General features: G+C 29.3%; 4 protein-coding genes across 6 annotated transcripts; 2 read left to right on the top strand and 2 right to left on the bottom strand.

Annotated features, from left to right (window-relative positions):
- Nucleotides 1–93582: 93582 nt before the first annotated feature.
- Nucleotides 93583–124247, bottom strand: LOC142326049 (uncharacterized). The gene is made up of 7 exons (XM_075368146.1): nt 124052–124247; nt 123770–123965; nt 115211–115384; nt 114564–114765; nt 105716–106000; nt 98565–98821; nt 93583–97650 (listed from the first exon to the last, which is right to left on the bottom strand). Exons 2-7 carry the CDS (start codon nt 123963–123965, stop codon nt 95882–95884), a joined length of 2883 nt encoding a protein of 960 aa, XP_075224261.1. The 5' UTR covers nt 124052–124247; the 3' UTR covers nt 93583–95881.
- Nucleotides 124248–124576: 329 nt separating this feature from the next.
- LOC142326048 (ubiquitin domain-containing protein UBFD1-like) lies at nt 124577–148977 on the top strand. The gene is made up of 6 exons (XM_075368145.1): nt 124577–124716; nt 124957–125169; nt 134092–134243; nt 134373–134498; nt 138818–139006; nt 144326–148977. Exons 1-6 carry the CDS (start codon nt 124704–124706, stop codon nt 144431–144433), a joined length of 801 nt encoding a protein of 266 aa, XP_075224260.1. The 5' UTR covers nt 124577–124703; the 3' UTR covers nt 144434–148977.
- Nucleotides 148978–171480: 22503 nt separating this feature from the next.
- Ent3 (equilibrative nucleoside transporter 3) lies at nt 171481–192193 on the bottom strand. Its single transcript, XM_075369421.1, has 9 exons — nt 191952–192193; nt 189116–189270; nt 184889–185017; nt 184680–184754; nt 181154–181377; nt 177531–177783; nt 176996–177183; nt 176350–176590; nt 171481–171894 (listed from the first exon to the last, which is right to left on the bottom strand). The coding sequence occupies exons 1-9, from the start codon at nt 192149–192151 to the stop codon at nt 171554–171556; spliced, it is 1806 nt and encodes a 601-aa protein (XP_075225536.1). The 5' UTR covers nt 192152–192193; the 3' UTR covers nt 171481–171553.
- A 323-nt stretch (nt 192194–192516) lies between these two features.
- Nucleotides 192517–248250, top strand: LOC142326047 (WW domain-binding protein 2-like). Of its 3 annotated transcripts, none has more exons than XM_075368141.1 (7): nt 192517–192685; nt 213812–213986; nt 222412–222571; nt 227700–227852; nt 237444–237599; nt 239008–239096; nt 246831–248250. In XM_075368141.1, the coding sequence occupies exons 1-7, from the start codon at nt 192630–192632 to the stop codon at nt 246879–246881; spliced, it is 840 nt and encodes a 279-aa protein (XP_075224256.1). In that variant the 5' UTR covers nt 192517–192629; the 3' UTR covers nt 246882–248250. The 3 variants fall into 3 exon arrangements, with proteins under 3 accessions (XP_075224256.1, XP_075224259.1, XP_075224258.1); XM_075368143.1 differs by having other exon boundaries at nt 192518–192685; nt 237444–237563; XM_075368144.1 differs by lacking the exon at nt 237444–237599.
- Nucleotides 248251–261666: the final 13416 nt, after the last annotated feature.

Raw genomic sequence — 261666 nt, 5'->3', positions numbered from 1 at the left:
TAAAACGTCTATGTAAAAAGGAAAAAAAACAGGTTAAAAAGTACGTTTAATAAAATTAAAAGAAATCATTTTAACAATTATGAAATTTTTTTTTTTTTTTTAATTAATTTTGTTGGGATGAATAAACAATAGTGTTCTTCCTATAGATTACACGTTCCGTAACATAATGTTTTAAAAAACTTTTTAAATTAAAATTTAAGCCCCTTTGTACTTCAGCCTAAAAAGCTTTTGATATATTCTTAATTATCAGATTCTTTTAGCCCAATTCTTTCCTTAGTAAGAAAAACTTAACTACAAATGAAGAGAACATTAACAAAATTAGAATCCTTTGTTAATCTTTCAAGGATAATATTCGTACCAACCTAAATTACATTTTTTATCTTCTTGAAAAAGATTTTAAGAAATCTTTAAATGTTTACTGGATATAACATGTCTAGTAATAACATTATCCCACCTATCTTTCGTTTTTCTTGTACAATTAAAAGAAAAATTAATGGAATACTTCAATAAGAATTAGTTATTAAATTTACCTTATTTTATGTAGGAAAATAATGTTTTTTGCCGATTACATGGCGGAGTGGTAGCGTCTCAGCCTTTCATCCAAAGATCTTAGGTTCAAATCCTGGTCACGCATGGCATTTTTTTTACAATAAATTTTTTATACAAATTTCCATTCTCATAGGGTAAAATTACCAAAGCAGTCGAAGATGTGGATGAGTAAAGAGTTAACCAAAAACAGATATAACCAAATAAACATATATTAATATATAACATCCAAAAATGAATATAGATTTTTATATTAATATTGTTATAAAAACTAAAAAATTACCTAAAAGAGGAAAGTAAATGCAAATATAAATAAATCTAAACATATTAAAAACAATATGACGTATCTAATACGTCTGAATGTTTTCAATATTATTGTCTATGAAGATTAATCTCATTTTCGTATTTCATTGCAATTAAGTAGTTTTTCTTTGGATAACATTTAAATGTTCAGTACTTTAATATTTTAATTCCTAATATAAACTACTAAATGCTTAGTATTTTATCTACATGTTGCACAGTATTTAAAAAAAAATGTATAAAGCAAAATATTAAAATTGTTAAGTTAACAGCGCATTATATTAAATTGAATGGACCTAGTAGAAAATTTAACTTAGTAATAAACCGGGCTTTTAGTACAATAAATAAATTAATTATTAAAGTTTTTTCAAATATACTAAATTATTTAAAGTTCATTCTGTTACGTTAAGTATTAAATACTCTTTTTTTTGTACTTTAAGTTCTGTATTATTGTATTAAGTTTTAAATATTCATCTTTTTTTTTTCATTTTTGTAAATTTATTTAATGAAGTAACAACGCTATGTTAATAAATAATTTAAATACATAAATATTTAACAATAACCTAATTTAATTTTTTCTTTTCTAAACATATTACTCTTTACTACATTTTTATAATTTTTACTGAGCGTTTAGCATTTTTTACTGGTGTTTAATAAAGTTACCGAACTTTTAGTACTGAATTGGGCATTTTTCGAGTTTACCGAGAATATAGTTTTTATACTGAGCAATTTAGTATTTTACTGAACAATTAGATTACTGTGAGTTTATACTTTGTGTTTAGTTAAAATATTGAGAATTTAATAGAAATTTTTTTTTAATACTACAATTTTAAAAATGATATGGCAAATAAATTTCAGAATCAAAAATTATAAAATCATTATTAAAAAATCACCATCAATTTAGCTCAGGCGTGGTCAACAGTTTTTTCCTCCAGATCGTATTAGAAAAAAAGTTTTTCACGGGGCGAACGAAATATTAAAATTAAAAAAACGTTAAATACAAAAACGATTCATTTAAGTAAACAAAATTTTATTATGGAATTTGTTGTACTTTTATTTAGAAAAAAAATGTAAGTTTAGAACACAAATATAAGTTGAGCTGAAGATTACTAAATATTAGTTGGCAAGTTTTTTTTTTAAATTTCCGTATTTTCCATTATTGAAAAGCTTATAAAAAAAGCTGATATTGAAAAACTTTTCGCGGGCTGTATGTTGGCCATGCCTTATTTATCTGCTGTTTAAAAGTAGCTTTTTAAAAATATATTTATCCATTTAGCAACTAAAAAAGTCGTATGAACATGGAAATAGCATACAAACGCAGAAACGCATAGGAAGGGGATTACAGATCAGAGGTACATATCTCATAACTCACGAGTTGAGATCCGTCAGTGTTAGCTAGTTTGCAACGTTGTAATAGTTTTTTTTAAATAAAGCTGATAATTTTACTAACATATATACAGTTTTTAACACGACTGGGATAAAATATTAATGAAAGATTTCTTTGTAAACATGATTATTTTTGCATTATAATTTTTTTTTTTTGTTTAGCCTCCGGAACCACCGTAAGGTATTACTTCAGAAGATGATATGTATAAATGTAAATGAAGCAAAATCTTGTACAGTCTCAGGTCGACCATTTCTGAAATGTGTGGTTAATTGAAACCCAATCACCAATGAACACCGGTATCCACGATCTAGTATTTAAATCCGTATAAAAGTAATTGCCTTTACTAGGATTTGAACCTTAGAACACTAAGGTTTGCATTTGCATTTGTACTGTTTTTAGGTTTTAAACCTGTTGACAGTAAAAATAAAATTTAAAAAATTAAATAATAAGAAAATTATAAGATAAATTCAAGGCCGACAAATTTATTCATTATTTTGTAATGTTTATAACGAAATAATCCGACAAAAAGATTTTAATTTGAATTTTCTTTAAATCCTTACCGATATTACATTACATTTCTAACAAAATCGATTGATTTAAAGCTTTAATATATCACTGAAATTATTTTTAAAAAATCAACGTGATCAAAATAATGTTAATAGAAAATGCTAATTTTTTTTTTTCAAATTAAGATAATTATTCTTGAATTTTATTAGAGTCAATCGTATATTATCTTAAAATAGTGGAACTAATTTATAAATCACACGTATTAAAATAGATTGCAATAATCTCTATAAAATATAATTACGTTGTGTATTTAAAACTTAATAATTAATTCATTTGTTATTTTATCTCATAGCCTTTTTTATAGTTACTGTATGAAGTTTTATATTATTAGTGAAATATTTCTTCAAGAAAACGGAAAAATGATCCTTTTTGATTTTTTATTTATTTCGAATTTACGGTCATATGAAACGAGCAAAAAATTCTAAAAATATTAACTATCGAATGCTTAATCTTTTCTCATTATCCTCAACAAATTTTATTGTTTATGTATCAGTTTTCTGGCTATTTTTTAAAGAAATAGATTTTTCAAAGATGATTATTTTAAATCTAAAAATGCTTACTTTGGCTTAATAAACCAGTAAGAAAATTTATGTTATAATAAAAAACAAACCATCATTATCTATCAGATGAAATGATATTTGTAAAAAAAAGACAACTTTTTATTGCAGTACGAGCGACGTACACTGATTTCCTTAAGTTAACTGTTAACAATCCCGCTATTACGAAGCCTTGGCTTATCACAGCAGTCATAATAGTAGTTATTTACGAATAGAGTATATTATTAACAGTATCTTCCATTCCAGAGTAATTATTTCAAAATATTTTTTTCTAATTTTAAGTATATCTTACTACATGTGGTAATAATTGTTTTAATTATTACATACAACTTCATATTCAGCTTATCAAAATAAATAAACAATTTTTTCCGTTAAAATCTTTATTACAACCATTTCGTGGGTGAAATGTCTATTAGTTTAAAAATGGTCATTACGCGGAAAACTATTTTCAAACCAAAATATGTTTAAATTTTGTAAGGACAATTAGAAAAGACTGTTTATTAGAAATTAATAAAGTATTTTTCCGTTTTAACAAGCAAGTAAAATTGAATTATTATAAAAGGATTTATTTCTTTAGGTTATACTTCAGGTTTATTTTATTACATTAATTTTCATAAAAATTATTAAGAAATAAAATACGATCCCTTCAACTTTTTACCTTCACTGGTGAAGTAAATAATTCAACTTTAAATTCATCGCTAAATTTATGTTCCGGTTATAAGAGCAAAAGATTGGACAGAAAATCCACGGTGCCAAATTTGTCATATGAGTAGCGATTCAAGGTCATTCTACAGCAATAAATTGCAACACCGACCGTGCTATGCAGAATATACTAAGCGTCACATCAGTCTAATGAGTGTAATGGAATTATTTGCCTACTTCAAGCAATGTTTGGACAGATCAGGTATTCGACAACACCGTAAAATTTGCAAAAGAGGTTGATGTAATATAATATTGATTAAATTAAAAAAAGTCTATAAATATTATCCACTGATGAACTATGATGGAGACTTTTCCATGATGTTGCATCAATCAGATTCAAATCTTAACATGTTCTTCGATCATTTGTGTTTAATTAACGATTTTTTTATATCACTGATCATACTGATTATGCGGACTACCGACTACTAAGGTGTAGGTAATTGAGATTAAGTGCTGTATTAACACCTTATAATTCCAATGTTGCGTTTAACAGAATTGTTAGGTTCACCTTGAGTGAATTTTAGAACTACATCGTATTTTTAACACCGTTGCCTCTAGTTGTACTGGAAACTATAGTTAAAATTCTTCAATTTTCTATTCTTACTAATAAATAACATATTTTTTTATTTATTTTTTTGTTGAATTAATAAATATTTAATGAAGTTATTAAAATTATAAATTATTGATATCACCGTACATCGTATAACGTACAGCACGAATGTATTTTAAATCTACTGAATATTTTACTATTATTATTATTGTTATTCTTATTCAAGAGAACATTAAGGTTTGAATGTAGTATAATAATATAGAAGTTGTAGTAATATACTCTTATAACATAAAGATGTAATATACCTGCATAATGTACCGTAGCTACATTGTAATCAAATGCATTAAACTACACTATAAGTGCAATATTATTCCTATACTGCAGTAAGCCTGTATAAAATATCATAACCTTGCCTACTAAATAGTAACTTATAACAAATTTACATTATGTACTTTCGTGATTCAAATAAGTATTTGAATTCAGAGATTAAAATTAAAAAATAAAAACTTAATAAATATAAATTTATGATAGTAGGGGATTTTTTTTACAACATTTATATTACTATTATTATTATTAGTCAGAAATATTAAATGAGAAATTTATTTTTCTTTAACAACTTAAGCCAAATTTAAAAAAAAATTTAAAGCTCTATCTTTTCAAAACTTTCATAGAGTTAATTAATTTTTTTTTTCAAAAAATGATAAAAGTTGGCACATTTTGTATGTTTAACACAAGTAAGTAATTTCCACAAAATTATTAACCTTTTTTTCTTACTCTTAATTTGAAAATTGGATTTTATCAAAAATGGTTGAAATATTAAAAAATCCTTATTTTTTGCGGATGATTAATTTTTAACAGACTTTATTAAAGGATAAGGGTTGTCCTTTATCATTCGATAGATATGATTTTTACTTCCTTGTACGAGGTAAAGAAAATATTGTAATTGCGAAAAATTTCGGTTTTTAGATTTCAATGTAAATATCCATTTTGACTAGTTTCGGCGTGACGTCTGTACGTACGAAAGTACGTGCGTATTTATCTTCCATAACTCAAAAACGATTAGCCGTAGAATGTTGAAATTTTGTATTTAGGATTGTTTTAACATCTAGTTGTGCACCCCCTCTTTTGATTGCAATCGACTGGACCAGAAGTGTCCAAAAAAGCCCAAACCCAAAAAAATTGGATTTTGGACTTTTTCTTAACTGCAGTAATAATCCCTCATTGAGAGCTTTGCAACAATATGTAATAAGTGGTACTTCTTTTCATTCGGTTTCATTCGTGTCAACTTCATATCCTTTTTTTTAACTTCTTTTTTTTTTTTATTTAAATATATTGATTTATTAACCTCCGATTGTAAAAATTTTACCATAAATAATAATTCGATAACAATAAAAAAAATACATGAAAAAATATTAGAAGTTATTAATGAAATAAAATTTTATGTGCTTTTAATTTTTTTTTTTTTAAATGTGTATATGTAATTTAAAGGCGTACAAGGAAATAATGTGGTGTTCAGATTCGTTTTTATGTGCTTATAGTGGTTTAACTGTGCCCTTCACGTAAGTCGAATGACAATAAAATACTCCATAGTTAATTTCATATATTTTTATATTTTATGAATAAGTTGTTGGAGATACAAGGAAAACATCTTAAGGAAGAGAGCTGAATCGATAAGATGTAGCTATCGATCCGATTATCGGTTCAGTATAAGTAGATCAGGTGACTTGTCTAAGCGGATGTTATTATAACTAGGGTAAATCTTTATCTTCTAAAATTTTTGTTCGCTAATTATCTGATTTAATTATAAATAATTGGTATCGTTTATAGTAATGGAAACATTCTCCAGAATAAAACTGCACATAAATATTTTTTTTTGTTTAATAAATTAAAACAACTAAAAGTAAAAACTTACTTGACAGTTTAAATACTTAATTTAAAAAAATAATTAACACTTTTTGAAGAAATTTTATAACTTACAGAATTTAATTTGTTCAAATTTGGTTTTAAACATCTCAGTTTTGTGGAGGAAATATAAACTGGAATAATATAATTCCTTAGAAATGTAAAATGTAAATCAGGCATAAAAATGGAAATAAAATGTAAATAATAAATTTGAATAAAATTTAAATAGAAAATATATTTAAGTATATAATAAAAAATTTGTTCAATCGTTTATAAATATTATAAACCTTGCTGTTATTTAAAATCCTAATTAGCCTAATAAATATATCTATAAAAAAAACAAGAAAAAATAAAAAATAAAACATTTTACATGATATATAACACATTATGTAATTACATGTTCATACATGTATATGAATACAAAACATATATATATTTATATATACATTAGTTGACAATTTCATTTAATTTTGACTAAAAAGTTGAAAATATAAAAAATATTTAGGAAAGAATTTTAGAACATACTTTTCTTCAAAAAGTAAGGAACAAAAAAAAATTCATAATAAAAGAAAAAATACTACTAAAAATATTATTTTCCAAATAATTTTATTTATACATGACAAAAGAAAAGCGTGGGGCTTGCTGTAAGGTCCTTTTCTATTTTTCTCCACAATGGTTTTTCAATAATTAACATTATTGTATTTAGTATAAATATCACTTCTGTTATTAATAAGTTGTATATAATTTGTATATTTAACGTTAATTAGACGAGGTTAACGAACGAAGCGAGCGTGGGTTATGTTGATCTCAGGAATGATTGAACTGAGACTGTACCTAAAGACTGCACTTCAATTACACTCATACATATCATCCTCTGAAGTAATAACCTTACGTGGTTCCGAAGGCTAAACAGAAAAAGAAAGGTTATGTTGATATATGTACGATTCGTCATTACACAGAATCAACATAATCTAATCAAACATACCTACACTCGCTTCGCTCGCTGATCTCGTCTAATTAACGTTAAAAATAAAAATTATAGGGTCTTTTCTGTTAAACATGTTTAACATGACCAGTTAGTTTAAACGTGTTGAAACATGTGCAATTACTGACACGTAACTTAAAAAAACCATTGTGGGGGAAAAAGAGAAAAGACCCCGCGTAATTATAAAGTCTTTTATGATAGCATGCCCCATGCTTTTCTTTTTAGTCATGAATAAATAGACAATTTTTTTAAAAGTAGTTTTCCTGAGAAAAAAATTATTTTTTTCTTTTTAAAACAAATCTTTTTTTAAGATAAAACTTTTTTATAATATATATATATACACAAGTCTTATTCATACCCAGGCCGATCGAGTTGTACGATTCTTTTTTTTTTTAGTTTTTTTTAAAAAAGTTGCTTTGGTGGTCCCGTCGAAATATATCGAGTCTCGGGACTTTTAAAAACCTGAAAAAAGTAACTTTTCCAGAAATTTTATTTCAATAAAAACTTAAAATAATATTCTTTCAATTATTTGAAAAACCAATCAAACGACGAATGAATCATTCCAGTTCTTTATTTATAAAAAAAACATGTTTTTAAATAAATTTAAGAAATTAAAGCTTACCCGAAACCTATGGAAAAAAAATTAATAATATATTAATTCTTGTACTGCGTATATCCAAGAAATTGATAAATTTGGTTCACCAAAAATTAACGATAAAATAAATATCTCTTAAATTCTACAAAATGAAGAAAAAAATTATTAATTTTTAATATTTAAAAACATCTAGCTCTTTTTTTTAATCAAGAAAGAAATTAAAGTAATAAATTAAACCACACCAATCATCCTTCAAGTTACTTAATACTACGTGTTACTTAGTATCTTGTGTTTTGTTAAACGTTGTTACTTAGAAAATTTCATCCAATTTCCACTAAAATCTGATATTGTATTGTGATATAAACACGAGGTCTGTAAATAAAGTCATGAGACTGGTTCAAAAAAACGTTTTATTTACAATCCAATTATACATGCATGGACTCTATCACCTTCGAAATAGTTCCATTGGGAAGCCACGCAACGCTTCAAATGATTTTCCCACTCTTCATAGCAGTATTGCAACTCAGAAACGGAATATTCTTCAGATGGTTGCTTACATTTTTTAAATATTTTCTAATGTTCCAAAATGGTGTCTTTTGAGGAGTTTTTTAAAGTAGGAAACAGGAAAAAGGCAGGGAATAACATGGTTGAGGATATTAGGAATGTTTTTCTTTGCCAAAAACTCATTAATTGAGAGTACAGAGTGACAAGTGCAGTGCAGTGTGCCCGCGTGAGACCACCATCATGACAATGATGGTGGTCTCACGCGGGCAACTCTTTTCCGCAGCCTTCAAGAATTTCTTGGTAAGCATATTCATTTACAGTCTGTCCTGTAAGCAAAAACTCCTTATGGCTAATGCCATTACTCTTAAGAAACAAACTAGCATGGTTCTGATTTTTGACTTGCTCATTTTTGCTTTTTTGGGACGTGATGAGTTTGAAGTGTGCCACTCCTTGCTCTGGCGTTTTGTTTCTGGGTCTTACTCAAATATCCAAGTTTCATTACCAGTAATAACATTTTTTTTTTAGAAAATCAGGATCAGTTTCAATTCGCCCTAGAAGATCGCGGCACACTTCCACTCTGTTGTTTTTCTGTTCAACAGTCAGGTTTTTTGGGACCAATTTTGCACAAACTTTTGTCAAAATTTTATAGACTGTGGTAAGGTTCAAATTCAATTGTTCTGCATTCATTCTGACAGTTAATCGCCGGTCCTACTGTATAAATTTTCTGATTCGCTCAACATTGTCGTCACTTTTTGACGTTAACGGTCTTCCAAAACTTGGATCGTTCGCAACTGATTTCCGGCCATCCGAAAATGCCTAAACCACCTAAAAACTTAGGCTCGTGACAGAGCGTCATCTCCATACGCCCTTTTCAATTTTGAAAACGTTTCAGTAACATTCTCACCGTGTGTAACACAAAACTTGATTGCACAACGTTGCTCATAATTAGTATCACTCATTTTTGTAACGCACAACAAAAACTCGTTTCACGAAAAGTTTGTTTACATCTCACCTGCCAATAACAGACTAAAAATATTAATACCTAATACAAAGCAACTTTTCATATAACAATATGTCAACTAGTAACTTTACAGTGTTGTCACTTTGGCTGCCAAAAACACATTAGTCTCATTACTTTATTTACAAACCTCGTATATAGATTTAATACTTTAATAACAGCGGTACCGTTTAACAGCGGTTGGAAAGTAACAATAGCCACGTTCTGAAACTTAATTTTTTTTCCGTGATTTATCTTAAAGAAACTTACCGTATAATAGATAAATAAGTTTTTTGTCTCAAAGTAAAATTTACAATCGATTGCAATATTAAAGAAACCAAAGTTATATGATCACATATAATCACAAACAGAGAGGATTCGATCGAAACTTCTCAAAAATTACTTACTAGTATTCCTATACACAACATTTAATGTAAATACACACATAAAGTTAAGTCAGAGAAAAAAATCGTTGATGGCTTAACACAAAACAAAAACAATCAAAGGATAAATAAACAAGAGAAATGATAAAACACTGAAAGAAAATAAAACTAAAATTAATAACGAAAAAATAATAACTAAAATTGAACGTAGTGAAGTAATGAATTAAGAAGTAACACTAAGTTAATACAGTTCCACCTCAAATCACATAGTCATCAAGGTTCTACACGTTGAGTTGGTTTAAGCTACTGAGTGTTTAAGCCGAGTTGGTCTTTACTATTGTCTAGAAGGCTAATAAGCTAAACAGTTCCATGAGCTTGTTTAGCGGCAGTTCATACTTATACCGAATCGCTGTATTTCTTCTCAAACATAGGTAAATACAGATATTCTTGGATCTCACTACTTATGAACCAAGACACTTCTGAGATATATAAATAATAAATACGAGTATAATTTACTGTTTAGAATTATCATGTAGTAACTTTTTTTTAAACATATTTATTCATCCTTAAACAGGTTAAACAATTTTTAGTTAAAATTTAATTTGAATAGTGATTTTGTCAAATCATATTAACTGTAGTAATAATTTATTTCTAAACAGAGAAGAAGTAAAATTATTAAAATGTAACAGTAACAGACTGTACAGAATATTAGAAAACATGAAAAATACAACTGCTACAAAACATTAGTACGTTCAACTGGTACGTACATAGGTACATTAGATAACATGAAAAACATAGCTGCATACACATGTACAATGATTGAAATTTTACAGCAAAAAACTGTACAGAATATTAGAAAATATGAAAAATACAGCCGCTACAAAACATTAGTTCTGATTCTGGTCTTTTTTTCCTGTTTAGCCTCCAGAAATCACCGTCAGATATTACTTAGAAGATGAATGAGGATGCATGAGTGTAAATGAAGTGTAGTTCTGTATAGTCTCAGTTCGACCAATTCTGAGATGTGTGATTAATTGAAACCCAACCATCAAAGAACACCGGTATCCACAATCTAGTATTCAAATCCGTATAAAAGTAACTGCTTTTACTAGGATTTCAACGTTGGAACTCTCGACTTCGAAATCAGCTGATTTGGGAAGACGCATTCACCACTAGACCAACCCGGTGGGTACTGATTCTGGTTTTTGTTTTTGTTTAACCTCTGGAACCACTGTTACGTATTACTTCAGAAAATGAAAAGAACGATTTATAGCGTGTGTGAAAATGCCATACCTGACCGGGATTCGAGTCCGGGACCTTCGGATGAAAGACAGAGACGCTGTCACTCGCGCCAAGGAAGCCAGCAAAAATTAATTCATTTGATGAAGGGTAAACTTCCATTATCAAAAAACAAAAAAAGTTGTACGTGTTAAATTCAAAACGTAATTTTGTACTTTTAGATCGGTTAAAAGGAACTACGAAGGATATTTCTGAAGTAAAGAACGCTGAGAAATTTCTCTCCTTAAAGTTAAAGAACCAGTATCGTTCATGGCCACGCTAATAATGTACACACTGCATTATTGTCTGTAAGTTGTCGCGTTGTAGTATCTTTGATTACGTGTAAGTTATTACGTTATAAAATGAATACGAAAGACGATGTTGCCGCCGACTGTGAAATATGTGGAGTCATATATTTTTTAAACCATAAAAATGTTAAGCCGGCTGAAATTCATAGGCAGTTGGTTGCTGTGTACGGTGATAATGTAATGAATGAAATATAAGTCCGGAAATGGTGTGAAAGATTTAGAAATAACAGAATTAATGCTCATGATGAACAGCGTTCGGGGAGGCCTTTGGTAATCACCGAGGATTTGTTGAAACGCGTCGATGGAATCAGAAAAGATCGTCGCTCAACCATTATCAACCTGGCCCTTCTTTTTCCTGATGTTTCAAGAGCTGTTATCGGTCGCTTTGTTCACGACCATTTAGGCTTCAGAAAAGTTTCCGCACATTGGGTGCCGCACGTCTTAACGGAATGTCACAAAAAAATCCGAATGGGATCTGCTTTGGAATTTTTCATGCGAAAAAAGTGATGAGTTCCTTAATTTAATTGTTACCGGCGAAGAAACATTGATTTCGTATTACTCGCCAGAGAGAAAACGACAGTCAAGTGATTGGCGTCACCCTCACTCTCAATCGTCAACCAGTCCGACAAAAGCCAAGCCACAGCCTGAGCGGCTGATCGATGGTGTCATTCTGCTGCACGATAATGCACGTTCACATGTTGCGGGTGCGACACTTGATTTACTAAGAACATTTGGATGGGAAATTTACGATCACCCACCATGTAGTCCGGACTTAGCTCCTTCTGATTACCATTTCCTTGGGAAATTGATAGAATTTTTGAGTGGTAAGCAATTCGCGGGTGACGATGAGCCTAAAAATGTTGTTAATCAGCGGCTATATGGACTGGCGATCTACTGGCGATATATGGACTGGCTATATGGACAGAAGAATACGATGAGGATATACTGAAGTTGGTTGGCTACGATAATTGTCTTAATTCATGTGGCGATTATATAGAGTAGTATAAGTTAAGTTTAAGAGAAATAAAAAATATTTAAAGAATTCAGAATAAATTTTTTTTACAATGAAACGGTCTTTACTTCAGACATAACCTCTCGTAAAATCTTGCAATCCTGTAAACTGCCTTTTTGTTAAAAGAACTTCTACTTTAAATACGTTTATATTAATTAATATTAATAAATAATAACCTCTAAAGCATCGGGCAAAAACTGTGAGAGAAAAAACCAAAACTACACATTTATTATTCATTTTTATTTTCCTAATGTCTACGTTGCAATCTGTTCAACTAGTGGACAATAAGCAAAACCGGCCGTGGGACTCACGGCCCAAATTAGGATCATATGTATGACATATAAATGAGGTGTACTCTTGTACAGATTCAGGCTGACTATTCCTGAGACGAGTGGTTAATTATAAACCCCAACCTCCAAAGTACACCGTATCCATGTCTAGAATTAAAATCCGTTTAAAAGCAATAAGCGTTTATTAGGATTTAAACCGCAGAACCTTCGACTTCGAAAATTAACTGTTACACAACTGATTTTCGAAGACGAGTTAAGCACTAGACCAGCCCGGTAGGCTAAAACTAAACATGTTGATAATATTTATCATTCGTCAATATAATACAATGGTAATTTAGTGTCACTATATTATCGTTTTTTTTAGCCTCCGGTACCAACGTTAGTTATTGCCTCAGAGGATGGGATGAAATGGCAATTTTGTAGCCTGTGAAAATGCCGTCCCTGACCGAGATTCGAACCCTGAAACTCCGGATGAAAGAACAAGACCGCTATTTTTTACTATTTGTCTGATATATATGATCAGTTTACACTATTAGGTTGCGATATGTATTTCACGATGAGTTTTAAACTGCATTATTCACATCATAATAATGGTAAATTATCTATTCTTATTTCCCTTAATTTGCGAACATTTATTCCATTAATCGAATTTTTTTCAATATAAGTTGGTGAAAAATTAAATAAATTTATTCTTTCCAGCAAATCTTTATCTAACTTGAGTATACACCCACGTGAAGCGAGAAAAATAAATTCTAAAAATACCCATGAACTACCTAATCTTTTCTTGTTATTGATGCATAATTTGGATGTTTCTGAGAATAATTGTTTTTCCTTTATCGATTGTTATTAAAGTAAAAAATATTTCAGTCACAGATGGTTATTTAAAACATAAAATAATCGATTCGTTAAGCGAGTAAGAAAGTGTATGTGTATATAGCAATTAAAAATCAACCATTTTTTTTATAACTGTCATGAACGAAGTGCATTTGTAAAAATAAAATATGAGGTAACTTTCGCGTAATAATGATAATAATGATTCCGCACCTTTCTTATCAGCAACAGTTCACAGTATTAACTTTATAATCTATTTGTTGATCACTGCAGTTTTTCCTTTCCGTAGTAATGAAGTTATATTAAAAAATGTTTTTCGAAATATGGTTAATTTTAATTTACAATAATGCATTACTCTTTTCACTATATCAGAACGAACGTACCACTTTTTTATTTCTAAAGTAATTATTCATGACTGGTATAGTTATTTAAAAAAACAGTAAATAGAAAATTTAAAATTTTGTTAATTATTTAATATGAAATATTTTTAGAATTTTTGTTCGTTTCAAATGAACGTAAATTTGTATAGGTTAAAAAGTAACAAAAATAGATAATTTCTTTAGTTTCTGCTCAGTTTTACTTTTCTTTATATTTTTTGTAACAAATCTCAGTAAGGAAATGAAGTGATATATAGATTAATAGAAAATTAACTGGATAATAAAAAATAATTTTACCTAACTCTTTTTACATATAATATAAAAATTGATAACTCATCAGCAAAAAATATTTTGCTGTTAGGAAAAAATTAATAAATTTTACATAATTTTAACTACCAGTTCTAAATATTTTAGATAATTTTTGTATGTGGCGTAGCACAGTACACAAATTACTTTGTAAGAATGAAATTTATTTTTTTTTTTAAATCAAACACCCTTAAAAAATAAAATATGCACTGTGTAATATTGTAATAAAATTAAAATTAGTTTTGAAGTTATTTTAAAAATTAATAAAAATAAAACTTAATAATAAAAGTCTTCTTACAAAAAAATTTAATGAAAACAATGAATTTATAAGCAGATACATACATAGTGGTAGTAGTAGTACTATCGAAGATAAGCATTAAATAATAAAAAATTAACAAACATTGCAGTCACAATCAGACACAATTACTATGGAATTGGGTGACGTAATTATGACGTAACTTTTTCAATTAATATTAATTTCCCGGCATTATTCATGGTTGCCCTTTGTTACTCATTACTGTATTGTCGTTGTTATTATTATTACTATTACTATTATTACGGCAATTATTTACAATTTTGAAAATACTAAACGAAACTATAAAGAAACATAATTTCATTGAAAAAATAAATTATAAAAACTTTTTGCACTATTATTATTATTATTTTCATATATTTTAATTACGGCATTTCTAATAGTTAATTAGTTGTAAGCTCAATCAGGGTTCATCAATTGGCTTTTTTTGTATGAGATCAATTCAATTAAATCTGTACACTATTTAGAAATATTGAATATTTTGAAATAGTTAATATTTCAGAATATGAAAAAACAATATCTTATAAAAAATTTACTTGCTTCAGATAATTCAAGTAAAATATTTTATCGGCAATACTCTGCTTCTAAATTGGGTAAAGATTTCCTAGGTAATTTTGAAGGAAATACGACAACCCTTTCCCTTTTCCTTTTTCGTCGGTATATTCTGTGAATTTTACAAGATACCCACCAGATACGCGTAAAGGATTTATAATTAATGCATACTTAGTATTTTAGTGGTTTCATGTAGAAGGGGTTAGATCACTGTACCAGACCGGAAATTCTTACTACACAATCTTTGTATAGGCAACTCAACATTTAGGGTGAGGTGCTTATCGGATAAAGCCCGGGATTTTTTAACGCGTATATCCTCATTTATATATTCTTCTAATGCATATATACGTATATATTCCAGTCAAACACAAAGATAGGGTAGAAAAGTGACAACTCGGCAATATATTAATAGCTAGATTTTCTTGTGTTAAAAGGTCCCTTTACAATTGAGAACAAAGGATTCTTTAATAAGTTAAATGTTCTGAATTTTTCATACAAATAGTAGTAGTAATAGTAATGTAGTTTATATATACGAATAAATCTAAAAATATATGCATCAAATAAGTATAAAATAATAACAACGGTAAAGATAATAATTGTAATAAAGTTAATATACAATATCCGCTTACCAAGCAATTGATTCGAAACGTTCAAGCGCTTTCGGAATTAAATTCCATCTTCAGGAACCCTCATATTCGTCCTACTTGTAATATTAATTAAAATTTCACATGTAAATTATAAAAAAATCGTGATATTTGTTAAAACATAACAAATTGACAGGATGTTTACGTTGACATAATTTTATAACATTGACGACCACCTGTTACGTTTCAACAAATATCACGATTTTTTATAATTTACATGTGACGTTTTAATTAATATTACAAATAGGATAAATATGAGATTTCCTGAAGATGAAATTTAATTCCGAAACCACTTGAACGCTTCGAACTCAATTGTTGGTAAGCGGTTTTTTGTATATTAACTTTAATTATATACTTATATAAATGGGCCATGCGTAACAAAATTATTATAAATTGTAATAATAACTATTAAAATTGAAAGGTTTTTATTTTTTATTTTTTTTCAATATTTTTCGAATTCAGTTGGTGTAATGACATTAGATAGTTAATAAAAGAAAACGTGAAACTATGATATATATATATTACTTTTACCAAAAATACATATATAATTTTAATTATAGTTCTATCACACATTTGTCACAGAAATTTCCTACATGTTTCACCGCATCAATGTCAGCATTAACAGGGAATGAAAATATCCACATAAAATTTCTATAATAAATGTATGGTAAGACGATAATTAAAATTATATGAATTTTTAAAAATAAAAATTTCACCATACGAAAAATAATGCTGATAAAAAGTTAATTATATATATGAACATTTTTCAACTTATGTTGCACTTATATTATTTAGTATGAAATTATATGCATTATATAAGTTTCATATTACATTATCTATAGTCAAAATATCATTACTAGTCATTAAAAAAAAATTATTCGTTTTAAAAATAACAAAATAAAGAAAACTTATCAAAAGAAATCCAGAAAAAACAACTAATTTAGATAAGTTTAAAAGCATACTTATGTTCAGTCTTAAATTTTTTCATAATTCAGGATCTCATCGCGGGTAAAAAGGTTACATAATTTTAGTATTAAATATCTCAAAGCTTTTTTTACTGTAATTTTTATAAATACGTAGTGCAACGTAATTTTGCCTCACAAATGCAAAAAGACATTAAACTGTATAATTACATACTCTTTACAAGCTTTCACTTACTTAGATGATGAATTAAATCTTAAAATTTAATTATATTAATAATAATAGGCTGTAGGGTGTATGCTCAAAATTATATCTTAAATGACAGGTTAATTGCAGTTATTTACGTATATAATCCAAAATTTAAATCAAAACAGTTTATAGTAAATATCATTTACTTTTAGAGATAGAGAAAAAGATAATGAATAACGTATTGTAATGTATATATATATATACAACACGATATATATATATATATATATATATATATATATATATATATATATATATATATATATATAATTTCATCGTTTTAAAATGTTTGAATATATTTGACTCATTACACACAAGAACAAATGGTCCGTCTATCATTAGTCAAAAACCAATAAGAAAATTTGTTGAATATTAGAAATGAATTTAGGGAATAAAATCTCATTTAAATAAAATAAAACCTTCACAACGTTAGAAACTTTAGAAATTTTCAAAACAGAAAATAATTTTTATTTGATATTATATTTAAATATTTAATTTACATAAACTGTTAATAAGAAAAAATATTATTAAATATTTTATCCAGATTTACTTCGTTTAATCTCTTTTTATCAACTTCTATTTTTTTTTAAATTGGTTTTGTGACATTGTTTTTATCTAACTAATATTTATGACTTTACGTGAATGATTTTAATGTTTTGAGACTTTATTATTTGTTATCTCGGCTTTCCTAACTAACTGCTCGTTTGTGTCATGAACTACGTATTATGCATACCATGCATATTATTGATATTGTATTTCAGGAGGGCTATTTTTGGAAGATGATCTGACACGTTACTCTTAGCCAAAAATGTTACATATTATGTCAATCCTTTTGGCGACCGATTGTAAAAATAAATTGCTTAAAAAAAATTGGTATTTAAATACTTCTTTAAAAACAAATTCACACGTGTTTACCATTTTTTTTAAATTCTACTAGGGGAGCAAGAGGGCAGACCAAAATTTTTTATGGAAGTTTTAAATGCCAATAATTAATGAATAATGATTGTATTCTTGGAGACGACTCTTGATTCAATCTCCCAAAAAATAAATAAATATATAAAATTAAAATTTATCGTTTAAATTCGATGTAAAATATTGTTCGTTTCTCACTCAACTAAGATTTAGAGGAATTTAAACCCAATTTTAAACGTAAATAGAAAAATTTTCCAATATTCCCATTAAAACATCAACCTTTAAATTATGTTAGAATTTAATAAAAAAACTTAATTTTTTAATAAAAAACAAATTCTTTTGAAGATCTGTCCTAGGTAAAACCCCAAAAAATCCGTACAAATGAAGCCGAAGAAATAAAAAAAAAAAAAAATACTAGTGGGATTACTAAAAACAAATTCTGATGTGGACACCACATGATTTACACATACACATTTTTTTTAAAATGAAAAGTACATAAAATTTTATTTCATTAATGACTTCTGATATTTGTTTTATTTTTAATATTTATTGTAAAAACGTTTTTACAATTAGAGGTTAATAATTATTAATAAATCAATATATTTAAATTAAAAATAAATAAATAAAAGGAGATAAAGTCGGATTTGAACCGATGTACGGTGTACTCTTGAACCGATGTACTCTTGTAAGATCCAAATATTTAATTAATTAAAATTTATTTGGCTAACTCTGGAACCAATGAAAATAAGTGCTACTTATATATCGTTGAAAAGCGCTCAATGAGGGCTTATTACTGCAGTTAAGAAAAAGTCCAACAGCTTTTTTGGACTCTTTTGGTCCAGTCGATTGCAATAAAAAGGGGCACAACTAGATGTTACAGCAGTCCTAAATCCAAGATTTCAACATCCTACGGCTAATCGTTTTTGAGTTAGACGAGATACATACGCACATACGTACGTACAGAAGTCACGCCGAGACTATCAAAATGAATTAAGGATAGTCAAAATGGATATTTCCGTTGAAATCTGAAAACCGAAATTTTTCGCGATCACAATACTTCCTTTACACAAACAAGTAATAAATGAAATTTAAGTTTTATCTAAATACTCGTACTTTGACCAAATATTTTTCAAGAAACGAGTGAGCACTAACATTTTTCTTAAATATAAATTAAAAGCCTATTAGTGAAATTTTTAATAAAATATTTCATATCCTGTAAAATAAATGAAAGAAAAATTGTAAAAAATAAACTTCGGAAAAATGGAAACTGTATGCAAAAAGTTAAAGTTAAGCTAATTCTATATTTCATATTAAATCAGTAAGTGCTATTTCTTTTATTTTTAATCTAAATGCCTAACAATATGTAGCAATTCCTACAGTTAGAAGTAAATTTGATTTTTTTCCTGCCAAAGGCTAACAATTCTCGTACAATTTACTAACTAAACGACGTAATTTACCTAAACGACGTAAATAAAGTTAATTTTATTTTAAATTTATTGACAGTTTTAAAATATATTATTCATGTTCTTATAAATATAAATTATGTTTGAAAATTTTATCGTGAACAGTCTTCGCATAATTTTAATAATATATAAGCCAATTATACCAGTCGCACCATATCTTTGCCGGTGAGTTTTGAAGCTGATTAATAAAAAGCTTAATAATAAAATATTGTGGACAGGCTTATTTTATTCAGTAATAAATCTTTTCTTTTAAAACACTGAATTTTTTGTTTAAAATATAAAGAAAAACTATTGTTTTAATCCCCCGACGTTACGTCAATCTGAACGTGAAAAAAAGTTATTCTACCAACCGTCTAATAAATAATGTTTCTTACCAGATTTTAATGGTTTTAAGCAACAGCTTTTCAGTTATTTATTTATTTTTTTAAAGTAATAGCTGTTTCAGTCATTAATGGTTATTTTTAAAATTTAATAAAATAGTATGTTCGTTCTCTTATGCATCTTCTGAAAAAAGGAATGATTATTACTTCGCAGATGAATTAATATTTTTAAATAATAATATAATGAAACGCTAATGCAGGATATTTACAGTAAAGTTTGCAATTTTTTTTTAATTTTACTAATCTTGCAGAGAGTTAGTTGTTTGTCTTATCAGAATTTCATATAACCAAATTGTAATCAATATTATGACGTGACTGTTTTAGTTTTTTCTCTTTGTAACTATTAATGCAAATATTACGTTAAAATAATTTTTTTAGATATGACATACTACCTGGTGTAATATTAACCGAATTTTAATTGCGTTAAAAATGTTCTTATTCGGTTTATCAAAACGAACATACCGTTTTCTTCATTATTAAAAATGATCATTTTTGACTGAAATAGATATTCAATTGTAACAACAGAAAAAAAACTCCTTAATCATAGCTGGATTTCTGATTACCAAATTTGATAAGAACACTGGGTAAACATAAGTTATTATTTTCTCGTAGATTTTCTTTTTTACAGTTTTAAACCGATGTAAAGTCGAGTTAGGTTAAAAAGGTTTTTTTTGTTATTTTTTCTTCAAGAAAATTTTTCAATAATGAAATGAAATAACAGAAAAGTGGTCAGGTAAAAATATATGAAAACAGGAAATTTTTTACCTTTACTATGTTGCAAATTAGTAAGCTTCAAACTAACCAGCAATGATATAGCAAGACTAATAAAGACATCAATATTAAGACATTAGTATTAAGTTTCACTAATATAAAAGTGGAATGTAATTTAAAATTATTATGTTAATCGTTTCTATTTTTATTTTTTTTACAGGATAAGAACTAATCCTTGAGCAACTTTATCTCACGAAAAGTATAGATATGGATTTAATTACGTAATTCTATCATACGAGTACTATGATTCAAAATAATATTAATCTTTACATAAAATAAAAATATAAATATTATTCATTCCCAAACCTTTTTCCAAATATAGAATCGAAAAAGAAGATTTTTTTCCTGTTTAGCTTCCGGGTATCATCGTCAGATATTACTTCAGAGGATGAATGAGGATGATATATATGAGTGTAAGTGAAGTCTTGTACAGTCTCAAGTTCGACTATTTCTGATATGTGTGGTTAATTGAAACCCAACCACCAAAGAACACCGGTATCCACGATTTAATATTCAAATCCATATAAAAGTAACTGCCTTTACTAGGATTTGAACATTGGAACTCTCGACTTCGAAATCAGCTGGTTTGCGAAGACGCGTTTACCACTAGATCAACCCGGTGGGTTGAAAAAAGGAAGATATTTGCAGAAAGAAATTAGCAAAATCATAAAATACTGCCAAAAATCCTAAAATCTTCGCTTACTTTAATTGAGGAAGAAAATTTTCAAAACAGGTTTTATAAATAACAAATAAAAACTTTATTTTTAACCACTTGAACGCCATTTTGTTCTATTCTATAACATCCAGCTTTAAAAATGTGAGGCAGATATACTACATGTCAAGTACCGTTAAACGCATTTGGATGAACACAATTAATAAAATTTAAATCAAGTTATTTTTCAAAACCTATAAGTTACTGTTCATCTTTGGGATTCTTAAACTTCATTCGTTTTTATACCCTTCTTGTCGTTTTTTTTTTTTACTGACCTCCAATGTAACTTTCCTTAACGAGTAAAATATCTGAAAGTGTGGTGCTAAACGTATAAAAAATAGAATATGCGTCTTTATATGGAAGTTAATATCGTTCTAGTCAGGGAAGTGGCACAATATGAGTTGTTACTGATGTACTCAATGAAGTAGTTAGTGTCGACTATTATTAGTGTAGGCTTTTCGGAAATATTTCCGGATATCTCTGGTTCGGTAATGCCTTGTGGCTTAGAATAAGTTTTTGGCTTTCAGAGTTTGATTTCATAATGGAGGAAATCGGAAAGTGAAGAGTTATATAAAGATTAGGAAAATAATAATGAAAAATGTGGCTTCACTTTGCAAAAGTTGCTTACCGAGGAATGTCCATACTTTGACTCTTTGTTTTGAATTGATAAATTCTTACGATTACCTCCCGAAACAGTTAAAAGCAGTTTTGGTTTGATGATGATGATGATGCATTGTTGTATATAGGATGATTCTAGAGATGAAATTGAATTTTGGGAAAATTAAACTAACAGAAGAGGGTTATTATTTAAACTGAATTTTAATGCTACAAAAACTATATTGATGTTGTTCGTGATGTTTTAGCCAATCGAGACATCCGTTGGTTAAATCTTAGTATCAGAATATTAGATATATTCAAAACAAATATAATTTTATCAAGGGTAAAGTTTAAGGTGATAAATTCACTGTTAAACTTCATTTTTAAGTTTTCAGAAAGGGCTCTCAAAATATTTAGAAAAGCTGTGAAGCCATTTTTATGGTTTAAACCGTAATGGTGTAAACCATTAATGGTAATTTTTAATCGTTAACCATATGGTGTAAACCATTTTTATGGTTTTCTATAGCTTTTCTGAACCAGCAATCGTGTAACGCCCATACATTGGATGGATGAGCTAACTATCATGAGGTAGGAATTTTTTACAAACTATAATATATTGAAGTATTATACTATAAAATACTAGATAGGTTTTATATTATAAAATACTGAGGAATTATTAATACTAAACAAATTGACTTGCATAAAATTAACCACTCCCAAAATAATTTTTGAAAATAGATACTTCCGAAATCTTCTGCGTAATAAATAATAAAATTAAAAGAACCTTTATACTAAAATTTCTGTGTAAATAATTAATAGAGAAATTTATGTTTCATTACTAGGTAATTAATAGCGTTAAAATTAAATTTATGTAGTGTATTTGAATAGTCTTACAGGTAAATTGCATGAAAGATTATACCTGCAGTTCAATCGAAAAATGCTTTTCAATTACGTTTTCAATCCTCATTTCGAGGATAAAAGTTTCATTTATAGCTTTTCAAATTGAAATGCTCTAATTAGACCCTATGAATACCGTGAAATATTTCGTGGTAAAACGATACCTAACCACGCGAATCAGATTCTGTATTCGTGAATTTACATACAACTGGTTCCTTTTCATCTCCTTCATACTCTACTGAACATCTAACACGATTACATATCGATGAAGAAGAAAATATATCTCGGCTGATTCAAAATATCGTGTTTCAAAATGAATATCGGGGTTTTAAAGATGTAATATTTACTAAGTTTTACTTACGTTGATTTATACATGAATGAAAGAACAACTCACAGTTTTTCCTATAATTTTTCAATGTGATCACTATTTGTCACACGGTACCCATCCAGCCGAAATTATGGTTCATTCCGTACCTTAATCGGCAAGTGTGGAATAATTAATGCGACAACTGCTTCTAACCTGTGTCTCACGTCGGGGAAGGTCAGAAGGTAACGGTGACATATATACTTGATCCTTTACAAACCCCCAAAGAAAAAAATCGCACGGGGTCAGATCGGGCAAACGTGGAGGCCACGACAAAAAACCCTATCATCTGGTCCCCGGCAACCAATACAGCGGTCGAGGAGAATTTCATTCAACCTATCACGTACAGAGTTACGGCATTGAGAAGGTGCACTATCTTGTTGCCAAATAAAGTTGTGTGGTTCGTATTGCAGTTGAGGAAGAGCCACAGTTGTAACATATCAAGATAGTTCATTCCACGAATAAGAACGGTCCGTAAACTTGCTGTCGGGATCGACCCAAAAAATATTCAGTTTTGAAGAACCTCGTTCACACTTCAATATTTCGTGAGGGTTTTCTGATTCCCATATCGCTCATCATGAGTTTTTTACTTTTCCATTAACATGAAATGTTGCTTCGTCACTGAATACGCTACGATAAAGAAAGAATTCATCGTTACAGTGCATAATTTTATTTGCAAAGTTAGCACGCAAACCGTAATCTTTAGGCTTTAGAGCTTGCGCATAACTAAAACTTTTTAAATTGTTCTTTCATTTTATGTATAATTAATTAATGTATGTAAAACACGAGAAATATTACAAAGCTTTAAAACCCCGATATTCATGTTGAAACATACGGTAGTCCTCGGATAAGTATTTCATGAAAGTAATTCGTATCTTGTGGTTTGTCCCTTTGTATAAATTATGGCAAATTCTTTGTAAAGAAAATCTGCATCCAATCCATCTTCAAAAGATTCAAGCTGGAGATCATGCGCGCAGTTAAATTTTATACCCGTACAGCACAATAGAAACCGGTTTTCATCAAACGTTTACTTAACTCTTCGGTGTAATTCTTTTGACGTTATCGGGCCATTAATTTTTAAGGAACGTATAATGCGAAATGTGTATGCAAATTTCTTGCAAAATAATTTACCACCTCTTTTAAAATATGTAACTCTATAAACAGATAAATGATTTTCTAACGTGATAAGTTTTTCTATACTTTTTCAAGAAAGATAAACCCAAATGAGGAGTCTCCCGCTATAGTAGGCAATTCCAACCCCTTCAGAATCATTCTTTTGACCAAAGTTGTAGGCTTTTCTTTCTCAAACAACTTTTTTTTTAAATATTAAAATATGTAAGCCGGTTTATAGATCCTTAACCCCATAACCAGGAACTATACTGAAAATCAAAGTCTTAAGGCTGGATTTATTCCAGTAAGAGTGTTAAAAAGACTAAGATAACAGATTACTTAAATAATACTTATTTTATTAATTCGAAGAGTCGATGAGAACCAAACCATTGCCTGCGTAGTCAACTGATCTAATTTGACTCGGTTATTATTTGTGGAAAGCTATTAAAAAACGTAAGAGGATAATAAAATAGTAAGTTCAAGGTAAGATATAGTATCATAATTATACAATATTCTGAAAGTTTGCTGTAAATCTAAGTTTAAAATCTTCACATACAGGTTACAAAAAAAAAACTTTCATAAAAATTTATAGCCTTCATATGAATGATACAAAATAAAATTTACAGAAAACTTTCGGAATGTTGTTCGTCTCTGTTTACATATAATTCTCCTTGGCCAGAATTTTTGGGTGACTTTTTGGGTGAACTGTGATTACTAATTCTATTCATAAATTAATTTTTTATTTCAACATTGTGTAATCTGCAGACCTACTTACATCTGGAGTATTTTACTAAGTTATATTTAATATAAATACTGTTTTTAAATCTTGATAATTATTTAAAAAAAAGCTGACAACACAGTTGCAGGACTTTCACGGAACACGGAAGTTCTACAACTGTGGGTTGTTTCTGATGCACGGTTTACACACACATGTACACACAACTTAATTTAAAATACTTATAGTTTTATTTAAAAATAGTATTTTTTCGTTTATTTAATTCAATGATTCTAACTAAAGCACCTGCGCATACTGTATTTAATTTCCGCGGATATGGCAGTAATAGCGACGACGGTCGGAACTAACTAAACTAATCTAATTTCACAACTTACATTGAACAAGTTTTGCGTGTTCGGTCGGCAAACTGGTCCAGTTGCGAGGATTAACACACCAGGCACTAAGACAAACGGGCGATTGAATTCGAAACCCAGCCATACCGAGTTACTTTTTTACGCTTCAAATATTATTCATTTATTTAATTCTACCGCTCACCTGTGACGTCACAACATAACAGAAGACTACAACATTTGGGGTGGGGATGCGATTTTACAAAGATTTTTTGCAAACATTGTTATATTTTATTCGTTAACAAATGTTCCTAAGAAAATTATGACCTTAATTAGGCGAAATATGGAGATACTGAGAGTGAATATGCTCTACAGCCTCGCCCCTTGACCTTTTAAGTTGAAAATTTAATTTAAGTAAAGACATATAGTGAAGTAATTTATAATATAATCTCATATATGGAAGTAATCAGACCAAGTTTGATCAAAATCGGTCCAGTATTTCTGGAAGTATAAGGTGATTTAGAGGGCAACACCGAACACACACACACACACACACACACACACACACACACACACACACACACACACACGTACATACGAACATTAACACCCGGAAAATTTCCATCCGCTTTTTTGGGTTCCTTAGGTGTCAAAATGTAAAGATTCGGTGAAAACCGCATATGTCCAAATTGGACCGATTACGATAGTTTCCCTTTTAGAGCTTTAGTTCTGCTATAGCGCTATCTAAAAAGAAAAGGAAAACATTTGAGCCAAAGCATTAAAAACTTATTTGAAACTTTTCACATACTTTTTTAACAAAAAACTATAATTTTGGTGAAATTTTTTAGTTTTTAAAACATTTTATCTGAACTTTTAATTTAATCATAACTTTTTATCAGAAAATTAACATTATATTATAAAATTTGAATCGCTGGTTACAATCACTAGTAAATTTTTGACTAAATTTTTTTGTAACTTTAACTAAAAAATAAAAGATTTTTGAACATAAATTTGTTTATAAAACCTTTTTTATTTAATTTTATCGAGATTATTCTAATAATATTTTCATTGTCACAACAAATAATTGTAATAAAATAAATAATATAAATCTCTGGATGATATACGGTTAATTTTTAATTTTTTTCCGGAAAACCTTTTGTAATTATAAAAAACGGAATTTTCAAACGTAATCGTATTTAACATTTTTGTAAGTCTACCGCCAAGTTGAATCACGTAGAACTAATATGTACATCTGCAGCGTCACATTAGATAGACTCGAATTTTTATTAGAAAAATAAATAATTTTATTCTTAATCCCAAGAGGTTTTAGATTTAAAAATTCCGTAAATTTTGGATTCACATAAATAATTACCAAAACAAGTTCATTACTTTTCGTTTTGTTTAAACGGTTGCAATAGCTATAATATTAATAATAATAATTATTTCAATACGATTCGCATTTTTTAATTAAAAAAATTAATTTATACTTAGTTTAACAATAGGTGATTAAAATGGATTATTACCGTACATAAAATAACTCAGAATGGGAACATGAATAATCTTTTCCTATTTTTAAGAAAAAAAGATGGGGCTTATTGAAAATCTCATTTTAGTCAGCATCAGGAGGATCTTTAAATAAAAAAGGGGTGAGCAATGTCAGCAGTGCTGACTAATTGATTTTGTTGAATCAGCGGTATGACGATGAAGAGACGCCATATTTGGCTCCACCTCTGCAGAAAAGTACATGACTCCGCCCTATATGTAAAGCGCATAAGCAGATCTCTAGCATCATATCTTTAGGGGTTTTTTTTGTTTTATTATTTTTTTTTTTTTTTTTTAGCAGTTACAGGAAAAAACTGAAATTCGTTAAATTCAGACTAGAACGCATGAATCAACATGAAAATAATTAAATGAGATATTTTAATGATTATATTAAATTAAAAAAAAACCGCATCAGTCGATTAAGATTTTTTGTTAATTTGAAATTAAAATGTTAAAGGCAATCTTATGCAAAAACAAACAAAATAAATTATTTTAATTCTGTTCTTTAATTAAAAAAAAAAATAATAATAATACTAAGAAAAAGTAATTAAAATTAGAAATGATTCAGTACATTTAAAATAATGTCCCATTATAAAAAAAAAAATACTTTTATAATTTAGTACCTACAAAAACGCGTATAAAATACTGAATAATTTTAAATCACTTAAATAATTTTAATTAAATTACTGAAAATATAAAATAGTCTTTTTATTAAAAAAAAAATCATAAATGTTTTCCAAATGAGGCCTAAGAGCTAATAATTAAAATATTAATGAGCCAAAGTTGTGATTAGACAAAAGATAAACCAATTACAAAGAAATTGTCTATATATTTATATTTAAATATCAAAACAATACGTTGCACATACATTTTCCAATTAGTTTAAATATTTTATAACTTGCTACACTATAACAATAAAAAATTGCGTGCGGTCTTTTTATATTCTTCAGTTATTTTGTATTCCTGTTAACTTATAAGATTCTTTATTCGATTTGAAAAAATGTAAGAAAATGCCCTTTTTCACTATTTTTTAACCTAATTAGAATCTACGTGAGTATGAAACGAGCAGACTAAATTACGTCTCTTAAATCGTTGATAAGCAATCTTTTCTTATTGACCTAACCCAATTTGGGTGTTTTAGATGTATGTTTTTCCAGTTATTGACCACTTTTAAATTCATATCATTCTCAGACAAGAATAGCTATAATTAAAAATTAAACGGTTTCTTTGTTTTTATTAATCTAATTAAAAAATATATGTATATTAATTAAAATTACCCATTATTATCAAAAGGGACGAAAGAGAATATTAATTAAAACCTAAAATGTTTTCAAAAATAACTTCTGTGGAAAGAGGAAAGTACTGTTAACGAGCACCTACTATAAAAACAATACATCTGATAATGTGAACTATGGCTAATAATAAAAGACACTGTTAATATTTCTTGCAAGCGTCTCGTTTAGGGCGAAATATTTAATAATATTTTTTATTTATGAATTACATTATTACTTTCACGGTGAAAATAGCTAAGAGTAGGTACAGTAAAGGGGAATATATGGTGATGGTGTCAAAAATGGGGTATCAGGATTTTTGCAAATCTTTATTTTTTAGGATTCAACTAGTTTATTTACACCAAAACATGTTTGTGCGTACATATGTATACAGAATCGCATTGATTTTGGCCTTATATCTCAGGATTAACCAAACCGATTTTCTTCAAATTTAGCCCAAATATTTCTATACATGGACATTGATCGTATTAATTTTTTTCAAAATTCGTTAATGAAATTTTATTAAGGATACCGCGAAAAAATCAATTTCGATTTTTTTCAGAGGCATTTTAGAGAAAATTTTATTAAACCAAATTTTTATCTGCAATGCATATATGAATAATTAAAAAAACGATTTCAAAAAATCAATCACCATCTTTTAAAATTGAAATATATGTATGTTTTTCTTGCCCTTCGGTTCTAATATTTAAAAAAAAAAGTTTTGGTATTTTATACATCATATAGGGATGTTAAAAAATGATTAATATTTTCTAAAATGACAGGCCCCAGACCTAAAAGACAGAAAAGTTTTTTTTGACAATTTTTACGTTCTTTTTTAGGCTTTATTGGAAGGGGTGTTAGATTTTTTTAAAAACTTAATTTTTTTTTAATTTACGAGTATAACTTCATCGACAAATTAATTATTAATTAATTTAGTTTTTTTTAATTATTTTTTATTTTATTTCTATACATTTTTTGCTTGGCTTTTCAAAACAAACTTAACCAAGATATTTTTTCCTTGCCAAAATTTGGTGAGTGTATAGGGGAAGCATTATTTAAAGTAGTATTAAAGTATTATTTAAATTGATAAATTATTATAATTTTTCATAAGTGCGGAAAAATTGTATTACATTAAAAAATAACCTAGAAAAAGTTATTTTCTTTATATATATATATTTCTTAACAAATATTTTACTTATGAATGCAGTTAATAAGAAACTAATTTAGGAAGTAATACCCGTAATTTTATTTTTACCGGTAATTATAAAGCGAATAATTAAGCTTCACATTCATGGGCATATGTGTATACATATATAGCGATACTAGATAATTACATGAAAGTGAATTGTAAATTTTAAGTAAACTTACAAACTTACCAAACAGAGATTACCAATAATGAAACAGAACTGCATCGTTTTTGAATAGTTTGGGCAATCTCTGGTTTCCATTAAATTATCCACTTAATGAAATATTTCAGATGTAACTGAATATAAGGAAGACAGAAAAAATCTAAGATAGATTGTAAAGAAAATTTCAAAGCAATTTATTTACTAAATAAAAATTAGACTGATCATAATTTATCTATAAACATTAAAAACAAAAAATAAGTTATTTAATGATTGGTTTTATATCAAAAGATTAGGAGAGAAATAATGAAAAACCGTTAGAGAAAAATTTATCTAGAGATAAGGAACTTCTTTAAACAATCATAGTGATTAAATTTTAATTTCATCTTTCGCTTTCCTTTGATATTCTATTTTACAAAAATAGTTAAAATAACCGTTGATACAACCATGGTACAACTGTTTAACAGATTCTGAAAGTCTTAGAAAACAACTCCAAATTATTTATTAGTTATTTAAATGTTCACTAATCTTTATTAATTTTATTAGAAAATTTGCCACAATTTCAATTAATTTCAAATGAGTGACGTAACGAACGTACTAAAATATTTTAATTGAGATAAATAAATACAAAACTTATAAATATTTTGATATTAATTCACTTAAATTTTCCACTAAATTGTATTATTAATTTCAATATAAATTGATGTATTGAATGTTATAAAATTACCGTAATTTGGTCCGATGAAATAAAGGTAACATAATTTCATTACAACTACAACGTTTTGGATATTTATCCAAAAAAATATCTAATGCTATAATATTTGATGTTTTACATTATTTATTAGCTCATTTTTGCGTTTACAGTAGGTATTTACAAATGATATATTTGATCACTTCTGATAAAATAATCGTAATTAATATTTTTATCAGTACATCAGAGTAATGGATCAGAATAAAAATACACTAAGTAAATTTACCGATTTTTGATGCCACAAATAAAGTAATCTGATCGAAAAAAGTAATAACACCGTTAATACTTTTGTTTTCGTATTTTTTCAAACCAAAAAATAACATGTTTATGATGACCTCTTTTCTTTAAAAACCACTAAAACATCAATATTTTTAATCATAAAATATTAAGTTTTTTTTATATTTCAAATTTATCTATAAAAGCCTTAAATTTGTTAAATAATTATGTAATATTAGAGAGATTTCATTTAAAAATTATATTTTGTATATACTCGTGAAAAATTATAAACAAAACATTTTCACTAAATAAAAGTTTCTTTATATATCAGAGTAATTTTCACAATGAAAATAACTCTAAACAAGTATAAATTAAAAAATGTGAATTATTTTTTTAATTTTTAAGGAGTTTAAATAGAAAATTTTTAATACCCACATAATTTAAAATTTACTTCACCGATCAGTGGTTTAAAACTATATTAACTGACACTATTTACTCACTAACCCAACCACATTTAATAAAAAAATAAAAATTTTCATTTGTTTTTAACGTATTAATAATATTTTCTATTAACAGAATAAAACAAGAGTTTAAAAATATTTTTATTCAAAATATTATTTACTATTCAATCATATCAGTTTGGTAGTAATATTTAACTCCTATTCTTATCTTTATACATCTTGAAACAACTTGAATATACAATAATATTAAAACTGCATTGCGTTTTATGTTTTCAAATAAGACAGATCATAATTATTTATTTATTTATGCAGCAATTTTTAAAATTATGCAGAATTTCAACATTTTAGGTCTTATAATTTTTTAGTACTGGTTATAAAGAATGCAGAAAATTTTGCAATGTTGTAAAATTGAACGTAGTAAATTTTAAAAATAATTACGATGATGAATAACATATAAAGAACTTTTATATGCATTAAACTGTGAAACGCGCTAAATTCAAATAATGGTTATAAAACATTTCTGCTACAAATTTTTAAGATATATTTATTCTAAAAGATAAATAAATGTTATCAAGTATGTAAATAAAATATCTTTAACGAAGTCTTAAAATAAACGTATTCAAATGGCCTATCTTGGAAGTTATCCAAACAATTACCATCAAAATAAAATAAAATTTAATACCTCCAATTGTTTGCAATTCCAATAATTTTGCATTTTCCCTTAGATCAACAGGTAAACCTTTGAAAATTTATGACCCGTGTTTCCCACACTGCTAAAAATAAGGCTGGATTATAAAATGATATACAAAATTATAGTAGTAGGCGAATAGTTTTTAGGGAAATATGAACCTTTATCTGATTGTTCTTTAATATGAGAACTAAAAAATAATTTGTTGAACCATATATTTTTTGAGCTGAAAGCAAAAGAGACGATTTTATGAAAACCAGCCTGAAGATCGGAGGAGAAATATGGTTAAAATTCCGTTTAGACTTGAAGTAGTTCTTTGAGATACTTCAAAAAGATTGAATTCAGATTTGTCTCCTCCTGCTGTTCTGTAAAAAAGTTATTTATTTTTTTTATTAACCTCTCTTTTCCCATCTTTTTATTCCTTTTTTATTGTAGTCTATAAATTTTAGCAAGATTTCTTTTAGATCCATTTCTAGTGTTTGGAAACCTGCAAAATTACTGTGTTCTTGCTATTTGCGTAGTTTTATTTAAACAACTCTGTTTAAGCGCATAGTAATTTCTCAAGTAATTTTGGGTATCTCGATATAAATATATACAGGGTTATCATAAAATAATGGTGCGGTTTCAGTAATTCATAGGAAGATTGTAGGGCAATTTCTAGATGTTATATTGGTGTCCCTGAAAGCCTCCAACCCAAAAGTTTGTTTATCAGCAGTTGTAACTACAACGTCAGTTCTTGTATTGTTGTTGCGGTGAGTTTAGTGAGTTACTATATTCTCGGATAAAGACAAAGCAAAGTGTGTTTTATTGATGGCTGAATTAAAATCCGTAATTTTAGTTCAACGTGCGTTTCGACGTGAATTCGGAAGACATCCACCACACAAAAACAACATAACACGTTGGTTCAAACAATTCGAAGAAACCGGATCCGTTAAGAAACAGAAATCAACCGGCAGACCAAGTGTACCAGACGAAACGGTTGAACTAATTAGACAATCGGCAATTAGAAGTCCTGGGAAGTCCATCTCCCGTCGAAGCGTAGAATTAGGTATTCCAAAATCAACAGTTCTGAAAGTTTTACATAAAAAACTGAAATTACATGCTTATAAAATCCAGATACTGAGGAATTGAAACCCGACGATGGTGTAAAACGTTACAATTTTGCTGTTGAAATGTTGTACAGAATAAGTGAAAACTAATCTTTTGACGATATAATTTTTACAGACGAAGCTACATTCCATGTGAATGGATGTGTTAACAGACACAATTCACGAATATGGAGCTCTGAAAACCCACACGCAATTATTGAGACAACGCGATTCGCCTAAAGTTAATGTTTGGTGTGGTGTGATGAAAAATCGTGTAATAAGGCCTTTCTTCTTTGCTGAAAAAGCAATTAATGGAGTCGTGTATCTTGACATGTTAACCAATTATTGCTTTCCTCAGCTGGAGAACTCGAAAACATTCATCAACTTCATTTCCAACAAGATAGTGCTCTCCCGCACTTCAATGCATTGGTCACGGACGCTTGGAGATCGATGGATAGGCCAGCAAGGACCCATACTTTGGCCTCCAAGGAGTCCAGACCTGAAACCTTGCGATTTTTTCTTGTGGGGGTACATCAAAAGCGTTGTTTATACACAAAAAATTCGCGACCTAAACCACTTAAAAAACAGGATTAATGAAGCAATGACAACCGTTAACAAGAAATGTTAATTAATGTTTGGAGAGAAGTTGAGTATCGTTTGTACATTTGTCGAGCGACTAAGGGCGCACATATTGAAATTTATTAATTATGTAAAAAAATGTTTGAGACGACAAATTTGAAAAATAAAAAACAAACTAATTCTGTAATTCTGTAATTCTGTAATTCTGTTTTAATTTAAGCAATGTTCAAAACCGCACCATTCTTTTATGATAACCCTGTGTGTATATATATATATAATATATAGACAGATAGATAAGTACAAAAATTTCTTTAAAAATCGTTAGATATTTTTAGATGCATATATTAGAAAGAATAAATTGAAATGTTTACAGAAAGTAAAATTTTGAAGTTTTTAAAGATAAACGCAAGGGAATTTTAAATAGATGTCTTACGTAAGCACTTGCTTTACATTGCCTCCTCTTCCATCAATGAAATTATTTATGATTAGATGGCACTCGCGACTGGTTGGACATTGTATATCAATCATAAGCAAATGAGATATTAAGCGATTTCTTCAGTAAAGTTTCTTTTTTTTACCAAAGAATAAAGCAATTCGTTTAAAACAACTGTACACATTACACTGTAGACTAAATATACAGATTGTTTACAGCCATCGCCTAAATTTCATAATAAAGTCATAATAACTAAACACAAATCATTAATCTGGCTTAGATTAATAACGAATTAGAAAAATCAATAAATAAATAAATAACAGTCGTTTAAATAAATCGAAAAATGTCTTAATTGAAGTAAATATATATATGTATTTGAATATTACTGTAAATTGTTTCGTATACTATGCCATTTGGCGTATGGCAGATGGTAATTATGTTGTTTGAAGTTTAGATTTTTAATTTTGTATTTCGTTATGGCTTTATTTCGCTTTTGGCAAACGGCGTAGGCACTTTACATTTATGCTTTTTAGATATTTTTCGTTATGATACTATGCGTTTTTAACTGTTTTTATGTTATCTAAATTTTTATGTTTTCGATTTGTTTGCTTAAAATGTTTAGTATAATAATATTGTGTCCGGGTGCTGATAACACTTCGTTTTGCACCCCAAAAAAAAAGAAGTAAAAACAGTAATCATTAAAAAATTAACAGAGATTTTTAAAAAGAGTAATTAATAAAACACGACATGCGAATCAAAAGAAAGCCTACACACGTATCTCAGTGGATATAAACACAACAAAACGTAATATATTTCAAATAATGAAAAATAAATTTACGACCCGATACATACAACCAATTCTTTTTTTATTCTTGTATAATCGATATTGAAACTTACAATTTTTATTATTATTTTTATTTACAAGTGTACCCTTCTTTTGCTTTGCTTTATTTATTACCTGTTTTAAACTATTCTTGTAACAAATTTTCAGTGATTCAATAAAGTTTTATTTTAAGTTACTAATTAATATTAATTTTAATCATACTGATCAATTTTTTCCCTTAATTTTTCAATTATTTCTATTAACATTTTCAAGATTATTTCTAATAAATGATGTTGATTTTGACTATTTTCACCCATAAAACTGTTCTGAAACCCAATAAATACTACAAATAAATAAATATATATATATATATCTGAAATCCATTTTTCAAGGCTCTTTTATTTAATTTTTTTCTGATGGATTTTTAAATAATATTTGTTTTTCAGGTTGTACAAAATGACGTCTGTCATATATTTTATTTTCTATAAATATCCTTTTACCCACTGTCATAATTGATATATAACTTGATGCATATCATAAGAAATCGATGCAGCCGTTCTGGGGTACATTGGTACAAACACACACACACACACAAACGCACGCACTCACACGAAAACAATTCATCCTAACACAATACACTCCTCCTATCAGAATCCGAGATTTTTTTATTTGAATTAATACATTTTTATTAATAATTAACGAATTAGTAGAAAATTAATAGTCTTAGTTATTCACTGCGTCCCCAACACTTTGAAAAAAAGTGTGTTAAAATCACTGAAACATAAATTTTACTATTTTTATTATTAATTATTTTTGTCTTTTGTATATTTTCTAAAACCATTAGTTGAAAAGAGATTAAATTAAGGCTAATAATAATTACCTTATTTTTTTAAAGTAAATTCTTTAAGGTATTCTTTAAGGTTTAAAATTACTTTTTAAATAAATAAAGGGCTATCAACAAATATTTGAGGATGTATCGTCATTTTAAATGATCAAGTGAACAGTATAAATTACACAGACAATAAAAAAACATAAGGAAATTTACTTCAAAGAAAATAAAAATTTATTTAAAAAACTAATAAATGTAAGAGGTTATTTGATCAGAGTACGGAATACAAGACTATAATAAAAAGAGGAAGGATTTTCTTCACCATACGTAACCCAAATGAATAACGTAATCTACCAGTGTCGTTGGACTAACGAACCACGCTCGACGTGCCGTGCCTTGCCCCAGTTGCACCATGTGGTAATTACTGGAGGGAGAATCAATAGCTAGCCGACTCTTTTCATAACCCGCCTCATATTCTTAATGAGTCTTTTAAAAATGATTGTTTCGGAGACAATAGCTGCTTACAATAAAACCATTACTTGTATCTTCAATTAAAAATTGATTAATTCTTTAAGGAAAGGACATAACAATAATAATAATAATAAATAATAAAAGAAGGGATGTAGAAAAAATAACCTTCAAATCGGAAAATACATTTAAAAAATTATATTTAAGAACAGAATTAAACGGTTTAATGATTACCCTGTCATTAAAATTCAAATTAATAATACAAAAAAGAAAACAATACATTAGTTTTTGCAAAATTATTAGAATTTCATAACTCATTTTGAGATATACTGCAAAATAACTAATAATTATTTATAAAAATTCGGCTTCAATATAAAATCTCAACTAAAGAAAACTTTGGATTACAAAAGGCCAGTATTAATCTAAGCTTTTATTTTTTTATAAATTGCAATGAAAAAATTCACCAGAATTTGGAACACCAAAAATTTTGTTTTCAAATTATGTTTCTACAGAATACGACGGAAAAAATATGGGAGAAATACAATATTTTAAACAAAAAATAACAAAGTTTATTTAACTCAGAAAAAAGGTTTCTCAAGTTCTATCCGCCTTTTGTTTTCGTTTATATAAATATCAGCTGACTTTCGAAGTCGAGAATTTTAAGGTTCGAATCCTTGTAAAGACAGTTGCTTTTATATGGATTTATTTATTATTATATGGATATTTAGAATTAATGTGCATGATGAAGAACGTTCAGGGAGGCCCTCGATAATCACCGAGGATTTGTTGAAACGCGTCGATGATGAAATCAGAAAAGGTCGTCGCTCAACGATTTCCGATCTGGCCCTTCTTTTTCCTGATGTTTCAAGAGCTGTTATTTGTCGCATTATTCATTGCCATTTAGGCTTCAGAAAGGTTTGTGCAACGCACGTCTTCTCGGAACGTCACAAAAAAATCCGAATGGGATCTGCTTTGGAATTTTTATCCGCTACACAGATAAAGGTGATGAGTTCCATAATTCTATTGTTAAGGGCGAAGAAACATTAATTTCGTATTACTCGCCAGAGAGAAAACGGCAATCAAGTGAACGGCGTCACCCTCACCCCCAACCACGATCGTCAACCAGTCCGACAAAGGCCAAGACACAGCCATTTCGACGCAAACTGATGGCCACAGTCTTTTGGGATCGGTTTCGCAAAATGCTCATTGATTTTATGCCACGTGGAACGACGATAAATGCAGAAGCCTATAGCAAAACTCTACGTAAGATACGGCGCGCCATTCAAAATCGGTGTCGTGAGCGGCTGACCGACGGTGTCGTTCTGCTGCACAATAATGCACGTCCACATGTTGCGGGTCCGACACGTGATTTACTGAGAACATTTGGATGGGAAATTTACGATCACCCACCACATAGTCCGGGCTTAGCTCTTTCTGATAATCATTGTTTGGGAAATTGAAAAAATTTTGAATGGTAAGCAATTCGTGGGTGAAGATGAACTTAAACATGCCGTTAATCAGCGGCTAAATGGACTGACGGCAGAAGAATACGACGAGGATATATTGAAGCTGGTGTATCGCTACGATAAAAATTCATGTGGCGAGTATATAGAGAAGTAGTATAAGGTATGTAGTTTAAGAGATAAAAAATATTCATAAAGTTTTCAGAATAAATGTTTTTACAATGAAATGGTCTTTACATTAGAGGTAATCTCTCGTAGCTAAAATTTTAAATTGGAATTTTAAGGGTAATTAATTATTTAAATTTAGTTTGAATATTTTAAAATATAAATAAAATCGAAACATAATTAGCAATCTGAAATTAGTAATGAATTTGAACAAGTAAACGTAATAGATATCTGAATTAGACATGATGAACTGTAGTATTAATACCCTTCAGTACCGTTTGTTCATAGAATTAATTCCTAATACTAGTTTAGAAGATAAATAACCTAAATTTACTACTGTTTCAAGAATAAATAAATGGTCCGAATAATCTTACGTACCGATTTCAAGTCCTGGGAGTAGTTTTTATAGAGGTTATTTATCGGGCTAGATCGAGAGACAATTTTTTTTTTTCAATACAAAATTTCCAGGTGACATTAAACAGCTAAACGGTCATAAATATTTCAGGCATAAAGGAGATATCTACTGAGTAATAGGTGGAGGAAGCAAACGTGCATTACATGCAGCAGCTGTTACTAAACTGCAGTCACAGGAATATGAGGCAATGACCTACGCATTGCTTATAGTAATAGTCTACATGTAATTCTTTACTTTACATGGTAAATCAACGTACTATAACATTTTAAAACCGTACAATTTTTATTTATCAATAGCACGATGTTATTTTTTTCTACTTTTTCAGTAAAAACCCGCAATCGGAACAAAAATCAGATATTTGTTTAATAAGTAACTTTATTGCAACTTTTTTTTTCTAATTTCCACACAGAAAACAATTTTCTGTTGGCTTTTTTAAAATAGAACGCATTAATAGAATAGTAAAATATATATGTATTGCTTTTTCTATCTGTATATATATATATATACATGAAAATTAAATATGCAACAATTTTCACTATCATTATAGACAAAAGATAGTTGTATTATTAATTTTTTCCCCAATTTCTGACTTCTAAAACTACAAATTCTTGATATTAGCAAGAATATTAAAAAAAAGCAAACGTAAAACGACTTAAAAGATTTCTTTTATTTAGTAGTAAGTATTGCCGTTGAGAAGGTAGGAATTTATCCTGCATGTATTAAACCGGCGAATTCTTATCAAGATCTTTAAAAACTGTTACTACTATTTTAATATAAAATTTAGCAAAGTTTTAAGTTTTTAGCTAAGTTTATGATTTTTTCAAACTGATAAAAATACCCTTAATGTGCAATAACTTACAACGGCTTAACCATTCTTAAAAATTTATTATTTTTTTTTATTTCTCATTGTGCTTGTAAGTTTTTTTTGCATGACATTATTTTTGTATCTGTTGCGGTTAATGTAGATATTAAGTTGATATTAATTTATGTATATGTGTTTGTTTCTGTTATTTTTTCATTACATGCTAACTTTACACGCAATATTAATCTATGTCAATGTAGATTGTGGATTATATATAATGATCTGAATCAATGCTTTAGGATTTTTATTGTTGTACGCTAAGAACAATGATATAAATTTTATTACTCTATATGATACAAAATTCTTTAATAAAAAATTTAGGTCAGATATTAGTTATTAAATAATTTTGATGAAATATTAATGTTAATGCTTTAAACAACACGATATCGAGTCTTGGTGCTCAAACTTTTTATACGAAGAAACAATAATTTTCATTTCCATTAAAAATAAATGAAAATAATTTAACACAAAACTAAAAAATAAATCCAAAAGAATTACAATGAAATTGTAAACCGTGCAGTAAGAGTCTCGCAGATATCATTTCTTCGGCTCAAAAAACAAAAATTTCTATAATATAAATAGAACTGTTTTAAACTAAATGATACTGGTATCAAAAAAAGGTACGACACTACATTTCTATTACTAAAATCTGTTATTAATTTAGAATTTTTCTTACAAAAAAATACATGTTAAATAAAACTCTTACTCGATTTCATTTGGCCCGATTTCATTTATATGTAATACATATCACATCTACAGAAATAATACAATTCTTACGATTATTCGTAGTTTAATAAATGAAATCGGGCCGGTAAGAGTTTTATTTAGCATGAATTTTTTTTTCATTTAAAATTAATAACAGATTTTGATAATAAAAATGTAGTGTCGTTTTTTATTTCTGTTTTATGTAACAAATCTTTGTTGCCACATTTTCAACACTTTTCTACTGTTCGTGTTTTTTGTGTTTTATTAGCAGCTATAATCTCTTGTAAACTAATACTTTTATATTTTTTTTAAAGAAGTGATAGGAATTAAAAAAATTGTTTCATTTCCAGAATTTTCATTTACATAAGAGCATTTACCTATTAAAACAAGCTGTAGTATATTTTCTTTTAAATTTTACTATTTCAAGTACATTATCAAGTTTTTGTACGCTACCTTGTACTATCAAGTACTGCTACCTAGCGGCGTGATTCGTAAACCCACCTTTTTGAGAAAAAAATGACATATTCGGGTCTCGCGGTTCATCAAATGGAAGAAAAAAACGTTGTCTAACAAATTTCCAGGTATTTTTTGAAAGTATTTTTTATTATAAATGTAATTGAACTGAAATATAATGTTTTCATCTTTATTTTTTAATCTTTTTTTCCATTTTCATTTCACTTTTAGGTTAGGTCATATTTAGAACTGTAAACATAGTTAGTTAACTTCGCCGTGCCAACCAGTTTTGCGAACTTTTACCGGCAAAGTTCGAACGAACTTCTTGATAGCTATCAGACCTATTAGATTTGTAAATGCGTTCAAGTAGTCCCACCATGATAATGGCTCAATCGTTAAATCTTGCTGTTAATCCAGTAGTTACAGGTTCTAAGCAACGGATCGCTGCAAATGTTCTGTAAATGATCTGTATAAATTTTTATTCCAAGCTATAGTTCTATTGCTCTTGAAGTAGCATGGTTATAAAAGTACAGCGATTGACCAAAATTTAGGTATTGTATTTTTTTGGAAATGTCGACATATCAAGATCTCCTTAGTTCAAAAACACAAAAATAGTAAGAAATCTCCGGAAAAGGTATGTACGTACATACTCGTTGGTCTGTGTTTATATATATATATATATATATATATATATATATATATATATATATATATATGGATTAGCTCAACATAAATTCTTCGAAAAAGCCTCAAACATTTTCTACAAATAAGGCATTCATGACATTAAATTTTGGGCCAATTTAAAAACGGAGGAAGAAATTTTATTGATTTTTTTACTTTTTGTATAGCGATAATAAAAAATTGAGTTTTAGTACGATGAAAGTACATAAATTGCTTTCAAATTTTTAAATCAATCGGATTTCGGGGTGAGGGATATTCAACATTATTTCCAAACAATTTTTGCCTTGAAGACAAAAAAGTTGAAAATTGTATATAAATAATATATCTAATCGGCCAGATATATCGCATTTCAACCCCGTAGGAGGAAAACACCACTTTGTGACGTTACCGGTCACCACACCATCCCCTCCGTTCTAAGCCCTGAGGGGCTTTACCGAAGGTCGTCTCTAAACCCTGTAACTGATTACATCTCACAGTCATGTGCCAGGCCTCGGTCGGGATGCCACCGATGTAAATTTCTCGGCAGACATTTGCATCAGTAAAATACAAATCAAATTTTACCTTCACATAGGCCTCAAACGGACATCTTCACATCCAACCTAACATGGGATACATATTTATCCCAACTGGGATATATCACAGCTTTTCAACCCCATGGGTTCAAGGGGAATCATGGTAACCATTTTCCTTTTTTTCTCTTCTTTTTTAGATCGGGGCAACTTGAAATAAATTATTACTCCATTAAATAAACTTTTAAACTCCAAAAAATAAGGGGCCGAGCAGGGTTTGAACTTAAAATATCAAAGGTTCAACTTGGACCTAAAGCTTTTTGCTACGAATTTTAATTTTTCTCAATTATATTTTAATGCTGCATAATTTTTAAGATAATGTTATTTGATCAAGGGGCAAATCGGACCCAGTCTATTTTTTTACTAAACATTTTGGTACTTTCCGCAATTGTCCTTTAAATATTTTTAAACCCGTATGGCATATTTAAAATAAATATCAATCCAGGGCAAAGCCGGATATATTGCCCAATCCTTAGCCAGCTTTTTTATCATAAGGTCTAATGATTTCCAAGGTATTTCAACCCTTAAATAACATAATGCTTCAAAAACTAAACTAATCTTCGATTGTAGTATTAATGTTTAATAGAGGTGGAAGTTAAACAGAATTTGTAATTTTTAAGGATTCAAAGAATCAATTTTCGAAGTTTGTTAAAAGTCTATTCATTGCATGTGTGTGCGTGAGTGCACCATATGTAGTTTTTTCCGAAAATCACAACATTCAGTAACAAAACAATTTTCTAGTAAACATATTCAACCAACCTAAGAAAACAATTTTTTAACAATACAGAAGGGAAATTATAAATTTCATGTTGACAGCACTGAATATTACCCATGTAATATTTAGGCTTGCATTTTTCTAGTTTGACATTAACACAGCTCTGTGCTAGAAAAAGGATAGTGTATTTTAAAGTTTATGTAATTTAAATTACTTACAACCTTAAGTTTATTCAAACGCATAGTAGAGAAACTCAAAAATTATAACTCATGGTTTTGGACAATTTAAAGGAACAGGTAAAATATAAAAAGATAAATCTCCTGGAAAATCATAGAAGACATCAACAGTTGATGCTTGGTACTCCTAAATTTACTGTATATAATATTACACGGAAGAGATTATAATTATAGTTATAAGACTGTCGCCAATCCGGATGACCAATTCAGTCATGTTAAGTTTTCAAATGTTATATTACGCAAAATAACGGAAATATCTCAAAATGTATTACTTTCATAGACGATAAACCTTTTGATGACAATGGTTGCATGAATCTGCAAAATGGCCGGATTTAGTGATAAAATCAAGTAAAGAATTAGCTAAATTCGTAAGGGATTCTCCAGAAGCACATATACCATGAGGACTCAATCACAAAAACGTGATAAGACCGTTTTTCTTTGCCGAGAAAACCACACTACAGCTATCAACTACCTAGATACTTGTTTTTCCGTAAATTGAAGAATACAGTGAGTTTATGTTATTTATATTATGTTATGTACCAACCTGTCGAAACATAATCTCAACATATTCTTCAATTTGCGGGAAAGCAAAGAGTTGCAGCTGTTATGTCTAGACAAGGGAAGTATCTAGATAGTTGATAGCTGTAGTGTGTTTTCCCTGCGAAGAAAAACGACCTTATCACGTATTTTAATTGAGTCCTCTGGGTATTTTTGTTTTTGGAGAAACCCTTACGAATTCAGCTAATTCTTTACTTGATTTGACCACTAAATCCGGCAATTTTGCAGATTTATGCAACCATGAGATCTAGAGGTTAACTCGTCCTCGCAAATCAACTGATTTTGAAGCCGAGAGTTCTATAAGGTTCAAATTCTAGTAAAGGCAGTTTGTTACTTATATACGAATATGAATATGAATACTGGTGTTCTTTGGTGGATGGATTTCAACTAATCACACATCTCAGGAATGATTGACCTGAGACTGTACAAGACAACACTTCATTTCCATTCATACATATCATCCTCATTCATCCTCTGAAGTAATACCTTACGGTGGTTCCGGAGACTAACAGAAAAAAAAGAAGTTGGAACACAAGGGTACTTAGCCAAGAAATTAGTATTTAACGTCAGTTTTCCACGGATTGCTACAGAAAGACCTATTTCCTAGTCACCACAAAGTAAAGATCTTAGTGGATTTTTTAAGGGAACGAAGAAAAAATATTTTATGTGAAATTCCATGATTTAAACCACTAGCTGAAAAGGATCGGAAATGGTTAAGCATACCTGAATAGAAACAAATTATTCTACTCCTGTCTGCCGCACAAGTGATGCCCTTATATAAATGTAATTATACTGGTAACCTACACATTTTCGGATTATTTTTTTTTTAAATATAAATGAATAAACGTTTACCAAATCTTCAATGATGTGGTTCTTTTTAGCAAAGCTTTTTTGTATACAAATATCTGCATAAAACTCTTAATTTTCTTGATCATTAATAATTAGATTAGCTGCTAATGATACCAATTAGAAAAACCCAGATCTGTTACCTATCGGTAGGTGAGGCACGGTGAATCTGTAACTGAATATATTTATGCTTGTAACCCTCAACTGTCTACAAGGTACTTATAATTTTTATAAAGAGGAAAGTAACCGTATTAAAGGCTCATATATTTTTTTTTTAAATCTGATGTGGACATCACATGACTTCCGTGCACGTCTATTAAATTACATATACACATTTTTTTGCACTTCATTTAAACTTATTTTATTTGAAAGTGAGATACGATCCTCCAATTCTTTAATAAAAGTGGACTGTTACACAATTGCTAAAATATTAGTTCTTATTAACATCAAATATTTATACAATTATTAATTCAACAATCTTACCTGAAATATTAGGTTAGAGTAAAAGTCCCTTGATTACTCTTTAAATAAAATGTTTGCCAAATAATCCAATGATAAAAACTGATTGTTCTACACCGTAAGGTAAAAATTAATATTTGTGAACAGTATACATGAGTTCACTGAAAGGAATAGTTTAATTATTGTTAACCTTTTATTTTAGGACAAACGAGAAATCTTGTACATATTACGCACTAGTGAAAAAAATTTTCAGCCATCACTTTAAATTGAATACAATTCAAAAATGTATTTTATTTTTCTGTCAAATAATTAAATAAAATGATTTTTTTTTTTTTGAAGTAAAAATTCTTTTTTTATAAGAATTTGCTAAGCAAATCCACAAACAATACGATTCTAAATTATAATTTTCAATTACTATTAAATAATCAGATGTTTCACCAAATCTATTATTTTTATTTTATTTTACTTCTACTTTTATTTCACTAATAATTTTTTCATATTTTTATTTTTATTTTTATTATTAATGAATTATTATTTATTGTAAAAACGTTTTTACAATCACGGGTTAATAATTATTAAATCAATATATTTAAATTTAAAAAAATAAAAGTTAAAAAAAACAAAAGTAATCAAGTCTGATTCGAACCGATGTGCCTTCCCTTTAACATCCAAATATTTCATTAATTAAAATTTTTATTTTAATGTCAATTGCAATCAAAAAGGGAGGTGCACAACTAGATGTTACAATAATCCTAAATCCAAAATTTCAACATCCTACGCTAATTGTTTTTGAGTTATGAGAGATACATACGTACGTACAGACGTCACAGCGAAACTATTCAAAATGGATATTTCCTTGAAATCTGGAAACCGAAATTTTTCGCGAACGCAATACTTCCTTTACGTCGTACGAGGAATTAAAAACGTGGGATCCTAATAGACTGTTCACAAAATATAAGAACATAATAACATCATATATATAACATATCACATAATAACATATATAAGAACATAATAACGTATCTCCTTGACCTACCATATGAAAAACAGACAACAAACGCAAATTCACAATATGTTTAAAAAAAACCATTATAAATATAATCTTTATCCTTCTCCGATAGCATATGCAACCTTTTCATAGATGACGTATCACTATTAGGGTTATGGAAAAGTTTTCTCCGGTAGATGGCTTTATGATTGCACAACTCTAGTAATATAATTGAACTCTGCCAACATTTGCGTGGTTTTAAAAGATGATATATCGCTGAGTATTTTTAGAACGGTTACGATTAATTATATTAGTTTATTTATTTAAACGTTATTACGACTAGAATATTATTGAAAAAATTTCAATACAACAAATCCCTTTAGATTTCACTGGTGCTAAGTAGGAGATAAAAAGTATTTCTACCTTAAAGTTAAGAAAAACTTCAAATTTATTCAATATGACAGTGGTTGCACGTGAGAAAAGTTTCACGTGTTTAGCATACGACAAGCTCCATCTTCTTATAACTCCAGCAACATTTTGGTCATCCCTTACCGTAAAGGTTGGTCATCTCAAAAATTGTTTCAGACAAAAGGTTTAAGTAAGGTTTAGAGAACTAACGACCACTTTAAACCGATTCAATATTGCGCCTATTAAGGGAGGTATGATATATTTTGTCTTCGAAATCCCATTTTTCCACCCCCTGAGCCAATGGTTTGTGATATCAAAAACCTTTACTTAGATAGATTTTAGGCCCTTATACAAAGAATAGTAGTAACTTTAAAGGTTCAATATTTTATTAAGAAGAAAGTTATAGCGATATTTTGTTTTTTGGAAAAAGCCCTCACATTTCCATCCCCATGGTCCGATTTTTCCCAGTAACGAACTCGACCGAGATTTTGGGTTGTTATATTTTATATATCAATTTGAAAGTGATTAGCGCAAAATTACAGCAGTTATTGTATCCACAAGAAAGTGAAATATTGTATATATAAACTTTTGAAGTGACGGTGGTTTTGGGGTCTGGGGGATTTGATACGCAAACATTTGTCGAAATTTTCCGGAAGTCGAATCATGGTACTCATTACAATAGGTAGCTTTCTAATAAAATCTACCTAAAAAGGGTAGAATGCTTCTCAGGCTGCTAAAAAAATTTGTGAAATTTATTGTCATGATGCAGTGTCAATCCGTGTACTGGTTCAAGCGTTTTCAGACTGAAAATTTTGATGTCAATGATGCATCTCGCTCTGATGGGCTGATGACTGAAAAGTTGAAGAAATCATGAAAAAAATTAGCAACACCGGCTTATTAGAATCAAGATACCAATAACGAACTAAAAATCTACCATTAAACAGTTTTAAAAAATTTAATGAAAGCCGAATACAACAAAAATCGATGTTTTCGTAGCGCAACATGATTTAAGAATAAAAAATCTAATTGACTGAATTCATCTGCGTATTGTTGATAAACCGGAATGAAATCGAATCATTTTTAAAACGGCTCATTACGGGCGATGAAAGGTGGTTATTTTGTATGACAATACAAAATAACCACGTAAAAGATCGTGGTCGAAGTTCCACAAACGGTAGCAAAACCAGGATTAACCCCAAGAAAAGTGATTATGTGTGTGCGATGGGATCAAAAAGGAATTGTTCACTGTCACCCGGTTAAACGACTGATTCTAACTTCTGCTGTCAACAATTGGAAAGATTATACTGATCGACTGAGATAAAACAACCGTAATCAATCAATAGGAAAGGTGTCGTCAATCTTCACAACAACCTCACACATCTATGGTTACTAACCGAATACTGAGAGAGCCTAAACGGGAAGTTCTGATGCATTCATATATACTCCTGATCCTGGACTATTTGATTACCATTTTTTTCAGACTCTGCAGAACTTTTTTATTTGTGTAAAGGTGATTTCAAATAAGGCTTGTGAAAATCACTTATCACAGTTTTTGGTAAAAAAAAATAGAAGTTCTGTATTTAGTCGATTATGATTTTACCTGAAAAATTGAAAAAAGTATTAATTAAAACGACACTTATTTGCTTTAATAACTGTGTTTGAAGTAAAAGAAATTGCTTTTGCATTAAAACATGAAGAAACATTTTCCTCAACCCAATTACCATTAGTACATACACTCATTCTAGTACATAAAAGTAGGAAAGAAGGTAGATTAGAAAAACTAAATTACCACTTTCAGTACTAAAAACAAACTAATCCAACATCATACGACAAACTAACAATATGTTATCAGAGATAAAAATCTTTCTTTCCCTGTTTAGCCTCTGGGAATTACCGTTCAGATATTACTCCAGAGGATGAATGAGGATGATATGTATGCGTGTAAATGAAGTGTAGTCTTGTACAGTCTCGGTTCGACCAATCCTGAGTTGTGTGGTTAATTGAAACCCAACCACCAAAGAACACCGGTATCCTCAATCTAGTATTCAAATCCGTATAAAAGTAATTGCATTTAGTAGGCCTTGAACGCTGGAACTCTCGATTTCCAAATCAGCTGATTTGGGAAGACGCGTTCACCACTAGACCAACCCGGTAGATTAGAGATAAAAATCTAGGAGAATATAAATTAAATTTAAATGACAGCATTAATAATAAACCAAGTGCACTGGGCCCATACATATGTATGTAAATAGAAAGAACACCTATTACCACTAAACACAAAAGAAACAACTTTTGCGTTACTTCATTGAAACTGAACATAGATACAAAAATATTAAATCAACATGCAAATTTTACACATAATATTCATAAAAATCAATGAGTGCAATATGAAAATTGGAAACACATTAAATTTGATAAGGGAAAATATTAAATAAATAATCCTAGGATCGACTGAGATTTAACGTAAACAAGGAACAGTAGTCATAAAATATAATATTTACATTTTTTTAATTCACTAGATTCTGATTTCAAACTACTTGAGATAAACCGAATCTATTTTTTTTGCAGATAACATTCATGAAAATTTATACGAAACAAAAAGTAAACGGCTAATAACACTTAATTGAAATTTTTAATTTTTATATAAATAATTTAACAGATGATTTGTTTAATTTCAAAAACAAATAAGTGAAAATTTACATTAAAAAAAATTTTAACTGAAAGAAAACCGTCACCTTTAATGTGTTAGAATAATTAATTTACGTACAAGCACCTGATATTTAATAATTGACTTTTTACTAACATACACCATTTTAAATATAGCCTATGATAAATAATTTACACGTAATTAACTGCTATATTTTTATCGAAAGATAAAATAAAAGCAAGGTGGGAATATTTAATTCATGTGTACGGATATCTGTATCTAATTTGTCGAGTGGACAAAGACGTTTGGTAGCTGGCAAGTCAGGTGTTATTATCAAATAGGTTTCATGCGTAGAAGTAGTCATTACATAACGTAAACACACTAACACACAGATACAAAAAATATGTAGTGGTATATACGGTTTAATTTAAATAACGCTGAGTAATAATGTAGATAATTTCCTATTAATTGTACCTCTTGTCTTGTTTTATCAAGGCAAGTCCTGTTACTAACATTTACCCTTAAGGTACAGGCCCTAAATATATACATATATATATATATATTTTAAAATTAGATGGACAGATGCTCTTTGTGTGTCCACCGTACCGTCTAGACCACCAGACTGACCTATGTAACTGATATTAATATTACAAGTATCTTTTTATTGTTAACATTTAATTTTTTTTTTTTTCATATTTATACACCTGCTTATAGAATATTAGATATCATTTAATAATGTATATTAATATTTATAACTTAGTTCATTAATAATAATATTATTCGCAGTTGCTTAAATAATAAAATTCAAACGTATATACGGTTATAAGGTATCGCAAATACATTTTATTACTTTTAGAATTATTTTTTTTTTTTACTTATCCCTTTTAACTTTCGTAAAAACATTTTTACATCTAAAATTGAATAGCTCATTTTAATTCTACTTTTAATACATTACTGCTGTCATTAATAATGAAAAACAAAATGTTTTTACTTGACGTTTCTTCGAGATTAAATCTTCAAAGAAACGACATGATAGAAAACTAAACTTTATATCGTGCAAAAATTTATTTTCTTTATTATTCTGCAGAGATTTGCATAGTGAAGAAAACCGTATGTATGAATTACGAAAAATTCTATCCCGTTTTCTAATTTCAAATTTCTATAATTGCATTTTATAAAATTAACTCGACAAAAACTTTACTTGAAACTAATTTCGTTACTAAAACTTAAGTTATTGTATTAATATGTATCTTTAAAAGATGCTTTTACTATTATAATTCTAAATAAGGCTCCTCCAGCGAATTTGTTAGTAAAAATACTTGCTGCAGGGCGTGCCTACGACACGCCTTCGCAGCTAGGCCCTCCGGGCGGATTGCCCTTACGGACGGCGTCTCGGAATGCGATTATAGGTGTACAAAATTAATTACCTCGGGTAATTTTTTTTTTTTTAATGATGAAAATAGATCAAGGAAAAGCGAAAAAATATCAGAAAATCTTCCCAAATAAATTTGGTTTAGATCGGTTTACGCATCTTTTAAAAGATTGCACACTCTCAACATTTTCATCAAAACCCATAATGTTCATATGCAAATTCACTCAATACGAGAGCTAGAAGGTTAAATATAAATTAAATTAATTTATTTATTACTATATTCAATTTACGAAACAAATTATCGTAATACGAAATTAACCTTCATTGACACAATAACAAAAAAGAAGTTGGCTTCAAAATCAATATATCTCTAAGGAGGATATATATAAGATTCAAAGTTCTTCTAATTTTGACCTTTATTGTTTTCCTTTGATTTGACCCACGTGTTTTAATTATATGTTTAATTGTAACTATATGGCCAAAAAAAAAAATCATATATACAATTCTAAATGGATAATCGATAGTATTTTCAGTAACGAATTATTTGTATCGAAAATAGTTGTACTTTTGCTACGATATTGAATTAATGAATTACGAAAGTAAAATTTATTCATTTATGTTATAATTATTACAAGGCTAATATAACATTACACAAATTCATTTAATAAGATTAACAAAACAAATGAGAATTTATAAAGAGTAAAGGAAGGAAAGAGTGAAAATTTATAAAGAGTAAGAAAAAAGTGAAAATGTTTTATTTTTAGAAATAAAACAGGAGGAAATGAAACCTGAGTCTAAATAAATAAAAAATAAATTGTTAATATATATTTCGCATATATATCGATATATAATATAACAAGTATACATCTGACCACCACGAGACATGTACTAACGAATCGGGATTTTCCGCTAGTGATCGGTACATTCCGGTGCTAAGCTAAGGAGGACGCACACACAGAGAGACACACACATATACAAAGCCGTTTAATAGGGTAGGATCCCTGGGCTTTTACGTGGGAATTGTATAGGTGCAAACGGAAGGTACTAGACTAGGTAAGCTTGTCACAAACCCTCGGATTGGGCTAGTGGTGTGAACTCGTTATCGTAAATCAGCTGGGGGCAATATTAGGGGTAAGGAAGACATCAAAATTTAAAAACATCGATTTTTGGTTGTTTTTTAAAACCTTTTTTGGTTTATTTAAACTTTTAATAATAAAATTACAATAAAATTTCACCGTAATTCATTCCACTACCAAAAAATAAATCTATAGATCAACAATCTATCAACTTTTTATTGGTTGAACTTTTTTGAGTAGAATTTCTTTTACTTTCTTCCATTTAACATAGTAAACGTAAAGAAATCAAAAAAATTCTCTTGGCAGTTGATGGGCGTAAGGAGCAAGAAGAAATTAAAAAATAAAGATTTTTTTAAATAATTTTTTTTACGTATAATTATTTGTTCACTACATAAGAATAAATGTCCTGGCAACCAATGCCAGGAAAGTATGTTGTTATCAATTTTTTTATTTATCTGACATCTTACAAAGCTCGTACGGTAGGTTGTTAAAAACTTTGAGTAAAGTAATAAAAATAATATTAACCTGAAATCTTCTTCTTGCGTTCACAATAAAACCGGCTTAAAATCTTTAATTTCTTTTGACTTTTCTAAAAAATTCCATTTTATTATTTTTATTTATGTATATTATACCGATTAACTTATTTATATAAACTATCAACATTTATTCAATTTAACCTCCATATAAAGGGATCTGATGAAGAGGCAAAAGATTTTTTTTTAATTTAATAATTCTGAATTTTTGTATTAGCAGTTCAATCAAATATTTATATGTACCATCTATTTACTAAAAATAATGTTGTATAAGCGATTGAGATAATGAAAAATAAATTTATATTAACGCAATGATCGATATACATTTTTTAACCTGGAAAAAATGTGAATCAGTAACCACAATTTAAAAAAAAAATAACTACTAACATTTACACTTTTTTAATTTTTGGTTATTAATCCTTAAATCATCTTTTATTAATACGCTTTTATCGTTTTAACAATACCCCAAATCAATTCATTCTTAGATAAATTTTCAAATACCTCGTATTTGACTGCCCTGTGGATACCATAAAAATGTAAAGCAAATTAAATAAACCACTCTTCATCTTCGTCAAACCTAATTTAATTATTATATAATTAGTTTTCTCAAGTTATTTAGTTAGATATAAATTACGATGCATACTCCCATAAATTGTTACCATATTTTCTCCCCACCACTTGAGATTTTTAATCACAACTTTTCACTCGTATAAAACTGATAAAAAATAGTTTACTATAACCGTAGTTGATAACAGATGAACAAAGAAAGATATTTATTGTATAGCAGTCTGTAATAAGAAAGTCTGAACTTAACATTTAAATTAATCTTATATTTATTATTTGTATAATACAATGACAATAATTTGTTTTTGTTTTGATATATTGCGTTTTCAAAAAAAAAAATTATTTGCGTGTTTCTTGTCGTTAAAACAGGTAGCAGGCAGCTTAGAATAAGTACACTCGTCGGATAAGACGCCCGCATATATAATATAGTACAGCCTACTACAGATACGTAGATTGTTCATTTCATTTCTCTTATAGTACGGTATAGTACGATATGATTGATTAAATGACCCTTTTATGCGGGTGCAGGTGTTACTTTTATAGTACATATTAATAGACTATTTTTTTTTTCTTCAACTTATGCGTGTTATACCACAATGATAACTGTTATCTTTACAATTTGATGTATTAAACAAGTAATTAACCAACAATTTAGTTGAAAACAATTTTTGAATATAAATATATATGCACAGACCATCGACCGATAAAGAACTTTTCATTAACCAAGCAAAATTGTTAATAAAATGTTTAGCGAAATTTGGAATTTTTATCAAAGAATCTTAGTTATTAGTGAAACTCTGGAAAATAATAAAGATAACATTAAAATTTCAATTAACTATCTATCTTTAAAATAATTACTTCACTTTTTCTGAGATTAATTTTTTTTAATGATGATTAGAACGATGCTTTACAGAATGCACACAAAATGCAAATGAATGTTCACACATAGGCATACGTATTTCATGCATGTGACGAGACTTAAAATATAAAATCTAGTAAAATATAGTTCTTGTAGCAGTCGTACAACTTAATATTGGTAGTACAATTACATTAAAATCAATAAAAAGATTCTTGGAAGAACTCTTGCCATAGTAAAGATGAAAAATAATAAATATTTTTAAAGAAAATGAATGGGAGATCACAAAATACCAGGAGATAAAAAACGTTTCTAGTCTGAAAATCCCTACAGAAAAATTCCTGAAAGGAGAAGAGGGTTTAAATTTTATGAAACCTCTTCCTATGTACATAACATCAAATTTTGAAACCATTTCTTTGTTAATTTATTTTTTTACTTTCATACTTTGCCGCTTATTCCTTCTAAAATTATAATTTTTCGCATTTTATAACATTCCTAAAAATCATATTTTTCGTTCCGTTCAAAAAAGATCCGTAATTTGTAATTTTTTTTTTAAACCGTTGAGAGTATCTGTACACTCAGTAATACTGGTTATTTAAAATGCAAACAGAAGAAAATTAAAACAAACCTAGTTGATAAAACAATTTAACGTTTCATAATCGAGGGATGAGGAAAACGTTTCTTAATATTTTAACTCAAAAGTAATTTTTTTTTTCAGTTCAAACACAGTCTATTAAACCAAATAAATATGTGTCGTCTTGACAAATTACTTTTTTAAAAACATTTTTTCAGGTACAATCGTAATCTCGCCACTGTAGAACTTTTGTGTTTTCTGGAAAAAGAAACACTATAAGTAATTTTCACACAAGACAAATGACTATCTTATTTGAAATCAATATTATACAGTAAGAAAGTTCTACAGAGTCCGAAAAAAATGGTAATCAAAAGGTGCAAGATCAGGACTACATAGTGATGCATCAAAACTTCCCGGCTGGGTTCTCTCAATATTCGAAGATGTGTGAGGCTAGCGGTGTGGTGATGGAAGACAACACCTTTCCTATCGATCGATTATGGTTATTTATTATCTTTCGTTCAGCGTAATCTTTCCACTTGTTGGCAGTAGAGGTTAGAATCAATCGTTTAACCGGATGGCACTGCACAATTCCCTTTTTGATTCCACCGTGCACACAACATCACTTTTCTTGGCGTCAACCCACAGTTTGTGGAGCTTCGACCACAATCTTTTTCGTACATTATTGACGTTAGTACAAAGTAACCATTTTTCATCGCGCGTAATAAGCCGTTTTAAAATTGATTCGAATTTGTCCCGGTTTAACAACAATTCGCGGATGGAAATTTGATCTATTTAATTTTTTATGTTAAATCATGTTCTCACAAACATCGAGATATATTGAATTCGACCTTCTTCAAATAGTTTAAGACTGTTTTATGGCAAATATTTTGTTCGTTATTGTTATCATGACGCTAATAAGCCGGTCTTGCTAATTTTTTTCATGGTTTCTTCAAATTTTTCAGTCATCAGTCCATCAGAGCGAAATGCACCACCGACATAAAACTTTTCAGTTTGAAAACGCTAGCATCAGCTTTGTGTCACAGGAAATGATACCGCATCATATCCAATAACATCACAAATATTTTTTTTTAAATAGGGAGGAATTAAAAATATATCGAATTTTTACTCATTTTCAAAATACTCAGAGTTATGCCACCTTTCAAAGCATGTAAACATTGGACGAATTTGATTAATATTACCAGAGTTATGCGATCCTATAGCTATCTACCGGAAGAATAAGAAAGAATACTTTTTTTACATTATATTTCAAAATGTTAAAAGATGTATTAAAAAAAACCAAATATACACATTGCAAATTATAAATAAAGATATTAACACATCTTAACCTCAATTTAAACTTAAAATTTAACACCTGAAAATCTGTAGGTGTTACGTAAGTAATGATATGATTTTTTTAAAGTGCATTCTTCTCCAACCACCGTCCGTACATTTATATCTGCAATCGAATATTTCATTTAACCCTCACAAGGCAACCCACCGGGGTTGGTCTAGTGGTGAACGCGTCTTCCCAAATTTTCGAAGTCGAGAGTTCCAGCGTTCAAATACTAGTAAAGGCAGTTACCTTAATATGGATTTGAATGCTAGATCGTGGATACCGTTGTTCTTTGGTGGTCGGGTTTCAATTAACCACACATCCCAGGAATGGTCGAACTGAGACTGTACAAGGCTACACTTTATTTACACTCATACATATCACCCTCATTCCTCCTCTGAAGTAATACCTGAAGGGTAATCCTCACAAGGCAAAAGTTTAGAATTTTAGCACGTCAGGAATAATTTTTTTAATTTCTAATTTAATCTATGACTCCTTAATATTTTAATATCAAGGAATTAATAAATAAAATGGATTAATTAAATTTTAATTAATTAATCAATAAATTAAATGTTTAATTAATACGATTTGCATCATATTAAATAAGTATAAATATAAAAACTAGTATTGTTATACTAGTATGACCGGACAGTCATGATTGTTTTTAAATTTTAACTATGATTTTTTTAACTTTTGACTTTAATGCATTAATTTTAACTCCTGATGATGGCTTCCAAGTAAGCCGAAAGATCTAGAGAACATATCAACTTGCTGGTAAGGTGAATTATATTAATTTTTAATTTATTTATTTAACATATCAGGGGTACCATGTTTGAGAAATTAAATAAAAATATAAAAGAAATAAAAATATAAATTATTACATAATTATATATAATCAATACATATAAATGCGAACAAAAGTTTGTGGCGGTTCTGTCCGTTACAACAATATCACGCGAGAATCAACCGATCGATTACTTTCAAATTTTCAGGATACATTCCTGATAATTCAGGTAAGGTTTTAAGCCGTAGATCGAGGCCCGAGCCCCGTTGGGGAGTTGTGAATTTTTTCTCTTGGACGACAACCTAATACAGTTTTTGATTTCGTTTTTCGACGAAAAATTAATAGACTGTGTTTGCGTTTTATAACATAATCCCTTCCCGAGATATAAGGAATTCTAGGGTAATGAAAAGAGAAACAGAAAGGGATATGTTCGTCTGTAGCAAGAGATTCTCTAAATGGAAAAACGTTGGAGGAAAGAGAACTTTTCAGGATTGTTATTTATCAATAATATTCTCACAATCAGGAGGATAATACAGCGGCTGTCCAAGAGACGGAGCCCCCTGGCTGGACGGGAAGGGAGAGCTAAGGAAATCCTGACCGTCTAGTATATATATATATATATATATATATATTTTTTTTTTTTTTTAACTACTATTTGAAAGAAATTTGGCAAGAATGAAAAACGGCAAAGCATTGTTCACCTTTATACACCTAAATTTTCTGAACTGGTAGTCGTTTGATGCTACATAAACGTATTTGCTCGTATAACTACAAAACATAAATAAGTGCAAATGTTTCAACCTAGCATCTCATGTTATATATATATAATCTTAAGATATTAACAGAGTGTCCGCCACCGTCACCCCTGACAGCACTTGACAACCCCCCCCCCCCACCGGGTCGGTCAAGTGGTGAACTCGTCATCGCAAATCAGCTGATTTCGAAGTCCAGAGTTCTAAGGTTCAAACCCTAGTAAAGTCAGTTACTTGTATATAGATTTGAACACTAAATCGTGGTACCAGTGTTCTTTGGTGGTTGGGTTTCAATTAACCATACATCTCAGGAATGGTCGACCTGAGACTGTACAAGACTACGCTTCATTTACATTTAGACATATAATTCTCATTCATCCTCCGCAGCAATACAGTACGGTGGTTCCGGAAGCTAAACAGAAAAAGAAAGACAGCACGTGACAAAAAATATGTTTTTAGTAATTACATTATAAGATCAGAATGCACGAAAAAATAATAACACTAAAAACTAATGTACGACTATCAAAATATTTGTAAAATCTACAACTTTAAAAAGAATTTATTTTAATTTAAAGGGCGGCTCCAATCAAATTATTTACATGGAAACATTTTTACTTTCTCTTCTATTACAGAATAGAATTCTGTAAGAAAAAGCATTTAATGGGTAAAAAATTTGGGTATCCAGTATTCTATATTTCTTGACGTTTTGAGGTCCCCTAAGTTCTTGATTTTTTTCCTTTTTTAATACCAAAAAAAGATAAAGGGTTATTCAAAAAGAAGGAACAGACTGAAGAAGAAACAGAATGAACAATAGTTAGAGACATATGATACATTACTGAATACAGGAAAGTTTAAAGTTGTATTTTATCCATTCAACATGAGCGCACAATTATACACTAGGTCGCACACTTCTATATGAGTAAGTGTGTTTTGTATCCGTTTAGCTAAATATTTCTGGAACATGTGGATGTAGCCACCGGGTTGGTCAAGTGGTGAACGCTTCTTCCCAAATCAGCTGATTTAGAAGTCGGGAGTTCCAGCGTTCAAGTCCTAATAAAGCCAGCTATTTTTACACGGATTTGAATACTAGATCGTGGATGCCGGTGTTCTTTGGTGGTTGGTTTTCAATTAACCACACATCTCAGATATGGTCGAACTGAGAATGTACAAGACTACACTTAATTTACACTCATACACATCATCCTCATTCATCCTCTGAAGTATTATCTAAAACGGTAGTTACCGGAGGCTAAACAGGAAAAAGAAAGGAACATGTGAATGTATATTGATAAAATTTGGTATGATGACCTATTTACATGCAACTACACTTTTATTAGAATCTGAAAAGGAGGTAGGTAATTTCTATTTAACCCATTGTGAGATTTAATTCATCGGAAAAGTTTCACAACCTTGTTTGTCTTTTTTTATTTTAGGAAGGATTTTTTCGAAATTACCTTTATTTCTTATTAGTTATTAGCGTCTTTCGGAGGCCTAGAGTGGAATGACGAAGCGACTGCAAGAGCCCGTTATTCCTTAAGAGTATACAATACTAATAATAACCCAGAGCTGGAATGATAGGTCCTTTAAGTGGAGTAACTTACACTACCAAATTTTAGATAAAAAGTGTAAAGTTTTCTAAACATTTGTTGAATTCATATTTCCGATAACGCCAATGTAAATTACAATCAAGTCGAATGAATAAAAACTTTACAGTAAAACAAAAGTAATTTTTACTCGAATTTCGGAAGCTAATCATTAAAAAAATAATAAACAATATATATAAATAAAAACTCATTATTTAATTAACATTTAAAAAAAAAACCATTACCACGATTGCGTTTCAACACACCACTTAAAATAAAAAATTTCTTAAATTTTTTTTGTAAATATTACGAAGGAACGTAATGTTAACTGAATGTTTAAGAACGTTTGAATGATACTGCCTAAGCTAATAATAATTGTTTTCAACGAATTAAACGTAGTTATTTAAATTTAGACGAGTTATTTTTTAAATATAGCCTACAGCTATGTTTAATGATATACTAGCTGACTACTCGGCGTTTCCCGGGTATTTATTTATACCAATATTCTATTAGACAGGAAAATGAAACAAAACTATCAATAGTGTAAAATCAAAGTAGTTTTATTTACAGGTTTCTAAAACTATAACTACAGTATACAAATTATAAAGGAAAACTTTTACAAACTCACTAAGTATTAATTTAACACAAACCGTGATTATAAACAACTTTTTTAGTTGCCCTCCAGGAGCAAGAATAATTAGATTCTTGGATGAACCCATCCTTGAGCAAGCAACGGAACGTTGCTTACTCGTTTCTAAAAATTTCGAGAAGTTTCTATAGACTTCGATTTGACTAAAATTGGACTTAAACTTAGTGTCATCAGGGCTGTCACCAATCAGCGTAGCGATCCCGAAAACTACGGATTCGACATTAATATCGATTGTTTTCGATCACTTTTACATGTCATCCCTTACCAATTCACCTCCAGGGATGCTCTCTCTTTTTCTGTTTAGCCTCCGGAACCACCGCAAGATATTATTTCAGAGGATGAATGAGGATAATATGTACGAATATAAATGAAGTGTAGTTCTGTACAGCCTCAGGTCGATCATTTCTGAAATGTGTAGTTAATTGAAACCCAACTTCCAAAGAATCGCCTCCTGAAGGAGGGATCCATCCCGGCGGTGGTGCTGTTGGACGTAAGTAATGTGCTCAACTCTCTGCCGTTCAGATGAGTGGTTCAAAAACATACGAGAAGTAACATCAAGCCATATTTGCTTAGGCTCATTCAGAACTACTTTGAAGGTAGAACGGTGGTGGGATGTGCAGAGGGTAGGAATGTGGGGGTTACTATGCAAGCTGGGGTACCTCAGGACTCTGTCCTTGCACCTATTCTGTGGAATGTGGTATATGACGGACTCCTCAGACTGCAGTACCCTGAGGGTATATACCCTACCGTTTTCGCAGATGATCTATTCCTGGTCGTTACTGGAAAGACGGAAGAGGAGGTTATAGCCAGAGGTAATGCGGCTATGCGGCTGGTATACGACTGGCTACGAAAAAGGAAACTCCGCTTAACATTGGAGAAGACAAAATTAACTGTGATGGCAGGACGTCGTCACCTGCTACCGATAACACTCGCCGTAGGAAGAACTGAAACTGCCCCTGTGACTAAGGCCAAGTACTTGAGGATTTCGCTCGACAGTAGGAAATCTCACCTCACGTTATTGAGGCTGTTAACAAAGCGAGAAAGACGGTGGCTGCGGTCAGCAGGCTGGTGGGCAGGACGAGTGGACCGAGCTCCTCGGTCAGTGGTGTTACACGTGGTGCAAGCCTGGAAGACAGCACTGCAGAAGAAGATAGAAAGGCGTAAACTTATCGAATTGCAACGGTCGCTTGCCATTGGTGTGTCTAGGGCTTATCGAACACTATCACTAGCGGCCTTGCCTCCGTTCGACCTAGTGGCAGAAGAGGTCACCAGGAGAGCATAGGGCATGCCAAGAAGCCAGGCGAAACAGATACTACTGGAAAGCTGGGAGGCGAGATGGGATAGGTAGACCTGGAGGCTAATCCTGGAGTTGAAGCCGTGGCTGACAAGAAGACATGGAGAACTGTCGTAGTTCAGAGAAATTGAAAACATCTAAAAATTTTAATTATATTTTGAAAGAAATAATTTTCATCAGATAATTTTTCAGAAAACTAGTGAATCTATCAAAATTTCAAAGAAACAAAAAAGGAAACAAAGTAGATGGACCAGTGAAAGATAAAGATTGGAAAGAGTTTTAAAAAAGTCAGAACTGTATATGCGAGATCCTTACGAAGTCCGATCGATGAAAAGACAAGATTAGTTGAGGTAAAATATAATAACAAATAGCACACTTAAGAATCGTTTACAAATCGTAAAAATCTTTAATGGATGCTCATTTTTATTGTTAAACAGCCATCATCTGTTGATACAGAGGAATTAATAAAAGTAAGCATAAAAACAAAAACAAGAAATAACAAAAATATTTGTAAGTAATATAAAAATAAATTTATTATATTATTTTTAAGTGGCATCAACTGCTATGATGATAGCCATAAAAAAACTAACATGAAATAAAACTGCCACACCAACAAAATTATTGATTTAATCTATTTTTATTTCTTTTATTTTATTTGTTATACCGCTTTCGTTAAGTGCACTTTTTGCTTTATTTACAATTTTTTTTTTCTTACTTTTAAATAAGTTTTTACCGGTTGATTTATATTTACGATAATTGTTAAGTCATCATAAATATGTCCATCTGCCTCCATATTTCTACATTTTTTTAACGGATCTAAGATAATTAGAATGTGTTTTTAATCGTTAAATGAACCACATTCAACATTAAAAAAAAAATAAATAATTAAACAAAACAAAAAATATTACAAAAAATCAATAAATTTGTCAATTATCGTAATTACTAGTTATTGATTGTAAAAAATACTCCATTAAAAAAAAGATATATATACATATATTAATAAAAATTATAGTTCACATTTTCACGTGAATGCTGTATCAATTACACTATTAGATGTAACTTCACTGACATTTGTAATAAATAAAAAATCTGATGTGGACACCAGACTTCCTTCTAAGCCTATTAAATTACATACACACATTTTTTTAAAATGAAAAGTACATAAAATTCTGTTTCATTAAATAATGTCTGATATTTTCTTCTTTTTTTTGTTATAATTGAATTATTATTTATCGTAATTTTTTTTTTACAATCAAAGGTTAATAATTATTATTAAATCAATATATTTAAATTAAAAAAGGAGATAAAGTAGGATTTGAACCGATGTGCCATCCCCTTGTAAGATCCAAATATTTCATTAATTAAAATTCATTTGGCTATAACTCTAGAACCAATGAAAATAAGTACCAGTTATGATATATCGTTGAAAAGCTCTCAATGAGGACTTTTTACTGCACTTAAGAAAAAGTCCAAAATCCAAACGTTTTGAATTTTGGGCTTTTTTGGACGCTTTTGGTCCAGTCGATTCCAATCACAAGGGGAGATGCACAGCTAAATGTTACAACAGTCCTAAATCCAAAATTTCAATATCCTACGGCTAATCGTTTTTGAGTTATGCCAGATACGTACAGACGTCACGGCGAAACTAGTCAAAATGGATTTTTCTTTGAAATCTGGAAACCGACATTTTTCGCGAACGCAATACTTCCTTTACTTCGTACGAGGAAGTAATAACACTGATATAAATAAAAGATTTTTTTTTTAATTATATAAAAACAAATTAATCGTTGTTCACAATATGAAGGATATCAATATAAAAATTAAACATTAAAAGTAAACCAAAAAAATGGAGTACACAACGAAGGTAAGAAATTGAAGAACGAAGAAGAACGGAAAACAACACGGGTAAAATATAATGTAATTGTAAATTACGGGCAATTAGTGTGCAATTATGGATGTGGGCTGTCCTGGATAACAGCCAATAGAAATCCGCCTCGCTTCCTAAATACATGAACCGTATTAAATCTATTATAAAAATAAACTATCATTAAAATTGTTATCTTTCATTGTCGTTATTATTGTTATAGACTTTTTTTAGTAACTATTATGGTATATTCTATTTCTTTTTTTTAAACTCATTTTACATTTTCCTTCTAACAATACCTTTAAAAATACAAACTGTGTACGTATCTAAACTGACTATAAAATTTTATAATTAATCATAAAATAATTCTGTTGTTTATTACTAAAGTACTTTTTTTTAATGTTTGAGGATTGCTTCAAACTTTTATTTCGAAAACTAATTAATTTTATTTCATTTAATCACATCGTAACAGTGCGTATCTTTTAATTTTACTTTTAAGACATTTTTTTATTTGTTCTGAATTAAAATTTCAAATAATATAATTTACCTTTTTTACTTATAAATCAACAACCAGGCTGCCGCCCATTAAAAGTTGCTAATGGCTGATATTGAATTTTGTAGCGTATGAAAAATGACGCATGTCTGAACGGGACTCGAACTCGAAACTTCCAGATGAAAAATTCCGCCTAATGTTACTTCTCTGCTTCGGAAATCGGCAGATATAGTAATAATAATTATTATTGTTATTATTATTAACGTCTTTCGTCAGATGATTTAACAATTTTATCTATATTAAGTCTGCTGTTCTAGCTTTTCGTCCAATATATCAATAATCCAACAATGTATAATATATGTCTTTGAAATGAAAATAAATCGATCAATTTCTCTTAACTCTTGATCTAGTACAGTTTTTCAGATCAATCTAAGCTTTGTAAGCTTTGATGATTTTCAAATAAAAACCTTCCGCCGATAAAACATGAACATATATAAAACAACAGTTTCCAGCCTTTTCTAAGCAACCAGTAATAAGTAAATAAATACAATTAATAGCAATAAATATTTTATTCAGACTACAATATAGATAACTTCATCAATATGAAGACGTGCTAATCTACGGAGAAAAAAACAGTATGCAAAATAATTAACACAGAAACGGTAACGGCTAAATTTTATACATAAAAATAGTAGATATACTTAAATGAAATAATAGTATATGAAATATGTTAAAATAGTAAATAAATAAATAGAATCGCTAAACACTGTGATAATTTAGAAGGAGTTATTAAAATTATTTGAAAAAATTCTTCATAAGTACACTAAAATAAGGAGGATGTATAAGATTCAGAACTCCTTTTTTTAACTCCTTCCTAATTACCATAGTATTTAATGAGTCTATTTATTTATTATTTTCGTATATTTGCTTTACAATTATTTCATTTACGTGTATCTTTCCCGTCTAGCGCCATAACTCTATGGGGGAAAATATTGTAATCGGTCCAATTTGAGCATATGCGGTTTTCACCGAATCTTCACGTTTTGATATCTAAGGAGACCAGAAACCACATGGAATTTTTCCTGACGTTCGTACGTACATGTGTGTGTTTGGTGTCGCACTCTACATCACCTTATATATGTCTAGAATTACTACACCGATTTTGACCGAACTTGGTCAGATTACTTCTATATATGAGGCATTGATGCCATTAAATTTTCAACTTAAAAGGTCCAGGGAATGAGGCTGAGAGCAGGGTTACGAGATTTCGCCTAATTAAGATCTTTTTCTTAGGCATATTTGTTAATTAAAAATTAATATTTCGAAAAAAACGTTTTTGCAAAATCGCACCACCACCCCAAAAAATTCTCTACATAAACTAGTGGTTAAGTTAGTATAGTGCGTCATTAGTATCCCCTCTCACCGTATGAACCGCTAGTGTACCACTGACGTACAGCTGCTGTAGTGGTCTTCTTTCTTTTTCTGTTTAGCCTTCAGAACCACCGTAAGGTATTACTTTAGAGGATGAATGAGGATAATACGTAGAATGTAAATGAAATGTAGTCTTGTACAGTCTCAGATCGACCATTCCTGAGGCGTGTGGTAAATTGAAACCCAACCACCACATAACACCGGTATCCACGATCTAGTATTAAAGTCCGTACAAAAGTTAACTGTCTTTACTAGGAAGCTGTAGTCGACTGCTATGTTGTAACGTTACAGATGAGTGTGGAATGAAATAAAACTATTTAAAGTGTAAAAAGGTATTATTTAAAGGGGCCGTTAATACCGTAACACCCACGCGAATGAAATACGGTATGCGCGCGCGCGCTTTAGTTAGAATCATTCAATTAAATAAAAAAATATTATATTTAAATAAAATTATAAATATTTTCAATTAATTTGTGGGTGTATGAGTGTATAAGCCATGCATCAGAAAAAACCCGCGTGTCGGGAATATCTTATGATGCCAGCTTTTTTGTATGAAATATAAACTTTGTAAACTGTGTCTTTCTCCTAATCACAATTTAAGCACATCTGCTTACTCATGAAGTAATCTATATAACATAAAATTATGTAATAGTCTAAATAAAATATTTATCATTGTTTATTGTTTTTATTTATTATTGTAAATAAAAACTATTTATTATTGTAAAAAATTAATTGTTAAATTGAATATAACCTAAAACCCCGGCGTTCAAATATAGTAAAAAAAGCAACACCCAAAAGAATAAAAAAAATTTAAAAAAAGAAACAATTATAATAATAACAATAACAAAAAACAAATTATCAAATAACATATTAACAGAAAATCAAATAATAGAAACAATCTGAACAACAATGCCAGCAATCATTTTAATAGTCTAAATAAAATATTTATCATTGTTTATTGTTTTTATTTATTATTGTTTGCTTAAGAGAAACTGCTGTGTGTTTTATCAGCAGAAGGTTTTTATTAGTCATCATAAAGGCCTAAAAATCCTAGATTGAACTGACAAACTGTATTAGATCTAGAATTAGAGGAAAGAGTTAAAACTTGCCAATAAAAAAAATCGCTGGTTTCTTTTTTAAATCTTCCATTGTGTATCGTTAGATCCAATAACTGTAAGGAATGACCTGATATACTACGCTATAAATTAAATTGGCACAGCCATCATCAAGAATAACATGCACTTAAATCTCACATGCTTACGTTAATATAATGATAGTGAGAAGTAGAATTGTGGTTTTTTGTTACACTGAGCCGAATATAATGTAGTATATACGCATAGCAAGCCAATCGAAAAGTAGAATATATTCAATCAACCAATAAATATAACACAATTAGTCTACCATAAGGATTAACTTAATTATGAACATCATTACTGTCAGAGAAAACATTCTGTCTAGTGCCGCTTGTACTTCATTTATTTTATATAACGCCATAAAAAAAAACTAGAAGAAATAGTGTAAAAGAATAAATTAATGGTTTCCTTTCTATTGTCAAAACAATACGATACAAAACATTCTCCACTCAGTAGAATACGAAAGTGTTTTAATTAAAACAAATTGATAGGATGATCTTTAACACGGGTCAGCAATTTATTATCGACCATCATCTTAAATAACAACAGAAACATAATAAAGCTGCTACTCGCATACCGAATTTTATGCCGCATTACGCAAAAACAGTTCGTTTGTTTAATTTAAATGAGTGAATAACGCAGTTTTTAGTAATAAATCATTATAACAAATGAAATACGTTTAAAGGTATATAAATGTTCGAATTTTTTATTTACTAAATATCAATTTACATAACTCACGATTCTAAGAACCAAAAAAAGAACGATTTGACAGCCCATTTATGCATCTCAAAAACTTGTTCCATTTTCGGAGCTAGCCCCAAGACAACCAATAATTAATGAAGTATATTTTCACATCAACCTAACTTGTTTACTAAACATTTACATACAGTTTATTAAGTATATTAGTATCCCGTTAAGCTAAAATCAAGCGTACACAATGTAGACTTGATGTTTTTTCATTCATTTTAAAAAAATTATTTTTATTTAATATGGCGTAACCTACCCGAACATCAATTAATTTTAAATTATGAAATCTGCAATTTTTTTTTATTTTAATTATATACTTAAACATATTAAAATTATCGGTTTAAAAATGATTTTGTAATAAATAGTTAAAATAAATCACGTGAACTGAATTTACTGATAACCAGTATAACAGCGTTCTGCATTACGCTGTTAGTTGATATTCACTTCCAATTAAAATAGAAAATAAAATCAGGCACATAGCTACGATTTTTTTTAGGGGAGCTAAGGGGGCTGATGATGATGATGATAAAATAATAATAATGAAAATCATTTTATATTATAACGGTTTTTTTGTACTTTATCGCGTTTGAAAAATACAAAATATATGCTTAGATTTAATACAGCATTTACTACGCAAATAGAATCATGTTAGTACATAAACGAAAATTTTTTTTTCATAATCCACATTTATACTTCACTCTCACACATTTACACCCCAATAAAAGTTATGAATTATTAGAAAGCTATTGTTCGATTTTTCTTTCTCGCCATAATATCTAAAACTTCATCAGGATTAACAGTAATATTTCTATGCACTGACAAAGAACTTAATCTTCCACCCCTCCGACTTGTTACGCGCAATCGTTTTGACTCTCTTCATTGGAAAACGAGCGTTCATTAGTAGGTGTTGTTACCGGAAGAGTCGCTAAAACTTGCAAGAGATAATGGATATTCGGCAGATATTCTTTACTGCAGCGATCCAATACTTCAATCACTTCTAGATCGCATTTTAAATTTAATGATTTTATCTTCTCGTACCAAATAAGATACTCCGATTGGAGGACAGATTCAGATTATTTATTATCATAATACATCGCTAAGATGTTTAGTTAATCTACCTTTCCAGGACTAGCTGAACCTGGCAAAAGAACTTGACAACATTTTAAGAAGATAGCGTTGTCGTTGAATTTACTTTCTAAATTCTCTTTCAATTTATCAATGCAGAGAATAAAATAAGATACTCAGTAGTATTCTTCTGTCGTCGTAATATTGTAATTTTCTCTATGTCTCTGTATATTCGTGGAATTTTATTTCAGCTTCAAAAATCTTGCACGACAATTGTTCGGCAGTTACAAAAATATTTCCTGCGTGATCTCTCATTCCTTTCAATAATGATAGTGCTGATTTGAAAAGTTGAATAGCGTTATTCAAGTCCAACAGTCTTGTTTTGAAGTAGTATTTAGAATGGTAGTGTAACACTAAGAAGTTTTTCACAAACTAGTAATGAAACGATAAATTCACTTTTTTTCTATTGCTGCGAGTAAAGCTTTAGACGATGCGATTGCTTTTGATTCTTTTGAGATTTCTTCTAGGCTCACGCAAATAAATTCAAATAATTCGAGACATCAGCACACATATATCAGTAACACATCAGTACTTGAATGACGCTCAGTAAATCTGGTTTCACACAAGCCTATAAATCGATTTTTGAATTCTCATCTGGTCCATACATACTCACTGCATTTTTATCACATCGATTCCATGTGAATTACTGCGAAAAAGAAATAGTTATTTCTTCAACAAGTATCATACTGTTTTTAAACGCATGAATTTTCATAGTATACACGCAGCCCCCAATGCAGAGGGCTATAGCCCCCTTTGCCCCCCGCTCTCTAAGTGCGTGAAAATGTATAGTATAACGGTGAGATTTTTTTTAATATCCACACGAATTTTTTGTTGACAATGAACAAATATATATATATATAAATAAAAGCAAACAGTAGAAAAAGAAAGGCAAAGAGTCGAAAAATTGTGTTACATACACGAATCAACTCATTACTAAAAAATTGATTAAAAAAGATCAAGAGGTCTGTGAAATCAGTTACATGATTTATTAAATAAATCGAATTCTTAATTGAACAGAATCACAATTCAGTTAATGAATCTTTAAAAAAAAAAGAAATATGAACGACTGGTTCAAGAATCGTCTCAATTACAACAGTTGGATTCAATTCCAATTTAAAACAGTAGTTAAATTTATTAACATTTGAATGTTCTCAGCGTAATGTAGTATTCGACATTCAATAAACCACTTAAAAAAAAAGAAAATGAATAACCTGAGATTTATAAGATCAACTTGATTTATAAGATCAAAATAATAATTATGCTTACAGACATTCAGTAATAATCTTGAAACAGAAGATAATAAAATCTGATTATTTTCTACATAATAGACATGTACGAATAGAGTTTCAACTAACGATTTACTTCGCTAAAATTGAACTGCATACAGATTCGTAGAATATATATGAAGTGATGGCATTTATATTTTTTTATCTGTCCCTTCGTTATACTGTAAAATACAATTTTCTTTCACTATCTAGCAATCTGAATCCCTTAAACCTTTTATTTATTTAACCGAACACATTAATGGTCATCGAATATTTTTTATTGTAAATTAAATAAATAACCGACGGTATAATCAAATACGGTAAATAACGTCCTAAATCGGTAACAAATTACAGACTAGTCGTTCATATAACTACTATGCTGCTTATAAAAACGTACTGATTCCGCCTTTAAGATTTCTAACCGTATGACATAGAAAAAAACAATCCTCGACGTATGACATAGAAAAACTTAACAATCCTCGACTTAGAATCCACATTACGTCAACATTCCGTTTACACTTCCGATTAAACCGGGACAAAAAGAAAATAAATACCGATCTCGTTTATAAAATGGAATTTAAAGTATGCAGAACCGCAAAAGAATGTACGAAAGAAATTCTGCTCGGTTTTTAACTGTATTGCAGTTAACAGGAACCGGTCAATGTAGTAAGTACAACTGAAACGAATATAAATTACGGTCGGCTTAATAAATAAAATGCGCACAAACTCCATACACCGTATAATAAGGCTATCGTGGCATAGTTAACCGAAAAATATTTAAATTTTTTTTAGCTTATTCGCTAAACTGTGAAAGTAAATAACTTATTTAAAATGTTTAACGTAAAATTAAAACATACGTACACAGTCCAAGATTGTTTTTATACTGGAAAAATAATATTTATAAATAAATAGAACATTTCATATTTATCAATTATATTACAGCAACGCTTGCATTTACATTTTTCAAATATTTTAACTGAAATTTTACGATAAAAGACAAGGTTCAACCATTCGTCTATGGTAAAAATCTGATGTGGACACCATATGACTTCTTGTACGCCTATTAAATTACATAACACATTTTTTGGTGCATTTCATTTAAACTTATTTCAGAAAGTGAGATCCTCCAATTCTTTAATAAAGTGGACGGTTACACAATTGCTGAAATATTAATTTTTATTAACATCAAATATTTATACAATTATTAATTAAACAATCTTACATGAAATATTAGGATGGAGTAAAAGTCCCTTTATTACTCCTATTACTAGATCAGTATAATTCGTATCTTCGTGAGTTCCTGATTAACTAAAGTTTCACATTTCTGGTGTGTCGTATAAACTAAGGTTAACAATAATTAAACTATTCCGTTTAGTGAACTCCTGTATACTGGTTACAAATGTTAATTTCTACGTAACGGTGTAAAATATTCAGTTTTTATTATTGGATTACTTGGTGAATAATCAAAAATGAAAAAGAAACAATCATACAGAAAAAAAGATAAAATGAAGAAATATATCTCAAAAAAGACAAGCAGATGAATATGAAGGGGAATAAAATGTTAAGAACAAGGGAAGAATAAAAAATAAATAAAAGAAGATGATAAATATAAAGAGGAAGAGAATTTTGAAACCAGAAAGAATAAAAAGATTAAGAGAGGATGATGAATATATAGAAAAAAATTTGAAAACTAGAAAACGTGCACACAAATTAAGATCAAAAGAATTATATCAAACCAAAGAACGATTAAATGACTGGCAACAAAAAACAAATAAACGAAATGATGATAAACTCCAACTTAGGGAGAATATTGTCCGACAATATCAGAGGAGAACTAAACGAAAAGAATTTTTTGCAATTTATTAACGATCGAGCATAAATGCCTTAGTGTATATGTTGTTCTTGTGAGGGTCTATTTTTCAGTCACTCTGTAGTTAACTTTAATGTAGACAAAATTAAACAGAAATTCCAGAATAATTATATAAAATCAAACAGAAATTAGACAAAAAAAAATCCAAATAAAATACGATTCTAAATTATAATTTTCTGTTAATATTAAATAATCAGATGTCTCACCAGATATAATACGTATACATATGTAATGCCTATTAAATTACATTTACACGTTTTTAAAAGTACATAAAATTTTATTTCACTAATAATTTTTTTTATTTTTTTATTATCATTGAATTACTATTTATTGTATTTTTTTACAATCACGGGTTAATAATTATTAAATCAATATATTTAAATTTAAAAAAATAAAAAAAAAAAACAGAAGGAGATAAAGTCTGATTCGAACCGACATGCCTTCCCTTTAAAATCCAAATACTTCATTAAATAAAATTTTTATTTTAATTTCAATTTCAACCAAAAAGAGAAGGGTACAACTAGATGTTGCAACAGTGCTAAATCCAAAATTTCAACATTTGACGGTTAATCGTTTTTGAGTTATGCGAGATTCATACGCACATACATAGATACGTATATACAGACGTCACGCCCCGAAACTAGTTAAAATGGATTCAGAGATGGTCAAAATGGATATTTCCGTTGAAATATGAAAACCGAAATGTTTCGCGATCACAAACTTCCTTTATTTCGTACAAGGAAGTAAAAAGTTATCCCAGATTATAAAACTTACAATAAGAAATATTTTCTGTATAATTCCTTGAATGAAAAGTCTCCGATAAAATTTACGAAGTTCATTTAACGCGGATATTATCACACCACGATGCTCAGACCAGCCTGTTTTGTTACCACTGTAACATTTTTGGTTTTTCGTATTTTTTAAATTATTTACTTTTTTTTTAAGTGAACAAGACATACAGGTTACTATCGCTTAGAAAACATAAGCAGATAATTATCGCAATGTTCAAGCTACGAAACCCAAATGAAATTTTGAGAAAATTTTATAAAAGACGTTAGCATAAACAAAACAAATTTTCCAAAATACAATTTTTTAAATACTTAAGCAATAAAAATCCAATACTTTAGGCTCAGAAATATGCATAAATCTTAATGCTCTTCAAGTAAACTAGTTGGGACTTAATAAAACTGTAATAAATGTATCTTAAAATATACTAACCTACAAATCAAATGTGTTTAAGAAAAAAATAATAAATGTTTTTTTTTAAAATAATAAATAAATAAAAGTACACTTAATTAATATTATATATATATATATATATTACAATAAGCGTAAAGAATAAGTTTAAAACTAATAACATGATCGACAACAAAGAAACATTTACGATAAGCAATATAAGCCAACGTAATTTCGACTACATTAACATAAACCTACTCGAAGTGTTACATTAATTATTACGATTAATTACATAACGGTTTAAATATTAATTAATCTTAAATTAAATCTAGTTTTCATTATTTACTTTTAAATAAGGAAAACGCCCTGAATAATATGTTTTATCTACCTACATTGCATTGTAGTTAATTTTTTTTTTTAAATGCCAACGCAATACCGTATTGATGTAAGACAGTGAAGGGTAACGAGATTACATATGTATCTATGTACTACATTCGTTATTTGTTTTTAATTTTTTCCTGACATAAATACATTATATCGATACAAAATAATCGAATTAATTATTACCTACTATTAATTCAAATATACTTCATAATAATTAATGATACACCTTTCTAATTTAAGACTTGCATCTACATAAAAGTAAATAATTTTAACTGCAGGAAATAACGTTTAGCACAAGAGTTCCACGTATTCCTTTCAAATTTTAATTATACAACCAACTCTAAATAAATTGTATAAAAATTATAATGGAAATTTTTACTTGAAATAATGTGTAAATATTTATTTTTTTTACAATTATTACGATTTGTAATAGTTCGTAAGTAAATATGATATAGCGGGCGTCGTTAGATGTGCACATTGCGTGCGAGAGAGGTAGACGATAGGACGGGTGAAACCGTTAGATAGTCATTCCTTTACGAAAACATTTCGTATAGCTCCGTATACTTACATAGTATGCAGTACAATGCCAGAGTTGTTCAGGATAGTTAATAGCGCGGTAAGCCAGCCGTCAGCCTATGTGCACAGCAATACGCCGCCCGCTATAACCATAATGGTTTCACACAACCTGATATGACCACCAGACTCCCCAAACCCACCGCGGACCATTATATTTTCTAGGGCTAGAACAGCATCCGCATCAAATCAAATTTTACATATAATAGGGGGGCGTCTTATTCAAAATTGTCACCACCCCAGCGCACGGGTGCTCGAAAACAATCTGCGATATATATATATATCTCCTGCCTGCCCTTACGGCGGGCACACATCTAATCCTTAATAGAGGTATATCGCGCTTAGACTAGTCAATCCTAACAATACCAACAACCGCGCCAAAACCGCTGATCCTACCGCCTGAGATAGCTCTGGGGCGCAACGTCCCAAAGCAATCCATCCAAACTCATTTCCTTTAATTCAAAACCAAATTGAATTGAACTAAATTAAATTAAATGATAAAGCGTAGGCCCAAAAACCGCCTCCGACGTCCTTTCCTTAAGAGAGGACGCCCCCTTAAATAAAGGATTTCAGCCGACTCTAGGCTGAAATGGAGCGCGTCACGGAAGATGAGCTTATTAGCACATCGTTCCGTCGGGCCCCTACCGACAACCCTCCATTGGATCGGAACGGAATTCAAACTTCACAAAACGAATGAACGTCAGCCACTATTAACAACCGCCAGTCCATTAGAATCACCCAGCAGCGGTGTAAAGGACGTGAGTCCGTATACTGCGAAAAGTAGGAGGGTATCCCCTCCGACATCCTTGCGTTCCGTTCCAACCTGATATGATATGCAAGTCACTTCTGTAAACAACAAAACTATTTCCCATTAAAAATCCATAGAAATTTTTGCCGAGTGGTAACAGTAAAAACTGGGCCAATATAATGATACTACTTCATAGCAAAATTATTTTTAATTAATAATAATATACAATGAAACACATTTTGAATTAATAGGCCCCTCAAACATCCAAAATACCAACTTTCCTGATAATAATAGTAATAATCAGCTAAGGTAATACTCGATAAAACTTAATAAATTCAAACACTTATGACCAAAAAAAGGGTCATGCCATCCAAACGATTACTAATAGTACTGTGGATAATGGAGCTAACTCATTTGTCTGAATTTAACACTACAAAGAAACTGAACGAATAAAATGGGGATTAAATTAAAAAACGGAATTGTCGATCGTAAATGTTATGGTCAATTTAGTCAATATAAGAAATAATCTTACTATATTAGTAATAACATAAGGACTCACAGGAGCACTAAACATGGCTGATATTTAAGGAGCTACTTTTTTACACCTGATACACTTTTTAAGTGCGATAAACTTAATGGTTTCAGACGGCCAGATATGATTCTGTAAATAACAAAGCCATTTCTGTGATTAACAGCTGCCCGGACCAAGCTTATTAAGGAAAAGGGAGGGAGAAATTAGGTTTCTATTTCCTCCATTGACCCCACCGAAGTACGAAATGCAGTTGACATTTACAAATGATAGCGCTTCACCCTGATCACCGTGCAGATTGGCTGTTTAAAGAATATCGTTATTTTCAGAGAAAGCAATTCGAATCTTGTATATTAAGCATTCTACTCTCTTCACAACCATAATTTGTAAACTTAACTGTTAAACTTATTTGTTAACTTTTACTGTACAGCAATGCGTTATATACACTGCTCCAAATCAGCAATTAAATTAGTACAATAAATAATTAAATGTAGTACAATAAATATTTTTACCACACATATATGCCTAACTTAATATCGGCGCACGACAACGGTAGCAACTCAGATGTCAGCGGGAGCACAGTATACGTACGCGCTGGTACTCGTCACTCACGCCGCGCAGTTCTCCCACCACATCGGCGCTGCGGTCCTACCACTCTCAGGCTCCAATAAAAGAGTATGTACGAGACTGAATTATTAATTCATCGTCGACCACCACCTGGAGAAGACCAAGAAGAAGAAGAAGATGGAAAAAGACAGAAGAAGTTCCCTGGCCGCCTCAACGTGGGACCTCCCGGCGGATGTCAACATCCTCTCTGGAGGAGCAGGCCTGGCCGGACCGCCGAGGGAGCCGCTGGATGCGGACACAACCTTCCCGCTCCAGCTCGCCGGGCTTCAATCGCCCTGGCCGGCAGACTCGGCAGCAGGAGTCGGTCCAGCGTGGGATCGCTCGGAGAAAACCACCTCGGTCGCGCCGACGCCGACCCGACATTACGGGGCTCTGGAGGCCACCACTGCCACACTGTAGTAGGGACCCAACTGCCGCTGAGGGGAAGCCCGGTCTGGTTTCAATGGACGAGCCGCAACTTCCCGACTACAGCATAGTCGACTTCGCCGGAGACAACAGTTCTTCTCAGAGCTAACGACAAAAACGGCCCTTTTCAGGGCTACTATAAGGTTATTAAGTGCCACACGCCGTCGAAGTCATTCGGCGACAATATACAACAAAGTTAGTTCGTACAACAAGCAGCTGCTAGACTATGACACAGTATCAGTGGCGGATTCAGGGGACCATGGCCCCCAATGGCCTTGAAATTTGAAAACCCAATTGAACAGAATTGAAACATTTTACAATACTGTATTGTCAAAATAACCAGTCGTAACTATGTAATTAACGTGAATGTATCTTTATTCTTAATATGTAAATAATAGAGAGACTAACGTCACTTGCTCTAATGCAGTGTTTCCCAAACTTTTCCGAGTCGCGGCGCCCTTTTTCAATTAAAATTTTTCCATGGCGTCCTACCCTAAATAAAAGTATAACTACTCGTACGTATGAGGTAAAAATAAATAAAACTCGTGTTTCTTCATTATTTTTTTTTACTTTATTAACATTAAATTAATAATTATAAATGTTTTGGTTCAATTAATTATGAAGCTTTTACAATATTTCGCGGCGCCCCTGTGAAGAGGCCGCGGCTCCCCGGCGCACAGTTTGGGAATCACTGCTCTAAAACATATTCATAACGACACGCAAATTGATATAGATCGCGTTATCGATCGAGATGAATTTATTTTGTAATAAATTATTGTACGAAATAAAATGTGTAACATTTTGGATTGTAATGAATTAATTATAAATATTGAAATGAATGAAAAAATAAAAATCAAGTTAATAAATCTTCATCTTATTGTTTTTTATCCTATTTTATATTATTATATAATCTTGATTGTTTGCATGGCAGTTTTAATTAAAGTTGTTAGGACCTTCTTTTCCTGTTTAGCCTCCGGTAATTACCTTTCAGGTAATACTTCAGAAGATGATATGTATGAGTGTAAATGAAGTGTAGTCTTATACAGTCTCAGTTCGACCATTCCTGACATGTGTGGTTAATTGAAACTCAACCACCAAAGAACACCGGTATACACGATCTAGTATTCAAATTCGGGTAAAAATAATTGACTTTACTAGGACTTGAACTCTGGAACTGTCGACTTCCAAATCAGCAGATTTGGGAAGACGCGTTCACCAGTAGACCAACCCGGTGGGTTAAAGTTGTTAGGACAACATAATCCGAGCTTAACGTTAATTTAGCTTCTGGAGTCCTCGAGAGGTTCACTTCGAATAACTTAAAGCTTAATTTTTATAAATAAGAATAAAATTGATGAAACTTAAGCACTTTTTTAGATTTGCCGAAATCGTTTCTTTTTGCCTGTTTTACAGCAATACTAATGGTTAAACGATTTTTTGTGTTTAAAAAAAGTTCAGAATATAGTATGTATCCAACAGAAGTATATGAAATATTACATACCCAACCTAATTAAAAGGGAACAGGAAAATGTGTCCTTTGTCCCTCCCAAATTCAATTGCTGGATCCGCCCCCGCTCAGTGTTACCATTCTTCGATTTTTTTTTCAAAATTTGCGGCCATCTGAAACGGAAGATTTTAAAGCGTTTCTACACAATCTCCCCCTAATAGCAAAAAAAACCTCATTGTAAAATTTAATAAAGCTCATTTGGTTGTAACTGCGTGGCACAGACAGACAAAATAACAAATTAAAAAGAGGAGTTTGCACAAAATCAATCAAAAGCAACTACTGCTACAGTCATTACTCGCTTCATCCCACTCGTCTACCATCTAATAAACAATTAGACGTCACGCTATTAACTTCAGCGATAATTATAAGGAAATTGATTAACAAAATATGGTATATTTTATCCTTACTTTTTATTTCTAAGTAGCTAATCTCTTTTGAATGATTTCAAGTGATCAGGAAACTTCAGGTAGTAAAGAAGATTTTTTTTATTATTAAACAGAACCCTAAAATATTCCACTTTATTTGAACATTTTTATTTAATTGTTTATTCAATACTTTTTTTTTTTTAAAGGAGCATAAAAAGTTAATTAAATTATTATTTAAATATCATTTTGCTTTAGGATTAAAAAAATTACGTTATTATTAATTATATTATAATAAAAACAAAGTAATCTAAATCATTACCAAAAAGATAAACGAATAAAAAAAGATTTTAATTTTTCATGACTAAAATTTTGAAAATTATTTTAACTCACAAAATAAAATCTTGCAATTTTAAACATAATTATGACTGCTTGCAATATGAAATTAAAAAAATTCTTAAAAGATACAACGATTAAGATCTTGTTATATAAATCAGAATGTTTTTGTGCATTCTCGTATTTGTAAAAATGGTCAACTAAACCCAGACCTGAGTGTTTATTTTCCTAATATATTTTTACTGAATTCCAGGGATGGTTAAGATTACATTTACAAAATAAGTTTTCAAGAGTGTCATTATTTTACAGTATCGTTTCTCATCTATTGTCGATAAATCACGTTCCATAAGCTATACCGTTTCCCACGACGAATGAATATAATTTTGTATTTCAATTATTAAAATGGAATAAACTTTTCACGAAATATTAATTCAATAGAAAATGTACATTGTATGTTATTCAGTTAGCGAGATGTAATTTATCGTAGCAAACGCTATTTGTGTATTGTATAAATAATTGGCGTTACTACCAAATAATTTACAAATAAGAAACAATGCATTTTAGACAAAAATAAAATAAAAGAGTGTTATATATAAATGGTTTATTTATTTCAATTTTCACCCCTTATTTCTTTATCGGTTTTACTGATTATACAGAATTACGCATTAACCACATAACCTATTTTTACAACATTTTACAAATGAACTGATTTCTACAAGATTTATAATATTGAAATCATATGTCGCCAAAAATTTCCTATTTTAAATACAATTTATTTACCAAACGGGAACAGATTTTTGGTATTTCACTCAAGATGGAAATTCACACAAAAAATTAATTAAAAATAACGTTCCCTTCCGTCACTTGTTATCAATGAATTAACGATTTTCAGTACTTTCACAATAAAACACTTCTATAGCCATTAAATATACGCATATAACAGAGAAAGATAAAATGTGATTTTTTTTATATTAAGAGAGCGACTTATATTTGAGTATGCGCCTACTATTTCATGTAGTGTTTGTGCTTGACAGTTGATGATTATTCCTTTTTATTTATCCAGTCTCACAGTGATAGCGTTTAAGTTAGGTTCATATTGTCATCGTACTCGCTTTTCTTCTTTCTCTATAATCGATGATCCTGCTAATATATTTCGTTTGACGAAATAACTCGTCAAAAAAAAAATACCAATGAACGTTACCTTCCAAAATTACGGTATTTTGTCAAAACAGCACTACCTTTGTTTTCTTGTTTAGCCTCCGGGAATTACGTTCAGAGGATATGGATGAGTGTAAATGAAGTGTAGTCTTGTACAGTCTCAGTTCGACCAATCCTGAGATGTATGGTTAATTGAAACCCGATCACCAAAGAACACCGGTATCCACGATCTAGTATTCAAATCCGTATAAAAGTAACTGTCTTTAATAGGACTTGAACACTGGAACTGTCAACTTCCATATCAGGTGATTTGGGAAGGTATTTTGTCATCCCAACCCCGTAAAGGAAGACACCCGCCTTGTGACGCTTCCGGTCGCCACTCTCCTCCCCCCATTCCTTGCCTTGATGGGCTTTAATGGGAAAGGTATATTGTCAGCAAGTAAATTAAATAATTGCAGACAAGAAATGTTTTAGAAGAGTTCGGATAATAGAGAACGATGGCGTTTTAACAAAAGGAAAAGCCGAATTGGCGTTCACCTGCGTCCGAAAATATGATTGCAAGGTTCCACTATGGACAAAATATTGTTGTTTTATATTTGTGGAGTTTGAAATGTTCATTTAAATTCTACGAACTAAAAATTAACCACAATATATTTACTGACTACAGCGATTACCTGCGGGAGTTATTTGTGAATAAATTGTAAATAAGTGTTATTGGTGGTCAGGAAATGACTGTCAAATCGATAAACCAATGTTGGTTAAAAGGAAATACAACGTCGTCAAAGTACTGCGAGAGTAATGGGTTTTTAGCGGATCTGCCGCGAAACACGCGAGTATTTTGTTTACTGTTACTGACATAAGTGTGGATTCTTTTAAGTACAATAACAGTCGATTTCATCGAACCTGGTTCTTTAATTATTTTAGATTAATGGCCAGCCTACAACGGGATACAACATTTTTACCGTAATTATGTATATACTGCACTGTTAATCGCTTTTAAAACTGTGTACATACAATTACTATGGCGCATACCTAAACTGCTGAAAGGCTGAAGGGAGCAAAAAAATAAGCTTCGTCGAAAAATTCATTAGATAGCTATTTATGCAAATTTCTCTGGCGCCATAAAGTACAAGTAGAATCAAGACTCCGATCCACTTTTTCTGGCACACATTTCCGTCTTTTGGCTTGTAACAATAAGTCGCTAGATGATTTTTGTAAGTACATCACCTCATTCTATAATATACATTTTAGCGAATTTCCAAAGAATCTGAAATCACTACGGCGCCCGATTATGTTTATGTAGATATGTATATGCAAGATTTTTTCGTTTGCAAATCTTAACCGATTTTGGCAAAACTTGATGGCTTGATGTAAACCTATTAGGAATAGAGCCCTATTGACTTTCAAGCGAATCGGTTCACAGAAACCGGAGTTTTTCGTTCTACAGGCCGCAATTCTTTTTATTTTCTTAAGAATAAATTATTCTACGAGATAAGACTGGTTTGATGGTTATCAACTCTTCTATACAAAGCCTATGTAGCACTGATGAAGGATTAAAGATATTTTTATTTATGTTGTCATAGGAATATTTAATACTAATATATACTAAATTAAATTATATGCCTAGAGATATTTTGTTTGATTAAATTTTAATATCCTAAGTATTGTTTAAGTATTAAACAATAATTTTTTTTAGCGGCTTTCCAAAGAATTTTTAGAAATCGTTACTGTACCCGATCAAACTTTTTAAAGGGATGACCAACTTTTCTTTACGTCTTGGTGTCTCCTGAACACGATTTTGACGAAACTTTGTGTGGTAGTGTAAATTCATCGGGAATAGAGCACTATTGATTTTCAAGGGAATCAGTTCACAGGAACCGAGGTTACAGGCAAAAAACTGACTGGCTTTTTGGGTACTTTTCAGGGTTAACTAAAACTAGAAATCCGCCCTTCTGATGCACTTATTGCGACATTGTTTTTTTTTCATAAATATGTCACTCATAATATACAGAATGTAAAAATAAATCTTATAATAAAAAGTATTAAATTTTTTAATATCCATTTAATTAATTCTAACATTATTTATTATTATTAATAAAATAAATATCACAAAAATTAATTTATAAAAACTAGCAGGAGGATAACAGAAGACAAGTAGAAATACATACAATAACAGGGAAAAAAATAAACCCACCCCATCTTTTGATAAAAATTTATTTTAATTTATATGCACAGAATGCATTTTAGCAACAAAAAATTTTTAACTATGAAAATAATTAATTTTCATAGAAATGTAGGTAAATAATTTGTTTACATACATACATAGAAGAGAAAAAAATGTTATTTTTAAGATTATAAGTTTGGATGCCGCTTGAATTTCAGTAGGTATGGTATGCTGATATAATTCATTAGGTTCAGTAAAGAAGTAAACAGCGACTACTTCAATCCTCCACATTCTCAACTATTCAATGAATATCATGAATGGTCTTTCTTGTTTGAGGGTTAATTTCATATTACGATAGGTTGCCTATAATTATGACACCTAACTAACAAAAGATTAATTCTTGAGAATTTAAACAAAAAAAGATTTTCCCTCTAATTACAAAAATGTTTTTTATAATACACAAACAGGGTTATGAAAAATTCAGTTTTGTAGTTTCAGTATATTAACTCCCTCGTTTTTTCAACTGAATCCAATAGATTAAAAACGTTTCTTTTTTTTTAACCAACATAAAACAATACATCAAAACATAAAAGTGCCATAAAATTACTCTTAGATTTAAGTATGTTGTGCAGTTGTATAGACAACTGCTTTTAATATTTACTAAAAAATATACTAAATTTAATTATTATAATAAATTTTACTTTTTTTTGTTTATAGCCTGTATAATTATATCAAAAATGTTTTTTTTTTTTTTTAACAAAACTACTCATTGGTCAATGCACTTTTCAACACTTATCGGAATGCTAATGCACAATATATAATTTCAACTAGAAAAGAAATCCGCAGGTATCAAATAAATATGCACGCAAGAATTGGGAAAATATTTTTAAATATATCTTTTTCTTTTTTTAACCTCCTGGACCACCATGTTACATGTTACTTCATAGGATGAGATGAATGACAATTATTGTAGCGTGTGAAAATGCCATGTCTGACCGGGATTTGATACCAGGACCTCTGACTGAAAAACACTACCACTCACACCACAAAGGACGGCTTTTAAAAATATCTGTGTGATCAATAGTACACTCTATGGAGCGAAACATAGGCAATATCTTTGATGGAGGTAAACAATTGCTGACCTCCACGATAGAAAATGGTTCTTCATATTTCATCAGTAAGATTTAGTGGTTTCCATAGACTGCAAATATTTCATATCGTACTTCAAGTCCGAATTCTTAAACTTATAGGATATAACCATCTACAAAAAAAAATTAAATAGAGAATAAATAGAGCTCTCTGAAATCTGCTAAACGGCACTGAAACTAAAGAGAAGACAAGAGTTCTAAATAAAGACGTGTTAAAATAGATAGGCATAAAATAAATTTGTAACAAAATCTTGTAAAAGGTCAGGTTCATTGGCCATATACTGACATCCCAGAATGGCTAATTTATTAGTAACGAGACTTAGACAAGTATAAGAAAATATAGAATATCAGAAAAATATAAAACTGATGATGTAAGGTGTAAAATGAGTGTTAACTCATTTTGATTTGATGCCACTCAGCACCCCTTTCTATTCTGTGATAATCATTTATTCTCAAAAAAATATATATATTTTTATATTTCATTTTTATAGTTTTATATTTTCTTATACTTATCTGTGTTTCGTTACTAATAAATTAGCTGTTCTGGGATGTCATTACATGGCCAGTAAAAAAAAAACAAAACAAAACAAACCAGCCATTTTATAAAAATCTTAAACCTTCATAGTGTCCCATTTTACAGACAAAATTTTATTTTATACCATACATTTAGACAATTAAAATAGTTTTATCTTTTAACAAATTAATAAGTATACATTCATAAGGGTGTCACTTAAATTCTTTACAGATTTAAATTTAAATTTAAATTCTTAAATTCTTTTACAGTTTAAATATGAGTACAACACAAGTCTTGCGTCTTTTATTACATAATAGGAAAAGAATAGCCTTAAGAATATGTTGTAACTTGGGTAATAAATTAAGTATTCAACATGAAATGAAAAAGTTGTCTATAGTATCAGATCAGCAAAGACAAGTGACTGGTATATGTCAGACATACAAGTGACTGACATTTTAGTGACAAGATAACAAGCATTCTCTTTTCTGCATTTCAAACTCTAGCACAAACTATTTCTCTCTTTTTCTACAAACTAACCACTTCCTTCGACACAGGTTGTATGCGAAGAATATATGTATATTTATAGCCTATATGTAAAATACATCGACTGGAGACTGGAATGTCGGAATGCAACATATTACAACTCAGTTAAGTCTATCAAGAGGAAGTCAATTTCCTGTCCCACCAAACAAACATTATAGATTACATGACAATTTAATAAATTAAAAATATATACAGAATAGTTTTAAAAATGTAGATGTTTTAAAAATGGTAAAAGAGATTTTTCTGTCAAAAATATAAGTTAACTGAAAATCTTTGTTAAAATTTAACTGTGATAAAATCTCCAAGAAACAAAAAATTTTTAAAGATGCAAAAATACTTGATATCTGATAATAAGACTGTATTAATAAATTTAAAAAATTATGGCAACTAACACGTTAAACTTTGCCAAAAATTGCACTTAGCTTAAAATTTTAACCACTTTTATAATAATAATAAATCTTGAAAATTATTTTAATTCTCATAATTTTACTCTTCTTAATTAATAAAAAATAAAAATAATAAATCCTCAATTGACTTGTTACATCAAAAAATGTAATAATATTCATCATTATTAAGGTAATAAGTAATAAGGTATGATAAAATGAATTGTGAAAAGAATGAGGTATGATTTACTGAAACAAATTTAGAAAACAAAAAAATGTCAAAATTTTACTTTTAATAAATTAATACAAAAAAATGTTGGAGGTAATAAATAAAATAAAAGAAGCTATTCATTAATCTGCATAATACTGAAGGATAAACCTCAAATTCCTAAAGAAAAAAATAATACCAAACCATGATTAATTATTAAAACTTGCTTATATACAAATCTAAACAATCAGCTTCTCAATTCATTTTTATCAATAAAAATCAGTGAAGTGTAATTATCAATAAAATACTATAAAAGCTGTCAACAATGTTGTTGGGTTTGTGCATATAGTATTTGAATATTTTACAATTCATATACATTTTTAACTACTACACACTGTTTAACTATTACACATGTAGTATAGCACTAATACTAATTGTTAAAACTTGCAGAGATTAACTATTGTGCAGTAATAAGATTCTTAAAATATTATTAACTTTTGGAACATAGTTATTTTTTGTTTATTTACCAATTTCAATTTCCTTAAATAAAGAAAAATCATTTTTCAAAATGAGATTCTAGAAATTGTTAAACAAATAAATAGCTATCATTTCTACTTTCCTGACTCTAGCAATAATAGGGTACTGTAATAATAACAGCAAAGTAAATAAATGGATTGGTAAAAAAAAATAAAATCTAAAAAAATTATTATTTTTTCAAGTTTTGTACTTTGGGAGGGTTTAATAAAAGTGGATTAAAATAAATTGTAAATAATCTGCAAAAAAATTTGTTATAACAATGATCCCAAGTCTAAAAAATTTACTTTTGTCTATTATTTGTGCTTATGTTGGCCTGTATTTGGTCTTTTAACTCTAGATTCTGCTGACTGATTTTGTTCAAACTTGGTGAACGGGTAATACTTTCAGGGGCAAAGAATATATTAAATTTTTACAACAAAAAATGGAAATAGGGGTGGGAGTAGTGTTTTGGCTGAAATAAACTCTCTATTCTTTACTGGGGAACTTTAGCAAAGAACCTTTCTTAAAAAAGTTCATGTTTTTTTTTTTTTATTGAGATCACAAATTACCAAAATCTTTTTATTAAACCATTAATATTCACTCCCCCTCACCACTAAATGACTAATACATATATATATATATATTACTCATTTTTTGGCTATATCTTACTTTAGAAAAAGTTAATGAAAGCTTTTTTGCATCTATATATTCTACATCAATAGGCTTTCAAACCACTATAAAAGGTTTTTGCCCATTCCACTCCAGTGGTCTGTGTCAACAAACAATATTTTTTATTAAAAATTTTTTTAAATTTAAATCCATCTCACAAGTTACCCATTGCATTTAAAATGTATAATTTTTTTTAATTTTTTGAGAGTTCTTACTCTAATATTTCTTTTAAAAAAAAATTTGCAAAAACTTTTTACCCTCTTCACAAAAAGTCACTTTATTTAGGTTTTTTCTTCATAGTTTTATTTACAATCATTTTATAAATATGATGTCTCATTTTAATCTGGCGATTTTCTCATACATATATGCACAATATAAAAAAATATCTGTACAAAAATTACTCGGACTGGAGGGGAACACCTCATGGTGACTTTGGATTTGACCCTGAGTGTTATTTCAAGGTTAAGATGATTTTTTCAAAAGTAATGACCTATTTTTGAACCAACCACTTAAAAAAAAAAATTTACATTGGAATATGTGTTCACACATATGACCTTGAAATCATAAGATTAACCATAAGACATAATGTTATATGGGTGCTGGATTCTTTTTGCAGATATTTACAATCACTGCTTTCTAAGTTGTGAGAAGATGACTGCTATCTGGTACTGTCTATGAAATTCAGCAAATTGTGTTAATCAGACACTGTATATGATTTAAATCTTAAATCATGAATTTCAAAAAGCTGAAAAATATAAAACAGAATCGTAAAACATCATGACTAAATTCAAGTATGTCGACGACATTTTTCGCTGTTTTCATTGGCACTATCAAAAAGGTAATTCCTTTCGAAAAACCTTGATGACCTTGGAACAACTTCCAAAGAGGACCTGAAGGTTAGTAATTTTTATGCTTTTCCTCATAGTTTGCGAGATAAATGGCCTGGAATATGAATATTACGTGTTATGACCTTATGTAACTTGTATAACAGTATCTCTGATGGTTATCCATATGACCTTAACAAAAATCCCAAGATCATATCTGTGACCATATACTCCAATGTAAAATTTTCAGCTCTTTTCATTGGTGGGGTCAAAAATAGCCCATCCCATTAGAAAAAATTGTATTAACCTTGAAGTACATCAAGGTAAAATCCAAGGTCACCACGAGACTCTCTCCAGTCTCAGTAACTTTTGTTTAGGTAGTTTTTGTGTATTGCTCATTGTTTATGAGAAAATCACCTGGAGGATTAAAATGAAACACCTGGTATAAAAACTAAATGTAAATTAGATGAGGAATTATGACATAAAATAGAAAATTTCCAAAAAAACCTTCAAAAAAATCCATACAAGCAATCGAATACGTTACTTCTATGAAAATCATCATACATCAAGAAAAATTAAAAAATAGAACTATGACAGGACAAATTTTATAAAACAAATATAAATTAAAAGTAATATGAAATAACATAACAAAATATAATCCACAGATTCCAAAATACCGCTATTCTTTGGTGGTTAGGGTTCAATTAACCACACACCCAAGAATGGTTGAACTGGGACTGTAAAAGTCTATACTTCATTTACACTCATACATATCATCCTCTAAAGTAATACCTGAACGGTAATTCCCATAGGCTAAACAGGAAAAAGAAAGAAAGATATCACACATCACCTAGAGATCCAAGACATGGAGTCTTTTCAAATATCTAAAATCCTCATTATTATCAAGTTCATAGCAAGATAGTTTTCATGTTTAGTAAGCCATAATTTATATTTTTTATTGAATCGTTGAATTTCCTTGTGAATATATGGCAACCCCAAATGCTCATGGATCTCACAGTTCCTTACAAACAATGGAACCTCTGCTATGCTCCTAATTAATTTAATCTGCAACCGCTGGATAATTTCAACACTGCTTTTGTATATTGTTCCCTAGAACTGGATATCATAGGTCCATACTGGCATCAGAAGTACTTTGTACAATAACAATTAGACAATGACAACTGCGACATCCTATCTAACCAGTACATTTGTTTAAACTTAATGTTCAGCTGCTTCCTTTTTTCTCTCACATGAAGTTTTCAAGTCAGTTGAGAGTCCAGATGCAAACCTAAGGTGTGTCTTAGGAAACAGTGCAGCGGATATAAATATGAATTCAGCATGTATGAATAATTATCTTAGTAGTTTAGACTGAATCATTCAGTCACTCCCATGTGCAAGTGAAATTATTGCTTTATGCATATAATAATGTATTGTAAGCTATCACTTATCTGGTGCCCTGGCAAGCAATTAAAGAGTTTGTTGAGTCTCTGTCTGATGTTTAATAACGATAACATCATTTGTAATATTTCACAAAATTATTCAGTTCAATCAAGGAAGATATTTCAATCCACGTAATTGTGTTTCACTGTATAGTACGATACAGTTATACATTTCATTTTTATAACAGTTTTATTCCATTTATTTTCATTAATTTAGTTTTAAAATGAATCAGGTTTTAATAATGAGTGATTCTGTTGTTAAACATACACCAAGAAAACCCTTACATAGCCAGCAACATATATATATATATATATATATATATATAAAACCTTAAAACAAGAGAACCCTGAAACTGCAGTCAAGAGACAATGCTCAGAAAGCAAGCAGTCCAACAGTCATTAGCAAAAAAACAATTTTTAATATAATAAAAAAGCACAAAATTGATAGTAAACATGTTAGCCTTTTAATATAATAAAATAACACAAAATTGATGGTAAACATGTTAGCCCTAAAAAGACTCAAAGAAAGCATGTGAAAATGATTGTAAAGTTTGGCAGTTTTACTAAAACCGCTATCACAAAAAACATTATTTGTTTTATTTCAATAATGAGTATCCTACCTTGAACAGAATATTAAATGCTGTGAATACCGATTCTGAAGTCACGAATTTTTATAGAAGTACATTACATCGTATTTTAAAATCAATAATTTTTTCATGTACAGAAAAAGTAATTCTTTACTGACCGACATGAAAATATTATTTCATAACATAGGGAATATTTAAAAGAAATTAAGTGATTTCATGAAGAGAGTAAGACAATTTATTATCTACAAGAAGCTTGGGTTAATGCAGGGTACATACAGGAAAAGATATGGGTGGCTAAAGAAATAAAGAGCACAAAAGACACTTTTATGAAAGGTTCGTCAACTGGGATGAAAACTCAGCAGGAAAAGATAAATGATTAACAGTAACGCAAGTTGGAAGTGAAAATGTATATGGTTTATGGGTATTCCAGATCTTCCAAGAGTATCACAATGGAATAAATGGTGACAATTTTATGCAGAGGCAAAAAGATTGTGGAAATTGTTGCTGAAGAATCCATCATAGTAATTATAATGCGCCATACCATTGCCTGAAAACTGAAAATATTCCAAATGCTTTGACTTGAAAAATCGTAAATTGCCAAATGATTAAAATTGCGTACACCACTGACATGTCAAAAGTAGAACTTTTAAAAATACTAAAATCAATTAAACAAAAATATATTCATTATCAAGTTGGTTGGTCTGGTTTGCTTGGCATTTCTCCTATCACCACCCCATTCGGTTGCCCTAAAGCATAAGACCAAATGTCTGTGCCACAAACGGCTACTGAGCCTCAAAACAGTTTAGCGACCAGTACTCTAACTAGCTCCTAGAGCTAACCTAAAAGCATGAGCGGAATAAGCATAGTACCATACACCACTAGCTTGCATGCTCCACCGCCCACTTGTCATATATCACTAAAATGGGTATCAACTATTAAAACATATATGACTATCAATAATTAAATTTATCTTGTCAAAGACAGCGATTCGCTGCCACACCTAAGCCGCTGAATGCCTGCAAGTACCTGTAACCATTAAAGTGCTTGGAGCCTTAATCTGGCTGGTAGCCAGCCATAACTCTCGGTTAGCTTCCTACAGCAGCGCAGAAGAGTCTTTTCCCTTAGGTAAACTACTGAAATTGGGTGAACAAAGCTACTGCATCAAGGAACTCCCACATGGTCCGACAATGCGGCTCTCGCCACATTGACTCGCAGCTTGTGAGTAGCCAATTTTCCCCTTAATCTGCAAGTTCCAGGGTGGCCTGAGTTCTGCCCCCCCCCCCCCCCAAGAGCTGAGCAGTCAAACATCATGTGTTAATTTGACTGGACCTCCCCGCAGATGCACAGCTCATCAGCTGCCAGGCGTAATCGAAACAAATATTGGTTTAAATTTACATGGTTGGAGAGCAATCAGGCTCCTGTTGCCCTTAAAAACGAAGGAAAAGCATACCATCCCCCCAAATTCTGTATAAATCTATACAAGGACCTTCCCTTAGTCGTGGCATGCCATTCTTGCTGCCATGCTTCCACTGCGAGGCTATAAAGCCTTCTCCACAGGCGGCAGATCGGCATCTGTTTGAAATTTAGAACTGGTGCATTCAGATCACTGTTCCACTCTGATACAGGCCCAGCTCAAAGCCCCATTGCAAATACCTTGGGCTCTCTGCCTCTTCACAATTTCCACATGGCCACCCGAACTTTCACCAATAAATCGATTGAGGGAACCTTTCCCAATACAGTGGTAGCGCCGTAGGAGATTATTTTAAAAACACCAGTGCATACAATTAAGGCTCTGCACTGGGCTTTCCTTAAATTTTGAATAAGTGCTCGATTTCTTTCCAACATATGCGCCCAAACGGATGGCATATAACTAGTCATACTTTCAAAGACACCTCGGTATACCATGTACAAATGACAGCCCATAATCTTTTCAAGCAATCCTCCTAAGCTTGTGCATCACAGAGATGGCATCCACCGCTACTTGCCTAATGTGGTTGCTAAGCAGCAACTTCTCATCAGACAAAACACCTAGGTACTTATGAAATCAAGCTCGGCTAATTACACAGCTTTTATATTTAATACAAGGATTACAACTGTATGATAATTTGTCTGTACTCTTGAGAAGCATAAACTTTATCTTGGGCACAGAAATCTTTAGATTTTGAATGTCCATCCAGCCCTCTGCTATTGACAAAGCCGCCTGCGCTTGGTCTTCTAGCTATGGTCGTGAGTTACCACGAACTATCAGGAGACAGTCATCGGTGAAAGCTTGGGCCATGACCCCTTCTGGGAATGTCAGTCCCAAAAATCTGTCGAATACCAGGTTCCACAGCAAGGGACCGAGAATGGAGCCCTGTAGGCTTCCCATGGTGACGGTTTTACCATAACTAGGTGTGCATCCTTCAACAGAGCTGTGTGATAAGACAAGCAGTCACATACTACAGTCTGCAGGGCTACAGGAACATTGTGGCGTTCCAACTCATGGAGGACAGAACTCCAACACAAGGAAGAAAATGCTAACTCTACATCACTAAAAATTGCCAAAACATATTTACAGTCAGTGCTTTCCACCTCGGCAAGAGCATTAAGATACAATCCTCAGTGCCAACCCCTTTCATGAAGCCATACTAGCCTTGATTTAAAAGTGAGTTCATATCAATGCTTTCCCAGAGCTGTTCCACAACCAGCCTTTTAAGCAACCTGCCGATTACCAGGAAGAGGCTGAAGGGTCAATAACTGCTGATGGGTCGATAACTGCTGATGGGTCGATAACTGCTAACCTCACTCGAATCCTTTCCTGATTTTAAGAACAACCTCACCGAAGCCACCTTCCAACAAGTCAGAAAGCAACTCCAACTTAGGCATCCCGAGAACAGCCCGCCAAGCGGCTCTTTTATGACAAGCAGCAGATGATAGAAAATATCCGAGTCAAGTCTGTCAATCCCCGGTACCTTTCTCAGTGCCATTCAAGAAACCACTTGGTCTATATCTATTGGTTCCACAGCCTGTACAACAGGGAATGGTGTCTCAGCCACCCTAATGCCGACTTCTGCTTCACCCTCCGGAGCAGCTGGAAACAGAGCATCCTGGAACGCCTAGTAAGTTGCCACATATGTTAAAGTGTGGTCACGACCACCAAACCCGCATCGAACACTGAATAGCACGTGCAATGGCTTTGGCCGGTAACATGACTTTGCAAGCTGCCAGCGGTTGCACTGCAACTCACACAACTCCTGGCAGTTTTGGAATTTTGACAAAACTTGAGTTCGGCTCCCTTGATGGCATGAACCTACTCATGATGGGCACGCCGGTAGATCCACAGACTCTCAGCGAGCATATCATCAACGATAATCCCCACTCAGGAGCGACACTGGTATCTTCTCCTAGTGGACCTAACTCTTGCGTGCAGCATGCTAAGGTCAGAGGACCACCATTTTTTCCTGGGTTTCCGCCTGCGTTTAACAGATGACTCCCTGGAAGCAGCGATCATCAGCTCCAGGCACTCTCTGATCAGCGGTCTGGCCACTACCTAAGGGTCTGTCCATTGGCCGAGGCCACCATAGGACCCTATCACAGTCAGTCTTGATGGCCAGCCAAATTGTTCAGTCATCAATTCCACCTCCTCCCACTCTAACCACCACTCCAACCTCTGTAAGGCAGCAGCAGATTTGCACTACAGCCTGTCCTGATCCAGGCCCCTTAGGTTATAGTGACCCAAATCTGGATACATAGGTGATCCATACATGATCTCATAGGTTATAAGCCTATGATCACTTACACTGGCCTCAGACCAGACAGTCCAACTACTTATACACCTAAGCAAATCGCCCGTCACCAAGGTGATGTCGATGTTCCACCAATTCATTACAAGTAGATGAAATTGCAAATTCAAAAAATTGTATCATGTTCCATCTTCCTCCGTATCATAGCAATTTTTACCAGATAGAATTGATATGGGCACAGGTCAAAGAGTACAATGGGTGTGATAACACAACATTAAGTTAAGTGATGTAAAAATAATTTATTTCTAGATGTTAATAGAGTAGATACAAATGATTTGAAAAATTTCATTCAACAGGTAATTAAAGAAGAAAACAAGCACGGGAAGCGAGTAAATAGCTTGTGTGAAAGGATCACAGTAGTTCAACAGACAACAGCTTATCAGATATTGAAGAAATACACGGAAATAATAAATATTTTTATCTTAAATATTACATGACTTTTGGATGGATTAACTTTTATTTTCCATAGTTAGCCAACCATTGATTAAACCCAACTTTGATTGTAATTTACCTGAAGCTAGTGTTGGATCATTGTTGACTACCAAGATCGCGTTTATCAGCAAACAAAGCAAAAGTAACATAATTGGAAGTTGGAAAGTCTTCAGTGTAGATAGAGTGCAAAATCGATTCGAGAACTGAGCCTTAAGGAACATTAGAGTGAATTTCAAAAAATTCCTGATTATATTAATCCAGAAAAAATGACCACCCTAGTACCTAAGCAGGATCAAGTAAAACGGTTGAAGTACACTTGAATTCAGCTTATAAAGGAAATCAGACCTTGTCAAAGGCTTGTGGACATCCAAAAATGTTACTGAATTATAGCTGTAATTATGTTTATTTAATTATATCTGTATCTTTTTAGCTTCTAGATGGATACTACGTTGAGTCCCAAGCGTCTAAAATCACTGTCCCTGCCAACGCGGTCTCCCCCTAGAGTCAAGAGAAGGTCAGGAAAGTGCTGAAGGTGTTGTACGTGGAGACTCTGATGTGGAGTCCTGTTCCAATTTACCTGGGGCCCAGGAAGTGTGTCCGGTGCAGCAGTTTACAAACTTTTTACTATCTTGAGTGAACTTGGAGGCCGGATTGAGTTTTTGGACTCTGCAAACAGGACTGTCCCAATATCAAAGGCAATATTAAGACTTTGACAGCAGTCTTGGTCGCCCTGATGAAGCTTGTTCATCAGGGCGACCACTTCGATTGGTAAACTGGATGGGCTGCTCTGTCTGTATGATATGGAAAGTGTCACCAGTGTAGCAGAAGTTGAAGAGTCTATGAGAAGAGCGGTGGGGAAAGGTGTTGATCTCAGGGTGTCCTCCCTCCGTCCAGCTTTTGGAGCAACTCAAAATGCAACTGTGGTGACATCGTTTGGTGTACTGAAAAGCTTATAGCAGAAAGGGTATGGATTGGTTGGGTTCATTGTCGGGCACACATGCATGACCCAGAAGATAGGTGCATCTGATTATGGAGACTGGGTCACATGTTCTCCTCCTCTCAGGGTCCAGATAGGTCCACCCTTTGCTTCAACTGCAACTGCAAGAGGGGCATAAATGAGCCCAATACACCTACCTGAGCGGGTGTGCCATTTGTGGGACAGAGGGCCACAAGATTGAAGAATGTTCTATATATCAAGAACATAGTTACCAAAATAAATTCTACTGGATAAATGGAGTTTCAAGAAAATAGCCGGATTTATTTCTGGCATTTCCCTCACTTATTTATTTATTTATTTCCCTCACTTGAATGGACGATTAAAGAAAAGACCTTAACTGGTGAGGAGGAAGCCAGTCATGGTGTACGCCCCACTAGAGTCAGCATAGAAAGGACCCAAACCTGTGGGGGAAGCCATAAACGGTGTACCCCAACATGAGTGGGCAAAAGTCAAAAGAAGAGATCCAGCCTGCGACCCTCATGTGAGTTTCAAGGAATGCCCCTGTGCTGGCCTTGCTTAACTGTTGATCCAGTGCAGGGGTGTAGGGAGAAAAAAAGTATAAATTTGCTTGTTCGCTTAAATTCATCTAAAACTTTTATCAATTGCATCAACATTACTTTTCTTGGTTAACATTAATTTTGATTGGTTAATGTGTTTGCAAATAAAATTAAGAAAAGAGATCACTAATGATAAGGTATATTTATGATTACATAACATGTTTATCCGTATCAAAATATGTAATTGATGGTCTCCTTGTGGTGGAGGGAGATGCTGACCAAGTCAAGGGGGCTTACTGTTTTTACCTTAAACATTATTTGTGCCGTACATAGTGCCAGTCTTATAAAATATTTTAGGATACTTTCATTTTGTAACAACTATCAACTGAGCCATAAGTTAATAATATTACTAAAAATAATAATGTACTGCTTCATTTTCAAATGTTCTAACAGTTATTACTTCTAGGTTATTCTAATCAGATGTATAGAGAAGTAACAGTTAAAGTATGCTGCAGCATTACAATTGAGAATAAGTTGAACTGCTAATTCATAATGAAATTTAATTTAATAGCGTGTCTCATTATGATTTGCGTATAAAAATCATACATTTTTCACAAATGTAGTATGTTTTTGATTTTGTTTTTTTTTAAATGAAAAGATTTTCTAAAACTTCTGACAGGTAGAATCTGTATTACAGAATGGTAAGAAAGAAACTAACATCTTTTTCAGGTTTCAGATTTAATAAAATCACAGAAAAATAGCTGTTTTCTATGGACCGAGTTATATGTGAAAGCATAAATAATATCATTCTTTAAATAACAAGCAAAATATCAAAGGATATCTTTTAAGATATCTTGTTTTCAACATTTCACTTTTACCAGCATTTAGATTGATGTGTTACTACCATCATTATTATAAAACCCCATTCTTTTGCTTTATATAATCTGAACTAGTTTTTCTTATGAATGTGCACCACATAAAACACTAAGATATAAAAACTGCTTTCTCTAAGAAAGATAATCAATGCACAGCTAGCCCTTGTACTGAACAGATTAAAGGTGTAAATTGGGAGAGTTAAATATCATCACCTGTAATTCAGTGAGCTTGGCAGCTGATGATATGCAACAGGATATTCACCTGAGTGAAGAAAACAAAGGAAAGCCACATTACTCCTCATTATCACTAGTAAGCCAGGCGTGGAATATTTGCTATTATTAAAGATGGCCATATAATTTTAGGAAATTGTCAAGTCACCTATAATCATTACAGTTATGCCATTAAACATATATGCAATGATCAACCATAATTTTTCTTTAAATGTTGTCCTTCTAGGAAACATTTGCAAAAAAAATAATAAATTCAATATTTTTGCTCTAGGATTAATAATTTAGCTTGATGATGATCACAGAATGATAAACTCTCACACATAAATATTTAATACTATTTTGGAAATCATTATGTAAACAAAAGAGCTGTAGTAGAAGAAAGCTGTTAAACATATGGTACAAATACGAAAATATGATGATATTTCAAGTTTCCTTATTTGTACTGGAGCTCTTATAAAAAGCACAGTGAGACTGTGTTGAACTAAACTCTTAGTTCACTGCAAAGAACTAAAAGAGTGAGCAATTAAAAATGATATTACATATATATAAACAGGCAATAATGTCTGAGGTAAACCCAGTCCTTCCCTCCCTTTAAGCATTCAACTGTGAAAAGTGTAGGAATAAGCATGAGAGATAATCAAACAAAAATGTTATAAATAATTAAAATACTAAATATTAATATAAAGATTTTTTAATATCTACAATTAATATGAACAAATAATCAATTAAAAGGAAACAAACTGAGATCCAAGACACTCATAATTAGCACATGAAATAGAAGATGTATTATTTTACACATTATATTTCTATTAAAACATCTGATATACCATGTTTTATTTTATTTCTAAATCATTTAAAATTAAAAAACATCCTACAAAAATCAGAACAACTGTAAACTCTTTTTATCAGATTGATGAAATCACAAAAAAGTCACCAAATTATTTAACTACCTCCCAATCACTCCCATTACAATCAATCATAGAAAAAATAAGTACCTCTCAGAATAAAAATATGATTTTATGTTTCAGAAAAGAGTCAAAAGACAAACAAAGGAATAAACAAATTTTTACTACAGAAACTGAAAAAAAGTTGCAACATATGTGAAAACTTTAAAGAGACAAACGAATTGTAAAAGATATGCTGAATAACAAAACTGAAAAATATTAGTTACAAATAGAACAAATTTACTTCCTCTAGCTAAGAAAATATAGATGATAAAACAAAGGAGTAAAGTACTTTCTGATAAAGAAAACAAAAGTTACAGGTTTTTTTTTTTCAATGACAATAGAAAGAAAATAAGTAGTTGTAAAAATAAACTTTCAAATTCTTAATAGAAAATTTATATAAACCATACGTTAATTAAAAAGTTATGAAAAAATTTTAAAGAATGATTTTTTCCGAGTTCATCTGTCACTAACAGCTAGTGAAGTATAGTGTTGAGTATTCTTATTTTTTGTTTTTGAATATATACTGGTTGTAAGCAATCCTGCACTTGCTCCGTTTTCTTACAGATCTTTCCTTTCAGAATATTTTTTTGTTTATTATAACGATTTGTCAACATAATTCTTTTTTTCATCTTCAAAATTTGTAATTATTGTTTAGATACATGTATATAGATTGTTAAATAATAATGTTAGTTTAAAATAGTATTGTATTATCTATAAAATAACATAAATTTTATTATTTTTTTCCTTTAAAAAAAATAATAATCTTAATATATTCTCTTTTTATAAAGACATAACTTGCGTTGGGATAAGTAAGATAAGATAGATAAAGAAAGATTTCTATCTTTCTTTTACTAGCAAAATGAATAAAAGATAAGGATAACAGAATTTAAAAAAAAAAAAATATGTTTTGAACACACAAAAAAGCACAGAAGACTGTGAGAGACACACTTCCAAGAACTAAAAGAGAGAGCAATTAAAAATGATATTACATATACACAGGCAGCAATGTGTGAGGTAAGCCCAGTGCTTCCAGCAATAAACTGTGAAAAGTGTAGGAATAAGCATGAGAAATAATCAAACAAAAATGTTATAAATAATTAAAATACTAAACATTATATAAATAACAATAATAACATGAGTTTAGTAGTTTAGTAGTTATTTCTTCATACATAAACATACCCTTTAGTTATAAAACAATTCAAAGAGGTCTCAGTATAATACATAGATTTCTACTATAACATATATTTACATTTAATTTTTATAATTAAAAGTAATAATACATATTTTAACGCTACAATAACATACATTTACATTTAATTAAAAGTAATAACACATATTTTAACTTTCATTCATTTTAGGAACTTTATGAACCATACATCCATAGGTGTTTTTCATTCAAAAAGGTAAAAAAGACAAGTAGAAATATGCAAGAAAAATTAAACCAAACAATTATTATCTCTTAAATGATTGCAATTAGTTATTAAGATTAGACCGAGAAAACAATATAAACAGTTTATTTATGGTTGAAGAGACATGTTTTGAAGAGGAAAAGATCAAGCAAGGATTGCACTACCCACAGATAATATCATACATCAGGAATGTTTTTTTACTTCTAATTACATATAATCTGAATTCTGTCAAAACTTACCTTGAAAAATGACCTTCTCATTTAATCTACAGACCCAATTATGGTTAAGTAATTCTAAATTATCATTTAATCTAAGTACAACACAATAATATAAAGATAAAATACTTAGTGTTTTCTGCAATTTATTACAAATTCCTGTTTTCAATTACTACCTACTTAAAACAAACAAAATTTAAGTAAGTATAAAAAAACAGATAATTATAAAATTAAACAGCAAAACACACAATTTATATTAATGTAATTACAACAAATATAAACATAAATTTAAGAGTAAAAAGATTTTCATATAGCAAAGTTACATCACACATTATTTAGCATAATAAAAATGTGAACAAATAAAAAGATTTATTTAATATAAAAATACTTATAATTCTTTAATGACAAACTATTGTTTGGGATTTAACATGGATTTTATATACTTGTTATAACTTACATACCACTGTATATAAGATGCCTGATTATACCACATATTATACCAATTACGTACTTCTACTGGCATGTTATTTATATTATATTGATTTGGATTAGCTGAATGGCTTCGAGATGTATTATATTGTTCTGCATAAGGACAATTATATTCATGTTGAAAATGATAAGCAGACTGGTGTAATTTTTGATTATTACTATTAGTTTGAAAACTATGATTATTATTATTATTATTAATTCCACTAACAGAAGGTGCACTACTAAAGTCACTGCTACTAACTGCACAACTTACACTTCCAGTTTGTTTAGCTTTTTTCAAATTATCATTCTGATATAATCTTTTATTAATGGCTTCATTATTATTATCAATTTGTGATAAATTAATAGAACTAAAAATATTTTTCCTTTTTCTATTTTTTTTTTCTTCTCTGGTAAATAATCTTTTACCAATACTTTTTTTATCGTTTTCAACTAATACATCTTTATCATTTCTTTCTTCCGATTCACTGTTTTCTTTGATGTCACTATGAATAGCAGATTTCTCTTCATCAGAATTCTCCAAGTCACTTTTAATTTTTTTATCAATTTCAAATTCTGTTTCTTTATTATTTACATTCAGTTTATCAAAAGAATTACTTAATTTTGAAACTGATTCACCATCATTTTCTATCTCAACTAATTTATCAAGATTTTCGCCACTAGAATTATCAGATGATAAATATAGTTCTGGATCTTTACATTTTGATTCATTTATAGGAACTTTATCAGCTTTTTTCAAATTACCAAAAGCTTCACTTAAAATATCAGTTGTTGCATTATTCAATAATGAATTTACAACTAAATCAGCCCCAAAATTCTGACAAATATGCATTAAACTATTATAATCATTCATTGACTTCCTTGAGAAGTTTTCAACGATTTCAGTATCCAAAGTACCTTTTGGTTCAAGTAACCTTCTATTAATATCTTCAATGTCACATTTATTATCAATAAAACTGTTTAGTGATGAATCTAATAATGAGTATGGATGCAAAATATCAGGACTACAACCATAATAATGTAATAGTTTCAAACCAAATCTTTCAATACCAAAATTATCACTTTCAGAGTCAGTTTCAGTGGAGTGCAAATAATTTTGTTCATTATTATCTTCTCTATTATCATCACTACCACACTCGCTAAACTTCTCTGCATTGCTATTTGTATCTGCTGAATACGAAGAGGATTCAGAATCTTCCTTGTCATTTATATAAGAATAGTTTTCATTCATTTCTACATACTTTTCATTTTTAATCTCACTTTTGGCATTTTTATCAAAACCACATTCTTCAGTAGTACGTGAATTTACAGGGCTATTATTATCAGGATCCAGTTTAGTCATATCTGTAACACAACTATTACTATCATTTAAAATTTCAACATTTTTTATATCATCTAATTCATTGTGCAGTTCTACATGTCTAAGATTTATACAATCTGTATTATTACCTTTTACTTGTCTAAAATTACCTTCATCTTCAATTTCAACTGATAATTTATTATTATCATCATCATCATCATTTAATATACCAATTATTTGTTCATAATGAGAAAAATCATTCTTCCACAATTTATCTGAGAGTTCACAATCTGGAATTACATAAGCACTTGCATATGAATCACCAATAGCTCCTAAAAGTTGTTTAAACTTCTTGACTTCTTCTTCGGTTATAATAGTAATAACGATACCTGAAAAAAATTTAACAAACTTTAATAAATATAATAAAACTCAAATAAAGTGATTTTAATGGTAACACAGAAAGACTATGTCACTAGCAGGAAATACTGTTAAGTGTAAAATATAAAAGTCCAGTATTTGGTATCATAAACAAAGGATTCTAATTGTAACATTATTTTACGCTTAAAAATTCTAGATGATAGTAACTGAAAATAAAATTGTCCATGAAAATTTTTACATTTGGGCAACATTATTTTCATTATTCAGTAGCTGGTATGACCTCTGTTAACTGAACTATCCTCATAAAAAAAGAATGGTGCATGGGTTTGTTTGTTTATGTGCTCACATTTGTTTTAGCTTTTATTGGTGCAGAGGGCCAACGGTGGTGCATTGGGCGGTTGCCCAAATGTTTACAAATAATACACTTCTTCCATTTACTTTATTTACAGATCAAAAGAAATCTTTCTTTTGTCGGATAAATTTTTCTTTCTTTCCAATCTCTTTTAACCATGTACTTTAATTTAATTTAATTGTGCTTAATGTATTCTAAGTAAAACTTAAAATAAAATAAATACTGTTCTCTACATGTATCATAACTTTTCACTCAGTTGATTTTTCAAATACAATTTTTGAATGTACAGTCAGCACAGATAAGATATCATTTACTTATTTACGTACACAAACTTATAAAATCATATGTTTCTTAATCTTGAAGAAATTAGATGAAAAATTTGTTAAAAATAATAAACAATAAAATTATAATTATTCAATTGGTAAATATTATAAAGGATCTTTAAAACAGCGTAAAAACATAATTATGAGTATTTTAAGTCCTACCAAGTAAAATGTAGACTATAAAATGAACAGCCAAACCAAAACATATAAAAGTAACTATATTAAACTTATAAATGAAACAGAAACATACCATGTCCACCATATCTTCCAGCACGACCCATACGATGCAAATAAGTATGATGATCTGTAGGTATATCCATATTGATAACTAAATTAACTTCGTGAAGATCAATACCTCTAGCTGTTAAATCAGTTGTAACTAGAATACGTACTTTAAGATCCTTAACATTGGTCATAACAGTCGTTCTTGTTTTCTGATCCTGTTTACCAGCAATCCATGTAGCCTGCCAGCCTTTTCTTTTTAAATGATTGCAAATACTTTCTGCTCTAAAACATAAGAAACAGGAGTATGATTATTAACTAAAGATTTGCAATTTTAGGGGAAAGAAATATAGTCCAAAATCATTACTAATTAAATGAAATAGGAAAGGGAAGAATGAACAAAAGTAATGAATAGTTGGTAGTGACAAGCAATGATTGAAATGAAAGTTGTAGCCTCCAAACCTGCACTATAAGAAGAAACAACATAAATTATTAAAAGTTTTACATATTTATGGCATATATATGAGTCTGGGAAGAAAATTAAGGGAATTGCAAGTTTTTATTGAAATATTAGAAGTTTTATACAGGATAACGCGGTACAACAATAGAAAATAAAGACAATATTCAAAATTAGTTATGTTCCTGTTCCAATACACAGTTTCAGAGTACGGGAACACTTCTCAAAAGAAAACAGTAAAATACAGATGACATGTTTTTAAAAATGATAAAATAAATTTAACAAATCAAGTAAGAAATGCTGCTGTAAAAAAAGACTAAGAACATACAAATGCCACTGGAAAGAACTGAACAGAGCAGACTGCTGTGGTTTGATACCCATAGAGAATAACAAGTGGGAAAGAAGCAAAAAAAGCTTTTTATCTTAATATTATACGTAGAAAACAAAAAGGAAGAGCGAGAAAAGATGGTTAGACTAGTTAAGGAAGGACCTGAAAGGAAAACAGGTGAAGACAATTTTTAATAGGAATGAAACACAATCCAGTATGAACTGTATGATGGCAAACAATGTTAATGATGTAAAAAAAGATGGCTGAATTACACACTATAATGTGAAGATATATGAAATAATAAAAAAAAGTAATAATCCAACAAAATTACAATGAAATTGTAAACTGTACAGTAAGAGCAGTGGCGGCTTGCATATAAGCACTGCAGCACCCCCTATTTCCACTTGATATTATCGATAACATTTAATACGAGTCCTTTTTTCATTAATTATTTCTTTATACTTGTACATAATATAATCCTTAAACTTAAATGTCAGTAGCCATCCCCCAGTTTATGAAAAAAAATACAAAAAGTTTTGTACGGAACTGTGCACTTCACAGTTCCAGCGGCATCGTGTTTGCTGCTGTGTGCATGCGCACATAGGAAGCTCCACACAAGGCTGCGAGGGATAGCAAGAACTGTCACTCCAACAGTGCCGGCCCTGGTGTGCTGGTGGAAGGTAGTTTTTTTTTTTTTTTACTCTGCAAGTGTTGTACTTAAAAACAATGTACCATACTCTTAAATGCAATAAAATTAGATTATTATCCTGTTTCTAACTATTCTATTTGTTTCAGTTTTTTTTATTTTTTTCAGAAAACTTTAACCATGGCCTTGAAAAGAGGAGGAAAAAAATTTTCTGGAGAAGAACCCCCACTAATTTTAACTATGAGCCACCCCTGGATAAGAGTCCCGTACATATTTCTTCAGCTCAAAAAACAAAAATTTCTGTAATATAAATAAAACTATTTTTAACAAAATGATACTGATATCAAAAAAGGTAAGACACTACATTTCTATTACATATTAAATAAAACTCTTACCGACCCGATTTCATTTAGATGTAATACATATCACATTTACAGAAATAATACAATTCTTATGATTATTCGTTGTTTAATAAATGAAATCAGGCAGGTAAGAGTTTTATTTAACATGTTTTTTTTTTAATTCTAAACAACAAATTTTTATAATAGAAAGTAGTATCTTACCTTTTTTTATATCAGTATCATTTTGTTAAAAACAGTTTTATTTATATTACAGAAATTTTTGTTTTTTGAGCGGAAGAAATGATACATGCGAGGCTCTTACTGTACGGTTTACAATTTCATTATAATTTTTTTGATATCACTGTATTTTGTTAATTATTCTTTTATGAATTACTGATTGCTATCTTACGGATTTATTATTAAAATTTATTGTCTTTCTAGAACAAACAAATATATATTTTTTGAATTTCTCAGTGAATTTTTTTTTTGTTTATAGTCATATATCATACTTTTACTTTTTTAATAAAACTAATGTAATGACCTTCACAAATCAAAGATCCATAATGTAATATTGCACTTACTATTTTGTTAAGTATAACCCTCGATTTTTATCATATCCGTGAACACACTTTTTATATTATTATTATTATTAAGTGAACTTTTTTTTTATTTCTCCATCAATTAATTCAAATAGTTCTAATTGTAAAATAAAAAATTTATCAGTCGAATCTATTTCTGTTTTATGTAAAAAATCTTTGTTGCCACATTTGCAACACTTTCCTACTGTTCGTGTTTTTTGTGTTTCATTAGCATCTATAACCTCTTGTAAACTAATACTTTTATTTTTTTTTTTAATGAATTGATGGAATTAAAAATATTGTTTAATCTTCAGTACTTACATTTACATAACAGCATTTACTATTAAGCAAGTTATAATATATTTTCTTTTAAATTTAATTATTTCAAATACATTATCAAGTTTTTGTACCTAGTTTTGCTACCTAGCCGCTTGATTTGTAAACCTACCTTTTTGAGGAAAAAGTAACATATTCAAGTCCCACCGCTCATCAAATGGAAGATAAAAAAATGTCTACCAAAATTCAAGGTATTTTTTGAAAGTATTCTTTATTAAAAATTTAACTGAACTGAAATATAATGTTTTCATGCTTATTTTTTATTTATTTTTCCATTTTCATTTCACTTTTATGTTGTCATGTTTAGAACTCTAAATATAGTTTGTCGACTTCACCATGCTGTCCAGTTCTGCAGACTCTTACCACAAAGTTTGAATGAACAGCTTGATCACAGCATTACACATAAATAAACAATTATCAGCTAAGACCGTCATTTTCAAAAACAATAAACAACCACATATTCAATAATGTATCATATATTATTTAAATTATACTTGCATTTCTGGACTAAAGTTTTTGCTGAACAAATTAGTTTTAATAATGCATTACAATTAATGCAGACTAAATCTGAGCTTCATAAAATACAGAGTTATCAAAAGTAGAGTCTACACATGACTTTATAACCATAATATGATAAATGAAGTATTTAATTTAATACAATTGTAAATGAAAATGTACAGAAAAATCTGCAAGTTCATTCCATTCTTTAGTACATTTAGAGTTAACAATAATAAAATCCAATCCTTTACAAAAAATCTTCAATTTATTGTTGATTCAAGTATATGTAAAGATACATCTCTGAATTATAATTATTTTCCTCTAATAAATTTCCATCAACAATCTAAACTCTGGCAAAGTAATTTTTTTTTTTATGATATAAAAATGTTAACTGTCCTTTACCTTCCACTTATTATAGAATAAATTAATCAAACATGAGGAACTTATGTTTGAGAATCATTATGCTTACTTCTTACAGCTTTCCGCTGCAGCATGTGAACCAGCAAATTCAAAAGTTTGAATTTTAGCAATGAAAACATATACTTGATTTATAAACAAGTAAATCATATTTTTAATTTTTTTTAAGAGATCAAGGGTAATCCAGACAATAATATCTACCAGCATATATCTTGCACATCTTTACAGTTATAATTTCATGTGGACAGTAATCTCCTTTAATCATTTTCAAATCACATATGCTATTTATATTAAAGTTTGTTTATGTTTATGATTATTATTCTGTATAAAATAATATGTTTAATGGCCCATCAATTATGAAATCAGATATCATTTTTTAAATGCTATGAATAGATTGTGTAACAAAATTAATTAATGTATTTATGAAGCGTATAATGGAAATGCCTATATGAGATATGTCCATATGTTTAATGAACACTTCAATACTTAATGTATATGAACACTTCATATTTCTCTTTGCTTACGGTCTTTTTAAAATTTTATAACTGCATGAAACTGTTATACTATTTGAATTATCAAAAAATAACTCCATATTGGATAAAAGGATCCTCCACAAAAATCTATTGCAAGGACTTACTTGATATATGAAAATAAAGGAGTTGAAATATAGGCATCTTACAGAATGAGGTGACTATTGTTTTCTGTTCCATCAGTGAAACAGAACTATTGGTGGTATTCTTCTACCATGGAAGGATACCACCAATGGAATAATTGTGGAACACCAACAGCTTGCCAACAATAAAAACTTCAAGCAGATATTCTTAATAAAAGAGATCCTGTCCAACAAATTCTAAGGTAGACTTAAATGTTATTTTGATAGAATTCACATTCTATGGCTCAACAATAAATTCTGCAGTTAACATGGGCATATCCAGAGGGGGATAGGGAGGGTAACAGCAGCCTCCCCTTCCAACATGGAAAAAATTAATTTAAAAAAATAAATAAAATTTTTTAACAATTTTAGTTTAACATTTTGAAAGAGACTAATTACAAAATAGAGACTTGTACAATCTGTTAGAATATTTAAGAATTAATGTTACATACCAGCACCACCTGCGGCAACAAGTTTTCTAGAATAGTCTCGTCATTCTCATCTCATTTTACGATGGGAGTATTCCAGAAGGTATTTACTAAGTACAGTATATACGAGCGTTTTTGGTTACAGTCAGTGCAGTTGTTACTTTCACACAAGTAAGTAAGTAATGTATGCAATTTTTTTATGACTGTAAAGTTTGTTTTTTCATGCCAGCCACCTGTCCTCCATTTTATTAAAATAAATGGATATTAGAACATTTTTTGGTAAGTAGCCTACTGTAGCATTTATTACATGCTTTTATTTAATTTGCAATGTATACACTGTAAACTTACATAAGCATGAGTCTTGCTTTAAAATCATATGATTTAAAGTTTGTTATTCTTCATTTTTTGGTAATTTTTCTATGCCTGTAAGCGTTATGCCACTAAGGAGTCTTCTGGAGCTTTTCACATTTCTAGAGTTTTGTATTTAAGTTTACGAAAATAATCTATAGTTTTAATGACTAATTAAAAATAATTCAAAACACAGTCTAATTACCAATATTGCTTTTGGCAACTGCTTGGTTTTTATATCAGTAAAATTGGTTTGTTTCTAATTTACCTTGAACTCATCAGTAAAGAGAGGAAAACATTTAACTACCTTGTGACAAATGTATGATTGTGATACAAGATATATGGAAATATCTGTTTTGCAAGTCCAAAAAAATGGTTTTTAAAAAATGTCTCTGTCTGATAAATTTTCTATTGATGACTCTTCCATAAGTTTTTAATGTTATTAAGATAAGTCATATTTTTGACTTAAGCTCAACTAGTATAATCATGTACCGCATAAAACTCAATTTTGACAAAAATGTCAAGTAAGAACCTTCCTTGTCAAACCAATGCAGCAAGATGCCAAAAGTCTGCATTCCATTAACATTTGGTCAAATTAAATTGATTTATTTTTTTAAAACAAAAAAATGCCAGCAGCAGCAATGAGGGTGAGGACAAAGAAGTATAACCACTCTCTAGTTCAAATACTACGACTGCAGGACCTTCTATGGTTCAAACCAATGTGCAACACAGTGAAAGTGAAATTGAAGACAGCGGTTGTCATGAAGATGATATTGGAAAATTCATTGACCTAGTGAGCACTATGCCAATTAAAAAGATAAATATTTCAGAAAATGTCTGGGACCTTCAAAGAACTACAATTTTGTGACAAATGCCAAACACCTCGAGAGGAAATTCAATCACTATTGGCTGGATGCATATTCACCATGGCTAGCTTACTTAAGACAACTCAAAGGTACTTTCTGAAAATATTGTGTGTTCTTTCCACCATCAGCCAGAATGGCAAGAGTTGGAAAGGAAAAAGAGATGTGTGGATCAAAATGTGGAATGAAGTACAAGAAGCACCAGACATAATTAAGATTTAAAAAAAGAACAAATTGTTTTTCCCAACTATTAGAAAGACTCTGCTGATACTGCTTTCACAACCCTACACAAATACTATCAAAGCATTCATTTAGTTCCCTTCATCAAATTAAAAGATGGCCAAAGGAACCATTGGTGAAAAACAAGTTTAACGGATCAGTTATGTTAAGAATTCACTGATAATGAGTTTTCGCTAAGAAGGAACAATTAGTTGAAGCTGTAGCAAGACAATTTGCATCTAATCTTTGCAAACTATTAATACAAAATTACTTTTTTTTTATAAATATTTTATTCTTCCTTTTGTTATTATGTATTATTGCATAGCCCCCTCATGGACTATCCTTCCCACATGAAAGAAGTTGAATTCAGAACTGCCCCCTTCTGTTTTGAGCTGAACATCTTTATCCTAAATTAATTTCAAGTAATGAAATTCAGTATTGAGATTCAGGTGATTGGACAACTTTAGTTTTTCTAAAATTATCTTTATCTTAATATTACTTTTAAAAAGAAATCTTTTAATAAATTTCTATTGTTTCTTTATTTCTTACAATATGAAACTCATTAGAAGAGGAAAAAAAATTCAAGAATTAATTAGAAACAAAAAGTATTTCCTGAAAATTAACTAGATAGTTAAATTAAGTATTAGAATGAAAAAAACGATTAATTCTTCATTATAACAGATGATGGGAAGTAGTTAACACCAAAGCTAGAATTAACATCAATAAGCACACTTTATTGCCATTTTATTCCTCATGTCCTCTCCAGACTGCATTATTTCTTCACTGTGTAAGGTTCCTTCCATTTTTGAACTTCATAGAATTATTACTGCAGATCTGCAAATTACTTACTTCAGCCACCCAATTACCTGCCATATTTTGCATCCACAGTCCATAACCAGAGGATACTCCTCTGTCACTAGCAGCTTCTAATCATGTATTACATCCAAACACACAAATGATAATTCACCATTATATCACAAAACAAAATTAATATTTTTAACAACTTAGAATATCAAAAGCTTAACTAAATCTTAAATAATTAACAAGATTATTAATAATAAAGTTTACCTATTAAAATGATTTGAGAAAACAAGGCACTGTAAAAATGATACATTCTTAAGTATTTTTAATAGACCGATTTCCTTATGTTGTAATTTAGAAATATTATTCAATGATCTTGGCTCAATGCATACAAAATGACGTAAACCTATAAGAATTGGAGATGGATCTTGATCAGGAGTAACATGAGTTGCACTTTGCATGAAATTACCAAGAAAATGTAATAGATTTTGAGAATATGTTGCACTACATGCTATCACTTGTTTGCTCTCTGGTAACTGTTCAAAAATAAATCTGTAAACAAACATTTTTATATAAATAAAAAAAAATTACAAAAACATATTGATTAAAACAGTGTGCATAATATAAAATTAAGTGTAAAAAAAAATTTAGGATCACCATCTAAAAATGAAAACAAAAGTTCATGTGAACACAACTCATAAATGCTCTTAGTTTTGGATAGAAGTATTTCAACATGTCAACTGAAAAATATAATTGATGTAACTTTAATGTAAAAGCGCAAGCCAATCTATTAAATAATGATTATGACTGCATATCTAGAAATGGCACTTCGAAAGATTTTTTCAGAACTATAATGCAAAAGATTTCTCACTGGTATTGTCAATGAAGTTATTATTTATGATAATCTAAAATGGCAAGGAAACTATTTAATACAAGGTTTATTGTAACTGATTAGTGCTTTTTTGTAAAAGTTAACAAATTTCATATATTTATATATTATGTGTTAATAAATTTCATATTTTTCAAGTATGTAAATTTGAGATTTAAGTAGCTATGTGTCAAATTTGTATATTACGGATAATATCTTTGTTCATGCATTGTTTTAAATGAGGTGATTTTCAAAACTTAATTTTGAAGTTGTAAGTAGTGCTCAACATTGTATAAGTGACATGTAATCCAGAAACCCTATTGTCTGTGAGATTCAGTGTTATTTCGCAAATGACAAACATAATACAACTGTGAGCTTCTGCTGGATCTCTAGCCATACTGGAATTTCAGGCAATGAGTGTACAGATAGTGCGGTAAAGTAGGCTTGTTTCCAGCCTTCTTTCACCAATCATGTTGCTTCAAATGGTCTTCTGTTTCCTGGAGAAGGTGGTTCATGATAAGAGACAAAGTGAATGGAATGCTACCATGAACAATAAACTTCACCCAATTAAAAACACTGTGGAGCTCCTGATGCAGAAATAACCATCAAGAGGAGGTTATTAACTGCCTTTTTCGAATAGGGCACACTAGACTCGCTCATGGATTTCTGATGACTCAAACAGATGCAGCAGTTTGTGCTTGCTGCAACTGCCAAATAACAGGATGTAGTGCACACATCCTTGTGGATTGTACCTGTTATGTAACATTGCGTCACAAGTTTAAACTAGGGCTAACATGCCAACTATTCTAGGGGACAATGAAATGTTCTTATCTTATATTATGATTTTTTAGGGACGTCAGTTTATATTCAAATATATAAATTATTGCAGTGTGTTTCAACTATTCATGCCATTTGCTTTAAAGCAGATAATAATTTTATTACTTTAATTGAGATATATAATGTGATATATTTCTTTGGATTTTTATTTCGCTTTTAGCATGCATTTTTACTTTAAAGATGTATTTTTGTATTGTTGGATTTTTATTTTTTAAAAGTCAATTTTTTACAACAAATGAATCGTGTCCGGGTGATATAACATGAAAGCATTTTCGCCCAGAAAAACCCAAAAAAAAAATCAACATTGTATGTGCTCATATCTGTGAGTGAATGTATACCAATTTTGGACCAATGCAAGATTACGCAAATTACAATCCAACATCAATTACAAAAGCAATCCAAGAATGCAGTGACTGTGCTCAATTTTTATTTTATTTCCATTTGATTTTATAAATTTTATTATTCTTTTTTTCTTTTTAACATGTACAATATTTTGAAAAAAAACATAATTTTTAATATAAGTAGGCAGAAAATAAAATTTTGATTAGATATACAGATAATAATATGGTAATTTTATTATAAAAAAAGTAATTCAGAATAAAAATAATAAATAAAAAGGTCAACAGCTACTACATAAACATAATATAAGTATTAGAAATAGAGGATAACAAGTCTTAAATCTGTTAAAAATTAAAAAACAAGACTGCCAAAAAAAAAGAAAAGAAAATAGTTTACCACCTGACGGTAAATATCAGAAATTTCTGAATATGGTTTTTGAAATTCACATTTGATTTTCAAATGAGTGCATTCTGAGCACATTAGGTGTGAAGACAAACATTGCTCTTTAAAATAGGTTAATTACTAATGTAGGATAATTAAAGAGTATGTGGGTGTCAGGAGCATCCACTTTGGCTTTGGATTTCCATGTAAACTGGAGGGGCCAGGCCAAATGGCAAGTGGAGAGTTTTATAGTGTACTTAGTAAAGGAAAAAATTGCTATGGGGATCTAAAACTCTACTTGGATTCTCTTTTATTCTATTTTTGTTAGTGTTTTGTTTTATAAATTATGTTTTTGTTGTTCTTGTCCTTTGTTTTATTTTGTTTCAATGTTACTGTGTTGTTATTGTTCTGTGAAATATTTTTGTTACCTTCTACGGGTAGATAGTTCAATTCCTTTGTTTAGTTATGTATTTTCAGTCTTGCTTAAGACTCTGTGAGATGTGTTTTGTTTTGAATTCATTAAATAGTAGAACACCAATGGGAATGTCACTCAATGGCATTTGTATTGGTGGCATCCTGGCCAAGGTGGACTGGAATATGTCAAAAGCCAAAGGTTTCGAAGATGACCTCCGGTAAAGACCACAAGGGCTCGGGTTGGAGGAGATGGCGGAGGGTGTTTTCCCCTACGGACTCAGAATGTATGTAGTACAATTTTTTTTTTAATTTTTTAAATTTATTTAAACATATATACCAGATGTCCTAAGTACCCGTCCAACCCTTCTAAAATTGGAGAAAGTGATTTTAGTGGAAAATGCAAAAAATTTTATCACAAAGTTGGGGATGCTCTAGCTTTTGGTCATAATCCCAACTTACGGTTTGTAAATTTCTGTTTGTTTTGTAAAAATCAAGTGTTTGGTGCTTAAAAGAGTTTTTGAGCGGAATTCAGAACTAGTAAAAGTTCAAAGGTCGTTTATGGAAAAATGTTTTGGATAAGACTTTGTCTCTAGAATTGAAATTCAGGTAAAAATATGTCACATTTAAAAAATGCAACTTTTGATCGAAACCGGAATTAGGTAGTATGACCAAAATATACAGCGCCCCTGACTTGGTGATTACATTTTCCAGAAAAATCACTTCCTTCAATTTTAGAAGGGGTGGACGAGTAGTCTAGGACATCCGATAGGCATATGTATATATATAAAATATGTACATATATAGTACCACATACAGTACTGTCCTTATATATATATATATATATATATATATATATATACTGTACGTGGTGACTAACCACAAGCATATTTAAGAAATTAAAAAAAAAAATTTTATTACGAGTGTTGAATTTTTATTTTAATTGTTGATTACATATGTGATAATTTTAATTTCTAGACGTATTTTTAATGTGTACTTTGAAGTCTTTTTTTATTTTATGATCGACTGACAATGAAGGTAACCCTCGAAAAGCACTTCTGAATACAGATAAGAAGTAATGAGATAAGGTAAGAAACATTACTGGATTCTGTACTGTGGTGGGTAGCTGAATTTTATATATATATATATATATATATATATATCCCGGTAAATGTAAGGCTGGGTCATACATCTAAATCGGTTCAGCTGTTGAGCTGCTATGATGGAACTAACAAACACATATGTACATCCTAAATACATTAAATTCCTTTTTGGGCAGTCATGTAAAAAGAGAATAACTTCTTAGATAACTACATTATAATAAAAATTAAAACAAACTAAACAACTACAATCTTTTATAGTAACACGTAGATGATTCTATTAAAAAATTACTGAAGTAATAATTGTGCAATACCATGTCAATATGTCACTATCATATGATTTTCAAGGGAATTGAATTTATCTAATTTACTGAGTTTTTATGCAGGAATTTTTAATTTTATACTTTACTGAATGTGGAGGTAAAACTGTCAGCATTAATTAATGTTTTTTTAATTAATTTTAATAAGTCTTTTTTTTATTTGATTACTTACCTATCTTTTTAATTAATAATTTTGTTTAATGACAAGTTTTTCTTTAAATAATGTCTTTAAGTTCAGATTGCATTTTAGATAAATTGATGATAACAAAGCTAACAATTCTATTACGATTTAAAAATAATCAATTAGATTACAATTTCTTAAATTTTGTATTATTGCTACTTTTTTTCTTTATTTCAACAATTACAGTATTAAATCTTAATGAGGTTGTCAATGTGTGTTACCAGACACATGAAAGCATTAACAAACAGATCTAACCAACTTTATTTAAATATAAATTCAAAAAAATGTAATATTAAAACACTTATAGAGACATGGTTGACATCTGGGTCAAATTCAGAATAATATTTTGATAAAATATTGTCTTTCAATAGATACCATTACAAGTACAGCAATGTTTGTTTGCAATTGATTAAACATCAGTTAAAATGTTCATGTCAATCGAGAATCCTGCTGACTGTGAAATTAGGACAGTTATGTGATTTTTAAATGCAAGAAATGTCAAACCAGCTGAATTTATTTGTAAATTAGTGAGATTAATGGTGATAAAGCAATGAGTGATGGAATGGTTAGAAAGTGGGTGGGGCAGTTCATTGAAGGACGCTGTAATACGCATGATGAGCAAAGAAGTGGGCCCCTTCAACCATGAATAACAATTTGGTTACACAAGTGAATGAAAAATTGAAAGAAAATCAACAATTTAAAATTTTTTGTTACATATTAGGTTCCTTGAAATTTCATTAATAGTTTTGAATGAATTCATAACACAAAACCTATGCTATCACAACTTCTGCTCTTGTTGGGCCAAAAATGATGACAGAAGTTTGCAGAACAAGTGATTAGAATTTGCATCTTTTCCAGACATGAAAATGAAAGTGAGGATTTTTTTAGATACAACGGAAATTTGTATCTATCATATCACCACAAAATCCAACAAAAATCTATGGAATAATGACATAACATCTCCAAAAAAAAAAAAAATAGAAGTTCAAAACCACTACTCAAAATGAAAAACCATTTGTACTGTCTTCTGGGATAAGAAAGGCATTTTGTTGGTTGTCTTTTTGGTGAGGAGTGAGACTATGATGAATGCTTCACTTCATTGTGACACTAAAAAAACTGTGCCATGAATTCCAAAAAAAAAAAACAGGAGAGGCATGCTCAGTTGTGGGGTTTTGTTGCTTTATGGTAATGCTCATAAATGATCTACAATGCCTACACCTGTCATATGCATCAAATGCTTATATGCATGTTGCCAAGACAACAATATAGTATACTGATGCAGAACAGTACAGAATTTTTCAAGGAGGGATGATCTTACAGGCAAGAAGTAAAAAATTGAAGAAAAGTGTCTTAATAATGGTAGAAATTATGTAAAAACAAGTAGTTTAGGATAAGGTCCATGTAATAACAAAATAAAAATAAAAAATACAAAAAAAAACAAAAATATATTTGATTACATATAAAAAATTATTTTTTAAAAAAGCTTTCATTTAACTAATATTAATATTAACATTAATAAAAAAAGGAAACAAATTAGAAAAACCCTCTAAAAAGTAAAAATAAGAATTAAATCAAATTGAGAATTTTAAACAAAAAAATATAATATATTAACAAATATAAAAATGCACTGAAAAGTAAAAAATAAATTATATAAATATCTAATAAATAAAAAATAAATAAATGTAATAATTATTAAATTTTAAAATTATAAGTAATGAAAATATTTAGTTAAATAAAAGCATAGCGCAGTTTTTATAATTTATTTAAAACAACACAACATTTATTTTTACAACAATTAATCTTCATTTTCATTTTCAATAATGTCACGAGGAGGTGGAAAGGTCTGCTGGAACCTCTCCAGTTGAGACTGACTTGCTACAAGTAACAATCTGGGAAAATGCACACACTCGCTTTCTTTGTATGTGTTCTCACATAGTTGAAGTTCATCTTCGAATTCTGCTTGTAATCTAAGCCAGATTGAATGCACTCTTTCCGCTGAAAGTTTCATTTTAATTAATTATGAATTTTTATTTAATGAATTCATAATTATGATTACAATTATAATAATGATAATTAATAATTTTTCAGATTACCGTCAAAATGTAATAACTTTGTGCAAGATGTCTAAATTTAATTTTTATTTTTAATCTTATTAACCCTTAAAGGTCATCTCGGTGCAAATTTGAACCGTCAAAGAATTAAAACTTGAGATTTTATTACAGATAAGTATATACATATATTAAACAACCTCATTAAACAAAAAATATACTTTAAAATACAGCAAATGTCTATAAATACTTATTCACAATTTATTGTTATAAAAACTGCGCCACGCTTTTATTTAACTATATATTTTCATTACCTTTAATTTTAAAATTTAATAATTATTACATTTATTTATTGGTTATTTATTAGATATTTATATAATTTAATTTTTACTTTTCAGTGCATTTTTATATTTGTTAATATATTATATTTTTTTATTTAAAATTCTCAATTTGATTTAATTCTTATTTTTTACTTTTTAGAGGGTTTTTTAATTTGTTTCCTGTTTTATTAATGTTAATATTAGTTAAATAAAACCTTTTTAAAAAATAATTTTTTATATGAAATTAAATATATTTTTGTAATTTTTGTTGTTTTTTTTTGTATTTTTTTACTTTTTAGTCTTAATGAACTATAAATTTTTATATCCAAAAAAATATTCTTAATAATATTTATATCTGAATATTATTGTTTGTTCAAGTTTGTTTGTTTATTAAGACTAAAACATAGAAATATTTATTTTTACACATCGAAGTTACATAAGTGTACCAAATTTCAATCATTTTCATACGATAGTTCATAAGAAATGAAAATTTTCAACTAAATGCATGAATTTAGCGTAGGGGTAGTGCGTGGGGGCGTGGGAGTGGGTCACATCAGATTCCGACACCGTAGTGTTGTATTGTCATAGAAGTTACATACTTGAACCAAATTTCATTGATTTTCATACGATATATCAAAAGATATAGCAATTGCAAGATTTGATTATTCCCAAAGCGAGTTAAATAAAAGTTTTTAATTAGTCTGTTGAAATGTAAGTGTATTTTTTAATAACAAAATTACTTTCTGAATATGTCATATATTTTCACATATAAAGCTTTCATCAATTAAAGCTTAGAAATAAAAAAAACATTAACCTTAATAATGAATATTAATTTTATGATTCTACTTCTTTACTAAATCTGAATAAAAATGAAATCCAAGATCTTCAGAAGCACCCAAATGTTTCAATGTATAATAAACCATAATCAATCTTAACACATTCACTGCTGGCTTTTCATCGACGTATTAACCCTCCATGATGAATTTTTTTTGTTGTTTTTAACACTCACTTAAGTGTAATAGTTATCAACATTTATATATCAAAATAAAAAACATTTGAAAAACTGGAAAAATGCAACCAGACACTAGCACGTAGTGTGCATGGAAGACAAAAAAACACTGGATTTATACTGTCTTTGCTGAACACTCACTTGCGCATGGTTGAATGTACTACTAGTAAACTTCTTACTTGTTCATGCAAATATTAATATTACAAAAATTAAAATTTGCTAATGCTGAAGATCAATTTTTTAATGAAAGTAATACATACTCATCCACATAAAACTATTATTCAGTGTACTAAAAATAATTATTTTCACATACTTTTTAAGATTTTTTTTTCTAACAGAGGGTTATTTAAAATAATTACTTTTCAGAAGCTAGGGTCTCAGTTTCTTCCAATATAAAAGTCTTTTATAAGTAAAAAATAAACCTACATAACTAGTCTATTTATTTTTACTTTACAATATATGATTTGCAGTTGCATTTGGGCATAACAACTTGTGCTAATAATATGTAAATATGTCATTAATTATATAAAATATAAAGCTTAAATATAATTATTTAATAATAAATTATTGTAGTATAGTATAAAAGAAAGTCTTACCTCTTTCAAACTGATGAGAGTTAACGCAAATCTAAAATTCCACCAAAATAAGCCAGCTCAATGACACTACAAACTGCGCAGTAACAAAATATAAACATTTCTGATGCACTAACATACGATACCGAGTCAACAGTAACATGCTGACCTCCGGCAGTACATACACCACGCATATGTGCGGGGCCAGAAAGTTACATGTACGCATAGACCACGCGCCTGCAAGTGCTCAGCACTCATATGTTAAGAAAAATGGCATATTATCAAATTTTTTCAAGTATCAAATAATAAAAAAAATCATCTACTTAATGTATTCGCTTTTTTGGGAATGTGAAATGTTCATTAATTAAATTAAAAAACTTAATAGATGCACACACAACCTTTGCAAGATAACACTAAAATAATAAAATCTCATTAAAATAATTTTAAGTAAAAAAAAGAAAGAAAGCATAAGTATTGTCTGCAAAGATTAGCAAAAATAAAAATAATAACCTGATATTTAAATCCTATTAAGTAAACCACCTAGTACAGAATATTGAGAAAAGGCATATTTTACCTTAATTTTTCATGGTACTTTTGCAGGGGATCCTGCATCCTCAGTCATGAGTGAAATAATTCCGTTATTGCATAATAAAAATTTAAAACTAATTTAACAGTACAGAATAATATGAATCTTAAAAAGATTAATTTCAGTAAAATAATAATAATAACCTTATATCAGTTTGAAATATTTCTTCCATAAGTTTATCTGCTTCATCAAAAATTAACAAACGAACTGCTTCAGGTGATAAAAGTTTATCTTCTAATAAATGTCTTATTCGCCCTGGTGCACCAACTGCTATCTGACAATTAGCAACATTTAATATATCCTCTGATACTGGTACACCACCAATAAATGTTTTAGCTTTCAAATCTGAAAAATTAGCACAGAAATTAAACAAGCCAAGACCTAAAGCAGAAAAATAATTCATTAACTTTCTAGTCCTGCGCAATGTTATACCCAACAGCTCTTTTTACCGCATTAAAGTTAAAATAAAATTATAATAATCCAAATTTCATATACCTTCTACACTAACTGAAACAGAATGCCTCATTTATTATCTAAAGAAATCTCTACTATTTATTTATTAGTACCTCTTAACTTCTAAAACTAAGTAAAAACTTAAACCTCTATACTAAAGTTTTTGATTTAATGTATTAAAACTTTATGGCTTAAAATTAGTTAAGCAAATAAATACAATATTTATTCATAATCTAGTTGAATTTTCATAAGAAATTAAAGATATAAAAAAAAACACAGATTGATAATAAATAAACAAACTGATAATTTAATAAAATTAAAAAGAATAAAATATTACTTTTCAAAGTGCAACCTATAGTGGAAATAACATGTTGAATCTGTTGTGCTATCTCTCTAGTAGGTGCTAGCACAATAACTTGCAATCTATTTGATTTTAATATTACACTCTCCAATGCTGCCACAGCAAATACGCAAGTCTTACCGGTGCCAGACTTAGCTTGTACAATCAGATCTGCAACATAAAGAAGCAAATACTTAAACTAAACAACTTAAAATTATATTTGAAAATAATAAACTGACACAATAATGGAAATACTTCATGCTAAGTTTATATTTTATCCACAACCTTATGTACAAAAAACACAATCATATAATGGTTCTATCACTATAGTCTAGAGGATAAAGAAACCAAGTCCTCTTCGATTCCATTACGCACAATAAATTGTTCTAATGGGTGTACAAATTTTCAAAAAGAATGGTTAAATTTTTCTCAACATTTCAATTTTTGTTAATCAAGGAAGAACAGAGTGATGAAACAATGGGGTCTGAAATTGTTAATTTTATAAAATTTTCATTTAAATAATTCATTCATAAAAGAAGAAAATAATGTATAAAATTATAGTACACCGGTCACATTCTTATAACAGTAAATTTATTTAATTCTAGCAGGAATATCCAGTTTACCTATAAGCTGGAAATCTACTGATAAAAACCGTAAATATCATTCCCCAAGCAATTTATATCAAAAAATAATTTTTAATAAATTTTATTAAGCATAGAAGAGATCAACAGAACATTGTTAGATGGGAAACATCTCCCCCCCGCCCATAAATACTTCATGTTAAAAAATGAGATATATTACAAACATAGTTTACAATTCATTTTCCATAAAAAAATTATTAAAACTGGTATTGTTGTTACATGATAGGCAAAGATTAGCTGAAAAAACAACTAAAAATTGAATATAACTGGGTTTATTGGATTTTTTTAACACATATGAAAAGATACAATCAAATCAAGCTTTATTATCCACCATTATCATACTACTCATGTCTACCAAAGACACTGTTTGGTACTAATGGCATATCAAAATGAGCAACATGCAAGAGATGGGGTTACAAAATTATGTTATAGCCTGCGGCAATTGTAAATTTTGAAACTTAAAGAATTTTTATCAGCTCAGTAATTTGAAAAATAAACCCGAACACACATATACACAAACTTCTTCCATACAACTGATAGAATGAAATGAGGTTTTCATATAACTCAAACTTTTGGCTTTTGTCTGTTTGTAATATAAACATATTACAAACATGGCCTAACCCATTTTCTGACTTTTACAAAATTTTATATACAGTTCCTGTATGTGAGACAGAATAGTTCCAGGTGTTACAATTTTTCATAAAGTTTTCATTTCAAAAAGCCAACTGGCACAGCTGTAGGAAGAGCCTCAATTATTTTAACAAAATAATTTCAAAATGATAAACAATTCACTTCATCTTATCATGATATTCAATTCACTTTTATCTTATTTTACTCCTGCTAATGGAAGTTATGAATAAATCTTGTATTTCTTGATAACAGACTTAACTAACATAATTTAGTGCTCCTGCCATTTTTTTTATTTAAAAAATTTTATAAAGGTAAAAAACAGGACGGTAACTCTAAGTCCTTCATTATTTATTTTGGGCTCAAAATTTGAAAAAAACAATTTGTAAACATAATTTCAGTAAACATTACAAGATTTGGTTATGTAACAAAATGAATTTTGAATACACTAACATGAAGTTCCATCTTTACTCTTTCCAAAACGTCGTTTCTGACTCTCTGTACAATGTAAAATTAGAATGCTACAGAGCTAATGGAAAAAGTGACGAAAATGGCTGTTTTTACCTGTTGGTGAGTTAGAAAATAATCTATTACTCAAGAAAAAAAGTTTTTTTAAATAAAAAAATAATTTTTTGGCCTGTAAAGGTGGGTTTATCATATACCAAATATCATCAAAATTAAAAATACTATTTTCCAGCTAACTGTTATAAAAAACCATTGTAAACCAAGCAATTACAAATCATGCATCTCTTACACTTATTTATCATCATAAGCTGCATACCCAGAATTATTATTTAATACTAGTTTTTGAATAAATCAACACTGTGACCGCTGTTACTTTAGTGACTACACTGTTATAGTGACTACAAAAGAAGTTCAATACACGTTTTTATCAGCAAGATTTAAACCTCTAGTTCTGGAGTAAAGACAATTTCACCACAATTAAATCCTCTTAGAAGAAGAAATATTCAAATTCACACTGCCTACCATGAAACTAACTTATTTTATAATGTGCTGTAAAAGATTTCATCTTTTCAGTTGCGGTGCAAGAATTTCTGCTTGATTTTGGATAAATTTAGATCATAAATGATATCATTTAATTCTGTCTGATTAATTAAGCGTGGTTCAGTATCTATCTTCTAAAAGTCTGGGTCTCTCCTATCTTCATCATCTGATAAATTTGCACAACCTTCAACATCAACAGCTTTATCTTCTTCTAATTCCCATGATTTGGAATTGGAAACTGTGGACTGTGAGAATATTCTCAAGTGAGAGAATATCAGGATATTTAACAGTATGTCTAGTCTTAGCTGTTCCCTCCCTCTATGAATCATGAGACCTTGCTGATGGTGGGGGTTTGAGTGCTCAGTGATACAAAGTAGCTGGACCGAAGGTGCAACCATTGGGGAGCTATCTGTTGAGAGCCAGACTAAGGAATCATTCCTAAAAGAAGGCAGCAGCTCTTTCAGTAGTCTTTAAGGGCGTAAGTCGGGAAGACTTAAACGGCCATATCAACATCACACAATTTTCCGAGTACTGCGCGCAGCTGAAAGCAATGGAAAACTATGGCTGTTTTTTTTTCCAAGAAAATGTTGCTATCTGCAATTTCATATTACAATGATGGAGGCACCTTCCATGATAAAATATTCTGAAGGTAAACTAGTCCCCTTTCGGATCCCCGGGTGGGGACTACTAAGGATCAGGACATCAGAAAATTAAAAAATAACATTCTACGAATCAGAGCGTGGAGTGTTAGAAGTCTAAAAAAAGGTTGGTAGGTTAGAAAATTTAAAGAGGGAAATGGATAGGTTAAATGTAGATGTAGTAGGAATTAGCAAGGTTCAGTGGAAAGAGGAAAATTACTTTTGGTCAGGTGATTTTAGAATAATTAACTCAACATCAAATAAAGGGCAAGTAGGAGTAGGTTTCGTATTGAACAAGAAGATAGGAAAGAGAGTGGAGCATTTCAAAAAGCTTAGCAATAGAATCATTGTAATAAGGATAAAATCAAAATCTAAGTCGACAACAACTGTTAACGTCTATATGCCTACAATTGCTCATTATGATGAAATGAGGTAGAGTGTGCATACAATGAAACTGATGAAGCAATTGAACACATAAAAGGGAATAAAAATCCCTTAGAGTTTGGAATGCAAGCAACATAAAAGGCAAGGAAGGAAATATTGTGAGTTAATACAGGCTGGGCAAAAGGAATGAAAGAGGAGTCAGACTTATTGAGTTTTGCATGAAGTATTATTTAGTAACTGCCAATACCCAGTTTAAAAATTATAATAGAAAAATAAATATATACATGAAAAAAGTCTGGTGATACTGTAAGGTATCAGATAGATTATATGGTAAAACAAAGATTCAGAAATCAATTCCTCGACTGCAATGCACATCCTGGAGCAGACACTGATAGTGACCATAATTTCGTGAAATGACGTGTAGATTGTGATTTAAAAACCTGAAACAAAGGTGTCAGATGAATCTGTAGAATTTAGAGAAGCTTGAGGAAGAGGAGGTAAAGATTTTTGAGAAGAAACAAAACTTCGGTGGAACAAAAAGAATTGGTAGGAAACCTTGGATGATATCAGAGGACATATTGCAGCTGATGAATGAATGAAGAACGTATAAGAATGCTAGTAATGAAGAAAGTAAAAGAAACTATCAACAATTAAGAAATACTATAAACAGGAAGTGCAAATTAGCAAAAGAAGAGTGGGTTAAAGAAAATTGTTCAGAAGTGGAAAGAGAAATGATCATTGGTAAAATAGATGGAGCATACAGTAAAGTTAAGAATATTGTGGTATATAAATTAAAATCTAATAATGTGTTAAATAAAGACTGTACACCAATTTATAATACGAAAGAAAAGATCGATAGGTGGATGGAAAATATTGAACAGTTATACAGAGAAAATGAATTAGAAACTGGTGTTATAGAGAAAGAAGAGGAAGTCAAAGAGGATGAAAAGGGAGATACAATTCTGAGATCTGAATTTAATAGAGCATTAAAAGATTTGAATGGCAGAAAGGCTCCTGGGATTGACAGGATATCTGCAGAATTACTGCACACTACAGGTGAGGAAGCGATAGATAGATTATACTATCAAATATTTACGAAAAAGGGGAAGTTCCATCAAACTTCTAAAAGAGTGTTACTATCATGATACCAAAGAAAGGAGGAGCAGATAAATGTAAAAAAACAGAAAGAGATTAACTACTCACACATCAAAAATCAGTTAAGAGAAGACCAAGTTGGTTTCAGGAAAAGGATAGGGACAAGGGAAGCAATTTTAGCACTCAGATTAATAGTAGAAAGAAGATTAAAGAAAAACAAATGAACATACATAGAATTTAGAAACTAAGAAAAGACATTTGATAACACAGACTGGAATAAAATTTTCAGTATTTAAAAAGATGTAGGTCAAGTATAGAGATAGAAGAACAGTTGCTAACATTTATACGAACCAAATTGCAACAGTAATAATTGAAGAACATAAGAGAAAGAAGCTAACCCACCGGGTTGGTCTAGTGGTTAACGCGTCTTCCCAAATCAGCTGATTTGAAAGTCGAGAGTTACAGCGTTCAAGTCCTAGTAAAGCCAGTTATTTTTACATGGATTTGAATACTAGATCGTGGATACTGATGTTCTTTGGTGGTTGGGTTTTCAATTAACCACACATCTCAGGAATGGTCGAACTGAGAATGTACAAGACTACACTTCATTTACACTCATACATATCATCCTCATTCATCCTCTGAAGAATTATCTAAACGGTAGTTACCGGAGACTAAACAGGAAAAGAAAAGAAAAAGAGAAAGAAGCTGTAATAAAAAAAATGAGTCCAATAAGGATGTTCCCTATCCCCGTTACTTTTCAATATTTACATAGAACAAGCAGTTAATGATGTTAAAGAACAATTTAAATTCGAAGTAACAATGCAAGATGAAAAAGATGCTATGATTTGCTGATGATACAGTAATTCTAGCTGAGAATAAAAAAGATTTAGAAGCATTGAATGGCAGTCCTATGCAAGAACTACTGCATGAAAATAAATAAGAACAAAACAAAAGTAATGAAATGTAGTAGAAATAATGCAGATGGACCACTGAAAATAAAACCAGGAAGAGAAAAGATTATGGAGGTAGAAGAATTCTGTTATTTGGGGAGTAGAATTACTAAAAATGGACGAAGCAGGAGTGATATAAAGTGCTAAAAGGAGCGATACACAAGCAAAACGAGTTTTCAGTCAGAAATATAATTTGCTTGCATCAAAAATTAATTTAAACATCAGGAAAACAAGTTTTGTTTGGAGTATAGCTTTATATGGAAGAGAAACTTGAATTATTGTAGTATCCACAAAGAGAAGATTTGAAATGTGGTGCTATAGGATAATGTTAAAAATCAGATGGATGGATAAAGTGACAAATGAAGAGGTGTCGCGGCAAATTGATGAAGAAAGAAGCACTTGGAAAGATATAGTTAAAAGAAGAGACAGAATTATAGGCCACACATTAAGGCATCCAGGAATAGTCGCTTTGATATTGGAGGGACAGGTAGGTAGGAAAAATTGTGCTGGCAGGCAACATTTGGAACATGTAAACAAATTGTTAGGAATGTAAGATGTAGGGAGGTATACTGAAATGAAACAACTGGCATGAGATAGTGAATCTTTGAGAGCTGCATCAAACCAATCAAATAACTGAAGACAAAAAAAAATGAGAGCTCACACTTGATTTATGTAGTGGAGATTTTTCTTGTCCAGCATGATACCGTTTATTGTTTGTTAACAATAATTAATACTGTTGTATTAAATCCAACAATGAATCACCAAAAAAAATTCATATATGCTGCACAATGTGGGATGTAATTTCATTTAGAAAAAATATGTCATGAATCACATGTATATCATTTGTAATCATTTCAAACACTGTAAATAAAAATAGTAACATTTATTTTTCATGGATATTTATCAACTAAAAGAAATTATAGTTTATTTAGTAACTTAACTGCTGCAATAAATAAATAAATAAATAAATAAATAAATAAATAAATAAATAAATAAATAAATATATATATATATATATTTGTGTGTGTGTGTGGTGTGTGTGTGTAGTGTGTGTGTGTGGGTGTGTGGTGTGTGTGTGTGTGTGTGTGTGTGTGTGTGTGTGTGTGTGTGTGTGTGTGTGTGTGTGTGTGTGTATAGCACTTGCATTGTTCATGTACATGTACTTGATGGATAAAATGGGCAATGACAAAAAAAAGACCAATAAGGAAATTCTGATTTTATACTCGGAATTAGTCCAAAAATATATAAAATTCATAAAATATTGACTATGTAACAAAATCACTGTTGACCAGTGCCAAGTTATTACCAAGTTATTTAGGTATAGATTTTTTATTTTTTGTTTACATTGTGAAAAAATTAAATATATTAAAAAGTAAAAAATTGTTTATATACTGTCTTTGTACTTTACCATGTATTACTAATCATTTATAATGCCAACAAAATCATTAGTTTAAACAAAATTATTCACTCAAAATGTCTGTTTTAAAACTATCTAATTTAGTAATTTTATAAATCAATTTGGTTAAATTCCATTAATGCCTTGGACCCTCATGAAGCTTCTACATATCTTAAAAACCTTCCAGTGTAGTAAATGGATAAACTACTATTTTCAGTGGTGGCTTGTAGCTAAAATTTTCAGTGCTGCTCCAGAAAATTTTTTCTGGGCCTTTTCAAGGCCATGGTTAAAGTTTTCTATAAAATAAAAGAACCAAAAAAAAATGAATCAAATAGAATAGCTGGAAGCAGGATAATAATCTAATTCTACATTTTATCACATTCAAAAATATGGTACACAGTTTTTAAGCACAATGTGCTTAAAAACGGTATTCGGTTTAACCGAATAAATAATAAAATGTCAATACAGATATTTTTAGATAATAACTTAATAAAATGTTCACTTAAAAACACTGTAGTCCAATGGTGCTTAATTAAAATTTTCACGTACACAGAAGTGTATAATTAGTTTTTACTAATTAACTCCTCTTTCGCCCTTCCAGCATGTTTTTGAACAGATTTGGCAATCAAAGGGCCCTTGTTTTCCGCCATCTTCTGATCACTACTGAAGGAAACAACTAAACCTCTTTCATATTCCTTCCACTGACTAAACTAGTAAAGGGAACGTTCTATACAAATGCAGAGTAAAAAAAAAAAACTACCTTCCACCTTTACGTCATATTCGACAGTGCTCTCTCTCCCTTGCATGCAGCAAGTCACACCCACCATGTCACTGAAACTGTGAAGCACACAGTTCCATACAAACATTTTTGTATCTTTTTCATAAACTGGGAGATGGCTGACATATGCTTAAGGATTACATATTGTACTAGAATAAAGAATTAAGAAAGAAGGACTCATTGTATTAAATGTTATCGATAATATCAAGTGGAAATAGGAGGTGCTGCATTCCAGTGCCTATATGTGAGCCGCCACTGATTATTTTAATGTTTACCTTTAAAAGTGTAAAGAATTAATATTAATTTACTGGTTTTAAATTACATAATCAAACAAAAATGAGTATGTAAATCTAACACTTAAATTTACAATTTTTTGGTTTATTAGTTTGTGAACTTTCTTTCAAAAAAAAAAATATATATTTAAAAACAAGCATTAATGTAATAAAGGAAGAGTAACATTAATATTTTCATTCCACTATATTAGATTTACATAATACATACATCAGTCTATTAATTTCTACTTTGTGATATTTTTCAGAAAAACATAGATGTAATAGACAAACTGGATGGTACAGAGCTATGTTTCCATATATATATATATATACAGACTTAATTTTGGTGCCAGTATAGCAGTATTTTTTTTAATAGAATGTAACAGTATTTTTACGCTAGATAAAAATTATCAAAAAAATGATTAGGTGATTTTTTTTTTTGTAGAAACATTAATGGTTAATTTCTATCATATGTGTTAAAATTAAGCAGAATAGCACATAAAATTTATTTTAATAATTTCTATAAAAAAAATTATCAAAACCTTCCTAAACTAGTCTAAAATCTACAGTGAAAAACATGTTAATCTTTCAGTTGCTGCTATGCAATTGTAAAACAATCAGTATGCAAGAAAGTAGCTTTGTATGACAAAGTCATAAAAGGATTAAAAATCCTTAAAAAAATTAATGTAAAGTCATTTTTTTAAATTCAATTCTAAAGGAAATTCCATTTAAAAAAATAAAACCGAAATTTACAAAAGCAACATTACCAAAACCACATCTTGCCAGTGGAATTGCTTTCAATTGAATTGGTGACGGCTTAACAAATCCAGCCAAATCCAGACCCTGCAATATGGTTTGTGGCAATAACATAGAAGAAAAATCCAAATCTTCACCTTCTGGTAGAAGAACATCCTTAGTTCTAGGTTTGGATCCCAGTTCATGAGCTATGTTGTACTTAGACATCTGTAATCAAACAAGATTTATTCTACAATAACACTAAAGCAAAAATATATAAAAACTGTCAACTTGAAGATAAATTAATAACAAACCTTAAGATGCAAATAATTCACCCAGCACTGACACAATTGCAATACATTCAAGTCCACAAAATTAATATAAAAACAATGCAGGAAACATAATCTTACAATAATTTATAAAATCGGAACATAGAATTTAACATGGATTTTTCACGTACAACGAACGTATGCCCAACGCCAAACAACGAAAAGATAACCTGCAATTTAAACCCAAATGTATATGCTCTACTGGCGGGACAAGCCTATTAAAATTTAGCATACACAATAAAAAATAGTAATAATAAAAATCAAACATGGAACATAATAGTCTTCTTAATGAAATACTGATAAAATAAAATTCTAATATCTACGTGTAATGGTGTTTTAAAAATAATGTATAAGTATATTAAAAAATTAACTATTTTTAATAATACTTTATATTTTTTTAATGAAAATAAAAATAAGTAATTTGCTACGTTACCTTTTACAACAAAATTGATTTCTCAGTTATTAACACGATACTTGTATCAGCTGCTCTGTTAATCACTATTCAGTTTGCTAACCTGCAAGATTATTTTGTGTTTTGGTGTATTGTCAATTATTAATAATTCTAGAATAATGTTGTACTTGATGTAAAATTTTAATTACGGTGAGATACTACTGTGTTGTATTAAGATCACTAGATATGGATTGTCCAGGTATTTGAATAACTTGTGTTTTTTTTTTTAATTACTTTTTATACAATATTCATTGTGCTTTTAGGTTAGCCAGAATAAAGCCATGTCATTAAACAGATTTGACTTTCTACGAATTGTGAAATCTGTGGTTGATCATTTAAATAGACGCTTTAATAGAGTATTTCTTCATGTTTACTAGTTTCTAAAGGAAACCTTGATTTGTTAATTTTGTATGTTTTTTCTTGATCTTCATTATTTTAGAGGGTGATAATCACAAAGAGAATGGAAACGTCGAGTGTCCGCGTCTTATTAATCCGTCAGAGTCTGAATCTACAGATAAACCGTTACCTTCAGAACAACCACCATTGGAACTTACTGATCTGACTGTAATTTATAACAAACAAAAATTTGAAATAAAATTCTGCTTGGATCAGACAATTGGGCAGCTAAAGAAACATTTACAAGATATTATAGGTAAGCTAATAAAACTGTATTTTTTTCTTTTGCAAAGTTAAAACAATATTTTGTAATTGATATGTAGTTCATGTTTGTTATAGATTTATTTACCACTTTGCCCATGATTAATTATAACTTGGATTGATAATGCAAGTATTGGTTTACTTTTATATTTTATCCTGAAAATGCATGATGGATTAATTAGTGATGAGTATTGTCATGGCAGGAACCTGAGGAGAGAGATAAATAAACAGCTGTTTTAACTTCTTCAGTGGTTCCTGTCTTTTATATAGTAAATTGCATTTCTAAAATCATATTAGATGTTCAAAAAATGCTACTGTAGACAACATATTTTTCTGTTACTCCAAAAGCCAAACTGCCAAACTATGGTTTGGATGTAAATTTTATTATAATTCTGTTTTTTTATACTCTGGGATATTTAAAAAATTCTTATAAAGCTCTGATAAATCACTAATGAGGCTAGTTTCAAAGACATATTCATCAAATAAATTTTTTTCTGTAATATGATTGGTATTCTAATATTATAGGTCAGGTCATAAAATGCATGTATGAAAAGCTTTAATTATCATTCTGCACAAATTTTCTTTGGGTTTCAGATAGTCACTTAACTTTTTTTTTTACTCAGGAGTGTTATAGACCAATTCATTCATATATATTAGTTGTGTTATGGAAGACAACATAATAGGTATGATTAAGTGCTCTAAATGAAATGGGAGGAGAATTAATCCTCCCATTAATCTGTGCCTGTGTAGGCGGCAGATTAACCAACTTTTTAATATGTTTTTTTAGTAAGGAGTTCAATAAGCCAGTTGGGCCTTCAGGTATTTTTAAATGAACTATTCAGGGACAAGGTCCTGTTATAATGCAAACTGTTGACCATGTGAGGGTGTGACAGAAAAAAAAGGTAAATTCCCAAGTGTCTGCTGGCGGCCAACCTGCCACCTATACTAGCTCTTGTGTTATAAAACAAGTGTTCACACTGACCAATGTGGCTCATAGACAGTAAGAGTGATATCTTCAGCTGCAAAATATTGAAATAGATTAATACAACAGTGATTCTGAAGTTAATTTGGACAGTGACTATAATGAGGATGTTGATGAAACTTCTAACTTTCACTTCTTAATAAGTAAAGTGTGCGACTCATCCTGTTATTGGCCTGTGATACTGTTGCAACAGTTTTTCCTATCCCTAAAGGACCTCGCCAAAGTAAAAGAGAGCTGGATTGTTTTATTTTTAATAGCAAATACTGGTATGATCGATAATGTAAATATTTTTGACAAGAAAAAGTTAGCTCTTCCTCATAGCTGCGAAAGAGATTATCGAAAAACTACAAGATCAGAAATGCTAGCTGCATTTGGTGTAATCTTTTTGTTGGCTGTAAAACAAAGCAATCCAACTAACATGTCAACATTTTTACTGATAATGGCACTGGGCTAACAATCCTCCAGGCAAACCTCAGTGAAAATAATTTTTAATTTTTATTGAGAAGCCTCGGATTCAATGATATAAATACAAGAGTTCATCGTTTTAACACCAATAGCCCCAATTAGGGTTTTTTTTGATAATTTGTATCAAATGCCAAATTTCATATAACACAGGGGAATTTGTTACAATTGACGAAATGCTAATTGGATTTTGAAGACGTAGTTTTATGCAACATATGGCAAAGAAACTTACCAAATATGAACTAAAAATCTACGCATTTTGCAAATCTTGCACATTTTACACACAACATGATTATTTCTTCTGGACAGCAGAAACCAGGACCTTTTGTATGTTTAAACAAGCCATTTGACTTGGTCAAAACATTGATTGACCCAATCAGAAATACATAGAAATGTAACAGCTGATAATTATTTTAGTAGCTGTCCACTTGCAGGTTCTTACTGGATGTAGGCCTTCATTGGCAACAATGCACGATGCTGATGAAGTCGATGAAACTAGAAAGCCGTTGCGTGTATTGGATTATAATTCCACAAAAGTGGGTGTGGACATTGTTGATGTAGTGTGTTTTTGAACCATTTGACCTCTAGAAGAACTCAGCACTGGCCAATGGCTATTTTTTTTTCTTACTAGATATTGCTGGAATAAATTCTATGAAAATCTTTCATGCAAACAACCCTGATCAAAAACCCTTTAGAAGAAGATACACATTCAACTTTTGATAATGGAATGTAACTTGCAAAATGATGACCTTCCAAAAGTTCTTCATTTTTTCGTACAAAAGTATGGAGAACAACCAGCAAAAAATTTTAGTATCGAACACCCGACAAATTTGTTCTATGTGTGGATTGAAAAAAACAATCGCAGTAAATTAGCTTGTCGTTACTGCTCAAGATGTGTATGCAAAAAGCATTCTGTGCAACAAATTACTTGCTCAGATTGTCAATTAGAAACGCTACATCTCGATAGAGATGTAGATATGGCTTGGTTCAGTGCAACAAATTATGAAATTTTTTTTTTTTTTTTATTAAATATTTTTAATTGCCATACCTTATTTTTTTATTATGTTTTACTGTGTTTACATTTTTTATTTCATTTATCTGGCATTTATGTATTTCATACGTTATCTTCATTTATTTAGGATTATACATATATTACACATGAAAACAAATGTCATTCATTTATTTATATTAAAGATTTCTATTTAAAATATGTTTATTTAAACTTCTGTTATTCATGGTGAAAAAAATGTGTAAAATGTGAAACAAGCAGAAATAGGTGGGCAGCCAAATTGTCACCACGCAAGCACTTTTATAACTCTCCAAGGCGCGAGCACTTGAAGGTTAAAGAGAATGTTACCCCTTTCTTACTGTCTAGCTCCAAAATGGCACACTATAGCATCAGTTTGCACGAATACTAATTTCATCGTTTTTAATAGAGAATTTTTTGTTAACTTATTTTTCATTAATGTGAAATTGCAGACAAAATATTTATCAAAAAACTGAAACATCATTTTTTCAAATAGTGACATGAACAATTAGGTTACAAGAGCAATCAATAAACTTTAAAACCTTTCTAAAATAGAAACCAATGGACATTGAAATAACTTTTAATTTGATTGTACCTTCATTAAAAAGGACTTGCAAAGATGGATTTTCAAAAAATTAAACATCTCATCAGTTTTTAGTATCAATATATTAAATTAAGTAATTTGATATATTTTTGTTCAGGACAGTCATTGATGAAGATTATTTAAAAATAAACTTTTGAAATCACAAATTGAACAAAATTTATAAATAAAAAAATGTAATTAACTTTTTCAAAATATTTTCAGTCACTTTTGTGACAGTCTTCAATTAGTGGTACTGTTAATACTTTAAAATCCTCTTACTTAATAAAATTGCAACCTACAAAATGAAATGTTGCATTATCCTGATTTAAATTAAGGATATATGAATTTTTTCTACATTCAGAATTAAATAACTTAAGGGAAAAGCTTATACTTATTGATATTCTGCTACTTTATTTATTACATGTAACAGAATAGATAAAAAAATAATAAACCCATTATTTTTGGTAGACTTTGAGAATAATATCTATATTGTAATATCCATTAAAATTTGTTTGTAATTCTGTTTTCTATTAATTGATTGTGTTATATTAGAACGTAATCCATTAATAATTTTAATAATGGTTTAAATCTGGCATGGTTGTCTTGTTAAAGATTATAAATGTTTCTGAACAATGTAAATAATCACTGAAAAATTGTGAACTTAAGTCTGAAAACTAATATTATTAGCATGGTTTAAAGTATGTTATATTGTAGTGCAGCAGTAATTTAAACTACAGAATTATGGTGGTTGAATCCATTACACCATGATCAAAACTTTTCTTATTTTATTTCATCCTTTAACTTAAATGGGTTGCAGTAAGATATTTTTTTCTTAAAAAGGTTTGGCTTTCATTAATCTTTAATACCCTGAAACTTTAAGCATTGTAAGGTCAAGATTATTAAAACAATAATTACTGTATTTATTCATGTAATCTGTATGAGCTAAACATAAATAGCAATTAAAATAAAATAAAAACTCATGATACTGTAATTTCTATCTTCCCTCACAAATATGTAGACAAAATATATTTTTACAAAATCATGTAATTAAATTATTTAATCATTGCAGATCTGGATTTTTTTTTATTTTGAAATGTTTATTCAGTAATTTTCAGTGTTTATTACTTACATTAGTTCTGTTTTTCTGTTCCAAATGTAGCCATCTAAATTGCTGACCAGATTGTTCAATTTGCCACTCTTCTTAAAACTTAATAATTAATTCTGCATATATAAGAAATGGCAAGAGGAGAAGATTAAAAAATTGAAAAGATTGTGTTAATCATGTTCATTTTTTCTTTACAAAAAAATTTTGCCATTGTTAATGATAAAGCTGTGGGGCTGGCCAGAGAGATTGTATAGAAGAACTAATGTATTCACAAAGAACAATTTTCAGACTTTTAATAAAGAGTAAAGCCATTTCAGTGAGATAGTAGGAAAGAAAGATTCTTGAGCATTTTATCCCTGATGAAGTAAAAACATTTCTGAAGCCAAAAGTAGGAGTTATTCTGAAATGACTATTATTATATATGACTGTTATTCTGAGTGACTACTCCTAGTTTGTGTATTTGTTCCATATGAAGTGATCCAACCAAATTGATTTTGGTTGCTTTATCTTTTTTTTTTTTACTTATATATATATATATATATATATAGTCAGTCCAAAAGAGACCATTTTTGTTTAGCAGCAAGTGCTAATTTTTGATTTTGCAGACATTAGGATAAACTAATATCTTTAGACTAGATTGTGCTAAAACATTGCAACATACAGTAGCTGCCATGTAACGGCAAGCTTCAATGATCAACCTGCACATTACTGCTATACTGTTAGTTCTCTGAAACATTGACACACCATTATTATTTGTGTCGTAGTAGTGTAAACATGATGCAACTGTTGTTTACTACATTGGGTAGTAATCATCGCTAAGTTCGCCATTATGTGGCACCGACTGTACACTATTTTTTTCATCAAATTAATTTACAATTAAATCTTTAATTTGTGTTTTTTCACATTAAAAACTTTAATAAGCCTATTAAGAAAACTTTTGAAAACTCATACTGTAGTAAAGAGTCAACTATCAAAGTTGAAATTTGTACATGTAGTTTGCTGTTACATGAATTTATATTATGTGGAAAAATTAGATTTTTATTCTAAGCGCTAATAGATATTAAAGCCTCAAACTTGCAGAAAATTTAAAAATTGTAATTTTCAAATATTAATAAAAAAAAAAAGCTGACAACACAGTTGTAGGACTTACCCGTCACGTGGCTAAAGCCATTTTCTGGAAAAGTCTTGCAACTGTGGGTTGTTTCTTATGCATGGCTTACACACACATATAAACCACGTAGTTTAAAATATAATTTTTTATTTGTTTATTTAATTCAATGATTCTAACTAAAGCACGCACACATAACATTTAATTCATGTAGGTGTGGCAGTAATATCGGCAGTGGTCAGCACTAACTAAACTCATATAATTTTACAACTTACATAGAATAAATTTTGCTTTTGTGGTCAGCAGACAGTTTTAGCCACAAAGCTTAATGCACATGTCAGTCAGATGATAGAGTTCAATACTTAAACAGACTAGGTACTTTTTTATACTTGAAATATTATTCATTTATTTAATTCTACCGCTCATGTGTGACATCACACATAGCAGACTACATCAGTGCTATACTAGTGCTTCTTGTGGTGACAAGGGGTACAATTAATGCAGTATGCCCACTTAGCCATTAGTTTAGAGCATTTGTTGAGCTTAAGTTGAAAATTTAATGGCATATGCCCCTATATAGAAATAATCAGACCAAGTTTGGTCAAAATCAGTTCGGTAGTTCTGAAGATATAAGGTGATTTAGAGGGCGACACTGAACACACACACATACATACAAACATTCAGACATCTGTAAAATTTCCATCTGGTTTTTTTGGGTTCCTTATGTGTCAAAAAACAAGATTGGTGAAAACTGCCTATGTAATAATACTAGTGTAATATGTGTCATGTAATTGGACCAATTATAATACTTTCCCATTTAGAGCTATAGCGCTAGATTGGAATGTAAAGAAAGAAAGAAAGACTCATCAGTGTAAGCAAAGACTTATCAAAAAGAATGAATAAATATTTCTGCATAACAAAATCCACATTTTTTAACAAAATTGATAAGTTAGTAAAATTATACATTTACCATGTAAATCATATCTTATTGATATCTATGATATTTTATTGATGAATCTTACAGTATAAGGCTACCAGTGAGTTTAGTTAAATTACATTATGGTACAATTGTCTGGTTTTAATGAGCTCAGAAAATTTTCACCTTAAATCCCACTAAGACTTGGATGTCTATTACATTGAATGCTTTAAAACCATACCAATGTAGCACTGCTTTGGTAAATTACAGTAAAATTTTATAAATACTTACTTATAAAGTAGCATTTTTTTCATGGTTAATAAAACAAAATTACTGTAACAGCAAGACAGAACCATTTATCTATAAGGACTAATTAGATTTCATCTGTGTTTAGGCAACCATTAACCCTTTTTTCGTAAAGTTTATGTTAAGGTTAATGATACTGTAACAGCCAACATAATAGTAGATCTTTGTGCTAATAAATACCTCATTTACAGTTTTGTCGATCGGCTTTGAATTATTAATAAACTTTTCACTGAAAAAGATAAATTTTTATTTATGTACTTTATAGTTAAAAAATATTTAAATTCGCAAAACTGTGAAAAAATTAGAAATTCATATGAAATTATTGAATAATAAATAGTATTGTATATAGTTTTCTACATCATTGGCTTTGGCTATATTACATTTTTATTACAGCATTTAATATTTAATTGTAGTGGTTAGCAAAGTATTCACAGTTACGATGATCATTAAGTTTTATTTTATGCAAAATTTGAACAATACATGCATGTAGCTTTAAGTATTTTCTTAATGCTTTGTCCACTGTAGATTTTAGTTATTGTAATTCCTTGAAGAGGCATTATTTATATTTGTAGGAATTGTTTATTATTTACATTATTTCACATCTGTAGGATATATTCTGTATTTGCCTCTAAAAATTCTTTGAAGAGTGATAGGACACTAGCCTCATAATAAATTGGGTTTTCTCTTGTACTAGTCGACAAGGTGAGGTGCAAATTCGTAGATTTTTACACTGCTGTGTACAGTCATGTTCCAGTTTTATTAGTAAAATAATTGCAACTTCTGCATTAAGATTAGAATGTCGTTTTAAACATTTAGTGTTACACAACATTATATTATTTATATTAATTTCATATTAATGAATTAATTGATGCCATCTTAATTTCAATGTTTAATAATTAAATATCAGTTTTTATTCTCCTTAATCACAGCTGTTTTTATATAAATAATGGATTTTATCTTTTGCCCTGTTATTTTGTAATAAGAGCAATTGTTTTCTTAGCGAATGTACCTTGAAACACAAGCGTGATGAAAGTATATCATACTGAAAAATGTACGTACAATTAAATAAAGCATAGATCTCTTACATCAGTTGTTTTGGTTTAATTAATGATATTATGACAGTAATGTATAAGTCATAGAATTATGGATTGAAAGTTTAAAATAAGCATGTAGAGTTACAAGCATTACATAATTTGTAGATGTTTTGTCGACCTGTACAGAAGCCGTCTTGAATAAATAAACAAAACAACACCACCAGTTGCTAAACCAGTAAATGTGATTCACATTTTTAATTCTGAAACAACACAAATACAGGCAACAGCAAGATCAAAAATTTATGAAAAAAAAATCATAGATTTTATGATTAATTCAATTTTTAATATTTTAACAGTCATAAATTTTATGATTAAAATATTATTATTATTTTTATGGCTGAAGAATGTATACATTTTAATCAGGTTAATTTTTTGTACATACCTTATTACTTTAATATGAAATGCTACTCATTTTTAACCACTCTACTGTTTGCATCCTGTATATTTTTTGCACCTTTTACCTTGCTTAATTTTTTAGTTAAAACAAATCATTTATTAACCTGGTTAAGTGTATTGTATGTACATTTGTTTTCATATAAAAATATTTAGTCATTACTTAACATATAGTATCACTTTAATTTATATTTTTATTGCATTAAAATATGACTTTTTTTGTATTCATTACAGTTTTGTAATGAATACAATTATATTAAAGTAAATTTACGATTAGTATTGTCTGTATCTATAGGCAAACTAGTATTTTAATTTCTTTCTTCGTTAAATTGTTTTTATTTATAATAATATTTTAATTGCTGTATGTATATCTATAATATATTTATGAATTTGTTTACCATAGAAGCTTACAGAGAAGCTTGTGCGTGGGAAATGAAATTTTGTATCATATGAAAAATAGCATTTTTCATATGCTACATGACCAGGATTCAAACCTAGGACCCTGTAGAATGTAGGCCGAGATGCGCTACCACTCCGGAGATCAGCATATATAACATAACATTATTTATTTATTCACTTTCGCTTTTACTTATTTATTTCAAATCTCATGAGTTCGTTTTTTTTTTTTTTTTTTAATTCAAGATCAAATTCTCCATTTTTTGTTCTTAGTAATTTTTTTCTGTGTTTTGGTACATCACATATTTCAGATGTTTTTAATATTTTGTCATTTGCTATTTTATATTGTTATTTTTGATTATATAGTGTGAATGATATGAATATATTAATCACAATCGGTGAACTGCATCTGTTGACTTAAAATAAAATTTTATTTTTATTTTATTCTTTGTTAAAAATTATTATAACAAGGAACTGTGAAGTTCCTTATTGATTCTGACATCATTACATATATTTCTTTTTAATTTTATGTTTGTTATGTTTAGGAGTGCCACATTCTTTGCAAAAAGTTATGATTAAAGGTTTAGCAAAAGATGAACGCAGCTTACGTGACCTAGGTGTAGTTAAAGGTGCTAAAGTAATGGTTGTCGGCTCTAAACTAGACGATGTTCTGGCTGTGTCAACTCCTGCGCCACAGGTAATATGAAATAAGTTTATGAAAAATTTCTGATGTAAGTTTATTTTTAAAATTAATAAGAATTATATGGGTATGTTTTGCTTTGGTTTGCAGATAATTAATTTATATTTCTTTGTGTTGTTATCTTAGGATGTAGCAGAAGATAAACCAAGTGGTGCTGCAACAAAAGAACCTTTCTGTAAACAAAAGATGCACAGGAAAGTTCTTGATAAAGGTGTTCCTGAAGATGTAATGCCTGGTATTAAGAATATTAAGGTAATAAAATAAACTGGATAAATTATTCTATGATTCCAGTTCATCTTACATTGCATCCAGTTTTTACTGAGAAGTCATTAAAAATCGACTGGTATAGTTATTGTCCACTCTTGTGATTCGTGAACAAATCCATATTGTATTTATGAAATCACAGTTTGTCCACCCATCCTACCATTACCTTTCATATAAAGTGATAAACTTGCATGCATATTCTGGTGTGCAGTCATATTATAAATGGCAACACAGTATTTCTGGTATCATTCATTAACCATTGTAGGTTTATTTAACGTTATGTTTCAAAAATGATTAACCAAACTGAAGATCCTTGCTTTACTACATGTAGTAATTTAATAAATAAATTTACTTTGTATTATTTGAATACAGAATTGTTTAGTCTATTCTTCACATTTAATGAATGTAGTTCACTAGAAGCATGTTGAAAACAACAAAAAATCTCTTGTAATTTAAAGGTAGACGTAATTTTAATAGCACTTATACAAAACTTCATTAAATAAATGTGGAATGTCAAGTGAAATTTTTAATTTATTTTGTGTTATAAATCAAAACTTATGAGAAAAAATTCTTCAAGGTTAGTCACATGTTTCTGTGGCTAAGGTCATCAAACTTATGACTTGAAAAGTATAAAGGATTAACTAGGATGTTACTTTGTAGTTTTCCCTGTCAAGTAAAATATGAAAAAAAGTAAAATAAAGTAAAAATTTTTGAAACTCCTGCTGCAACAAGTGTTAAAAATATTTTGTCCAAAAAACAAAAACAAACAGTAACTGAAACATTTATGGGCATTTTATTTGAATCTTAACTAGATCATTCTACTTAATCCCTTAATAACTACTTAATCCTACTTAATCCTTTTAATAACATTCATAGGGATAACTGCTGAGCTGAAATTTAAAAAAGAAATAGTTGGTGAACAAAATACAGTTGAATATGTTTTCCTAATAATCCATTAAATGAAAACTTAATATTAAATAGTATAAAATTTCAAAAAGATAGTATTTCCAATCAATAAAATATTAAAAAAAGTCAAGACATGCTCTTAAAAAGTTCTTGTCTATCACCTGAGTGGAACCCAATAGAATTTATTTCAAAGACATTAAAACTGGATTCCATGGTAAACAACATTTATATATAATAATGTTATGAGAGTTTTCAAAGTCAAATTCATTTCCATGGGTTAAGAACAGTAGAAGCGTAAAATAAAATGTTATTTTACAAACTTCGGTAAGGCAATACAGAAATTACTAATTCCACTGAAGTATGCTGTCAAAAGTTTGTAATGAGTGCAAGCAATTATAACAATAATAGTAATACTTAAAATGAGAAAATTAATAGCAATAATGAATATGGATTAATTTTGAAAAAAAATGCTTCAATATCATGGTAGTTCAGTTTTTCTTAACTCATTTTAATAAGTAAACCCATCCTGACAATTCTGAGTGAAAAAACATAAGAGCAGGTAGATACTCCATCTTTGTTTAAAAATACTGCTGTGGGTCTTAATGGTTATTATTATATTGGGGAAAATAAAATACCTCATACTCTCTGATATTTTGCCATTCTACTGAAATTGATTCCAACTGAGTAAGTGTATTATTCTTTTTGGACTATTGGTTTGATGATCACAATTTATCTAATAACAGCAGTATTTTTTATGATAGCAAAATTAATTTTTTTTTTTACTCTTTTTTTTATTTTTAATCATGACAGAATAATTTGTGTAATATTGGTTACAGGTAGAAGAGATATTTTTAAATCTTATTTTGATCAATAATTTTATACGTATGACAGTGTTTCTCAATTTGTGGGGCGTGCCCCCCTAGGGGGGCTTGATAACACTAAATGGGGAGTGCAAGCACATCGAAAAGAAAATATTATTAAAAAAATGTATTGATTTACTGAAAGGAAAGCAAAACAAAATACATTCTGACATAACTGATGAAATTCACTGATATATTACACTTACAAGTAGGATTGGGTCTGTACTGCATATTGTATTAATAATTAATGTATCAGTACTAAATTAAAAACAAGTTTAATAATTACTATTGACTCCCTTGGGCCTGTCTTGGGGAGCAAAGTTTTTCGAAGGAAGGTTTAATATTGAAAATAGACACTCTGAGTTTGTTTTCTATATTTAGCTGAGATTTATTTTGTCTTCAAAGCAGCCATCACAGTAAATCACAAAGGTAGGATGTTGAAAATTGTAATAGTGTACGAAATGCTCTTGTTTTCACCACAGAAAATTCATCATCCACCCCTGCCCAAAATTCAAAGAGTGATTTATTACTAAATTGTCTTTTGATTTCACCACTTGCCTGAAGTCTATGAAGATTTCTTCTTTGGCAGTTTAGAGCCCTTCAGGAGTATTTTGAAATGGATTCCTAACCCAGTCGTAACTTGCTACCAAGTTTTCATCAGCAAGAAAATACTTTTTAAAATTCTTTGCCAGCATTGCTAAATTATTTTCAGTGGTTACAAAAAAAACTTTCTTGTTGTTCTTCAGCCTTGTAAGTTTTAACACATTCATCCACATTTGCAAACATTTTTGGATTTTTTTTCTCTTTAAATTTCTGCTCCACAATTCCAACTTTCTACAAAAAGCATTAACTTTATCATTTGTATCCAACATATATGTATTTGCTCCTTGGAGTTGAAGATTCAAGGTATTTAATTTCTCAAATATGTCAACCAAGTAGCTCAATTCCATCACATTTAAACCATCTCAAAACTTGTCGGTTTCCAGTCGGTTTTCCTCTTCTAGAAAAATGGCGATTTCATCTCTTAATTGATAAACACATTGCAAAAATTTTTTCCCACACGATAACCATCTTGCCTCGCAATACAGTAGTAACACTGAATGTATGTAGTACTGCACCCATGTTTTTAAAAGTGCAGAAAAGATTCTTGATTTTAGGGGTCTCATTTTTATATAATTTACTACAGTTACAACTGAGTGCAATATTCAGACCAGGACTTATTTCTTTGCAGACCAGAGCTTCTCTGTGGATCATGCAATGTCACACACTGTGGAGATTTTTGTTTCACTAGTGCTTGTATACTTTGGAATCTTCCAGACATTGAACGAGCACCATTGGTGCGTATTCCAATGTAATTTTTCCACTGTTTGCCTTGTTTATAAAATCATTTAAGATAGCAAATAATGCGAGCGCTGTTGCTATGAGTTCTATTGGTTTGCAGAAAAGTAATTTTTCTGCTGCTGACATACCATCACAAAATCAAACATAGGCAATGAAATTAGTTTCTTTATTGCTATCTGTTGCCTCATCAAGCTGAATTGAAAACAATTTGTCACTCAACTTCTAAAAAGCTGATGCAGTACATCTTCAGCTATATCACCAATTTGATGGACAACAGTATCATTTGATAGAAGTATGGACTGCAATTGTTTGTCAAAATTATCTCCAAACCTTTTTTCTACAATCTCAATTGCAGCTGGCAAAATAAGCTTTTCACCAATGGTGTGAGGCATTTTACATCTGGCTATTTTATATGAACCTTTGTAAGAAGCTAGTAAAGCTTTTTCATTCACAGACAAATTTTTTTTTTTTTTTTTTTTTTTTTTTTTTTAAATGATGCTTACTTTCATAATATTTTTAATTTTAATTCGAAGAATTCTTGGGGTTTATTAACATACTCACTCTGAAGCATTTCCAAATGTCATTTAAGTTTATTATTTTTCATGCTGTTTGCTGCCAAAATTTTTGAGCAAATGACACACAGGGGTCCTTTCTTCATTGGTAAACCCAAAATTTAGGTATTCTTGAGAATATTTTGGGAACTACGCTCTGTCTATGCACTAGTTGATGCTTCACTATCATCTAATGCTTGCTTATGCCCACTTAAAAATTTATCCATGATTCTCTATAAATCTACTGCCGTGAATTGCAATTAACAGACAAATTACACATACACATTCACAATAGATATAATAACAATAGAAGTATCGACTCGACTGAGACTTGCTGAATGAGGTGCAACATTTTCACGAAGCCACAAGAATGTCCAATATGGTTGATGTAAGACAGAGAGCAATAGTGAAGCATCGATTCTGGTTTTGACAATGCAGCAGATCAGTGTTGTTAAATATCAATAAATTGACTTATTCTTTGTAATTTGTAAAGTTTGTAATTAAGGTTGTAGTGTAGCTTTAGCACCAAAATACATAATTATTGTATGAGAGAGGCGTGATGAAAATTGGATTGCAGATAATGAAAGATTGAGAAGCACTGACGTATGATATTATGTTTAATTATATTTATTTATTCATATGATTATAGGAGCCTCTTCCACCATTTCCTTTATCTGGAATGTTAAATAAAGCTGGAGGTAAAGTACGATTGACTTTCAAGCTTGAACTCGATCAACTCTGGATTGGTACTAAAGAGCGTACTGATAAAATACCAATGAATTCTATAAAAAGCATTGTCAGTGAACCCATTGATGGACATGATCAGTATCATCTTATGGTCAGTAAATTTTAAAATTTTATGTAGGAATTTTGTGTGATCATTGTTACTGTTTTTTTTTTTTCGCCGTAGATTAGTTGAAGCTGAAAAATCATTGATTTTTCACAGTAGGAGAAAATGAGAGTAAATTAATTAGAATGAAGCATTATTGACAAAGACTATTATTGAAGAGACTATATCTCTCACTTTACTATTGTAGTAAGAGAGCCCCAATTAATCCATTCATTAAGTCTCAGATAACCTATTTATGAATGTTATCCAGGAATTAATTATTTATTTATCAGTCTGTGTTTTTTTAAACTGATATACTTTTTTAAATAAATCTTGGGACTGCTACGTACAAGTTATATCTAAGTGTCTGCCATGTACCTCAATTTGCACTTGATGTTTTTATGTTGGTTAAAACCTTTGTGTCTCTTCCAAAGTGGTAGAAAAAGTCTTGAATGTTTATTTTCGATTGATAAAATGTTTGATAGATATTTGAATAAATATTTTTATTTTATAATCCCTCTGTAATATACGTCAGAAAAAAGAAGATTAAAGATCAAGGGGTCTGTTGTTCAATGTTCTTTTTTGTAGCAATATCATTCATCAAGTTCTCATAACGCTATGAACTTTATATTTTCTTTATTAACTCAGCAGTCACTGAATTTGAGAAAAAAATAGTATTACTTATTATTCTTAGACACAATGCAAAAAATTGTTACAGATTAAAGAAGTTCTTATTGAAGGTACTTGGCAAGTTCTTAGAGTACCAGGTTTTAATTATAGGTTTCACATTTTACATGTTACCTGAGGTAGAACCATGCTTCATCAGTAAATTAAAAAATTATTTACATTATCTATATTCTTTTTTCAGCAGAGCAGATAAACTATTGGCAAATCATTTTCTGATTATTTTAATGCATTATCTTAATTTGGTTGGGATTGCCCCTCAACAGCTATGTCACTTCTGGATACTTTCTTGTAATTTTTTAAAATCCACCTATGAATCTCAGATTCCAATAAACTTTTACAAGTTAAAAACACTTACAAATACATTCCAATACTTTTTGTCTTCCAAAAAAAGTCAGATGGTGGAGTTTTTTTGGTCCTTTAGCATCTGAATTAATACAAGAAAACTTTTCTGGATATTTTACAAATATTGGTTATCACTTTAACTAAGCTCAACAACTAAGACACAGATTAATGACTAATTTAGCAGCCAACTTAATGATTTATATTATCATTCTACTAGCATTGCTATATACAAAATATTTTGGTCAATATTTCCCTTTCAGCAGAAGTTATATCCAGCAATTTTTTTTTTGTGTAGGTACAGGTTATGTGACTTAAAAACTTACACTTAGTGAATATATTTTTTTTGTACTACAAAACTGATTATCTTTAAGCAACTAATGAAGTGCATGTTAACCATTTAATTAGTAAAAAATATTTACAGAAAATCTTCATGATTTATTTTGATACTAGAATAATTAACTCAAAATAGCATGTGTTTAATTTTAGGCCTAGATTATTTTTAGTAGGCTAAATTATATAAGATAACATATACATGTTATCAAAATATACATATGTTTTATGTTGTCTATAAAATAAACTTTAAAAATTATATTTAAATGTACAAATTAATTATGTGCATACATGTGAACAGAAGAAATCAGATGCACAGTTACATGCACATATAAGTTGTACATAGCAATTGGTAGGATTGCTTAAAGAGTTAGAAGATTAATATGAAATATATGCAGTAGATGAATCCCAGTACAGAAATAATGTAATTAGACTTTGATTGACAAATTATTATGAGGTTCGTTCAAATTTTACTGGAATTTTGCTGCACAGAGTGAGGAAGAGCAGTGAATGAGGTGGGGCACTGCAGGTAGTTAGTTGCATATGTGTGGAGGGTAGCAACCAGCCAACCATATCTATAGGTTACATTCCCTAATCAGAAACAAAATTTCTGAGCAGGAAGTACTCTTATTGGTTGGGCAATGAATTATAATCCTGTTTCTCGCCAACGAAGGTGTCAAATCAATTGAAACTTTGGCACTACTCCAGGCACAATTCGGTAATGGTACCTTTTTTTTCCTGTTAGCCTATGGCTAACAGGTTATGGCTACATCAGGTATTACTTCAGAAGATGAAGGAGGATGATATTTATGAATGTAAGTGAAGTATAGTCTTGTACAGTCTCAGGTCGAGCATTTCTGAGATATGTGGTTAATTGAAACTCAACCACCAAAGAATACCAGTATCCATGATCTAGTGTTCAAATCCATTTAAAAGTAACTGCCTTTACTAGGATTTGAACGTTGGAACTCTTGATTTCGAAATCAGCTGATTTGTAAAGACATTTTCACCACTAGAACAACCTGGTGGGTTCTGGTGATGATGCTACTCTGTCAAAACTCAAGTGTTTGATTGGGCCAAAAATTTTGAAGTGGCTGTGATGGGGTGGAGAACAAAAGTCACAAACTTCATCCGCGGATCAACATCAATTGATAACATTCAGGTGTTTCATGACCTTGTGGAAGGTGACCGGCACATAACCATCACTAAAATTGTATCAGAGGTGGGCATCAGTGTTGGGAGTGTGCGTAAAATATTGTCAAACACTCTCAGATACAGCAAAGTGTCGGCGAGATGGGTTCCATGTCTTCTCGCTAGGTACAGAGGAATATCTGGAAAGACAACCATCAGCAGCTTCTGAATCGCTTTGAGAAAGAAGGAGAGGCATCTTTGGACCATATTGTGAGCTGTGTTGAAACATGGGCCATCACTACATCCCAGAAAGCAAGAAACAAGTATGAGGGGAGGAAAAGTGTGGAGGGGCACCAAACAAGGCTAAGAAATGTTTTATGAGATGGAAAAGTTCTGACAATTGTATTTTGGGGCTCAAAAGATTGCTGCTGATTGATTTTCTGCATGAATGAAAGGCGGTAAATGCATCATCATATTGCCAGTTTTTGGATGATGTTAGGGCTGTTTATTGCAACAAACTATGCTGGCAGTTGATTCGCAACATCCTCCTTCTCCATGGTCACATATAGCAATTTAGGCTCACGATAAACTCAATAAAATTCATTGAACATCTTTTGATCACCCATCATCTTCACCTCCTGACCTTGCCCTCCCTAGGGTAAGATACCTGCCTTGTAATGATTCCAGTTGCCTTACCACTCCCTCAGTTCATAGCCCTGATGGACTTTACTGGAGGTCACCTTTTAGATCGTCTGAACTTGACAACACAACACAGTCATCAGTTTGGCCTCTGTCAGGATGCAACCAATGCAAATGGCTCGGCAGACATTTCTGTCAGTGTATTTACTCAATTTACTATTGCCTTCGTGTGGCTTCTTCCAACCACAACTACCTACCATAACTTGCAACTTCAACTATCAAATTAACCGATCAGCAAAAGTGTGACCCCTGTGCCTTCCTCTAATACCACTAATACTGAAGGTTTCACTTGACACGCTTCCCATATCTAACTTTGAACACTCTTCCCATATCTATCTTTAATTAGGCTACTTAGATCATTTTAATTGAGCCTTTAAACACCAAAAATACTATTTTCATACCAACAAAACAAGTGTTCACAACTATGACAATTTTGTCCTACAAACTAAGTCCACTTTATTTATTTAAAAATCAAGAAACAAATTCACAATTTTAATAAGCTTCTAATGAAAACATTGTCTAACTCTTTCTGTCTGGTCCCATTTCGGGAGCAGGGTCAGTGCCTACACGCTCCATCACAGAGTTCTCCACATATTCATTCTCATCCTAACTGCGATTATTTCAGCTAACTGGGGCAAGGTGTCAAAACACCTATTTTGGTAAAGTAAGCACCAAGGTGAGCCCCTAGCCCACTTGGGTTGCTATTCTATCTACACATCCATAATAGCATCAGACCCCCCTCAACCATCCTCCACAGGGCTAAGAATCTCAGGAAGCCAGCAACTACGTTCCATTCCCTTTCAGTTTTCCAATTAACTTTGAGATCAAAATCAGAATCGATTCTCACTAACTACTCTGTAACTCTCTCCTAACTCTTCTACTCTCTAAGCTCTCACTACTTCAATATGTTCAGCTTCATACCTTAGTCAGAATATAAGACATTGTCAGTGGCCTTACATGCACCATATAGTCCATACTTGTCACCATGTGATTTCCACATTTTTGGTTTGCTGAAAGAAGCTAGGGGGAAAATTCAAAGACGTTGTCATAATTGAGCATTTTGTGCACAAGTGGTAGTTGGGGTAGCTATCTTATTTTTGATGAGGGGGATCAGAAAACTACCTATCCAGTGGAGAAAATATATTTCTGTTGAAGGAAACTACCTAGAAAAATAAGGTAATTTATTTGTTATTTTATCTAATAGATCTTTTAATTAATGTAAACAAATTCTGGTTTATACTTGAATGACCCTTGTACCTGCAATTAGTTTTACCTGTAATTGAAAAAAAAAGAAAGAAAATGATGTTAGTAAACATGAAACAAACTTTATACAGTCGACTCGTAATTTCATTTTCCTGATCTCTTTGGTGTAATGGTAGCATCTTAACTTTCCAACCAGATTCAATTCCTGATGAGACTTGACATTTTTAACATATTGCAAAATTCATTTCTCTCATCATAAAAAAAATAGCAGGTAAGTAGTTGTAATTGATTGTTTTGCATATTGTACTTACAAGAGTGGGAAATAAGTAACAAATAATCAACTGGTAGTGAATTGTTCCTTAAGTTATAGTTGAGTAGAAAAGTTGAGCGACATGCATGAAACTTCTGAGCAAGCATCATTTATTTGACTTTGGAGCTATGACAAAGATGATCTTTCATGTTACAATTTCTTCAGACATTTTTAATATTATGATTAATATTATTGCTGGTCCAGATTATGCCCAGGACCCAATTCCTTTCATCATGATGCTTCGTTTCCAGTAATATGAACATTTTACATAATTCTTGTATAAGAGGAAATCCTTTCACTTTTGATTTTCATACTTATATATAATAAAATTTGTAAATTTATTTATATACATCTATTAATTCTGAAAATAGTTTTTTAAAAAAGAAATTAGCAAGTATAACTTACTTTCCTACTTGGGAAATGTTTTTCCCTAGTATACTTCTCCAGTATGCCTAGAATTTTTATAATACCAATGATGACTGTTTTTTCTTTTTACCATGATCAGCAGGCTTTCCCAGTAGATAAATAAGGGTTGCATGCAATTTTACTATTTTAAACTACAGATTTAAATTTGTTCATTGCTTTAAACTGTAATTTTCAGAAATTAATTTTTTTTTCACTTTTAGGGTCTTCAATTAGGAACAACTGAAGCATCCCGTTATTGGGTATATTGGGTTCCAGCGCAGTATGTTGACTCTATTAAAGATGCTATACTTGGTACTTGGGTTCTCTGAATTTTAAGTAACTTACCATACTGTAATTTTTTTAAGCACTATAATTTTTAATCTCATTAAGATTAAATTAATATTTTTAAGAAAAGTATTGTTGTTTTTTTATTATATATATATTTTTTTTTTAATTTTTATATGAAAAAATTAGAAAGATTCTTTTTTTAATGTTTGAACAGGAAAAGTTGAAATAGAAAAAACTGATTCTACTAGTAATTTACATAGATTTACACAGATAATATGGATTAATCCATGTGTTATATTTCATTTAAATGTTTCTAATATAAATATTTATTCTAATTCAGTGTTAAATATTTGTTTTAATTTTTCTATTACTTAGTCTGAATGTTGTTTATCTTTATAGCGTATAATTATTGAAATCTTGATAGTTATTGTTTTTATTTCATATATTGAAATGAAAGCACTGCCAATAATAATTATGTTATCGTTAAGTTATTAATTAATTATGTATATTCTCTTGCTTATATTATTATATATTTGTTATAGTGCATCAAGATTTTATTCTTGCCATATTATGCAGTTATTTTTTTTATTTATTGGTAGTTATAACTAATACACTTCTGATTCTTGGACACATTGAATATTCTTCATTGTATGGCCTAGTAATTAGTTATCTATCTCTTCCATGGCAAGCCAAATGTCTTCTTCCAGTTTAAATTTTTGAGAAAACTAATTACAATTAAACTAGTGAATTAAAAAATATATTGATTTTTGTTCTTATTTCCAACATATTGAAATGTTTATATTTTTCATGTTTGTAAGTTTCATAGTCCTTTCTGACCTTTTAGTAAATTGTAAAGAATTTCAGTAGCTCGGTTTGTTTACAAAGTGCCATTCTGTTTATATCTATTTTATATTAATTAGGTTTATTTTTATGTAAAGATACAATTCATGTGCCTACATTCAATCATATTTTGAATTGTGTGTTGAATTTTCACAGTGATTAATGTTTTTATTCTTATCTTTTATTTAACATAATAATTTTGATAAATTAAAATAATTGTTTGTAAATTATATTATTTGAATTTTTATTTCTAGAGTTGAAAACAAATTGAATTTTAGTTACTTATTGAAGTATTTGTATATCAGTAATATTTTCTTCTTATTACAGTAAATTATTTCTATACTATTCCACTTATAGTACTATCAAAGTGTTTCTAAAATATCGTGTTTTGAAATAATCAAATAAAATTATTAATATTTAGAAATCCAGTTTTGTTTTCTTCACTTCCATATTTAACAAAAAAAATTTAGTCATACTACATATGCTGTTTGCTTTATTTTTATAGATTTTAATCATGTTTACAAACATTTTGTTTAAAAAATATTTGGGGGTACAACCATTTAGTTAAATGTTTTTTCAGGAACCATAAGATTGGGTTCCTGGTTATTTTACTGATTTTGCTTTCGTGCCTCTTTGATGGGGTTTTTATAGAAATGTTCTCTATAATTGTTTTGCCACTACTAATAACCTGCACCCTAATTTACAACACACCTGAGTTGATGCACTTGTGGCCATACTGTCTTAGAAAATTGTAAATATTTAGAGGTTTCATTGTTATGAAAACCCCCTCTGTAAAAATTAGCATAAAATTCAAAAGCAAAACTGAGATAGTGTTTAAGCAGGCTATGCTACAGTAATAAAAAATATTTCTAGATAAATTTTATTACTCTCTAATAAATCAAATACATTGTACAATAATGAGATTAGTAGATAAAGTTAAATGTTCAGAATGTTTTTTTGGAATTATAAAAAAAAATAATAAAAATTAAAAAAAGTAAAATATAAAATTTGTTTAAATTTAGACCATTAAAAACAATTGGAATTAATTAATTTTTAGCAAATTACAAAGTATACAAATTTTATTACGTAGAGACAACAAATAATGTTAACTGATATATTTAAATTTTGAGCAGGTTACGATAGAACAATATTATACGGCATTTCAATATGCATAAATGTCATAAGTAATTTGTCATTTCAAAATCAGTATACATACAACAGTTTTTTTTTTGACATGTAAAAATGTAATGTAATAAAAATAATTATTGATTTATTTTCCATCTTATGCAAGTGTATATAGGATATTGATCTGTTGCATAAATATTAAATTGCATTAGTTTTATTAGGTTAGTAGTCTTTTTTGTAAATTTTTCTGGCAGTCTTTCATTTCTCTGTGATTGAAGTAATTATTATATTTGTATTTTTTTCCCAGATAAATAAGTAGATTCTAAATTTTTTTTTTCTCTTAGACTTTGGTTATTTATAATTTATAAATTTTTCTGTATAATTTTATAATTATAATCTTAATTCTGATAAGAATTATAATTTTGTAGTTCGTAATAATAACCACAGTAATTTATTTATTATTTCTTACAAACATTTTTTCTTCATTTTTAATTCTTCATTGTTTGTTTATAAAATGTAGTATTATTAAATTTCAGACTACATACTGTATATAAAGAATTTTTTTTTAATTGACTTCCCTGTGAATAAAAGTATATTTAAATAAATCGTTGTGGTTTACACATGTTTTAAATAATTGTTATGCATCTATATTTATATGCAATAATAACAAAAATGGTTCTTACATTACTTCATTACATCCTGTGATAGGCGATTGTAAAGCTCAAAACATCTCCATTTTCGTGTAGTTAGGATTTAAAATTTTTTTGTTATTTATTTGTCAACAATTTTTAATGGATAATTTTCATTTAAATTAACTTCATTGTTTTATGTCTTTTTAAGTTTATTACAAAATTTGTTTTTTTAGTCTATTATAGAAATGTTTTCTCAGATTAAAATCTGCAACTAAAACATACCTTCACATTGTAACAATCTCTATTTTTTGTAGCAGCCACTACTGATTCATTTAGTGCAATGTCATATTTATATATTGAAATGATGTACCAACTGCTCATAATTTTGAGGTCAAAAACTTTAATGCTACATTTTTATAATAATAAAAAATCTGTATATTCATTTATTTATTTTAAACAGAAAAAATTATGGAAACAACTTTTTTTATTGTTTGATATTAAAAAATAAAATATAGTTCTCATCCTTATGTAAAATGTTTACATTAGACCTTGATTTTCCAGAATAGTGTTTGAGACCCCTCGTACTTGGAAATTCCAGTTAGCAGGAAATTTTAAAGTGAGTTGCAAAATTTTGATAATAATCCTGAAAAATGTTCTGCATTAATAATGAAAGTATAGTTAGTGTCAAATAACATATTAAGTAAAAATATATAATCTAAGAAATTATTTTTGTGTCTTTTTTTCTCTTGTATTGTCTTCTTTTATGAGCATAGCATATTGGTCATGATTACTTTCTCATTTCAGTCAGTAAATTTAAATATTCAGAACAAATTCATAACATTCAGATTACAGGACAGTCACAGTTATAAAATAGGTTATAGTAAGAAAATTCCAATGGAGATTTTATACATTTATTTTAAAAATATGTAGTGCTTAATGAAATTTGTTTTCCATTTATTTAACATATAAATGATTATCACCTTAGCCTTACACCGTAACTTCATCCATCAACATGATCAATGAAATTACTATCGATCGATACTGCATTTTTAACTATAATGTATTCAAATTGTTACAAACAGTAAGCATAATTTCCTGTTATCAAAATTTATATAATTTTGAATGGTTTCTCCTTAAGTATGCATTAGGTATTTACCTTAAAAATATGTGTTTAGCATTACATGCCTCAAAAATGATAAACAGGTTGTGTAATTATAAGCTAGTAATGAGTACAATTTGGTTATATTTTTAATTTACTAAGGTTTTAGATAAGTAAAAAAGAATTTTAGTAAACATATATATGCTATTTAGATTGAGCAGGAAATGAGTGATTGCCAATAACTAATAAGTATTAAAAATTTTATCTGAACTAGTTATAAAAAAAATCAATTGGGTTGTGTTGTATTACTTTACGTAAATATATGATTAGACAATTTATGTAAAGAAATTAAGCTCAATCTAATTTTTGGCTTTAATTTTTAAAAGGTGTTATGATCTATGTACGTATATTCTCTGGTTTAGTTAATGATTTTTGTTTACTTTAATTTTATAATTTAATTCCTTTTTTTTTGCTCCTGCAATAATTATTGATCTTAACTTTTTTTCATTTAATATTTATATAAAGTATATTTTATTAAAAAAGAATAAAAAATTGTTAAGGATATATATGTACTTATGATGTATTCAGTTTGTTTTTATTTATTTTTTTTTATCAACCTATGTATTATTTTCAGGTTAATAGCTTTTATTGATTGTGTATTTTTTTGTAACTGAATGTTTAAATAGGTTGGTTAACTCATTGAAAAAGTATTTTTTTTATTTTAATAATATTTGTTTGGTTTGAATAGCATATGTCTTCTAGTTTTCAAGCTGTTAATTAGTCTTTTCTTTCATTGTTATGAGTTTTTTGTAATGATATTGAACTTATATTTTAATGGTTTTTTTTTCTCTTTAAAAGCTTTACAAATAAAGATAAAATGTGATTATTATTTTGTGTTATTATTTGCTACATTTTAAGCACAACATAATCTATATGTACATATCATTATTTTAGATAGACAGAAAATATATTATTATTTATGTTTATTGTAATTTATCTATGTTATTTTATTACTGTTGTTTAGAATTTTTAATACATATAAATTCATTGATGCGTTTTTTAATTAGTTGTTTATCAAAAGTTCATTTGGCTGTAAACAAACTTTTCAGCTGTAGTTTTTAATATTAAATTTATAAATTACACTGAATAAAGTTTGCTATTATGAAATAATTATGCGTTATATCTTTTTTTTTATACCCAACAGCATGATTGTATCTTAGAGTTCTCCAAATTTATATTGCTGAATAACATATTGTTAATGTATTTTACAAAAACACTGTTGCCATATCTTTTTAATGTATGATTTACATTGCAGGTTAAAATAAGGAGTAATTATTCTTTTAAAATTGAGATGTACCTTATAATTGGTATATACTTCTCCTGTGCAGCAACTTGCATGTATCATATTTTCATCTACAGCTATTAAGTTAAACAAAACACCAAAATTGCCTAATATTACAAAAGATTTTGAATCTTCCTTGTGAGGTAAACTCAGATATTCTTTAGACTCTTAGATATTGTTCTTTACCCTAATGGGTATAAAAAACAAGATTTTTTATCAGGTTATAACTTCGGTTTTGCCAGATTTACAGCTAAAGGTTTTGTTTAGTACATGTCCTTTAAATTTTTAAATGCTTCTATCTATTTAGCCTCCGGGAATTACCGTTCAGGTATTACTTAAGAGGATGATATGTATGAGTGTAAATGAAGTGTAAGTCTTGTACAGTCTCAATTCAACCATTTCTGAGATGTGTGGTTAATTGAGACATAACCATCAAAGAACACCAGTATCCACAATCTAGTATTCAAATCCATATAAAAATAACTGCCTTTACTAGGAGTTGAACGCTAGAATTCTCAACTTCCAAATCTGCTGATTTGGGGAGACGCATTCAACACTAGACCAACCCATTTGGTTAAATTTTTAAATGCTGTGATTCTGGAAGTACATCCCAACCCCATAGGGGAAGCCTTGTTTGTGATGCTTTTGGTCGCCACACCACCACCCCCGTTCCTAGCCCTGTGGGCTTTAACAGGAGATTCTGGAAGTACAGTTTAAACATTATTAGATTTTTATATTAAATGTTTATCAGTTTTTTGTGGAATTCCAAGCCATACAAATCATAGGCAATGATTAAGCCAACGCAGCCACTAAGGAAGCTGGCTGTATTCCTGTTGACTTTCATAGAGTGCTTGATCCACTCCAATTATACTTACTTCAGCTAAAAGCAGTGTAGCTGAGTGAGTAGTTGAACCCTTTGTCAGGAAAATTATTATTTACAATAAAAATACTATAATGGCGTAGTCTTATTACTGCAAAGTTATTCTGAAGTCATTCTTTGCCATCTGTATTTAGAACGTACTTCTTGATAAATGGATTCCTCATATCATCTGTGTTACATGGATAACTGCCTTATAATGGCTTGTCACATTCTTCTTGATTATGTTAAAAGCACTGCAGCAGAGATTCAAATTAGTGCACAATATTTTTAGGTAATGATATACTCAAAATCAGCAATCTTTATTTTTACTTCCTTGTACAAAGTAAAGGAAGTATTGTGATCATGAAAAATTTCAGATTTCAACAGAAATATCCATTTTGACCATCCCTGAAACCATTTTGACTAATTTTGGTGTGATGTCTGTACATACATAGATAATATGTACATATGTATCTCGCATAACTCAACGATTAGCTTTAGGATATTGAAATTTTGGATTTAAGTCTGTTGTAACATCCAAAAAAGCTCAAAATCAAAAAAAAATTGGATTTTGGACTTTTTCTGCAGTAATAAGCCCTCATTGAGAGCTTTTCAACAATATATCTTAAGTGGTACTTATTTTCATTGGTTCCAGAGTTATAGCCTAATGATATATTTGGATCTTATAAGGGGAAGACACATCGGTTCGAATCAAACTTCATCTCCATTTTTTGAACTTTTTTTTTTATTTAAATATATTTTAATTAATAATTAGATTTATTAATAATTATTAACCTGCCATTGTAAAAAAATTTACGATAAATAATAATTGAATAATAACAATAAAAAAATATCAGAAGTTGTTACTGAAATAAAATTTTATGTACTTTTCATTTTAAAAAAAATGTGTATATGTAATTTAATAGGCATACAAGGAAATCATGTGCTTACATCTCTTTTTTTATGTTTATTTTTGTTTATATCCTACTACTAACAAAATTGATTTTATACCCTTCTGTGGCTATTTCTGATAAGCAAACTATGTAATTGAAAATTATTCTATATGTGTTTTGTAAAAAAAAATTATTGTCTTCAGGCTATTATTTCCATGGTTATACACCCATAATAATCCAAGAAAAAAATAGTTAAAGCCAAAAATATTACGTCCTACTGTAGTAGAACGAAAGGTGTACTACAATTAGAATCAAATAAAACTTAAAATAATATAAAACAAGATTTCCAAACTATATTAGTTATACTGGGACATAAAAGAAAATAAATTAACATAATACATATGACAGGAACATTTGTGCTGATCGTATTTTTCATTAAGTCCATTGATCATGTACTGTTTTTACTACAGCCTTTGACTATAGTTGGCCCATAGCTTTGATAAATCCAGTTGTAAAAAAATAATCAAAACTGGTAATTTGCTGATAACACAGTTCTACATCACAAAGAGCAAAACACTCAGTCAAATTGTTTTAATTCTCTTAATCAAGATTGTTATACACTCGTCGCTCTTATTAATACACTGATGTATTTTATTACTCCTGATTAAATAATCTTAATTTCAATTTAAAATTTATTTGCTCTTACTATCCATGTATAATCAAAATTTTGTTTTGAATAATGTAAAAAAATTTTAAAACCAAAATAACTGTAAAAAAAAAATTGTCAAAGTTAACTCAAAAATAAAACTATTCAAAAGTAGAATTTGTATTTGGTGTGTTTATTATAAGTTAAAAAAATTATTGTTTATAAAAAAATTTTGTATTAAGTAGACTATCTATTTAATATTTGCAATCAGTGACAAGTTTTATATAGATATGTATATCAACTTACAGTTATCTAATGGAAAAAATTAATAAACTGTGACATTTATTAGTTACACTGAATTTATATTCTGTTGTGATATGTTATTCAATTTCCATTATGTGCTGGCCAAATTATTCCCAATATAAAAAACTTTATGAAATTTTATGAAATAAAATTTATTTAAATTATTTTATTACATTTATTTAAATTTGAAAATATAAAATTAACACTGCTTAACATCGCTTATGAGTATTTTACTCATTGTAAAGAAGCTCATGCAGAATTTTAATGAAATTCCATGACTGAAGATGACAGACCAAATTTTATTTTGTATTATCAAAAATAATGACCACTTGTGTGTATATAAATTTTATTATTCTATGTTGGTTGTAACATGGTAATATAATCTATTTGAAAAGATAAGATATTTAAAGATTACCCAATGATGAACCCATCTTCTACACTTTACAAACAAAAAATGTACACTTTACAAAAAATCACAAAATTGGGCACCTCCTATAAATTGCTATAGGAGGATGCTCAGTTTTTTTCCCCCTTTTTTTATGAGAATGAATTTTGTATTGTTTTTTTTTATAACAGTAAAAGTATACTAAATTACAAGAGGAAAATATTTCAATAAAAGAAGTATACGCATCAAATTTAACAACAATATAGAAATTATGTAAACCAGTAAATTAAGTCAGTAGTTAATAATTTACAAAAAAAAAGATTTGCAATTTAATTTCTTTTATGTATGCATAAAAGAAAATATAAATAAGCACACTTTAAAAGGATTAAACAGTTGTAAAGTATTTTAGAAATGTACAAGAGTGAATCAAATATAAATGTTAATTTTTTTATAAATTACTGATTAACAATATACACAATTCATACCTTCATCTTTTCTATATATAGTCTCCTGCATGATCTACACACTTTTGCCAATCATTTGGAAGCTTGAATATTCCCTGTTCATAAAACGTTTGAGGATGAGTTGTGTCAACCAATTGCACACTTGCTCCTTGATGTCTTCATTGTTTTTTAATTGTTCCCTTCAAACAATTCTTTCAACAGCCCAAACAAAAAATAATCACAGGGGGACAAACTAGGACTGTAGGGAGGGTGGTCAAGAGTTTCCCAGTGCATTTTTTTCAATTTATCACTTGTTAAAATCATGGTATGCAGCCTGGCATTGTCATGGAGAAGGATGACATCTCTGATGGGCGTACCCCGCCTTTTCTTTCGATAGGCAGCTTTTGTTGACTAAAGCAGCTAGCAATAGTAAGCTGCATTCACCATTCATTGATTGTGGAGAAAATCAATGAGTAAAATTCCCCTTGAGTCAAAAAAAACATTGCAAAATCTTTTCTGGCTGACAGACGAGTTTTGGCCTTCACTGGGCAGCCCTCATCCTTTCTTCACCACTTCGGAGTGTAATGACGGACGTATGTCTCTTCACATGTGACAATTCAGCTCAAAAAATCATCCCCTTCTTGTCAAAATTGATTCAGAAGTCTCTTGGATATTTCCAACCTGACCTATTTTTGATTTTCAGTCAATCCATCAAGCACTATTTTTTCTAAAACCAAGATGATCAGTAATAGTGGATTGAGCACTCCCATAGCTGATACCCACTTCTGACACAATTTCTTTAACAGTGAACTAGCAATCACCTTCGATAAACTCTTATGGGTTTGAGATTTCTCCCATGAATTTAACCTTTGAGGTGGTTCCTGATAATGTATCCTAGGCTCTAGTTTTTCTATCAACTCAAAATTCTTGTAGGGTATTAAACAAGATTCTTCTGTCGACAGAGTCATAGGCTTTTTAACGTTGACAAAAGTGACTGTGGTGTTTCAAGATCGTCTGATGTGTAGAACAGTCTTGAGGTTCCAGATTTTTTCAATACAGGACCTTTCTTTTCTGAATCCTGCCTGATACTTGCCAATCTGTGGGTCCACTTGGGGTTCGAGTCGGTTCAGCAAGCTCTAGAGAGGATCTTATAGATGACTGGGAGAAATGTTTTTTTTAAGGGCACTACAACCTTCCCAAAAACTACCAAATTGAAGTTCCACCAATGAAAAATACTGTTCACTGATCCTATATTACATTGAGGTTACCTAAACTTTTAAACTTGATGAAACTTGATTTTGGGCATTGATCATGACTTTTGTTTTCTACACTTACTTGTCCACCCTTAAATTGTCTGGCTCACGTATACACTCAGTTCTGGGACAGTGTAGCGTTCCCAAACTATTTTATCTTTAAAGAAGTTAAAATTTCTGTGGGTTAACACTTTCATTTGTTAAAAACTTTATTTATTACCTTGTGCAACAGACGAAGGAACCTCTTGCTTACTCATGGCTGTACTGACAACAGAACAGAGCAGAGGAGCTAACCAAACTGGTTCCCCTTCTCTAACACACTGAACATTAACCCCTTACTCTAACATTCAGCTCAGAACTGTTTGCTGTGTAAAATAACAAAATTACTGTTTAAATTTGATCCACCCTCGTATTAAATAAGTAAACTAAATTTTTTACATGTACTAATGTTTTATTAGTATAATAACAAATAAATAATTACATCACACTACAAACTTCAACAAAATGATTTAAAGCCATTTAAAATACCACTAAAGACTGCCTGTTGTGTTATTACTGAAACAGTAATAATGCAAAAGCAAATAATATAATAAAAAATTATTATAAAAGTAATGTCTTATAACCAAACAGAATAGCCTAAATAAAACCAATGCCATATTTTAACTTTAAAAAGTCATTAATACAACAAATTAACCAAGCTTTTATTAAGTAAAACATACACTTCATATTTTAAAAATTGTAAAATGCATGATTTTAAAACAAGAAATTTGAATCAGTCTCATCATAAAATTGTAGTAATCTAAATTAAGATAATTTATTTATATGCAGTGACTAAACTTTTAACCAGTCTAATAAAGCCAATCGGTATTGAATCATAATACATAGCTTTTACTGTAGAAGCAGCATGGAAAGGAAATTAACCAAAGTAGGCAAGATGAGGAATTTTAGTCTTCAGCTGGTGATCGATATCAAAAGTAAATCCTTCTTAGATAGTCTTCTGTAATGAATGTGTGAAGACTAAAGATTATTTATATAAATAAAATATCAAATCCTTGAAGTGGGAGTCTTGACTGTGTATTTTCAGTTAAAAAAAGAAAATTATAGAAAAAAGAACTTCCACTTTATAAAGTCTGAGTTTGTTAAGTGTTATAAACAATTCTGTTGTTGAGTCTGTCTAGTAAAATTCACCATTTTTTAATGTTTCTTCTTTGTCAGAACTTCAAATGTATCTATCAGTCAAATTATGTACTTTATTCATTAATAGCCATATCTTTTCCTTAATACTATACTTAACAATTCTCCAATTAATTTTGTTCTTTTCTGATCAAAGAAGTGACATTTCAGGCTCCAAAAGTCTTTTTTTTTTCATTTCCAGTTCTTGAAATTTTTGTGAATCAGTTTCTGTATTTCTTCTACGTGGTAGTTACACAGCCACAACCTGCATGGTTACTGACCCTCTACAAAGGCTACTCATGTGTTAGGACTGATTCCTTTTTTTAAGGGCATTACAACCTTCCCAAAAACTACCAAAAGACTGTTCATTGATCCTATATTACATTGAGGTTGGTTACCTAAACTTCTACTGAAATGCTCAACTTAGCAGCTAAATGTTGCATTTAAAGTGAGAGAGGCTAGAAAATTTCTCTTTTATGAATCTTTTTACTTTGTGATGAAGATTTTGAAAATTATTACATATTATCACTTACATTCACTTAGTGAGTTCCTCCAGCTAACCCTCAAAAAGGTTTTGCTGTTTCTTCTCCAGATACGAATGCCTTGGTACTACAAGAGGTTGTGAAGTGAATGGAAGCCACTATCTGGAGGGACCATGAGCTCTCCTTTGAATTGGTTGTTGGGTAGATTGACTTTTTTCATTAACCTCTCCTTTTTTCCATATCCTTAATTTCTTCGCAGTTTATGTCTAATGAATCTTATTGCTAAAAATATAATGACCTGAGGAGTTTGTGTGTATTATGTGCTAGCAGCCCTTTCTGATTATCTAATTTCTGTTCTATGCTAGTAAAATAACTCTATGGTTGAAGTTAACTCTATGGTAGCAACTTCCAGGTACGAATACAAATATTTAAAGATATATTGAACTAAGAAAATGCATAAACCTAGTGAACATATCAAACTCGTTGCATATCAATTAAAAAAGAATATGAATTTTTCGTTTGTAGATGGATTTCAGTCAGTAAAATAATTATATATTAATCAGCAGTTAGTTATTCTCTCACAGCTGTTAAAATTTTGACTACTTACTTAAATTTGCAAACTAACAAATTTTTCATTTGTAAACATAAAGGAGGATTTATTTTTAAGTTTCAAAAATTTCTTCTTTTTTAAGAATGTTAGTTCTTAAAAAAAAAAAAGACAGTTTTAATGTAATTAATTTTTAAATTAATCATAACATCGGTATACAATAACAATATTGGGATAAGGAAATAAATTGCATCCTTACAACCTGATGGTTCTGCAACACCTGGAATGTCTCTGGGAAATAGGTGGGTGTAAAGTAAAATAAAATTCTAACAGCCTTAGCCATGTTTAATAATTCAGTTCTGATAGATCAATGAATTTATATAACATGGGCACAGTTTCATTATGTGCTGTTGCCATTTATTTCTTAGTGACAAATGATCACAGCAATTGACACTACTTAAAATTTCATTAAAAAAAAAGTCATAAATTGATTTAATATTTAAGAAATCTAGCTGATTGGTTTAAAGATAGATAATGATAGGTAATTGATTTATAAAATAAACAATATTTAATAACAATAAAGCACAGTAAACCACAAGACACATTAAAGAAAAAATAATGATAAACTGTTCTTTGTTACACCCAGAGTGGAGCCAATGTCACTTTTGTCAAGTACTAAGCGCAACTGAGCTACAATGATTGATTACAACCAAACAGGATTTCTAGATCTCCCACCATAAATGTCCAACACTTGGTACTGTAAATAGTAAATAAAAAGTAAATAATGTACATAGTAAAAATATCATAACATTCAACATCACATGTTTAATATGGTGTCATGTCAACTATAGTCCAATGACAAACAGTTCATTCTTCAGCTGTTTCCATTACCACTAAGGAATTACAGTAGTAAATTAAATGTCCAACACTAATTACCTAAACTACGTGTAATTTAATAGTTGATTGTTACTACTATAGACTTAATCATATGTGCAGCATCTCGTTGCAGAACATTTTGACTATACATGTGGTGAGTGTTTTGCAATCAATGTTTTAAACTGTTCACACCAAAACAAAATTTGATAAATCAATTTTTATGAAGAATGTTTTTTTTAATTTCAATTGGCATTAACAGCTGTGATGTAACCAAAAAAGTTTAGGAATTAAATATTGCTTATTCCAAATAAATCATAGTGATTTAATAAACTAGGGGTAACAATTGATTAATTGTCATTTAGCAATGTGACTATAAAATCCTCTTGTTAGTTTTCTTAGTTTCCTTCTTCTGAATAATAATATGTAATTCCTGAATTTTACTAAAATTTGTTCTGTTTATAGTATATCACTGAAAGTAAAACTAGCCAAGTTTATCATATCTTATCATTATTTATTAGGTTTATCTTATATTTGTCATATCTAAAAAAAAATAATTTAATTTCTGCCACCATATACTTGTATTTGTTGAACTATTAAAGCTACGTAATTAAATATAGAATATACTAAATTATTTAGAATAAACAAAATGTAATATATGTTTAAATTAAATCAGTTTATTAATATAAAGATTACAACAAGTTGTTATTGAAGTAATTTTATTAACAATTAACAAATAAACATTTTGATATTGATATAATAAATATGTTGTATTTACTTATGGTATGTAATGCTGTTACAATATTTAAGTAGTATGTTTAATCTTTTGGTGACAGATATTCTATATTAATCATTAATATAATTATTTCAAATATTAAAGAAACAAACTGCATAAAAGTGAATTTAAAAAAAATATTTGCATATTTACACAGTAAAAATACATTTAGTAATTTTACAGTCAAGTCTAAAATTAGAATAAATTACATTACATTTTTAATGTTATCTACAAAATTGAATATTAGATTAAATATGCTTTTACAATACCTATTATGTTATTTTATTTTATAAAACTAAATACATAATTTTAAAAACAATTTACTTTTGTTTAGGTTTTGCCATTTTATCATTTCATACTAAAGTATGTAATTTAACAAACAATTTATTTAAAATAAGATACCATAAAGAAATAATAAACTAAGTTAAAGTAATTTTCTGGAATTAAAGGAAAGGCATCTCCCTGATAAAAGGTATCATGGCAGGATAGTTAAGATACCTTATTTCATATCCATTGGTAGTTGTGATGTGCGATTAGCACCATGAGTAGTTATTACATTTGTATGGATTTTTAAGTGAACTGCATTATGAAGCACAGTAGCACTTGAAAATTAATAAATATTAGATAACTCACTTTCAAATTAATGGAGGGTTTTTCTTTCAATAAGGACCAGATTCACTACTTAAGGTGGGAGCTGATCATTCAGAAATTCTGAAAAATCTCCATTAAATTAAAAGTGATTCATTTAATGCTCAATTGTTTATTTTTTACATCATATTTTTTTAATGAAAATTTTTTGATGAATTTTTAGTCTATACATTAAAAGAGTAAGCTTAAAAATTAAAATTGTTTAATAATTAGATAAAAAATAATACTATTGTAAGGAATTTTTATCTGTTTTTAAAAATGAAGTTAAAAAATGATTGAGTTAAATTAAAATTTTATATTAATGAGACACATAATATAACTCATTCCTTATTATTTTTTGTTAAATTTCATTTATAATATTTATTTTATATACATTTGTCTTTTACATCAGTTTTTTCCCAAGCTTTCATGAATAAAGTAGGGCTATATTTATTAAAACTTGAATAAATTATATAAATACTTGAGTATTAAAATGTACACAGTTGCCAAATTTAGACAAATTATCAGTATAATAAAATTTAGCATTTTTTTAGATTTTCTGAAGGCCTGCTTTTGAGTGCACTGTTTTAACAAATTAATATAATACATTTCAATTATTAAAATTTGTTAAATATAGTAAAAATATCAAAGAAATGAGATCTAAGAGATCTAAATAAAAATAAAAGAAATTAACTCATTTTTAATTTATACTTGATGAAAAAATATATTAATTCTTTTTCTACTTTAAAAATAATTTTAATCAGTTAAATCTTCATTTTTACATTCCCACATACGAGCTTCTTTATAAGCTTCTGTGGTGAATTAATTTATCAGTTAAAAAAAAACGGCAAAAGTATTAGTAAAGGAAATTTATTTTTAACTGTTAAGTATTATATTGACTAGTAAAAAATCCATCAATCTTTTGTTTCAAAATGGAGATGTAGAATCTCTGACTTTCATCTTTCTGGGTTTGAATCCCACTAAACCTTTACATTTTTCACTTTCTACATAACTCATTTTCTATCAAAAAGAAAATGGGCAAGTAGATGTAACTGACCACAGGCCTGTAGTTAGCAGAGAGAGAATAAATAAATAAAATAAACAGAAAGGTTAAAAATATATATTTTTTAATTATATAGTTAAACAATCAATGTTTTTAAATACTGTCCGAAACATATTTTATTTTTTTGTTTATTGACTGTGCCACCTTCCATTCGCATGGTTTGCTTTATATTTTCAAAACTGAGGATTGTTACAACAGGTTGAAATTTGTTAGTAAATATTTTTTGTGACACTTCTGATAAAATAAGTTACTATATGATAAATTTGTTATGCAATTAAATAGACATGAGCAAATACGTTGCTTTATTTTCTGTAGAAAACAGTCACAGGTAGTGGTTATATGCTTGAATATTTTTTTTAATTTTCTTTCAGATTGAAAACAACAAGATAATGTTTCAGTTTAATTTTCCAGCAAGATAATGCTCCTTCAGAATTTTAGTCTTAGGTTACATACCTGTATTAAAATACATATATTTAAATAATAATTGTACCATTTTCACTCTACGTAGAAAAAAGTCTAGATACACAGCTTGAAAATTATGAAGGAGCAGTAAAACCTTAAAAGAAAGTAATTTTATTCCATAAAAGAATTTGTCTGAAAAAGAGCAGATAGACTGCCTTTGTTTAGTCATTCCTAATTAATTGTTTGGAATGGTAATTCCAATCTAAGAGAATTAGGAGAATTCATAAGATCCTTAATAAAAAATATTACAGCTTCCTTTCTTCCTTCACTGATATAGTATTTATAGTATTGATATGGTATTTATAGTATGTGTACTCAGGACATCAGAAAGCCACATCAAATAAGACTTAGCGCTGCAGTTTCTTTGATATGTAAACAGTTGATTTGTGGATTCAGTAACCTCAAAATATGGTCAATTCTGCTAATGCTTTTAAAAACTGATTAAGTGACTGTTAGCAGAATATCAATGCTTGTTCATTATCAGTTCACTTACTCAGTTACTCTCAAATCTTGCCTTATTTTAATTTATTGTTCTATACTATACTCATTTTCTTTTGATCTGATCTTGGTAGATATTTCTTTGTGTTTAAATTTTTCACTGTATTTTTTTTTTTTTTTAAAAAGGAGTTAAGACTTATTCACGTAATACAAATATCGTATTATTAAAATTGAAATGAGTAGGGACCATTTTTAATATTTTAATAAATTGTGGCAATTGTTTTCTGAATAATTTTTCTTCATTTACTTCCCCCTCTTTATAATTTTGTAGTTTACAAACAGAGTCCATTAGCCAACGATACCTATCTTGTTACATCATAGTTTTTAAATGTACTATTAATTAGTTTCTCTTTTGACAAGATATGTCCAGCTCTTCCATTACAATTTTGTGTAATGTACACATGAGATGTTCATTTTTACTTTCTGCAAATTATACTATTTAGAATTCTACTAATGTTTCAACCTAAATTGCATCAGTAGTAAATCAGTTTCCATCAATAAACTGGATTTCCGATAATTTTTTTTCTAAATTTGAAATGGCTATAATTTAAAAATACAGTTTTAATAATTTTTAGCAGATTTATACTTGAAAATATTGAGCAATGGTTAATGTGTGTATGTAAGTAATAATTAAATTTACCCTTTATTGTCAGAAATAATTGTTTATTTCTCGTGAAACATTCATTATTGACATAGGATAGTTTTATCTGACCACTAAAACAGACTCGATTGAAATGGATATTTTCTTATTTATACTATTGTTCTTTCATTGGTGAAGCTGGTGGTGTAGTGTTATATCTATTTTGGTTAGTTAATTTTTGTCCTAGATTGTTTTTGTGTTTGTATTGACTGTGTTTGTTGTGGTGGTTAGTTAACTGTTGTATTTCTGCAAATTTATGTTATTTAAATGGATGGCTGCTTTTATTCCTTTTTTTAATCATTATTATGTATATGTAAAAAAATTCAGTATAGTACATCAATTACTCTGTATACTCTATGAAATCTATATGAATTTTTATATATTTAAGTATTAATTTTTGAAGTTAAGTAACATTTTTCCTATTCCTATGTGTACATTGCAATCTGTTCAACTTGTGAATAATAAGTTGGCTACATGATATGAGAATAATATATGTATGACATATAAATGAGGTAGTCTTTTACAGACTCCCACCGATCATTCCTGAGACATATAGTTAATTGAACCAGAATCATTTAAGTACACCAGTTTGGTATTCAAATCTGTATAAAAGTAACTTTACTAGGATTTTACCCTCAGAACCTTTGACTTCAAGAAACAGGTGTTAAACAGCCAATTTTCTACAACAATTTTACCACTAAATCAGTCCAGTGGTTTAGGTAACTGGTGATATTTACCTATTTTTGTTTAAATAATTATAATGTCAGTTTATTGCTGTTTGTCATTCTTATTTCCACGTGAGCTTTTTTTTAGTTAAGTATCATAAAACATTAGAACAGTCATTCATCTGGTAAATTAATAATAAAAGAATCTAAGGGCTTAATTAAATCAGGATAAAATTTTAAATGTTTATTTTAATAAAATTCTCTAAGGATATTTTTCTATTAAGTTATAAATTTAAAGAATTCTGACCATTTTTACGACTGTAGTACAATAATAAATGTAACTTTATTAAACTATTTTAAATTTTGCCATTTATTTATTTATATATTAATCTTTCCATTTATTTATGTATTAATAGTAAAACTGTAACTTTATCTATTTAGTATAATATTTTTCTTTTATAATAAATGATAAATTATTACATCTATTTATAAAACATACACTATTGAATTGCATAATACATTGAATATTATTATAATTATTATTACAAGCATGAAGCAATATAGTTTGAACATAAATAATAATTTTTTCAAAATCAGTTTTCTATTTCAATAATATTATTTATATTCATTATTGAAAAAAAATACATGTAAAACTTGATTTACTTACTACTTGAACATTAATAACGTGAAATTTGACTACCATATGGTTAGTTATTATTAGAAATCACTAAAGTGTAAATAAATATCAGTAGAATGTTGTTTATTGAATATTATAACATAAAATATTAGCAGTCATTTAAAATATCTACAAAGTATTATGACTACTTTTTTTTTAATCTACAAGAACTATTACCCATCTCCAGTTTTTTCTTTTGTGAATTATTTACAACCATCTCTTAAATATTTCATACAGATTATTTAATTTACAGAATAATAAAGATCTTTATAAAGTATTACTTAATTTTTTTTTTTTTTTTAGAGAAAGTTTAGTAGAATAGTAATAGTAGTAATAATTAAAACTTTTAATGTTGAAATTAAGAATAGAATATCATTTAAGTAAGAACAAGATTAATTAAGTAATACAGTGAAAATTGGTACTAACTGGATTGAAGGAGCCAACAGCGAATATTTTAACCCACGTGTGGTGTTACTTATGTAATGTGTCTCTATAATTCATACTCTACTTATTAATGTACATATTCAACTTATTAATGTTATTCATACACTTCTGCATACTCATACTCTAATACAGAAGTTATTTATATCTCATACTGAAACTTACATGTTATATTAGTATTAATCTCGGATATAAAATTGGTAGATGAAATTGTTGTCCTGTACGTTTTATTCAATTATAAGTATTCTTTCAATTTTTTCATGTTTTCTATAACTTTTTCTTTTTCTGGTTTTCATTTTTATTGTATCTTATATCTTACTAACAGTGGAGCTTACAGTTTACCAGATGTATCTCAAGGGAGATACCAATGTTATATCTCAGAAAGAAGACAACATTTTTAATAATAAAAAATATTTTTCATTATCAATGAGAGCTTCCTTTTATAAATCTGATCTAAGCTATTCCTAACTATATAACTTTATATAGTTTAAAAAACTATATAAAGTACTTGCTCACAATATGTATCATATAACATGTAACAGAAATATAAACAAGAAGACTAAAGAATTATAAACTAAAGAAAGAACAAATTATGAAACTAAAAAAGCCTTTGACAGACTCATAATTATTTAAAGGATGGAAACAACAGGTAACTGAATTGTAACAATAAATTAAATAATATTTTTAAATTTTCAACTTGAAATGAAATTTATAAAACTGCTAAGATTTAATTACTCATTCACACTTTCTTAATGCCATCATTCATACAATCATAAAATAAAAACCACCAACTCTCACTTTCTTTATTATGTTATATATTTTATGCTTGTGAATGGTTTACTGTTTACTTACACTGGATGTTAAAGTCGAACAGAATATTAAGTAATTTCATATTTTGATTTGTCTCACAAGTTTCATATTTTAACTTGTCTCATAGATAAAAGAAACATATAATGTTCACAATATATGTTTGTAAAGCATTTAATAAACTCGCCCAAGCTGTAAATAGTAACTAATAAAAATTCAGTTAATTAGCCAACAATAATTAAAGGTCATAGATGTCTATGTCATTTGTACACAGTATGTAATATTTAAAGTACATTATCATAAGTTACTATTCTAGAACAACAAGCATATGACATGAATGAATATCAGACCCTAAGTGCTACCTCAGCATTATTTATTATATTATAACATAATTTATTTATGTAAACAAAAGAAAGGATAGCAATAATGAAGAAAGCCTTCAATAGGAGAGGAAATTTCTATGTGGTGAAAGTCTAGAGTTAAGGAAGAGCTAAATGCTATATGTGAAGTCTCTTGTTGTGTGACAATGAAGTATGGATGATGAGGAAGAGGGAAAGGGACTGGATTGAGGCTTTTGAGATGTGGATATGGAGAAAATAAGATGGATGGATAAAGTGAGAAATAAAGATGTAATGTACAGTAAGAAAAAGGAGAACTTGTGATGGAAGTATACAAAAGAAAAGGAAATTGGTTAGGACATGTGGTTAGCAGAAATGGATAGAATTTTGACAACTCCTTTTTACTAATCTTGGAAAGATTAGTAGAAGGAGAAAGGAAGCTAGGCAGAATAAGGATGAAGTTAATAACTGAGGTAAAAATTGGAACAAACAGATGAAGGAGAAAGCTTGGGACAGAGTTGGATGAAGGAGCACTGGTAAGGGACCTGCCACAAGGCTGAACATCAGATGCTGGTAATGATGATTGATTCATCATTTGTTAAGACATGTTACCATGGTAACCAATACACATGTATGCTAAATATGTCACTCAATTTCACATATTATATGAGATGACAAGCTGTTTTCATTCAATCCTATATAACATGATTTTAAAAATGTATAAAATTACAGTTACAAAAAAATTGTGAACAGTAGTAAATAGTTAACACAGAGTAAGAAGTGTAATTGTATGTAACCAGTACTAAACTATCATTGTTCACAACAGACAGGAGTAAATTGACTAGTTTCTACGCACTATTTATTTCATTCTTTCAAAAATATTTATGAAAGTACTATTTGTTTCATTAGCACTATTTATTTCATTATTTTGTAAATGAAACATTTATAGTACAGGAAATACTAAGAGTTGTCTTGTCGGAGTATAATGACGTTCATTACATAAGTCATATAGCTACTCATTGTACCAAAGAGAGTGAAGATGTTATTTGTAGGATGTCACCTATACTTAAGTAACTGCATGTTACCTGTGTCTTCTTTTTATACGAGTAGTAACAGCCTTTTGACAAGTAAACATGTAAATAAATAGAAATTTTGAGTACTCTAACTTCTAAGTTGTAGCAGAGACCATTGAAAGCCACTTGGCCCAATATTCAGGTTATAATAATCCATTTTTTATCTACAATTTTCACTGCATTTAAAAATAAATATATTTTATTAGTTGTAATCATTACACGAAATTACTTAGATTTTTTAGTTTCAGTTTTATTTTAATTAAAGTGATATTACTAAAGTATTATTTTACTACTATTTTTATAATACTGTAAATAAATATTTATTTATTTTGTACTTATTTATTGTAATAACAAATATTTTACATAAAAAAAAAATTAATAAATAAATAAATATTTATTTACTACTTTTATTTTTATTTTGCATAACTTACTAAATAATTGATTGCAAATAATCTAATTTGATATTATATGTATTTATATATTATTTACTTTAATATTTTTATGCAGGTACATTTATAATAAGTAAAATGAAAATTATTTAATTAATCTTTTTTTTTTTTTTTGGACGATACATCAGTCGCACATCTTATATTATACAGCTAACAGTCAGTCATAGAATTATTTAGTTAACATAAATTCAGCATCATTTACAGTTAGGCTTTTCTTTATATAATTATTATCTTGGACAGTATTTGGATTCTTTATTATGGGACCAAATCTTTTCAACTTTGTTTTTAGGTTATCTAAACTCAATTCTTTTTCATTTTCTGAATAAACAATAAGGATTTCTAAATCTGTCAGACTTAAACATCTTTATATATTAATATCAATATATTTTTTATACTTGAAAAAGGACATCTTTGGCCATTTTCATAATTCCCATTCTTTTAATATTTCAAAAGCAAAATTAGTTCTTGATTTTAAATAACAGAAAGAAACTCTGCTTTAATATAAAGTTATAGTTCAATGGTAAATTATGTTGTTAATCTGAGATGACCAATATTAATGAGTTATTAACAGAATAATATTGTTTATTTAGACTTTAATAAAATTATTTATTTGTATTTAATTTTTAAATGTGTATAACTTTCATTATTTAATAAATGTATGGTTTATATTACAAATTTGCCAGAAGTACTTTTAAGTATTATTTGTACATTAACATTTCTTTTTACTCTTGGACCATAGTTATGCAACAAAACATTTTAACAAAGAATAGTTTCATTTTTAAGCATAACATCTTCAAGATTTGCCATACATATGTTATTAAATGAAAATAATACTTTTCAAATTTTAAATTAAGAAATTAATCAGAACATTGATTCCATTAACAATGAAATTTAAAACTAAAGATTTTAACTTAACTTGCTGTTGATCATATTATGATTTAAAATTTGTCATTAAGTAAATGAAATTAGTTTGACAGCGATAGGGACTGATTATTTGGTAGTTATCAAAATTCCTAATGCCTGTATTCTTCAAAATAACTAAAATTATTTATTAAATATCATTATTCTTAAAAGTAATGTACTAAATATACATTAATGCAATATTACTGGTGGTGTATTTATCCATGATGATCATCAGTGGTGAAAAATATGCAAAACAAATTTTTTAAACCAAATTTATTTTTAACACAAAAATAAGGTATGGTTATTGAAAAAAAATTTTAGACAATTGTTTAAGAACTACTTAAAACATTTTAAAACTAGGAGAGCATTTTGACTGTTAAGCAATCATCACACTGAATGCAGAAGAATTAATAGAAGTAAATTATAAAAACAAAAATTAAACTAAATAAATATAACAACATAAAAAAATGTATAAAACAAAAACTTCTATGAAAATTCATTTATAAAAATAACTAACTATAACATTAAGTAAAAAATAATACAATATGCATAAAAAATACAAAATGCAAAACAAATTGAAATTAATAATGTTGCCAAATTAGAATAATTTAAATATATATCTAGCTCTATTTTTTGTAAATAATTTATGATAATCTCTCTGTAATCTTTTTCCTTTTAATTTTTTCCATGTATCAGAGCTCAGTGTATCATGTACTCTGTACAGAGTGTTTCTAAAATGGTGGGCTGGCTATACTTTTTGGATTCTTCTTGTAAAACTAAACAAAAAATATCCTTAGGAGAAATGGCAATTTCTCCTTTGTTCTCCCCTTGTCCACCATTTTATTTTTATATAAAAATTTATTTCTCAAGTTCAGTTAGAGAGGAATCATGTTAATATTTTATAAGCGTCTTTGTAATAAAGTTTTAAAATTAGCAAAAATCAGGACTTAAATACCTTCGCAAATTACAAAATGGCAGCCTTGTTTATTTTTCAATCCATTATATCTCCATAAATATAACTTTTATCAAAATTATGTTTTTGCTAAAATATTAAACCTTTTATTTTGAACAAAATGACATTTTATTTTTTAAAATCAATTAACAAATAGCCGAGTTTGGCAGAAATTGATGTAATTTTGTGTCTGTTTTCATGTCCTCCAATTTACGTTCAATTCAATTAAATATTATTTTTATTTATTGTTAATTCTAATATTGCAGATTAGTATCAAATTAAGTAATAATTTTCTCATAATAATAGACTGAATAATTAAAAAAATAAAACAACTACCTGTGATAATCTTACGTTAATTGTTGTAGAACATTAGTTATACTTTTTTTTAAAATAAACAGTTAAAATTGTTATGTTCAAAGTTTCTACCATTAGAGATTATACAAGTCTCCAGTCTTTTTCTGAGAGATTGTCTTAACCGTTCATAAATTCCAGGAGTATTCCTAATTTCTTTAAATCCATTTTGGATCCTTTGTTGAAGATCCTCCATATTGAGTATTAGAGTTGAATAAATAATATGTTTCAAATGTCCTCACAGGTAGAAGTCAAGAGGGTTTAAGTCAGGTGATTGGGGCGGCCAGGGCACTGGCCCTCCGCGGCCTATCCTTTTTTTCATGGAAAGTTTCATGCTGGAAATCTGATACCAACTAACTGAAATGTGCTGGAGCTTCATCGTGGTGAAACCACATATTTCCTCTTAATTTTGAGGTTCCTAAAAATGTGGAAGATTTTCAACAATGGAGCAAGATAATTTTCTCCATTTAAATGATTTGGTAGAATGACAAAACCCAAAAGGTAGTCATTAAAAATATCTGCCCATATGTTCAGGAAAAATCTTTGTTGATGGCTACTGTGGAAGGTACCATGAGGATTCTCGTCGCTCCAGATATGCTGGTTCTGATAGTTTTGAACACCATTTCTGTTGAAAGAAGCTTCATTTTTACATTATTAAAATGATCAGCAGTAACAGTTGCTGCATAAACTTATTTAAAGTGAAAAATTAATATAAATTGTTTTATTATTATGTAATGTTAAATTTTATTGTGAGAAAATTATTACTTAATTTGATACTAATTTACAATATTAGAATTAACAATAAATAAAAACAATTAATATTTAATCGAATTAAAATAAAGTGGAGGACATAAAACAGACACAAAATTATATCAATTTTCTGCCATAACTTGGCTATTAGATTAGTTAACTGATTTTAAGAAATAAAATGTCATTTTGTTCAAAATAAAAGGCTTAATATTTTAGCATTATACATTTTGATAAAACTTATATTTATGGAGATATAATGGATTGACAAATAAACATGGCCGCCATTTTGTAATTTGAGAAGATATTTAAGTCCTGATTTTTTGCTAATTTTAAAACTTTATTACAAAGATGCTTAAAAAGTATTAATATGATTCCTCTATTTGAACTTGAGATATAAATTTTTATATAAAAATAACAAAATGGCAGACAGGGGGAGAACGAAGGAGAAATTGCCATTTTTCCTAAGGATATTGTTTATTTAGTTGTACAAGTAAAATCCGAAATAGTATAGCCAGCCCACCATTTTAGAAACACTCGGTATGTAATCTTCAGTAATTCATTAATATAGAGTCACTGAAGATGGTTAGAAGAGCAACTGAAAGCATTAATCTGTTCTAATTTAAAATAAATCTGGTTCAGTTTGTCATTAAATATTACTAACTTTTGTAATTTATTATCTCTTATGTTATAGCTACAACCTTTACTAATTTAAAATTAAATGACTCAGAGTGGCATTAATCAAGATGTGACATTTAAGTGGTCATAAGTGGTTATTATAAGTGGCATTTATTTATAATAGTTTTAATTTAATCAATTTTTATTGTATGTTTTAAGTGACTGTTTGTTATACAAATCAGTAATCAACAAATCTGATCAAGTCCTTTAGTTGGCTGAAATAATATTGCTAATAAAAAAATAAATTTCGGAATAAATCAGTTTGGCCAAACCAAAAAATTGCATAAAAAAAAATTATTAGGAATTTTATATTTCGTACATTTACAATTACATTCACTGATTTATTACAATACTTTGAGAACATCCCCTGAATATATGCAAGTAAGATTCTGAAAGTATTAAAAACTATTTATTTTTTATTTGAATAAGTATTTATAAACTTGTTCATGCAGTGTTAAGATACTTCCTTCATAAAAATTAATGAAGTAAAATAGAAAAAGATGAAAAGTACTATCTATTATTTGAATAGAAATGTTCATTAATATTATTCTGAAACATTTTCTTTGTCTGATAAGATATATAGGCCTTTTTTGGCTTCCTAATTCTTCATCTCTAGGCTAGAAATTTGACTGATACCTCTAGTACACAATGTCAGAAAGTATTCAGAGAAAGTAATTGCTGTTGCTCTTCTTACAATAAACTATTAGTTGGTGAAAAGTAAAAAAAAATTTAATGTATTAACATTAATTGCTGTTACAGCTTTGAAAGTTTAGACAAGCATAGACCATTGATTTTTGGGCATTGTAGTTTGAATTCACAGTTGAGTAGAGTAAAAGGGATTGAATTGTCGAGTCTATAAAAATCATTGTTCTTCATTGATACATTTAGTATACTGGATATACTCATTAATAAAAGATTGTTGATAGTATTAATTTAATTACCTTTTTTTTTTTTTTTTATTTTTTAGAAAGTCTGATAAAAACTGCGTCACAAAGTTGATTAAGTAGGTTCAATAAAATTTTATATTAAAATAATAGTTTTTTAACTGAATTATATATATATATATATATATATATAATATTATATGAAATACAGACCACCAAAACACTAATTAGATAAGTTAAACTTACCAAATTAATTGGAATTAATTTCACAGGATCCCACATCTTCAATTGATATTGAATTCTATAATTAGATTAAATAATTATATATATTATTTTACTGAAATTAATCTATTTTAGATTCTTATTATTCCTCTGTATTATTATATTCTATTTACTATAAACCACTTAGTTCAGAATATTGAGATAAGAAATATCTTACCTTAATTTTATCATGAAATACTTTTACAGGATTCTGTATCCTCAGTCATGATGGAATTATTTAATTATACTGCATATTAAAAAGAACACTTTTTAAAATGTTAAAAGTTACATTTTTAATATGCAGTTTAATTAAATAAATAATTCAATCATGACTGAGGTTGCAGAATCCCGTGAAAGTACTTTCCTGATAAAATTAAGGTACAGTATTTCTTATCTCAATATTCTATACTAGGTGGTTTATATATACATAAAAAATTGATATAAATAAGGGTGGATAAAACAATATTCAAACCAAATGCTTTATTTCATAGTTGGTCTCAAAAGAAAAAGAAATCTATTAATTTGATAAATTAATAAATTTGAGAACATGTTCCTATGAATATGTTCTTGTAGCTTCTAAACTTTTTTCAAAATTTAAATATTCTGTATGTATCATAAATCTATTTGCAGTAAAATAAATAGTAAATGAATAAATATCAAACATTATTTATAAATCCAGTTGAAATATAATTAATGAATTTAAAATAATGAAAGCTATTAGAACTAGGTATTGAAACTGTATTATAATAACAAATTATATTTTTAAATAAATATTAAATTAATCATTATAGAATATAATGATGTATCATTCAGTATTTTGTTATAGATTTTTATACCGTATTAATTGTTTATCTAAGTAATTAAACTTTAAAGAATCATACTATTTCTCTAGATAATAATTTTTTTATTATTAAAATAAATAGTTTTAAAACTTTATTTATTATAATAATAAATAGAATACATTTTTTTAATGATATTATTGTGTAGATAATGTTGTATTTATACTCGTAAATGCTGATTGTATTGTACTGGTTGCTGTTATCATGGAGTAATTTTGTGGATTTAAACTAGACACTGTTGTTAATGAATTTGATAAAGCAGTTACTATCACAGAAGATGTGGTTGCAAGAATTGTTACTACAGTTGATGTTATGTTACCAGTGCCATTAATTATTAATGTTGATGGTGTAGAAGAGTTTGTTGTTATTCCATATTCACATGAATTTCTTGGTGATGCTTCAAGTAATGCATCTAATAAATAAGCTACAAAAGATCCAGCTGTTAATCCTAGATTGTATGACAACGTCATGATATTTCCTGAAATGAATGAAATAAAAAATATATACTCGTGTTTACAGTAGTGACAATTAAATATTGAAATTTAGATACAAATATACTTATAAATAAAAAAAAGGTATTAATATTTGTTTTCTTTTCTTGTGTTTTTTTTTTTGGGGGGGGTAGTAGTTTTTTTCATTTTGTGTTGCACTAATTGCTTTAAATCTTTAATTAGTAGAGGCAAACGACATGCAGTTACCATTCTAAAAATTAAATTGTGCTCAGTGTTTGATTTGTAAGAAATGATTTATGGCTACTAAAATTGAACCATTTCAATTTTTAAGCTGTTATAGTGTTTTTCTGTAATAGTGTTAATATTAAAAAAATGTCAAAATTTAACGTTAAACTATTGTTCATCAAGATTACCAGAAAAATGAAGAATGTTATTCTTTATTTTATTTTAATTTTTCCAGTTTCTTACAAGGAATTATGGAATAACATTATAAAAGAATGATGTAATTAAGATATTTACTCAAAAATAAATAAAACTTTAATATAAATCATCGGTCAATATATAAATAACAATAATCCTATAATTATATCTGATGAACAAATGGACTCTTTTAGAAAAATGGTATTACTTAATCTACATTGTGACATATATATTCAGAAAGTTTTTCTTGTACTTTTATAGAGGAAAATGATGACAAAATACGAAATAAGGAAAAAAAGAAAACAAATTTTATTTAAGAAGTTAGGTTTAAATTATTTAAATTATTCATAATATTTATTCTTTTAGTAATAAAACAAGGCACGTAATATTTTGTTAAACCTTTTTTTGCAGCATTTATTTCTTTTGTTGTTGTAGAAAATAATAATCTTGTATATTTTGTAAAATAAGTTTTTCCATATTTTATATAGGCGTTATAGGAACACATAATTTATAGAAAAAGTATTAAAATTAAATGCATTACTTTAAAAATATATTAATTCCTTTTCTTTCGTTATTTTTTGTTGGCATAGTAATACTATAGTTCGTTTTTCTGTTCTCTTATTTGCCCATAAACAATAATACAATAAATCGTTAAAAACTACACAACTATATTTTTTAAATTACCAACTTTGTTTAGTAAATTTAATTACATTAACACAATTTTTTATTGGATCTTAGCAAAAATTATTATTGAAAGTAAAATAATTGTAAATTATCACTTCTTATCTTGTTATTCCATGTTTTTTAATCTTCTGTATAACATTCATTATACTGTGCCCAATAGTTTTATTTACACCATTAATATTAGTTTAATTCTTACAGAAGTCATTTGGCTAACAAATTTATTATAAATTTTTGCTCTTACAATTGTTTAACCATGTTAAGCAATTTTTCCAACAGTATTATTTTTATTTTTATCTGTATCTTGTATAAAATTAAAATTACCAATTAAATATTTTATCAGTTGTTCTTTATCAAAAATTCCTGTAAAATCTTGTGTTATGTCCAAGTCCATTAAAAAGAAATTTTGTTTAATACCTTAAAAAATTCCTGGTAAATCATATATATTTTTGCATGTGCTAATTTTATTTTATAAGGAGAAATAACAAATTCGTTATTATGTGTTTTAAAGGTTTTATTTAAAGAAACTTCAGGAATTATTTGTTTTATATTATGGTTTGGTCTTTTATTATGTTTAATTATAGTCAGAAGTTTTGCCTCTACACCATGGTTTGCTAATTTATATTCAGGAAATTTATCTCTTAAATGTATATTATTTGAACCACAAAGTAATTTTTACTAAGGTTTTATCTCCTTTTTCTGTATCTTCTATTCCAACTACTTTTATTATTAAAATATTATTGCAAAATGATTCTGTTAAAGATTAAAATAAATCTTTTCTATTTTCTTCTTATTTTTCTGTATAATTTATATCACCAGTATTTGTAATAGGATTGCCAGTATTCTCTATACAAAATCTATTTAAAAGGGAATTTGCAGTAAATTTATTAATGTTCTTTCCAAACAAATTTTTAATTTTTGTATTATTTGTCTCTAGTTCTATTTCTTCCTGTTGCTCTATTACGTCTAGTTCTATTTTTTCATGTTTTTCCTGTTTAAGAGTTTTTAATTTTAGTTAGGCTTCTTTTTCTGTTTTTTTTTTTTTTTTCAGTAATTCTTTTCTTACAACCTCTCCTATTTCTTGTGCTGGAATAATTATTTCCCTAAATTTTCTTTCAGTGGTTTTAATTTTTATGCGTGAAATTATGTATTTATTATATATTATATTTTTACTTTCTGTCTAGCACTTAAACAGAGCTATAGCTTAGAAGGGAAAGTATTGTAATCGGTCCAATTTGGGCATATCCAGTTTTTTTTTACTAACCATGGTATAATTATTTTTAACTGTATCATTTTTAATTTTTATCTTTTTATTTTACTTTTTCCTATTTCTATTTAAGAGCATTCTTTTATTATTAAAAAAGATAGATGAATTTTCCAGTTAAAATTTGTGGTAGCTGAAATTTAAATCAAAAATAGGCATCTTTTCTGTTAAAAATGTATAGTAATCGAAGGTTGCAAGATATGGTAAAAATCTTACCAGTTTGAATTAACATTAGATAAGTCTGAGAAATTATACTTGTCGATACTTGTTGAAAACACAGTTACGACTTCTTGACAATTGATATGCGTAAGAAAGTTCATAACGGTAAATATCAGCACGGGTTAAGTGAAGCGTTAAATATTTTTATTTTTATAAATAAAAGATGTCAGTATGAGTCTTGATAAAAAAGAAAAAGTGTTACTGAAGAGGTTTAGGGAAGGTGAAAAAGAAGATGAACTTACTCTTGAAGAAAAACTCAAAAATGGATTCAAGCCTTACCATATTCATGAGGGTGAAGATTTGAGAGAATGGGAAAAGAAGTATGATCTGATTGTCATAACATTAATAGAGAATAAACCAGTTGAAAGTACTTTGAAAGAAATAGTTCCTGTGAAAGAGCCAAACTGTAAATTATTTGAACTTGCTTATTGAACTATACCAAAACAGGTTTGATTTAGCAATGACGAATCTTTTTATATATCAGATGAAAATGAAAGCTCTCTATTATCTGAACCTTCAACTCATGAAAAGGAATCATTCTATATAAACAAGTCAATTAAAAAACTTAAAGAAAGAGGTGTAGTAGATGTTGGATTGGTAGTAGCAAAATACATTTGAATATTTTAATATGTTTTTTTATGATTTATTAATTTAAATAAGTAATATTAAAACTAATTACTTTTCAATCAAAACTTCTCACAGTTACCATTTGTACATGCCAAGAAGTATATAACAGATTTTTTTTACTACCACATAGTTGTGCTTATGAGCAACTTGCTTTTTTACTAGTACACATAGAATGACAACAGATCACTTACATCTTTTAGTGCGTGGCCATAGTTATATGGCTTGAGGCTACCTAGAAGCCATTCCTCAAAACTCTCTTCTTCCTTTCTCTTTGATTCCTTTCACTTAAACAATCAGCACCATCTGCTCACTCCTCTGCTTTGGTAACAAGAGTTGAGCCGTTCAAAAATAAAGGTCCACAGCAATAGATCACAAAATGTGATGGTACAGAGCTGCTTGAATTAAAGATTCAATGCTGGAAATGTTAAGTGTGGTCATAATGAGTGGTGTCTGCCAAAGAGTAATTAAGTTGATGCATTGAGGTATTAGGTTCACAAACTGTTAACTATTGGCGTAGATAAAGTCGGAGCCGCAGCCACCTAATATTCGGACGTAAAGTATTCGGCCGAAAACGTCAGTTAAACACACACATACATGTTAGGCTTTATAGTAAGCCGTTAGTTCCGTAACAGTAGATACAATTAATTGTTACGGCTGTGAGGGAGTGAGGTGCGAGGCTGGATCTTTTCCCTTTCGGGATAATGATCTGAACAAGTACAAATCTATCCTTTTCCAAAAATTTTTTTTTATATAATAAAGAAATGGATTTGGTAAAAAATATTAATGTTATCAATAACTTTACCACGGGGATTCATGGAATTAAAAACAAGACAGAAGTTGTTTTAATAATTGATAGTGATCAATTTGTTTTTAATGTTGATTGGTGGACTGAATTTTATAAATTAATTGATACTTTTAACATAGAATTTTATAGACATTTTAAATATCCAATATAATGATGTCTAACTAAAATTTAATATGTATTGGATTTTAATGGGCTGTGGTGCATTGAAATTACTTTTAAAAGAATTCGAAGTGGAAAGAAAAAGATATGAACACTAAAGTCAAAACATCACCTTTACTTAATGTGTATGCACATGTGCATATTTTCATATAGGCCAAGTAATTATAGTAGCTTATTTTCAGCATTTATTTACTATCCAAAGCAAAATAAGTTTTCAAATCCTGGCTAATTTTAAACCTTTAAAATTAATGAATACTAATTTGTGAATTAAAATGCATAAATTAAACTTTATTTATTGTTACTGACCAGTGAGTTCTCGATGCTCCTCGCTGACTCTACTAGGTGCCTGAATCATAGGAACACTACCAACCAATCCATTACTAAGTCCCAATAAAAGAGAGAATAGTAGAGGTGCTCCTTCACCAGCAATAATGGGTGCTGATCGTGGAGTTGCACATAATACTAATAATGGTACAAGTATTGCTCTAAGACTTGCAAAAACTAGTAACTGAGTTCTAGACCACTCATAGGGCACAGATGCTATCATCTGTAAAAAAAGAAGTAAACAATAAGAAATAAGTTAAATATTAATGGTTTATTATTATCATTATTACATATTAACAATGCTACACACACTTGTATTTTAACAAGGAATGAGATGGATTATAATGAAACCTTACCAGTTATTGAAATCAAAACCAACTGATCCAGAAGCTAGCATGCCAGTCACTGCACCAACTTACAACTACTTGATGAGTGCATGACGCCCATATATATCAGGGTGTAAAACTATATTTATATGAAATACACTTTTTATTATGCCAGATTTATATAATATAATCTTCACAATGCTTTTGCAAGTGATGATGTGTCAACATTTTACACAGGTAATAAAAAATTAAACAGTTCACTAAGTACACGAGTATATTGTATTTAAAATATTAACACCTACCTTGCCCATGAGATCAGCAAAATTAAATGCTGCCATCAGTATAACTGGCATCCAGCTTCCAAATTTGCAGCTTGTTATTTCAGATTCAATTCCAGGATATAAACAAAGAGTGACAAAATAAGCTAATGCTATGGACAGCATATAATGCCAGATATTTCTGGTCACTTCCCATCTTGCCATCAGTCCCTCTAAAAAAAAACAAACAAAATAACCAATAAAATTCATATCATTAAAATATGTGTCAGTATCATCTAGCTATAACAATTTAAATGATTAAAATCTTAGTAGACATTAACTACAAAAGTGCATTAAGAAGGCCAAAGCCTCAGGAGATGAGAGAAGTATCAACATGTAAAAATTAAAGGAAGACGGGCTGAAGCAAAGAGCCTAATACTTTAGGAAAGTAGAAAAATTTTAATTAATGAAAAAGAAGATTCATTTCCATTCATCTACTCAGTAATATTCATTGAATATCACAAAATAAAATAAATCAAAGAACATAATTCAACACAAGAACTGTTTTGATATAACTTACTTTTAACTGCTGTCCAAACTTTTGTGGTATTTGTTCTGCGATAAGTTCCAGTTGATGAACTGCTCCGCATTCGTACCACAACATCTTCTACTTTATACGTTGGACCAGCAGAATTACTTGTTGGCTCATATACAGGATTAGCAAAACTGAAATGTTGTCCACCTGTACTAGCAGCTGAATCTAAAGGACTCTGTTGTAATTTAAGAACACCATACTGACTCTTTGTTCCTTCAACTTGATCCAGTGGGTCCATCTGAAACAGTTATAGTAAAATCACAGACTTGTTAAAGCACATTACATGGTATTTTACAAAGTTTATAATTTATCCGTATTACAATTTATTTAATTTTAAGTGTCAATTATTGTTACCAAATCATTCAGCTAACTATCTAAAGAAAAACTGAATTAAGAATTGCAATAAAAATTATAACTTATTTATTATATGTGGCTTTAGCCCTTTAACAGAAATGTTATTATTTCACATAATTTTTATTTCAAGATGCAAACATCTGGAAAATTTCAGATGGAGTCTGGAGATCATAGTCTTACTTAGAACCCAGATTTATTCTTAAACTACCCTATTAAGTATTTAAAAAATAATTAACTATTCACACATGTCAACAAAATCATCTAACTTTAGCTTTTGGAACTGAACAGTATGTTTGCAGCATTGCCCCACTCAGTAACCAATACTTCAATATAACCATTGAATAATTTTTCTAAAAATACATTTACAGCAAATTCAGTTTAAGTTACGTTGGCTACTTAATAACCATCTTGTTATACTACCCTGAAGTGGATATATGAATTTTGAAAAGGTTCTTTTAACAGTTAATGTTGATATGTTCATAACAAGGAAGTTATCTATCAAGTATTTAATGCAATTATCCAAAATTCAAGGAAAATCAATATAAATTACTCATGAGACTGATTATGAATAATATTGTAAACGTGTTCATATAAAATGTTTGTACAGTACAACAAAAGTACAGGAAAGATTATCTTTGTATTCACTTATCCTGTATATTGCCTATATCATTTCAATTAATTCTTATTCCACACCTTTAGCTCTTAATGCTCTTAGTGCTAATGCCTATTTCATAGGTGTTTGTTATATCAATTATATTGTTATCATATTCCTAAGGCTTCTCTATCAGAATCTACTTAGCAATTATTAAGTGATTGTAGATCTTCCACAACAGAAATCACACCTTCTTATTCTAGTAGCTGTTTCATATTTGATCTTAACTTTACTACATATATACACGAGTTGCTACCCAAAAGTTCGGGGAATTTGAATTTCGCGTGCAAACCATTGCTGGTACGACCTGCTGTCGCTAGATGTGGCTCTTTGTAAATCATTGTTCCAACGGCTGTGACGGTGAGGGGCTGCATTGTTGACTTTCGTATGGTTGTGTAACGTTGTGTTTTACTGCTTCAGTGAAGTTCTAAATGGCAGATTTTAAAGAGCAAAGAACCTGCATCAAATTTTGCTTCATGCTTAAAAAACTGGTGCAGAAACCCATCGCATGCTTGTAGAAGCTTTGGTGACAATGCTATGAGTAAAAATAAAACTTTTTTGTGGTACAAACGATTCAAAGATGGATGAACAGCAGTCGATGACGATGGGCGTTCAGGAAGACCATCAACAAGCGCAACACCAGAAAACATCGCGAAAGTGTGAGAGGGTATTGTTGCAGATCGTAATCAAACAATCCATGATGCTTGTGCAATTGTACAAATGTGATATGTGTCCATGCAACGCATCTTGTCGGACAATTTAAGCATGAAACGCATTGCTGCAAAATTCGTACCGAGACTGTTGAACAGCAACCAGAAACAAAATTGCGTAGCTGTCTGTAGTGAATTGAAAAATTCAGCAAGAGATGACCCTAACTTCATCTCCAACATCATAACCGGTGATGAGACATGGGTGTACGGGTATGACCCTGAAACTAAGCAGCAGTCGTCGCACTGGAAGTCACAAAGTTCACCGTGGCCAAAAAAAGCACGCCAAGTTTGCAGCAATGTGAAGTTCATGATGATTGTTTTTTTGACATCAAAGGCATTATCCATAAGGAATTTGTCCCTCTTGGTCAAACTGTCAATGGGATGTTCCATTGTGAAGTTTGAAGTGGTTATGTGAAAGCATTAGGCGCAAATGTTCAGATCTGTGGGGTAACAACAGCTGGGTTCTCCACCATGACAATGCGTCTGTGCACACATCGCTAGCCGTTTGAAATTTCTTGGCTTCCAAAAAGACAGTAATGATTCCCCACCCACCCTATTTGCCTGACCTTACCCCGTGCGACTTTTTTCTCTTTCCGAAAATAAAATTTCAATTGAAAAGCCGTTGTTTTAACACAATTGAGGAGATTCAGGAAGAAACGCAGAACGTGCTTCAAACACTTACACCTGCAAATTTCCAGGGATGCATGGAATCATGGGAAAAACACTGGGATCACTGTATCAATGCCCAACAGGATTACTTTGAAGGAGACAGTGGAAATTATAAGTTATGGTAAGCTATTTTATGGTAAAATTCCCCGAACTTTTGGGTAGCACCTCATTATATATATATATATATATATATATATCTATATGGGAAAAGAAATAAAACAATAAAAAAATTATTTTTTAGTCTTCTTAGGAAATTATTTCTTAAATAAGGTCTGCATGTATGTTTGAAGCACAATTTACTTTTAAAAGTGTCAGCTATTTCGAAGATAACAAGCTTTCTATGTCAGACTACTAGGAAAACGAAGAATGGAGAGATTTTCTGTTCCCTTCTTCAGTAAACCAGAAATTATGATTCATAGTGGCATAGTAAGCAGCTGGAAATGAGAATGTTGAGCTCTTCATGTGACACATTCATTCTGTTCAACACAGAAACTGAGTGTATAGTGAACATCATTACTGATAGAAAAAGCAACTCTAATTCCTTTTGCACTTCAGGTGTTTATATGCATCATGGCCATAAGAATGAATGGGACATTTGGTGTAAAACCACAGAAATAATGAATTTTCTTTTATCAAGAAGCAATACTAATACTTTATATATTAAGCTTTCTGATGTATTATTTCTACTCAGTAGGGGTAATTTGTATTTTTTTATCCTTTGTAAAATGAGAATGAAATTTTAGACAGTTTGTTTTCTTCTAGTAAACACATTTTCATACTGAGGTGTACTTAATAGTTGAAAATTTCTGTGAACTTTTCATGGGTCTTTGATTTTCCATATATAGCTAGCTGTTCAATGTGATTTTTTATCACTCTGTATCCACAGTTTGGCCTATTTATTCAGAGATCACAGTGGGAATACTGAATGCTGATTGCTACATTATTATTACTTTAGTTTAGTTTTTAAATTAATTTTTAATTGTTTCTTTTCAATATTTATATGTTTACTATATAAATATCGTATCCAGGCACTGATACTTCATTGTGGACCCAGGAAAAAAAATCACCATATTGTAATAGTACTTTGAGTAAATTAATAACCTAATAACCAGTACTTATGAAAGTAGTTCATAGTAATTGGTTCCTTCAGGGTATGATAGTAAAAGTAATTTACTACAGTAAATTTCTATAAAAAGTATAGAACTAAGAATACAAGCATTTACCAGGCCAGCATCTTCAGTCGGCTCTAGTGTAATTTTACGAGATTCACGGCAAAGTGTTAAATAGAACTGTACAAAATCTGTACGACGTACAGCCTGATGCAAACAAAAACATAGTCCTACTATGGTTACACTAACACCAAAAAATGCAAGAGTATTCATTCGCTGATCATCAAAGAACAGTTTAGTTGCAATACGATTAGTTGATACAAAAAATCCAGCTCCACCTAAAACAAAATATAAAAAATTAATTAATATAATCTAGTTAATGATTAAATGTCAGATACGTTAATTTTTTCATTTATTTATAAATTTCCTTATATAAATAATTTCTTAATAATACTCCACCAATCTCTGTACCAAAGTGGTAGCATTTCAGCTTTTCATCTGGAGGCCGTAGATTCGAATCCTGATCAGGCTAAGCACTTTTCATAACCACAAAATCTTCATTTCATATTCCCAGAGCACAAGTTTTAAGTTTATGTGGTGAATTAATCATAAAAAAATTGTTACAATTTATGCAAAGAAAAAAAAATTTATGGAAAGCTTAATTTCTAATGTAGTTTATAGTATGAATTTGTCTATAACGACCAGTTACAGATAATTTATACACATTGTACAAATTAAATCCAACAGTGCTCTAAATGCCAGTAAAAATCAACCCTAACTCAGAAAATCAAAGACTTACTAAAATTATTTTATATTTTCCTTTGACAAATTTATTTTTCTTTACTTATAGGAATAACCTCTATAGATCTACGTAACACTTATTTTATTTTATAGTTTTTCACTATAGTTTTCTGAATGTATAATTTGAGGCATTTTTTTTTAAAAAACTGACTTAATAGAACTAAACAATTTTTTACATATGGAGATAATTGCTTCTTAAATTTTAATTGCTCGCACATTTTCCCAGGAAAGAAGTAATAAAAGTGGTATTATTTTGTTGATTCTGTAATATGTTTGAAATTATTGTAAGTGCCAGTGTCATTATCATCCTACATGATTAGATTATTTTCCTGAGCTAATTCCTTTAACTTAGAAAATGCATGTGTCATAAGCTGAAAATTTTTCTGCATCAATGTTATAAAAAATTCAAATACAGTAGAATCTTTTCTGTTTTTGTGTTGTGATTATTTTTCTATCCATTTTCTATTTTCTTTAAGATAAGACTACGTAATCTGGTGTGTTCACTACATGATTTCCTTGTATGCCTATTAAATTACATATTTATTTATTTTTAAAAAAAACATAAAATAAAACTGATTTTTTCAATTTTTTTTGTCTTCAGTTATTTGACTGGTTTGATGCAGCTCTCCAAGATTCCCTATCTAGTGCTAGTCGTTTCATATCAGTATAACTACTATATCCTACATCCCTAACAATTTGTTTTACATACTCCAAACGTTGTATGCCTGCACAATTTTTTCCTTCTAACTGTCCCTCCAATATTAAAGCGACTATTCCAGGATGCCTTAATATGTGGCCTATAAGTCTCTCTTCTTTTAACTGTATTTTTCCAAATCTTCTTCTTCATCTATTTGTCACAACATCTCTTCATTTGTCACTTTATCCACCCATCTGATTTTTATCATTCTCCTGTAGCACCACATTTCAAAAGCTTCTAATATTTTTATACTCCAACTGTCCAAGTTTCACTTCCATATAAAGCTGCGCTCCAAACATATACTTTCAAAAATCTTTTCCTGACGTTTTAATTAATTTTTGATGTAAACAAATTATATTTCTGACTGAAGGCTCGTTTCACCTGTGCTATTCGGCATTTTATATCGCTCCTGCTTCATCCATCTTTAGTAATTCTACTTCCCAAATAACAAAATTCTTCTACCACCAAACCTCGCTAATTCCTACTACATCTGCATTTATCCTATCCATTTCATTCTTTAAATTTTCTAACCTACCAATCTTTTTTAGACTTCTAATATTTTTTTTATTATTATTGAATTATTATTTATTGTAAACAAACTTTACAACCAGAGGTTAGTAATTATTTATAAATCAATATATTCAAATTAAAAAAAAAGGAAAAAAGGAAGAATGTTGTAAACAAAAAAAAAATAAATAGGAAGAAAGTGTTGCAAACAAAGAAAGAATAAAAATATTAAGAGAATGTGATAAATATATAGAGGAAGAAAACGTTAAGACTAAGGAAAGAATAAAAAGATTAAGAGAAGATTATAAATATAAAGAGAGAAAATTTTAAAACTAGAGAACGTGTACACAAATTAAGATCAGAAGAATTATATCAAACCAAAGAGCAATTAAACGATTGGCAACAAAAAACAAACGAAATGATGATCAACTCCAACTTAGGGAGAACATTGTCTGACAATATCAGAGGAGAAATGAACTAAAAGATAAGAATTTTTTGTAATTTATCAAAGATTGAGAATGTATGCATCAGTGTATATATACTGTTCTTGTGAGGGTCTATCTTTCAATCACTCTATAGTTAACTTTAATGCAGATAAAATTAATCAGAAATTCCAAAATAATTAAATTAAACTAGATAATCAAAAAATAATACGATTCTAGATTATAATTTTCAATTAATATTAAATAATCATATGTTTTACCAAATCTATTACATATACACATATATAATAATGCCTATTAAATTACATATACACATCTTTAAAAGTACATAAAATTTTATTTCACTAAGAACTTCTGATAGTTTTTCAAATTTTTTTATTATTGAATAATTATTTATTGTAATTTTTTTATAATCACGGGTTAATAAATTATTAATAAATCAATATATTTAAATTAAAAAAAGTTAAAAAAAGAAAGGGAGATGAAGTATGATTCAAACCGATGTGCGTTCTCCTTAGATCCAAATATTTCATAAATTAAAATTTTATTTTGTTATAACTCTGGAATCAATGAAAATAAGTACCACTTATGTTATATCATTGAAAAGTTCTCAATGAGAGCTTATTACTGCAGTTAAGAAAAAGTACAGAATCCAAATTTTTTGAATTTTGGGTTTTTTTGGACACTTCTGGTTTATTTGATTGCAATCAAAAGGGGAGCTGCACAATTAGATGTTATAACAGTCCTAAATCCAAAATTTCAACATTCTAAGGCTAATCATTTTTGAGTTAATGTGAGCTACATACGTATGTACAGACGTCACACCGAAACTAGTCAAAATGGATTCAGTGATGGTCAAGATGGATATTTCCATTGAAATCTGAAAACTGAAATTTTTTATGATCACAATACCCTTTATTTCATTCAAGGAAGTAAAAACAAACAGAAAATGTAGAAACTAGAAACATATGAAAGGGGATTCACACCCCTTTCTCGAAAAGGATTATCATCCTGTAAACACTTCCACATTTTACATTTTAATGAAAAAAATTTTAAGTTTTCTAGAACCTGACATTATTGCTATAAAAGTGTATATGTTTATGCTATTTATTTGTTTATATTTCTTTGCTCTCATTCATATCATTATTTTTTAAATTAAGATAAAAATAATTCTATAAATACATATACTTACTTTCTCCTGCCATAACAGCTTGAGTGTACTGGCTGGGTAACATGCTTGTATAACCGTAGAAACTTGACTGTTGAACTGAAAAAAATGAAAAAAGATATAAAATAATTTTTTGTGTATTATGAATTTTCTGCTTTTTTGACAATTTATATTCAGAATGATAAATAAAATCGTTACAAGTTAAGATGATTATAAATAAAGTTAATTAGTACCTGTACAGCCAAGCGCTACTATTGCTACTGCAACGAGATTCATGGTATATGATGTATTGATTCCAAATATACCCCACCATACTTCACATGTTGCGACAAATAATAAAGTAAAGAATGATACAATGTAGCCTGCAAAAATAATGAAGTTGTATCACAAAAAATTCAGTTATAGCTACTAAATGTTATCATGATATTTATGAATTATAAACTGAGTAATATATTCTAAAGCAAGCTAATGTTTATAATCTAAATAAGCTTAATTATTTACTTTAATATAAAAATGCTTTTATTTACTCTAAAACAGATTTACTTTTAAATAGCAGAGGTATATGTGAAATGGATTGTGTTCTTTTTATAGAAAGGATAAATTTGTTGCTTACATTGTCTATCTATATTTCTTATGACTGCAACACATGATCATCTGAAATGTAAGATGCATTAGTTAGTGTTTCGTTTTCTAGGGGGAATGATATTTACTACACAGCCAGTGCATTTACTAAATTTTTGTGTGAATAGAATCAAGGTGTCACTTGAAGAGCTAATGTGACTAAACTTTAATCTTCAGTGTGTTATAGTATGTTTGGCTCAATGAAGGTGTGAATGTACTTTGCTTGTAACTTTCCTTTATATGCCAGGTATGTGATTCTTATTATTTTGAGAATGGTTATGTTAGTTTTAGACGTGACTTTTATCTCATACCATATTTCCTTCAGCCTTTTTGGTAATAGAACTTAACATACATTGTATTCAAACAATTTTAGTAATATAAAGGCAACAAGCCAGGTCCAAATCTGATTTCTTATAAACAATTAACAAATTTTACAGTATATTTTAAACTAATTAAACCTTCTTTGTAAAGAAACCTTATTAATATCTATCCATAAAATGGAAGCTGTGTTACTGCGCATTTAATACTCAGTAACACCAGACCTCCTGTTATCAAAATTGTAATTTAATAAATGCAGACTGATTTACAGAAAATGAAGATAGATGAAAGAGAATCTACTAATAGTTTTGTAATGTAAGGAATAGATATAAAATATTCATGATACACACAAAAAAAATTAAAATAAACTTAACAATAAGTGATTTTCAGAGGCTTAGTTAAAGGTGCATATTTTATATTCATTCAGAACTTAATGGTACCATAATCTTAGCATCCTGTTTATTAAAGAATTTTATTGTAATCTTAATCTCTGGACAAAATGTCTTCCCTGAGCACCATGAGAAAAAATATATTATTAATATTGGAATTTAAATGAGAAGAACTTGAGTATGGAGACTAAATTGCATTTATTTATTTATTTTTTCAAGAATGCCAAGTAACTAATTATTTAGATTATTTGTAAAACAAATAACGGTGACTATAATGCCTAAATGACAAAACCAAAGAAACTCATTAAAACTCATTTGCTAGATTTATGATCATACATCTACCAAACACAGTATCTGCTGTATCCCACCAACAATCCTGAATAAACTGCCATATAAAGTGATTCTAAAGAACCAACAAGCAAATAAAATAAATAATACACAAAAATTTAATTCATCAAATTTACTTCATTTCATTGGAGACAACATAACCATAAAATGATTTTAAATATTTAAACAAATTTAGCATTTCTGATAACAAAAGTTGAGGACCTCCCATAAAGTTGAGTGACGAATCAACGTGACTATTTATCATATAATTTTTTATGTAAATTATACATATAATGATATGCACAGTAAATAAAAAATGTTTTTGTATTTAACTGACTTCAAAGAAGGAGAAGGTTTTCAGCATAATATATATTATATATTTTTTCTTGTATTGTATTCAAAAGTTACACACAAATAATTGCACCAATTTCAATGACTTTAGATTTTCTTTTATAGAGGTCATTCTTCTGGTAATCTTGTAGATAATAAAGTATAATTTAAAGTATATCTAGATAACATCAACAGAAGATTTTTTATTCAAGAAATTAAATGGTCACATGACAATTTAAAGATATTATGTTGTATATTTGTTTGTTGTCATTACTCAATATTAAATTGTTACAGATAATGATATAAAATCTGAAATTACTCTGATATTTAAAAATTAAATGTCCTGTTAAATTTCAAGAAAATCATATAAAAAACTGAAGATGAAAAATAATATATATTGCCACAATCCAGACAATCTTACTTCATGCTCAGTGTCATTATTTAATTAATTTCTTCCATTTCTTTTTATATTTTATTAAGTTACAAGTCTCTCACCTTTCCAGTACTTGTAAATAGTCCTTTTTCTTGAAGGTGGAATTTTTACAGACCTACTTGTATTTCTAATCAAAAAAATATATATACTTAAAAAGATAAAACTGACTTTAAAAACTACTCTAAAAATAAATACTATTCAATTCTTTAAATTTGTACTCCTTCAGTGTCAAATTAAAGGTTTTGTAACAACTAGTTGTTTTAATGAGGCTTCAGTTTGAATTGTCAAAATAAAAAGAAAAGTTTAATAGCATTATGTTTTCATCTTAAATCATTTTTACATTTTTAGAAAAAAGAAGTTTACTTAAGTGTGTTCCTTTGCATTCTGTTTTATCACCATTAACAAAAGAAATGTTTATCAGAATAAACCAAAGCTGTTTTTAGCAGAATAAAAGAAAATAAAAACTTTTGTACATATTGTAGGAAGTAGATATTATGAGATTATGCCATTATTATATTGCGTACAGAGTAAAAAAAAGTGTTTTGGACTGAAATATGAGAAGCAGCTTAAAAATTAAGGTGTTCCTCTTATTTGATACTGTAGGACTTGATGAGTCTTGGTTTCAGAGACTACATTACCTGCATCCAAGACAACTCTGTAATCTGTTATTGTCATCATCATCAAATTCTTATAACTATTATATATCTATGTCCAGCTCTCTCTTGATCAACATTTTTTTGATAGTCTTTCCTTTTATACTGTTTTTGGCATTCTTGACTCCTCCATCCTTAATACATATAATAACCCCCCCCCCCTCCACAACTAATCCTATGCACTTTCATATATTTCATAATTTTTTTTTCTATTAAATCTTCTAACTCTAAATTTTTCAAGCCTCCATTTATTGTCCTGTTGAATTAGTCAAAGATTTTCCTCAACATCTTTGTTTATAAAAATTTTAGGTAATTTTCATTTGATTTCTGAGAGCCCATGCTCATTAGTACATTGCACTAACAGTATATCCCTCCCTGTTAATGCTAATTTAACTCAATAGAAACATCAAAGGAATGGTTTTAAGAAAAATACTGTTGCTAGAACATCTGTATTCCAGGTAATCAGTATGAAAAAATAGTATTCTCATTCAGATTAATCATTGTAAATTTCATTACTGTTATTAATTCAGTTTGGCAAAAGTTGTATATTTCTTTAAAAAAATGATAACATCCACCTCTATGAATCAGATAATAGAATCATTTTTAAGTAATATAGTATACCATTTTGACATGTGTTGAGAGTAGGCCTTACTATTCTTCTGTGGTTTTTTTTAATAAATTATTAACCATTTAAAAGATGTTTCCACCTCTTTATTTAAAATTAAATTTAAAAAAAATTAACAAAAGTTTACTGGTCTGCAATGTTTAAGGGAGATTCAGTTTTAAGCAAGATGACTATAAGAACACCTGAAAAGATTATGTTTTAAAAACTATTTATTTAACAAATTCAATTCAATATATTATTTAGAAAGTTAATATAATTTAAGCTGAAAGAATGTTAAAATATTTTAAGCCAATTTTGTTTATTTCATATTTTCCTCGTGTCTGTTTTACTTCTATTTCATATATTTTATAGTTTTATGTATATTTATCAACTTTTACCACTTTAATTTTTTAAAAGTTTTACAGTAGGTTTCCTTGATCAATCCAGGCAAATACTCTGGCAGTTTTTTATTTTCTTTGTGGAGTAGCATGCCTACCTATTCTTAATTAAATTTATATAATGAATAATAAAACATTAAACTGATAAAAAATATTTTTAATTTGTATTTGTGACAAATTCAGCTGCTGCTATGATCTTTTAAAAATAATTTCTTTAATAATAATAAGTGATCCAAATGGCTATTGAAAACCTTAAAAATGAAAATAAATGTTAATCATATCTACAATTAAAACTGCAAAATAATCTGTGAGGTTCTGAAGAGTACATAAGTAATATATCTTTCATTAGTAATGTAAAAATATTAAAACATTTATGTTAATACGTACCAAATGTGATACGAGTATTTAGTGAAAGAGTTTCAATTAGAAAGTTATTTGCAAGTACTGCGAAAAATGCCATTATTATATAAACGAGAGACATATCAAATATAATAGTTGTGCCTGGATACTGTGCTCTAAAGTAGTCAACTGCTATTATGAATCTAAAACAAATATAAGTTGCATATTATTATTTATTTTTTGATCATATCAAGTCTTTCCACAACCCTAAAAAATTCATCTGACCAATGCCTTCCTCAATCTGTTATATGATAGTATCACATTAACTATCAAAATATGTTAACTAACATGCTACTTGTATTTTGGTAGTGACAATGCATTTTTACAAATGTTTAGTACTTAATTTATGTTATTGTTTCCTGTATTATTTTATTTGACTGGTTATTGCTTCATAATATATTTTCTACATAGTCTACATAAAAATAGATAAAACAATTGCAGATCATTACTTTTTAACATTTTTTATTCTATGTTTGAATTAAAATTTATTTTATTTGCATTCTTGAAATGCTAGAAAATTGAATTAAAAAAAAAAATAGGGCTTCTTGTGTGCTTCTTCAATATGAAAAGAATGACACAGAATTTCTTTATAATGTGTGATGAATATTCTGCAGGGAAAACAGAGCAATTATATGCAATATGTTGAGGTTTACATCCATCCCTAAACAGATAAACCTAAACCTGTGCAAACTAAAAGTTTGCTCAGGTTTGTTTTTAAATACCAGATCACTTGTCAAATTATAAACATTTATATTAACAAAAAACATTAATAAAAAAAAAAGTTGGAACAATCAATGTACCTCAACTTTGTAGTTATTGCATTAGACTATAACTTTGTAGTTATAGTTTAAATTTGTGGTTACATAACCAGGAAAGAACAAAATTTAGTAATCGATCAATATTACTATAACTAAAATGTTAATTAATTAAAGTTTATAATTATTACATTCTTCTGCTTTATACAAACATTTTTTATTTATAAAAAAAAAAAAAATGTTCCGTTTTATTTTTGATTAAAATGTTTTGTTCAATTAATAAATTTTTATTAATTAAATATATATACTAAAATACTTTTCAATCACATTTTTAATTTTATATATGTAAATGAAACCTTGCAAACATCAGTAGTAAAATTCACTATTGCTAAGGGTTTATATTATTATGTTCTTTAATAATATGGGCTTGTAGTAATATGTTTTTCAATATCAGATTTAGTATAAACAGAATATAATTTTTTTTTCAATTATTATTTATTTTTTTCTATAATTTTTCTTCTCTTTTTTTAAGCTTTTTGTAGACATTGTAGAACAATTAATAATCTCTACATGTTACAGATGTAAGAGAAGTAAACATGGAATGTTTTGTGAGAAGGAAGCATTTAGGTATAAAAAATAATTTACCCATGATTCATATATAATTTAATTTTATTAGCTCTAATAGCCTTCTATCAGATTTATTCTGGTAGTACAACAATGTAAGTAGAAATCTAAAAATAAAAAAAACACGTTTGTGTAGAAATGTATGATAGGCTGTAGAAAAACAACTGTGGTAATTAAATACAGTTAAGAGAGTTAGGTTTAATGGAAACTGTGGTCAGAAAAGTTTTAAGGTAATTTACTTGTTTATTAGAATAAAATGGTTAAATCCATTGCAGTACGGTTCTTTGAAGAAGTGTTTATTACTTTCTTTTGACTTAAGTTGTCAATGATTTATACAATTTTTAATAACATGTACAAAACAAATTCTGTCACAGAACTATTCATATTAATTTAGCTGATATTTATTCTTCCATTATAATAGTAATTAATCTTTGTTGAAGTGAAACTGAACAAGCTACATGATATCATATGATGTTATTATTTGAGATGATGTTTGATAACAATAACGATGTGACAGTTTTTGTAATTAATCATATAATACTCTGGAAATGGCTAGATATCAAGTACAGCTTTGTCGAATGATCAAGGAGAGGTATAATCCTTGTTCATGTACTTGGTGTATCTAAATGTTGTTAATCTTGGGATCACCAGATCAGGATGTTATTAATTAGAACCCAATAGAAAGCTGGTTTAGAGCCTGAATTGAATTGTTGATAGTATTAAAATATAATTAATCCACCCTAGCCTTGAAATGTTAACCCTCTTGCTAATTTAACAGAATGTGATAATGAAAAGTAAGTAAAATAATCAACAGCAAATTTCAAGGAAGAAACTATTACTTTAGTGTAATACTCTTCTTTTTTTTAAATTTATTTGTTAGAAAAATTATCAAAATAGTTTTGTACATAGCTGCTTTTATAAATATATATATATGAGTATATATTACACATATATGAGTATATACACATATATGTGTATATATATACACATATATATATATATATATATACACACACACACACATACACACACACACACACACACACACACACACACACACACACACATATATATTTTTTATTTTTTTATAAGCAGTACTTATTTATGGAAATTGACACAATAAATGGTGTACTTTCAAGAAATAATAATTTCTTTGTCTAGAAGAAAAATGCTTCATGACAAAATAGATTGTAATTAAATTTCTTATAAACAGTTTTTCATGTTGTTTACTGACATTACATAATTCTAATTGTTATATCTCAAAGTAGGAAATGCAATCTTAGTAATGCTAATTTAAAAACACAGTTGATTCTATGTGTTAAAAAATAAATAAATAAATGTATGAAAAAAGGAAATTACAAAGTATTAAAAATAAATATATTACATGGCATTGTTTTATAAACAAAAAAAAGAAATTTTTGTTTTAGTTAATAATTAATACATACGTGTTATAAGGTAGAAGAAATCCAACACCTGCTAAAAATAAAGATAAATATATGCCATTGTATTTATCAACGGGTGGTGAAAGGTGACTAAAACCGTTAGTAAAACGAAAATCATTAGCCCCCCTTGCTTTTCCTAACTGAATGTAACCCCTACTGAGGTTCTCATCCATTTCGTCAGAGGGTTGTTTATTTCTTAACATTCAAATAATTAATTTGACATTGTAATTATTAACTAAGAGTATTTTAATAAAGTAAATATTTTCAAAAATCTAATTATTTAATCATTCATATCTGGTTTTTATAGATTCAAAAGAGATCAATTTGTTCATTTTAATTAAAAACTATGTGTACGGTAAAACTGACATCTAATTATTATAAAGCACATTTGTAATATCATCTAACACACAATAAACAAATTGTAAATAAAATTGAAGTATATAATATATTGAAATTTATCCACAGAACGCATGCCTTAAAATAAAATACATTGATTTCTGCGCCAAACAGTCCGCGCCGCGATGATACAAGGATGCGGTAGTGGGGGATGGTCACATGATCTCTATCGCCAAACTGACATCAGCTGATAGCAAGGCAGAACGGTGACTAGTGTAATAATTTTTAGTGTTGTGCAATATTATTATTATTTCTTTGTTAATTGTTGTTCTCCACCCGTAAAAGATGTCTTTAAATACTGCACATGCGAATGGAGGTGTGCTTATACATGCGGGAGAAAGGTATGTACTTCATTTTACACTTTTACCAGTTAGTATTAAAAAAAAACAGAATAGAAAGTTCTTTGCAGTTTCTAGAATAACCTAAATGGCTGTCGCGTCACATTTCGTATTTATGGTATATATTTTTACATTCAAACTTAGATTACTTTAAATTTTACCCATTTTTTCCCAATAATTTCTTAATATTATATAAATGTGTTACATAACTTTTATTCTGTGTAAACTGAAAGAATTTTTGAAGCGTCGTAGTTAAATGTATCTTGCATTATTGCACAAGGTACTGATTAAATTAGTTTTTTTTTACAAGATAATTTGGCTTTTTTTTATTAAGAAGAGCCTATTTAATAATGGATATTAATCAAAATTTTCGTTGCATGCACTATTTCAAAAAAAGTAATTTGTATTCTTATGTAAAAGTGTAGCAACGGTCAAATAGTGGAAAACGTGGTATAACTTGTTGCGGAAATGAGTCTAGAAAAGACCGTATTAATGAAAATTGATAATTTATATTATTAGTAAACAGAAGAGAAGCTCCTTTAATTTTGTATATAATATGTATATAATGATATGATAATAAATATACATATTTATATGATAATATATATAATGAATAATATGTTTACTATTCCATAGAGTATGTTATTATGTTATATGTTATATATTATATTTTATATAATATGTTATATGTTATTTTAAAATAAAATAAAATACCTGAACTTTTCTCTTATTTTCTGTGAAAACAAGTTATTTATTTTCTAGATAATTATTGTGGTCATGTATAATTTGCATAATCTAAACTTTTTAAGTTAATACCTTTGTATTTGTTCATACAACCTTATAATACTTTCTGGAATGTTGATAAAAAGTGTATAAATAACAAGTGCGTTTGTCTTTTGAGTCCCCTCTTGTTTTTATCTTATGTGTACAGATGTTTTGTAAATAATTAAATCAACATAACCACTTTTTAAAATAAATCTGAAAAAAGAAGATTAAAATGCCTGGTTTTTATATTTTCTATTAGTAATGGAATTCCATCTTCCTTGAGAAAACAGCATTTTTTAAATGTGTCTGTCAACACTGCTTAACAGTTGTCCGATTGCTGATAGAAGTTACAAAATTTGATTTGTTTTTACAATTAGTTTGAAGTGGCTGAAATTTGCTAATTCTTGCTTATTTGGCTGCTTTTCCTAATCAAGTTTATCCTCTTTTGTGAGTCTTCAATTTCATCACAAGGTTGTTTCTTAATGTCCAAATAGTTGATTATTGTCATTATTAACTAACAATATTTTCATTTAAATTATTGAAAAATTGAAACGTTGAAGCATGTATAAGCTACTTTACTATGTAAAAAAAAACATTACATTGACCCATACAAGGTCAGAGGCTGTGCATGTTGCCAGTACTTTTATCTGTTAGCAATGAATTTTGTTCAGGCGACCTGTTTAGATGCTAATCTATTCTGTGAAGAGAGGTTAGAGTTAGGTAAGAGTTTTGTGGAGAGAGGAATAAACTGTAAATTAACATTAGTAGTCATCAGTCTGTTAGGTACCGAATTATTGCCTTACCTTGTAATTTATCCTTACCACCCCACAAAAATCTAACCATAACCCTGACTTCTCAAAACAAATTTGATAGGTCTTGATAACATGTCTTGAATATTGAACAGGTATTGATAACCCGCAGAACTGATAGTTAATTGCCTAGAGTACTGATAAAGCAGTGTGGACTTTGACCTTGCATGGGTTACCCGCTGTCCAAACATCCTTTACAGCATATAGATCTGTTTTTTCCTGATTTTAAACTTATCTGATATGTTATATTTAAGTATAAACAAAATTAAAGCTGGTCAGGCAATTGCTCAAAATGTCAAATTTCCATGAAAAAATGGTAGTGGCTGTTATCTCCCAATCAGATTCCAGATACAGTTCTGATTGCTTGGTATTTCCTAAAATTTAGAAAACTTCCTAAAAAGTAAAGAGCAACTGTGGTGTGCTTTCCACTGTTGTAAGCCGAGTATCTTGAGGTTATATGCAGATGCACAACAATAAAAAATAAAGCTATTATTATACAAAAAATTGTGTATTGTAATTATAATAATGCAAAATTATTAGTACAATAAATATTTATTTTTTATTATTATGAATGGAGCAGATCAGGGCTTCTCAACTTTTTTTCCTATAGTATTAGAAATTTTTTTAACATTGATTTCCCTCTTTTCTTAATAGGAGAAAATTGTGTATAACAATTAGGTCAGTTATTTGGCTAAAAAGAACAAACTTTGCAACATCAACGGTGTCTTGCACAGTACAGTGCACATGTAGTGATTTCCCTCCCATGCATGCACTGCATTGTGCATGCATTTAATGGCCTCTATGAAAGGATTGCTGTACTTTTCTCTAGCAAGAGATGGTTGTGGTTATCCAACAGACAGTTGAATACAGTTGCTTCCAGTGTTTTACAGAATCTGTAATTTGAAAATATTGTTTTTGTGTTACTTTTACATTTGATAAAATTGAAGTGCCAATGTTGTGACATTTGTATTCTTGAAAATTTTATTTTTCTTGTTTATATACTCTGCTTGAATTAATTTGGTTTAGTTTAGTTGACATTTAATATAATCAACAAGGATAAAAATCAACTTTGCTTAATAGAGCAGTGGCAGAAAAAATAATTCAATTTAAAACTCTTTACCCTTTAAAGTATTAAAAACCATTATTACCTTTTTTTTTTTTTTTTTTTTTGTCTTCAGTCATTTGACTGGTTTGATGCAGCTCTCCAAGATTCCCTATCTAGTGCTAGTCGTTTCATTTCAGTATACCCTCTACATCCTACATCCCCAACAATTTGTTTTACATACTCCAAACGTGGCCTGCCTACACAATTTTTCCCTTCTACCTGTCCTTCCAATATTAAAGCGACTATTCCAGGATGCCTTAGTATGTGGCCTATAAGTCTGTCTCTTCTTTTAACTATATTTTTCCAAATGCTACTTTCTTCATCTATTTGCCGCAATACCTCTTCATTTGTCACTTTATCCACCCATCTGATTTTTAACATTCTCCTATAGCACCACATTTCAAAAGCTTCTAATCTTTTCTTCTCAGATACTCCGATTGTCCAAGTTTCACTTCCATATAAAGCGACACTCCAAACATACACTTTCAAAAATCTTTTCCTGACATTTAAATTCATTTTTGATGTAAACAAATTATATTTCTTACTGAAGGCTCGTTTAGCTTGTGCTATTCGGCATTTTATATCGCTCCTGCTTCGTCCATCTTTAGTAATTTTACTTCCCAAATAACAAAATTCTTCTACCTCCATAATCTTTTCTTCTCCTATTTTCACATTCAGTGGTCCATCTTTGTTATTTCTACTACATTTCATTACTTTTGTTTTGTTCTTGTTTATTTTCATGCGATAGTTTTTGAGTAGGACTTCATCTATGCCGTTCATTGTTTCTTCTAAATCCTTTTTACTCTCGGCTAGAATTACTATATCATCAGCAAATCGTAGCATCTTTATCTTTTCACCTTGTACTGTTACTCCGAATCTAAATTGTTCTTTAACATCATTAACTGCTAGTTCCATGTAAAGATTAAAAAGTAACGGCGATAGGGAACATCCTTGTCGGACTCCCTTTCTTATTAGGGCTTCTTTCTTATGTTCTTCAATTGTTATTGTTGCTGTTTGGTTCCTGTACATGTTAGCAATTGTTCTTCTATCTTTGTATTTGAACCCTAATTTTTTTAAAATGCTGAACATTTTATTCCAGTCTACGTTATCGAAAGCCTTTTCTAGGTCTATAAACGCCAAGTATGTTGGTTTGTTTTTCTTTAATCTTCCTTCTACTATTAATCTGAGGCCTAAAATTGCTTCCCTTGTCCCTATACTTTTCCTGAAACCAAATTGGTCTTCTCCTAACACTTCTTCCACTCTCCTCTCAATTCTTCTGTATAAAATTCTAGTTAAGATTTTTGATGCATGACTAGTTAAACTAATTGTTCTGTATTCTTCACATTTATCTGCCCCTGCTTTCTTTGGTATCATAACTATAACACTTTTTTGAAGTCTGATGGAAATTCCCCATTTTCATAAATATTACACACCAGTTTGTATAATCTATCAATCGCTTCCTCACCTGCACTGCGCAGTAATTCTACAGGTATTCCGTCTATTCCAGGAGCCTTTCTGCCATTTAAATCTTTTAATGCTCTCTTAAATTCAGATCTCAGTATTGTTTCTCCCATTTCATCCTCCTCAACTTCCTCTTCTTCCTCTATAACACCATTTTCTAATTCATTTCCTCTGTATAACTCTTCAATATATTCCACCCATCTATCGACTTTACCTTTCGTATTATATATTGGTGTACCATCTTTGTTTAACACATTATTACATTTTAATTTATGTACCCCAAAATTTTCCTTAACTTTCCTGTATGCTCCGTCTATTTTACCAATGTTCATTTCTCTTTCCACTTCTGAACACTTTTCTTTAATCCACTCTTCTTTCACCAGTTTGCACTTCCTGTTTATAGCATTTCTTAATTGCCGATAGTTCCTTTTACTTTCTTCATCACTAGCATTCTTATATTTTCTACGTTCATCCATCAGCTGCAATATATCGTCTGAAACCCAAGGTTTTCTACCAGTTCTCTTTATTCTGCCTAAGTTTGCTTCTGCTGATTTAAGAATTTCCTTTTTAACATTCTCCCATTCTTCTTCTACATTTTCTACCTTATCTTTTTTACTCAGACCTCTTGCGATGTCCTCCTCAAAAATCTTCTTTACCTCCTCTTCCTCAAGCTTCTCTAAATTCCACCGATTCATCTGACACCTTTTCTTCAGGTTTTTAAACCCCAATCTACATTTCATTATCACCAAATTATGGTCGCTATCAATGTCTGCTCCAGGGTAAGTTTTGCAGTCAACGAGTTGATTTCTAAATCTTTGCTTAACCATGATATAATCTATCTGATACCTTGCAGTATCGCCTGGCTTTTTCCAAGTGTATATTCTTCTGTTATGATTTTTAAATTGGGTGTTGACAATTACTAAATTATACTTCGTGCAAAACTCTATAAGTCGGTCCCCTCTTTCATTCCTTTTGCCCAGCCCGTATTCACCCACTATATTTCCTTCCTTGCCTTCACCAATGCTTGCATTCCAATCTCCAACTATTATTAAATTTTCATCTCCTTTTACGTGTTTAATTGCTTCATCAATCTCTTCGTATACACACTCTACCTCATCATCATCATGGGCGCTTGTAGGCATATAGACGTTAACAATCGTTGTCGGTTTAGGTTTTGATTTTATCCTTATTACAATGATTCTATCGCTATGCGTTTTGAAATACTCTACTCTCCTCCCTATCTTCTTGTTCATCACGAAACCTACTCCTGCCTGCCCATTATTTGACGCTGAGTTAATTACTCTAAAATCACCTGACCAAAAGTCGCCTTCCTCTTCCCACCGAACCTCACTAATTCCTACTATATCCACATTTGTCCTACCCATTTCCCTTTTTAAATTTTCTAGCCTACCAACCTTTTTTAAGCTTCTAACATTCCACGCTCCGACTCGTAGAATGTTATTTTTTAATTTTCTGGTGACCCCTTCCTTAGTAGTCCCCACCCGGAGATCCGAACGGGGGACTATTTTACGTCCGGAATATTTTACCAAGGAAGGCGCCTCCATTATTGCTATGTGAAAATGCAGAGAGCCACATTTTCTTGGAAAAAAAGCAGCTGTAGTTTTCCATTGCTTTCAGCTGCGCAGTACTCAGAGGACTGAGTGATGTTGATACGGCCGTGTAAGTCGTCCTGTATCACGCCCCTAACAACTACTGAAAGAGCTGCTGCCCTCTTTCAGGAATCATTCCTTAGTCTGGCTCTCAACAGATACCTCTCCGATATGGTTGCACCTTCGGTCCAGCTACTCTGTATCCCTGAGCACTCAAGCCCCCTCACCAACGGCAAGGTCTCATGATTCATAGAGGAGGATTATTACCTTAAATACTACAATTAATATTGGATTACTGTCTTGAGTGTAAACAATGAGCCACAACTGTTGTGTAATCCGCTTTGAAATTCTTTCAAACCAAAGCTTTATCATTGAAACAGCACCTAAGTACCAAATAGTCATTGTGGGAAACAGACTTTACATAATTTTGTTTGAAAATTGTCAGAGATAGAATGCACAAAGAAAATTGTTGTCTTTTACTGACAGTACTCAAAAAGCAGTAGGGGCGGGGCATCTCTTAGTGAATTTATAATAGTAAAGTGTAGAAAAATGCTTACACAATCTGTGAAGAGCTGTTGTGTTACTTGCTGTGAAAAATATGGTGACTTGTAAGTTGGTTGAATAGTCTGTTAAACAGCTAAATACAATATCACTGTCAAATGATATACACTACAGAATTGAAAGCATGGCATTAAATGTATTTAAGAGTACTATTAAAAAGGATTATTTTGTGTTTAGATATGAACGATTGTAATGATACTAAAAAAGTTGGAAGTTGGATGACTTCTTTGTAGAAAATACATTGGACTGGAAGCAGTGCATTGGCTTTGTTCTGATGGTGCTTGAGCTATGACAGGAAAATATGAGGTATTGCTGCCACCAAAGTGAAATGGTTACAGAAAATTGTACTCTCATTTATTGTGGCATCCTCAGAGAAGCTTTAGCAGTAAAACAGATGGATGAACAATTTTTAACATGTTCTCCAGGGGGCCATCAAGGTGGTTAATTTAGTTAGAACACTTGTTATTTTTGAAACTGTTCTGAAATTGGCAGTGACCACATTGTGAGGTTAGGTGTAGCTTTTAGGTGTGAGTGAGAGGTGAGTTAGCTTTCTAAATGAAAAATGCCAAGCAGATTGAGCTACATTGAGGTGCAGGTGTTCCTAATGGATACTGATTTTGAGCTGCACGATTGATTGACATTCGAGCTGTGGATCACAACATGACTATCCTACTTATCCAGACAATAAATCAGTTTTCATTGGATGACAAAATAAAGGCATTTATAAAAAAAGTGAAATGATAAGTGTTCAAAATGATAATCTGAGCCTTTTCAAAATTTGGAAAAATTTGTGACTGTATAAAACTGAAATGAAAAATAAAATCTTAAAATGATACATGAAATGAAAGATTAAACGCCATTGCCTAATATTCACTGAAACTTTTGAAAGACTATTCTCATTTCTTGTGGATATGAAATCCTTTTATACTTATATATCATTCCTGGAACCCTAACTAACAATGAAACATACTCTCTTTAATTTGACTGTTTTATATTGGAAATTTGAAAATTGAATTTACTAAATAAGAATTATGTGAATTTTGGTTAAAGGTTAAAAATTAACATCCATTGCTGTCCAGCAATTGCTATTTTGAAAAGCATTGTTATTTTTAAGGTTTGGTTTTCTACCACATATCTTTGGGAAACTGGATTTTCTGCTGTGGTGACAAAAAAAAATTGTAATAAATTGAACCTTACTAATTATTAACTGGTATTAACAGATATCTTAACATGTTTCAAGCTTATGAAATGAGCATGCTTGAAACACTTCTCACTGAAGTTTTTGATTTAAATAGTATTGTAATCATTAGTGTAAGTAAAGTAACATTTCTTTGCAAAGTATGTAAATGTTTTTGTAAAAAAAAAATTAACAAATTTGTACATAATAAATTTTATTAATAAAATTTTTTATTTTAATAACTTTTTTAAAGTTATTTATGGTTTGTTATAATGAAAAATCATTCAGATTGTCTGTAACTGTATATGAAAATAACAATATTGTTAAAAAGTGACTCATATTTTTGTAATCCAGTGAGCTTTACTCACTCTGGTTCAGTAGTAATCGCTTCATTTTCCTGCATTCCTTTTATTTTTATCATGCTGCTCATTTTCTTGTTTTGCATTTCTTGTGAATGACCATTTTTACCCAACAAGTATTGTCTTTTTATAGGCTAACCATATTTTATTTAAAAAATAGTAATAATAATTGTAATATTAGTTTATCCCAATTTAAATGGGTTTATTTTGTTTAACCGGCCAAGAATGTATTTGAAATGATTAATAGTAATTGTGGAAATTAAATATATATACAGTTGTGTTGCTGATATTGTATGACTGATATTTTATACAGGCTGTATAAAACATCTACTTAGTGAACCATATATTTATCTCTGTATATGTTTAGGCTGTGTAATTTTTCTGTGACTGAATTTTTTGTTATAATTTTGTTGTGGATTTAAATAATTATTTCATTTGGGATATATCTGTGGATTATTGTGGTTTTATATCATCATTAAATGTAAATACTGATATCGATTATTAAATGACATTGCTCTGCAATTAAGATAAATTTATTGCTTGATAATGTAATTTTTTGTTTTTGGTGCTGTATACTTTAACTTTTGTTATTGAGTATACTATTGATTTAGTAGTCATTTTAATATTTTAGAAAATATCTTTCTAAAGTATGTTTATCGATATTTTATCTTCTGCATGACTTTTTTTTTTACTGATTAGATGATTTTATACAGATTAGATTATATGATAATGACATCTAGTGATGTAACTAGTTTCCTAACTGTATTCTGTACTTAAAAATAAAAATGATTATTATGATAATCATCCTGATTATTTAAATCCTGATTATATTGTTGAATATTATAAAATTAAAAAAAAATAAATAAAATTTATTTATAGATTTTTTAATTTTTTTTACAAAAACATAATATACTTTACAAAGAAATGTTATATTTACTTACACTACTGATTACAGTACTCCAGCTTGCCATATTCTGAATAATACGCTTAAAAATAGTATCAATTCTTTTAAGCAGAATGGGTGAATGGTTAGCATTTTCGCAGGTCAGTTACTGTTGCAGGACCATTTTTGGATCTTTTTTCTGTGATGCATGCTCATTAGAAAATTAAACTTTTTATAGTTGCATAACAAATATAAATAAATTTCACTAAATTTAATTTGATTCACCATGAATATAGTCCCTTAAGGATATTACAGGAACGTTAGAAGTTTGTAGTCTTACTTTTGTTCTAATGTTTGAATGTAATAGTTATACTCCCATATCTCTTCAAAAAGATTTTATCTCTAAGAAAATTAGATTTACAAGAATCTAATAGTTTTATGAACTTAATATTTTTCACTGTAATTCTCAGCATTTGCTTTTTTATTATTAAAATTAGAATTTGAATTGGTGGTTCTAATGAAACGGGAGAGTAGTGTTGCTATCATTCTTAAGTATATAATTTTTTATATCCATATTAGGTTAATTTTCAAATTAGTTATTTTACATAGTCTATTACATAGTCTTATTTATTATGCTAATACAAATTTTGTAAGAAATATACAGCAGAAAGTAGATTTGCTCTCGCACAAAAAATACTTTTCTAGAGAGAAATATAATTGCTTAACTGAATAGCATAAAATAACTAAAGTAGTAAGTAACTAAAGTAGAAGTAGCCAAGAAGTAATGAAAAAAATCAATGATAATTGCCAACTGTAATTAAAAAAAAAACATAGGAATGTGAGTTTACATATTATGTGATGTTTTGTAAACAATTTAATTCTATGGTGACAACTGTGCATTTTCTTTTTTCATAATTTTGACAACAGCTTAATTTTTAGCAAGGGATGGGAATTATTGTCTGTCCAACTTTTAATATAATTCTAATTTTATTATAATTACTAGATTCATCATCGTGTGCAGCAGCTTGAAATGGTTGACCCTTAGATAAAGTATGATTTCCCCATACTTAGTAACATGACTGGTACTTACCGGTTATTATTATATGAACACCATTAATCCAAAATTATAATTATATCAAATACATTCTTTTATCTTTCTCTGCTTAAAAATTGCTGCAGTTCTTTCAGAATACTGTTTATTTTTAAAATAAATTTCCTTCAAAAACTAATTACTGTTCATACAACTGATTCATTATGTACAGTCAGTGATAATATTATTAGACATTTGCAGTATTTACAGTAGAATTTGTAAAGCATTTTTCTAAGACCATGAATACACATAGAAAAAAGTATTGCTTCAATTTCTATCCTGAGACAACCTCAGTTCTGAGACAGAAAGATTGGGAGGCAAGGGGATGACAGACAGCCTCCTGTGGAGTCGTTGTTCATCTGGGCTTGCCTGGATGGTTCGCTATGGGGGTTAGAGGAAGGACACAAAAGCAAGATCAAACTGGCAAGCCAGGCTGTCATGCCTGAAGGCACCTCCTGGGGCTGTGCTATGCTTAATTGTGGGTCTGGTCCCAGGAGGGGAGTTGAAAAAAAATCAAGTTTCTATACTCACATGTGTAATGGATGATTAAACTGCCAAGTATAATTGTAAGCATTGTTGAGATCTGCTTTAAAAAAAATTAAATCCATTTGCGTTAAAGAACCAATTAAATATTATTTGAGTTAAGTGAAGAAATGAAATAGTTTATTAGTTTCAGAGCTAGGTACAGGTAGAAAAAATTCAGAATGGCATCAATATTTGTTACTGCACTGTAGTTGCCTAAATGTAATGCTACTTATTTTACCTTGCTGGTTGTTAATGGATTATTCAGAAGAATTCATAACTTAAAGAGTTCGGTCCATTCACCAGAAGCACAAATTCATGAATAATGAAATAACAATACATATTTAAAAAATAGATACTAGGTGTTAGGATGATTGTTATTAAAAAAACATATTTTTTTAATTGGTTCTTTTTTTTTTGTGGAAAAGAAAGCTGCTGTTGCACATTAAAATTAACTTCCTTTTATTTAATATTTGGACTTAGTTCCTGTGTAGCTGTGAACAGTATAAATGAATATTTTATTTTTTTACTTCCTTTACATTTACAAAATTGTATATTAAAAATCATACTGAAAATTAGGGTAGTATGGGTATGTTAACATGTTGTTAAAAGCATTATAAAATACCTGCTTTATTAAGTTGCCAGATAGAAAAATAAATTTTTCTAAGAGGTATATGATAAAATAAAAGATTTCAGTTTAAAGAAAAATTGTGGGATTTCATATTTCAATGATAATTATGGTCATGCATTAATTATAATGTTAAGAGATCTTTATTGAAAATATTTATGGTGTTAGGAAATATTCTTTGTTTTACCGATGTCTCATTTTATGAATTTGAGCTGTCTGGTATTTTTCTAGTAAGTTTTGTAGAATACTCAGCATTATTCATTTACTAAGTACAAGTTTATAACTATAGTTTCTATTTATTTATTTTTTTTAATGATTTTAAGTATTACATTTATTCCCCAAAGATGATTTGTGATTAGTAGTGTGAGGTGTGAGCTTAATTGATATTGTTTTTAAACAAAAATAGTTTTTCTTTTATTAATAATGGTAATATTAATTAATTCATTCTTAATTCTTTGTTATTCTTAAACTTTATGGATTTATTAAAATATGTTGTTTTTAAATAAATTTTTGTCACATATTCATTAATAAAATTGACATATTGTGTAGTGTAACAATTATGCAGACCACAAAAGTAGCTGATATTTTCAGAATTGGTAATAGAATAATGAGTAGCTAGTAGGTGTGAGTTTCATAGCTGTTGCTTAACTTATGCTTTTGAAATATTTTTTAATGTGATTTATGATAAAATAATTTTATTTTTCATATTTATAACCATGTTTTTCGTCTTTGGATTTTTAAAATAAATACTTACATATTTGTTTTTTTTTTGTAGATTATGTACATTGATTGTATAATTCTTAGTGTATTTTTTTTATTTTAATTTTTGGCAGTCATTGTTTAATTTTACAGTACATTAGGTTTTTTAGTCTCATTCATCTTCCTCTAAAATTCATTAAAATAAATAAGACATTTAAAGTGCCTCTCATAATTGTGTTTATTTATTGACTATTGTGAGTTAATGTCATAGATTAATACATAGTAAAAGTGTTTTATGTAATGCCCAAGTGTACTTAATAATAAAGACTTGCTTTTGTTCTCTTAGTACTTGAAATTTGAAGTATTTTGTAATTTTGTTCATTTGTTCTGCATGCATTTATTAATATTTATCCCTAGAAATTAGTTGAATATGTTACATTATCTTAATGCTTTAAGAATATCTTTCCTAATATAAACTATAATAATTAATTTATTATGGAATGAAGTCAAAGAAAAATATCAGATTAGAAAATAAAATCATTGAAATTAATTTCAGTGTGTGATGAAAATGTGCAATTTAGTAATGGTAATGTCATATCTATTTTAATTTTTTAATTCCTTTATCGCAGTTTAATTAATCATACACACAAATAAAAAATACAATTAAACAGAATTAGAAACAAACCAATCAAAAATTTTTTTTTATTTTTTTTATCTAACTTGTAACTTGATACATTATAGTGATTGGTTTTGGATTGTATGATAACATTTGTGAATGATATTTTGAAAGATAACACATCCAAAAAAAGTAAATTTTTCAGGAGAAGCTAAAATTAATTTATTCAAAAACAGTGAGGCTAGAGAAAACTGAAATTTATATAATAAACTGCCCAGATTATAAATTTATAAGTTTAAAATTTTCAGTTAAGCAAAATGGCTGACTGAAATTTTGGAGATATTACATATTGAAATTCATAGGGCTATACTGGTAAATGAAATAATACTGGAATGAAAGAAAATAAAAATATTATTTAGGTAAAGCCATTAAAAAAAAATAAACAAAATTAAGTAAAAAATATAGAAGTTGAGATTAAAACAATAAAGAATAATAATACAATCATTTATGTAAAAATAGTAATAATTAAAAGAATATTATCAAGCAATTTAGTATTTATTTATTCATATATTTATTATTTTTATTTATTTTTTTTTATCTATTTATTCATATATTTAAAAAATCAAAATTGTTCTTCATATGTAGCATCCATCCGATACAGCTTATGGTATGACTTTTGGTTGGTACTGGCCATGTAACAATCTCATCATATAATGCTTTTTTATCTATGCTTATATACTTTTCTAGCATTTTTTACTTCTTTAATTTTTTTTTTATCTCTGTTGGTATTTCGGTACTGCTTGCTGGGAAATTTTTTGTCTGGTAGTTAAACAATTTTCTGTCCAGTATGCCTGGAGAGTGAAAAATTTTGTATTTTAAATATCCAACATATTGTGAAGTTTCACTACTCCTTTACTTCCTGATAAATATTTAAATTCATAGAAACTTCTTACTGCAGTAGTGATTTTCTTTTCTTTTTGAAAAACTGTTTAAAGACATGATGGATTTATTATGTTCTGGCCACTATTTTTTTGAATGGATTTTCCTTATTTCGAATTGAATTTATTTCAATTGGAGAAACAATGTGAAAATCAAATTTTTCAGATTTAGATGGCTTTTATCAATGAAATATAATATTCATGAATGTATACCATATCACTCCACCTAATTTTTGTTTTAACAGTTGCAAAATCCTTGTCACAGTTATTAAATGGATGATCCCCTAAAGGGAAAATAATGTAATACTTATTGTTACAATTCTGCCCAAGGCAGCTGTCTGAAAAAAAAAGTACAACTCTGTCACAGTGTAGTACTTAAGATGACTGCATACTTCATTGGACCCTTTAAGGGCTTCATAGTAAGAATGAAATTAGTTTTACCAGTTTTTAAATTATGTAAACAAAATTCATATACCCACAATTGCCTGTGGTAAAAACTTCTACAGGAATATGGTGCAGTGGCAGATATTCCATGTAATGCAATGTCCCATTACATTTCATTTTTGCTGCACATTATCTATTACCTCTTTTACTACAGAATAAAAGTTTTTAGAACTAACAGTTCAGCTGCACATTTTGCATTATTGAGGTAAGAATCACAGAGATTTGCCTCTTACTCCTTGACACTCTTCACACTTTGAACACACATCAGTCTGTTGTAGCCTGCCAAGTGATATATTGAAATTTTCCTTTTAGTACTTAAGGAAAAAATGGTACTTGACTTCACCATTCATGTTAGGAAGTCTTTTAACATTTAGCAAAGAATATATTTTTTAAAATAATGTACTTTGTTTACCAAAATTGATTCAGTGACATCATCTTAACATCTTTCTCTAGACTTGTATTATTTCAGGATCCTTCAGATTTCCCTTGACAATCAATGGGACTTTTCATTTCACAAGAATTCCACACATTTTTAACTGAGGAAGAGTGTAAGCTTATAAATGTTTTGTTGTAAATGTTTGTTCGTGTGATCCATTTATATAAACATAATGAAAAGCATTACCTTTAGGCTTGGAGGAATCAACCTTAATGTTTTCTAGTATTTTTAACTGGTTCACTCACAATTAGATCTTGTAAATATATAAATATTTGTTATTGATTCAATGCTACTTATGTGCATAATATGCTCCTTTTCATCATTTAAAAATAAATTAAAGCATTCGAGAACACCTGAAACAAAATTTCCCAATTTAGAAGATTAAATAAAAGAATTTATGTGAAATACAAGAGAAAGATAGGTAAAAAAGTTTTAAAATAAATAATTTTTCAATAATAACAATTAAAAAAAATTCTTTGTAATGCAAAATAATTATTTGGCAAGGACATGATAAAAAAAAACAAAGATCTTAACACTTGCCCACAGTTTTCTGTGGTTGATCTTCATTCTTTAGTCTTGCCTACCTGATTCACAAAAGGTAGACCCTTAATTTTTGCTTGTTTTATTACTTTTTGTTTGCATTTATCCTGATTTCTTTTCTTTATACCATACTTTTTGTTCACTTTATTTTCTTCATCACTACTACAACTCATACTTTTAGCTAACACTACTTAGTAATGATGTAGACTTATCAACAGCATCAAGGTAGATTGAAGAACAGAAAAATTGTGGGGAAAAATATAACAGATGATGAACACATGGCAAGAGTGAAATGAACAATTGAGTATTCTGAAAAGGGAACTTATCTAGAGATGTTTTCTTTCAGAGTAATCAGAACTATTGCCATATTCAGAAATGTTCATTTAAAGCAAATGTAGTTCCTTCCCGATCACTGAGCATGAATTTACTAAAAAACAAAACTTCAGAAATATGGAGCAGTTAAAGTTTCAAAATAACTATTTTGTTTATATACAACACCTTTTAATTCAAATATGCAAAGGTATTAAATTAGAGTTCTTTTAACATTAATTTGCTAGCATAGTTTGATTTTTATTATCTAATGATTTTAATCTATTGGAAATTTTCTTTGATTTAGGAATATATGTCTTGAAATTTAAAGGAATATTTATGTTATAGTGACACATGGAAAAATTATGTATATGCTTGAATAATATTTGTAATGAGTTTTTTCTTTTTTGTTATATAAAAAAAATTATTTATATTTTATTTTTTATAACAAAGCTGACCTGGCAGTGCTTTGCCATGCTAGATTTGAGTGTGTGTGTGTATATATATATATATATATATATATATATAGACAAAATTTAAACTTTCCCATCTTCCGTTTTTTGAAGCTTTCCCTTTCTCCCTATTTCCCCTTTATCCATTTTTTTCAAAAATATTTCTTTTCATGTAACTAATTTATATTCTGAATACGAGTCAAATCGGACCATAAATGAAATTTTTCCAAATATCTCGACACTGACGCCAAAATATTCATTTTATATATATATATATATATATATATATATATATATATATTTTATATAAAGATGTATTTTATTGTCAAATAAAATAATTTATTTTATATTTATATTGAACAATTATATATTTTATATTTTAGACAATATTGATATTGAAAAATTATATTAACAATTCTTAATATCTTAAGTCTTAAACATCAGGTGCAAGAGTACTATGTATAGAAAAAACTTAATTTATATGGTAATTCCTACTTATTCACTGAGTATAATACTAATGTGCTAGAAAGTTACAATACATCAAAATTAACCTTCATCAAATAAGAGAAACAACAAAGAAAATCCTGAAATTTTACAGTGTGCAAAACCAAATTAGGTGTATAAAAATAAATGTTTTTTATAAAGCTCCATAATGTTGTACAAAGGTAATTTTTTTTCCAAATCATGGAAAGAAACATACCTAGACAATTGATACAGGATTTAAAAATTTCCATTTTAAAAAATTAATATTCCCATTTTAAAATTCCCAAATTTAAAAAATTCTTGTTATTTTTTTTTAATGTGCCTTCCTTGATATAGAAAAAAAAAGATAATAGGAATACCAGTATATTAATGAACATTTAGTAAGCACAATCATTAACCTTTTAATAATTTTTTTTTATTTCAGATAATAAAGTATGAAAAAAGTATAACATCAAAAAAATATAAGTTTAAAAAGTATAAACCAAACACTGTTTCCTTATCCTTATTTATTTTCTCTCCAGTTTTTAAATCTAAGGTTGTAGATGACTGCCAGATCTGTGCTGAGGGTATTCCATGTTCTTGAGCTGAGGATACCGGGATTTATAATAGTTATTCTTAGTGAGATCTGATAGGACTGCCTGTGTGTGAACTAGTCTTGAAATTCTGTTTTTTTTTCTCTCTTTGGTGGCTTCACAAAAAGCAAATCACTTAGCTCATAAGCAAAGTGTTTATGAGCTAAAGCTAAACCCCAATACCAGATTTTAAACCTCCCGAAAAAATTATCTTTATAACGTATCTGCATATATGTATTTTACATTTTAATCATTAAACTGTTAGATTTGAGCTTCATTGCAGTTAACATTGTCCAAATTAATGGATATTTTGATGAAAAGTAAAAACTTTGAGTGTGATTTCATGTATGTAAATGTAGATATAGATATCTACATTTTCATTTTATGACATTTTTTCCCCTTCACTAAGTATTAATTCATATTTATTCTTTATTTTTGATCTCAAAGGTTATACTGACTGGTAGCTGGATGTAACCCACAAGAGTTGTGGGTGTTTGATTTCCTCCAGCCTGATGGCAACCATTCCTAAAAATTATCCACAATTTGGACTATTAGCCTATTTGAACAAATACCAAATATACACATGTTAAAATCAGTAAAAATGATAACTTTTACTGTGATATTTGGACAACCAGTTCCCAGTTATGTTTTTCATGAACATAGAATTATATGTATTTTAATGATTTAATGCACTTATTCTTGTTCCATTTATTCTTGTTATATCAATGCCCTTGCCTCACCATTCATCTAACGTCATCAGTTTAACAAATTGTAATTTTTGTATACTTTACTTTTTTACCTCAGCTACTTTTGGGATGTGATTCTGCTGCCATGTTCTCTATTTTTAAATAAATCTTTCTTTAATACTTGGATCACCCCATTAATTTTTAGATTTTCCTCTAAATCGCATCTCGTAAGTCAATTTTTTGTTCTCAGACTTCCCCATTGTCCACTTTTCATATCTTAAATCTATTTACTTATGCCAGTATGATTTAAGAATACTTAATATATAATTGAAGTATGATAACATGTATTAACAACTAACATTCTGATTCATACCACTTTGCTTTTTTTACTCATATTTTCTCCAATACTATAATTAAATAATTGTAAAATTATATTTTTATTTAAATAAACTTAAATAAGAAAAAGTTAACCTAAATAATAAAAAATTCTGCTACTTTTATCATGTGTATTCTTGTTATTCTAACATTAATTTTTTTTGCTATCCCCCACTTTTCATTACCTTTATTTTATCCTTTTTTACTTTAAAATTTCTTGTTTTGCATTGAATCCATATTCCTCTTGACAGATATCAAATAAATTTGTATTTTACAATGATTTACTGATTTAAAAAAAATTAATTATCCTTAGTGTTCTCATTTATAAATCATACCTAAATCATTTCCTAGTATTCGTCAAATTGTTGCTGTGTACTGAATAATCATAAAATTTTGAAATATAATCTTAAAATAATTCTATTGATTGTGTTTCTTTAGTCTCAGATCTTTCCTTTTAGTTTCTAATTATACAAAAGATTATAAAAGGATTGTAAAACTAGAAAATTACATTTTCAATAAAGAAGTAAAAATGTACAGAAAATCATGAAAAGAATAATTTATGTTTTGGTTTGTATAATGTGTGAAAAGTAAGCTTATGATGTAAACTAATCAAGAGCACTTCACTGATTAATTCTTAATAAGATAAATCAAAAAATATTCCATTAAATTGTGTATTTTAGGGGTCAGCATGTTGTATTTAAAGAAATTTTTTTTTTGTATTAAAATTATAATATAAATTAAATTAACACCAAAACAGTTTAATTCTAAATCAGTTAATAATATCAGTCAACACGGTGGTTATATGTTCATAAAGTGAATTTTCAAAAAAAAATTATAAATATATCATGAATTTTACAATATTTTAATAGATTTGGAATATCTTTAAAAAATAATCTTTTATCTCTCTGTATAGTGTGTGAGTTGTCTGTGATTAGAAATTTAAGTAGTATTTTGTCAAACCATTTATTTGCACTTATTTACATATTTTCACCATTAAAAATACTTATTAAATAAATAAGTATGTGTCTTATAAAAGAAAAAAAAAAAAAATTAAGAAGTGATCAACTCTCAATTAAGAACTGATTTTTCATGACAAGAGTTTGTGTTACAAATTATCTAAAATATTAGTGGTGTCTAATTTTATTTATTAATTTAAAATTAATAAATAAAAATCAAAATTATAGCTCAAGATATGTAGTATAATATTAGTGATGTAATAATAAAAATTAGATGCTTGCTAACTAGAAAAAGTTTAGTGTACAAAAATATAATTTATTTTTAAACATTTTATTATTATTTTTTTTTTAATGACAGCAATTTTTCATCATAGTCATTTGATTGAATGCTATGAAAGTTACTTTTTATGATTACAAATTAAATTGTTCTTTTTCTTTCCTTTGCCCCCATTTTATATATATATATATGTAGCAGAACTATAGTTACTTACAATCTTACAAAAACTCCAGTAGCTGCGTTTTTAGTTGCCCTAAAAAGAAAAGCTCAAGTTTAAAGTGGGGTGAGACAAGGATATGTCTAACCTCTTCACGGTTCGATTTGTACGTAGAAATAAGTGAAGAATTGAAGGAGATTATTAAAAAAAAAAAAGTTAAAATTTTTATTTAAAAAATTTAATTTAACATAAATTAAAAGAAATATTGAACATATGAAATGATGATTGGTAAAAATACTCATTTAACAATAAATAAAAGTAAAACCCAAAATAAAAAGATTATTAGTAATGAAATATGATAGAAAGTAGCATAATGATATAACTGAGGAATTTTGACATAAAATTTTTAAATTAGTACAATTATATAATTTGGGCTGTAAAAACAAAGTTTGGGTCTTTGATAAGATAGTGAATTACGGCATCTGTAATTCTGTATTTGTGATACGCATGCTTTTTAAAACAAAAATAGTTTTTAAAAACCCAAATTCATAGTTATAATACCAGAAATGCAGATAACTAAATGCAGATTATTAAATAAATGTTATTCATTGGATAAATAAATACACTACATTAGTATTGTTGACAGGACATAACTTGCAAATTTGAAATATCTGAAAAAAAGAAGATATTTAATTTATAATAAAATTATTTTTGATAGGCAGATGCGTTTGATTATGTACTAAGTATTTATTGTTGAAAAAAATTGTTTAAATTTAACACACAAAAACATTACAATCAGTACAATTATTAAATAGTTGCTAAAAAATTAATACCATAAGAATGAAAGGCTAAGACCTGAATACTCATATCAATATATCAATTATTTTGACGCTAGTACAAGATAAATTATCATAAATATGAAAATTACAAATGTCTTTACAAAATATATATATATATAGACTAAGGGTGGTTTATATATGACAGGGCTCTTTTCGCTCACCCGATTATCTGGCCAAGGGGCTCCTCCTCCTAAACCCATGATATGTTTGTTATTCTCATATATAATGTGAAAAAAGGATTAATCTTTTTTTTTTATGAATATCTTTAATATATTAATCCCCAAGGGTCTAGGGCCTTGATCTATGACTTAAAATCTTCCCTGGGATAACATGAATATATAATAGACAAATCCACAAACTTTTGCAATATATTGCATTTATATGTAAGAAGATATAATTAGGGTTATTATGTTTTGGAATTTGTTTTTAATTTGGCATCAGTTTTAAAGCCAGAAACCAAAACTGAGAAAATAAAAAAAAATTATTTCATAGTGTAATTTTAAGATTTTATTTTTTTTTTGTAAAAGACTTGCAGATGTACTGATATGTACTGCAGATCTTCTTACTTGATCAGTTTACACTAATGTACAGTAGTTGCTGTAACAGGTTTTTATAATTAGTTATTATTATTAGTTTCACCATACTGAACAGAGTTTATGTAATTTGTAATTTTTTAACACAAAGGGTTAACTAAGATTTTATTGGTATCATTTTAAGAAAATAATATTTCAGTTTTAAAGTAGTAGTAATTGTAGTTAAAAAGAGTAGTAATGAAATTTTACCTAGCATAGTAGTAAAAAAATTTAAACTGATATTATTGACCTCTTTTAATTTTTTCCTTATTTTATTTAAATCACCTGTACCGAGTTGTGATAGATAAGCCTTCTGTATATTACATCATTTGAAAGTGAATGGATTATTTATTACATAATTTACCCTGATCGTTCATATGATTAAAACATATGAGATACAAAAATCACTGTCAGTGTTGTTTTACTTGAGTGTAGTGATACAATGTAGAGTAGACCCTGAGTTTTAACAGAAAAAAAGAATAATCCTTCTTCAGCTTACGAAGGAATTATTCTGCACTTGCTCTGTAATAAGGATTTTCTTCTTTTTTTTCAATTTGTGTTGGCCTGGTGTCCAGTGATTCTTATTATTCTGTATGTCACTGCATATATCTCCTAAATTATACTATCAATTTTAAAATTTGTTTGGGGAATGCAAAATTACTAACCTCTGGCATAACTTAAGAATTTAATAACTGTGCATGCATGGTTTTCAAAATATTTTTTTTAGATTTATGTTTTTACTAAACATATTTGAAGACATAGTTTAATAATTTTAAAATACTTTAATTTTGGTTATCCTTTTTTTCAGTATACTGTTATTCTCTGATAGTGTTACAATAGAGTTCCATGGACAGGATGATGCAGCATTTCGTGGTTCAAAAACTGGTCGTGTATATTTAACAACTCATCGTATGATATTTAATAATGATAACTTAAGGGACTCTATGATATCCTTTAGTTTCCCATTTATTGCTTTGAGTGATGTAAGTTTATATATTTATTGGATAATCTGTGTAATTAATTTTTGTTATAGTAGTTACTGTTAACATGTTATGAAGGAAAGTATATTTTATGATAATGGGAAATATTTTATATAGAAATAAGTCATTCTAACGATTAGATAATTATGTTACTACTGCAAAACAATTTTCTTTTATCTGCAAATATTTAAGATAAATCTTTTTATCTGTCCTTATAAATAGTTGTAAATCAATATATGTTAAAAATATCAGTGACTTTATACTTATATAGATAAGTATATTTCTAATATATTAATATTATAATATTCTAATTATTATATAGTATTCTAATATTATTTCTCTTCTAATGATGTTAATTAGCTCATCTCTTTTTTTGTGTATATGGTTGTATTATTTTGTTGATGATTATAAATTTTAAAAGAAAATTGTGTTAAACAGAACACATATACGTCATTATATTTAGTGCATTAGTTCATGTAATTCAATTAATTAAATCTGAAGAATAAAAAATAATAATTGATAAGTGAAATTAAATACTTTATAATCATGACTAGTTGTGAAATAGAGTAAAGAAAAAAACCAGTTTCTCAGATAACTGAACCAGTTTTTGCTGTTATCCTAACTGCATTTTTGCATATGTTGAACACATAATTCTTTTTAACTTACAACACAGACCTACTTATGTATTATTTTTAGAGATAGTTGTTGGAAATTTTTCTCTAAAAAACAAAAAAAAAAAACTATTTGTTAAAATCATTTATAATTTAAATATTATTTTAGGAGGATATAAACAATTTTATTTCATTTATTTATTTTTTTTTGGTTTAAATTAATTTTCATTTTAATAAACTGCAGAGTGGAGATGCTTCTTGATTTCTTTAATAAAAAATACATGCGCTCACTACCTTCCTCAAAATCATGCTTAGTCATATATTTTAATTGCATTGCATGTGTTTGGTCATCAATTCTTTACACATCATACCCAAATTATGTATATTAATCTATTTTATAATTCAGATTTTGATTGCCTCACAACAGGCAAATTAACTCGTCTATTAATGACAGTTTATTAATGAATCCATGAAATTTAAATATTATAAAGTTATATTACATTTTATAATAGTTGTATCTCAGGTTGTTGTAACTTTGGGTTTGAGTTATTTTGTTAAAAGTAAACTTTACAGTAATAATTATAAAGGATTTGAACCTAAAATTTCCCAAAGTTATAGTGAAACTGTAACAACAGACAGTTCAGTTATACCTCTCACTCAATATATATATATATATATATATATATATATGTATTAAAATATATTGGTTACAGGCATGTCAATATATTTGTGCTTTATATTTGTTCAATTATAAATTGATAATATTGTGTAGGTGTAACAGATTTGAACAATTTCAAATGAGTTGTACAATTTGTTAATGTAAATTACATGTAAGAGCTCAGCAGTTAAATTAAGAATACCAGAAATTGTAAATGCATAAACTGAAATTAAGAATATTTCCAAAGTATAATATAATTGGTACTTTTCTCATGGTGTGAGTAGGATTGAAAAAATGCAATATTTGTTGCTGTTCTTATCTTGGAACTTAACATAGTCAAAGGAAACAAATATGCTCTATAAAGAGTATGAATTAACATTACAAATTAATTTAATGCTTAATTATCGGTTAATAATGTTTGCTGCCATAACCATATATAGTTATAAGTAATTGTTTCATCAAATTCTTATTTATTACAAAATTTATTGTAATAACAATAAATTATAGGTGTCATTTATTGAAAATGACACCTCATTTATAAAAATCTGATGACAATAAGTTATTGCAGACAGTTAACCTGTTAAGGTGATAATTTTTATTAATTTACTATTATTATTTATTATTAATAATCATTATTTATTACATTTAATGGAAGAAATAAAATCAGCCAAAAATTTGATCAACAAATAATTATAAAAATATTAAAGATTAAAAAATTAAGATAGCCGCCATTTTGAAATTTCTGATAGTAACATTTTCAAAAATTCTCTATTTTGTACTATAAGACACACTAGTATCACATTTGAAGAATTTAATTAAAGTAGCTTTACTCATTCCTGAGAAATAAATTTTTTGTTGGAAATCATAAAATAGCATCCAGAAGGAAAACAAAGCAAAATAGGACTTATGGGATGGATATTCCATTTTAATTCAACAAATGATCAGTGCATCTCTGTTTTTGATTTTGATGATATTTGGTATATACCCACCTTGTAGTGGCCAAAAAATATTTTTTTTATATTTAAAAAAAATTTCTTTCCGAGAATAGACTATTTTCTAACTCGTCAATAGGTAAAAACAGCCATTTTAATCAGTTTTCAATGAGCTGTAGCATTCTTATTTTAAATCGTACAGAGGTTTAGAAAGGATTTATTGGAAAGAATAAAGATGGAATTTCATCTTTACCCAAAATTCATTTTGTTATGTAACCAAATCATGTAATGTTTGCTGAAGTTACATTTACAAATTGTTTTTTCAAATTTTGGGCTCAAAATAAATAGTGAAGGGCTTAGGGTAACAGGCCTGTTTTTTACTTTTTAACTCATAAGTACTAGTAGTACTTATAAAAATTGAATTGTCCATTAAAAAAAATAGTACAGAATGATAAATAATAATTCAAATACGTTAACAAGTTGTTCTTACACAATGACAGCTTTTACCTTATTTAACTCCTGCTAATGGAAGTTGTGAATAAATCTTGCACTTTCAATAACAAACATAACTTAGTGTTCCTGCCATTTTTTTATGTAGTAGAACTGATATGTCCTCATTCTTCTTTGGTTTTATGTTGTGTCCTCTTCCAGTAGTTGATAGAAAATGCTTTGAAGGTGTTAGAATCATTAAAATATTTTCCAGTTGAACCCATGTTTGATTATCCCTCAGTGATTTCTTGAATGAAGTACCAGGACCCTGCGGATGGAAAAAGTATATTTGATATTCTTCTTCATTTTCATGTTTTTTGACTTGAATGACTTAGCCTAACCACCACTTGTCATCGTATACACAGCAGACATAATTTTTACATTTTGGCTTTGGTAAACCTATAAGCAATCAGAAACACTAATGTCCTTCTGTACCGATACTAACATAAATCTGATTCAGAGGACGCCCAGACTTTCAGAATACATTTCTGACTTGTTGGAACATAACTGAGAAAGGTTCTTTTTTCTGGGACTGTTGTGATTACCTGATAACGAGAACTGAGGTATTCTTCAGTCTCTTGAACATTTTTATTAGAGCAGAAAATATGTTATATTTTTAATATTGTCTTTGTAATAATAGTACATTTCAGCAGGTGGAAAAATTTGATTTTTGACTGTCCTTTGAAGGCTTACTTTAGTCACAGTCCTTTTTGCAGTTCCACCAATACCATCACATGGTCCTTTTCCATGGTGTGAGGCAAAAAAATGCCATTCAGCTGTGATTTCAAAATCTTCTTGATGGTAGCACAAATTTATGAATTTTTTCATTACTGGGCTGAGGTGCCAACAGAAAAATAAAAAAATTGTTTAACTTGTGGTAACTGTGTTTTATTTTATTTGTAACTTGTGTTTGAAAGGAGAAGAACGATGTAGTATTGTGCCTTAAGTACTCACTAATCACACAGTAGCTTTGGCTTTGTAATTTTCATGTTTTTTTTTTTTTTAATATATGAGAATGGATGTACTGTGACATAAGTTTTTGACCAGTGATATGATTAAACTTCATCCTCTATCACAAAAGGAGAATTTTGAGAGAAGTCTCACATTACAATACATTCACCCTCCAACAAGTTTTTCTTTTTAATGTTGAGGAAATTAGCTTGTTTCTTTGCAACAAAATGATGCTTTTTTAGATTATTTAAATTTTCAGTAAGTGGGTATCTAAGTACTCTTGAAATGGAAGAATTTGAGTAGTTACTTCACAACGGTCAACAGAAGGTAATTTCAGAATCAAAATCATCGCAGCTTTTTTGCTGTAATCTGAGCACTTCATTAGTGCCTGGACATTTTTCACATTTGACAGCATGCATGTTTAATTTTCTATATCACATACCATGGTTGAAAGGAGAATTTTATAATCAAATTTCATTTTTTGAGCAGACAATATGAGTTTAATATTTTGGTTGGACGCGCGCGCACACACACACACACACACACACACAGAGTGAGCACCTGACCCATTACCTAGACACAAAATTTAGGTCTTCAATCAGCAGATTTTGAAAAACCAATTTTTAAATTATGTTTTTCTTTGAATCTGTGTACAATTCTTTTAAGTTACATAAGATAAGCCTTTTTTGAATATTAATTTTCTTCCTACCAGCTTGTCTTAGAGAGACAATCATTTTTACCTGGCATCATTCGGCTGTGCTCATCATTTTGGTAAGAGGTGAAGAAACTCCATTTATGGGCGCCTAGGCAGTGTCGGGCTTACTAACAAGTTCCACAAGATGTTATTAAATGCATATGTTTTCCTGCGCACTACTGACTAAACTTCCACTCCTGGCTACCCACCCTTCCTGGTACATCTGGTGTGCATTATTTCAGGAATGGGGAATCCGCCCTTACACACATTCAGGCACCACAGTCAACAGACACACCTGTATCTCGCGTACCTGTGAGATACTTCACATCAGACTAAAATCATACCACTCACTCTTCACATCTTACCACATCAATCAGTCACAACCAGTCACATAAACAAACACCTCACAGACAATCAAACAGTATAGCATGCTTACTTCGCAGGTAACACTCGCATCGGGTGTGGGAGTGGAGTGCCCATGATCTCATTGCACCCAGGCGACCCCCACACATATGGGGAACCCCCTACACTCTCAGCCACATGCCTGTTCGCCCCCACACCTTCCGTTGACCCCTTCTTGGCCTACGATTTTCATTGATAATGTGTAATTTCATCATTACCGCTCATGCAACAAATCTGGAAATGGGAGACCAGTAGTCTTCACCATACAGCATAATCCCCTTCAGTTCCTCTGGTTCAAGCATTACATTTCTTCCAGTGGCATCCATTATCTCCCCCTGTTTCTGGGTTAAAATGAAGACAACAAAAGAACACATGGAATGCCAACTCCTCAACCTCACAGTCAGGACATCCATCAGAGTAATCCAACCCAAAACGGAATAGATATTCTCTAAATTCCCATGGCCCGCCAGCTATTGAGTTAAATTAAAATCCAGCAAGCCATGAGTTCATCTGGACCATCTTCCATCATCCTTTATTACTCTATTGGTCCACCTGCCCTTCTCACATCCATCTCAACTTTCTTGTCATGCCCTCATCAACTCCTCCATGATCATTGAACTTGCCTCTCTTTCATTTGGATTCAAGGTACCAAGTTCTCGCCTTCTCCTGCATGCGATTGCTAAGTCCAGTCCATGGGAAGCATCCTCGCCAAGATCTTCACAGCCTCCAGAGAAACATATGCCTATAGAACATAGGCTGTTGCAATCCAGAGGTAGCACCTTCTACATAAGGCCTTAATCCTCCCTCTGTACCATACCTTGTCTGCCCAGATTTCTGCACCATACAGCAGCGTGCTATATGCAGCTCTGTAAGTAACCTCCTCTGCAGTTGCCTCGGACCCCCACAATTAAGTAGAATTCCTGCTACATAGCGCATGATTCTCTCTGCCTTTTCAGCAGCTTCAATGGCGTGCCTTCCAAATCTCAGCCGGAAGTCAAACCATACGCCTAGATATTTTATTGAATTCTTTGACTTTTCTTTTCCCATCCACTGACTAACAAGCTAGGTATACACTTGGCAGAGGATATAACTGCAATCTCTTGATTTCTCTGGCACCAAGCTGAGTCTCACCTCAGCCATCCAAGCTCCAACAGCAAAAATCTTGGACACATTTAATAACATTTTCATCAGTTGACTGGGTTTCTTCTTGCCAATTTGTGGCAAAATTCCACTTGTTTTAACTAATTGTTTGGGTTGACGGGCTAAATACTGACTAACACTAAACAAATTTTGAATTCTTTTAATGCTTCAGCTGCTTTATAATAAACTTAAAATATTAATTTTTTCCTGTGTTGATGTAAACTGTTTTCATTTTATCCTTTATTTTAATGATTAATTCTTCATATTCCCTACCTAAATCAGCATAATTTTGTGTTAACTAAACTGGTTTCTTCTGTAGAAATATTTAAGCCAAAGGAATCGTTTAATTTGCTGGTAACTGACTACTATTTTTGTAACATTATTTTTTAAAATTGGTTCCTTTGCACTGCTTGATAATTACTGAACCTTAACAGAGGAAATACCAAGTACCAAACAAGTTTACAGACTTGACTGTAACACATTTATGCTCAAATATAATAACATTCTGGTTTGTTTTTTGTATCATCTTGTGATTTTTGTGTTTTGTTTAAGCATTTTGTACACAATGCTCTACCTGGAATTAATTTTAAATTTGGATTGCTTGTTGAAAGTGCCAAAGATATTTCTCGAAGAGATTTGTTAACCTGTTTAATGTTACAGCTAAATGGATCAGAGCAATGTTTTCTATTAGTATGAAAATATTTATCTAAATATTCGATTTATGAAAAGTACAGATATTTTTTGTTTCAATATATCCACTTCTTAAAGATATCAATGTTACTTGCTGTTCAGTAAACTCTAAAGGAGTCTTACAATAACAATACAGTTAGTATAAATTATAAAATTACAAATTGCACCTCACTTTGTCTTATCCCAGTTTCTGTACAGCTAAAATAAAAATTTCTCTAATTAATAAAATTAAAAATAAAAGCTATTGCAAGAAGTTCACTGCTAATAAAATTACTTTATAAACAAGTGTACAGTACCTAACCACAGTGTTAACACTAGCAGCAATATAACATATCACATTGAAATCAAAGCAGTAACTAAGCCTTCTATAATGTTTACATTCAAGATTATGCAAACATTCAAGTCCATCCATGCATGTCTATTCACTTTCGTGTTGAATGTTTCACTTTAGTGTTGCAGTTTGTGTGTATGAATCATACTTTAAGTAACAAATTATGTAGAATATAAGCTCTCATTAAAGACATCAAAATATTTTGTATAGTAGGTGTACATTATTATCTGAAAAAATACATGCGTGAATGTTTTGGATACATCGTTCAGTTAGAAGGAACAGTGTTTTGCGGTTCTGATTGCTTCATTACTCATCAACCCCTGTGATTAACAAAATAAATTTTATATAGTCTTAATCTACATAAAAAGTACTTAATGCTGTAAAAATTTCAGATTTTTTCCACCTGTCCTACAGGTTTTTGGGCCCCAAAAATGAGAAATTTTCAAAATCTTAGAATTTGGTGGCCATTTTTTTGAATGTAGGACACTCAGTTACAGTTCTTTTTTTTATAAGTACTACTAGTACCTAAGAGAGCCCTGTTACCCTAAGCCCTTCATTATTTATTTTAGGCCCAAAATTTGAAAAAAACAATTGTAAATGTAACTTGAGTAAACATAGAAGATTTGGTTATGTAACAAAATGAATTTTTAGTACACTAAGATGATTCTATCTTTACTCTTTCCAAAAAGTCCTTTTTAACCCTCTGTACAATGTAAAATAAGAATGGTACAGCTCATGGAAAAAGTGACGAATGGCTGGTTTTTACTTGTTGGCGTGTTAGAAAATAATTTATTACTAAAAAAAAAAAATTTTTGGCCATAAAAAAATCATCAAAATCAAAAATAATAATTAGAATGGAATATCCCTTATGTTGATTATAACTTTTTTGCTCATTTTAGTGTTCTGAATCAGTTCCTGAAGTTCAGCGAATACATTTCAGAACGCTGTATATATATATATATATATATATATATTATATATATTGAATAGTACTAGACTTTAATTTTCAGTTAGAACTGTTGAAAGCTGATCAAGGTTTTATTTTTTGTATGATTGTAGTTTTCATATTCCTGTGATAATAGGGTATAGAGAGTATTAAAAAAAAAGATAAACATTTTTACAGACATCATCAACAATTTTATTTGATCATTTACTGTCATGTGTTTTGTACACTGGGATAATGCAGAGAGTAAAGAGAGTTAATGCAGAGAGTTCCTTTGTGGAAGGTCAACAGGTAGAAACGAGGTTGGTTAGTTGACTACACCATCATTTTGTTGTTAATTTCAATTGGTAATGTAATGTGACCTCATGTTCTTGGGATTTGACAGACTTTAGATATACTCGTATAAGAGATGGTTAATGGGCTTCTACTCTATAAGCTGCAAAAGATATCTGGAAACTATTTCTAAGATTTATTTGATAATTATTAATAATAAAGAATTTATATATCCTAGTTGATTATACTTACACTTATTATTGATATTGGAGTATTATCTGTATGTATAAACTGTTTGCTTGTTTAAATTGCAGGTTGAATTGGAACAGCCTGTATTTGGTGCAAATTATATAAAAGGTAAAGTTAGAGCTCAACAGAATGGTAATTGGGTTGGAGAAGCTAAATTTAAACTTGTGTTTAAGAAAGGTGGTGCCATTGATTTTGGACAAGCAATGTTAAAGGCTGCACATATGGGTATGTTTAATTAAATATATTTTTAATTTTATATATAATACTAGCTGGCCTGGTGGCTAATAATTTTGGGAGAGTCGAATAATTTTTATTGTTAGTCGATCGGGCCAGCTTGGGTAGACTAATGCCATTTCTGTTAAATGAATAAATTTTTTTGTTGAACCAACTTTTAAGCAAGCCACATATAATTTACCGTAACCAAAACAACTGTTTTCCTACAGTAATCCAGCGGTGTTTAGGAATTGTCCTTGTGATATGCTGATGGTCATTGTGTGTGATATTTTTAGAGAATTGCAAATTTTTAAACTGAAATGGGAGATTGGTTGAAATTAAAATCATATATTTTTTCTAGTAAGAAATGTTGCTTCTACAATAATTCTTGATAAATTTTTGATTTATAGTACAGTACCATTGCAAAGTTTTGGTGGCTTCAGATTCTGCAAGAGCATAATAGTAGTGTCTGTCTTAATCTCCCGGTGATGTGGCAACATTCTGTAGATGTTGGTAGAATTAAAAAATTCTGTTTGATACAGAACTGACTCATTTTGCTCCATTACAGTATCTATAGAAAGAAAAATCTTTGATGGTCGTGGAATGAGTTTCATAATATTAGAATTTATAATGTTTAACATATTCATATAATGTTTATTCATGTTTAATATATTCATATGTAAGGTGCCAAAATTGCCCTTTATCGAATCCAGTGATGATTTTTATGGTTTTCAGTGAAATTCAGGAAAAATTTTTCAATTAATTTATTTGATGGTTGTACAAAAACACAAAAATTATCAGGAAAGGTGATTCTTAGTAATTGATTGGCAGATTTGTTAGCCTCACAGTCTGAAAGGTGAACTTGCATGTTAGTTATGCAAGTGTTAGATACACATCAGTATCATCAGCCGCTGTGGATTTTGGTATAACAGGAAGGGCTTGTCGGATCTCCTGCAATAATAATACTTTCTCTCTAAAAAGGGATGCTATTTTGAAAATCCTGTAATGTTTCATTAAGTGCTTCTAAAGCTTTCTGATGAGACATTGTGCATTCATCCCAAACAATGAGATTGCATTCGTTCAATAAATTTGTTCTTCCTGATGGTTTAGAAATATTGCATGTAATTTTTTCTACATGGTCAATATCAAATGGCAACTTTAAAGTTGAATGTGCTGTTCGACTTCCCTCAAACAGTGTAGCAGCAATTCTGGATCAATTAGCTATTGTGATTCTTTTTCCTGACTTGTATTTTAGCCAAGATTAACTTAAGAAACATTTTTACTAGTTCCACCAGGGGTATCAAAAAAAAATTGATTTATTTGATTGTGTTGTGGCATCAACAGTGTTAAAAACATAAAGTTGTTAGTTAGTTTTTCCTTGTTCTCTGAAAGTAATGTTCTTGGTTGTTTTCATTGTAATTTGTTTCCTTGTCAAACTCCAGTTCAATCGCACTGAAAGCATTACGTTGAAGTGATTGAAGTCCTAATTTAATTTGTATAATTTTTTAGAGCCAGTATCAATGCAAACATTTTCAAAAAAACTGAAATCCAAGATTGTAAATTTTGCTGTCAAAAACTGTGTCTGGATTAAGAATTTTTTTTCGCGTAGGACATTTTCTGAAAGCTCATCCTTAAACTGCTTCCACAGCGATTGTGAGTCACTTGGTACACTACATATTAATATAATTGCAAGTAACTGTCAAAACTGAGAAGGTGATTTTGTAAGGATTGTGTGTCATTCTCTTTCCAGTGATCAGCTTTTCTAAAAGTCCCAGTTTAAAGCAAGCCTCTTGAAATGTGCAAAAAACTCTCATGTTTACAGTACATAAGTTCACAAATTTCAAGTCCTTGAAATATGATGAAGCATGCTCAAATAAAAACATTCTGATTGACTCGGATGTACAGTGTTAACACGTGATATAGTGTTGGATGAAAATACATTTGGAAGTCCAAGGTACTGGTGTTCCTCTATGAAATCACAAAAATCTTTTCCTTGAATTATCCCATGTATAATATGTGGTTACTTTGCAATATAATAGTCTTTGTGAAACTGTCATTCTGGCATAGTTTAAAGAAAGCAGTAAGTGTTGTATCTGATGTTTTTCTAAAACATTGATGGTTATCAGATGAAAAGTAAACTGACAATTTTCAAGATGAACACTAAAATGGGTTACCACTGGATATCTTTCATGAAAGGCAACTACAAAAAAATGCCAAAAAGCTTCATTGAAGGTTATTATATAATGTTCTGTCTGATATTGAAGCACTTTATCATGCAGGTTTTTATTACATGTTTGAAGAACAGCCATATTATGGTGCTACCTTTGTTCACATATTTGCAAAATATTTGGTTGATCTCGCTGAGTTGCAGTATTCTGCGTGATATGAGCATTAAACATCTGATAATATTGCATTATATGGTACGATCCACTTATTGTCTACAATCCAGTTTTGATAGACTTTCCTGATTTGGTACGTAATTCAGCTGTAAATCCTCCATTTTAAGGACAGCATTGACGATATAACATAACTTGTCTGTTCCTGTTTTTGTTGAATTTAAAAACATTTGCAGGAAGTGTTTATTATATCTGTTATTCTTCATGCATTGTGAATTTGGATTTAGCTGACTGCAGGTCCATGCACCATATTCTTTGATACTACTTCAAATAATTCAGGATTCGTGTTGCTATCTGGAAGCTCTGCTGAAATAATCAAATAATGCTGTTAAGTTGAACCTTTTCCTTTAGCCAAATTAGGATATGTGCACAAGGCAAACCTTGCTTCTGCCATTCTAAGGAGTACAGCCAACAAACATCTGAAAAAATACAATGGCGAGTGATAACATCCATCAATTTTGAAAGCTTTTGTTTGTACACTCTAGGATAACTTAATGGCGATTGGAAGCTTGCTTATTACCTTTCAAAAGAATTCGATTTCTGGCCATTTTGGGTTGCATGTAACTGTAATAAATAGATCTGGACAGCCATTAAGCGAGTACAATAAAATGATCGAGATGATTTTTTTTTGTTCTCAGTATTCCAGTGGTAGGGTTGCTTTGAACATAACTGAAGTGATATCCATTAGACCCATTCATAAAAATTAATGGGTGTTGAAGGCAGTTGTATGATCTGTGCATTCCTGAAATTCACTTTAAAGTTCTACCTCATCAATGTAGAACAGTATCTATGGACGTACATTCATTTCTAGTTGTTACTATTGCAATTTCATCTGCTGTTGGGTCATTGAACCTTTCATGTTTCCCAGTAGATGTCTTACTTAGCCGAATAACTACTTAGAAAGAATCAGACATCATTTTTCCAAATCCAATTTGAATGAACAAACTGATTGATGATGTTTGTGAAGAAAGATTGCAAGTGGATTACTATTTCTCTGTTGATTCCATGTATGACATCACATCTTCTTGGAGACTTGTAAGTCAGGGTCTTCAATAAAGTAAATCTGTAAAAAATTCGAATTTTCACCACTCGGTAGACAACAAAGAAACCAACTGATGATAAATTTGTCCTTTAATGCGAAATGTTGATTGGGTTGGTGATTTATTTTTTGCACCAAAAGATTTAAACATTTATTTGAATGAGGGTCAGTTCCAAATATTAATGATTTAGGTGGTTCTGGAGGCGTCTCAAGAGTTTGTAAAATAATCTTTCCTTTGTTGCAACAAATTCCTTCAGATTCGTTTGTGTATCGAAGATCTTGACAAATAATTGTAAACATTGTCCATTAATCCAATTTTTATTTTTGGGTCATCCTTATAATTATAATTAAATGCATGTTTAAAAATGTTTTTTGACGCTCTTGCTTGGCAGATGTGTGAAGCTGATCTTCCATTCTTTTCTACTCTTTTGAAGTATCCCGATCTAAAATAATCTTTTAGCAGCTGCTGCGATAACCAATTGAACTTGTTGGCATTTTAAGAAAAGTGTCAAAAGCAATTTAATATTTTGCTGTCTAATTTTAAAGACTATCGTACTTATTCTGTATAAAGCAGAAGAACTTCATTTGTAACTCATTATTATGAGAAAAGCTGATATCCAAAACTTTTGATAAAGAAGATTGTTTTGATAGAATCAGCCACTTAATTTAATTTTTAACAATCTGTTTAATGTAACGCGTTATGTAAGACTGTGGAAATAAATGTTAGGAACTTAGTTTATAAATTTTATACAATTTATATGTATATATATATTTAGTTACATCAGGCGGCTGCACGAAGCTATTGCTAGAAGCAGTCTGTTGTCAATTAATTTATAGATTTAATCTAATTTCTAAGTGTAAATTATTTTATTTTATATGTAATAATATATATATATATATATATATATATCGATGTTACCAAATACTGAAAAACGAAGCATTTTTTATCTTTTTCTTAGTTGTTACTTTTGAATTTTTGTTTTAAAGCAATCCTGAAGGTGTGGATGTGGGCCCTGTAAAGTTTGGTTAATGTATGTTTAGTATTGTAGCCACAAAATGTTTACAGACATGTTTACAGAAATGTTTATATATCTAATATTTCAAAATGTTGGTAAGTAATAAATTTTAAAAATCAACAATGTTTCAGTACACAGTATCTTCCTTGGTTTTCTGTTTATAACTTCTAAGGAAGGTACTGTGTATCAAAACAGCTTTGTGATTTTTTAAAATAATTTTGTGAAATCAAGGAACATATCTATTTTCTTTTGTTGTTTGTAAGAGTTGGAAATTGTTTTCATGTGGCAGTTTTTAAACACCACCATTCACCTTTAAAAAGGTTTAAATTAGTTAAAAATCCACAAATGTCTCAAAAGAATACAACATAAAACTGAATTATGATATAAAAAAATGATAGTAGTAAAGAGAAGGAAAACACAAAAATATAACTTACAAAGGTATTTACACAATAGATATATGTATAAAAATATTAAAAGTTGGGAAGCATAGCATGAGAGAAAAATTAGAGGAATGAGAGTTAAATTATTTTTTGTAATGTATAAAAGTATCTTTACAAAGCATTACTTGGGTGGTAAATTCTTCATAAGTTTATTCATAAATTAATTTTGTGATATTTTCAATTTCAATCTTGATTGTAATTGATAAAAAACATTTAGTAATAGTCAATATTTCATAATTCATCTTACAGCATCTCGCACAGGACCACCAAGGGAAGCCCCACCTCCATATGCACCACCTCCAGGTCCATGGTATGCTGCACCACCACCAGCATATGCTCCTGCTCCAGGTGGATACTACGGTTGGGTTCCTAGTGTACAAGCATTCCCTAATTCTCCACCAGGTATTGGAATTGTAGTTTGTTAGTTTAAGTTATCCTGTGATATTTTATGACTATTTTTTTTAATATCAAAGTATCATTGTGCAGTTTTTTAATTTTTACAGCATACGAGGTGTGATAAAAAAATATGGTGAATAATTTTTTATTAAAAAAAGTAATAAGGTTACATAGAATTCGATTTTATCTCCTTCAAAGTACTGTCCTTGGCTAGCAATGCACTTATCCCAACGCTGACTCCATGACTGGAGGCATTTCTGGAAGGTGTCTTTCGGAAGGGCTTTCAGCTGCTCGGTCGTGGCCCTCTCAATGTCAGCAATGGCGTCTAAACGTTTTCCTTTAAGCACAGTTTTAATTTTTGGGAAGAGCCAAAAGTCGCATGGTGTGCTAAATCTGGTGAGTATGGCGGATGTGGACAGACAGGAACACTTTTTTCAGCCAAAAACTCGCGAATGAGAAGCGAGGTGTGACACGGTGCGTTGTGGTGAAGAAGGAAGCCATTGGTCCATTTTTCTGGTCGTTTCGCTTTGAACGGATCCGTACGAGATGTTAAGATATTCCGATAGCTCTCAAATAGTCATTCGCCTGTTTGAACGAACCATTGTTTCCACTTTTTGCACATTTTCAACCGTTTTTGAGGTTATTGGACGTCCCGCACGCTGCTCATCTTCAACAGACTCATTTCCGTTTTTAAATCAGTCATACCACTTGTACACAGTCTTCAAAGTTACCACATTATCACCGTACACCGATAACATTTCGTGAGCTTCTTTGGCACTCTTTTGCAACTTAAAACAAAACTTAATGTTAATGCGTTGTTCAAAATCCATGTTGCGCGACAAGACACGATAAACACAACCTCTCTCTAGCGGCTCTGGCAGCTGACTGGCAAGCTCGAACGTGTTACAACTTGTCCCTGCCTGTCTCAGTTGATCACGCTATTGGACAAATTACAGCATATGGATGTAGCGTCAGCAGTTGCCGCTATAAAAATTCATTTACCGTATTTTTTGATCACACTCGTATTTGGTTTGCTGAAATGGGTTTTTTTAAGTAGAAGTAGTGTCAATTACATTTCCTTCTTAGAATAATTTAAATGTATACACGGTAAGGACAGTGTGTTTCAATTACCTTTTTACTGCTTGTAAACTGGAATTTAATTCTTCTGAATATCTTGTAATTAGAAGAAAAGTAACACAAATCGAAAATGTATTTTTTGTTTTGTTTCAAAAAAAAGTTTTAAGTATCAGCTTCATTTGTTAGAAAAGTAATATGAATGTAGTTTTTACTAATTATAGTTTTTTGAAATATTAAAGCTTGCATTATCTTTTACTGGATGAGTGACACAACCTTAGTGTGCTTTATGGGACTGATTCTTGATTGCTTGTTCGAAAGTGTTGCATCATGTTTTATTTAACTAATAGGTATGGAGTCTTCTATTATAAGAGGCATATTTTTTTAATACCAGATTTACTGAATTTAACATATTTATTATATGAAGTGAAGAATCCACATTTGTCTATTCCTGTAATGCAGATATTTTCATTCATTTTTGAAAATGACACAACAAAAAATGTTATATTTTTGTAGAAATATAAACACAATTTTGGAGATATATACATGAGAATGAGTTGATTATCTGCAGTGTACTTGCATTTGTGTTTCAGTCAGCAGGGCTGCTGTTTTTGTATATAGATACTATGTGTAGTTAACTTCCTTTAAACATTTCTGTATAATCACTTCTATTGTTGTTACTGTAACATTAACCTTGGCCATTCTGCTTTCTATTTGCACTGAAGAAGAGCAGTGGACAGTAATCATTATTTTATGATCTGAAGGTATATTAGTGGTCAAAATTTATTAAAGACTATATCACAATCTAGGAACAGTGATTTAGCGCAAAAAGTGTCTTTGAGTGAATTGAAAAATTGTAAGATGGTCGTAAGTGGTGCAACTCATGAAGAAGCTGGGCACTTGTCACAGTTACAATTAAGGAAAAAATTGAACACATGATTATGAAAAATAAAGTGTCTACTCATAAACTGGCAAAGTATGAAAAAAATCAATTATGGTCGTGTCTACAAAATCACACAACTTTCACAAAATTTGTGCAAGTGGGTCCCAAAACAATTGCAATGCTGCATAAACAAACGACTGCATTAGACATCTGTCAGCAAAATTTGACTGTGATAATGAAGGTGTCTCTTCTCTCTTAGACAGAATCATCACTGGGGATGAAATTTCATCCACCATTTTGAGCCAGATAGTAAACAACTGAGTATGGAATGGAGTCGTCCACAGTTGCCTATCAGGATAAAGTTCAAAAATGAACCTTTAGCTGGAATATTAATATCAACAGTCTCTTTTGTATTTGCAAGGGCCCAGTATTTCATGTAAAAAAAATATATAAGCAAATGTCAATAAAAAGGCTTTTTTTTTTGCACGAGATTGCCCATCCAAATAATGCTGTTCACGCAGTTGAAACTTTTAAAAATCAGGTTTGAGGTATGGCACACTTTCCATCTATCCTTGATATTGCTTCTTTAGACAATCACCTGTTTGGTCCACTCAGAGAGAGATAGAGATTAAGAGGCTGGTGATTTCAAATTCCAACCAAGAACTAAAGTATACAGTACTGTATGTGTGGCTGGCCACATGAATTGTTTTAATTTTTTGACTACATATTTTTATAATATGCAACAATTTTAATATTTTTGAGTTTAATGTGTGATTTTAAAAAGTTTTTACTAACTGACGATGAGGGAAACCCTTTAAAACGCTCTTAAAATGGAATAAAACAATAAGAGTAAGGCAAGAGGCATTATTGAATTGTGTACGGTTGGTGGAAAACTGGTACTTTTTTCTTTTTATACATACATATATATCAAACCTGATATTGGAGCTATTCGTTATACAAAAAACTGTAAAAAGAAATATATGAAAAAAATAAATAGCAATATTTAATGGCTTTGATGATAAAATTGTAGAAAAAATGTATAAAAAAAAAACAGAATAAAAAAATACCATGATAATTTTACAAAAATACAACAGAAAAGAAACAGATTAGTAATTTTTACCACAAATATAATTACACAAATAGAATAATTTTAAAAAAGACTAATGCTTATGGTAAAAACATAGAAAAGCATATAAAACTAAATAACCACATTATGAAATATTAACGAATTACTATATGTTCATAATAAACAGTGATAGTAAATTCTAAACTAAATTTTTTTTTTTAAATAATGGATTTTGATATGATTGATATAACTGAATACCAACTGATTATGTTGGGATCCCACAAAAATTGATATTTTTATTAATTTGGTAAGTTTACCTCTGTTTCTGTTTTGATGGATAGATTCAGTTAATATTGAATTTAATTAGCACAGTGGTCATTATTTGACTTTTCAAAAGATATATGTATGTCTAGTTCATATACTTTTTTATAAGTAGTTCATATAAACATAGGTCAGAAAACGACGGTTCTTTAGTAAATTAGTGCTTTCTTACCGTTGAAATGTTATATAAATGTTATTCTTATCTGTGAAATGTATCTAAGAAATTCCAAATTAAGTTTGGAATAAAATAACCTTGAAAGCCACCCCTCCTCACAAAGCCCCCTACTTTTCTAGTTAACTTTGTAGAGTACCTAATTCCGAAAAAAATCGATTAAAATTTATTGATGCAGATTTGTGAACTTCAACTTTCACCTATCAGAAAAGTGATATGATTTTAAACAGAACAATTTTCATCAGTGTTTGAAAAACGTAATGTAAGTTAAAACATTATGTAAAACATTATTTACATTAAAACATAATGTAAATTAAAACATAGGGTCAGGTAGAAGGAAAAAATTGTGCAGGCAGGAAATGTTATAAATCAAATTGTTAGGGATGTAGGATGTACGGGGTATACCAAAATGAAAATGACTAGCACTAGATAGGGAATCTTGAAGAGCTGCATCAAACTAATCAAATGACAAAAAAAAATATATAGAAAATGTAAACATCATCCCGATTTCCTAAGTAATATTTTAATTACTGATAATCCTGTTTTACAAGAAATAGTATTGTAAATTATCACAATACTCACATTTAGGCAGAAGAAAATACTCATATACTCATGAGACTAGTACAAGTAATTTCCAACCCACTTTTTTGTTTAATGTGAGGTGTGGTCTTCTTGGTATACTTCATGGTCCTTTTTTCTTATTGCTAAGGCTCAATGTAGAACAGTACTTGCATTTTTGCAAACAAGTCTTGATTGAACTCTTGGTAGGTAATACGATTGCAGATACAGTGCAAATATGGTTTTTCAATGATGCCACCCCTACTCACTACTGTCATGATGTAATGAATAATTTAAATAACACAGTAAGCAATAAATTGATTGAAATTAATCAATAAAATGGCCGCCTCAATCTTCTGATCTCAAACAAAAAAAATAAATAAAAACAAATAAAATAAAAATAATCAAATTTATTTTATAATTTTTAGCATTTGTGTCTAAATTGTTCTGTTTAAAATTGTATCATTTTTTCAATCCAGTCTATGTATTTTGATTCTAAAGTTTAACTTCTCAAATTTGTGTTTAATTTTAATAGATGTTTATATCAATTTTCTTAGAATTAAATTCTCTACAAGGTTAACTTGAAATTTTTTGTGCTTTATTTTGTTTTTCTTAAAATCATAGTGAGGTAGAGGTCAGGGATCACTTTTATTCAGTTTCTTAGATCAAAAACCAAAATGAAGTACCACTTTACCCCTTGATTTGTACCCCAAAAATTTTAATACGGTTCAATTTTGCAGTGGGAGCAAAAAGTAAGGCTAAATGTTTGACAAGCTGAAACTCACTAACCAACCATTATGTGACCTATATTATGTGAACTATTTTTCTTATTTTTGGCTGTAGAATCATCTGAGAGATTGTAATTTGTTGATCAATCGTTTTAGCAAAAGATTCTTATATAGATAGATATAGCCACTCAATGTAAATAGATAGATATAGCCACTCAATGTAATGTTATAGTAAGAGGATGAAAAACTGCCTGTTTTACTTTCATGAAATTCAAAAGTTCCATGAAATTCTGCTTGATATATTACCATGATGATGACTGCATGTTGAATGCACTCAATGTAATGTTATAGTAAGCGGATGAAAAACTGCCTGTTTTACTTCCATGAAATTCTGCTTGATATATTACTATGATGACTGCATGTTGAATGTCTTGATATGTTCCAGTTGTATATATATTTTTTTAACTTTAATATTTCAGGTAATTAATAATAATAATTAATTATTAAATATTGATATTGCTAAATTTTCTGTTATGAAACTGCTTACTATGTATTTATATTTTCATAGGTGTGAGTTCCTTTTCTTAACCCATGTTATTTGATATTTTGTTTTAATATTTATTAACCCTGGAAATGGTATGCATCAAAGCACAGGTAGTTACTGTACTTCATTTCTCATTTGCTATATTTTCCTAATTTACTTTTTAAGTTCACAGTTCTACCAATGTATATATATATATATATATATATATATATATTTTTAAAGAGAATTGTGAGTTCTCTTTCTTTTTAAGATTGGTATTGTTAGTATATACTGTCTTGTGGTTATGGTTGTGTTCTTATATTTCACTTCTTTTGAGGTTACAAGTTTTGGTATATTCAGTAATTTTCACTTAGTTTTTACTGAAGATCTAACAGCATATCTAAAATAATTCTCAAATTTAAATGAAAAATATTCTTTTGTTATTATTTAAAAAATTACAGTATGGTTTTCTGTTTTGTAAAAGTATAAAATTCAACTAAAAATTTTTAATAATTTAATTGAATTCTGAATTTAAAACTTCTTTCAAAAAACTTCTTCAAACGCTAACCACTACATTAATGTATGTAGGTGACCTTAAGTAAACTACTCTTAAGTATGTCTTAAAACAAATATATTCTTCAAGTATTAAAAAAAAATTATGAAATTTTTTTTTTAAATATGTATTTCACTTGACTAACTGCAGAATGTAAAGAAATAGTATGATTGGTTGATGTCCGGTTGATCTTCATCATTAACTGAAACAATATTGGGGTGGAAGAAGTGTTACTAAAGAGCTGAGAATTTTGTCCGTTAAATTGGTTTAAGATCTGAGTAGATATGCTTAATTTTATCATTAATAAGAGTAGCTAGATACTCTTATTAATGATAAAACTATGCTAAGTTTTATCATTAATACCCTTCTTTTCAGTCCTGTATGAAATCTTAGCTTAACTCACTTTCTTTTTTATTAATATTTTCTGAATGCTATTAAGCTATTTCATTCTAAGCCTGCCTTTGCCTTTTCCTGTGCTTAAAAAAGGCTTAACCTAGGGAGCCTGTATGTTTTTAGCAAAATCATAATCATATTTACCATTATTTCTGTCTATACTGAAGTAGCTATTAATTTCGCCCAGGTCTGGTTTCTGATCCTGTCTCTTGTTTTATGAATCATCTTTCAAATCATGTTTTGTAAATATCTTGCCTCTACGGCTTGGAACTTAATTCACGTATGTTGGGGCTAAAACTTCACATAATATGGTCAAACTGTAAAAAAAGGTTCAACAGAAAATAGATATCTTAATTAATAATAGCATTATACTGTCTTCAGGCAGAATTTAATAAATAATTAGTCAATCCTTTTATCTGGAGATGCAATTAAATCTTAAAAGTTTTATTAAAATCTGTAAAATTTTATTTTAAAAAGTCAGTTGTGCAGTAACAAAATTGTTATTTAGGTTCTTCAAACTTCCACATTTCTCCTGCTGCAGTTATAATTGTTGTTTCTATGCTATGCACACATTTATAAAAACATTTTTTCTAATTGCTATTATTTCACTGTTAAACTTACTTATTATTTTCATCTCGTTCACTGATTACCTACAGTATCATCAAGCATATCATTGCATATTCAAATCAAAAAAAGTTTGTGGGAAATTTTTTGTAAATGACCATTATGTCTTACAAAATTAATGCAATACAAACCCTTACAACTAACTATCGTTAAGACAAAAAAGCAGCTTCACATTATTACAAATTTTATATGACATCACATTTTCAGTGTTACAATTACCACTATCACATCATCAATGTTTTCAACATATATTTGTGTAAGATAGTTTGACACAACTTTTCTTAAATTATTTTTTTTCTATAAGTGCATTTAAATCCTCAACTGAATTTTTGTTACATGTAACATATGTTCCTTTAGTTCACATTTTCAGTTGCCGATACCATAAGAGCAAAGTAGAATTATATCTTAAAATTAGCTGTCTGTTGTGAATAATGATCAGATCATCCTGTATTAAATTATTGCTACACCTTAACTTTGGAGTTGGGAATCTCATTCTTCAAAATACTGCCATATGTATTGATAGTCAAATAAATTACTGGCCCAGCTGTAAGTGAATCAGTTCTCAGAGATATCTTGAGGTATTTTCTTCTATAGCAATTAACCCAAATTAGAGAAATTGGTTATCTTTCTTTTATTTCTCTCATATTTCAAAGGTTTCGATCATACTTCATGTGATCTAACAGTATCCGACCTTATTTTTTTATTGCATTGCAATAAAAAATAAGTAGTTGTAGTCACAACAGCAAGGGACCATTGTGGAATGTGACCTTTATTCGTGTTGGTTGTGCATGATTCACTGATTTTCTGCAATTCCAGCCAATCGCTGCTTAGAAACTGTGAAAGTAACAACACATGTGAGTAGTGCTTGTCATATTTTTTTGCCATTCAAAATGACTGAATGGGTTGAGCAGAGAATCTGCTATAAATTTTGTTAGAAACTTTATGATACCAAGTAGAGACAAAGGAACATGCAAACAGCTGTTGGTGATCAACTTTGTGGGTGTTACACAAATTTTGGTATCACAGTTTCTGAGCGGGCAAACTTCCACTAGCAAAAATCCCTTAAAAATCGAACAAGTTCACAAAATGAGGAATGATTGTCAAGTAAAAAAATGGGAGGGAGGTTGACAATGAAGTACGAATTTCATTTGGCTCAGTGCAATTGATTTTAACTGATCTCAGGATGCGGCACATAGCAGCAAAATTTGCCCCAAAATTTCTCAAGCGATTGCAAGTTGTGTAGACATGCTGGAATATCTTAATACTGATCCTGATATTTTGAAAAAAACAGTAACTGGAGATGAAACAATGGTCTATTTGGTATGAATCTGAGATAATGATAGACGTTACGTTGGAAAACTCCTTGGCAAAAGAAAGTCAGGCAGTTACAAAACAATGTGAAGGTCATGCTGACCGTCTTTTTTGATTATCAAGGTATGCCTCCTCACAAACGTGCTCCTCAAGGACAAACTGTCAATAAAGAATACCAGATAGTTTTTCATATGTTGAAATGCTGTTTGATGCAAGAGACTGCAGCCTTGGAAAAATGGCAATTAGAAAATTCATCATGATGATAACTCAAGCCCCATGCATCACAACTTATCCAGAGACTTTTTGCAAAACATGGGATCGAACAACTTGAGCAGTTTTAATGCACCAGATGACTCCCTATAATTTTTGGCTCTTTCCTAAGCTTAAAATTCTACTTGAAGAGATCAAATAAAACGCGACAAGAGGAGGTTATGGTGCTCACTAAAAATGACTTGGAAAATGATTTCAACAATGGAACACACACTAATGCAACAGAGGAACACACTTCTGATGTAACACACACATATTAGAGTGTGTATTAATGTTACATCAGAAGTATTAGTGTGTGTGTGTGTTACATGTCATTACAAGTCATTGAACTGAATAGGTTCTGTTTTGTTTTTATGAGCCTAGGTCAGATAATTTTGGTCACATGTCATCATGACCTGCTGATTCCCATAGCTTCATTCTAATACTACTTCACATCCAATATTTTAAAGCTGAAATTAGTACCCTTCAGAATTCTCATTGTCTCCATAATACTTTTATATTTCCATATTTTCCTGTTGTGAATTTCAGGGGGAGAAATTTAGTAAATTAATTCAATCATCATCACTTATTAAATTGAAAAATTCCGTTTACTTTTATAAATGTATGATTAGTCTTGCTATGTTGTTTCAAAATTGTAATTAATTATGTCATAGGTGCAGTGTTAAATTTCACAGCATCATTACTGGAAAAAGTACCCATGTTTTCAAAAATAAAATACATTTTACTTAATTTAATTTTATTATTTTAAACCTGAAAAAATTTGCCTATTTTTTATTGCTTGCTTCAGAAAGATTTTATGTGTTACAAATCTCATAAAAAAATTGTAAATTATGTTTTATGTATGGTTAATTTAATCTAAATTAATTACTAATTTGTAGTTAATTTTAATTGAGAATAGTAATAATTAATGTTTGTAAATTTTTATGTTACATACTTTCATCTTATTCTCTTTGTTAAAATTTGAGTTTGAAATACATAGCAGTTGAACTATAACAGAGTTAATGATAATTTTTAATTATATTTTTATAATATATATAATTCATAATTTCATTGTCATTATTGCATTACATTACATAACATTACATATCGTAATTCATTTTGTTATTCGTTTGATTGTACAGCAAATTCTGTGTTTATGACTGATATGCCACCACCATACCCAGGAATTAATGGATACAGTGGTTATGCTACTGCTCCACCATCTGGTGCTAATGGATTTAGCCAACCTCCAATGCCACCTGGTCAGTTTAATTATCTGACATACAGTTCTTATTTTTGTGAGTCTATTGAGTTAATATGTTTTTGATGATGTGGATTTTGTTTTTTTAATTGTTTTGTGAAAAATTGTCCTTGCTGAGCGCATGTTATGTGAATATACCATGTAGTAGAATTTTTCAGTTCTTGTTAACCAATAAACTGATGTGTATCTAGTGCTTAAATATTCAAATTCAGTTGGTAGTGTAAGATTTTTTGAACAATGGCTATTTTTCTTGTTTTACCTAATTGGCTATCATGATGGAATTACATATCCATTTCATTAACATTACATGTTTCAAAATATTTTAGTTTTTTTTTTTTTGTAATAATAGAAACGGCTTTCTGAATTTTCTTTTATACATTATAAAGAAACAGGATTATTTTTTTTTTAATAAATCATTCCATTTAGACACTACATAATGTGATAAGACTCACATCATAATAGTGATTTTGCTGTTAACAATAGCATCATCAGTCCTCTCATCAGACCCACACAAAATCAGTAAAACCCTTATTGGTTTTAAATTGTATTTGACCACAGCTAAATACAGAATGTATCTGTCATTACAATTTATTAATAAGTAACAAAGAAATAACAATATTAACAAAGAAAACGCCTGCAACAAATTCATTTGGGACCTGTCATGACAACAAGGAATGTTATTAATAAATATGAAGGTGAAAAATTACATTTCTAACTTGATTTGTGTCTATTTTAAAAAATTACCTAATGTACAGTTGTAAACTGTAAAAGCATTATTATAAAGGTAAGTCGCCCAGCCCTCTCTGACAGATTTTTGTTTCTTTAAGTAATATATATAAATCAAAATAATATAGATAAAGTAGATTAAAATAAGATTTATTTATAAACTGTACTGAATTTTTTTTGCGCATTAAATATGTGTTCTTAGTTAAAATACTGTAATAGATGATTTAAAGTAAAGTATTGTTTTTGAGAATTGATATTTGTCCCTAAGGATACAACAGAATATTTCACTACAGACATTTAAATTATATTAAATATATTTATTAAAATTCTTTTTCCATTTAGGACAGAATGTCTTTTTTCGTTTCTAAATGGCATGTGAAATAATTTTAATTAGATGTTTTTTAAATTATGACATGAGCTACATAATGTTTTATTTTTATGAAATGTTCTTAGATTACTGATTGTATGTGTTGGTGTTAGTGTTAAAAATCTAAGCATGTTTTTTTTTTTTTTTTTTTTTTTTTTTTTTTTTAGTATTAAAGTTTATTCTTTTAAATATTGTATTCCTAACCTAAAATTATTTTTCTGTTACCTGTTTCATTCCTTATTTACTCCTTTCTTTTATCATGTTCTTGATCTTTTAAAAATTGAAATTTTATTCTTATTTTCTTTTGAATTATATCTTCTTGATGAATTTTTCTTTTGTTTTGTTACTGCAGCGGATTCAAAAGCTGCTGAAGCTGCTCAGAGTGCTTACTATGATCCCAATAGGCCACAGTGTGCTTTTGTACCACCACCAGCTTATTATGTAAGTACCCTTTGTTGAGCACAGTTTTTTCATGACATTGTTTTATAGTAACAAATCTTAAATTATCACTGTTAAAAAGTATTATTTAATTATAATAATTCATCCATTGCCTTTTTACATTTCTTAATAATAAGTAAAGGTAGATTTATTATATAGCGTGCCCATCTAGTCATTTACATAATAATAGTTCCTTAAGATTTTCTATATAGTTTTTATACCTCGGTGAAATCTGAAAATGAGCTAGATTTGCCAAAATTTGCTGTTTATTTGAATACAAAATATTTTTTTTCCATGCAGTTGATGACTACAGAAGAAAACACTTCTATTTGTAATACTGGGTGGTGATTCAAAAAGGGCCTCACAACTGTAAAAAGCATGTAAAAATTTATTTTGATAACTTACAGATTCAGCTGAGTCTCGTTTTATAGTAAAACACATAAAGTTTGTCGCCCAACATTCACTTTGATTCGATATGGCTTCCATTTGTAGTGTGACACACATCTCGTCTAAAGTCTACATCCAGAGTAGCCAGCAATTCAGGCATTACTTCTGCAGCTGTGATGTTAATTCGAAGTCTTAGCTCAACAAGATAGCAGGAAAAGGTATGGTATATAAACTCTATCTTTAATGAACTGCCACGAGAAAAAAATTTAACTGGGTCAAATCTGAGAAGCAAGGTGGCCTTGCAATTGGACTTTCATCATCAATCCACCGATCTGGGAGTCAAGTATCAATAAAACTCTGACTTCTAGGCGGTAGTGAGACTGTGCCTCATTTTGCTTATAGTAATGGCATCCATCTTTGTCATCATCTGAGCAATTAAAAAATTTTGAAGTATGTCCAAATAAACTATACCATTTACTGTTACCCCCTGGAAGAAGAACTGGCTGTACAGTCTGTGTCAATGCATTTGAAGTGTCCCAAAAAAACATAAGCTGGTTGCTTAACCAATTCAAAAAAAAAAAATTGAAACTTACCTGCTTTTTCCTACATGTCTCAGGACCTTAAAAATTTTTTTAAATTTTTTATTTAAGCAGTTTACCTGTGGCAGCCATTTTTGTTACATTGCGCACATCTATTTTTGTGATTGTAAAGGTTTATGGAAAAAATCATAACTAAAAAACTATTGGTCCTGACGGATGAAACAAAAAGCAATTTAATCATATTTTCTGAAAGTAAAATATTGGTACAGTGGTTTATTTACCTACCTCTCTTCTTTCTATGAGAAAATTACCAATAATGTTGAACATGAAAAACTGCGAAATTTCACTTATGGTAATTTTTTTTTTCAAGAGGCAGGGATGGCATACACAGTTTGAATTATTTTTTTACATGTATGTGTATGTTAGTAATTTTACCATAATATTAATGGTGATATACTTACCCCTAAATCTTTATGAATTTTTTAAAACTAATTTTTTTAAAAAACTCAAATTTTTATACTTATTACTATAGTTGAAATATGACTTGTTTGAACCATTCAACTGCAGTGTTCGTATTATCAGGTGCTTGAAGTCATTTCCAGTCAGGAAAATTCATGTTGCATTTGTTTGTTGCATCATTTAGCTTTGCAGTTACAGACTGGTCAATCTGACATTAGTCAGTGATCTGGTCACATCTTTAGTGTCTAAAATTTCATCTTGTGTTTGGAAATGTTTATTAAATAAATAAGTTTTACTTAATAATATTACATTTGCAAATTTTAAAATCAGTAAAATTTTTACATTATTTTCAATTTCACATAAAATAATGGAAGAACAATGTTCCATAGGAATTTATGTGAATGAAGAGTGTCATAAAACAGTGTATGGTACAGTGCCAAAAGAACTCATTAAAATTTGTGAATTTAATGATGAAAACCAACTTTTTTTTATGTGTTAATTCAGATGTCACTAGTGTTTGTAAATAACATGAAAAAAAAGTTTTTGTCAAAATTTAGTCAACTGAATGGACAGTTCTGTTGTGACCGTTTAAGAACTCATAAAAAACAGTTCCACACAGCTTCAGGGATGTATGTGTTGGCATCTTAGTGATCTTGTATGTTTTAAGAGAACAACCTGTTTTCATTGAAAGTTTGGTGCCAAGAGTAGTAAATTGTATGCCTACTATGAGGCTCCCATCATACTTTCTATGAAAATTACATTGAACTACAAATCATGAAACTAAAACACACAGCAAGCACATTCTACACAAATAAATGTATCCACTTAACAACACTGATGTGCTGGTGGCCAAATTTTGTACTAATGAACTGGAGAGTCAAAACTTGATATGTTTTGCTCTGAAATGAGACCTCACCCGAATCTGTAAGTTATTTAAAGTATATTTTTATATGCTTTTAAAGTTGTGAAGCCTTTTTTGAATCGCCTGATGTTGTTTGTTATTCTTTGTTAATATACTGTGAATTGAATTTGCTTCTTTTTTTAGTGCTTTTTTGATCTTATTTAAAAAAAAAAAATGGAAATAATTTTTTGATTCGGTTGTTTGGGTTGAAACATGGATTGAAAAAATGTATAGAAGAATATCTAATGCTGCTATAAATTTTTGTACTTATTTGATATCCACTACTGTTAGTTAGTTTCTTTCATTTTAGCCTTATATTATTTATTATAATTATTTTTTCACTGGCTATTACAGTTTCACAATAAATTGACATCACTTTGAAAAATTTTTACCTTAGATTCATACATTGATAGCATTTTATAATATACAGTAATTCCCTCCCTCAGTTATAACAAACCCTTCTCAAAAAAATTATTGACAAAAAACAATTTTTTAATGTTTTTCTAAGTGTCATAACATTTCTTGAACTTTTTTTGCTTACATTACAAATCTGTAAATATAAAAATTCTATCGCCCTTAGTTTTAAATAAACTATGCTTCAAAAAAAATTAAGGGAAAATATACTTAAAATGTGTAAAATTTATAATTTTGCATAATCATACCTGTGTTAGAATGATTTCGCTTAAGTTTTTCTTTTTATAAATAGCCTCAGGCACATCCTGAATTATTGTCAAACAGTAACTGGCTAGCATTTTAGTCCCTTTATAGCAGCTTTCCATCACCGAAATGTCTTTAATGGAAACATTCACTGTGTTCGTCACTAACATCTTCAAGGTTGTCCGGGAAAAAAACCAGATGTGAGTGGAGAAAATGTATTTTTAAAGACATATTACATCCCATAGCTCTGTATGAAATAAGAAGGTGATTACCAATACTGTGGATTTTTGTTTGCTGAGAAAATTTTTGCAAATGTCTTTAAATGAAGCAGAAGCTGCACTTTCTACATTATTTAACATAGAGTTAAATACATTACCTTTGACCAACTCTCTTATTTGAGGTCTAACAAATATTTTCTTTGATTTTTACATCACTTACATTCAGAAATTTCTGCTTGATGTACAAAAATCCAGGACTATCCTTCTTCATCGCTTTTACAAAATTTTTCATTAGTTCTAGCTTGATGGAGAGGGGGTAAAAATATTTTTTTGGATTCAGCTAAGGGCTCATGAATAATATTTTTGCAATTTTGAGTTAAGTTGTCTTTTTTCTTCCACTCTGGTAATGTAATGTTTATCCCTAGCTCCCACTCACAAAGAAAACACATGTGCTTAGTATAGCCCAACTGCATGCCTAACAAAATAACTATAACTTTCAAATCACTACATATGTTCCAGCTATGTTTTTTATAATTTATTTTTTCAAGAACATCTCATCACATCGTAATTGGTATTAAAGGATATTTGTTACTGTTGTGTAATAGAAGAACCACTTTTATATTATAATTGGATGAATCTATGAAAATGCAACAATCCTCAATTTTATGAACTTGTCCTAAGTGCAAAATAAGCTCATAAATATTTGTGCAATAAACCAAATTATTTTCATTAATAAAGTATTGAGAAAGTTCTTTTTGTCAGCTTTGAAGGCCCAAAATTTTTATATTTTTTTGAAGTAAATTCCAAACTTGCAGTCTTGATTCTTACAGTTCAGCTTGATATTTTGATAAATTTAAATCCCAATCAATTTAATTGCTCGAAAATGCAAAATTGTCACTGAATAGTTAAAATTAAGGAAATTCATGTATACAGAAGACATATTAGAAGTAGAACTTTAAAAAATAATAAAATCAGTTAAACAAAAATATATTCATTGCATCTTCCTCCATACCATTGCAGTGTAGACCTGATATAATTGATATGTACACAAGTCAAATGCTATATTGGGAGTAATAATTAGAACATTTAAGTGATGTAAAAAATTTACTGATAAAAGGTGTTAAAGTAAATACAGATGCTTGGAAAAATTGTATTCAACATGTAATTAATGAAGAAAAAAGCGTGGGAAGTGAAAACAGTTTATGTGAAAATGTTTTGATGATATTGTGGTAAATTTGAGAAACTTATGACATTAGTTCAACAGATTGCAGCTTATTGGTTATTGGAGAAATACATTGAGGTAACAGTATATTTTCTGATTTACTTGAAATTTTTATTTTTAAGAAAAATCCATTATTTTATCACAATTTTTGTATTAGAATATTTTTTATTTCATTTTTATGCTACAAATAAAGAGAAGTGGACTTTTTTCTGATGGATTACATTAAATTAAATAAGAATATTATTGTTGTGTTTTGGTTTGCTGCACAGTTTCATGAGATAAGGTTTAGAATGGCTTCATTTGACCATTTCCAAATTCATGTGATCAACTAATAACTGGAAAAAGTATTTGTGCTTACATGCTGAAATGCGATGTGGTTGACAAGTTTAAATTATGTGGGAGTGTGTTTTTATTTTTTCTGGGTGTTTTAATAGTAGTTTTAACACTTAATATTTTTCACATCAAACCTATTTTAGGGTATAAAACAATTGATAAAGGAATGTTCACCTTGATGTCTCTGGTTTATTGTAGGGATATTTCACTATAACGAGTGATAAAATTAAAAAAAACCTCGCAAACCGTTTTGAAGGAACATATCTCCTGCAGCACTCCCTGTTGGCTTACCAACTGTAAAACTAATCCTAAGAACATGCTCTGAGATGTCACCTAAGTAATGCAAAAAACTAGATCAAAATAAGCCCAAAAATGCCCACTGGTGGCCTGTAACTGTAAAACATGTCTAAAAACTTGCTCTTAAGCATCGAAATCAAAATTGATTCAGTAGTTTTTGAGGAAAATGGTAACACACACACACACACACACACATGAACGTATACCTCTTACCACAAACACATACAGTCTCTTCTGTTGTGGGTAAAAATAATAATTTACATGTTGACAAATTTGTAATAGAAATGAAATTTTCATTTTTTATAATTAATATATTCCAGGTTATACCAAAAGTTGTAGGAACTTCTTTTATGTAAGTTAAGCTTCATGATATTACTTATCAGACCAATGGCTCAGATATAATCATTAGATACTCTTACATATGGACAGGTAAACTAGCAGTACGTTTTTCAAGAAGAATTACCTTAGAGGAGGAATTTAATCGTCTGACAAGATATTAGGGAAAAAATATAAAACTTGTGTGTTTGTGTCTGTGTGTGCACTCGTGAGAAAATTCTTTATGGAAAGAGTAACAGACATTTTGTAAAAGAATGTTTGCTTCATTCAGCTGATGAATTTGATAAAATAATTTACTAAATAACATCATATAAATGAGCAAACAAGAATTTCACCAGTTCAGCAAAGGGATTGGGTAGTGTATTTAATATTTTCTCCAAAAAGCTCCATTGGTATTAATTTTTGAATCTATTACTCCTGACCACTGTCAGTTTTTGCAATATGAATAAAAAGTAAACCCAATGTTCATTTCCTTGTATGCAGCCAAATTACAAATTTGACATGTTCTGTAATATATTGTCTCTGGAATCTTGATTTCCAGTTTACTTGGGAAAAGAGCCAGAAAATTGTTTGAACATTTTTAAAAGAAATTTTGATGAGTGGTTTCTTAAATGATAGTAACAAATAGTACCTAAGAATTAGAATATCACATCAGCATACATAAAAGTATGAGGCATTAGATATGAGATTTTTAAAAATAATTTTTGTGATTACCTCTACTACAAAGAAAAAACCCTGTTTTTAATTTCATCAAATATAAACTAAAGATTTGTGATTATTAAACAGAGCTAGGTAAGAAACTCCAAGAAATATTTTATAGTAACAACAGATTAGTAATAAATAATGATCAAAAACTGGAAAAATTCATTATATTTACCTGTTGCTAAAAGTTATGCAACTGGAAGCCTTGTCTATTTTTTGGTAGTTACTTAGACTTATGCTTAAATAGATTTAAAATTGTGGAATTATGTCTAAAGTATATTTCAGCAACTGTTTGGTATGTGATGCCGGTGTCCTTATATATTGTATTTTGTTAATAGTTCTTTTATTTTAGAAGTATTTCTAAAAAAAAAGTTTGCAGTTTTTTATTCCCATATGTAAAACATGGTAGTATCATTTATTAATCAATGGGTTTTTATTAATTAATAATTTGACATGTAACTCATTTTTGATTATCTAAAATATTAAGTCACTTAAATTTGGTTGGTGGACAGATTTAGCAGTTAGCTTGTTGTGACATAACCCAGGCTTTGTAACTGTGTTAATTATGATTTGATATTGGATAATTGGAAATGCATGTTGTTTTAAGAGTGAAAAAACTTGCTTAGATTATTTTAAAGTTTGAAAACACCATAATTGTAAAAAATAGGGAATGTAACAGTCTCACATTTGTGATAAGATACAATTTATTGCGTAAAAATTAATTTAGGCGCTGTCCTTTTTATTAAGTAATAAAACGATTTTGAAAAAGATTTTTTTTTAAAGATTTATTTAAGTAATGCTCGTAATGAAAATATAATACTTCCATAGAAGATACAATTGCTTTGATAAGACCAAGTAAATTGATACATCTTCAACAAACACGTGGATGTGAAAGTGATTTAGTGAAAAAATTTTAATTAGTTTAATGTTGTAACCTGAACATTGAAACGGTTACTTTTTATTAATCATAATTTAGAAAAACTTTTACACTACAGTGTACTAAAGTATAAAAATGTTGGAGCACTATCCATTCATAAATATCTAAAGCAAACTATGCTCACTAAGAGTATGGAAACTAAGTAGTGAGGTTTAAATTGTTTTTATTTAATTTATTAAAAGTGCATTATGGTATTAATTAACTGTACTTAAGTTTTCTTGTTGAAATAAATATAGCTATGAATAAGAAAAGAAAAAACTTTCCTTATTCATAGAGCGATATTTATTGTAAAAACACATAATTTTTTAGTATTACTTTACTTTGTAAAAATTTCATTTGAAAGTGCAGTATACAATACATATGATTTCATTTCATTCTCACTATCATCAGGACCTTTATTTATAGTGCATGGATAGTAGTTATAAGTTATTTTTACTGAATGTACAGAAAATAATTGCCCCGTTCAAGCTAGTTGACCCTGACTTGCATTGCATATATGAAGAAGCACAGATAATTGTGGAAGTTTCTTTTTATGTAACAAGAGTGCCTAAATTGCACTGATTTTATAAAAATTAAATTTTATAAAAATGTTGAAATTTTATAAAGTTTTTCATTACTGAAAATATTAATGTGTCAAGAGCTCAGGAACTCTGAATCCTTTAAATGTCTACTGGTTACAGAAAAGACTTGCGTTACGGATTAAGTTATTATCAATCCATTAATTTTCACATACTTGTGTTTGATTATAGGAGCAGCCCCCAGCATACCAAGACAGCAGCGATAATAAGAAAAATCAGTAACAGAATTGACATCATTCATCAATCAATTTGATAAAAAGTTGACAGCAGTGGATAGAGGGACAATAATGTGGTGTCTTATGCACAGCCAAAATAAATTTTTTTTTATGATGATTATATAATTAATGTATAATCAAAATTACACCCATATACATTACATCAAATACATATGTATATAGATTACAGCATTGCTCTGTATGATATATAAAAAAACAGGTGATTAAATTTATTAGGTAAAAGAAAACTAATATCAGTAAATTTTGAAATTTACATCCAGAGTTTATTTTATAATATGTAATTAAAATGTTGAAGATGTAAAATGATGTTACAGGCTAATATATTTGTCATACAGATATAAGAATACTATATATTATATATATTTGTATGAATTTTGCAATAGGGGTTTTTCGGTTTTTACTTTAATTTCTGTTATTTTTAATATTTTGTTTGTGTGACTATATTTCCCATTACATAAAAGTTGCCATAAAATATTTATAAAATTTAAAATTCTTTTTTATCCTATATTGAACATTCCATTTTTAATTCTTTTCACTTTACAAAATTTTGTTAAAATAATAATTTTTATACATTTTATGGGTTCTTATTTATTAATGTTACAAGCAAAGTATTTTTATTAGAAAGCTGAAAAATATATGTATATATTTTCTAATATTTTATTACTTATTAAAACTGTTATAAATTTATTGATAGTTTTTTAATTATTTAAATAAAAGTATATATTTTATTCTAAGAATTCAGTATTGCATTATTAGTAGCTAGGCTATTTTGTTGTTAAAAATTTATACATTGTTGTAAAAGAAAAATAATAATATAGTCTCTTTGCCTACATATAATCCTAAAATTAAATTGTATTGCTTTGTTTTATTACTTTTTTTTATAATATTCACTGTCTTATAAATGATTTTCACCAGTTATATTACTGATATTAATTTTATTATCATTACCACTTTTCTCATAAAACCATTGAGGATATTTTTATTATTTTATTATACTGTACTATAATCCAGAATATATTGTCATGTAACACAGTATTAGTTCGTTTTATATTTGTAATTTAAATAGTTTTTAATTATCATTAATTATTCTATTGATTTTGAGTTTTAATTCATGTACATTAACAGCATTAAAAACCATAATTTGGTAAGGTTTAAACAATATTAAATTATGAACAATTAATGCTGTGATACATAACATTTCATAAAAGATTATAGTTAGATATTTACCAAGTTTAATAAAGTAGTAATAAATTAATTTATTATTATGGTGTATTGATAATTGTGGTATGTGTTATTAATTTCCTAAAATAATGTACATTTATTAATTCGTAAATTAAATGTTATTTAAAATAAAATGTTTCATTCAATTTATTAATTGGTCCTTACTTTATTTTTAGTTTTAGTATTCTTTATTTACATGAAAGTTTTGTTTATAATTTATATAAACAATTTTTAAACATATTTTATTTTTATAAACATATTTTTATCAGCAATCTGGTCTCAAATTTGTTACTGATTCTGAAGTATTAGTTTCATAATATATTTGACATTTATACAATATAATATACAGCGTATAAATTATTTACTGTACAAAAGTATATACTATATATTGTATATTTAGTACAATATAACTCTTCCTCTAGTTGGCCAGTTTATCAAGACTGGTGCACCTAGCAGTCTTGATATCAATGAACTAAACAACCATAAAGGTTTTAAACCATATGAAGTCTGAATACAAATAAACTGTGTGCCACATGATTTAACAACAAAAAATTTAATTGATGAAATTTCCATCAGTGAATCATTGCTAAAACCGTACAGAATCAAACCATTTTTGAAAAAGCATTGAAAAAAATCACACAGTAATAATGTACAGAAAAGATCTTGTTCGAAAAAAGGTAAATCTTTGCAAACTGTGGGAAAATCAGGATTTTCGCAAAAAAGTGATACTGTGTGTGAAGCAATGAATAAATAAAATTGATTAGTAACTGAATAAAATTAACATGAGATAAAAGTAATATTTGTATGGATTAATCACTAAAGGAATAATTAAATTTGACAAAGAGTAATAAATGTATTGAGATAATACTCCATTAACCTTGTTATTTAAGAAGTAAAATTACAATCGAAAAGGTAAGTTCATAGATTTGAGCCATGAAAGTTTCCATACAGAAGTGAAATCTTTTGATGTTAGCTTAGGAACCTAAAAGAAATATATGCAGTAAAATTTAACATTCCAAAACATGAATGAATGAAAATCAGAAATGCTAAAAGACTAGTCAGTGTTTTGAAATGCACTGTTGAAAACAGAACTTGAAAATTGGTGGATAAAATCTTTGCACACACATCTTAAATAAAAGTAGTTTTTTTAAAAAATTGAAGAAGGGTAAGATTGATAATACATGGACATTCATGTTAATCCGGGACTTTTGTTAGACTTGGAGATTCCTATGCATTTGTTGTTTGTACACTTAGGGTAAAAGTGTCAGCTACTGCCGTTTAGCACACTGGTGTGAAGCAGTGTTAAAACAACAGTCTGTCGTAAAGAACATTGTGTCCAATATAGTGAATGGATATGTGAAACAGTATGTTGAAATGAAATTTCTTGTGAATGAAGGGCGTAAGACCTGGTTTATTTATTTATTTTATTTTATTTATTTATTTATTTTATTTATTGGTGACTCCTTGCACAATAAGGTGATTATTCTTAGTTGCAGTAAAACATTTGAGTGGTGCAAATGCTTTAAAGAAGACCATACATCAGTGAGTGACGATCCTGGTCGAGGTGGTTTGGAGCCTACAGTATGAGTAATCATTCCCATGAACATTCAGTGATGGAAGAACTCATCCTTTGTAATCAACAGATAACTTGTCAGAAAATTGCAGAAGCAATAAATGTGTGTGAGAACTGTAAACAAAATCATTTACAACCATTTGAAGGTTAGTGCATGTTGGGTACCAAGACAGTTCTCTGCTTTCAACTGGCAAAGAAGAATGAAAATCTGCAAAGAGTTAAAGCAATGTTTTGGCAAAGAAGGCCAGCTCTTTCTTGATCGAATTGTTTGAGTGATGAAACATGGGTCTGGAAGTGATGTTCATGCACAGTAGTGCAGCCAATGCCGAGCGCCGCTGGTTCTAACCAATTGTAGCTGCAGCAATCATTTCACCCCCGGAATTAAATCTTGCATCAAAGCAGTGGAAGCATGCAGCCTCCACTATCTCCTAAAAAAATTTCAAACAATTGCTTTTGCAGGCAAAGTTATGGCCTCAGATTTTTTGGGATAAAAATGGCATCATTTATGTCTGTTTTTTATTCTGTGGAGTCAATATTAACAGCGAATACTACTGCAAAGTTGAAGATGTGCCCAGTCCAAGAAAAAAACTGCCTGGTGTGAAACTAAAAGCGTTCTGTTTGTGCAGGACAATGCATGATCACATACAGCCCAGCGCACAACATGCACAATACATGGTCTTTGCTGGGAGTTTTTACTTTTATTTCTTTGAGAAATAAGAAGTAATTTTTACTATCATAAGTGTATTCTACTTTTTTGTTTTGCTTGATGATACTGCCACATAAGCTTGAGCTTGTGCATGGAATATGGAATTGTATAGCATATGAAAAATGGCAAGCTCTACCAGGATTCAAACCCAGGATCTCCAGATGAGAGGCTGAGGCATTAATCACTCACTCCATGGAAGTCGGCATTTATTAAAAATTAATAGTCCTGGATTGACATGAACACTTCTCATACATTCAGGTATTCAGAATTAGTCAATTGTGTTGTAGAGCAGTGATTCCCAAACTTGTGCTGTGATGCCCTGGGCTCTTTACGGGGGCACAGTGAAATATTGTAAAAGCTTTTCATTATTAATTGAACCAGACATTTACATTTGGCCTAACCAAACAAAAAACAAAGTAAGAAGCTAAAAAATCAAAATTTTTTGTTTAGTTTGTTTTTACTTGACCTTGTATAAAAGTAAAGTTGTCAGTGCAGAATATTCCAGTGAACACAAGCTGGCAACATTGTGCCTTCTTGATAGCACCATATGATCATAATAGAAATGTCGAGGTGCATAGACCCTTCATGACTGATTTGGACTGTTTCTAGAAGATCTTGTAGAAAGCATAGAAGCAAGTGTTGCCAGCTCAATTCAGTGAGTCGGTCAATTCATAATCCAAGTCTAGTGAAATTAAACTCAGCGCTTCATATAAATAAATAGTGATATGAATTATTTTAAATTCTTTATAAAATAGTTTTGTAATTTTTTGCTGTTGTATCTTTAATGATGGACTGATTTTTGAACAGTAATAAACATAATAGTGCAGATGACTGTTATTTAGAGTTTGGTTTTGCATCAACAGAAATTATTTGTGAAAAGTGACTACAATGTGTATTGTGTATGAAAGTTTTGGCAGCAGAGTGTATGCTTCCAAGTAAATTAAAGCGCCATTTAGAAGCTAACCATCACAGGATGGTTGGCTAACCTCATGACTTTTTTGCCAGGAAGTTAAAAGAACTGAAACAAGAAAAGGACACATTTTTTAAGACTGCATCAATACCAAACAACGCTTTGCTAGCATATTACAAGGTGGCTTACAGAATCGTGAAATGCAAGAAGCCTCCCTCATACTATCACACAGAACTTATTCTACCAGCTGCTGTAGGTAGGTGAACATCATGGTCGATGAGTCTGCTGGAAAGCTGCTTTTAAAAGTGCCTTAGTCCAATAACACAATAGTCTGAGAATACTTCATATTTAATTTACTAAGCATTTGGCACCATTTGTACTAATACAGTTGTATAAAATAAAGTTCCACTTACCAACAATTTTAGAAGTATATGTTTGAGTACTTTCAGAGCAGTTATACCATCATCAGAGATTTCCCAAAAGATGTTAATTCAAATTCAAATGTATAATTGTATTTAAGTTAAAATTGTTACGTTCATAATAATTTGTTTTCAAGAAATAAAATCTCTATTTCCCTAATGATGGAATAACGGCTCTGATATATACTGTGAAATTGTTTGTAAGTGGAACTTACCAATATCAATTAATTGAAAAAAAGTGGTGGTATTTGGATTGTAGCTAGATGAGGCTACGGATAATAATAAGGATGCTCATTTGATATGCTACGTATGGTTTGCAGATTGTAATAATATTAAAGAAAACCTGTTTTGTAAAAATATCATTGCAGGAGCGAAGGCTCAGGACCTGTTGGAGATTCTTGATACATTCATATCTGAAAATTATTTGAATTGGCCTAAGTGCGTTGGTGTCTGTACTGATTGAGCTCGCTCCATGTCTGGCTACTATGAAGGATTGCATGCACTTAATTTGAAGAAAATCACCAAATGCACTGTGGACCCACTGCATTATTCATAGAGAAGCGCTTGCATCAAAGCATCTGAGTCCTGCATTGAATCAGGTGTTAGAATGTGTGGTGAATGTGGTAAATTTTATAAAATCTCGTTCATTGAAAACAAGGTTTTTAAAAAAAATTATTTGAGGATTTGGGAGCTGAGCAGTAGTCTTTGTTGTCGTATAGCAGTGCATAATGGCTCTCTCGTGGTAAGTTTTTATCACATACCTTTTAATTACAGCAAGAAATTTTTATTTTCATTGAAAAGGAAGGATACAAAGATGCAGAAGATTTTGCTGATGTTTATTTTTTGATAAAACTGGCATATTTATGCGACATTTTTGAAAAGCTGAATTCCCTTGATCTCTCTCTGCAGGGAATAAACATGCACATTTTGAAATCAACGGAAACAGCTTTTATAAAAAAACTCAAACTATGGAGAAGAAAGTTGAGTGAAGATGCAGGCAAAGATTGTTTTTTAATATTGCAGCAATTTTTGATGTCAAATGAACTTTATCTTTCTCAAGATATAAAAACCATGTTTGAAGGGCACTTATGTTTTAAGGGCTGGTTTGAGAAATACTTTCAAAATGAAAATTTTGATAGATTTAAGATCAATTTAACACTAGTGCTCCATTTGAATTTACATCTTGCGACAACAGTTTGAAAGAAAAATTGGCAGCATGGTATTGATAGAATTTTGGATTTCAATAAAAGATGAGTATCCCCAAGTGATAAGGCTCAACGGATTTTAATTCCATTTTCAACATCGTGTTTCTGTGAAGCTGAGTTTTCAGCATTCACTGTAACAAAAAGCAATTATAGAGCAAAAATATATATTTCTATATATATATTTTTTTAGAATAAAATGGAGTAGAGATAAAAGATAAGCACAGAACAAAAAGGAATGTATCATTGGCTAATTGTTGAGTCAATTGCACTTATGGAATTAAAGAATGTTTAACACTGATTAACAATAATTTTGCAAAATGAGAGTGAACAACTCATTCTTTTTCATGCTGATTTCAAATATGGAATCGAAATTCTTCTGTCAGGCATAGTTTTTTTGTATTTGCCATTCTTATTTTCAGGTAGTATCACGTGTGAACTACATAAGCATAACATTTTGTAAATATATTACTTATCAACTAAACAGCTTTTCTTTATTTATTACAGTCTCTTAATTGTTATCAAATTGATTTGTTAGACATGTCATCATGTTTATTATTTACACACTAATTAAAATGAGCAAGAATGTGACTCATTCTTACTATTTTCATTTTACTATAAACATATCATACTGTCGAGTAGATTAGAGAAATATCTTTATTCTAATTCAAGTACGAGTTTCTTACATTCACATTTAGATTTTTCCCCTAACAATCTCTGCACTGTCAGTGGTGAACATGAACGCTTTCACCATGCAATATCTATAATGGAAACATGATACTAAGGAAACTAGACCCAAAAATGTTAGATTTTAGATGTACAAAATGCATGTAATAAATTGTCATATTACATTCACCATACATTTTTGTTTCAAAAGAAATTTCAGTTACAAAAAAATTGAGCCCAATAGAAAAAATATATTAAAGTATATGAAATTGGCATAAAAAATACTAAAAGAATCAGCCATTCACTCTCATTTAACAAACAAAAAAAATTCAATTTTAGAATTAAACAAAAAATTAAATTAAATTTTGACCAGTGTAATCTTTACTTCTGTAAATGAATAATTTATTTGAGATCGTAATAAGTATGAAAATTACACCAGGCACCTTTGCTGCTGTGTACAGTATATAATGAATTTTATCTCGTTCATAAATTGTAGTCTTGTCAGAAAACTAGCAACAAAAAAACTATACACTCTTGTTATTAATGTACAAACAATGAATCAAAACCACACACTTAATATACAGCAAACATACATCTTACTTTAAAATCCCTTTTACTATGATTATTTCATAAAAATAATATTAATGTAACACACGTATAAAAGGCAATATTACAAAAGAAATTACCAGAATTAGCCGAGTGGTCTCAAATCGAATCATTGGTACTGTCTACCAATAATGTAGTTTTCATACACTATCAGTGGGTGCTATTTGTCCAGAGCAATTTCAAACTATATTGGTGGGCTATAAGAACACACTATTTGCCTATTATTTTGTCCCATTGATAGTAAATACACCTTTCTATGTTTACAGTGTATGTTAATTACAAAATTGGCCGCTTTCTTATAAATCTTTGTAGCAGCACACATTGCTATAATTTCCCTCTATTTATTATTGAATTGCTACAGATTATTTGTGTTTTAGGTTGTCATGTTCAAGTAAAGCATTTTTTTGATAAAATGCTGCCAACTGCATTATCTGGTGAGTAAAATTGTTTTTATTTTTTTAATTTTTATTACGTTTGGGACTATATTGTCCCAGTGGAATTTTTTAGTGAGATAATATGTCCCAGTAGTACTAAAATCTGTAGTTAGTAATGCCAGTTACGTTTATTTTATTCTATTATGTTTTCATTGATTTAATAGATCACAAAAATATTGTGTACTTGATATCGCAAGTATACTGTGTGTAATATTGTAAATATAGTAAGTACTTGCAAGTAACAAGAAGAAGTAAATTAAAATCATGCCCTCAATCAAAATACAGAGAATCATTATTTCTTGTCATTTTATAAACTGTCTTTCTCATATTATTATGGTTATATCATTTATATGATTTTAGTTGAAATTCATATATTTTTTGGATGAAGCCTACATTAGTTTAAGGCTTTTGTGTATGTAATTTTTTCTTCAATTCTTTTATATTTATTGTACATTATATTTTGAAGAATAAATCTGTATTTATTTCTTATGTTTTCAGGTGTACTATGAGTAAGAGGGGGATCTGCACTGCTTATAAGATATGTAAACTGCTAGAGAATGATAATTCACAGGATTTGTCTGAGTCTGAGAAGATTCACATGGAGAACAAGATTATTCAGAAGATAGTGATTGCAATGATAATGGTGAAATAATTGAAGATGAAGCTGGGAAGAATAATGGTCTAGTTGAAGGTAATAATAATAATGTAAATGATGCTAATGATGTAAATTCTGGAGGTGAAAATATTGTGTGTGGAAAGAGGTTGTGATGTAACCTCACACCAAGGTTGAAAATAACAGATGATACATCTACGATAATACTGAGTAATAAACGTACAAGTGCTTGTAATGATTATGAATGCTTTTAGAAGTGTTTCCAAAAAGCCTGTTCATCATGTTCATTGTCAACTGTACAAATAAAAGGTTAGATATACTGAGGGAGGTGAAAAGAACTAACATGCCAGATGCAGATTATTAAGAAATCATGATGGCTATTGGTGTAATGTTAGTCATGTCGCCAATTTTTCTGATTATTGGTCATCCAACTTTCATTAGGAAACAAAGCAGAGTAAAATGGGCAATGGCCGGAAACAGGTGTCAGTTATTGCTTTCAAAATTATATTTCAATAATCCTCCAAAACATAATGGTTGTTTGAAGACGTATTATATAGTTGAAATTATTTCATGCTTAAAACATACTTTTCAAAAGGCAAGGAGTGACAGTCCATTCCATTATTGAATCAATGGGCAGATCTGCACCGAAACAGTATATGCCTTGCAAATCAAAAAACGAAAGGAGTAAAAATATGGGAATGATATGATTGTAAAACTGGGTATTCTTATGACCTGAACATATACTCAGGAAAGAACGTAATTTACAAAAGGATGACTCTACTCTAGGTGAGAGATTAGTAAAAAAACTGTCCTAAGAATCTGTAACTAATGTTGGTGATCATTTGCCGTCATACGATGTTAATGTTAGAAGATGATGTACCAGTTGCATAAAAACAGGAAGGAGACTCGCATGAAAACTATATATACTATGTAAACATTGCCACTATACAAAAATTGTTTTACACCAAATCATATGAAATAAGAAATTATAATTTTTTTTTTTTTATATTTACATATTTTTTCATTGTTTATAATTTTTTTTTGACACCTCTAAAATGTTTACATATGTACTGAATAAAATTTTCAAAAAAAATATTTATGTATTTTCTTAGTTCATTTACTATGCTGAAAACTCAAAAAGAGAACTTTAAAGAGGGGTACACGTCTCGGACTTACAGGTCCCATTGGTAGTGAAAGGGTTTTAACTGAAGGGTAAGCTCAATCATGTTTATTTTTCGTTATGTTTATTATTAGGAAGTGATTGATTGAAAATGTTTAAGAACTAATTTATACAAAAGTTTTGTTTCTTATTTACATTTAATCATTTTTACCATTTATATTCTTGATTCACTTAACCCATTTTACACTCTTGATACTGTTAATTTTATTTATATGTTTAGCTTTGGTTTACTTTTGTCAGAAAATCATTTATTAACTTTCAGTTTTTCTTCAATCTATTTGTAAGGACAAGAAGGCTGCCTAGAGATGCTCAGCAGAATATCTGTTGATTACATTGTTCTTAAAATGCTGGAAATAAAGGAGAATTGGTTGGCAGTGAAGAAAATGGTTTCAGAAGAGAAGTACAGGGATAGGACAGCTTGCAAAGCTAGTCAGTAGATGCCTTCGCTTGTGGAGGTAGCTGCTGATAATGATGCCTGCAGGACTCCTAGGAGACGTACTACGACATTTACATCTGGCTGGAGAGTCCAAAATAACCCCATGATATTGAATTATGCAAATTTTGGCACCTCCAACATCATGTTGTGAGAGAGGGAGGGTTTTAGCTGGTGTAATCCTAGCACTATTACTTGTTCTGATAGGTTGTATCTGTCAGAGATTCTTTTAAAAAGTAAAAGTATCACTTACAGAGCTGAACATCAGTTGAATTTCAGTGTCTAAGGCTTTGGGATAGGCAATGGAATATTTTACTTGGTAAACAAGGCAACAGTTGTAATGTCTCATGCTAAGTCACCTACAACTGTTAGAATTAGAACATTTAACTTGCACAGGTCATTAGTTCAACCAGATTATTTTTAAAGATGTTAATATGTTCATATTAAGTCATATCTAGAATTGAAAGTAATTAGTTCATCAAGTAACTTGTTAAAATATTTGTCAAACGACGTTATATTTGTGTTAGATAAAAATGTTGAAGACTTAAATGTTTTAAGTGTCTGATACTATTTGTTTTATTAAATGTTTTTTTTAATTAAGTATAATTATGTACTTAATGATTTTTTTTTTTCAGTTACTGTGTGCTTTTCAAGGCTGTCATAATTAATTAAATAAATCAGATAATTAATCACTTTCTAATAAAGACATTTATATTGTAGAGTAATTGTAGAGAGATATACATATTGTTTGAGTCCTTGAATAAAGATTTTTTATTTATTAAAAAGAAATCTTTTCTAAGAAGTAAAATATGTAAAACAAATTGTTGGGGATGTAGGATGTAGAGGGTATACTGAAATGAAACGACTAGCACTAGATAGGGAATCTTGGAGAGCTGCATCAAACCAGTCAAATGACTGAAGACAAAAAAAAAGATCCTGAAGACAAAAGTAAAGATCCTGCAGAACTGCTTCATGAAGAAAGACAAAGCAGTAAGTAATGAAATGTTTTAGTTAACATCTACTCTACTCTAGAATGCAACTTCTTTAAATTATTTGAATAGTTATATATATATATATATATATATATATATCTTATTCTATTTATCTTATTTCTATATATATATGTCTATTTTATTCAGCTGATTCATTTATAATAATGTTCAATTAAATAAGACTGGCTGCTGTGTTTGAATTATTTTAAAAACCTATGTATAAGGTGTGATCAGCAAGAATTTTAAATTTTATCTAAAAGAATATACTTATTCTTCTATATTGATATTGTCATCTTCAAAGAAGGGTCCCAGAGTTATGACACACTTGTACCAACATTTTTTAAAAACCTCAAAAACATTTATAAAAAGCATTTTTTGGTATAGCCTTAAGTTCACTTAGTAATTTTTTTCTTTATTTCATCCATCGGTGCAAATTGTGTGGTGCTTTTAATTAGTAGAAACAAAATAACATCGTAGAGTGCCATGCCTGGAGAATCCAGAGGCTAAGGCATCAGAATGGTGTTATTTTTGGCTAAATGATCACAAATTAATTTTGAAGTATGAAATGAAGCATTTTCAAGGTGCAAAATTTAAGAATTTTTTGTTTATATTTGAGGTAATTTTCGTAGGATTGACTCATGTAAACAGCACAAAACTGCCAAATAACATTGTTTGTTGATTGCACAACCTACTGATAAGAATTCAGTAGATGATTCATTGTAATTGAAAAACTGTAAGAAGATTGTTAATGTTAGATCAAACTTTGTATGTTTTTTCAGTCTTTGTCTTGATTCCACTGAGATGACTGGAGCGTGATTTTAATATCTTAACCACACACTGATGTTTTGCCATCTATTATGACATAATTGACTAATGCTGCTGAGCAATCAGCGATGTTAGGAAACAATTGATCATTTTTATAATGTTGCTTTTGTTGACAATTTAACAAGTTTATAAAAAAAAAATCTTGCTGCTATTTGTTACATGGACAAAATTTCAGTCACATTTGTTTCAGATAAGAGATACCCACCTCTTTAGTAACTTCTATAATAGTAATTTGAAAATTATTGATCATAATGACCTTTTTTTTATGTGTGAGGATGTCCAACCCTTTTTTTCTTTAACAGCCTTCTGGAAACCATTTGTACCATTCATACATAATCCCTGGTGTAAACATAATATCCTTGCCAAACGCCTTTTTTAACATCATCTCTTTTTTCACTCCATTTCATTCCATTTTTTAAAAAAAAAAACCTTTGTGCTGTAATTTTCAAACAAAATAAATCTTCTTTCATAACAAAATAAGGATTATTTCTTTTCTGCTAAATTCGAACTACATGTCTGATAATGCTGGAAATGTTAATATACATTAACATTAACATTTTTTTTATTACACCTCATATGTGAGCTACATATGGACTTTTATCTCCTTTTTGTATGTGTGAAGAATGCATTTGGAGATTTTTTCTAAATTTCAGTTTTTTCCATTAATATCCCAGTTACACTGATAAAATTGTGTTTAGGAAAGGGCTTTACAGTTACATAAAAATTGTAAAGGACTGAAATAACATTTATTTAAACAAATTTTTTTCTATCTTCTTAATATGTATTTCATATAATTGTAATTGTTTTGTTTTTTGCTCCTGTTATATAAAAAAGCACCTACTTCAAAATCTGGAGCATTAATTGCAGTGAGCATAATAGAGGTAGCATTAGTCTTAAAAATCTTCTGACAGGGGTTTAAAACATTTCTGATAAAGCTTATTTCACATTCCAAAAGGTTCAAACTATGTTTGCAAACTTTTTTTATCATCTAAAACAAACAAGAGATGTCTTTCTAGGAATAATTATGAAAAGCAGGAATTTTAAAAATGAAAAAAATAATATCAACTTTCAGATAATTCTATACAAATTATTTTTTTTATAAAATAATGTTATAGAATTAGTTACCATTTCTTTTTCTGCATTTATGTATATTAATTGTATATATAATAAACAACTGGCTTCTTGTTTGAATCAAAAATGATTTTCACATGAACAATTCCCCCAGGGCTCTTAACTTTTGAGAGATTACAAAACTGTGACCACCCCCTCACTTGGGCCTGAGTTGGAAGATGTGGTCTTTCTTCTCACCACATGCAGATTACACTCATACACACACCTTTCCTTATACAGAACATCAGTTCAACTTAACAAAATATACATACATTTATGCATATATAGTCTTTGAACTATTCCTGAAAAATTTTTCCTAGCTTCTCAGAGCCTTTCATTTCAATTACTTCAGTGATCCTTTAGTAAGTCTGAATTACTCTCATAAAATTGTAGATATGGAATAGATTTATTGTTCACTTTATAATATTCTGATTGTAATAAAATAATCATTTATAAAATAATAATCAGTGAAATTTTTTCTCTAAACATAGCTTAAGTTTTTTTTGTATTAATATTTTAAATGATCAACTTTATAAAAAAAATATTTGTTTCTTAATCTTAAATAATTTCTAAAAGTAAAACATTTAAAAAACATACAAATATTCTGAGAAAATCATGAAAAATTGTAATAAAAAATTCTTACTAAATAATAGCTTTTTAGATATTACTAAATGCTAACAGCGTGCAGTTGAACTGTAACTAATATTGCTTATTTTTGGTAATGTATAGCAGCCACACTATTAAACAGGGTTCTGTCATAGACTTTTTTTCTTACTTTTTTACACCTTAATAGCTACCAAGTACAATTTGGATTTCACTCTTGGGGTTCAATTGACATTTGTAGATATCAATTTGTGAATGCATTTATTTTAAATTATTTAATTTTTGTCCTTTTTTATATATTTTTTAATTTTTTCAGTTGAAGCAGCTATGATTCATAACCTTAATAGTATTTTGTTATAATAGCTAAAATAAAATTAATTGGTGTGATGAGATGACAATTCACAAATTGATTTTAATAGATTAATTAAATTAGTGATGGTTTAGTACTGTGGATGTTATTGTTAAATAACTTTTGAATAGTTACTTAATAGGATTTCAACATAGAGTAATGTTTTGTTGTTTTGAGAACAAAAGAAATAAATTGCCTTGGATAAAAGATAATAACAATGGTATGACAGTATAAATAATGATAATGCTGTAATATCTAGAAACAACCTTTAAATCACTGATTCTAATCATTTCACCTCAGAACCATTAAATATAATATTTGTTTGAAGACAATTAATTAGTTACTTGAAGACAATCATCATTATTTCATGCCAGCTACTTATTTCACAGTTGTATATGATAAAGTGACTATCGTTATTGCAGTTTACATTATTCTCTTTTTTAATTTTCCCTTACATTAGTGAAACATCTCTTTATGATTCATGTACATTTATTTTTATATTAGCTGTTCTGACTAATTTGTTTTCAAAATATAGCCTTTTGTCTTAAGTGGATGTGGGTGTGTATTATTATCAGTTTAAAAATTGTTTCTTAATTATGATTAATTATAATTTGTAATAAAAAAAAATTTTAGAGAAAAATCAGGATTATATCATCATATAATTAGTTATCTGCACAGAGATAGGTTCCTTGCATCATGGTCCAACTTCATTCTGTTCTATTTCCAGCTAAACTTTTGAGTTTCTTATTAAAATTTATTAATTTTTGTTAAAAAATCAATGGTAACAGGATGAAAAAGCTCATCCTTTCTTCTTTGCACCTTCTACTAATTCTTCTAGCAATGTTTTAATCAAAACGTTTCCTATATTCTGAATTGTTTTTTGACTGATGATTGATTTTCATCCTAAGCTCAAAGTTTTTGAATGGAAA

The sequence above is a fragment of the Lycorma delicatula genome, chromosome 6, assembly GCF_047948215.1.
Source record: "Lycorma delicatula isolate Av1 chromosome 6, ASM4794821v1, whole genome shotgun sequence".
NCBI lineage: Eukaryota > Metazoa > Arthropoda > Insecta > Hemiptera > Fulgoridae > Lycorma > Lycorma delicatula.
This window is presented reverse-complemented; position numbering and strand designations above follow the sequence as displayed.

Bases quoted from the DNA above. Each gene is read 5' to 3' on its own strand.
- LOC142326049 (XM_075368146.1), bottom strand. From the start codon at position 123,965: ATGTCTAAGTACAACATAGCTCATGAACTGGGATCCAAACCTAGAACT. The intron at 115,385-123,769 runs GTAATGTTGCTT...TTTATGTTGCAG, and splicing joins ACTGGCAAGATGTGGTTTTG to ATCTGATTGTACAAGCTAAG. The intron at 106,001-114,563 runs GTTATTATTATT...GTTTGTTTACAG, and splicing joins ATATTTCAAACTGATATAAG to ATTTATTTTTGAACAGTTAC.
- LOC142326048 (XM_075368145.1), top strand. The intron at 125,170-134,091 runs GTAAGCTAATAA...TGTTATGTTTAG, and splicing joins ACATTTACAAGATATTATAG to GAGTGCCACATTCTTTGCAA. The intron at 139,007-144,325 runs GTCAGTAAATTT...TTTCACTTTTAG, and splicing joins ATGATCAGTATCATCTTATG to GGTCTTCAATTAGGAACAAC.
- Ent3 (XM_075369421.1), bottom strand. From the start codon at position 192,151: ATGTTAAGAAATAAACAACCCTCTGACGAAATGGATGAGAACCTCAGT. The intron at 184,755-184,888 runs GTACTAATTAAC...CATTTTTTTCAG, and splicing joins AGTAGCGCTTGGCTGTACAG to TTCAACAGTCAAGTTTCTAC. The intron at 181,378-184,679 runs GTAAGTATATGT...ATTTTGTTTTAG, and splicing joins AGCTGTTATGGCAGGAGAAA to GTGGAGCTGGATTTTTTGTA.
- LOC142326047 (XM_075368141.1), top strand. From the start codon at position 192,630: ATGTCTTTAAATACTGCACATGCGAATGGAGGTGTGCTTATACATGCG. The intron at 192,686-213,811 runs GTATGTACTTCA...CCTTTTTTTCAG, and splicing joins CTTATACATGCGGGAGAAAG to TATACTGTTATTCTCTGATA. The intron at 213,987-222,411 runs GTAAGTTTATAT...TTTAAATTGCAG, and splicing joins CATTTATTGCTTTGAGTGAT to GTTGAATTGGAACAGCCTGT.